Source organism: Pelodiscus sinensis, chromosome 12, assembly GCF_052426305.1.
Source record: "Pelodiscus sinensis isolate ZL-2025 chromosome 12, ASM5242630v1, whole genome shotgun sequence".
Taxonomy (NCBI): domain Eukaryota; kingdom Metazoa; phylum Chordata; order Testudines; family Trionychidae; genus Pelodiscus; species Pelodiscus sinensis.
In genome coordinates this window covers 22847385-23091177 of record NC_143063.1, presented here as the reverse complement: position 1 = coordinate 23091177, position 243793 = coordinate 22847385, and the positions used below count along the sequence as shown (strand labels likewise).

Sequence of the window (243793 nt, the reverse complement as noted above, 5' to 3'; positions counted from 1 at the left end):
CACTTCAAGAAGTGGTAGCAGAGCCAGGGGGATGCTGATGGTGGAGTGTCCCCCTGCTGCACCTGTATACATGGACTCCACTGAGCTGGGGTGGGTGTCAGGGGAGCATATCTGCCCTGGTGCCTGTGGGTGTACAGTGGGAATTGCCAGTGCTGCTGTTCAGGCTCCTGAAGGCTCTTCTTAAAGAAACTGCACTGACACACTCACCCTTCCTGTCTCTCACATACACATACATTCACCCAACACATACACTAAGCCTCTTTCTCTGCCTCATATACCCACATAATACTGCCCTCAGCGCACACACACACACCCTTCAAAACTCAGAGCTGGGTGCTTGGTCAGCTCTGCCCACCTATCTGGTGCTTAATTTGTGCCATAGCTCTCTTTCAATACAGATTATGCACTGGAGAAGGTGCTTGGGAAAGAGTTATGGAGGTCATTGTGGTGGGGGTGCCCATAGAGTTGGCAAAATACAAGTTAGTCATTGGTGCCATTTTATCTAAGGCTGGCCCTGCTCACAGTCCCAGCCTCATGATCTGTCCATTAAGCCATATTGTCTCTATTAGTCAACTGACAGCTTGTGTAACTGATTTCCTGGCTCAGGGTCTGTGACCATGGTGCCTGGATAGGCCAGGCTGAGACTGCAAACTCAGGAAAGACTCAAACAAATAGTGAAAACTAACAAATAGACTAGTAGCACCTTAAAGACTAACAAAACATATAGCTCAGGGGTGGCCAACCCGTTAGAGATGAAGAGCCAAAATAGCGGTGGATAGAATGTGAAGAGCCATGTACCTCGGGGAGGGGGGAGGAGGGTTGTTGAGCAAAAAAAAAAAAACTTCCTGGGGGAAAATAGGTCAGTACACGGTCCCGAGGCATACCATCATTAAAAAAGCACTGGGAAGGGGTGAGAGATGCAAGCTCTGGGAGGGAATTTGAGTGCAGGAGGAAGTAGAGAAGAAGATGATGGCTCAGGGAGGGGACTCCAGGCTGGAGTGTTGGGGTCAGGTGGAAGGTTGGGGTGCTGAGCAAGCAACAGGCTTGTGGCTGTGAGGGGGCAGGAGTTTGGGCTGAGGTGTATAAGGTGCTCAGGACAGATTTGCAGTGTGTGGATGGTGCAGGTGTATTGTGGCAGAAGACTGGGGATGTGGGGGTGCAGGAGTTTGGGGATGTGAGAGGCTCAGGACAGGGGGTTCCAGTGTATGATAGGCTCAGATTTGAGGGCGGGGGAGGGGGGGTGCAGGATGCTGCAGCCAGATGGGGGCTTGGCCCAATTGGGAGCTTGTTGGCCAGTCTTCATTTTTAAATGAAATATTATGTCAAACACAAAATGTTTCAGCATTGTCTTTATTTATGAGAGGGGCAGGGAACCTGTTTTGAGTCGGGGTCACTGACCCACAGAAAAGTCAATCGGGGCCATACAAAAAAACCAACCCCCCCCCCAAGCCTCACTAATGTGGCCCCAACTGTGCTGGTGGGAGCAGGGGACAGGATGCTGGGGCAGGATACTTGTGGGGGGGTCTGGCCAGGGGGAGGGGACAGAGTCAGCTAGGGCCATTACCTGGGGATCCTGGGTCTCAGGAAGCGTGATGGCTGCTCTTCCCCTCCCGTCCCCCAGGCATCCCCCCGCTCTAACTCAATCCCCCACCCCCTTCCCCAGAATCAGGCACGCCCCCTCTGCAACCCAATCTCCCTTCCCGTCCCCAGAGCCAGGCACCCACCTCCCTGAACCCAATCCCCCTCCTCCCCCTGCTCTAACCTAATTCTCGGGTCCCGGAGGCAAAGCCGCCACCACTACAGCCATGTGTGTCTCCCTCTAGGTGCTGGGGCGCATGCGCTGAGTGGCCGGCCTTCAGACGTGCTGGCTGGGACGCCATGCGCACTCCCTCTCCATCTCCTTCCCCTCCCCTCCCTCAGACTAGAGCCAGGTGCGCACACACACACATCCACTCTAATCTAATTCTCGGGTCCCGGAACCGCCGCCACCGCTACAGTTGCACGTCTCCCTCCAAGCACTGGAGTGTGGGAGCTGAGCGGCCGGCACACTATGTGCACCCCCCACACCTGATCCCCGTCCCCTCTCCCACTCTCCTTCTCCAGAGCCAGGCATCTCTCCCCACTCTAACCCAATTCCCCTCCCCCACAAAGGGTGTGTCTAGACTACATGCCTCCTTCGACGGAGGCATGTAGATTAGCCAGATCGGAAGAGGGAAATGAAGCCGCGATTAAAATAATCGCGGCTTCATTTAAATTTAAATGGCTGCCCCGATCTGCCGATCAGCTGTTTGTCGGCAGATCGGGGCAGTCTGGACGCGATGCCCCGACAAAGAAGCCTTTCTTCATCGACACAGGTAAGCCTCGTGAAACCAGGTTTACCTGTGTCGATGAAGAAAGGCTTCTTTGTCGGGGCATCGCGTCCAGACTGCCCCGATCTGCCGACAAACAGCTGATCGGCAGATCGGGGCAGCCATTTAAATTTAAATGAAGCCGCGATTATTTTAATCGCGGCTTCATTTCCCTCTTCCGATCTGGCTAATCTACATGCCTCCGTCGAAGGAGGCATGTAGTCTAGACACACCCAAATTGTGCTCAGCAATCAGCTGCTAGCACGTGCAGGCTGGGATGCTGCGTGCAACCTGGCTTGCACGTGCAGGGTATGATGCAATGTGCTGGGAGCCATGAGTGGAATGGTGTGGGCCATGAGCACGAATGTGGCTCACAGCAGCCCAGCCGTGAGAGTGGCTGACCTGTGCGGTTCCTGGTTCCGTCCCGGTTCTGTCAGGAGCTGCAATTTTTTTCTTCTAGCTTAGTGAAGAAACCAGGAGCTGTGGGTTGGCCATCACTGATCTAGATGGTATCATGAGCTTTCATGGGTGCAACCCACTTCTTCAGATGATACCTCCATCTTAATCATCCAGGAACCCACCCCTGCAATTGGTCCTGGGGCCAACTCTGCCCACACATCTAAACAAGCAATTTCATCACTGGACCCAACCACATCAGCCAGCAAATCAGAGGCTTATTGAACCGCACATCCACTAATGTGATCCATGTCATCAAATGCTAACAATGCCCCACTGACATGTATATTGGCCAAACTGGACAGTCTCTACGGGAGAGAATTAATGGACACAAATCAGATATCTGAAAAGGCAATACACGAAAACCTGTTGGAGAACACTTTAATCTATCTGGACACTCATTAATGGATCTCCAAGTCACCATTTTGTTTCAGGCCAATTCCACAAGCCAAATACACAGAAGAGGATTGGAACTTAACTTCATTCATAAGTTTAATTCTTATGCAAATGGTATGAACAAGGACATCTGCTGGCTCGCACACTACCTTCCACATCCTAATGACTTAACCAGCCAACCAAACAATGGAGGTGCCAATTGTTCTTATCAGCCTGTTGTAACTATTTGAACCATCTACTCACTGTCTCTCTCTCTTTTTATTTTTTTCTCCTTTCCTCCTCCTTTTTTTCTCTTATTTATTCTCCCTTTTCTTATTTATTCTTGGATCTGGACTTCTAACACTCCAGTCATCTGAAGAAGTAGGTTGCGCCCATGAAAGTTCATAATAATGTCTACATGTTTTGTTAGTCTTTAAGATTCTATTAGTCTATTTGTTGTTTTTTAAGTTTTTCCCATTACAGACTAACTCGGCTACCCTTCTGAAGCTTTTGTCAAAGAAATAGGGCAGAGATTCCCACAAATTCATAGTTTATTCTAGAATTAGATTTACTACACTAGAAGCAAAACAGCTTCTGTTATACCATGTAGGTCAACCAGAAGTCAAATACACTCCCCTTAGACAATCCAGCCTTTGGCTCCAATCCAGACAGACAAATCTAGTATAGTGAACAATTATTGAAAATTGTATTCACCCTACTTAGTGTTTTGCCAGACCTAAAGGAACTGACATATTGCCCATCTCAATGAATATTTCAGATCTCACCCAAATACATATTTACAGTCAATCCTTATTAACTAAATATAAGATTTATTAATAAAAAGAAAAAGAGTTATATATGTTTAAGAGAGCAATATACATACAAACATGTTTAATGTCCTTGGTCATTTTCGTAGTAGAGATGATGAGACTGCTGATTTGTAAAAGTCTTTATGAAATTAATTTAAAATTAATGGACTATTGTAGTCCAATAGTCACTCCAGGTTTAGAGTTTGTTCAAATTCTTCCATAGATTCCAGGAAAAATCCTGAGTAAACCTGGAGACCTCTGTCTTCTGGCTTAAACTTTCCCTGTCGAAGTCTAAATAGCTCTAAGATAAAAGGGGTCAGGCCTGTAGATTCCTTTATAGTTGAAGCAAACTTGGCATTCACAGATAACTCTACCACATGGGCTTTGATGAAAGTGAACCGACAGTTTGATCTTAGCAATAACTATTTTCCGACTGCAAAGCAGTTCACAGATAGTTCACTATGTGGAATTACAGGTTTCAAAGAGAAATAGGGACATAACATTATTACTACACAAAGTCTATCTAAATGTTAATAGACCTTTTTGATCTGTGAATCAAAAGAATTCAGTAATGAAGTATCATAAGTCAGGAATAGGATTTAGTGTTTGCATGCTAATTGGATCACAATATTAAACTTCTAACAAGATACAGGTAAAGAGACAAATATAGGCAGCAACTGTTCTTTTATTCTTATCAGTACAAAGGAATGGGTTGGAGATTGCTAGTATGACTAACATTTTTACTGATATACAATTGCAATGCCTCCTCTTAAATTGTTATGGGTCATACACAGGTTGGCTACGTCTACACTGGCATGATTTTCCGGAAATGCTTTTAATGGAAAAGGTTTTCCGTTAAAAGTATTTCCGGAAAAGCACTTTTTCCGGAAAAGCGTCTGTGGCCAATCTAGACGCGCTTTTCCGCAAAAAAGCCCCGATCGTCACTTTCGCAATCGGGGCTTTTTTGCGGAAAACACTACTGTGCTGTCTACACTGGCCCTTTTCCGGAACAGTTTTCCGGAAAAAGACTTTTGCCCGAACGGGAGCAGCATAGTTTTTCTAGAAACCACTGATGATTTTACATTAGATAGTCAGTGCTTTTCTGGAAATTCAAGGGCCAGTGTAGACAGCTGGCAAGTTTTTCCAGAAAAGCGGCTGATTTTCCGTAATAACTTGCCAGTGTAGACACAACCCTCGGCTGTTCTGTCAGTGTCAGAGTCTGTGACATTTTCAAAATTAGTACTTTCAGATATTTATTCAGATGAGGATTGTTTTTTATTTAATGAGTACATGCCAAATGAATTTTAAGATTTCTCTGGAAAACTAGCCATTTGAAGAAAATAAAAAAAGTCTTGACTGAGATTTTTGGTGGGGAGATGAAGGGACAGAGTCTTAAATTTTGGTTTAAAATTCCACGAACATTTGTTTTGAAGCACTTTTGCTCATTGGAATCTCCTATTGGAATCTCCCCAGGCTGTCCTCAGGACTTTGACATTCACGCTCTTACATACTACCTATTACAATCACTATTAATTCATAGAATCATAGGGCTGGAAGAGACCTGAGGAGGTCATCGAGTCCAACTGGCTGCCAAAAGCAGGACCAACCCTAACTAAATCACCCCAGCCAGGGCTTTGTGAAGACAAGACTTAAACCTCTAGGGATGGAGATTTTACCACCTCCCTAGGTAACCCATTCTAGCACTTCATCACCCTCCTAGTAAAATAGTTTTTCCTAATATCCAACCTAGACCTCCCCCACTGCAACTTGAGACCACTGCTCTTCATTCTGCCACCTGTCATTACTGAAAAAACTTTCTCTTTACCCTCTTTGGAACCTTCCTTCAGGCAGTTAAAGGCTGCTATCAAATTCCCCCTTGTTCTTCTCTTCTGAAGACTAAACAAGCCCAAATTCCTCAGACTCGCCTCGTAGGTCATGTGCTCCAGCCCCCTAATCATTTTTGTTGCTATCCGCTGGACCCTCTCCAATGCACCTACATTCTTTCTGTAATAGGGCCCCTAGAATTGAATGTGTAATACTTAAAGTGTGTCCTCACCAGTTCAGAATAAAGGGGAATAATCAACTCTCTAGGTCTGCGATGTTACCTACCAGCCCTGTACTCTTGGGGAGCCAGGTAGTGATACTCATGGAAACCACCCCCCTCTCTCAAGCCTCTCTCTCAAAGACAAAGCAATGAAAAGACCTGGGAAGACGCACCTAAACTAACTAAGGAAACACTCCAGCCTCATCTGCATTGAAGATAGAACAGAGGGACATCTCATTAGCATACAGAATGGAGACCGGCTCTTCCAAGGCAGGAATCGCACTGAACTATGGGATACCGAAAGCAGAGAAGCACTGCCTGATGGGAAATCTCTGCTCCAGATGCTAATGAACCCAGGCCTGCTCACACCTAAATTAGTCATTATCAGACCAATTCTAGTAGTGGATCCTACTGACATCCAAAATACTGAAACTACCTAGTTGCATTGTGAGCTTGTTCAAGGAACATCACCCATAACCATAGGCGTGCGCACGAGGTGTGCCCAGGCACACCCTAATGTCTCGGTCCGGCTAGTGGCTGCTGGAGGAGGAGAGGGATTTGTGACGGGGCACTGCAGACCCTCATTTTAAATTCCCTGCGGCCATCAACAGGGCACTGTGGGGAAGAGAGAGGGCATGTGTGGCATGCTCAAACGCCGCACAAGAGGTGAGAGGGGAGACACCTGGGCGTGGCATGATGTGACGTGGCAGAAGGAGCTGGGGCCTGACTACATATGCTGGCTGGCCTGAGGCATTTTTGCACCCCGGACCCGGCAGCACCGCCCTTTGTGCACCCAGGGGCACCCTCGCCCGGCTCAGCAGCACCGCATGGCCCCCCTGAGGTGCCCCCGGGATGCCCCTGCCCGGCCCACAGCATCGCGTGGCCCCCCTGAGGCGCCCCAGGGACGCCCCCGCCCGGCCCGGCAGCATCGCATGACCCCCCCCAGAGGCGCTCTGGGGATGCCCCCGCCCGGCCCGGCAGCACTGCGCGGCGCCCTGTGGTGCCCGGCTAGGGCCTGGCTGGCCTGTAGCTTGGGCCAGCTCTGACTCCAGCTCCAGGAATCGGAAGACAGAAGCCGAAGGTAAGGAAGGGGAGAGGAGAGGGGAGAGGGGGAAAAATAAGAGGAAGGGGTGGGAGAGGAAGGGGCTTGTGCTGAGGGGAGGGGTGCAGGTCAGGAGAAGGAAGGGGAAAGCACCAAGGGACAGGGTAGAGGAGAGGCAAATGCCAGGGAGCCAAGTGGAGACAATGAGGAAAAGGGCAGGAGGGGAGGTGTCAGTGGGAGGGGGGACAGAGTGATGCTGGGAGAGGAGAGAGTAAAGGCATTGGTGGTTAGAGTGGGGAGGGAGAGGTGCTGGGAGGCTTGAAAGGAGGGGTGGGCATGAGAAAGGTGGGGATGGAGCAAGGCATGTGTGAGGGCACAGGGGCATGAGGGGAACGGGGGCAGAGGGTGGTGAGGGGGTGGTCATCAGGGAAAAAGAGGGCAAAGGGGGCAAGAGCAGTGAGGGAAAGGGGAGGCACAAGGGGGGTGCAGGGGTAAAGGAAGGTGCAGGGGATTCTGGGGTGAAGCAGAAGGGCAGATACCTGCAGGGGAGGTACCAGCACCAGAGAAGAGAGGCAGGTGTGTAGGGGGAGGTGTTAGAAGAGGGGATGAGAAGGGGTAGCTCACATGATCAGAGTGGGGCTACTGGAGGAGTGGGTACAGGGGGAGTGAAGGGCTGGTGGAGGGGGGCAGGTTGCAGGAAGGCTGAGGGTAGTGAGAAGGGCAGGAGTCAGGACAGCAGAAGAGGGTGAGGAGTTGGGCGGCAGCGGCACCAGGGAAGCTGATGGAGCAAGAGGAGGAGACATGGCAGCAGAGGGAAAAGGTAGAGGTTTATGAGATATTTATTAATAACTTGGGTGCCACAGTGGCACATGCAAACAAGCCACATGAACTCAGTACTGGTGCACAACACAAAATTCATTCTGCTCATGGGAGGAAACTCTTAGAGGGAACACTTCCCCTAGCCTCTCTGCCCCCTCCGCAATGTCACACACATTGGGGTAATGCAACTGCAGGATAGTTGCATGCGGGGAGTTTTTTTGGGGGGGGGTCAAATGACACCTTTTACTTCTGGTCATGTGTCCATCTTGCCAGGAGAGGTGTGGCCAAAGGGAGTCAGGGGGCGTGGTTAACAGGGTCAGGGGTGTGGCTAATGGGGGTCAAAGTACATTTTAAAAAAATTCTTTGGGCGCACACCCTGATGAAATGTCCTGCGCATGCCTATGCCCATAACTAGGGGTGATCAGTCTCTATTGTTTACTCATAAACAAATCCAGTGTTCTCTTTGAACTATTGTCCTATCCCTATAAAAACTCCTACCCTTGCCCAAGAAAAACTGTTCTGATACCTGGATTTAAACTGCATCAGTTCTATTGAGACTTCTTCATCTCCTGTCTGATCATGCTGGGGGCTCGGCTCTGCTTGTCTCCTGCCCTCTGGACCCTCGGTTACCATCACCATCTGGGAACTCAGATCAGTGCAAGCTCCGTGGAGTGGTGAGTTCTCTCTCCCTCTCTCTCTCTCTTCCTCCCCTCCACCCAGCATAGCCTGGCTTCTTATCACTACCCAGAAATAAATAACTTTCATTGTTAAGATGGTTGCTTCTCTCTCTCTCTTTCTTTCACTCACTTTTCCTCAAGGGATGTTGTTTTGGCTTCCCCATTCACTCTGCAACAACGCTTCTTGTACCCAAGCTAAAGATCCCTGCAGTGCACAAAATCCTGTGGGGTTTGCTCATCGTGGGGTTTACCAGTGATTGTGGTGTGAAAGTGAGGATAGGGGGTGCTGAACCTGGGGGCTTATGATGATAGCAGCTTACAGTGCTGTTTAATCCAGCCCACTGAGTCCAAAGGCTCATGAGGGTGCAGTGTGGCATTGCTGTTGAACCCAGCCTGCTGAATCCAGAGACATGTGAGGGGTCAGCTTGTGAGTGTTGATTACCCAGTCCTTTCAGGTGTGCTCTGTTAGTGGGTGTGTCTGTGTGTGTTGCTAAGGTGGGAAAAACCCCGTCCTGAGGAACCTAGTTCCTGTGAGAGAGCTCCAGTGGGAGGGGGAATTGGCAGCAGGGAGAATTCAGCTCCATATGAAAGCACAAGTAAGCACAAGCAGCACACTGATAGAATTGTTAACCTCCCCCCCAGCCCCATAAGAGTAACCCTAATAAATGAGCATACCCCAGAGGATTGGGAAAATCTGGTAACAGCGGGCAATACTCTTCCTAATGCACTCTAATATGTCATTAGCTTTCTTGGCTACAACGGAACACTGTTGACTCATGTCCAGTTTCTCATCTACTGTAATCCCCAGGTCCTTTTCTGCTGATCTGCTGCTTAGCTAGTCGGTCCCCAGCCTGTAACAGTGCTTGGGATTCTTCTATCCCAAGTGCAGGGCTCTGTACTTCTTGTTGAACCTAATCAGATTTCTTTTGCCCCAATCCCTCAATTTATCTAGGTCACTTTGGACCCTATCCTTACCCTCCAGCATAGTGTCATCTGCAAACTTGCTGAGGGTGCAATCCATGCCCTAATCCAAGTCATTAATAAATATGTTGAACCAACCCTCGGGACACTCTGCTTGATATTGGCTGCCAAGCAGACATTGAGCCATTGATCACAACCCACTGAGCCTGGCAATCTAGTCAGCTTTTTATCCACCTTACAGTCCATTTATCAAATCCATACTTCCTTAACTTGCTAGCAAGAATACTATGGGAGGTGGTATCAAAAGTTTGCTAAAGTCAAGGTATATCACATTTACAGCCTTCCCCATGTCCACTGAGCCAAAAGTTCATCATAGAAGGCAATCAGGTTGAAGTGAATCCATGTTGATTATTCCTGCTCACTTTCTTCTCTTCCAAGTGCTTCAAAACAGATTCCTTGAGGATCCCCTTCATAATTTTTCCAGGGACTGAGGTGAGGCTGACCGGTCTGTAGTTCCCTGGATTGTCCTTCTTCCCTTTTTAAAAGATGGACACTACATTTGCCTTTTTCCAATTGTCCAGGACCTTCCCCGATCTCCACGAGTTTTCAAAGATGATGGCCAATGGCTCTTCAATGACATCTGCCAACTCCCTAGGCACCCTCAGATGCATTAAATCCAGCCCCGTGGATCTGTGTATGTTTAGCTTTTCTAAATAGTTCTTATCTTGTTCTTTCTCCACTGACAGCTGCCCACCTCCTTCCCATACTGTGCTGCCCAGTACAGTAGTCTGGGAGCTGACCCCATCTGTGAAGACAGGGGCAAAAAAGCATCGAATACTTCAGCTTTTCCCACATCATCTGTCAACAGGTAAATTCCCTCATCCAGTAAGGGTCCCACACCTTCCCTGACCACCCTCTTATTACTAACATGCCTGTAAAAACTTTTCTTGTTTCCCTTCACATCCCTTGCTAGCTGCAATTCCAATTGCACTTTGGCCTTCCTGATTACACTCCTGCATGCTTGAGCGATATATTTATACTCATCCCTAGTCATCTGTCCAAGTTCCACTTCTTGTAAGCATCCCTATTGTGTTTAAGCTCGCCAAAAATTTCACTGCTAAGCCAAGCTGGTTGCTTACCATATTTGCTTTTCTTATGGCACATCAGGATGGTTTGTTTCTGTGCTGTCAGTAAGACTTCTTTAAAATAACGCCATCTCTCCTGGATTCTTTTCCCTTTCATGTTAGCATCCCAGGGGATCCTGCCCATCAGTTCCCTGAGGGAATCAAAGTCTGCTTTTCTGAAGTCTAGAGTCTGTATTTTGCTGCTCTTCTTTCTTCCTTTTGTCAGGATCCTGAAATAGATCATTTCATAATCACTGTTTCCTAGGTTGTCACTCACATCTATTTCCCCTACTAATATCTCCCCGTTTGTGAGCCACAGGTCAAGCTGCACTTGGCCCCTGGTTGATTCCTATAGTACTTGTACCAGGAAGTTGTCACCAACATTCTCCAAAACCTTCTTGGGTTGTCTGTGTACTGATTTATTGGTCTCCTAACAGGTGTCAGGGTGATTAAAGTCCCCCATGAGAACCAAGGCCTATGATCTGGAATCTTCTGTTAATTGTCTGAAGAAAGTGTTGCCTACCTCATCCACTTGATCTGGTGGTCTATACCAGTGGTTCCCAAGCACCGGTCCATGGAGCGGTGCCAGTCCATGAACTACTGGCTGCCAGGCTACGGTAGCTCTGTGAACTACCCAGTGCCTCTCCTTTGGCAGCTGTTGGGAGAGGCGTGTCCTGCCCCACCTCTCAGCCAACCAGCGCCAGGCAGAGGTTTGAAGCATGGCACAGAAGCCTTAGAGTAGCCATGCCCAAGGCAGCAGTGCTGAGCTAGCAGCCGGGAGGCAGCACAGGGCTAGGTGAGGGGGGGCTGGGGCAGGCACTGGTGTCTCCAGAGGTGGGACTAGTGCTGGGGATCTCTGGGCATGGTGGACTCTAAGGCTACATCTATACTGCAAGCCTCTTTTGAAAGTGGCTTTTTGAAAAGATACTTTCGAAAAAGCCTCTTTCGAAAAAGAGCATCTAGATTACAACCAGTACTTTCGAAAAAGCAAGCCGCTTTTTTGAAAGAGAGCACCCAGGCAGTCTGGATGCTCTCTTTCGAAAAAGCACAGTTTACATTACATAGTGCCTTTTTTCAAAAGAGCACTTTCGAAAAAAGGCATTATTCCTCGTAAAACGATGTTTTTCACGGTTGAAAAAACTGATGCATTCTTTCGATTTACTTTCGAAAGAACGTGGCAGCAGTCTAGACACAGGGGAAGTTTTTTCGAAAAAAGGCCACTTTTTTTTTTAAAAGTCCTGTAGTCTAGACACACTCTAAGACCGTGGTCACCAACCGGTCGACCGTGATCGACTAGTCGATCTCGAGACCTCGACCAGTGGATCGCGAGGCGTTCAGGCAACCCCACCCCCTGTTTTTCCCCCACCCCCGGGAAACTCCACTACCTACCTCTAGTGTAGTGCTGGTTTCCTGCAGGGTGGACAGAAATCCTGTCTGAAGCCTGCGTCACTTCCTGGGGTTCCGGAAGTGCACGGGCTGCTCCCCTCCCACAGCTCTGTTGCGTGCTGGGGGAGGGGGCGTCGGCCCTGAAGGAGGAGTGCGGAGGCTTTCCTGTGCCGCTGGCGCCGGAGGGGTGAGTTGAGCGCAGGGGTTTCCCTGCGCCGCGGGAGCGGGGGTTGGCCCTGGGGTTTGGCCGCACTGTGGGAGGGGAGGGAGTTGGCTGGGCCACACCGTGCCGCGGAAGGGGGGTTTGGCCCCGGGGTAGGCGCACACGGGGGTTGGCCGCGCTGCGGGAGGGGTTGGACTTGCTGTGCCGTGCCGTGGGAGGCGGGTTTGACCCCGGGACAGGTGCCCGTGGGGGTTGGCCGCGCTACAGGAGGAGAGGGGGGGGGGGGGATGGGCTGCGCCGCGCCGTGGAAGGGGGGTTTGGCCCCGGGGCAGGCTCCCGCGGAGTTTGGCCCTGCTGCGGGGGGGAGGGGTTTGGCCCCGGGGCAGGCACGCGTGGGGTTTCCCTGCACCGCGGGGGGGGGGGGGGGGGAGGGAGAGGGCCTGGAGGAGGCATGTGCTGGCTTCACTCTTGGGGTGGGGGGGAAATCCTGGGAGGAGGCAGATGCAGGGGACTCTGCTGCCATTGGCACCCTGTCCCCTCTCCTCAGACCCCACTCCCCTGTCCCCAGCTACAGAATTCTGTCCCCACTCCCCTGTCTGCAGCTACAGAACTCTGTCCCCATTCCCGTCCCCACTCTCCAAATTCTGTCCCCACTCTTCTGTCCCCAGCTACAGAACTCTGTTCCCATTCCCGTCCCCATTCCCTGAACTCTGTCCCCACTCCCCTGTCTGCAGCTACAGAACTCTGTCCCCATTCCCTGAACTCTGTCCCCACTGGCACTCTGTCCCCTGCTGCAGAACCCTGTCCTCTGCCCTCCTGGCACCCTGTTCCCTCTCCCCTGCCCCCAGCCGTAGAACTGTCCCCACAAAATGTATAATTATAAATGCTTCATTTTAGATTTAAATAGCATGAATAAAAAACAGACCATTTATTTCATAACTATAAACAGGTGATTTTTAATTGTATATATATTGCATAATTTAAAAATAAACTGTTTATCAGAGTGTGTAAGTAAGGGCTGGGGATAGCAAGTGATGGACAGGAGGAGAATAGAGAGGGCGGGGCTTCAAGGAAGGGGCGGGGCGGTAGATCTTCGCCTGTTCTGAGATTTAAAAAGTGATCTTCAGTATAAAAAGGTTGGAGACCACTGCTCTAAGAGGTGGGGACTGTCCATGGGGCTCTCTGGGGACAAGGCTAGTAGTGAGGATACTATGGGGACAGGGAGCTGGCATTGGAGGAGTTTGGGGGGGTTGGGTGCAGTGGGGCTGTGGAAACCGGAGACTGGCACTGGGGGTTTGGTGGTGGAGGGTTTCAAGTGGTGGGGGGCTGGCACTGAGCTTGCCGTTAGGGGCTGGCACTGGGAGGATTCTAAGGGTGGGAGGCTGGCACTGCAGGGGTTGGGTGCAGGGGACTCTGGGGTTAGTGGCTGGCACTGAGGGATAGTGGAGGGGTGGGAGGGTATAGGGGTTAGTGTTGGCACTAGGGGAACTCCAAGGATTGGGGTGTGTCCCAGCCCCGACCCCCCAAGAGCTGCCATGAGCAGCTGGCTTCAGCTGAAGCTGGGGCTTTTGACCGACCAGCAACATTTTATTTGCATAGTTGCATATTCATTGTTACATAATGAATATGCAGCTATGCAAATAAAATGTTACTGGTCTGCCAAAAGTTTGTGAATGGGTTTTCTGGTCTGCAGTATAAAAAAGGTTGGGAACTACTAGTCTATAGCAGACACCAAACACAACATCACCTCTGCTGCTCCCTCCTCTAAACTTAACCCATAGACTCTCAACAGGCTTTTCTCCACCTCTATACAGGAGCTCTGAGCAATCATAGGCCACGTTTACACTGCAGCGCTATTTCAGGATACCGAAATAGCTAGTCCACATCTTTTAAGTGCACCCGTTACTTCGAAATATAACAGGCTCACTATTCTCACATCCCTGTAAACCTCATTCCACGAGGAGGAAGGGACGTTTCGGAATAGCGGGTTATTTTGAAATCAGTGCTGCTCTAAATTTCGAAAGAAGCAATTTTGAAATTGACTTGCAACAAGCTACACAATTTGTGTCGCTCAAACTGCCAACCTTATTTCGAGCTCGGGGTGCAGTGTAGACGCACCCTACCTATACAGCTCTCTTAGCTACAGGGCAACTCCTCCACCTGCCCTTCCCGAGCAGCTTATCCCCTTCCGTGCCAGGGTACAGGAGCGGTTCAGTGCAGCTCGTTGTATTCATTACGCAGCTGGTCTGGCGCGCACGGGAGCTGGCTCGCTGCTGAGCATTTCGTGTTTGCACAGACTCGCGTTTCTGCGGCGTTGGGAGGCGAATGACGGGCCCGCCCCGGGCGCGCGTGTCCGTGTCCCGCTGGGCGCGGCGCGGGGGCTTCGCCAGCAGGGGCGGCTCAGTCGGCCCGTGGGCTGCAGCCACCGCAGCGCCCAGTAGGGGGCGGCAGAGGGCAGCGCGCGGCCGCTTGTCCCCGCCGGCGGCCCGTAGCAGGGCGAACGGCGCAGGCCGGCGGACCGTGGTCCGCGCCCGGCCATGGCCTCCGGCAGCGCCATCCAGATCCCCAGCCGCCTGCCGCTGCTGCTCACCCACGAGGGCGTCCTGCTGCCCGGCTCCACCATGCGCAGCAGCGTGGACTCGCCGCGCAACATGCAGCTGGTGCGGAGCCGGCTGCTGAAGGGCACCTCGCTGAAGAGCACCATCATCGGCGTGATCCCCAACACCAGCGACCCGGCCTCCGACAGCGACGAGCTGCCCCCCCTGCACAGGTGCGCCCGCTCCCCCTCCCCCACGAGCTGCCCCGCGCGCCTCCCGCCCCCTCCCCTGCCCGCCAGGCACCCCCGTGTTGTGCACCGCCTGCCCCCTCCCAACTCCCTGCCCAGCCGGGCTCCTCCGTCCTCTGTCTCCCCCCCCCCCCCACACACACAGCCGCCACGCATCCCCTGCCTGGACTGATCTACCCCCCTCCATGTGCCCTCTGCCCCCGCCCGGCAGGGTTTTCCATCCCCTGTGACATCCCTTCCACCTTGCTTGGGACCCCTATTACCTGCCCCCTTGCCACCCACCCACTTCCTTGGCTTGGCTCCTCCATTCCCTGCTCTCCCCTCATACCAAGCTAGGCTCCCTCATGATATCTCCCTACCTGGCCAAGCTCCCCATTATCTGCCTCCCTGCCTCACACTTGGGCTCCTCCATTTCCTGCCATACAGGCTCCTGCCTGGTGGGACCTCCCTGTTCCCTGTCTTCTCCCCATCACTCATACTTCTACCTGGCCACCACCTAGTTCCCTGCCCTTCCTCTGCCACACACTCTGTGCTCAGCTGAGCCTCCTTGTCCCCTGCCCAACTCCCCCCTCTACCCCCACTAATATTGGTTGGAAAGCGGTTGGCAAAATGTTAGAGAGGGGCTAGAAAAGCATACAATGGTTATGTTTTTAAAATGAATACTGGGACATTTAAAGAATATGGTATTTATTCATGAGTTATGTTTTCTCTCATTTGTAATGTGATTGGGCTTGATCCTGCAAACATTTACACACCTCACTGCTTTCTTAGTTGTCTCATGAGCAAAATAGGTTGCATCCATTGGGACATTTCCTGTGTATAAATGTAAGATACAGAGGGCCTCCTTGAGTAAGCATTGACAGGAACCATCATTTTCCTTTAATAAGCACTGTACCTGATACTTCACAGACAGTGTTAAAGTTACTTAGATCAGTTATACCAATGCAATTCCATTGAAGTTAAATGGAGTAGCACCTGACTTAGAACAGTATGTGACTAGGGTTGCCAGGTGTCTGGTATTGACCCGAACAGTCCGGTATTTTCGCTTCCTGTCCAGTAAAAACAATTCAGAAAATACCGGACACCTGAAATGTCCTAAAATGTCCGGTATTTTCTTTTTTTTTTTTCTTGGCCAGGAGGCGAAAATATCAGACACCTGGCAACCCTACACATGCACAGCAACTGGGCCCTGCACTCCGAAACTCCCGCTCCTGACCCCCTGTTTACCTGGTTCTGTTCTGGCTCCATGAAGAAAACAAAATGGACACTGGCAAAAAGCCTAAAGAACTGAAGTCTTCCCTGGGTCTTAGCACTCAACTTCTCCCCTCTTGCTATCCCTATTCTGACTCTGCAGGCACTTGAAGCTGTTTTAATGCTGTTTTATTTTTTATTATTTTTTTGCTTAATAACTCCTTTTTTATTTTATGTTTGTCTTAACATCTTTGGTTCCCCCCCCTTTTTTCCCCTCCACAGAATTTTTTCCCCGGTGTTTTTTTTTGGGGGGGGGGGGTGTTTGGTATTTTTGGGTAAACCATCTGGCAACCCTGTATGTGGCTGAAAGAAGGCCCAGACTTTGTCAGAGATTTTAATCATTAAAAAGCAGCTCCTCAGGCGTGCATATTCTTTTGCACAAAAGTTAATTTAAAGCACATGAATAGTCTCAATGAACTGAGTTGGACTGTTTGTGTTCATCAAGTTTTGTGTCTGCACAGGTATGTAAGTATGGGCCCGAAGTTATGTTTATTTTTGTTAGCTTTGTTTCTTTTCTTAATGTTTTAGTTCGATTTCTTTTTAATGTAATATGAATTTTTGATTAAATATAAATGTTGAAAGTGAATTAGTTCAATTGTTGGGGTAAAATGCTCAGCTGAATGCTTGCAAATAACATGAATTTTTGGAATATTTTCATCAGGATTGGCACTGCTGCACTGGCCATTCAGGTGGTTGGGAGTAACTGGCCTAAACCACATTACACCTTGCTGATTACTGGCCTCTGCAGATTTCAAATCTTGCAACTGCTGAAAGAAAAACCATATCCCATTGCTGAGGTTGAACAGTTGGACCGACTTGAACAATTTACCAACCAGACTAAGTCCGAGGAGGAATTGGGAGAGCTATCAGAACAGTTCTACAAATATGCAGTACAGGTTAGTTGCTTTAATTCTCTAGCACTGTTTTTATTTATATAGTCAGAATTTGTACTTTATTTTTGAGTACTTCATAGTCCTTAAACTCTCTTGCTACAAAACAAGTGTTTAGAAAGGTTCTTTGACACAGTTCAAAGATCCTCTATGCTAAGATCCTGATCTTATATTGAACTTCATGTGGAAACATCCTATGCTATGCAGTTTGTTGCAGGATTTGGAATTAAATTATTTACCAGGAAGTAGCATTGCCTTTGTTATCTTATCAAAGACTGTCTTGAGCATTAAGTAGGCTTATCCCTAGATAGATAGGCTAGATAACATAAGTGTAGCCATACTTCATCATACCTGACTAAAAGGCACTTAGAAAATCACTGGCACTCATTTAGCTTGAGTTAAGTGCTCAGGCTTCCCATTAGAGATGTAAAGGGATAAGCAATTCATTGGTTATCCAGTAAGCATTGCCTTACTAGCATGCTTACTGGGCTTAACTGGGGCCTGGCTCTGTCAGAGCAGCTCTCCCCCCACCATGCTCAGACCAGTTAACTGGTTTCACATATAGTTGAACCAGTTAGGATTTTAAATGGGATTTTATATCCCTACTTCCTATACAGTTAATGGAGGGAGACAGATGCCTTAAAATAGGAGAACCAGTACAGCTACAAAAACACTGCATACCTACAATAAATAGGATTAACAGCATGATAGGTGTCTCCTTGGGCTGAGCTAGCTGATGGGAGAAGCCAAATAGAAGGGTATTTCCTAAACCCAGTCCCTATGAGAGGTCAGTGCCTAAATCCAAGCTGCAGGGAGGCACTTCCCTTTGTTTGAGATTCTTAGTTATAACCCCTCTCTTTATGTGAGAGAGCCCTATTCCAATCTCTGTCCAGCTGTGTGGGGAAAAGAGACATGAACAGGGGTCTGTCATCTAGGATTGCTCTAGCCCAGTGGTTCCCAACCACTGATCCATGGACCGGCAGTGGGCCATGGCACATTGCTGGGCCATGCCCCCAGCTTTTATTTAGCCCCGCCCACTGGGGTTCCCAGGCAATTTTCTTCTCACTCAGTTTCCCACGCAGCAGCAGGATGAGTGGGGGCGGCTGGCAGCCGGGTGTGCTGTGGCTGCAGCCAGGACCGCGGTGAGCCTTTCCTTATTGGGGCAGCCTCACCATGGCCCCAGTTCCAGCTCCGGCTGACTCAAGGTCCAATTTCCCTGTTCTAATGACTCTTAAAGTATTTATGTACAATGGAGTGGCTTCAATAGGAAAGACTAAAAGAGCCCTACATAACAATATCTATAGCTCAGTGAGAGAGTGCTTATCTGAGATTGGTAGATCCCTGATTCCCCTCAAGTGGAGATGGACTTGAACTAGGGATCTTCCATGACCCAGGTGAGTACCATAACCACTGGCCCAAAAGTTATGAAGGTGGCTTCCTCCTTCCCTCACAAGCTCTTTTGTGTTTCCTCCACTTTGTTATCCAATCCAGAAACAAGGTTATTAGAATGGGTCCCACAGGCAATTGAGGTAGAGGAATGCTATCTTCCCCAGATTCATGTATTGTTTTGGGGCTTAGATGTTTGGTTACCTGGAGAGAGCTGCAGAGCACATATACACAGGCAAAAACATAGACACAGAGAGAACATTTACTGCAAAAATGTAGGTGATTCTGGGAATGAAAATAAGTTATTTGGTGAATCTAGCCTTTGGATCAGCCATGGCTAGGGAGAACTTGGACACTGGGGAAAAAAAAAAGATGTTGGTAGATTAGTGTTGGGAGGCACTAGGTTGCTGGGGTGCCGTCTTTGAAATGGAATATGATACATGGGTGCTCATAGCTGGTGATAGTAAAGCATGGTTCTTTCCTGAAAAGCAACGAAAGATGGCATTGTGGGATTCCATAGACATTGTCTGTTTCCCAAGCCCCACTCCTTCCCACCCCGGCTCCACCCTCTCCCTCTACTATGGCACCCCATCCCCTGAGGACATGGAAAACAGAAATTATTGGAAAGTATTGTTTTTAAAAGAAGGATGTGGTTCTTGGATAAGTGACTAAAACAAGCATATTATCAGAAAGAAAAGAGCAGAATTAAACATGTAGTCCGTTTCATGCCAAAAATTATACAGTAGCACTATACATGGCACACTTCACTTGCTTCTTTGCTTATCCCTTTCCTCTATTTAATTTTTGACTGAATTGAGACTAAACTGAGGCAGAGACCATGTCGTTTTTGTGTTCTGTGTATCCTACTACACTTCCAAACACTGGATTAAATTATAAGTCTTTGATAGTAAAGCTGTAGAATCAACTTCTGTTTTCATGCAAACCTGTTGGCAGCATATGCATAATGTCTTTCAAAAGGTGTGGTGGTGGTGATGCTAGTCATCTTGATTTCAAGGACAACATTGACAATCCTATTTTGTACTAATGGGTCTCTGTAGATCAGTTTGAGAAGAATAGCATGGCCACAGACTCATTTGCCTAGTTGTGGTGATTTAGTTGCATACTGTTTTTGAGTCTGTCTTTTCAACAGTCCTCTGAGCAGCTGAAAATACAAAGTCATGGACTTGCATCCTTATTGCATGGTGGTATGGAATATGATCAATTGCTAGTTGCTCAAAGGTCGAGTCAGAATTTTTTTTTACTCAGATTTTATTTCAGGATGTTTTTGAAACATTTCATTTGCTCTTCATGCTTGTTATTCCCGCAGCTTAATTTGGTATTCAAGAATACATTGTGGCCAGTCTGTCTGTTGGGTACAGATAAAATGAGCCACGATGCTGACCAAACCAGATTTCTCTACAGATACTACGTTTTCTAGATATCAGGGAAGGAATTGTAAGTGTTCTCATCACATTTTATAAGATCAAAAGGATCTGGTACAATGTAAACAGGAGAGTTTTTATTCTTCCTTCCTAGTACTGGAAAAAGGAGGCTGTGCAAAGCACTAAGAACTATAATAATATTTAGGGCTGTCTCAAACAAGCAAAGAAACTGAAGTTTGGCAGTCCAAGTAGATGGGCTTACTGCCTTTTAGCTTGATGGTTTTGTTTTTTTTGCTGGTTGTAAAAAGTGCAAATAGAAATCTTTTCCTTTCAAATTATTCAATTATTTCTCAGTTGGTGGATATTCATCTTAATAAAATATGGACAATTCTTTTTTTCCCTATAAAAAATGAACACCAAGATTGTTCACTTTCTCGTTTCCTCCTTACAGCTGGTTGAAATGTTGGATATGTCTGTCCCTGCAGTTGCTAAGCTGAGACGTCTTTTAGACAATCTACCTAGAGAAGCTTTACCAGATGTTCTGACTTCGATCATCCGCACAACCAACCAAGAAAAGCTTCAGGTGCTTTAAACTTCTAGGGGAGCTAAGGGTTTAGTATTTACAGTTCAATCTGCTATTAAATCATTTCAGAATTAGTCATCTCAGGACATTATTAAGTATTAGTACTGTGACTGTACTTTAAACAATATTTCCACATTCAAAACTATTGAGCTGTCATTTTTGTATAACTGAAATTTGACTAATAGTTTACCTTAAGAGATCCACTGAATATTGGATTCTGAGTTTTTCTCTGTTCTAACTAAATAAACTAACTAAATTGCTTAAACTTATTGCTTATTTAGCTGTAGAGTTGGAACACTGAGTACAAAGGTTGCTGTTGTACCATTGTTTGTGTAATGGACCAAAATGCGTTAACCCCAGTTACTTTTGTAGATATTTGTTCAAGATTAGATTGCTTGAAGCATTGACTGTGGTCTCTTAAAAATGGGCATAAATCAAACTGCTGTAATTTCTTTGATGTACAATTACACTGTGAAAATGGCATAAAGATTTCATAATTAATAGTCTTAGTGATTTTTTTATCCAATTTGCTCTGTTCATAAGTAAAAAGTACTTGCTTTGTAACTGCCAATGAGGTAAACTAAATCTTGGATTTAAAATAACCCATCTGAACATTCTGCTTCATCCTTGCATGTAAATATTGTGCCATCAGAATTTAACTGAAAGTTCTCTTGATGCATTGGACCCCAGTTTGCTTGTCTGTAGCTGTTTTGACTTGCAAGTGCTAACAGTAATAATTTATTTCTATGGATACAGCAAGAGGTAGAAAGAGAGAGAACACAGTATATTCAGTATGTAAATGGCATATAAAAGAATTACCACAGTAAGCTGCAAAACACCAGTGAAAATGGATTTGCATGTGTTCTCTTTACTGAAGAGTTGAGTATCAAGGTTTTGCTTGGGCTGCCATAGGCAGGCAAGTGCATGTCTTGTGACAGTCATATGATGAAACAATACCATGTTGGCCAAAGCCCTAGAATTTTAGCTGGGTTACTGATTGAGCTGTTCCTCCTGTTGTGTGAGACAGGGCCAGACTTTCTCTGTTCTCATGGCAGGGCAAATAGGAGCCTTGTTACTGGTCTGAAGTGAAAATGCAGAGTGCAGCTGGTCCTTGTGTACAAGAGCATTTTTAACCCTTTTAATACCTGCAGGTCCCATCTTGGGGTATCAACAAGCCATATTTTTTCATTGCCTAGTAAGAGATGGGCTGCCTAAATATTCACATGATCAGTGGGAACAGATTTGGATTTCAAAATGAAAGTAAAGTAATAGATGCAATGGGAAAATAAACTAGAGAAGGTGAGATTTGTGAGATGGCTTACGGAAGAAGAGATCATTTCTCAGAGGGCTTGGTCCTGCCCGCAGGTTTAATAATTGAGAAATGACTTCTGATACAGGTTTGCTGCAGGGTCTCATTAAAAGAGAGGTGAAGGATAAGAGCGGCTTTATTTTTTCTTCCAGTTCCTTAATCATGCTGGAGTAATTAATAAGTCTTGAAGAATGATAGTGCCCTTTTAACCTTAAAGTGTTAAAAAACTCGGTAACGTAGAATTGTGCCCTAGAAATTTCTCCACTTTTACTCTTGGAATTTCCTCAAAGTAGGTACCAGCTAGCAAAAGAAAATAAGGCATTTAATACACAGCAATTTCAACCAGAAGTACTGCTGTTGTCCCTGTTTCTTTTGAAGATTTCTTCTACTCTCATTGTTTGTGTCTACATAGCGGCTGAGAGGATGATTCCTATCTTGGAAAAGACAGATGTGCATATCTCTACTCAAGTTAATGTGCTAAAAACAGTGAAGTAACCTCCGTAGCCTAGGGGTAGTTTATGCTAGTCACTCAAGTACATATCTGGTGGTTTGGGAATGATTGATTTTGAATGAGTGACTCAGGATGCCACCTGTGCTGCCCCTGCCACACTGCTATTTTTTGCATATTAGCTTGAGCAAAGCTGTGCATGTTTGTCTGTCAGTGCTGGGAAGCATTTTCCCAGGTGCTGTATAAACATACACATTAAGTTTTGTCTACTTTTTCTGTTGATATTGTGTGCTTCCAGCTGCCTTTGTACAAGCTTAGAACAAACAGAAAGCTCAGATTAAACTCTGGAGTCATTTCACACACCTGAGATAGGGGTCTTTTATTTTATTTTATTCTGCTGTTACAAATAACTCAGCGTTCATATTTGCAAACTGTCTACTATAGAACTCATAACAATGCATCACTAACCAAGAGAACATCTGTGTGCTCTTGTTACTTATAGACTAACCTCTTAGCAGCAGAGAAATACTACTGACTGTTTTCACTCTTATTTTCTGCTGTTAGATTTTAGATGCTGTTAGCCTGGAGGAGCGATTTAAGATGACTATACCACTGCTTGTTAGGCAGATTGAAGGCCTGAAGCTTCTTCAAAAAACCAGAAAACACAAACAGGATGATGATAAAAGGGTACTGACTTTTAAACATGTGATTCTCAAATTCACTTCATGGTTTGGTAGAGAGGAATGCTTTAATTAAATATGGGGTCAAAATGGCATGTAAAATTGAACCCACAATCATGAACATTTATTTCTGTTATCGTAATTTTTCATATCCAAACAGAAGCTGTGTAAAATATCTAGATCCTATATATTCTATGCAAGATGGCTATTTATTTTGAGTATTAGAAAACTATATAAAAGAATCTAGTCAAAGGCTTTAAGCACATATGATGTCCTTTAAAAAAATTGGTTTAAACAGAATCATTTCTTGACTGATTTGCATGTGCAAATTTTGTTTAGACTCTCTAAAACAGTTGATAGTTTTAAAGCTCATGTTGAAGTCTCTTTGCTCACAGTGAAGGTTAGTTTTATCCAGATATTATTTATCCAGGATTTTTTTTAAAGTAAAATTAATAATACCTTCACATTTCTTTCTTGTCGTCTTATATCCAGTAGACAGGGCTGGGTAATTAGTGTATTTTTGCAATCGAACACTCTTAAGAAAAATTGTTCCTTTACTTTAATAATCACAAGACTATATTTAGAACAGGTTAATAAGTCAAAGATTTTAAAACTAGGAGTGACCATTATGATTGTCTAGTCTGACCTTCTGCACAGCAAGAGCTAAGGAACCTCCCTTGATAAATTATGTATCTAGCTCTTAACTTCAGTTTAAACCGCAGCTTATCTTCTAAAAAACATTTGTCATTCCGTGCTTCTGTTTTCTGCTTCTTAGGTTGTAGCTATTCGTCCTACTCGGCGGATCAATCACATTCCAGGCACTGCAGAAGATGAAGAGGAGGATGAAGATCATGATGACATTGTCATGTTAGAAAAGAAAATTAAAACATCCAGTATGCCAGAGCAAGCTCTTAAAGTTTGCGTAAAAGAAATGAAAAGGTAGGTGATAAAATCTGACATAGTGATGTTTTCAAAAGTTCACTAATTTACTTTAACTTTCCAATTGACCAGTCTTGCCATAGTCTTTCTCTGATGTTATGTTTTTGTAGAAGTTTTATTGTGTTGGGAATGGGAAAAAACTACATTTCAAGCTGAACAGCGTTGTTTTTCCTAGCTTTCCAATCATTTTCATAGTTAACCCCCACCACAAGGCTTATAAATAAGAAGAAACTTGAAGAAACTTGAAGAAAGCTGGACTTTATTATTAAGTCTTGCTGCTGAAAATAATTTGAGATTCTCTTATATAAAGAGCCAAAACTTTAATTTTCTTTATTAAAAAAAAATCTAAAAGTTTAATCATGCATTCATGAGTTAATAGCAACAATAATTACAGAAAAATCTGTTAATAGAATATTCAGGTTGCAAGTCAAGCACTCAGAAGTTAGGAAATGCCAGAATAAAGATTGCGTGTACAATTAGTTTTTCACAAAATCCCTATGAAATGAGGGAGTGATATTATTTCATATTTGGGTAGCTGACACTCAGAAACATTAAGGTCAGAAGTAGCCACTAATTTTGGGACACTAGGACCTGACTTAGCATTGTTAGCATTATACAGCTTCAATTGCAGTTGTGAGTGCTCTTGAGACTCCAGGGTGTTAAGTTGGACACCCAGAAAATGATGAAAACATAATTTGGGACCACCTCTGAAGAGTTTGGTTGACATGAAACCAGAGTCTTATAATTATAAATATTTTGGCAGATTTCATAATAGTTGATGCCACAAGCCTGGTCTGTAATACTCATATATAATACTTTTCATCAGGAAATCTCACTATTTTACAATGGAGGCAAGTAGCATTATTCTCCTTTTTACGGTGGAGAAAGTGAGACATGAAGATGTGAAATGCATTTCTTGGGGGCATTCTATTTGCTAATTGAGGTGGAGTTTGTCAAATAGCTGAGACCACAGAGGGAGGGAAAGAGAAAGAAAGAAGGAAAGAGAAAGAAAGAACAAGTCAAAGTAATAAATTTTGATAGTTTTGAAACAATATTTTGTTTAGAAATTTAGCTTTATTTTTAAAACCAAAAAAGCATTTTAAAAAACAAAAGTAAACAATTCTTAAAATTTAGTTTCTGCAAGCATGTATAAAATATTTCAGTTTTCGTGTAAATTTAACTAAAACTTTGTTCAGGTTTTTCCCGTTCAGACCCAAATCAGGAAAAATAATAGCTTAGTTCTGCTCACAAACTTAAAATTCATTAATAGTACTCTGCTTCATTGTGAGTCTTAAGATTTTCAGTGTAGTAAATAGAATGCTGTAGACATTCATGTACCACATACAGGTTTTGTGGCAGGAGAAAGACACTCAGCTCAAACTTATAATCTCCTTGATACAAATATTCATTACATACATGTATTTTCAGATTAAAGAAAATGCCTCAATCAATGCCAGAATATGCCTTGACCAGAAATTATTTGGAATTAATGGTGGAACTTCCATGGAACAAAAGCACAAAAGGTAAATGCTTGTTAGACCTCTATGTCTGTCATAGAGAAAGTTCAGGAGAAGTATCTGATATTTAAATATTGTCAGACCTAATTTTGTCTTTTAAATTCTTGTTGCATGGTCTGATAGCAGAAATGCCCTTACTGTGCTAATTTGATTTTTAAAATAAATTATTCTAAACCCCATAAAACAAATTGAGTGGCCTTTGAAATATAAATATAACTCATTTTACATCAGAAAAATGGTGACTGGGGGAGGATCACTAGTGAAAGGATTTGATCTGATTGCTGCCTACATTTTCTTATTTTATTGATTTCATATATTTTTCCTTAGATTTTTCACATTGTAAAAAATTAAAGCAGATTTTTAAGTGATTATTGTTGATACTCTTAGAAATGTACAGCATATTTTGTTATGCCTGTTTAATGAGTTTACATTTGGCACTCATTCATTTCTCTTAAAAGCAACAACAACTTAATGAAGAATAAGTCACTGAAGCCAATAAGATTTTGTCTTTTGTGTCTTGTTTTTGCTTTAAGCACAGCCGAGTAAATAGGTCTATTATTTAAATCAGTGATTCTTAGTCAGGCATTGCATTCCCATAGGGCCATGAAGTGGTCTTGCAGAAAGTACCTCGACTTATCTAGACATTTGCTAAGATTTACAACAGGCTACCTAAAAAGCACTAGTGAAGTTGGTACAAACTAAAACGTCATACAATGACTTGTTTACACTGCTCTATCAGTATTTATATTCAGACTTATAATTACTATATATGGTAAAAATGAAAAAGTAAGTAATTTTTCAGTAATAGGGTGCTGTAACTCTTGTATTTTTATGTCTGATTTTGTAATGAAATCTCTTTCTATATATAAAAAAGTTTTTTCCTGCCGCACGACAGAATGACATCATCAGGCTCTCTGGCCGCAAAAGTGGCCAGAGAGATGGGTTGGCGAGTATGGTAAGCAGGAGGTTTTTGCGACCAGAGAGCAGGGGGTTGACGAGAGTAGCAGGTAGGGAGCAGCACACTAGTAGTTTTTAAATGAGGTGATATCTGGTGGTACAGAAAACAAATCAGGCTCCTGAAAATGATACAGTCGTCTCGAGTACAGGCAGTCCCTGGGTTACGTCAATCCGACTTACGTCGGATCCCTACTTACGAACGGGGTGAGACAACCCTGCACTATCTGCGCCCCCCCTCCCCCCAGCAGACTGCCGAGACACGTCGCGGTCCTGCCGTCCGTGTCCTTCGTGGTGAGAAAAGCCGCTCCGCGTCTCCCTGGTCTGCTGGGAGGGACGCTAGCTCCGCATCTCCCTGGTCTGCTGGGGGAAAGCGCCCCCCGCGCCGCCGGAGGCGGCGACAGTGGGAGAGGCACCCCGCTCTAGCTGCGCTTCCCCTCCCCTCCCCCAGCAGACCAGGGGGACGTGGAGCGACTTTTCTCGCCGTGGAGGATGCGGGTGGCGGGACCGCTGAGATGCGCCGTGGTCCCGCCGCCTGCGTCCTTAGCTCCCCGCCTGCAAATTTTTTTAAAGTTTCCCTACATGAAAGCACAGATTTTAATACTATTGCAGGCTCTAAGATCAAGAAAGGAATTTGTTCTGGTGAAGAGAGGTCCAGAATTCTTCAGCTAAGAACGTACAGATACTGGAAAAGTGACTCCCTTTATTTCCACTGTCTACAGTGTGGCACAAATGTCTGTATTGTTCTTTTCACTGTGGAATCTAAATGTCAGATCCAAGCATCTGCCATTAGTTACACCAACATACTGTTCAGGTGTCAGAAATGATATGTGAAAAGAGAATTTGGTGGAGTTAGTCATGATCAAAACATGCAAAAGTGGAAATGTATGAATGAATTCTCACAGAACACTGGGTAAAAAGCATCTGTGCATAGCAATACAATCAGAGGATCGCTTCGTCATTACACCACCTCAGAGTTAAGAACTTTCTGACCTCGTGAATATCACAGGCTATTATGTTTCAACCACATACCCCTATATGAAATTTTAATTCGACTAAAACATTTTTCCCCATGTGTCAAAGACTGAAAATTAGAGTGACCAAGGTGCTATCAATGCATCTGCAATACAGGCAGTCCCCGAGTTACGCGGATCCGACTAATGTCGGATCCGCAGTTACGAGCGGGGATTTTCTCGCCCCGGAGGACTGGAGCGGCGGGAGGCCTGGTCCCGCCGCCCGCCTCCTCCGGGGCGAGAAAAGCTGCTCCCCGTCTCCCTGGTCTGCTGGGGGAGCCAGCAGACCAGGGAGACAGGGAGCAAAGCAGTGGAGGACCCGGGGCCGGACCCGCGGCCGCTTCCAGATCAGCTGGAAGCGCCGTGGGTCCGGCCGGGTCCTCCGCGGCTTTGCTCAGCGTCTCCCTGGTCTGCAGACCAGGGAGACAGGGAGCAAAGCAGTGGAGGACCCGGGGCCGGACCCGCGGCCGCTTCCAGATCAGCTGGAAGCGCCGCGGGTCCGGCCCCGGGTCCTCCGCCGCTTGCTCCGCGTCTCCCTGGTCTGCTGGGGGGGGGGGGGGGGGAGAAACGCAGCTAGTGCCCCCCCCCCAGCAGACCAGGGAGACGTGGAGCAAAGCCCGGGGCCTGTGGTAGAGCAGGTAGGGCGCTGCCGGTTGGTCCCGCAGCACTGCTTCTTGGCGCTACTGGACCAACCCGGCAGCACCCCAGCTGCTCTGCCCCAGGAGTCCTGATTCAGCCGCTGCTACTGGACCAACCCGGCAGCACCTCAGCTGCTCTGCCCCAGGAGTCCTGATACAGCCGCAGCTGATCAGGCCTGTGGTAGAGCAGGTGGGGCGCTGCCGGTTGGTCCCGCAGCACCGCTCCTTGGCGCTACTGGACCAACCCGGCAGCACCCGAGCTGCTCTGCCCCAGGCGTCCCCAAGTTAGCCGCTGCTGAAACTGACCAGCGGCTGACTACAGGAAGCCCGAGGCAGAGTTGCTCTGCCCCAGGCTTCCTGGAATCAGCTGCTGATCAGTTTCAGCAGCAGCTGACTTGGGGACGCCTGGGGTTCTTAAGTTGAATCTGTATGTAAGTCAGAACTGGTGTCCAGATTCAGCTGCTGTTGAAACTGATCAGTTTCAGCAGCGGCTGAATCTGGATGCCAGTTCCGACTTACATACAGATTCAACTTAAGAACAAACCTACAGTCCCTATCTTGTACGTAACCCGGGGACTGCCTGTAGTAGGAAATCAGCAACATGCTCTCAAGCATGGGATTAAGCACAATGGCTACAGTGAATGTACATTTGTTGAAAATGCTTCAAATATAAATCAAAGAAGAGACTAGTATTTAAAATATGTTTCCTCATTTTTTATTACATCACCACCCTTTTGGCATCATCTGGTAGTTATTTATTTAGTTTTTAATTGTACATACCCAAATCTTTGGTATAAACAAACATTCAACAATACAATTTCTCAAAGCAGAACATGTCAAAATATTTTTTTAGACTTCTAACTATGCTTTACTTAAGCTCTTGGAATCACTGCGTGTATAGAATTCTATAGAGAAGGACTATTTTTAGGCTGTCTAGTTGTTCTAAGGATATAGCATACAGAGGTTCAGGAAAATAGAAAAGAGAGAAATGTGATACCATCAACTAACTATTGAAACAAAGTTAGCGACTATGACCTTGATGCTGTAATATGTCCTGATTTCAGTGGGACTCTGTACACCTACAGTGGTAGGTGTTAAGGTCTGTCCATGAAGGTCCCATTTCAGGAGATCCTAAAGAATTGTTAATGATCCCAATCTTGCTGTCATCATTCAAACACAATTCCTGTTGAGACTGTCCACAGGGTCTGCCTCTAAGTTTTTGTCATTCTTTTAACAACACACTTTTAAAAACTTGCAACAAAAATATAGCTCGGACTGATAAAATATGCTACAAGGCAGAGCAATTTAAAAGTACTGTAGTTTTCATATCCCAGAGTGACATAGTTATACTGACGTAGGTCTGTAGTGCAGACCCAGCCACAGGTGGGTCAGCGTGTGTGTTGCCTAGCTCTTTGAGCAGACTGAATAGGTCGCTAAAGAGGACTGGTCTAAGCTGATCCATCATAATGAAAAATCCAAAAAGATAATGGAAGCCAGATCACCAGGACATCAACTTAGGGAAGAAAGCATAGCAGACACCTCAGCTTGAGAATAAAGGACTGAGGGAAGTGAGGTGTGGGAGAATAAAACTGAGCTCTGGAGAAATGTTTGGCTAGAGTTTCCCCTACAATATGTACCAGTTCCGACTTACATACAAATTCAACTTAAGAACAAACCTATAGTCCCTATCTTGTACGTAACCCGGGGACTGCCTGTAGTTGAAAGGTGTGATGTAAATGAAGCCTTTTCCAGTCTTGCAAATTTTGTTACCACATTTTTATAGAAACCTCACAGAGGCTTGATAAAGAAATCTGTTTCCTTCCTGAATATTTAAATACTTTGTTACTTAGAGCTTCATTAAGTGGTTTTTATTAGGGTTCCAATAGGAGAACTATTTATGGTCTTAATCCAGACCACATTCTGTAAGTTACAAACAGCAAAACGTGGATCAATCATGACTTAGTTGAACCACGTTACAATACTACTTAATTTACATGAGGGACGTTAAAATGCATTTAAGTAAAAAATGTCAGCGGTTATATGTGGAAGGGGGGCAGTCGGCTCCCCACAATCTGATGTGTGCAGGGAGCTGTCTTTCAAGCTGGCTTTCCATGCATACTATGCATTTCCAATCCATGCCTGCTCCCCAGCCCCTGATAGCGTAGCAGCAGTGTGAATGGTGGGAGGGTGGACGGGCCACCGGGCTCCTTGCAATTCAAGTTTTTTAGTGTTGGCAGTATTAAGAGATCAAAAGTTTCTTAAACCTAGATATTGCTAACCCCTTTTCAAATGAAACAGTTTATTCTAATAGTTTAGGACTGCAACGCTGAGGCTGTTTGCGCACTGTGAGCTATGTTTACACTGAGCAAGCTGTGTACGTACGCAAGATTCCTCTTCTTGTGTACAAAGAGTTGCATTAACATAAGTGTAGTTTAGCTGCAGTACTACTGACTGCAGCAGTGGAAGTGTGTGCTGAGTATAGACCTGCCTTGAGACTGAAGGGTAGGTACTCTGTATGGGAAAGCCATGCCTTTGCTACCCATGCAATCATTGCCATACTGCTGTTTATAACTGCAGCAGTGCAGTCAGAGAGCATGAGACAATGGGACTCACATCCCTAGTTTGTAGCATAAACATAGTCTTAAAAGTCAGGCTCTCAGTCTATTTTGGGTCTGAATACTTAAATATTAATAGTTTGTGTTGTCAAATGTTATGTTTGCAGTCAGCTTTTGGGAAAAGGGGAGTGTACAATAAATATGTGTAAAGATGCCTAGAGGATAGATCATTCAATTAATTCTTCATTCCTCCTGAAACATCTGGCACCATTGTTGAAAGACAGGCTGCTGGGCTAGCTGGCCCATTGGTCTGATCCAGTATGGCCGTTCTTGTGTTCTGTTCTTTTGAAGTCCTGAAAATTTGCTTTGAATTGTTAAGCGGAATCTGAAGTGTTTCTACTGATAAATGTTTTAGTATGTTAGAGTCTTGTGCTCCAAAGCTGAAAGTTGCTGTAGAATCAACCAAATGCATTCACAAAATTGAGCTGATGAAACTAGTTCCCAAATTGGACATTTTCGTAGGACTGGGATGATTGTTACGTTCAAGTTCTTCTTTAATAACTAGATGAAATCACTACAAACAGAGGGAAGGTTGCCAAAAACTGGGAAAGGCCAGTTTCAGTGTAATACAAATAATTTTAGCATTCTAAATAAAAATAAGTGGTTCCAAAACTAAACTGAAAAAAAATACTTGAGGTTCTTTCAGCTACTATGATCAATTTGCATTTGCTTTGTCACAACACAAGGGAAGGAGAACCTATAGCTCATGAGCCAGATCTGGCCTCTGGCTTGCCTTGATCTGGCCTGCAGTAAGGTGCAGGCTGATGCTGGTGCTGCAGCCCTACAACAAGTCTCCGAGCCTCCGCACTCTTCTTCCCCCACCCCGCTTTCCACATGGCTGGAAACCGACTCTCTGCTATGGGCAAAGCAGTGGGGAGCCAGCGCTAAAGCCCCTGAGTGGCCAGCTCTGCCTGGTGTGGGGAAGGAAGTGGTGCAGCATGCTGCCATTTCCTTCTCCCCCTTTTCCCCCCTCTGGAGCAATAGCAACACAGGGAATCATGGCCAGTGGGAGCAGCAGGGAGCGTTGCCTGCAAGTACAGGGTGGTTTAGGAGCACCTGTGGTCCTCTGCCAAACAGAAGCTGTGCCAAGTAAATGCCCCAATTCCCTGGAGCAGGAGTTGTCTCCTCAGTGCAGGATTGGGGGAGACAGGAGGCAGAGACACAGTGGGGGTCCCAACTGCTGCACCTCTGCCTTATAAATGTAGTAAGAGCTACCCAGATTTTACTACATTTAGAAGGCAGAGGTGCAATGGGGAACCTGGCATGAGCAAGGACTGCATCTCCCCCCCCCCCCATTGACTAATTGGTTAGTCAGTGGAAATTCCATCGACCATTCGATTAGCTGATTAATTGAAATTTAACATCCCTAGTTGCAGGAGCTTTGAGGGGGTTTTAACCTGAGGCAGGAGTTCAGTAGGGGTACAGGGATTTGGGTTGTGAGCAGGGGTAGGAGTTGGGGTTGCAACATCTGGGAGGGGGTTGTGACTTGGAGGAGGAGTGCAAGAGAGAGTGGAGAGTCTGGGAAGGGGTATGAGTGCATGAGCAGCTGCAGGGGCCATGTGTGCTGCTCTGAAGGCTGCGAGCCAAGGAGAGGGATACTTCACATGCTGCTTGTCCTGTAAACAAGCATCTCCTATTGGCCAGAAACCAGCCAGTGGGAGCTGCAAGATTGTGCTAGGGGTGGGGGCAGTATGAGATGCTTGTCTCCTTCCCCCCCCCCCCCCCCCAAGGCTCCCCATGTTCACAGAAGCACATGGCCGCACAGCCAGCTTTTCTGAGCAACAAGCAGGGGCGGGGCAGGCAGGGAGCGTGGCTAAGACTACTGCTGGCCGGCTCCGGCCTGTGGTCCGTATTTTGCTGACCCTGGTTTATCTACATCTATTACTTCTCCACTTGCCAAATGATACCATGGTAGAGATGGCTTAAATCTTGTCACCTTGGACAAATGTGCTGGATTTGTAATCCAGCCTACTGTATTTATACCTACATGCCGTGTCTGTATGTACTGTAATACATTCACAGTAGTGTATTGGAAACCTTAGAAATACAATTATACTTGTATTTTGACCTCTGTGGCTCAGTACAGTGGTGGGTGTTTTTTCAAGGAAATGTCACGTAGTTCTTAATGAGAGTTCATGTGCATTTTAAATGTGAAGTATTTTTCATCATAAGATAATGTGTGACATGCTATCTCAGGACTGATATGTTATTTACCCAAGGCCAAAACATGTTGTAGGTCTGAGCTATGTCTACTGGAAAGCAAATGCTATAAAATCTCTGACATTTACTTGTCATTTCTGGAATGGTCCCTCCTGTTTTTCCTATCTCTGTCTCTGAGTGTCATAGTTTCAGGGTAACTGTACTTATGTCTTCTACTGCCTCTTGTTCTCCTCCTACATCTCCAAAATAATTATTGGTCTACTGCAGTAGTTCCCAGTCAGGTCTGAGGTGTCTCATCATCACCTAAGTCATTCTGTCTCCATGCTTTGCTTTCATTCTGGAAGCAATGAACGATATATTAGCAGCAGTTACTACACAGCTCTTTAAGTACATATATTCTTAAGGTTAAAAGCATGACAGAAAAAAAAATCCCACGGGTTTCCCTTCAGTCTTATAGGGCCAAAATCTTACGTAGACCAAATTCTTTCCACGTTTTCTGTAAAGGTTTGGCTCAAACAACTCCCAAACCACCCTTTTCTTCTGCCCATATGATGGGTACTAATTTAGCTACAACTACTCAAGAGCAAGATCTTGGAGTCATTGTGAATAGGTCTCTGAAAACATCCATTCAGTATGCAGCTTCAGTCAAAAAAGCAAATAGAATGTTAGGAATAATTTAAAAGGGGATAGAGAATGAGAGAGAATATCTTATTGCCTCTATATAAAACCATGGTACTCCCACATCTTGAATACTGTGTACAGATGTGGTCACGTCATCTCAAAATAGATATGTTGGCATTGGAAAAGGTTCAGAAAAGGGCAACAAAAATTATTAGAACAAAAATTATTACAGGTTTGGAACGGGTCCCATATGAAGAGAGATGAAAAAGACTGGGACTTTTCTGCTTAGAAAAGGGGAGACTAAGGGGAGATATAATAGAGGTCTATAAAATTGTGACTGGTGTGGAAAAAGTGAATAGGGAGAAGTTATTTACTTATTCCCACAATATAAGAACTAGAGGGTCACCAAATGAAATTAATAGGCAGCAGGTTTAAAACAAACAGAAGGAAGTTTTTCTTCACTCAGCGCACAGTCAACCTGTGGCACTACTTGCCAGAAGATGTTGTGAAGACTAGGACTTTAACAGGGTTCAACAACGAGCTAGATAGATTCATGGCTAGGTCCATCAATGGCTATTAGTAAGGATGGGTAGAAATGGTGTCCCTAGCCTTTGTCTGGAAATGGATGACGGGAGAGGGATCACGTGAGGGTTACCTGTTGTGTTCCCTCTCTCTGGGGCATCTAGTATTGGTCACTGTTGGCAGACAGGATACTGGACTAGAGGGACCTTTGGTCTGACCCAGTATGGCCGTTCTTGTGCCCACATACTTTGGGCAGAAAACCTGTCCATTTGCTAGACCAGAAAAAAGACTATTGAGTCACTTTCAACACATTGATGTTAAGGCAAAAGCCCTTTGTCTCCTTACTCTCTGAAAATCCAGTTTGAACCAGAATTTGCAAACCTTTCTGGAGGTGGTTTTTTTTGTGTGTGCCTGAGTCTTCCATCTTTGGTTTTACCCTGATATTATTCCACTGGCTGAATTGAAATTACTTTTGGTTTATATTGGGATAAGTAAAAGCACATTCAGGCCCTTAAATTCTTGTGGTCCTTTGTTCCTTTTAATGAAAGTTATTCCAGATGTAAAATTGCTTGATTCTCCTGTAACTGTATAACTGGCATGTAGATTATATTTAATTTAAAGATCAGTGATTGCCCTATTTGCCATGATTGCTTTTATATTGAGGGATTCTATCCTTGACTCCATTTAGAATAAGATCAGGATGTGCCTTTGTTCATTTTAGAATTTCGTTGTGTGTTCAAAGGTTGCTGGAATTGAGTAAACCGTGTAGTTGACTTCATTTGTGTATTCAGAGGTGTATAACAAACAGTGTATATGTGCGTAGTTTAGATTGAGGTATATAACAAACAGTGTATATGTGCGTAGTTTAGATTACTTGTCTGTCATACTTACAATTGAGGCTGATGTATTTGCCAATATACATGCTGTGCCCTGAATAACAATTTGACACTTCAGATAAAGTAAGTAAAGCTTCTATTGCAAACCTCAAACTCATGTCTAAGATTGTCAAATTTGACTGGAGGTATTGTCAAATGATATCTGCACTGATGTCTGAGTCTAGATTGTTTCTGTGCGTTAAAGGTATTCGCATATACTTTTCTTCATTTCCCCGGGTTGTGAACCTTATGAGACCATCCAGAGTAATCTATTTACAAGGCACTGCCTTTCACCTTTCTGCTGAGATTGCCAGCAAGGACCATAATATTGATTTTTTTTTTTTTTAATGTGGGATAACCAATTCACTGCAGTTGGACTGAGACCATCTCATTTTACAAAGGTCACTGAATTGCTATCATATAACTGTTGCTACTAAGATGGGTCAGATTTTGAATCCATAATCTAGAGGTGAAGGCTTCGTATTCCAGTACCAGGATCTATCTGATTTCCTTTTAACACATTTCTTTGCAAAGGGTAAGGGAGGTTGTATTGATTTTTAACATTGTGGCGGTGGTGTTTTAGGAGTCTTAATTCTTCAAGGAAGGAAAAACTGTAATTTTACTGTTCCTCAGAAAGCAATCTGAAATGTTACCATTTACAACAGTAACCAAATTCTATCAATTCCATTTCAGAAACAATGTTTTTTATTCTTTAAAGGAAGATAATGCTGATCTCCTTATTTTTGTGCTTGTCAGATCGTCTGGATATTCGTGCAGCCAGAATTCTTTTGGACAATGACCATTATGCCATGGAGAAGTTGAAGAAGAGAGTTTTGGAGTATTTAGCTGTCAGACAACTTAAAAACAACCTAAAGGGACCCATCCTTTGTTTTGTGGGTCCCCCTGGAGTTGGTAAAACTAGTGTGGGAAGATCTGTTGCAAAAACTCTGGGCCGAGAGTTCCATCGGATTGCCTTAGGAGGAGTATGTGATCAGTCTGACATTCGAGGTCACAGGTAAACTATCTTTGTTTTATATTGGTGGTTTTCCTTCTCCTTCCTCCCCCCACTCCATGCACTGTTACCTCCTAGTGGTGATTTCCCTTCATTTTCTCACTAGTGTTTCTTTTATTAAGAGAGGGTTGAATGTGGTTGTAGCATGGAAGTGCTTTAACTTGTAGACAAAGCCTAAATGAAATAATCTTGCAGAACCACAGTTATAAGAAGTAACTGTTTTTTACGCAAATATAGAAAGGCACACACATTGTCCAATAGGCATGTGAACGTTTAACCAGTTAATCGGGAAGCCTCACCTGCTATTTAGGTTGTCTAATGTGGGCTGGAACAGCTTTCTGCCTGCTCTAGGCAGGGACTGCTCCTGCCTCACAGAGGCCTACTGTGCACAGAGCAGCCCCTGTCTGTGGCAGGGAGGGGTCACTCTAGCCACACTTATTCACCTCTCCTCCCCTTAATTGATTAACTGATTAAACAATAGGTTTAATTAGTTAACCAATTAAATGGAAGTTTACATCCCTATTGTCCCATGAAGTTGATGCTGAAGATCTAATTGAAGGCCTTGTATTGGATCACCCCATATTGCAATGATGGCAGTGGCATTGAAAATATCTTGAGGGCAGTATCTTCATACTTATCTGTGTTCTAGTCCAGTGGTGCCAGGCCGTGAACCACTGGTTGCCGGGCTGTGGTATGTTGCCGGGCCGTGGCATGTTGCTAGGCCACACCCATGCCTTGACAGGCCTGTACGCAGAGGGCGTGCAAAAGGTGCAAACGCCCCCTCTTCCCCTTCCCCATGGTCCCTCTACTGGTCTCTTGCACAGCCTGATGGGAGTACCAGGCCCTTGGCCACCTTCCCCCCCCCTTTGCCCAGTTCAGCGGGGGCGTTGGCTGCTGGGGGGAGCAAGCAGGAGGCTGCTCACAACCCCTCACCTGCCCCATGGAGCACTAGCTGCTGTGGCTCTGCCACTGTGGCTGAGTGTTTTCTTTGGCTCCAGTACCCTGGTGCGGAGCAGCAGCGCGGCTAGGGCAGGACAGATCCAGCTATTGTTGGGGGAGCTGTGAAGGGCCCTGGCTGCTGACAGAGGCCCCCTGGAGAGATATGAGACCTTCCTGCTTGCCCCATGTGCGTCCCCTGGTCTTGGAGGTGGGTGTGAGCATCCTGGCGTCTCATGCTGTAGCTGCTCCTGCCGAGTCCCCAGATAGACAGGAGCCACTCTTCCTGGTTCACATATGGGACATGCGGGAGGGGAAAGGGGCAGAGAAGGTGGGCTAGATGTGCGTGTCTGTGAGGTAATGACATTGGGGTGAATTATCTAATGTCATTACCTCACAGACACTAACCTTCACCCTCACTCTCACTGTTCTAAAATTTGATATGTCAATTTTATATGTGTTCACTTTTTTTGATTGTATCACTTTGGTATATATGGTCATGCCAATTTTCTTCCACAAATTGATCTGAGGAAGTGGGTCTGGCCCATGAAAGCTCATCGCCTAATAAACCATCTTGTTAGTCTTTAAAGTGCTACATAGTCCTGTCTTTAGTGCAGTGAAAGTATCTAACTTTGTTTCCCTCTTAAAGGCCTGGCTCATGACATTTGCATGAATACATTTCAAACAAAGTTTACATAGGTGTTAATGGCTCAAGATAAGAAAGGAAAGGGTACTTTTAACAGAATTTTTTTTTTAGTGTTGTAGAGATCTGCAAACTCTGATCCCTTATAACAGGCATGTCAAACTCGAAGCCTACTGAGGGCCACACAAACGAAAACTGATAGCTTTCAGGGCCACGTAAGGTTCCCAAATGGTTTGTCAAGCAAAACAAAACATTTTAGGTGCCAGGCAGAATACTGGATACCTGGCTTTTAAGGTATATTTTATAATATTTTAATAATTTGATGTGTAAAATTATTTGCTCACATTAAAAAATTTTACATTAATTTTACATAATTTTTCATTTAAATATAAGTTTAAGGTACTTTTAAATTTTGTATATGATACATAACTTCTTTTGTTGAAATAAAAACAAGTATAGATCATGGTTAATCAAATAGAAGAGGTATCTGTGAAAATTTCAGATACTTTGTAAATTTGAGATTTTGCATAAAGATATTATTAATGCAATTGCAAAAAAAAAGACACATTTATTGATATAAAATTAATAGACATTTTATTATTTTATTTGGGAATAAATAAATAAAAAACAAAATATTAACAAAATAACTCCTTCCCCTCCCCCAGAGCCAGACACTCCCATTCTAACCCAGTCCCCCTCCACTACCTCAGAGTCAGGACTTTCCAGCTTAATGCCTCCCTCAGGGCCAAGCCCCCCCAACCTAATGCCTCCCCCTCTTCCTCAAAGCCAGGCATTCCCAGCCCTCCCCCCTCCCCAATACCTGGGTCCCGGAGTCGACGTTGCTGCCTGAGGCGCGGAGGCAGCATGAGCACAGTGGCCAGCTGTGAGCGCCCTCTGGAGAGCCAGTGCAGAGTGCCCAGCCGGCCATGAGTACGTGCACAGGGCGGTTCAACTGGCCATGAGCAGTTGCTGTGGGACAAAGTGGCCTGGCCAGCTCTGAGCAGTCAGCGGGCCACACTTCCTTTTTTTATAATGTTCTGGCAGGCTGCAAAAAAATTCTGTTGTGCCAGTTTGACATGCCTGAGTTACAATGACATGCATTGTGTACATACAGATGTGATGTAAATTAACATGTGACCTCTTAAAATTAATTGCCATAATTAATATGCAAATACAATGTTACCGGTCTGTCAAAAGTTTGTGAATGGGTTTACCAGTCTATAGTATAAAAATGTTTGGGAACCACTGTTTTAGTCTTCCTTTTCAGAAGACAAAATTTTATACAGTGATGAATTTGAGCTTGACATATCCAACAGAAGTTATTTTTCACACTTTCTGGGAGGAGCAAGAAACCTTTCTATCTCCTTAACAATACTTTTGATAATATTTAATTATTTCATTTGGTTGGAAGCTTTCATTGCTTGTTTTAATTATTTTAGTCTTTTCACTTGTTTCTGATGAAATGTGGAAAAAAACTTAGTGGAATCGTATTTTCTCATGAAACTGTATGTAGCTTCTGGAAATTCAGAAGAGACTATATTAAACGGCAGCGTTGTGTGTGTTTTAATTTGTGGGTAACTTTATGTTGGAGGTGACTAATACTGCACCTCCTTTCCCCAAGGCTGTTTTCTCCACTGTTTTGGCAGTAATTACTGTGAAGCAAGCTGAGTTCTCTCTCCTTTTAGAAAGCATGTCAGTAAAATAGTCTGACACATTTGTTTGCCAACATTTGCATGGTCTTCAAAGATGAACACATTCTTATACTATTAATTATATGCATTACAAGAGCAGAACATGAAATAGAAAATGTACACGTCTTTACAGGAGTTAATTGCTAAGTAACAGTTATTCATATGCTACCAAGAGTGCATATTTGATTGGGTTTGGGTTTTTGACTTTACAGGAATTCTTTTAAACCTGCTGTAGAAGAAAGCTCCTCTTGTGGATATATCAGTCAGTGAAAAGAGGGACCTGTGGCTGTTTTATACACACAGAAGCATTTTTTTTTTTTTTTTTAGGTTATAATGAACGAGTGTGTGTTCTATTTCCATTTTGGTAAAAACTGACCTTTTAGCATCTGTCCATATTGCAAAATCTCTCAGGCATTAATGGAAGATGGAGAAAACTTAGCCCCTCACTTCACTATAAAGCCCTGAATTATAAGTCATGGATCCTAACGTTAAATAATAGTTTTCATTTACAGTTCAGGTATTTCTAATTATGCGAATGTTAAAACTTTGAAGGTTACATATGTCATTTAAATCATTGTGCAACGTGCTGCTATTCAAACTGGAACCACAAGAGGGTGTCAGACATTTCTTAAAAGAAGCATGCATTGATACTAAAAGACATGTTTTTTCAGCAGACAATAGATAGGACTTCTGTCTGCCTATTAGGTTTTCAGGTGAGTGCTCTGCTTACATAGTTCTCTAAAGTCAAAACACAAGATTTTTTCCAGTTATAAATAGTTCTTTATAGTTCTACCCCGCTAGTTTTATTTTAGACTTGCCATCTCATCCATTTTAAAACACAGAATTAATCATAGAATACTAGGACTGGAAGGGACCTCCAGAGGTCATCGAGTCCAGTCCCCTGCGCTCATGGCAGGACCAAACATGAATACTAGCGCTGTACAAAATGATGGCAGGTAAACACAATGTTAAGCTAAAATGTTTAAGTCATTAGTATTTTATAAAGGCTTTATTAAAATATTATTCTCTAGAAATGGATGATTTAAAATAAAGCTTTCTGTATTGATATAAATGTCTGAGCCCTAACTATAAATCTTATTAAAAAAATAAATTGATTGAAAACTCTTTGGCTATTAGGGTACGTCTAGACTACATGCCTCTGTCGTTAGAGGCATGTAGATTAGGCTACCAGACATAGGAAAATGAAGCGGCGATTTAAATAATCGCCGCTTCATTTAAATTTACATCATCATCTTGGGATGAGGCATACCTGGGTGGTCGACAAATACCTTTGATGTCGACACCCGCGCGTACAGACTATCGCACTGAGCCGACAAACAGCTGATCAGCTGTTTGTCGGCTCAGCGCAGCAGCCATGTAAATTTAAATGAAGCGACGATTATTTAAATCGCCGCTTCATTTTTCTATGTCTGGTAGCCTAATCTACATGCCTCTGGCGACAGGCATGTAGTCTAGATGTACCCTTAGTGTATTGCATCAGGAAAGAACAAAGTATTGTTTGAGGGTTTAGCACGAAGTTGAGAATTCTTCAGTGAACAAAGAAGCACAGAATTTGAGAATCAAATATATCCTTTTATGCCAATTAAACTCAATAAAGGTTGCACTCACTCAGTTGCCAGATTTATCCCTTCCTTCTTAACTCTTGACTATTTTTGCAGGATTGTGTGTATAGTGTTAGGATCTAATGCTTGCACACAACAAAGACTCAAATGTTTTTATTTTTGTCTTAGAATTGTCTCTACTTTTAGTGAGTCTTACTATAGTTGTTTTGTGTAGGGTTTGCATCTTTTAACAGTGTAAGCTTTTCTGCAGGTTGGTCCTACAAAGTCCTTTATGTAAAAACCTTGATTCCATAGTTGAATCTTCACAAGTGATCCCCTGCACCTATGTGGAGCCTGTAGTGAACATGGGTGCCAGTGAAGGGGTGAGTCCATAAGGATCCAATTAAAGAATTGGGAATACAAAAATTGAAGTTGTATCATGTAATTTTTTCCTGCAAATTATCTCAGATATGCTTTAGTTAACATAAAAATACCATTTCAGACTGACATAATGAATATTACCAGACAGAAATGTGAAGATAGGGGTTGGGGGGAGGGGAGAAAAGAAATGAAGGGATGGTAGGAGAGAGAAAGACACTATCTGCTTCTCTGTGGAATATACAGTGCCTGGGATGATGCTTGTACAGAAAGACACAAGGTTCACTGAGAGTACATGAGTCATTTGGTATGAATCAGGCTTCAATGCCACCTAATGGCTCCTTTCTATACCATTAAAGAGGACTTTCCGTTATCATTGGAGTTAGTGCTTGTTACCTCTCCTACTCATAGTAAATAAAAGTTTTTACATAGATTTGATATCACACTGTTTGTGTTTTATTTTGATAACCCTTATTCGCAATATATATATTTTGGCACTGAATTTCTAGGTGGGAGGAAGGTATATACTGAATGATCAGTTCAGTAGGAGAGAAGTAAGTGCGTTAGACTTCAGCATTATGTCATGGGGTGGCATTTCAATGGGCGTGCAGTTCCATGTGATGTACAAATATGGAAATCTGAAAACGCCCAGCTTTTACCATTTAAGCACTGATCACATGCTTACAGCTGGAATGCATGTGAGTCCTTTTTTCATGAGAAGCCACTACTGTTCTGCATTCTCAAAATGAAGTCAACATTGCATTACAAAAACAAAACTGTTTTATCAGACATCCTCCAGCAGTCTTTAGCTTTTACCCCCATCTACTCCATATGTAAATGTTTGTCACTTACATTTGACAAAAACTTCCTTATTAAAAAGAGAACTGAAGACACAGAAGAAACATTTTTTTAAATTGCCAGTTTTTAAAAAAAGTTTAGTACCATATACTATAGTTGTCATCATAATTTCTATGCAAATTAATGAGGGAACTTGCTAATATCCCTCTACCAGTAGTTGTTTAAATGAGCTTCTTGCAAGTGAAATTCTGATATTAGTGTGGACAGGACCTAAACCAAATTGAAAGTGTGTGTTAAAAATGTATTAACCTAACCTAATACAGGCAGTCCCCGAGTTAGGCGGATCCGACTTATGTCGGATCCGCAGTTACGAACGGGGCCCTCTCCCTGGTCTCCAGCAGACCAGGGAGAGGAAGCAAAGCGGCGGAGCACGCGGGCAGTGGACAGCCCAGATGCGTCTGGGCTGTCCGCTGCCCGCGTGTTCCGCCGCTTTGCTCTGCTTTGCTCCCCATCCTTCTGGTCTGCAGACCAGGGGGACGGGGAGCAAAGCAGAGCAAAGCGGCTGAACACGCGGGCAGTGGACAGCCCAGACGCGCCTGGGCTGTCTGCTGCCCGCTGTTCCGCCGCTTTGCTCCCCGTCCCCCTGGTCTGCAGACCAGGGGGACGGGGAGCAAAGCAGAGCAAAGCCGCGGAGCCCGAGGGCAGCAGGACAGCCATGGCGCGTCTGGGCTGTCCCGCTGCCCCGGTGCTCCGTGGCTTTGCTCCAGACGCCTGTGTTACAGCAGTTGGGGCGCTGCCGGTTGGTCCTGTAGCGCCGCTCTGGGCGCTACTGGACCAACCCGGCAGCACCCCAGCTGCTCTGCCCCAGGAGTCCTGATTCAGCCACTGCTGGTCAGTTTCAGCAGCGGCTGAATCAGAACGCCTGGGGCAGAGCAGCTTGGGTGCTGCTGGGTTGGTCCAGTAGCGCCGAGGAGCGGCCGCGGTACTGGACCAACCCAGCAGCACCCCAGCTGCTCTGCCCCAGGCATCCCCAAGTCAGCCGCTGCTCAAACTGACCAGTGGCTGACTACAGGAAGCCCCTGCCCCGGGCTTCCTGGAATCAGCCGCTGATCAGTTTCAGCAGCAGCTGACTTGGGGATGCCTGGGGTTCTTAAGTTGAATCTGTATGTAAGTCAGAACTGGCATCCAGATTCAGCCGCTGTTGAAACTGATCAGTTTCAGCAGCGGCTGAATCTGGACGCCAGTTCCGACTTACATACAGATTCAACTTAAGAACAAACCTACAGTCCCGATCTTGTACGTAACCCGGGGACTGCCTGTAAGACCAATATGAGGGAGCATGTGTTTTTCTCCAGTAGAGGTCTTTAGAATGGGGAGCAGGTTTAAAACTAATAAGCGAAAGTTCTTCTTCACACAGCGTGTAGTCAACCTGTGGTACTCCTTGCCAGAGGAGGCTGTGAAGGCTAGGACTATAATAGAGTTTAAAGAGAAGCTAGATAGGTTCATGGAGGTTAGGTCCATAAAAGGCTATTAGCCAGGGGGATAAAATGGTGTCCTTGGCCTCTGTCTGTCAGAGGCTGGTGAGGGATGACAGGAGACAAATCGCTTGATCATTGTCTTCGGTCCACCCTCTTTGGGGCACCTGGTGCTGGCCACTGTCGGTAGACAGGATACTGGGCTAGATAGACCTTTGGTCTGACCCAGTATGGCCGTTCTTATGTTAAGAAGCTGCTGTCAGCTGATGTCTAGGCTTGTGGTGAGGACACAAATGTTTCTGGTCTTTTGAAGATTCCTGCTGCTGTTCTGTTTTCTGCGTGAGCCTCTAGAGTTTGTCTAGTGTTTATAAAGCTGCTGCTTTTCTTAAATTCTAATTAGGATAGACTGCTTTGTCACTGATGGGAAGAACACCCCCACAAAAAAAGAATCCTATTGTAGGTTCAGATATGTTTATATTGTATAGCAGAAATACATAGTTGAAAACCATCTTCAATGTTCAATAGTACCAGTCACTAATTTTTGAACATTGAAACATGGAAGCAATTTAGATTCTGCAACGAGCAAGAATTTCAGTGAAAGATACTCAGACACATGGTGGTTATCATATTATTAAACTGTTATTCCCCCGTCACATTGTATTTAGTCTCTCTAATGTCCTCATATAGATTTGCCTTTGCATGGTATTTATTAATCTCTTGCAAAATTAGCATGACTTGTCAGTATTGTGGATCTGAGTCTGTCAAATTAATGTAATAATAACATTGGGTACGGCCCACTTATAGCAATGACACTTTGTACCACAGGATTATAGACAGTCTAATTTTCTCCATCGAAAGCTGTTACAGATGTAAAGGGAAAATTGATATCCATGTACCTGTTAAATTCATGCAGTATATTTAAACTGTCTTTCCTGTTAGCAGATCAAATTATGTAAATAAATGCTTGCTCATTTTAAGTTAGAATTTAATCCACTGATTAAATAGCCGTGTTGAATTTAATTAACGTGATTTGCCATATTTAAAAATTAGTACAAGGGATGAGGGAAAGAAGAGAAAGGAAGGGTAATGGCAGTAAAAAAGTTATGATTATATTTCTAACAGTATATCTTCTTACTTACCACACTCTTGTCCAACTCTTTTTAGCAATTGAGGATTGATTTCATGGAACTTAAGCACAAATGCTTTGCTGAACAGAGACCTATGCCCAACAGCGCTGCTTCTACATTTGAACCTTGGAAATCTCATGAGCCCTACATTGTCCATTTCACCCTTCCTATATTACAAGAAACCCATTTTAGCAGGAATCCAATTAACTCCCCATCTCTGTGTAGTAATTTTATTTATTTCTAGACATTGATTACCTAATACTTTGTGAATGGTTACAGTTTAAAAATATTGTTGAGTTTTCAAGACAGAAACTGAGACTGTACCTTGCAAAATGTTGATGCTGCTGGACTTGCCATAACTTCTTTGCTATTTTTCCTTTAAGGTTAAGGAGCCTGAATGTATTCAGCAGTTGTTGAGCCCCTAGAGAATAGCATGCCATAGCCTTTTATAAAGTGAAATGTAAATATCTCTTTAATTATAAAATCATGCCCTCTCCTTCAATGGACAAATGTAATATAAAACCATATCATTATTACTAAGGGGCTGTGTCTAGCCTGGCCAGTTTTTCCGGAAAATCAGCCGCTTTTCCGAAAAAACTTGCCAGCTGTCTACACTGGCCGCTTGAATTTCCGCAAAAGCACTGACTTCCTACTGTAAGAAATCAGTGCTTTTTGTGGAAATACTATGCTGCTCCTGTTCGGGCAAAAGTCCTTTTGCGCAAAAGTTTTGCGCAAACAGGCCAGTGTAGACAGCTCAGCTTTGTTTTCCTCAAAAAAGCCCCGATCACGAAAATGGCGATCGGGGCTTTTTTTGCGGAAAAGCGCGTCTAGATTGGCACGGACGCTTTTCTGCAAAAAGTGCTTTTGCGGAAAAGTATCTGTGCCAATCTAGATGCTCTTTTCTGAAAATGCTTTTAACGGAAAACTTTTCCGTTAAAAGCATTTCCGGAAAATCATGCCAGTCTAGACGTAGCCGGGATGTAAAATCCAATTTAATTGGCTAACTGGCAGTATCTGCTGGGTAGGAACACTATCTTGTCCCCCTGCCTCTGTCAAGGGCTGCTCCAGTGTCCTGATCAGAGCAGCTCCTGCCTGTGGGGTGCCCAGGCCCACCGTGGACAGAAAGTGCCTGAAGCAGCCCCTACCTGCGAGGCATTCTGGCCCACAATAGGCAAGGGCTGCTGCTAGAGCAGCCTGTCCATGGCAGGACCTCCTTCCCTGTGGGGCTGCAGCAGTCTCCTGCCTGCAGCAGGTGGGGAGCTGCTCCAGCCGCACCTGTTAAACTTTCACATCCCTAATTATTACATAGTGTGGTGATATTTCCTGTGGGGCTCAATGATTTATCATTAACTTTAGTAGTTTTGAAACCATTCCCATGATTTTTAGGAGTCATCTTTCCAAAGGTCATCCTGTTTTTATTCTAAGCAGTTTAATACAGATTATATGGCAGATCATTTAGACCTGTTCTGCATATTTGCTTTGTGAAGTTCATGAGATATTCGATGTGCTATACTGTTGGAGTATCAGTATCTTCTGAGCCATCAGTGTTTTGTTTGGTTATGGAGCAAACAGACTGACAAACTTGGGAAATTTGTGTGTTTATGTATAAAAATGAATATAGTTCCCCATACACTGTGTAAAAAGGCTCTTTCCTAAACAAATTTGGATAGGTAGGCATTCATGCCATGCATGCTTTGCTAATTTATTTGTTCTGTTTTGTTTAAATATGACAAAATAAATTATAAAGTTTTTGAAAAGGTTATTCAATTAAAAATCTCTGTTAATAAGTTCCAGTTAGGACACATGACTACCTATCATAGGCTTCATAGAATCAGGCGTTGGTGGAATTGTGCCCTAATTTATTACTACTATATGTCGCAAGTTAGGATACCTATGTTTCTAGGTAGTCAAAGGGTTTTAAAAAACTGAAAATTTTGCTTATAGTCACATACAGGATCATACACTACATGGACTTTAGACATGCTTTACTCTGCCTGGAGCAAATATTTCAGTAAAGGATTAGGATTAGAATATTATCCTTTAATCAGTTACATTAATTTAGTTGTGTACTCTCCAATGGAAACACGAGATACTTGTCCAATGATTATAGAGGAAAAAAGTGTTTTTTACAGGAGTATTATTGTAAAGCTGCTTCTTTTCAGATTTGTTTCTTTGAGTTTGTTTTGTTGTTTTCATGCCTGATCTCTTCTGCTTTTTATTTTTCCCCACTTGTTTCACTTAGGCGCACTTATGTTGGCAGTATGCCTGGTCGAATAATCAATGGCTTGAAGACTGTTGGGGTTAACAATCCAGTGTTTCTGTTAGATGAGGTTGATAAACTGGGGAAGAGCCTTCAGGGAGATCCTGCAGCTGCTTTGCTTGAGGTAAGATATGGAATCATCATATTCATACTGCCACATCCTGTAAATTAAAAAGATTGTTTCATTGCAGACTAGCAGAGTTTTGAATATCGTTCTTGGGAAGAAAGTGTTAGTTTGGTGATGGCACAGTTGGACTTTTATTGAGTGAAAGACAGGCTGAAATGATTTTGCATACTGTTAGTTATCTCAGAGATTATTAGATCTTCTGCCTTTTCTCATACATAGTGCAAATTCTACAGGCTGGACATCTTCTAAAATACATATTAAGATAGAATTCTTTAACTTTTTCTGATTCAAAATGGCTTTTTTTACACATGCTCAACATAGTATTTTAAACTTCAAGTAAAAAGTGAGACATTTTAAATGTACCAAACTTGGTTCTGTTAAGAATACTCTTACACTAAATGACAGAAGTGTTTAATCACATAAATTGTTATAGATTTAACATTACTAGCAGATGTGAAGAGCCCCTATGGGCCAACCAGCATATGTGCTGATTAAAAAAATCCAACTATACCTAGATTTAACTAATGTTTTCCTTGGAATGTAATCCTTTTTATTTGATTTTTCAAGCTTTCAATGGTGCAAGCTAATACTACAGCCAAGTTAATGACTTAGTACAGGGAGGGTCACAAGTGCTTACACTATAGTTGTTTAATTTTAAATTAGTTTTTTTTGTAGTGAACATCTAATTAAATGCAAACAGTTTGCACTTACTTGTTAATCCAATGATCTGAGTGCTTAACTAACAGTAATGGATTAAGCCTCATCAATGGTGAGTAAACAGGAAGAAATGGTTAACTGGTGTGGGCTGGAGCAGCCCTTGTCTGCAAGTGTACCCAGGGCCTCTTCAGCCCAAGATTTAAGTGGTTTACTAATTGAATGGATTTTACATCCCTATTACATGTTGCACCTCCCTAACTCTCTGGTCTGGCAACATCTGTGACCAGGCGAGAGAGCCGTAATGGCCAGGAGTCAGGCAGCAGGAGGGCTGGCAGTTAGGAGCCCTGAGAGCCCAGCGGGCCTGGCAGCAGCTGTTGGGGAAATCTCGCTCCCCTGGGGTACAGAGTCCCTAGAAGGGTCTGAGGCTAGAGGTCAAAGCAGTGAGGCAGGAGAGAAATCTAGAAGGAAAACTTTATTATGCATGAATGCAGGCTGACAGCTACCAGAGTGAGAGCAGCAGCAGCCCTGAGAGACAGTTTCAGGGATCCTTTATACAGTATGTTCAGACAGTTTAGTTGTTGATCGTTTTCTTTAATATATCAAAGTCTCAGCAGAAGTACTCTGAGATGTTTCTGTTCACACCAGAAGTACTAGAAAGTAAGTTTTACAGTTCAAAGGCACATGATAACCTGAGTGAAAAGTCTACAAGGCAACTGTGACAAAGATAAGAGTTTACATGACAAATTGTGACAGATTAGGAGTCTCCATGAAGTTGAGATAGGAGGCATTGTAAGGGTCTTGATTAGAGTTAAGATGATTTCTCTGTTAGAGAGAGAGAGACCTGGAAAACTTTTAACCCTTACAGCAGCTTTCTTGTAGAGAGTTTTGATTTCCTCCACAGTCCCCCCCCTTTAACACAATTGGAGTTATTTGATTTTTCTCCCACACAGCCCAGCCAGAAAGCTGGGAATCCAGCAGCTCAGCTGGAGAACTGGGGCCACAGGAGCCTGGCAGCTTGGCTGGGGAGCCAGGGCTATGATTGCCAAGCAGGGGTTCTGGGGCTGCGGCAGCAGCATCCCAACCTGAGGACTAGGGCCTGGGAAGTGATATCCTAGCTGGGGCTATGGCCATGGTAGCTTGGCTGCCCGGAGGTGGAGCCGGGGCCTCGGCACCTGGCAGTGGGAAGCTGGGGCTGTGGCAGCCAGGCAAGACTGGGCCAGTGGCAGGCTGCCCAGCTGGGAATGGTAGCAGAGTAACTGGTGGGGAGCCACAAATGAATTCAGTAAATTCCCTCGTTCAGGAGTGGTCAGATCCTGAGGGTGCCGGACCAGGGAGGTCCAACCTGTGCAGATCATTAAATCGGGAAAGGGGGGAGGTAGATGACATTTCTAGAAAAATTAGCAGAAATTATCCAGAATACAAGATCTGGAAGTATTGAAGGACTTTAATTATTCAGAGATCTGTTTAAAAAAGTAATATAGAAAAATACAACATTTCTAGTAAGATCTCGGAATGTATTCGTAACGCCTTTTTCTTCCACAAGAGGAGGAAGTTACCGGGGGAACAGCCATTTTAGATTTGATTCTGACCAAAAGGGAGGAATTGGTAGCCAAGGTGATGGTGGAAGGCCATTTGGTGAAAGTGATCATGAAATGATATATTTCTAAGGAAAATGAGAGCAGCAGAATAAGAGCAGTGGACTTAAAAAACCCAGACAAACTCAGAGAACTGGAGGCAAGGTCCCATGGCAGGCCCACTGATGGGTAGAGGGGGAAAGGGCCCAGGGGCATTCAAAAGGGCCCAGGGGCATTCAGCTGCTCCTACTGCAGCCATGACCAGAGCCCCAGGCTCTTTAAATCACTATCAGAGTCCTGTGCAGGTGTTGAGGGCTGCCTGGGGGAGGCTAGCACCCAGCCCTGCCCCTCCCTGGGGGGCGTGGATGCAAACACCTGCCACTGCAAAGCAGATATCTGCAAATTTGTAGACTTCTAGATGCAAAATTTATATCTGCATCTTTGTCCGCAAAAATGAGCTATGGATATTTGCATCCACATCCACAGCCACCCATGATTATATGTGAATTTGCAGGGCTCTAGCTATAAAGTGTCCATTCCTGAAATGCATAGAAAACCTCCAAGTATGATGAAACTACAGGCCTTACATGGCAATGAGCTTTAAAAAGTAAGAGGACACATAATAATCAACTTGAGTGTCTGCCCTTTCCAAGACTTCAGACTAAGCTGGGCTGGGCCTCGTCAGTGCTAGGCTGAGAGACATCCCAGGAAAATCTGAGGACTGCAGTAAGGAGTGGAACTGGAAAATGTGTCATCTTGGCTCAACATCTGTAATCTTTTGGATTAAATATAGAAAGTATGACACCTTTCTCAAGAGTATGGGTCCTATCGCCAAAGCTGTATCCAGTTCTACTTTGGTTAGTTTTAGTCTACCCATATCCTCCCTTTGTGGTCTCAAAGTGTTCTTCATTTCCTATCTTAGATTACTGAGTAGTGCTCATATACACTATTAAGCATTTTGTACATTTTACCTCTGTAATGGTGGGCATTCCAGTGGAGCATGAAGGAATTTGTATTTTGAGCATACTGAGCCAGATGCATGGTATAAATTGCCTTAGTGCCATTGACTTGAATGACACTGTAATACTGTGCACCAACAGATGAGCCGTCTCATAGTTTGTAAAATTTTGGTTCTCCTATATTCAAAGATCTGACTATATCTCAAGTAAATTTGTTTTAGTTCAGTGTTTAATCAACCCTGTTGTTGATTAGTTTAACGAGTCTCTATTTCTTGATACAAGTCCAGTATGGAAATAAGGTTTTATGTATCTTTTCCTGAACTTATTTGCCAGCTGTCCTCCTTCTCATCACTTCTTTTGCTGCCTTTATAAGGTGAACTGATCCATAATAGCATCTTTCTTTAAATGACATCAGTATAGTTACTAAGGTTCCTGAAACCTACTTGGTGTCTGCTGCCTATGCATCTTGAATCTGGTCCTTCACTTCCTCCAAAGAAGAGCTTGGACCTCAACATACAATTTTTTTTTTTAAATCTGCTTTGGTGGTTGTATTTTTATTGGTATTTTTTATTTTGTAGGAAAATAATGATGGCAATTGATCAGCTGAATGGCCTATTAGTTCTAGCCAGCATAAAAGTGTGGCTTCTAACTTCTATTATTTATCTTAAATGGCATGAGGAAAAGGTCTTAATATGTTTAGGTGTGTTTTAATGGTGATAATCCTCAGTGGTACCAGTGCAGTGAGTAAGCTCAAGAATAAATGTGTCCTGCCTCACAAGCTTGGAGGCCAAGTTGGGTGTATTTTTATCGTTGTGCTTCTGTGGAGTTATTGCTTAAGCAAAACAGAATGTCTTCTTACTTCCAGTTACAGTTCGTCAACAAGGGAACATTTATTCTAAATTTAGATGACCTCTGTTGAAAGCTGGAGAAAATAGAAATGGATCCAAGTGCTTGTTAGTATGTATTTGAAGGGAAGTGAAATAAGACCAAGCATTATAGGAAGGCAATTAAAAATCCATTGGACTCACCTCTGAATTTTCTGGTAATAAAATATTTTGTACAGAGAAACCTTTGTATGCATGTGAGTACACTGTGGAAATTGCCAAGATATTTTTGCTCCTTAAGAATTATTTTTATATAAATGATATATTCAACGTAATTTTTGGAAAAAAATCTAACCTCGCTATATTAGATAAAGGCAGAGTATTGAAATGCACCTTTATTTATTTTTGGGAAAATGGTTAGAATAATGTCCAAAGACAAGTTTGGTACCCAGTGCTTGTTGTGATAATTGTATTCTACCTGTGTCCTCCCCTTGCAGTCTCAGAGTAATCTCTATTTCCTATTGTAGATTACTGGTTAGTGTCTGTTTTTTCTACCTTAAGAATACCTAGCTTGACAAAGTAAAGACAAGTCTAGGGAGAGATGTCTGCTGTTAAGAAAAACTAAAATTCCATCAGATAATTCAGAATTTTAAACTGGCTCTTTTTCTGTTACGATTTCAATTAAATATCCAATTCTATTGTCTGGACATATTTTAAAATACATTATGCCACTGCACATGTATCCTAGGAAATAATATATTAACCAACAACATAGCCCTAACAAATGGGTTCCATAAGGGATGTGTTTAGAGAACGGATGTGAAGAAAAAGGGCAGAAAGATTGATCTTTACATGTGATTGAATTTTAAAATCCAGTAAATAAAACTTATGGAACTTTCCCAGAGCTTTTAACTTGCTGCATATGGTTGTAAGGATATTGTGCTTTCAAAATCCAATGGGTTGATCCTTTTCAGAAATACATGATGCATGCCTCAAAGATGTGGCCAGTTTGTGTGCACAGTTCTAAATTGTATGCAGATACTGCTTGCACACACAAATGAGCATGTTGAAAGTTAGGAGATGGCCTTGAGGCCCCTTTGAAAAGTTCCTGGTTATATTTTATTAAAACTGCCAGAATAAATAAGCTCCATTTTATCTGTCAGTGAAGCAAAATTATTTTATCCATGTGTTGCAGAGATTTCAGTGGAAGCCTTGACAGAACAGTTTTATTAAAAAGGAACAAGGGTAGACTTGCAACAGAAGATTAAATCGAGTCGTGATATCTATTAATACTTGATTTCGTCTAAGAAAATTTGCCAAAGCTTTGTTCACATTTTGTATGTTTGTATATCCCTCTAAATTGTAGAGTACGAATGTGATAATAGGTATCCATATGTAACGAGGCTGGTTACAGTTGGCTGACTCTGACTCTTGAAGGTCCCTGTCTCAATCAGTAAAGGAGAAGATAAATGATGAGAACAGGTGCCTGCTAAGGAAAGCACTTTAGTAGGAAACCTCTGAATAATCTGATGATATAGTGGTGAACAATATTGAGAGGAAATGTTTGGTGAGTCACAGCCTTGCGCTTACACTTTTCAAGTATATTTTAATAGTCAGACATCTTAAAGGGAATATATGAATTTTTCAGATACTTATCCAGACACTGCAGGATTTTGAATTTTGAGTTCCTTACTAATCAAATGATATCAATTGAAATAGCTCCACTTTGCTTCTGCAGTGAGTTAAAAATTCACCCCAATTGATTCTTTCTAATTGAAAGCTTTTTGAACAAAAATGTTAATTTTTTTAAAAGTGCAAAAGATTTACAATAATCAAAGTTAATTCTGAGTGTTTGTTTTTATCCAGTCAGTTTCCTGACCAACACTGTTCATGGCCGTAATTCAAATGGCTAGGACAAGGGATGTATTCATGCCATAATGCAAAGGATAAATTATCTTGACAGCAATATGCAATTGCTCAGGAGTTGCATAGGTTCCATTATGTGTAACATGAGAACTTTTCATGTCAACATACCATTGAAAATTTATCATGTGGGAAGAAAAAGCACAGTAATTTGAAAGAAAGATGGAATGAAGGTGGTAGACAGGTGTGAGGTAGGAAGCAGATGTGGATTATTGCCATATGTATGGACTTTTAATTTCAGATAAAGTTTAAAACAGAAAACAGCATATTCATAGTGCTGTGATCCTTGTAAATACTGTAGTTGTTTAATTGTGGAAAAATGACTCAAATGAAATACTTGCAAGTACTTCAACTAACACCCTCAAGTAAAAATAATAGAAACAGGAAGTTAACACTTCATTATTTAAGCCTGCTGTTTTTCTTTCACAACAGCAGTAAATTATTGTGGTTTTCCTTCTTAGAGTTACACACTATATGGCAATGACTTTTCTATGCTGTATCTACTTTACATACAGTGAGACTCTTTTCTACAGGAATATGTGTGCTTGTTTTAAAGCATACAGGCGAGGTAGTTGACCATCTAGCTACCTGACTTGTATAAATGAGCACCAAACTACCTGAATTTGGTGTGCAAATGCCTACTTGTGCATATTAAATAGGAGGAGGGTCACATGCATTTTTGCGGTCATAAAATTCAAAAGAGGCCGATTTCAGATCATTTGAATCTGTGAGCTCCATATACATGATGTATTCAGCTCAATGAGCATACTGTCTTAATTTTTTCAGTCAAACCAAAATCATACATACGATAGTAAATGCACCTTTGATAAGACTAAACATGCACAACTTTAGTGGTACTAATCACCTATGTAACAGAGCCACGTACACTATGTAAACCTTTAGTACATGTGGTACTGGTTAAATGGCTACATTTTCCAGACTTTTCATGTTCATTTTGTAAACACTGGCCTTGCTCCTTCATTCTTTAGTTGGCAAAAATAACTCTGCAATTTAAAGGGCCACTGTTGACTAAAAAAATCAAACTTCTGTCTGGAAAACTATTTACCTGCTATTGTGACTAGTAACCTCTAAGGTAAGTGAAAGGATCAGAGAAAATTGTTGCAGTTTGTTTATTTGCAGTTTGTATATTTGAAACTGTTTCACATTTTTTTCCTGTAGGAGGGCTACCTGTTGTTTGTGTAGATCTTTCACATAGCAACAACGGAAAGAAAACACTTGGAATAATAGAAAATGTCATGATAGTAGAACAGTGCCCCCCCTCCAGTTTTTTGAATTATACCTCCACCCTACCTGATTGTGTGTCCCTCCTCTCCCCATCTGGCAGTTGGGTGGAAGCAAGTGAGGCAGAGGTGGGACTGTTTTGGGGGAGAGGCTATGAGTGTGTGGGCAAAACGGGGGAGGAAGAACCGTGCTCCAGGGCTGAGTGTATTTGACTGTGGCAGCATGGGCGAGGAGGAGCCATGTTTCGGCCAGGATGAGGGGAAAGGATCAGAGAAGGACAACAAAACTGATTAGGGGTTTGGAACAGGGCCCATATGAAGAGAGATTAAAAATACTGAGACTTTTCAGATTAGAAAAAGAGGAGACTACGGTGGGATATGATAGAGGTCTATAAAATCATGACTGGTAAGGAGAAAATGAACAAAGTTATTTCCTTGTTCCCATAACTTAAGAACTAAAGGGTCACCAATAAAATTAATAGGCAGCTGGTTTAAAACAAATAAAAGGAAGTTTTTCTTCACATAGAGCAGTCAACCCGTGGAACTCCTTGCTAGAGGATGTTGTGAAGATAAGGACTTTAACAGAATTAAAAAAAGAACTAGATAAATTCATGGAGGGTAAGGTTCATCAATTGCTATTAGCCAGGAATGGTGTTCATAGTCTCTTGTTTGTTCAGATTGGAAATTGATGACAGAAGGATCTCTTGATGATTTCCTGTTCTGTTCACTTCCTCTGGGGCATCTAACGTTGGCCACTGTTGGAAGAAAGTATACTGAACGAGGTGGACCTTTAGTCTGACCCAGTATGGCCGTTCTTGCGTTCATATAAAGCTTACAGAGAGCATTGAATTTGCAACCAAATATTTTCTGTAGATATTGGTGGTCTAGAATTTCTGGATGTGCCAATATTAGTATTTAGAAATGAGAGCCTTACACCAGCATTACATTAATTGTCTTTCACCCTCAAATAGTTCTTCAATTGCCCACTTGAACATGACATTCTGTTTGTGCTTACTGCCTTAATGTTAATTTTGATTAGCTGAGAATTGATGTGGAGCTTTCATTTTAATTTAGCACTGTTGTAGCAGTATTGATCCAAGGATATATGAGATACTGGGTGGGTGAAGTAAGATCTTCTATTGGATCAACTTTTGTTAACCTGGTCTGTGGCTGTTATTTGTAACCCCTCTGATGGAAGATCACAAAATGCAGAGAAGAAGTTGATGCTTTTTTGAGTAGAATTAATTAACGTCCATTTACCTTGGAATTTGGGCTACTCTGCAGTAGAAACATTGCTGGTACAGCTGCTTTTCCATGCTATTTCTGAACATTTTTTCGAAGTAACCCATGAACTACACAGAGTTTATGAAGAGTGTTTTGGTGACAGTGTGGGCAAGTATAGTAGAGTACTTGTTGTTTCCTCCTACCATTCATGTAGATCCCCTGCACTGCTTCTATAAGACTTAGGTAGTTTTGTAGGTATAGTAGAGTCTCGAATTTCCAACCTTTATTTATCCAACATTTTGTTTTATCCGATGGTGTCGCCCGTCACGTGATGGCAAGGGACTCCAGGGATGCTTCACACCACAATGGCCCTTCTTTCCCTTTTTCCAGGGCTGGGCAGGAGCTCTGGTTGGCAGGTCTTCAGGGGCTCCCCTCAGCCCGGCACACGCAGCGCGGGCTCAGCAACCTTACCCACTACCCCATGCCTGAGGCACCTCGTGCCTGCATTGTGGGCTCGCCCGGTGCTCAGGTGTGCTGGGCCTGTGCCCTGCTTGGGGCCCAATCCTCGCCATCCTGCCGCGTTAGTGGCCCCACCTTTTGGAGCTGGCCCGGACCCACTTCCCCTTCCCAAAACTTTGCGGGCTGGAGGGGGCGAAGGAGGGAGGGAGCTGCCCGCATACGGAGCAAGCCCGGCTCCTGGCCGGAGCAAGGGGGGAGTCCAGGGGCCCACCCCTCTGGGCTGAGGCAGGAAGGGAAGGGGCCGCCGCTGCCACCAGGCTGAAGAGAGGCAGGAGCGCTGGGGCCTTGGGCACGTCCGGGCAGCCCAGGGGAGGAGGGAGGAAGAGGAAGGGGGAGGACGCGGCCCTTCACAAGGACGCAGCATCCAGAATCTGCCAGGGAGGGGGCAACATGCGCGCCAACCACCACCGAGACAGAGTGGATCCTGCCTGGGAGGCCCTCCTGTCAGCTGCCGCCGCTGCTGCCATTGCTGCTCCATTCCCGCCCTTCAGCCAGAGCGCGCTGGGCCCCCACCCCACCACAAGCCAGCGCCATCCGTGTTATTTGACATTTCCGGTTATCCGACCATCCTCCGATCCTGTTTATGTCAGATAATCGAGACTTTACTGTATCAGAATTCAGGGCAACAGCACCTCTCCATGGTCCATCCATGGCACTCATGCTCAGATTTCTAGCTCTCCAGCCATGACCTCTCTGGTGAAGACACAAGGCTCTCTCCCTCCTCACTGAAGTGTTTCTAGGTTGCACAATTCACTGCCTTCATTGTCAATTCCCTGCACATCAGACTGCTTAAGCACGTTTACTCTGCTTTTTACCTCAGTCTATAAACAGTATAATTACCTACAGTTAGGTTACCACTGAACTCTTTCTAAGCAAGCATATTTATTCTTATGGTACAAGTGTTATAGGGAAAAGATAGTCAAAACAATAAAAACACATTTTAATAAGCCTGCCAGGGATCAGTCCCCTCCCACCTCTCCACAAGGGCTCTAGTTGGTGTCAGTCTTTCCAGTTCTTTGATAGAAGGGCCAATCTGTTTGCTACATCTGAGCAAAGGCTCGAAGCAATTTATGATTGGATTATTTATTCAAAAGGGCTTTTGTTATCTGCTGGCCGCTATAGAGTGTTCAGCTTGAACCACTGTATATGAGTCTCTCCAACTGGTGGTGCCCCTTCAGAGGTTTTTCAGCTTGTATGAATTCTCCTAATTATCCCTTTTTCCCTCCTCATCCTCCCCATGGAATTGCATGCAATCTCTAGTCCACAGTGATACATACACTTAATACAGTAAGATATAACTTAATTCAATAAAGTTTGTCCAGGATATTGCAAGAAATTGCCACATCTGTCATAGGAAATATTTATTAAACTGGCTACCACAGCTGTTTCAGCTATATTGGAAATTCTGGGAGGCAGCTGGGGATTGTTGCCTATCACCCTGGACCATTGCTGCTCTGAGCAGTCGGCTGGGGGTCACTGCCTATTGCCATGAACCATGGATGCTCTGGCTGGTTGGCCAGGGACTAGTTCCCAGGTATGTCAACTGCAGCTGCTGCGGCTGCTTTCAGCTGACTGGGACCACTGCAGAGGACCACCAGAGTAGTGGCTGGTGTGGTTGTTCTGGGGCCATCCCAGAGCCAACTGTTTCGGAGGCCTTGGGTCAGCCATAGTGGCCCCTGCAGAAGTAATGAAAAGTCACAGAATTCATGACTTCTGTGACCTCCATGACAGACATGGAGCCATAACCATTAAAGTTTAACTTTAGGTTAAGAGTTTTGTAATGGAAAGGATCTCACTTAAAATTAATTTAAAAGTAGTCATTCAGCTTATAGCATGAAAGTCAAATACTCATGGCATTACCTGATAAAGTGAACTTTAACCTTGTTGGTGAATTATTTTAGGGAGAAAAAGACTTAACGACTGGAGTGTTCCTCTGTATTTAGGCGTAGTGATAGTTATGGAGAACTCAAAACTGCCTCATTTCTTTTGGGAAAACATGGGAAACATCTATATTTGTTACACATCTTGAGAGAGGGCTTCTCTGCAAGCAAACATCTTTGAGAGAAATTTTTGTTCTACCTGTGTAAATACTTCAGATTCTATAAATACTCTGAATAATGTGAAAACGTGAAACCCTTCGCTTATGGAGAATATAAATTGAAAGATAATCCCTTGGCTGTGGTGTTAGGTAGATTACAGTTAGGTTACAGTGATTTAGGTCATATGTGCAGTCTCATGAGAGGAACAGTAGCCTGAAGACTCAAGGCAGTTCTTAATTTCTGGTATGAGTGGCCTCACCAAAGCTGTGCTCCTTGGAATGCTTGATGCTCTTGCTAGCATTGTGTAATATGAAGCCACCTGACAGAATCAACATGAACTTTAAGGAAATGGTTGAGGATTATATAATGGGTTTGAAAAGTTGATGAAATATGCTGAGTAATGCATAGCAAAGTGCTAATATAAGAGAGTTTAAGTAAGTTAATTTTGAAATGCTTCTAGCAACTCCAGTGGAACTGAGCAGAAGTAAAATGAATGAGTTTAGAAGGTTTTCACAATCATAATACACATTATACTGTACAGAATTCACTTTTCAATAGTGATATCCTATTATATTAAAATTAAAAATACTGATGGTGTTTTTCTACTGTATCTAATTTTATTAAGGGATTTCTATTTGCAATTTTTTCCATGCAGGATAGAATCTAGTAGTAAACAACTAAAACAGGTGAGCAGAATGTCAGAGATCAGGAATTCTATTTAGGGCCTGACAACCAAAAGGAAAGCATGCTTACAGTACCAATAGCACATAGGAGATAGCTAAATAAAAGTTTGTGTGTTTTGTTTTGCTTTGATGTGAAGCAACAGCACTGTTTTTGTATTCACATTTTTTAAGGTCTTGGATCCAGAACAAAATCATAGCTTCACCGATCACTACTTAAATGTAGCCTTCGACCTATCCCAAGTCCTTTTTATAGCCACAGCCAACACTACTGCTACTATCCCACCAGCTCTGTTGGACAGAATGGAGGTCATTCAGGTTCCAGGTAACAATTAAGTAATTTGACTAACATGATTTCTGCGTGTCCTAAATCAGTTGGACTTTTTCCTGTCAAAAAGTGTACTCTTTATAAGTCTCACTGTAGAAAACTAGAATCTGTTGCAAGACTTTCTACCACAACTAATTAAGTTGAATGCCTCCATTTTTGGGTGTCCATCTTGAGACACTGTCAGTGGTCCTGATTTTCACTGTGGGAATATTCACCTTTTCACTTTTGAAAATCTAGGCCTAATTATGTGACACAGTTGTTCAGTCTGTGAAGAACTTTAATGAATGGATTGATGTGTAACTGTCCTACCCTGCTGTCAGCTAATAGTTTCTTCACAGGATTTTTCAAGAAAGGGATTGTGTTTTGCAGCAGGAAGATTGGAGTTCTATCCCTGTTGAATGGCCACAGCGGGGACTATAGTGATATCCATTAAATTCCAACTGGCCACAGATTTGTATCTGTGTGCAGTTAGTTTAAAAAAATGTATTATATCTAATGCTAAAATACATCATATGCAGGTTAAGAAAATAGTGTCTGTAAATCTGGTCATAGTGCTTCGATTATCCACAAATATACAATACAGTATATATATTAGCATCCAAATATTTGGGTACATCATTCATAAGAAGTTATTCAAAGAGTTGATTGTGAAAAGCAAATATATCAATGAGTGAGGATTGTCCCTCAGTAATTGGGTATTTAGGGCAGGTTGTCCCTTAGAAAAGAGACCACCAGCAAAGTATTTGACTTATTTTCCTGACCATGCTCCAGCTCCTTCTCTCCTGGTATTGCTGATGTCCAGTGATGTGTTACAGGTAGATGTCTCTAGACCACTTGATGGCATCTGATCCCATGAGTTGCTGCATCAGCTGAGCGTAGCATTGACTGATTCCACTTTCTCTCAGTACTCACTTATTACTGGGATCCCATGTTCCCAGCACTCTGATGATAAGCTTATGACCATGACCCTCATAGCCCTTGGTTCTCAGGGTGTTGGACATAGGGACGTATTTCTCTAGCTTTCGAGATTGGGCATCATGGAAGACCAGGATCTTGTTTTCGAAGGGCACCGCCATGATGTGCACCATGATCTTTTTTCTGGTTGTTGGTGATGCAATATCTGGTCATAGTTGGTTGTCCATTCCAGGGATGGCAGAGTTCAGGGCATCATTCCCCATGGGTGACAGGATGGCTCTCACCAGACAATCGTGGATGGGGTGTCACAGTTGCTAGACCCTGGTGTGGGGCTTACAACTACAGAAGATGTGGGGTAACGTCTTGTTGGCATAGCTGCACTTCCTACATCACTTGTCCCGATTCCTGTGGTAGATGGCTTGGTTAAGAAGGATACAGTTGAGCTGGGCCTGGTGGATGAACCTCCAGTCGTCAAATCGGGTAAAGCTGCCCTTAGGGAGAAAGTGGTTGCTGGCATGCCATTTTCACTTTGCCTTAAATGACTTGTCCTGGTCAAGTGTCCACTTCTGATTTTCAAATACTGGCACGGGATGGTATCCTTCAAGGTCCTCTCCAGCTTGCCTCTCGCTCTTGGAGTCATGATAGTGCACTGCATGTTCTACGTTTGTGGCACTAGGACTCACAGCTTTTGGCATTCCTCGTACCACATCCAGCGGCACCTGATACACTTCTCTAGCCATTGTGTAGCATTCCAGGCACAAGTCCAGAGCAAAGCAAAATCTCTCTCTTCCAAATTCCCCTTCCAGGGAGCCACTTAGGTAGATGGTGACATCTTGGTTGGAGGAGGTCCCAGTGACAATGTTCTTCACTATGGATTCTAGGGACATCAGAAGCCAGAAAACATGAATGATGATGTCAACATCATACATATCATCCATTCAAGGAATGTTGGTGTCACCTTGTGACGTAGTGGGGGTACCTGTCTGGTTTCTATGCTGCTGGCTCTGGGGTAACCCCCACTGCTCCCGTGGGTACCACGACCCAGCAAAACAGGATGAGTCACTATGCAAACCAGTGGCCAGACACCCCCCATGGAGAGGAACAAAGGAAGGTGGAATGCTGCCCTGGCTGGGGGGCAGGGCTGGAAGAGGGTTAGTTAGTTCCTGGCTGGAAGGCAGGGAATAAGGAGCTGGGGAGGGGGCTGGGACTCCCCTATCTCAAGGGGGGCACTGAGGCCTCTTAGCCCAATTCCTGTAACCAGATTACATCTGTGCTGTGCTGTGCTGGAGGAGCAATAAACCACCCTCAATTCCACTGGCTGGTGCAGTCTGTTTGTGCCATTTTGGGGTGCAGGAGACGGGGAACCCCCAACGCGCCGTCACACACCTGATCTGTGTAAGATGCACACCAGTTCATTGCTGGCCCTCTAGGAAAGAAACATACATTCTTCTTCGAGGATGTCCCCGCGGGTACTCCACTGTTGGTGCTGGACTTGCTCCGGCACCGCAGACGGAGAATTTTCCAGAAGTAGTAGTCGACCGGATCGCACATGCGCCGGTAGTCACGGCATTCGCGCTCTTTTCTCTGTGTGCAGTCTGGCCCCTGCCAGTTCCTCTTGACCGCCTCAGGCTGCAGATGCGAGGAACCGCACTCTCCCTTCTTCGACTGCTCCGTGTTGAGATGTTCTTGATCGCTTTTATCTTGTTATCATTTATTCCCTGTTGATCTTTAACAACAAAAAAAGAGGTTTCTTTCCTTAGCAGCTTTTTTTCCCGGTCTAAGATTCCGTTTCTCCCCTTCTCTCCATTGATTTCTCTGTATATAGTTAATTACCCTCCTGTTCTCTCAGTTTAAAACAAACAAAAAAAAAGAAGAAGAAACAACAAGGAGGAAGAAAAATGTCCTCTTCACCGGGCTTCAAAAAATGCCAGGAGTGCCGTGATGCTATGCCGGCCTCCGACGGCCACGCCCTCTGTGTGAAATGTTATGGGGAGTCTCATGTGCCCCAAAAATGCGCTCACTGCGCTAAGTTGACTTCTCAGGCATGAAAGGACAGGGAACGGCAGCTAAAGATGCTTTTCAATCAGGTGCTCCAACCGCAAACTCTCTCTTCTGCCTCACAGTGCCAGTTGGTGAAACGTAGAGCCTCCTCCCCAACAACCTCTACAGCCAAAAAGACGAGGCCCTCCCCAACGCGGTCTCTACCAGCGGTCTCTCACGGCTGAGTGAGCCACGGGGATAAACCGGGCACGTCCGGCACTTCTATGCTGCGACCGAAGTCTAACGTGCCTCAGAAATTGAAAACCGGCCGTGAGCCAACCTCGGCACCGCGATATATACCAGTCCCACAGGTCTTGAAGCCTCCGGTGCCAAAACCATATACGGCATCGAGAGCGCCCTTGGCACTGCCTACTCTACAGGCCGAGAATGCAGCACCGACGACTACGGCACTGATGCCCGCGCTGTTGCGTCCAGCACCAACATCACTGACGGCGCCGACAAAGTTGGCCAAAGTACCGGCGCTCATTCCACCTTGTGCTCATTCTACTAGAGCCATTGCAGCGTCCACTGCATTTTTAAAAGGGGTTCCCTTGAGGGACATATGTAGGGCAGCCACCTGGGCTTCTCACCAGACCTTTGCTAAACACTGTTCTCTGTTTCGGGCTTCGCAGTCTGATGGGGCTCTGGCGACTGGGTTCTCTCCATAGCGGATAAATAGGGACTCCGGATCCCTCCTTCCGTTGTGGCGACCACTGCTACTCGGTGACCAACAGTGGAGCACCCGCGGGGACATCCTCGAAGAAGAAGGCGAAGTTACTCACCTTGGTGAGATAACTGTTGTTCTTCGAGATGGTGTCCCCATGGGTGCTCTACTACCTGCGCTCCTCCCTGCTTCGGAGTCCGTTTCTGCTTTCTTTTTCGGACTTAGAGGCGGCCTCAAGGAACTGCCGGGGGCCGGACCGTGCAATGAGAAAAGAGCGCGAATGCCGTGACTAGCGGCGCATGCGCGGTCCGGCCGACGACTACTACTGGAAAATTCTCTGTCTGTGATGCTGGGGCAAGACCAGCACCACCAGTGGAGCACCCCCGCAGACACCATCTTGAAGAACGACAGTTATCTCACCAAGGTGAGTAACTTCGCTTTTCTTCACCAGCTGCCTGATGATGTCCGCCTTTTTGAGAGATACTTTGCCATGACAGATCCCCTTCAGGATGAATGAAATACAAAGGATCGTGAAGGTATTCAAGTCATTGATCTTCTTCCATGGTTCAGTAGGGAGGTGTTGATCTTGGCCATATCTTATAGGAGTTCCATGATGGTATCTGCAGTTGTCTGCTGGGCGTGGAAATCATGGATTCACCCTAGATCTTAAATCAATTTTTCTGGATTGAGTCTCTTTTACTGCCATCGATATGCAGGGGTGCATGCTTTGTAGTGTTGAAGTGCAGTCCCATCAGTTTATCCACCTAGCTGGAGACAGAATGCATTTATTGGACGTTCTTAAGGTCATCTGTGATCAGGACCAGATCATCAATGTGGGCAGAATATTCACTGTTGCTGTACTGGTAAAAACCATCTAGACCACTGGAGATCACTCAAATGAGCAGCTCCATGGCTGGATTGAAAACAGTGCAGCTGAGGGGAGAGTCTTGCTTCACACCACTCTGAATTGGGATTTCAGGGTTCTCTCCTTTCATGGAGTGGATGGTGATGGTGAATCCTTTATAAAGTTCCCAGACCAGTTTAAAAGAGTTTTCAGGCATTTGAACTCTGTGTCAAAAATGTTTTGGTGAGGCATTAGTCTGAAAGCATTATCCAGATCAAGCCATGCTATGGACACTGCATCCATGCCCTCCTGGCTCCTTAGATGGTGGTCTGAAAGATGAAATTGTGTTCAGAGCAGCCTTTGCACAACATAAAGCCTTTCTGGATGGAGCTGATGGCTCCTCTATTCACTGACCTGTCTGTGATCCTAGTGGCGATAACAGTTTGTATGTGGTGGAACAGAGAGATGGTCTCCAGTTGCTGTGGTCGTCTCGCTCACCTTCTTTATAGATGAGCACTGTCGTGAACTTCTTTCAGGTGCTGGGAGTATGGTGGAACTGTTTGCATTTGATGAAAATGGCAGTTAATACAAGGCTGCCAGGGTCTCGTTTTTGGGGAAGGTTGTAGCAAATGCCATCTTCCTCTAGGGCAGTGTTTTTGGCCTTGGTAAGTCTAATTGCTACTTCTCATGATATATCTCTGAAGCAGCATGAAGATCTTCTTTTGAAGCAACAGCAGTAGAATGCGTCTTCAAACGTGCACTCTTCCTAGGACAGAAATTCCAGTTTTCTAGGTGTAGTTTTTGCTTCAATAATTAAACTGCTAAGAACATGTACAAAACTTGATCTTAGCCATATAGACCTAGCAACATTGAAAGGAGCACTGATCCATGCAAAAAAGGCCTCCTGAGTGCTCCCTCATTCTTGTGTGGAGAGAAATCTCTCAGTAGTTTGTTTTACACTGATATTTTTTACATGGCTTACAGGGCCAGTTTTCAAGACAGTCCCAGCTAATACTCAATCCAGCAAATTCATGTACACACAACTTAACTCATATAAATTCCACTAAAGTCAATGGAATTGTTTGGGTGAATACATTCTCACACATGCATGTTTGTAGGATTGGGATCTGATTTTTGCATCTGAAATTTTGAGAGTTTAAATGGAGAGAATGCTGGTATCTAGCTACCTCACTTGAATGTTTAAGAGCTACTTGTAATAAAAAATCAGATGGATGTCTGATGTAGTTGTTTGTTGTGTATAACACATCATTCCATAAACACACTACACAAACATAGTTACACCCATAGTTGACACTGCCTGTGAAATGTCTTTTTTTTCAAAATTATGCCTTTGATAAATCATAGTACATAAACTGCGATAAACAGAATAATGACAGAGTATATGGACAGATGTGAAGTTTCCCCACAATGTACTTCGAAAGCATTTTCTGCTTTCATTGTTCATGCCATCTGACATGGCAGAAATCAAACTTTTTTTGTAAATCGGCAATTTTTACAAGTTATGCTTAGAAAATTTAAAACAACTGCCTAGCTGGGCAAGTAATTCATATATTGACTTAATTGACTCCTGAGATTATTTGAGATTTAAAGAGATTTGCATATAATTCAGTAAACTAACTTCTTTCTTTAAATTTCCTCAGTTTTACATTTGAGTAAGTTTGAAATCCTGGTACAGTCTAGTTAAGAAGATGTGAATGAGATGCTTTCTTTTGAAGGATATACACAAGAAGAGAAGATAGAAATTGCACATAGACACCTGATCCCTAAACAGTTAGAACAACATGGATTGACTCCTCAGCAGATTCAGATTCCACAAGTGACTACTCTGGACATCATCACCAGGTAAATGTGCTGTGTGTTACTTTTAGGCTCTAGGTTACTTTTTAGTGGTACATTAATAGAAGCATTTTAATGTGACACCATTGGAGATTAATAGGGAATGGCTTCCTTTGTAAACTAGCTAGCTAACAGAATATTCCCGTGGTTCAGCTGTTGTCATAATATGCACAATTGTTTATAAACTTGCTTCTAGCAAGTCACCTTGTTTTAATGGAATGTTTCTTTATGCCTAGACTAGAAAATCCGTTAACTTAAATATTAGAAAGTCATATACATAATTTTCCACTGTTTTTAATACCGTTGATGCAAGATGTTCCAGATATATATTAAGGCAATAAATTAACAGTGGAAAATAATACAGACTAGAAAATACATTCACAAGAGGGCTAAGTCAGGGGGTTGCTATGGGCTATCTAACTTTGAATTCCTTGACTTGTTTTGGGTATTAAAATTGCACGTACACTAGGGCAAGTAATACAGATGGGATGGAGAGTACAAGGAATCTATCTCCCATCTCAACCTTGCACACGTCACTCGAGGATGCAGGATGATCACAGACACAATGATTAGACGTACACGAAAACGGAACACGTCTGGAGATGAAAATTTGGCACAAGGCTGGAGTGATGCAGATCACTCCACATTTGACTTGAACAAAAGGTAGAAAAGGCAGCAGGCTGCACTATCCATTTCCCACTGCAGAAAGCAGGAGAGAGGACACAAAGACTGAAGGGGATGATCCTGCCTGTGTAAGACCCTGTTCGCTTTCTCCTTCCTCTGAGTGGCAGACCAAAAGAATGCCCATTGGGAAGTGCTGAGGAAGCCTTGCAGAGGGCAGCAGCATGGAGGACAGTAGACAGATGTCAGCAACATACATAGTGAGCTCCCTTGCCCCCTGCCATCCCCATCATTTTCTTTGAAAGTAAAGGTAACTCTTCTACCCAGAGTTCCTGTTTCAGGGATGTCAGAAGTACTCTTCCCATTCCTTCCCCAGCTATGTATTCCTTACCTGGGAGAAAATGTTTTTCTGCCTGCCTTCTCTGAAACTGCTCCTTGTCTCTTGGATCAAGAGTCACTTACAGGTCTGCTCCCTTCCTCAGTACCAGTGTTTCCTATAATCTGTGTACTCGGTTTCGGTAACCGGGTTTGGTTCTTTAAAGGATTTGAAACCGCAGACAGAGGAATACTTCTTTTTAGGGTCAAACAAAGATTATTTATTTTTTTTATTTACTTTATAATTAATTTTCCATTTAAATCAATTCACTATTTTTGATTCTTTTAAGACAATATAATATACAAAGAAAAAGTAGAAAAACAGTACAGTAAAAAAAAAAAAACAAGAAATAATAACTTCTTCTACAGATATAGCCTCCTGATTTACCTTTAAACAATTTATGGAGTTAACAATTATATAATACTCACGTTAAGAAAGATAGAAGCATTGCTTAGATTCAGGAGATATTCTTTTCTTTGTTTTTTCTTTCTTTGGATTTTTCGTTACAACTTACGACCGGTATTCGTTCCCCTTTCGGAGCTTATTTGTTCCCCTTTTGGAACTTATGTGCAGCAGCGAGATTCAGCGCCGGGGAGGAAGCCCTGGTTGATCAGACCTGGCTTTTTGGATTCGCAACCCGTCCGCTCGTGGTCTGTTTCAGCCAATCTTATATAACCTTTTTCGGTATTTTGGTACTCCTCCACTCGCCTGACAATTGCTGACATTAGATTTTTGTTGTCTCATTCTGCCCTTACAAAAACTTTCGTCTGCTCCATTTGGGGTAATCAGCACTTTGTTGCATACTGCTGTCTGAGTTAGTTACTTCCCTAAAAGCAGGGTTATTGTTGGTCAACCAATCAAATTTTGTTTTTATTTGTTTCTCCTGTATCTGACAATGCTGCCTTTCCTTTCCACTTACAATTAAACTGGTGCTCATTTGACATATTCTGGGTAGGCCTCAACACATCCCTTTCACACTCAGGAGAGATTCACATGCCATCCAGCTGATTATATAACACTGTTCATATAAAAAATTATTCCACATATGGATGAGAAGAATCTGCACAAGGATGGAAAAGATTAGAGGGAACCTCGCCTAGTATTACTGCAAATTTTTCTGAGAAGGTGCCAGGACACAGGTGTTCCTTTATCTTTTTCCCTCTTCAGATTAGGGATGTTGAAGCCTCTTCAGAGAAATCTTTTAAACTGGAAACAAATGAAAAGGTACCATTGATAATGTATCTGTAGAGCAGTAGGAATTTGGGGGGAAGAGGGAAGCGTTGATGTGTTGGTAAGTGAAACAAGTGTTGATGGTACTCTGCTTATCGACTTAAATCCAGAGTGAAATATTGTCTCTCTGGCAGATACACTAGAGAGGCTGGAGTCCGCTCTTTGGATCGGAAATTTGGCGCCATTTGCAGAGCAGTGGCTGTGAAAGTGGCAGAAGGACAGCACAAGGAGACAAAGCCAGATCGCTCTGAAGTGACTGAAGAAGGTTTGTGTTTGTTTTCTGTACTTTAACATAAAATAGATTTGCACAGGTGTCTTCATTTGAGAAGTCTCTCCAGTTCTAGAGGCATGATTCACTACTCCAGAGGTAAATAACCATGAAAATTGTTAACTGGTTACATGATTATATTATTACTGTTTAATTGGTTAACAGTTGGCAGCCAGCAGCCAGGGCTGTGCTCCTGTCTGGCCACTCCAGGGCAGCTGAGGTGGGATCCTGCCGGCCCACCCAGGCCATTCAGAGCAGCCGAGGCTCCAGGCTGGAGTCCCATCCAGGCAGCTCCAATGCAGCTGGGGCTGGAGTTTACTGTTCCAGCCGGGGTTTGGACCAGGGTTCTGCTGGCCCACCCAGGCCACTCTGGTCACAGCCCAACCTGCCCACCCAGCCCAGCTACGGCCAGGGTCCACATATCTGGTGAACTTGCTATCCCTGCGCTGAGGCTGCTGCCTCTGACATAGAAGCAGCAGTGTGGGGAGGGGCAGCTGCTCCATGAAGCCCTCGCTCCTGCCTTCCCCCCTTCTTCTGTGGGAGGCAGTAAGGAGGATCAGGCGCTCATGGGAAGTTAAATTAAAAGCTGGCTCATGGGATCTGGTGCTCATGGGAAGTTAAATTAAACGCTGGCTCTCCACGGGCACCAGCTGAATGGATCTGCCTTAAGCCCCACACAGCTACCTCTGTCAGAGGCTGCAGCATGAGGGGGGAGGTGCAATGTCCCCACGGACACCAGCTCCTGCCTACCCCACCTTGCTGCCTCTGATACAGAGACAGCAAGATGGGGGGGAGTACATGTAGTCGTTACAATTAAACAAACTAAGGCTTCTTGGTTAATCATTTACATAACTATACACTAACATCTCTATTCCAGATGTGGTATAATAGGGGTTTTGCATCTTAAGAATAATGTGCATTTTATAAATAATGGAAAAATAACTTTCTTGTAAACTTCCTCATTATTCGTGCCTTGTAAAATCCCTTTTTTATTTAAAGAAATGTGTAAATTGGTCTGTCATGGAAAATGGGCATGAAGAATATGAGAATAAATCAGATTTGAGTTATTTAATTTGGCATTTGAAATTATCTATACCAGTGTTTCTTAAACTTTTTAATACCGAGGAATACCAAACAATAATTTTTTTTGATGGGGAACACCAAGGATTTGTTTGTTGAGGGGGAGGGAGGGGAAAGGAGGCTTGCCCCTTTAATGGCGGCTATTCCCAAGGGAAAAGTTGTTGACACCCCCCCCCCCCCCCAAAAAAAGCCCCCAGGGAAAGTTGTTGAGAAAAACAAACAAAAAAGGAGGCGGGGGGGGGAGAAGTTAAGCAAAAATATCCAAACCGTTTGCCTTTTTATCAGGAGAGCAGGCATTGCTCTTTTAAGGGCAGCTATTTTGACTTCTTTTCTCCGCGGCTCACCTCCAACTGCCTCATGGCACACAACACACTTTAAGAAATGCTGATCTATATAGTCATTGTTTCTGTGGTGAACCTGATAATTTTAGAGATGACTATACAAATACTCAATAGAAGAATTGTTGAGAGCTTGGAAACCACTTGTGCATAAATTAGCTCCCAGTACACTTTTATGCTAGCACTTTTCTCGGGCTTTGGAAATGAACATTAGCTTGCTGCCAGTCCTGTGCGCATCCACTACCTGACATCTTGCTGCACAGTCCGCTTTTCTCCAAACAACTTTCTTAGCCAATTTTTGTTTTGTCAATTATGATAGCAGACAGACTAATTAGGACCAAAAGCAATAACCACAGATGGAAGTTTGATACTAGATACAAGTTGTAGCTGTGGAATAGCTGGGAACCTAAAACAGTCTGTGATTATCATATCTTTTTCGAGAGAGAAAAACAAATCAGTTTTTATAGCATTTCAACATTCATATTAACAGTACTATCAATATTTTTTCATTATTTTAAAAAATCCTCAATGCCTGCCCATCTACTTTGACACTAAAAAGAGATTATATCTAGATAAATTGAGGCTGAGTAATGGAAAAGATATGTGAGGAATGTGGGAGTGAGAGTTGAGGGGTGAGGAATGGCTCAGGGCAGGAGGTGAGGGGGCAGGAATCAGGGAAGGACATTGGGAGGAGTGGGAGTTCAGGGGAGAGATTGAGGGGCTCAAGGCAAGAGTTGGAGGTATCTACTGACTTCTCCCTGGGAGTCAGGCTAAGGCGAGGAGACATGGGCTCAGGGGTGGGACAGACAACTAAACACCGACCTTGCTGTAAATTAAGTTAATTGGAAGCTGCAGACCAAATTTGATTACCCTAGCTCTTACCGTTTAGGAGGAGTTCTTGAACAAACAGACTTGCAGACAGACGGCTTGCAGACAGACATAGGCACATTACAAGCCTGTAGAGTATTATCTGCAGAGTATTGTGTGTTAATTTCGTTTGGTTCATAGAACTTCTTTGCTTCTTGGATTCCAGCCCTAAGCTTTTAGGCAAATCAACATGATGGAAATTGTCAGAGCAGATTGCACAGAAAAAAGCATTCTGTAAGTGAATGCAGGCTCTGGAGAGGCTGGGAGAGAATACTGCTCTTACAGTAGTTGAAACGTATGATTAACTCAAACTGCTTGAAACTTTTACCTCATTTTGAGGCTTATTTGCTATTTAGTTTTCCATTGACACTGGTGGTGTTGATGCAGCTATTTGCTAGCCATAGGCATTATGGCTATTTTTCCTCTCCAACTGGACTAGAGGGTGTAAAGACTTTAATATTTTGTTCTGACTGGATCCTCTCTTTATATTTAAAACTGTTTTCTATTTTTTACTTTGTGAGAGGAGGCATACATGCTGTTCGCTTGTGACTGTGCCGTAGGACAGGATGATAAAACTTTGAGAGCAGGTGTTTTGTCTCTGTGTTGAATGCCATCTTTCCAATTGGGATTTCGTAGAAAAACACACAAAAGTAGACCTTCAGTGGGTGCCTTGTGGCTTTCTCTCTTTGCCACTTTTCTTTTCTCTGAAGGAAGAATTTCTACTTTCTTCCTAGATTGCTAAGTAGCATCATAACTTATATCACACATAATAATACTGTGCTCTTGTATAACAAGTTTCATATGTCAACCTCAAAGTTATATACAATGGAGGTAAGTACAATTATCCTCATTTTACAAATGGAAAACTGAGGCATAGATAAGTGAAAGGACTTGTCCAAGGTGAGCTGGAAATAGAACTTGGTTATCTGGAATCCTAGCCAACTGCTTTATTCATGAAACCACAGGGCCTCTCTATTAAAAATGCATCTTTCTTAAAATATCTCTAATATTTACAGTAGTAAATATTAAAATCAGGTGCTTATTCATAGGCTTGTAAGAGTTTTCATGTCTTCTCACCATTTATTTTTGGTTCAGAATTACTATCCCGTGGGTAAGAAGTACCAATAATAACCACACAAATATTTTTTATTCGGTACTGAGGCAAAAGCATGTTATGTCCTCAGAATGTTTTAAATGTGAATTACAAAATGTATTCTGGCTTGTGCTGTCAAGATGTAGAATATAGTTGAGAGATTGTTTTTCTGTTTGACTGTGGGAGTATTGGTAACATATTGGTTATATATATAAATAAACACTAAAAGGACACTTAAAATAGACAAATAGTGGGGGAGGGGGGGAGGAGAGAGAGAGGGAGAAACGGTCTAGATAGTGCTGGGTAACTTTCAAAGTTCCTAGCAAGCCTGAACGTTTTTCCACAATACAGTAACCTTTATGCTAATCACCAAAAGCCATAGAGAATGTTGGACATTATGCATAACGGAGAACATAAGAGGGTAGGAGAAAATACATATAGATACTATATGCCAAGGGTTTTTTCATGCAATATAAATTTTCAGGTGGCCATTCCATATTGAAAGTGGAGACTTTTCTGAGACCAGGAAAAAATCAGGTTAGTAATATGCGGTTCAGTAAGCTCTTAAGACTTTTTCTTGTAGAAATATCCTACTAACTAGCATATAAAGACTAGTAAAGAAAGAAGCATATAAAGGGATTTGACTAATTGAAAAAGTCTGTTACATGCTATTTCTGTGTAAATCCATTTAAATCTGTTTTTCAGAATTTTCCTTGCTATTTTTTTCTTATCCAATACTTGTGCTTATCCAGTCTTCTCTTTTAACTTGCCATTTCCTGTGCTCCCATGAGATCATAAAAATTTCCACAGAAATAATATGTAATGTCAGAAAATTGATTATAAGCCAAATTCAGTGCTGGCTGACACTCAAGACTTTACCCCCATAACTACATAGTTTGCCATCTGCTTCATCCTACACTGAAAGAACACTTTTATGTACACTTCTATCTACACTAACAAAAAGAGAGCTACAGGTAATCAGAAGCAAAATATTTTGTGTCTCTTAACTTTGTTCCAGTTTGAAAACTTTTTTCAAATAGAATAGTTCTGTGTATATACATGGCATGTCTTTAAAATTTTTCATTAAATTGAAAGTTATCATACATTTTAGAAGGACTCACGTAAATGGTGGATAAATGAAAAAATGTTTCATTATTTTTCAAGGCTTCTCTGATGTTTTGGGCTTCACCCAGACCAATGACGAATTCTGTCAGTAGTTGCTCTGTAATGTTGGGGGCCTTTGTGGTTCAGTTCCCTGACACCAAAAGCCTTCTCATAGGCAAAAGGTTTAACCTTGGTTCTCACTAGCCTACTTATTCTTTGCAGGATGACACCGACATCTCTGTCAGTCCCACATCTCACCAAATATGTCCTCCCTGAGTTCTTAACTACCAGATACTCAGACCATTCCCCTCTGGTTCATCACTCTGGAGGGTATGGAGCCAGCCACCCAGTTATCAGCTCACTTTGGCATTGACACGCCACCTGCTTCAGATACAAATAAACAAAAAGTTTAATAGAAAAACCACAGATTCAACGATGAAATAGTAAGGGAACAGCAAAACTATGCAAGTTACATAGAAAATAAACGTAAGCTCAGGCTTTACAGGTTACAGCCATGTTAGTCTGTTTCAGCAAAACCAGCATGGAGTCCAGTGGCACCTTAAATACTAACAATTTTGTTATGGCATAAGCTTTGCTGAGTTGCAACTCACTTCATCAGATGCATGAAGTGGGGGAGGAAAAGTAACAGATAGTAAGGATACAGAGATCGAAGTGTTACATCAGAGTTGATTCAGTCAGGGTGGATGTGGATAAGAGCACAAAGTATGAAGAAACGGATTGACAAAGCCAGGAGGGTACCCAGAAGTCACCTACTATATGACATACCCAATACAGAAAGCAACAGAATGCCACTGGCCATTTTCTACAGCCCCCAGCTAAAACCTCTTGTACATATCATCAGAGATCTACAGCCTATCCAAGATGACGATTCCTTGATCTCACAGACCTTGAGAAGCAGGCTAGTTCTCACCTATAGACAGCCCCCCAACCTGAAACACATATTCACCCCCAACCATACACCTCACAACAGAAACACTAACCCAGGAACCAGTCTCTGCCACAAATCCTATTGCCAACTCTATCCATACATCTCCCCTAGTGACATCATGATAGGACCTAACCACATCAGCCATACTATCAAAGTCTGGTTCACCTGCACATCTTCTAATTTAATATAGGCCATCATGTGCCAGCAATGCCTCTCTACCATGTATGTTGGACAAACCAGACTGTCTCTATGCAACAGAATAAATGGACATGAATCAGACTTCAATAATGGTAGCATACAAAAACCAGTGGGATAACATCTTAACCTCCTTAGACATGCAGTTGCGGACTTGAAAGTTGCCATCCTCAAGCAAAAAAACTTCAGAACAGGCTACAGTCTGAAGCTTCTGAGCTGGAATTCATATGCAAATTTGACACCATCAGAATAGGTCTGAATAGAGACTATAATGAGCTAGACATTCCCAATAAGTCATTTTCCACTTTGGGTATGCTCTTCTTTTTATCAACATCCACCCTAAATTGATTTGACCCATAACCTTTTGAGAAATACCTACGGCCTGATCCTGCAAAAGTTGAACATGTGTTTGCAAGATGGAGTAGTAATTGTGTGAGTTTCAGGATTAGGCCCTTGAAAGAAAAAAACCCTTACATTTATGGAATGACAGCTGAATATGTAGTTAAGCTTTACAGTAAAATGCTGGAGAAAAGAAAATTATGCATTAGATAACTTAGGCTGACTGTTGGGTCCAGATTAGGGATGTTAAATATTGGTTAATTGAATAGTTGATTAACCTCATGAATTCTTATCAGTTAGTTGACTATTCTGTAGCCCCCAGGCAGCCTCTGTTTGAGGGGGAGGGGTCCATGCTCCTAGACCCAGCACAAGCTGGAACTGGGTCGGGCTGCCTGCCCTCCTGGCTCCGAATACTCTTTAAATGCAGTGCCACAGCAGGGGTAGGTTCTGAACCCAGTGCAAGCCGGGACTGAGCCAGGCTGCTGGCCAGCTTGCTAAAAATTTTACTGGCAAGGGATTGGGGGAGGGGGAAATGCATGTAGTCTATAGCAGCGTTTCCCAAAGTGTGGTCCATGGCCCGGTAGCATTCCCTATAAAATAAATAAATACCAGTCCTCAGAGAAATTCTTGGCAAAGAGCCCATGGCAGCAGCATCTCTGCCGAGCATGCACCTGGGCGGCAGGGCTAGATCTGGCAGGCACTAAGATCCAGGGAGAAGGCTGGGCGCTGTGCGCACCGATGCAGAATTCCCAGCCCTAGCCAATAAAGCAGCCGGGATTGGACCCAAGAGGAGGGGGCGGAACAACCTGCTGGACAGGGAGGGCCAGCGCGGGCTTCCTGTGGAGTCGGGGGCAGTTCTGCAGCTGTGCGCCAGGTCCCAGAGGTGTGCAGGCTGCTCTCCTCCCGCCCCAACGGCTGGCACGCTACCTAAAATGCGGGTCCATCGCGCGCTGGGGACTTTGTTCCCCTGCTGCTTTCCTGTACGTGGGGGAGGGGCTGGGAGTCTGGGACTGCACAGGCTCCGGCTGCTCGGTCGGCACACGCTGCTGTGGAGAGCGGAGGGGCAAAGCGCGTTCTGCCCAAGTATTTGTTGCTGTCGCGGTGCGTGTCAAAAGCTTTGCTAAAGTTGGCACTGGGGTCTTTGGGAGGACCAGAAACAACTTATTTGTGTATTCATCATTTGCTTAATGAACATGCAAATAAATGTTACCGGTCCTCCAAAAGCTCATGAATAGATTTACTGGTCCCCAGTATCAAAAAGATTGGGAACCGCTGGTCTATAACATTAACCTATAAGCTTTTGCTTATCGGTTAATCGACTATACTATTACATCCCTATTCCAGATGTCACTCACTGGATGAAGATTGCTTTAGAAGAAATAGATTATGATCCACATTCTGCTCTTACTCCAGAGGAAGTCTGAAGTTGTAACACCACTCATATCACAGGAATTGCTAGGTCTTTATTGTATTGGTGTAATAGAGAGAAAAATTTTAGCCCTTCGTCCTTGAAATAGGTACGCTTAAGAAAAGTTACTTCTCTGTAGTATTCCTTTCACTTAAACAGATCAGTGATGGGCAACCAATAGTAGTGAGTGGGCCGCATGAGTGGCCTTTCTGCATCTCAGTTGGCCACACAGCCCTAAGGGGTTCTACCTGCAGCCCAAGAACCCCCTGTCTGGTCTTCTGCCCCATGTACCCGTTGTGCACTGGGGCCTCACGCTTCCTCTTCCTTCCCCTCCCTCCCAGCACTTTGTAAGCACTACAAATTGCCTGATTCACACTCCGTCCCTTCCCTCCGAGCGCTTGAACAGCCGCGAATCAGCAGATTCATGCTCCCAAAGTGCTGGGAGGGGGAGAAATAGGAAGTGTGGGGCTCTTGTGCCCCAGTGCAAGAGGAGCATGTTTTGGGGATGGAGGAACAGGGACATACAGAGGTTCCATGGGTTGCAGGTGGAGCCCCAGTGGGCCACAGATTGCCTACCACTGGATTAGATTCTATCCCTCCATCTCCTTTTTTCCCTCCCATAATTCCACATGCACACTTTATTCTTTTGAAAATTGGAGTTAATATTTCTCATTGAATCTAATAATGTTAAATAGTTCCTAAATAATTGTTTCTATACAGTTTTGGTAGATCAGTGAGATAAGACTAACTACCCAGAAATGAAGAAGATCTCTGTGGAGCTTGAAAGCTCATTTTTTTTCCTAATAAAACATACTCCCTCCTGCACTTTCTCTCTTTCATATCCTAGGACCAACATGTCCACAAAACACAGCAAACAGTAGCGAGGTAGCGTGTCATGTAACCTGCATTATGATTTATGGTGGTAGCTTTGTTGTGCATGTGCATGTGCATGTGCATGTGCATATGCTTATAATTAATGCAAATTTGATTATTTGGTATTTTGTGGATTTCTCATGTTCAGTACACTTGTTTGTTTCGACATTGCAAGAGAAAGTATGATCTTTGGAGTAAAAAAAAATTAGAGTTGGTTATAATTAGGCTTTGGCACATTTAGCATACATTTAATATTACATAAGAAAGGGTCAAGGTTGAAGTTAATTGTGTAGAAGATGGGGAAATGTTGAGTGCCTTATGTTACAGAATATAGAACAGGGCTTACTCAATTAGGTTATTAAAGTACGAAGAAAACAGAAGCTTATTTTTTAATAAGGCAGATGGCCTCAGCAATTAACTACCAATTCGTTTACAAGAAGCTTCTGTGTATGCCTCAGCTGCATACAGAGAACTAGATACTGTAAAAAGCAGGCAGAAATACTCATATAGAAACCGTGTCTTTCCTTGAGGGTGGGGGGGGGAGAATCTAACTTAAAATATCTTGACTTATGACAAAACCAGGCTGTGCTTATGCTTCCTGAATATTTAGTCTCATTTAAAAAAGTCTAACATTATGCATCTGCTAAAAAAAATAATTAACAGCTTGTTCATGTCTTGAAGGCACAGAGTTAATTAAAGTTGATAGCACTAATCTTCCACTGTCATTTCCAGCCAAGTTGCTAGAGAAGCATACAGGAGCTGCTTCTTTGGGCATGTCTACACTATGAGCTATGACTATGACTCCTAGGTTGTGTACACAACCTCACAATCTGTGATTGAGCTAGCATAAGTATAAATAGTAGCATGGGTGTGATAGCAGTGAAGTACTTACCCACCCGTTGCAGGCAACTTTTAAACTCAGCATAGTTAAGATGTTCCCTTCCTACCTATGCTACCATAGTACACTACTGTTCATAGAAGATGAAAGCTAGTATGAGTTTGTGAATGTGAGCCAGGAATTCCACCCCTACCTCGTAGAGCAGATACAGCCTTAGTCCTCCCATGACCAAATTGATAGATGCAAACATATGTTGGTTGTTTAGAGGCTTTGGGTCAGAAAAAGTATCATTTGGGCCCTGCTTCTCCTGTTATCACTTCTATTCTTTTCATAGCTATTTTATCCCATTGTGCTTTCATTTGTATACTGCTTCAGCAGAAATCCCAGTCCAACATATGATATAAAGCATTGAAGGGTCCTCAGAGTGAGGAGGAGTTTCAAAGGAACTGATGGTTGTATGTTGAAAATGAAAAAGTTCATTGTGGAATTTAAGTTTCTTTAGTGTCAATAAGTGAAGTGAGGTTAATGAGGATGTTACTAGTGATTTAACAAGAGACTTCCTTGATTGTTAGTGTTTGCATTGTTTTTTGTAAGGGCATGCCTGAGAGTTAAAAAGGCAGTTTGTTATTAATCTGCCCTATGAAATGCAGACAGAGGCTAGATCTACATTAGATCTGCAGGGTCAGCTTAAGGTGCATAACTCCAGCTACATAGAATACATAGCTGGAATCACCTTACCTTAAGCCAAGCTTGGTGGCATCGCCACAGTGGGAGGCTGACTAGAGCAAAGGCTTCCGTTGGCTTCTCTTACTCTTCGCGTCTGAGAGGAGTAGAGGAACTGGCTAGACCGGCAATCAGCATTTGATTTATGGGTCTTATCTAGACCCACTAAATCGAATGCCAGAAGGTCAACCTCTGGCGCGGCGAGTGAAGACGTACCCTTAGTGTCTCATACTATTCCTCATGGATACCTTATGAAAGAGGACAGCTCTCAGTATTTAATTAAATGGATGAATTCATATATTTGAAAGTGTTGGTCTGGAAAGGACTATTCCTGTATATCTTTGATTAACATTCATAGAAATTATGTAGCTCCACTGGATTGGGAGAGAAGTAAATCTCTCTCTGAAATTAAGAACAGTCCACTTGAATTGGGGGGCGAAGCTTCAAAGAAAAGAAAGCTGTGTGACGTAGTGTTCTCTTAAAGCAGCAGAAGTTGATTCCCTAAAGTAGTATAGCGGGGAGAGGGAAGGCTTGGAATCAGTACATCATGCCATAATAAAGCATTCCTTCTGTAAGTAAATTTTTAGATTTTATTAGCTTGTTCCTAGATTATTTATTTTTAGTTCTTTGGGTAGCACCATCACCATTATGCATCTGTGTACAAACAGTGCCTACTACATTAGAGGGCGCAGGGCACCTAGGCGCTCCTCCAAAACCCAAATAATAATGTTCGACACGACTGCCATGGAAATATCTGTATATTTCCAGCATGTTGCATCATGCTCTAAAGGGAATGGTAATCACTCGTCTGCATCTGGATCAGATGCCGCAGGCAAGTGAGTCCTTATTTGCATTCTCTTCTTCAGTACCCTATCACTTGTATGCCAGCATACATGGAGGCTGAGTGCAAATAAAATACTTGCTCTGTTTACATTATTTGGCATATTCAGGCTGGCAGCAGCATGCAGAATGTTATATGTGCAGAACTAGTCTTAAGAGAGAGTTGGAGCTATCTGTCAAAGGTATTGGGTACCCAGACTGAGAGTCACTGTGTAACCCTCTTGCCTTCAGTAGAGGAAGACTTGTTTATGCCTCCTGTCTGTTAGCACTCTCCTCTGGGCAGTGCTAGCCCTGATGTTACCTGGCAAGTTGGGAATAAGTGTACCTGTCAGCCGACGGTCAGGGCGCTGTGTGTGTGTGTGTGTGTGTGTGTGTGTGTGTGTGTGTGTGTGTGTGTGTGTGTGCGCGCGCACGCTGAGAAGAGGTTTAACGTCCGTGACTTTACTGCTAGGACCGGGGTCCCGTCGCAGAAGGCAGCCAACAGGCTGACAGACGCCCTTGGCCTATAGGTAGAGCCTATTACATCTCAGATTTTAGCTGATAGAATACAGGATCCCTTCGCAGCGGGCAGTCTAGGAAAGACTGAGAGATGCCCCAACGGATCTGTCACCCGGGAGTGACACAATCCAAACGCCCAACTCTTCCTATACCTGTCCCTTATGACTGGCTGAAGTTCTTTTAAATTGTGCTTGGTTCTGTTACAACAACTGAAGGAGTCAGGTTACAGCTTAAACAGTTACAGGTTTATTAAGGAAGCTTATAAATCATATGGTTACAATGGCTATTGCTCTATTTCTTAACTGCTAGCAAATATAGATCTTAAAAATGGTTACAAAGAAGATAAAGATAGAAGAATAGAAATAATGGTACCAAGTGACAGCTTAATCTTTAAAGAGCTCTAAGTCTATGTGTACACTTAAGACACAGAACCACATCCAGGTACAATTTTTACCCCTTTCTGTGCCTCTCGACTCCAGCGTATCAGGCCAGGGCTGGTCCCTCAATTCCTAGGAAAGACGAAAATATGAGGTGGGCGTCCCCATGAAACCTCGGGAGGTCAAAACACCTAACCTGACCAGCAGGTAGAGGGGTAGATTGACACTCAAAGTGAGTGTGCTGCTGGACCCATCTTTATACCCATGGGGTAACGTATTTCTCTTTCTTATCTGTGATGCCAAATGGTGCTGGTCTGTCTTTTGTGAGACCAGTTCTTACAAGGGAGTTGTGAACTTAATTTACATTTGTAAGAGAGAACTAAATTGGAAGTACTGGAGATTCTTTTCTCAGTAGGAGATTCCTCTCCCAGGGGACTACGTGATCATATCAACATGGGTGCCAGCCGGGGCAGTTCTCGCAGCCTCGAGGTCAGCTTATTGCCTTAATTGCTCTCTCCTCATATTTATGTTTTCAGCTTCTCAGGATCAGATGAGCCAGCATAGACTATGCTGATTGTATTGCTCCTTCTCTGCCCTGTATGCTTCAGGAACCTCAGAGAGGCAAATAAGATGGATGAGATGGGGGGTGTCTGTCTGGCTACAGTACCTCAGTGACTGACCCTTTTGAAGCATTGCTTTGTGCCATCCAACTACTTAGTCACAGAATAACCAGGTCTGCTGTGTCACCATTGTACACACAAGCTTGTAAGATTCAGCTCAGGATCAGCAACTTGTTATCATGGCGCTGAGATGTGGTTACATTGAAAACAGCAATTCATTTATTCTCCAAGATTCTAGTGCTAATGAGTAAGGATAATGGAAACAAAAGGGCTACCTATGAACAAAATCATAACACCTTCTAGAGCCTAAACAAGCTAAACCTGTTCAAAGAAGCTTCTCTGACCCTAAATATCTTATGCAGTGCTTGTAGCCAAGGCTGATTGAGATCTTACTTTCATTAATGTCAACAGGCTGCCTGTTTGTTTCATAAATGCAGGATAAGGGTGTGTCTTCCTTGCCACCTTATACTTAGTAAAGATACAGGTGAATACATACCCCATTTGACAGGAAATCTGTTTTTCCATGCTGCTGTAATACAGGAACTAAGAACATATTTTCAGTATCCAGACATTACTTCTTACGTAGTATCCATCTGTACATTTCAGAACAATGACAATGGCCAATCACTCTGATTTTCATCACATTCTTCGGTGAAACAGAATGTGCATACTACAGCCAGGATATCCTAGTAGCACTCTTGCCAGTTGTCACTGATAGCTTTTTCAGGTCACAAGTGTGCGAATAATTATACATTCACAGATAGTCTGGGTTAAGAAAGCTTTGATGCTTATCTGTTAAAGGTATTTTATAAAGCCCCCATTACTGAGCAGTTCTTTGTCTTCACCCATGTCAGAAAGGGAAAAGTGCTCTTATCCCTGTTTTACGTATGTGGAACTAAGGCAGAGAGGGACAGAGTGACTTGCCTAAAATCACACAGGAAGCCTATGGATAGAGCAGGACATTGAAGCCAGGTTGCCTGAATCTCAAGCTAGTACCCAAACTATTGGATCATCTTCTTTTGTGGCCCTCAAGTATTTTGTTTAAAACGGAACCTCTACACAAGTGCAACAGTGATATTGTTGCAGCGTATAGTCACAGAAGGGACTTTTCTGTTGGTGTAATAGATCTGCCCCTTTGAGAAATGATATCTAGGGAAATAGAACAATTCTTTTGATCTAGCTGCATCTACAGTGAGGGTTAGCTCAGCCAAAATATGCTGCCCGAGTCTGGAAATCTTGCACAGCCTTGAGCAATGTAATGTGACTAGGTTGACCTAAGTTTTAGATGTAGAAAAGGCTTAAGGGTCAGGCTAGTTGGATTGCATACCCCTGTAAGATATATAAACAACACATAAATCACGGCCAGATAGGCTCTTTATAGAAATATTTATCTTTGCGTAGGAGTTTCCTTATGGTATTGGTAGTTTTGGGGACACCTTGGAGAGAGGCAACACATCCGACAAAGAGGTAGAGACACTCATTTTAGTAGTACAGTACTCCATTGCAAAGATAACGATGCAAGACAAAGCAGCTGCACTAAATCATGGTCTTATTGAAATCATTTGGAGTTTTTCCTATTGACTTTAGTTTTGCTCAGTGTGGGCCCAGCTAGCCACCATGTAAACTAGGGAAGTCAGTTGTGTGTGTAGAGTTCTAAGAAGCCAAAAGCAGCTATCTAAGATCATCTGAAGAAATGGGAGCACTGTTTGAGAGCTCATGCATTGCTGAACTGGGTTGGTATATTGCTCTGAGCGCCTATAATGTGAAATCCAGCATGTCAGGATCTGATGAGCCACCATGACACCCATCTGCATTTGGCACAGGCCTCTTTCTTCTTTATACATACTGAAAACAGCAGACTTCTCATTCTCTGCCACCTCAACTGGCAGCTATCAGTGATTGATGGGACACACGGCTTGAGGATAGGAATGAAATCTGTGGATTGAGGTGGATGGGAAGAGGGAAGTGGAGCTAGCAAACTTCAGTCCTTGTTTGACGGTAAGGATATCAATAACTTTCTTTGGGCAGAGGATGTGCTAGGGTTTAAACAAAGTGTTTGAATATCATTTTAATGAGTTGTTTTGTACCATAACTATGGAAGTGGTTACATTTAAAATGAGATGAGTTTCTGTTCTATGCTTAGTGTTTGTGTATTGTTAATGGAATCCCCAAGTCGTCTACACCCATGTATTACTGTATTGCTTAAACCAGATTGAACACCAAAGGAAGGTAATAGTAGCTAATTGCAGGCATATAGCAAAACAATATCTGGTTCAGGCCTAGTCCAGGTGTACTGTTGCTTCATTTTATGTAGAACTTGTTGTGAGTGTTGCCAATTAAATATTCAGTTCATTTGCCGCATTTAAAAAAAAAGAGCAGGACTATGCTATGTTGATAATATTTACAAAATACTAGCAAAAACCAGAACAATACATATGTTGTTTCCACATGCAGCACAACTGTTTCTGTATAATGGTACATTAACTGTGCTCATACCGTACAAATACTGTGCATAGAGCTGAGGGAAAATATAAACCCCAAAGCAAACTTTGTGCATTTTGTTCTGTGGATGCATTACTTGAATGTCTTACTATTTTAAACAACCTAGTCTTAAGAAATCATTTGTAGATCAACACTCCTTTTCTCCCATCATCATCTCTGAGTTAACTGTTATCCCTTCTGAGCCACTAAAATAACTCCGATGTTTAAGTCTGATAGTAAAATTGGAGAACACATAATCTTGTCTTGGATATTTTCTTATCTGATAAGTGGATATTTTTGAAAGACTTAAATGTTTTAGGCTTGTTTATAAGCTACTTTAAATTATCTTGATCTGCTGAGTGTTTGTTTTCCTCTGTGGTAATACAGAATGTTATCAGCTAAGAAATACTATTGAAAACCCTAAGTGAGATTTTCTTTCCTTAGACTGTAGAGAGCATGTTGCAGAAGATGCAAAAACGGAATCCATCAGTGACACACCTGACCTGGCTCTGCCACCTGAAATGCCTATATTAATTGATTTTCATGCCTTAAAAGATATCCTCGGGCCACCTATGTATGAAATGGAGGTAACCATTTTTCATTTTACTTTCGTTGACTCTCACTTTTCACTTAAAGTATTTTTGTCCATTGTGATTAATTCCATGGCTGGTGACTGATCTTGTGTAGGATATGGTGGTTTTTTAAATGTATTTTTGATAGAATGTGTTTGTTCCTTATGCCTAAGAACTTTTTCGGTTGGACTGCAAGCAACAAGATTTAATTTATTTAGGTGAAAAAATAAACACCTGTTTGGTATAGTCCTGTGATGTAACTACATGTTAGCTAAGATCCCTGCAGTTAATAATGTATTGTCTTTTTGAGAGCTTATAAATTTATTTATATTGGGTAAAAAGCAGCAGCCTGTCTCCTCAACAGAGGCTCGGCAGCTAAATCCAAATCCTAATTAAAATCAAAGAGAATTTTTAGGTATAAAACCAGACACTTTACATTATACCACTTGCTACCAAAATTTTGTTTGTGACTGTATGGTCCCATCCCAATCTTAGTCACCCCTGCCCTGTCACTCTAAGGGCATGCCTCCAGTGTTCCTCATACTTACTTCCCACATATGGTACTTTGCTCTGTTATACTATCCAAATATCATCCCTGAATGTAAGCTTCCTATCTTGAGTTTCTCCTTTGGTTACTTGCACTTCAGTTATTCTCTGCATCATCATGGATCCAGGTGAACTTACTGAACAGCAAATGGTGGCTGTTGTACTGCGTAAGTCAGCATGTAGTACCAGAAGAGAGAAAAACAATTGATGCAGAGAGCCATGTTTGTTTCCTTAATTCTGGAGAAGGACACAATGAACCAGTAAGGAATAAAAGTGAACAGGATATTAATGGGATACAAAATGCTTGCTTCTAGTAGCTTGTCCCTCAAGTTCCCTCTCACTGGAAAGGGAGAGACAGTGTGTGAAGGGATTTGGAGGAGGTGGCGGCAGCTGGGAATGCATGGACTGAGAAGGAAAATCAGTTAATTGTTTGGGATCCAGCTGAGGGGGTGCAGAGCATAAACCTGTCAGGGATGAAGAGATTGGTGGTAATGCAGAGAAAGGGAAATGAGGAGATTGGTAAAGAGGAGGGAACAATGGAATTGATGTGTCAAAAGATTATGAAAAAGTGATTGATTGGTAGCAGCAGATGCTGTGGGAATTTGGGCTGGGGGAGAAGAAAGCAAAGTGAAGCGCTGAGTAATAATGTAAATTTATATCTGTCTTTGGTAGGATAAGCTCACTTAAGCAATTTTGGCCTCTGCACTTGCACATTGGGAGGTAGGAGAAGGGGAACTTGCTTTTTAGTCAAGTGATTTTCATTTTCCAGAAGTCTCCATAGTCTCATTTCAGTCCCACAGAAATCTCCATGCCACCTCCCAAAACAGAATTTGGGCAGATTACAGTATATGAGAGTTTGATTTTAGATGATGCCTTTTAAATCTCTCATCTAGTGTTGATATGACTGTGTTTAGTTGCAAGTGGCCAACAAATTATTTGTAATGCTGTCTATACTTTTACAGAAATTACTTATGCTGCCTTTCCTTGGAGCTTGTTGCTGAAGTTAGTAAAATACAGGAAGGGCCTTTTAAATAAAGAAGTATATCATCTTCTCAATTATACAAATTTACTTTGACCACTAAAAATGTGGTGTTAAGGGTAAACTTTGAAGGGATCATCTGAGTATTATTTGAATTTTTCATGTTTTAAGTGAAGATTTTTTGAAAGCTTTTACAGAAATCCATGGATTTAAATATTCAAGGGATTCACAGCCAAGGCAATGCACTGATCTTTACAGATGCTGATCACTGATTGGATAAGATTACTCTATTGCTAGGGGAGATTTCATAGCCAGAAAATTGTGGGATAAAATGAAATGGTGGCTTTATATACTGCAGTGTCAACAAGAACTTTGTTTCTCTCAACAAAAGTTCATTTGCTTTCACAGCAGTTTCCCATCAAGAAGAGGAGTGGTTCTTGAATCCTTTCCAAACTGCCTCATTTCTTTGTATTGTTTTATCAGGTTACAGAAAAAAGAAAAAAAATCTCAGCATTTTGACTTGTGACTTTCATCAGTTATCTCAGTTATCTCAATTTGGAAATAATTCTAGAAGAGATAGTTCACCTGAGAACAGGAGTTCACCTGTTTGTGTACAGTTGCTAATTTGTCAAATTTTCCCAAATATTTTAATTGTTCTGATGTTCTTCAGGGATAAACATTGTGTCATATTTTTAAACCTCATTCCTACACTTCTGAATGTACTAATGCAAGTGGCACTATTTGCATGTAAACATTTCTGACATACTTGGAAGTCAGGAATCCAGTCCAAATGGCAGATGTAAGAATACAGATGAAATCAGGCAAACCCTTACACCTTTAAGCTCCTAGACATTTTTCATATCTATTACTTGAACTGTGTATTAGTAGTGAATTTATCCCAGATCAGTATGTCTATTACTGTTCCCATAACTAGCTGTTGGCAGGCATAACCTAAGGGCGATCAGTTTCCAGGATAACAAATTGTATTGGCTGGTAATTGTGTAACTATACTGTGGTACATAAATATTACATGGGTTCCAGAATATTTCAAAGCACTCGTGAATTTTTTGTGTGTTTAAGTCCTAAAATGATCCTGTGACTGTCTTCTAATGAATCTCCTCAATTCAGTTCTTTCTAGTGAACTTTGTCGAATGGCCATTTGATTCTTTTTCTAATGGAAAGCATAGCCCTCATCCAAAATAAGGCTTAAGTTCCATGTGTGTGGGGTTTTTTGTTTGTTTGTTTGTTTTTGGGTGTGTGTGTATGTGGCTTTTTTTGTTTGTTTGTTTGTTTGTTTTGCAGCCTTCAAAGTCTCATTTTTCTGTGTATCAAGCTTTTGTGAGCTTTACCTTCGACCTACATTCTGTCATGTATAATTAGCCGAAATCAAGACACAGTGAAGGTGATTGTCATGTACTTAGTTACAGTGGATCAAGCAAGGAGGAATTGAACACTTAAAGTGATTGGACTTATCTGCTCTCCCTAAGGAGCAATACCTTGAAATGAGAGCTTTTTAATAAATTAACCCTATAATTTTGTGCTGAGCTTTCTCAATAGAAAGCGACTGAAGGCTAAATCCTCAAAAAGACTTAGTGTTGGACATAGTGTCCAAGGTCCCACTGAGATCCTCAAAACCCTTGCTCAGTTTCTGCTTACCTCTATAGGCACGCAAAGTTCTTAGGCACCTGATTTCTGTCAGTAAGTCCTTTAGGTTATGCTGCTTCTGTCTAGGCACCCAAGCACTTATATCACTTCTAAGCCCTGGTAGGATACTTCGACAGCATTGCCCCATATTCTCACCTCTGGGACTTATTTTGGTAGGCATGTTCAGAGGCTGCCTACATTCCCACAGAACACTTTAGGGCATGGTTGGGGTTGAGTGGAAAGTAGGAAGGAAGTCTCCCTTATAATCTTGAGATATGTGAAATCTGGGTTCAGTTCCCTCTGTTATAGAGAAGGCATTTGAACTTGGGTTTCCCACCTCTCAGATGATTGCTCTGCCCACTGAACTATTTGTTCTGTCTATCACTCTATGGCTATTTAATTAATTCTACACAATGGAACAGCTTCAACAGACTGAGGCTGTTTACACACTTGGTTGACACAACCTCTGTCATTCATGGGTGCTTAACCCAGCCCCCCGTAATTGACAAATTTTGCCACGGCAAGTGCACATCTGAACACTGCTTTGTTGGCAGGAGTAACAACATAGCCTACTTGCTAAAAGTTGTCGTGTAAACATACCCTGAGAGAAACCCACACCAGAATATCCCTTATCCCAGTGGGTAGGTCACTCACCTAACTGGTCTCCCATATCACTGATGAATTCTTTAAGGATTGGGCTGAAAATTATAATGGAGCTGCTGCCATTTCTCCCTACCCATTTGTGTTTCTTGGAGAGAGGGGCAGTGGGAGACGGACTGGATGCACATCTGATAATCCCATGGAGCAATAGGCCTGTATATTGGAGGAGAGCTTTCTCAGAGGTCAGGGTGTAGGGTTCAATATTGGCTAGTGTAGCCAGCTGTCTGCTCAGCTGGCTGACTTTTGAGGAGCTCATTCTTGGGCATCGGATTCCCCTGCACCCCAGATGTGTTGCATGGGAGTCAAGGTGCCATAACTTTGAATTGTGGATTCCACTGGGTGGTTAGGCAAGTAAGAGTTAGATCTGCAGTGTCTAAGGCTTGGTCTACACTACAGGGCTAAGTTGACCAAAGTTATGCAACTCTAGCTACGTTAGTCACATAGCTAGAGTCAATGTAGCTTAGATTAATTTACTGTCACGTCTTCGTTGTGCTGGGTGTCTACACCTTACACTTCTTGTTCTGGTGGAGTATCAGAGTAAACAGAAGAGTGATCTGTGATTGATTTAATGTTTCTTCACTAGTAGAATTTATATAATATTTACAAACCACAAGATATTTACCCAATTACCCGCTAAATCGACACCTGATGGGTCGATTGCTGCAGCACTGAACCCCAGTATGTGTAAATATACCCAAGTTCTTTGGGAATCTAGCTATCTCTTAATTATCATAACATTAATTAACAACACACAATAATCTTTGCTGGTTATCTTACTGAACAAAACTTACATTTCCTAGGGTGTCAATAAAGACTAATTACAGATTTGAAATAAATGGTATAATGAATGTTTGGGAGAATTTAAATTGTGGCAGATGCTTCCTAGTACATCATAATCCCATCTCTTTGTTTTAATCTGACATAAAAATTTCTAGTATCATCTGGATTTTAGACCCAAGCTCAGATGGATTCATTTCCTTTGCTAGCTCTTGATTCCAGATAGCAAGTGAAACATTCTCAATACCTAAAAACCACCAGATTCTTTTCTGTGAACATAACATGAATGAGGAGAGAGTGGTAGGTTGGTCTTGAGCCCTAAAGCAAGTAGATCCATTGTGCTTAGAAGTGGAAAGTGTTGGTGGTATCAAAGTATAGATTGCCACCTCATTAGTGATGCATAAATCTCAATATTAATAAATGTTAGGTAGATAAAAATAAATGATGCTCTTTGCCCATATCTGGGCACTTTTAAAGGAGATATTATGTAACAAATATATCATGTAACAAATGCATCATAGACTCATAGGGTGTGTCTAGACTACAGGGTTTTGTCGACAAAACTATACCAGCGTCTACACTACCACTGAGTTCTGTCGACATAACGTCGACAGAGCTCAGCAGTTTTGTCGACGCTGGTAAACCTCATTTTACGAGGCATAACGTCTTTGTCGACAGAGTTCTGTCGACAAAAAGGGCAGTCTGGACGCGGGGGTTTCTTTTGTCGACAGAAAAAGTCCTCCAAGCAAGCCCCCTGCTGGACAGTCCTTCAGGAAAAACCTCTTCTTGGTCCTGTCTGTAGCCATGTTTTAAAGGCACAGACATCCCTGGCAGGCATTGTGACAGGAAGCTGGCCACTGTGAGAGCCTGTCAGCCCAGAGCTCTCCCAGCGTCACCTGCATGTGGCCATGTGTGCAGCTCCAGTGCCACGAGGCCCCCAAGAACCTTTGAGGGCGCCAGCCCTGGTGCCCACAGGCGACAAAAAGGGACAGAGGTCCTGACCCTGCTTGAACTGTGGGGGGAGGAGGAAGCAGTCCAGGCCCTGCACACTCGGCGCAGGAATGCCAGCATCTATGGCCGCATGGCCCAGGGGCTGGCCGATAAAGGGCACCACCCAAGGACACTCCAACAGGTCCGGGCCAAAGTGAAGGAACTTCGCCAGGGATACATGAAGGCCCGAGAGCAGAGCTCGGCTTCAGATACAGCCCCAGTGCACTGCACCTACTATCAAGAACTGGACCGCATCCTGGGAGGCCAGGAACCTATGTCTGCACCAGTGCTCGTGCAGACAGGGTTGCACACACCAGTGCAGCAGAGCAGGCAGGAGGTCCCCAGGGAAGATGTGGAGGAGGAGGAGCAGATGGAGGACACCCTGACCCTGACTCTGCAGCCTGTCCCAGAGACGCAGGCACCCTCCGACGCTGGAGAAGGAACTTCAGGTGAGTGCAGGCAGGGCCACAGACACAGCACAGGGGAGGTGGGAGCAGAGAGAATGCAGAGCAGTGTTCACATTTTGGTCCTCCCTCCTGGACAGCTTGCATCTTTCTGTGTATGTACAAGCAGGCGGGCAGATGGTGGGTATGTGGGTGGGGGGCATGAGAGACCCAAGGTGCAGCAGGCCCCTGTCCTACTGTGGCTGCACACTGATCTGGCCTGGATGGCCACAGTGGAGGGCAGGAGGATCTAGGGGGTGGAGGTGGATATTGGCCTAGCCACAACGGGTCCCCTGTGCAGCCGAGGCGGCTGGCAAGGCCAGACGTGGCCTACCAGTAACAACATTCCCATCCCTTGTTGTATGGACTTGTGTGTGAATTGCTAACACTGATCAGTTCTCCCTCTTCTTCTCCACAGCTGGACCTGCTGCTGCTATCCGCCGAGCAACTCCTGTGCCACCACCCACCCGGTCCCACAGCACCCGCAGGCATTGGAGGACCTACAATGACCTCCTGAGGAGGCATGTGGAGGCCATGGAGAAAATTGAAGGGACCATGGCCAAAATGCAAGAGACCATGGCTGAAAGAGCGAGGGAGGAGGTTCGGTGGCATACTCGCCTGCTGCAGGACTTTCTCCCAGAGTGGAGCACAATGTGTGCCACTGTCCAGGAGTCCCTGGCTGTGCCAGGTCCTCTCCCCCTGGGGACTCCTCCTGCCCATCCATCTCCAGCCCCCTCTGACCACCCGTCTTCCCCCTCAGCCCTCTCTGACCCCCCTTCTTCTCCCTCAGCCCCTGCCACCCCTTCCTCTCCCTCAGCCCCTGTCACCCCTCCAGCCCTGCCCCTTCCCCCCCTGCTAGAGCAGAGTCATTGTCAGCCCCAATTCGAGCCCGAGGACGGCAGGGTCCACGGACAAGGGGTGGCAAAGCCTTGCGGCCCAGGCGAGGCCACCATTACCCTTAAGTTGTCTGCCCTCCCTCCCTCCGTCCCTCCCTCCATGTTGGAAATCCCCCCTCCCTCACTCCATGTTGGAAATCCCCCCTCCCTCCCTCCAGGTTGAAATCCCCCCTCCTACCACAGTTATAAACACAAGTTAATAGTTAAAAAAAAGTTTATTTTTCACAGAATCTGTCGACAAAACTCTGTAGTCTAGACATACCCATAGACTTTAATAAGGTCAGAAGGGACCTAGTCCGACCTCCTCACATTCATTGCTGTGCAGGAGAAGAGAGTCTCATCCAGTTAGAGGAAAACGCCTTCTGTGACTGTCCAGTGGTAAATGAGGGAATAAATCACAGAAATGCCCACCAGGAAGGAATAGGAAGGGGTGTAGAGGAAGGACCTGCAGAGACACAATGTAGTGACAAAATGTTAATAACTAATTTTGGCATAATTGATCAGTGACTTGGCATTTGTCAGCTATGCTGAATTACTCAATTTCCAAATTAGACACACTAGAGATTAGAAGTCTGTGGTCTTAAATATACTGCCATTGGCTATTTAATATGTCTTGTATAATGAATGTTCAGTGAGAGAGAAGAGAATTACTTTTGATTAACTCAAAGTGACATGCCGCTTTTTGAAGGGGGGCAAAGAAGGGACCATGTCAAGTGCAACCTTTTGACTGGTCTCATTCAGTAATACACAATTCCTAGAGATAGGATGACCTGTAAACGGTTTTGTCTACTTTTATTCCCTCTGCCAATTTTTTCATGTGAAATTATTTAAAGTATGGTGTGCATTTAAATGTGGTCCAGTGTCTTGGCTGAAATTGAGTTTTTATTCTAAAGGGGAAATACTTTGGGAAAAGAAAGGATGGGTTTTGAAAGCTTTTCTATGGCATGTGAAAAAGAAACCCAATTTCTTTTGATCCACGTTTATAGACATACTCTGAACAGACACAAGTTAAAAACAAAAAGGAATGAAAGTAATTTTATGGCCAAGAATTGTTTTAGAAAATTGAGACTTCTGAGTGTGAAAGAGACATCAGATGTATAATATAAAAGAACACATAAAACACTTTAGTTTGAATAGGGTCAATTTCTTTGAATACCAGATTAATTCCACATCTAAAAATGACTGGCTGCAGTGCATCAATGATATTTGTATAACTGAGGAAAAACATTTAATTTCAGTAATCAAAAATTCAGAGATTGTTAAATGCATGACCTTCATGTATACTTCATATATACACACACACATGGCGTGACACACACACACACACGGAGCTTCACACACACACAGGGCTTGACAAACACACAGACTGGCACTGTGCATGTGCGAAGTGCTGATGAATGGGGTGCATGGAGTGACCAGCTGAAATCTACTCGCCACGGGTGAGTAGATTCAGCAGTTTGTTGAGCCGTGTGTGTGTGTGTGTGTGTGTGTGTGTGTGTGTGTGTGTGTGTGTGTGTGTGTGTGTATATAATCTGTGTGTGTGTATAAAAAACGCACACATCTTTCTTAATGTGTCTAACAAATGAAGAGAAATTCATTATCTAGTTTGCAAACATATTTTTAATGCTTGCAGTACAGAAAAGACCCTGAATTTGGTGAGATTTAAACCTATTCTTATATTACTACAGTGTTTTGTGGTTTATCAAACACATGATGACACTGGTAGTATATGAATACCTTAAAATGAATACATTTCAGTTGACTAGATTTGTTCCTGAGAGGGAGGTGGCTGTAGAGTGAGTATGTTTGTGTCAATAATAGTACTGGTAGAAATACTTTGTACTCAGTGACTAGCTCAGGGGTCAGCAACCTGTGGCATACTTAGGAGCCAAATATGGCTCTCACCATGAGCTTAGTCCCCCCCTTGCTCTCTCTGCTACCGCGATCCAGCCTCTCACCCCCTGCAAGATTGGAGCCAGTGCTGGATTCCAGCGGCAGGGGGTGAAGAAAGCCCTGAGCCTCGCTGCACGATTGGCAAAGGAGCCAGAGGCACAAATGGCTCTGTGCACATGCGCACACTCCCCCTCCCAGCTGGAGGAAGAGGCGTGCTGCCTGGAGGCTTTTCTTGCTGTTCCATTGATCAGAATCCAGCCAATGGAGCAGCGGGAAGCCATGCCTGGGACAGGGAGCCTTAGAGCAGCACAGGGCGTAAAAAGTAGATCCGAATGCCATCTTGCCCGCAAAGGGACCCACTGCTATCATAGCCATGTTACACTGCTCCATGCACTGCTTTGTTCCCGCCTCGCACCACCCGCATGGGCCATGCACTTGCACCCACCAGAGAGCCCCATGGAGGTGTAGGAGTCTGTCCTCAGCCTGAACACCTTCTTCCTAGTGCCAGCGGACTGGATCCTGGGCAGCCTGGAGAGGTACAAGAAGCACAACTGAGCGGGCTGGTTCCCATCCGTGCCTTGACCCACTGGCCGGACTTCTTGCACTTCTGGCAAGGCAAGGCATCCATTGCACCCTCTGCCCTTGGGCTGCTAACTTATTCTGTGATCCATGTGGAGCAATGGCTGGCTGCCACATGGGAGTGACTTGCATCTGTTACAATGACTAAACCCTGTTACAGACACTGGGGTGGGGAAGGGGGAGTAAGTGCCGCTCAGACCCTGCACCTCTTCCCCCTCCCCCTCTGGTGCCAAGACCCTGCACCCCCAAAATCCACTAACCCTGGAACCCCAGAAGCGTTAATCTGTCTTGAACCTCAGTCCTCGCCTGCCATGGGTCTGGAGCACCAGGGGAGTGAGGTGTTTCAGTTGGGGGTTTTTGGAAAGGGGTGGGTGTTTTTTGCTTCTCACCTGTGTGGTCCCGAACTGATTTTTCTGTGGGTTGGGGCCCCCGACCAAAAAAGGGTTCCCCACCCTGCCATAAAGACAATGTTTTGTGTTGGATACAGTATTTTACTTTGTTTAAAAATGAAGCCTGGCCAACAAGCCCCCATTTGAGGCCCATCCCTCATCTGGCTGCAGCATCCTAACACTCCTGCATACCCCTGCCCTGAGCCCCTCATACACCCCAACCCAGACCCCTGCATCCCCACATCCCCAGCCCCCTGCCATAAGACTGGCAGAAGACAGCCTGAATGTGTTCATGAAGCTGGATTTGAGCCTTTATGATGTAAACTTCAAAGAAATGTATGAAAAGATGCAGAAGTCCCATTATATAAAGTCTGTGAGTCCAGGTTTTCATTTGTGCTATCATCAATCATTATGTCAATTATCAATAATACTACGTGATATATTTTGTTATTCAAATAAGCATTCTTACACAGCTCTTTGTTGACAACTTGTTCTGAATATTGAAATAGTTTGATTCTTTGATCTGAAAAAGTTGCCGATTCCTGGACTAGCTCAGTGCATCTTTAGCTCACTTAAATTTCTGCTAAGGAGGTGATGTATCTTTCAGTGTGCACTAAAACATATGTCCCTTTTCACAGACTCGTGGGCAAAACCCAGATGAAACTGAAAATGTCTGAGTGGCTATAGAATACTAGAACTGGAAAGGACCTTGAAAGGTCATCGAATCCAGTCCCCTGCCCTCATGGCAGGACCCAGTACTGTCTAGACTATCTAACCTACTCTTAAATATTTCCAGAGATGGCGATTCCACAACGTCCCTAAGCAATTTATTCCAGTGTTTAACCACCCTGACAGTTACAAGCTTTTTCCTCATGTCCAACCTAAACCTCCCTTGTTGCAGTTTAAGCCCATTGCTTCTTGTTCTATCCTCAGAGATCAGGAAGAACAATTTTTCTCCTTCCTCCTTGTAACACCATTTTAGATACTTGAAAACCACTATCATGTCCCCTCTCAATCTTCTTTTTTCCAAACTAAACAAGCCCATTTCTTTCAGTCTTCCTTCATAGATCATGTTCTCTAGACCGTTAATCATTCTTGTTGCTTTTCTCTGGGTCTTTTCCAGTTTCTCCAAATCTTTCTTGAAATGTGGTGCCCAGAACTAGACACAATACTCTAATTGAGGCCTAAATGGCGCAGAGTAGAGCAGAAGAATGATGTCTTATGTCTTGCTCACAACACACCTGTTAATGCATCCTAGAATCATGTCCCTATAATTACAGCAAAGTGCACTTGGAAAATTACTGGCCCAAGGAAGGCCTGGTGCTTAGTTGTCATTTAAATCTTTGAAACCTGACTCAAAATAGAGTGAAAACTCAGAGGTCACGTGTCTTGAGCTTCATATTGGGCTGATAGAGCTACAACAATATTACAGCTTTGCTATGCTAAAGATGTTTTTAATATATATTTGCTCTCCCATTTTTTTTAACTTTTCAACCTATGCTTCTTACAGCAATCTTAAGAGAAAAGATGTTTACAAGCTAGAGTCCTCCCCATCTAAATACCTCCAGTACTTCTTATCCATATAGTTACAAAAATGTAATGTTTTCTGATTTTCAAGCTTTGCACTTTGGCACTATAGTCAAGTAGGAGCTTCATCATGTAAGTGCAAGATGAAAAGTGATGTGCAGATCAGGATACTTGGAGGAATCTGATCTTGTACCAAAGCCATCACTACTTTGCCACAGCCAGTTTGAACTTAGCAACAGGAAGAAGTCCTAAGAGAGGAGGCTGAGCACCTTGCCAGTTATGATAATGCTTAGATCTATATCTCCCCATCACATTCTCCTATTTGTTATTGCTGTGTGTTTGAGCAAGGTGCACTGAGATGGAGTAAGACTGACCAGGCCAGATGCTTAATTTTACTTTTACCCACACCTAGCATCTAGTCATGTTTGTGCTGCAATGCTACAGTCTTGGCCATTGCATGTAGATTTATAGGATCAAAGGCATTACATCGTGACCAAAAAGGTCGTCCTCTTATAAACGGATACAGCAAAGAAATATACATCTAGAAAGCAAAGTGCTGTTTTTGCCATCTAGCATCATTTTTTATCTTCCTTTATTACATCTGAAACTTCACATTCTGATAATTTCTTCCTCTTATGTCTGCTGATCTGTAAAACATGATTTAGTGAGTTCAGCTTCTCTTTAGATATTTGTGTCATTTATTTTTAGCCCTCTCCATGCAACCAAAACAGATTTAATAGTGGTGATTTACAATTAGTTTGTAATGAGGATTGGTCTCATGGCCACTTGGGATAAACTACTTGAAACAGGACAAAAGAAGGCCCAATCACTTCTAACCTGATTAAACTCCTTTGGGGCTCAGGGATTATTGTAAATAACCATTGTTAATGTCAGTTATTTTGCAAATGCAGTGAAGCTTTGTTCTTACTTGAATTCCTCTGAACCACTTCCTCTCTCACAATGGCATAAGTGGCCAATGTCTTTATTTACATTGGGAAAGCTTTCACTCTAAGGATAGTTAAGTACTGGAATGTGTTAGCAAGGGAGGGCATGGGATCCCAGTCTTGGGAAGTTTTTAAGAACAGGTTGGATAGGCTCCTGCCATGGATGATCTAAATATACTTGGTGCTGCTTCAGTGTGGGAGGGGATGGATCAGATGACCTGTGAACGTCCATTCCAGTCCTTCATGTCTGTGATTGTATACAAGCTACCAAGTTTTGTGCAGTTGTGTGGTATCGTATGCAAAACATTTCAGCTATTTTGCATATAAACATGGACTTCAGTTTTAAAAATTGTGCAGATTTAGTGTTGATGAGAGACGTTTTGCTTGAAGACATTCCCCAGGTTGCCAGGACAAGCTTTCCTCCCAATCAGCATGTCTCAACCAAAATCTGGGTGACAAGATTTTCCAGGGGATAGGCTGTAGTTCAGTTTTTAAGGCCTGCGCACTTCATTATCTCTGCTGAGTCTGCCACTTAAAGGGAAGGATAGTGGGGGGAAAAAATGTATGACACTTGGAGTCTGACCTATTAGAGACTTTGGTTCTGTTCCTGGCACATTTAACCTGTGAATAAATGCAAACAGCTTAATGTCTTGTCTATGTCCAAAGTAAGGATGATAAGGGGTGGGTAATGGCTTATCGTGTAGTCGATAAGGGAAGGTGCTCAGTCCTGGCTTGCACCAGGTCCGGTAGCTACTCCTGCTGTAGCTCTGCAGTTTAAATGCTACCTGTGTGCTCGGCTCCTACTACATTTAAACTGCAGAGCTGCAGCGGGTGTAGCTCCTGGATGTGGTGCGAGGTGGGACTTATCAAGCCTGTCTCAGTCAGATCTGGGACCTACCCCTGCTGCAGCTCTGCATTTTAATGTAGTAAGAACTGGTCTAGCTCTTAATACATTTAAAATTCAGAGCCACAAAGGTCCTGGACCCAGCACAAGCTGGGACTAAGCCCGGCTTGCTCAGCCCCTGTCTGTGGGATGCAGAGTAGCCTGTGCTTGCAGTGGGCCTCTCTTGCCCCTCCACTGCTGCTTTTAAGCCAGCTCCCCAACACCAGCTCCTGCTTCCCCCCTACCTCCTTGGTGCCTCACAAGGTGTGTGTGTGTTTGGGGGGGGGATTCAAGTAGTCTAGTAATTTACTCGAGTATTCACTTACATCCCTAGTCCAAAGGCACTGTGTCATCTGCCATCCTGCCTGCTCTTCTCCAACTCAGGAGCCCATAGCAATGAGGGTGTAATGCAGGAGCCAGTCACAAATGGCACAGTGACAGCTTTTCATCAAACTGAAAAATAAACATTAAGAAAAATCACACTTGGTAATGGGTCAAGTCTATTAGGTACTAAGCACCTTGCAGCTCAGACGAAGCATAAAGCACAAAATCAGAAATGTCGAAACATTGAAAAGGAGCCTGTGGAGTTTGTTCTCTTTTGTGAAGGGATAATAGCTTCAGATGCAGTTTGTTGCCTTCCACCATCTTTAATTCTTACACATGTGAGAAGTGTTTGCCTGCACTTGACTGAGCTGGCTGGGCCTGCAAATGGAACAGTCCCTCTGAGAGACAGGGTGAGAATCAGTTACCTTTCTTTCATCCACATTAGACCAGTCATCACTGGCACTAGCTGGAGAAGGAACATTTGTTAATTGCAGAAAGAAAGTTGTTTTATATTTGTTAAACAGGAAAGGGAACTTGTAAAAGCCGGATCCTAAGAAATCTTTGCATTCTCAGTGTTAATTATACAGTGTGATGGGACAGATTATTGGCATTAATGCCTGAATATTGTATTGGTAATTGTTTGCATGTCCATTTGAAAGGAGGAGCCTTCATCCATTATGGCTGCATCTAAATCACAGACTTCTGCCAGCAGAGCTGTTGGTCATGGATAACACGTCTGCTTAATCATGACCAGCAGAAGTTTGTAAACATAGCGTTACTGTCACAACCTGGCCCTGCTCACCACCAAAAGGACCCAACTGTTGAATCCCACATGCTTCCTGTTTCTAGCTCCACGTATTTAAGGCACACTGTCCAGGCCATCTTCTGGCACGTGGCATGGGCAGTGTTGCCTGTAAGCTGTGTGCTTGTACAGCCACTCAGGAAAGATTCAGAGGCTGCCTAGCTAATTAACAGAGCGCACACAGCTAGGTTTTTGTTTCAACAGGTGGTGCACACTTGCACATGCCCCATTGTGTACACAAAAAATTCCACACAAATATGGAAAATATCTGCACGTGGATGGAAAAGATTAGAGGAAACATTCGTGATACCCCCTTTTACAGGTGCCAGGACTTCTTTGTAGACAACTCATTGGTGTGATGGATAGATCAGTTGTTGACACAAAGTTGGTTGGCCTTCATGGGTGTCTCACTGAAAGTCATGTTCACAGTGTATTTCACCCTTTTGGGCAGGACCAAGGCCACGCTGCTTTTGCAACACAGAATACAAACTGGCAGTTAGCACTCCCAGTGGAAAACACAAAATAAAATGGAGTTGACAATTTGGTACAGACATTGTTGCTCACACTTACCAGATACAATGCTTTACATTTTCAGTGTTGTACAATGTAGTTTCTTTGTTAGTGGTAACACTTGGAGGAAAACAGACCTAAGAAAACTATTAGGGTAATAATAATCTGTGCTATATAGAGAGTAGACATTCCAAAGAATCTCATTACACCACTCTGCATCCGAGAAGATGTTTTTGCCCTCAAGTATTTGATGACGTAATACGGGTATTTTGCAGTGGAAGGCAGGAGGAAGAGGATAGCTAGTGTGCAAACATTTACACAAACGGGCTTGTGTTAAAAACCTTGATTCTTAGAGTAGCACAGTTGCATTACAGTGGATGCTCTTCCTCACATTGCATCTTACGTTTGTAAAGGAGGATGTAACTGAAGTGTGCTGTGAAATCAGGTCAGGTAGAAATATTGCATCCGTGCTATCACTGTGGATGTTTTCACTCATTTGCCTAGAGGTTGCAAAATCGCTTCTCTGCTCCCTGCTACCAAAAACCCCCCAACAGTTGAGGCACTTTTTTTCCACTCCCGTAAATTGAAACTGTTCTCTCAAAGCAGGAGCTCCAAACGTATTGCACTGCTACCTCCATTTGACAACAAAAATTACTGCACAACCCCAGGAAGGGGGGGCCAAAGCTTGAGTGTGCTGGAGCCCTTCTACCCTGGGCAGGGGACCAAAGTCTAATGGCATCAGCCCCAGGTTGGGGGTCTAGAACATGAGCCTCTGCTTTGGCCCCGAAAAGTGAGGTTCAGGTTTCAGCCTTGGGCTCCAGCAAGTCTATGTCAGTCCTTGTGACCCCATTAAAATTAAATTAAAATGGCATCACAACCCACTTTGGGATCCTGACCCACAGCTTAAGAACTGATGCTCTTAAAGTATTTAGTTAATAACCCACCTTTACAGAGTCCTGACTCAAATGAATTTTAATCTCTGCAATTCTGGGAAGGGGAGGGGAAAGGAAGGACAAAATATTAAAATGGAAAGGACTTGCATATGCTACCTTTATTTGTGGTTCTTTAGACTGTCAACCTACAGCCTATGTTGCAAACGTATGTCTGTCAGCATAGAGCATCTTCACCAGCAGTGCAGATGTGTCGACATGGCCTTAGATGTATACACTTACTCCATACATACTCCATTATGAAGGAACACTTTTCCTTTGTTCTAGACACTGCTCAGGAAAATGAGTAATCCTTGCTGGATGGCAGAACAAGGAGCAATGGTCTCAAGATCCAGTGGGAGAGGTCAAGGTTGGATATTAGGAAAAGCTAATTCATTAGGAGGGTGGTGAAGCACTGGAATGAGTTACCTAGGGAGGTGGTGGAATCTCCATCCCTAGAGGTTTTTAAGTCTCGGCTTGACAAAGCCCTGGCTGGGCTGATGTAGATGGAATTGGCCCTGCCTTTGGCAAGGGTCTGGACTTGATGACCTCCCGAGATCTCTTCCAGCTCTATGATTCGGAGTCCCCCACTGACCACAGGCTCTATGAGGGCACTTCCGCTTTGAAATGCACAAGAGCCCCTGCTGGGAACTCTTGTTCATTTCAAAACTGGTGCACCCGTGTGCAGCCTGGAGGCAGCAGGTCTTCCCACTGGCCCCGGACTGCACATGGAGTTCCACATTCCTCCTTTGAAATGTACAAGAGCCCCAGCAGGCTCTCCCAGTGGCGCAGTGGATAAGGTACCTGCCTCCGGAGCCAGAGGCTCTTATACATTTCAAAGGAGGACTATGGAAGTGCCTATCGACTAGTCAAGTAGTTGATGGAAATCCCATCGACTACTCGACTAGTAAATTTAACCGATATTTAACACCCTTATTCCAAACCAAAGGAGCCCTTCCTGAGAACATCGTGCCATCTGCCCTTTCTCTCTTTCACATGGCACCAGCTCACGCTCCTTCACTTGTTTCAACAGTGGCTATATAGCCCAGGGAAGTGTATGCATTCTTTCAGCTAAGTAGGTCCTAGCTACATCAAGACAGGCACATGGTACTTCCTATGGGGCAAGGCCTTGTTCATTAGTAGAACTGGGCAATTTTGATTAATTTTGCATATTCTCTTCTCACACATTGTCCTCTAGCAGATTGCCATTTTCTCCAGTGCGTTCTTTGTTGGGAATGCTTTACAAAGGTTTGCAGTTACTGTTGTTGTTTGGCATCTCATAGTTCCTGTTCCGTATATCCTTTGAAAACATTGTTTGAAATAAGACATTGGGGCAGTATTAAAGGTTAACATTTGGTTTTCGTAACTTTTCATGTAAACTTGCTTGGTAGAAGAGTCCTAAAGAGAGTATCCTAAAGGGGTGAACACAGTCAAAGTGAACTTGTTTAAAAAATGAATGACTATTTGCAGAATAGGCTTGATCAAAGTCCATTGAAAAATGGAAAAAAGTCCCATTGACTTAAGTGGACTCTGGATCAGCACCAGTTTGCCCAACTGCTTGCTGTAGGAGAAGTGTTTCTCAACCTCTTTTTTTTTTTTTTTTTTAATATATAAAATACCCTTTAAAAAAAATACCCTCAGTACCTACAGTTTTCAGACACACACTCAATTTTTGCTACCATTGCAACACATTTGTTTAAGCAACTTAATCGTAGCCTGGCGGGTGATGAAATTTTTGGGTGTAAAAAGTATAAAAACAATAAAGCACTGTAAAACTTAAAACAAAAATTCAGTTTTTTGCAAATTTCAGTTGGGTTCACGTACACCTCAGACTTCTCTCAAATACCCCTAAGGGGACTCTTGCCACTGGTTGAGAAACACTGCTGGGCAAATTATTGAAGGATAGCATATAAGTATGCAGTTGGAGACTTGCCTTTAGCCTTTTGGTGTAAAATATAGTAGTTGCTTTGAAGACATCAATAAAATCCCTACCCAAGCAAATTAGGTTATTCTAAAAGTTTTCATTTTAAATGTTGAATGTTAAATAAGACCTTTTCAGAAATATTTTCAAAGCTTTTCTGAGATGTTCTCTTTAAAATTGTGTTCTACTCTGAATTGTTTGCTTTCAGGTATCTGAACGTTTGAATCAGGCAGGAGTAGCCATAGGCTTGGCTTGGACTCCTTTAGGAGGTGAGATCATGTTTGTAGAAGCCAGCCAAATGGACGGAGAAGGTCAGCTTACTCTAACTGGACAGCTGGGGGATGTCATGAAAGAGTCAGCACATCTTGCAATTAGCTGGCTGCGTAGTAATGCAAAGAAATACCAGCTAACTAATGGTATGTGAAAAATCTCAAAACAAGAATGTTGGTATGAGCCTAATGAAGCATACAGATAAATACCTGTTGTAACTTCTCACGGAAGAGATGCATATCAGCAATAGTTTTAATTCCTTTACAAGGCTTATGCTATTTTTGTAATGACCCAAAATGCACCATTATATTTTTCAGTAATGGATTATAACAACAAATAGGTTGCTGATATACATGAAGTTAAGTCTTATTTAATTGATTATTATTTAAGAGACAGAATAATTTTATTTAAAGGAGAAATAGGCTGCTCCTTTGTTTCTTTCTCCTCTGCCCACTACTGATAGTTAGCCAGTTCTGATTCAGCCCAGTGTTCATTTGTTAAGTGAGGCCTCACTTATTTAACACAGTGATAGAAATGTAGCCGTGTTAGTCTGGTGTAGCTGAAACAAAATGCAGGACAATGTAGCACTTTAAAGACTAACAAGATGGTTTATTAGGTGATGAGCTTTCATGGACCAGACCCACTTCCTCAGATCAAATAGTGGAAGAAAATTGTATCCTTTGGTATATATGGTTGTGACTATTTTCTTCCACTATTTGATCTGAGGAAGTGGGTCTGGCCCACGAAAGCTCATCATCTAATAGACCATCTTGTTTGTTAGTCTTTAAAGTGCTACATTGTCCTGCATTTTATTTAAGACAATTTTAGATATTGAAAATTCTATCTTTTATCTATCTGTATGAAAATGAGTTGAAGTTCTAGAAGACTGCAGCATGATTTGGTGAGCTGTTGGTCAGAGGAGCCAAGTAGCCAAACAGTAAAAACCAACACAATAAACAGGGCTAACTGACCACCTGTTGGTAGTTTTAGCAGAGAGTCCAAAGATGGAATGAACTATTCTGACTTGGCTACAACAAATAATCTTTAGAGGGTACATCAAGTAGAGCAGTGGTCCCCAACCTTTAGAGGCTGCCAGGCGCCAGGGGGCGTGGCCATTCGCCTGCCGGGCGCCAGACGCCGGGAACACATGCACGCCTAGGGGCGGCGCCCCCCCCCCCATAGCCGTGTGCTTGGGGGCGACCCCCCCCCGCAAGCGCCACGTTCCCGGGGCCGGGCCCCCCCCCCCCATGCAAGCGCCGGGGGCCGGCGCCCCCTCCTCCCCCAAGCACTGTGCACCCGGGGCTGGCTCCCCCCTCCCCCCAAGCGCCGCGCGCCTGGGGCCGGCGCCCCCCTCCCCCCAAGCGCCGCGCGCCCAGGGCCGGCGCCCTCCCCCACCCCCCCCAAGCGCCGCGCGCCCAGGGCACGAGTGGCCAATTTGCAGCGCTCCTGGGGCTGGAGCTTACCATGTGCCCAGGCTGGCTCCGGCACACAAATGGCCGGGCGGGCGCACACAAATGGCACGCGGGCACCGTGTTGGGGACCACTGAAGTAGAGTAATAAATGGAAGCAAAGTACTATGTGATTATCAGAGAGATGTTCTGTGTCTCATGCCACAAGGCCGGGGGGAAGATAGAGACTTCATTTGTTAAGGGTGAGATTAGTTTATAGGCAGACAAGCTATTTTCTCTGGAGTTGCAAGGTCCATAGGCGAACGATCGTTATTAGACAGATTACAGTTAAGGTTTATTTTGAACCTATAAATATTTCCAGAAATAGTCCTTTACTGATTCTGTGTTCTAGTTTCTTGACTTTTAAATATTTTGCGCTTTAACCAATATTCCTGAATTTCCTGACTTCTAAATGTTTTAAAATTTTGGTAAGTAGAACTGTTTGCAATCTCAATTCCTTCTTGATCATATTTTTTGTATAGGAATTTAACATAGGGGTGGATTAATTTATATGAAGGCAATTTAAATTACTAAATGAAACACCTAGATTTAAATAATTGATAAATTTTTCTTTGGTTATTTTCTAGGTGATTTTTCTCATTGGTTAATATAATAATTAAAACCTGTTGATTTACTGCTAAGTAGAGGTTTTATACTCGCTATGGTACTTTTTGCTAGCTAAGAGGATATGCTATAACTGTACACATTTATTTATGTAAGCACTTTGTGCAATTAATCTGAAAATATGCTGGAAATTTTAGTATATTAGAAATTGGTGAATGATACATTGTTTATGTACTAGATAATTAGCTTTTTGCTTATGGGGCACTGAATTAGAATGGTAACTAGAACTTAAACACAGAATAGCATGATTAGAACTCAGTTAGGGAGAAACTGTACAGTAGGAGGTGGAGACCAGTGTTCCCTCTAAGCTGTGCGGGTGATTAATCAACCCTGCACTGTCAGAGGCTCAGGGCTCTGTGCACAGAGCTGACTGACTGGGTGGGGCTGATTAATCACCTGTGAAGCTGTGCTGCCACACAGTTATGGGGGGGAGCATTGGTGGAGACCACTCCCACAGGCTTAGTGGATAATCATGATGATGAGATACTTAACAATATCACCCAAAGGCCAGGTCCCAAGTCTCTTGAACCCAGCAGCACAGCTCCTGGGTCCCCCACAGGATCAGACCTTTAACATGGTGTATGGCCTTTTATGCCATTTATAATGCTTGACCTCATAAGTTAGATATTTTATCCTAACTCATTATATAGAAAAGCAGCCTTTAACTTAACATTTTAATGATCTCATGGATTCAGCATATTTATTTATAGTGAAATGTTTTAAGAGGTTGCAATTAGTGTAGGCCTTAACATTTTATATTAAATTCTGCTTTCATTTAAAATTGATTTATTATAAAATAAAAGAAAATTCTCCAATTTTCCCCTGAAAAAGCATCCCTCTTTAATCCTGTTTAATATTGATAGCAAGCCATCTTTGGCCTAGGAAAGTTTAGATTTTTGTGGGCTCTATCTGCTGTGTTCATTGGATTTAATTTTTAATTTCATTTTTAAGTGTACTGTTTTCAAAAAATGCATTATTTGTTAAAGAATTCTAGTTCTCCAGTGGCCTTTTTAGAACAAAGGCCAGGAACAACACAGGTTTGAATTTTCCACATTAAAACCATTCTCTTTTCTTTAAGCTTCTGGAAGTTTTGATCTCCTTGACAACACTGACATCCATCTGCACTTCCCAGCTGGAGCCGTCACAAAAGATGGACCATCTGCTGGAGTTACCATAGTAACTTGTCTTGCCTCACTTTTCAGTGGGCGGCTAGTGCGTTCAGATGTAGCAATGACTGGAGAAATTACACTAAGAGGTCTTGTTCTTCCAGTAAGTCTCTTTTAGAAAAGTTAACCTATATTAAAGACTGTGGGGTTCTCCCTCCCCCCTTTATGCCCTCTGTAAAATGAATTAGTAATTTGAGTCATAGTTTCTTACCCATCTGTAAACCTTGTAATCTTCTTGTAGTTCATTCCTGGGTAGCCCTGGATTGTCTTTCAGTATAATTAGCACAGATGCATATACAACTCCTAGTTAACAGCCAGATGAACACTATGAAAGTTACCTGATTTTTATGTAATCTGCATGAAAAAGTTGTTAATATATAATTAATATGTTCAGTGGAACAGAATAGCAGATAACTTAGTTTTATTATTTTTATAAGTATAGATTTCCTTTTCTAAAATTCATAATGCCCTTTTACATATCCTACATGTGTTGCAAACTGAAAAAAAATCATTCTTGGGACTTATAGGGAATTTTTATTATTGTAGTCTATGGAGGGAGGCTTAGACTAAGGTGATAATAGCTTGCAGTTTTATTTGCACAATTAGCAAACACAGGCATCACAGATGTATTATGGGGATGGGCAGAAGCTCAACCTAAATCCCAAATGTTTTGCTCCTCCCATAATAAAATCTGGCATTAGTCATACTCTAAGCTCACAGTTGCTATAATTATGTTTACAATGTGTAAGAGTGGAGGCAAGTTGACTAATTAGGTTATAGAACCTATTGCCCTCAACATGAGAACAATATTTTTTATAATTTCAAAGCTACCTTAAACCATGCAATTTGGATGGCAGTGCAAAAACATCCATTGTGTATTATTATTTTGTATTATCACTGCTCCAAAGATCTTTTAATCTAAACATATGACAAAAAACAGGTGAATATAGACAGATAGGAATTCAAGGAAATAATGAGGCAATATTGATTAGCATGATATAAGCTCACAAGCAGCCTAATCATGGTTGTTTTGTAGATATCAAAGAGCTGGAGGAATTTGAATGAGGATGAGTGGAATATATTTGTGGTTATTTACTGAGTGAACCTCCAAGTAGGAGGGGCACCATGGGGGAAAAAAAAAGGCAAACTGCTTCTTTGAAAATGTAACAAGTTGGCAATGGAGGCTGGCATCATGAACTGATCAGAGCTTGGAGTTCAGGGGCAACTGCTGAGGGTGGAATGAGGTGGGGCCACATGACACTCCCCACCTAAGCCTGGGAGGAGCAGGGACAAAGCCCTTCTGCCTCAGGCCCTGCCTCTCCCAGTCCCTCACTCCAAGCAGTGAGGACCTGGAAGACTAGCAGGCTGGGGGTCTTCTGACCCTGGCCTCCACTCACTGGTTGGTTTGGGGGAGGGGAGCGGGAAGCAAGCAATGCAGCTCAAGATGACTCTGCTCTTCCAGCATGTTGCTCAGGAAAGGAGGGAGCCAGGGGAGCAGAGTAAGCTGGGGTTGCATTGCCTCACTTTTTCCACTGCTACCGGTGAGTGCAGGGGGGGCCCAGATGGTACTACCCCTGGGTTTTGTGGGGGGAGGATAGATGTGGTTCCATATCCCCTGATACTCCTAGGCACCGCTGCTTGCTGTTCCTATTGGCTGAGGTAATGGCCCATCGGAGTGGCAGGCAAAAGCCTCCAGGCAGTGCTTTGCTCTTCTGCTGTTTCCCCAGCTAGAGGGAGAGGGAATGAGAGTGCAGAGATTACATGCACCTGAACTTATTTGACATCAGATCTATGACTTGAAAGTGAGACGAGGTGGGTGAAGTAATATCTTTTATTGGACCAACTTCTGCTAGAGAGATGAGCTTACATGGAGCCATTCTTCATATTCCAGACCTGAAGAAGAGCTCTGTGTAAGCTCAAAAAACTTGTTTTAAATATGAACCTAGTTGTCATAAATTGGAGGTGTCAGAGAAAAGTATGAAATACTTGTGAATTATTAATGCAGTTTTATTTTGATTACATCTTTCACATTTCATTACAAATTCAAAAATGAGTCTGGTTCTTTGGTGGGGTTTGCACGCACCTAGGCCTATTTTCCTATGGAAATGTGCATTTCTGAGGAAAGCTAGCTTTTGCAATAATCTTAAAACTTGCTTATTTTGGTTGCTAGTGTCCATTTCTGTAAATTTTTCAGGTGGGAATGCAATAACCAATTGTGGTTTATACAGCTCCAGACAAGAGACCCTTCCCCAAAAAAGGGAGTGCTACTCTTAAACAGTCATATAAAAAAAGATTTTCAAAACCATGTGCTAAAGTGACATGGCACCACAACAGTCTTGTGGTGTGTGCTCCTCAGGCTAAGGTGCTTTTGAAAATCTTATCAAATCTGCTGGGCTAATTAGTTTGCTTCTGTTAACGAAGAAAGCACACGGTCTCACCTCTAAGTATTAATTGATCCTGTTTTCAATCAGTGGTAATTCCTGTCCTGCTTACCTGGATGTTATTTCATGGCTCTAAATTTTAATCTAGCAACTTGTTAGTGAATCACAATGTTCCCTCTTCGTTCACAAAATCCAAACTGAATTATACAAAGAGGTTATAAATTTTGTTCCTAAGATTCACTACTGTAGTTAGTGAATACTTAGTTGTATTTTGGATATGCTACAGTATGTATTTTCAGCTGCCTGAAAAACCACAGCTGTCTGCATAAGCAGTTTTTGTAGTTGTTTTTCATTTATACAGAGATTACTTTACAGCAGCCTCTTTCACTTGTTAAGGTCACCAAGATACACAGTGCTTTCCCAGAACAAAATAGTCAGAGAACGGAGGGTCCAGCAGGGCAGAGCCGAGCCTTGTATTACCTTAAAATGGGAACCATGCGGGTAGAGGGGGTGATGTATTTTTCCTATGCTGATGAATGCAAAAATAAAAGTGAGGGTAAGAGATTGAGATATTCTTGCATCTGCAACAGCTGGAATCTTTGTGGGCCCAATGAGTTTTCTTCCTCTGACAACAGTATTTCCCATTCTAGCAGTTGAAGACTAATAAGTGCCTGTTTTCCTTACCCATGTGAGGTAAAAGGGATTGTCTAATGAATTTCTTCTAAAAAGTGATTTAGGAGAAAAACAGTTTAAACTGCACTGGTGTACTTTTAACAATCAATATGATGAATTATGGATGTACAGCTGGAATCCTGCCTTGTTCACTTAAGCTTTAATTCAAAGTACAGCACCAAAATGCCTTTGACTGCCTTGCTGAAAGCAACCTATGTAAATTTCTTTTAAATTGTGTTTTAAATAGGTTGGGGGAATTAAGGACAAAGTCCTAGCAGCCCATAGAGCCGGATTGAAGAGAATTATCATTCCTCAAAGAAATGAGAAAGACCTTGAAGAGATTGCAATGAATGTGCGGCAGAATTTGAGTTTTGTTATGGCAAGCTGCCTGGATGAAGTTCTGAATGCAGCTTTCGATGGGGGATTTTCAATCAAGACTGGACTTGAGCGGTTGAATAGTAAACTTTAAGCAGCTGAACATGTGTTAAAGGTTGATGTACAGGATCTCATACAACTGTCAGATGGTAAAAATGTGATCTATACAAAACAAAGAGGGCAAGTAATTGTGCTATGCCACCCATTAGAAGTTAAGGCCTGAACCTCAGTGCATTTTGGTGTATTTAAAGTTGCAGGTGCACTTTATTACAAATAGTTTACCAAAACAAGTTATACATGTGCTAGTTTTCAGCAGCATGTGCAGGCAGTAGTGGAGGAGAGCACACAAGTGCTTGCACTTTTGAAACTCAAGTTTTCTGTTTAATGAGCATTCCAGTGTTTAGGTAAGAGATGTGTTTAAGTTAACCATATTAAACTTCATGTAATAAAAGTAACTGCATTTCATGTTTCAGATGAGCTACCAGTGAACACTGCTAAAAACTAAAACAAAGTGCATTAACATGTCAAAACCTTGCAAAATGCATTTGTTTTAAATGTAGCAACTCAAATCCTTGTTTTGTAAGAATTAGGCATGACTCACTACAGGCAGTCCCTGAGTTACGCGGATCCGACTTATGTCGGATCCGTAGTTACGAACGGGGATTTCTCGCCCTGGAGAACTAGAGCAGCGGGACGCCTGGTCCTGCCGCCCGCCTTCTCCGGGGCGAGAAAAGCTGCTCCCCGTCTCCTGGCGGAGCCAGCAGACCAGGGAGACGGGAGCAAAGCGGCGGAGCACCGGGGGCCAGACCCGCGGCCGCTTCCAGATCAGCTGGAAGCGGCGCGGGTCCGGCCCCAGGTGCTCCGCCGCTTTGTTCAGCGTCTCCCTGGTCTGTAGACCAGGGAGACACTGAGCAGAGCAGCAGAGGACCTGGGCCGGACCGCAGCGCTTTCAGCTGATCTGGAAGTCGCGGGTCCGCCCTTTGTTCAGTGTCTCCCTGGTCTGCAGACCAGGGAGACGCTGAGCAAAGCCGCGGAGGACCCGGGCCAGACCGCGGCACTGGTCTGCTGGGGGGGGGGGGGACACGCAGCTAGTGCCCCCCCCCCCCCAGCAGACCAGGGAGACGTGGAGCAAAGCCGGGGGCCGGTGGTAGAGCTGGTGGGTCACTGCTAGTTGGTCCAGCAGCACTGCTCCTTGGCGCTACTGGACCAACCTGGCAGCACCCCAGCTGCTCTGCCCCAGGCGTCCTGATTCAGCTGCTGATCAGTTTCAGCAGTGGCTGAATCAGGATGCCTGGGGCAGAGCAGCTGGGGTGCTGCTGGCTTGGTCCAGTACCTCCGAGGAGCGGCCGCGCTACTGGACCAAGCCAGCAGCACCCCAGCTGCTCTGCCCCAGGCGTCCCAAAGTCAGCTGCTGCTGAAACTGACCAGCGGCTGACTACAGGAAGCCCGAGGCAGAGTTGCTCTGCCCTGGGCTTCCTGGAATCAGCTGCTGATCAGTTTCAGCAGCAGCTGACTTGGGGACGCCTGGTGTTCTTACCTTGAATCTGTATGTAAGTGGAACTGGTGTCCAGATTCAGCCGCTGTTGAAACTGATCAGTTTCAGCAGCGGCTGATGCCAGTTCCGACTTACATGCAGATTCAATTTAAGAACAAACCTACAGTCCCTCTCTTGTACGTAACCCGGGGACTGCCTGTATAACCTTCAACTGTGCTCAAATAGCCCTGCCAAAGTCCCTATTTTGTTCAGTTATGTATTTTTTAAACACAGCCAGCCACTTTCTAGCAAAACTTAACATACAAAAAGCTAGGAAATTTGTGGCCAGGGCTCAACCTTTTCAATAGGTAAAATTTCAGGTTAAAATTTGACTTGTGACCCATCTCTAAGTAGGAGAAAAGTGAGTTTCTCACACTAGCACAATATTAAACACACATGTGATAAATGAAATGGACTTTGGGGGGAGGGGAGAAGCCTGTAGTTGTGTAATAAAATGTAAGATTTTATTAATTGGGAGTTGCACAGCTAGACACAAATATTCACTTAGTGATGCCACCAAAATTATTCCTTCACAATAAGGGAGGTAGGACTCCAAATCCAAAAGCAAAGCAGGTAAGGAGAATATAGTATTTTTGGGGGGGGGGGAAGACTACAAATACTGTTTAATAACTTCTGTGAAGCATGTCTTAGTTAGCCCCATTTTAATAATAGCCATGAGAGAAGTATTGTCTAGCACAGTGGCTCCCAACCTATTTTATGCTGTGGATTGGCAAGTTTGCGTATTCATCATGCAACTGATGAATATGCAGACTGTTGCCAGCCCACCTACCATCCTTTGACAACCCCCCCCCCCCCAGTGAAGCTGTCCCCACCTGAGGGAGCGTGGCTGTGGTGTGCTTCCTCCCACCCCAAGTGCATCTTGCACCCCCATGGCTAGAAGGGGGGGAGAGCCCTGGCCAGCCATCATTACCATGGGGGGGGAGCTACCCTTGCCAAAAGCAGCCATGCAGACAGGGAGCAGCTGTTAGTAGTGTATGCTCTCCTCCTTTGCACCCCCTACCTCCTGCTCTGGGAACTGCTGGTCTAGCACATTGTACAGAAGGTTCTACGCCTGACTGCCTAACAGTTCAGGTCGGTTATGCAGTAGCAAAGATTAAAATATGAGCCCATATTGTCATCTGAAAAAGGCATGATGTACTTTTAAAAATAAGGATCAAGTTACCTCAATGCAGCAGAGCCAGGAATGGAATTTGAATTCCTGGTTGGCATCACTGATTTTTCCATTAGACTGGTCTCTTCACTGTCTTATTCTGATAAAAACATAGCTCAGGTTTATGCAGATCAATTTAGTTTCAAGGTTTCATGTCTAAACTTTAGTGCTTTTTACTAATGTTAAAGTCACTGAGGCCAATAATCAGGCTGTTTTACTAGATACCATAATAATGAAGACTGTCACACTAATACCTATTCAAAATTGTGTACATGCTGATGGAGCACAATGAATCTTCACTGAAAATTATGGACTTAATTAACTATTGTGGAGTTTTGGAAAAGGATGTTAGGAGGACTCAATCTTATCTTGTTTTTCCCCCTTCCCAAAATTTGGTATTTTACTTTATTTGCTCTTAGAATTTCTAAATCCCTCCTCAGAGATCAGATGAGTTTTTTTTAAAGGTAGGATTTTTTGGATAGGGGAAAAGAGAGGAAGGAGAGGTAGAACTCACTTGTGGAGAAGCTGGATGTTCAAATGAAAAAAAGAACATTTTGATTTTAAAGCTCAAAAATTCAATTGATAAAACTTTTCAGAACCAGAGTATAGAAAGCATACCCTCAAATTCTAGTTTCTTTTCCCCACTATATCCTTTATAAAGAATCTATTAGACTCTTGTCCTCCTGGAAATTGTAGTTTTTCATTACAGCCATCTATGCATCTTTTTCAAATAATGGGAAAGTTTATTATATTCTGTGAATAGGCGTTTCAATGTTACTTTCCTTTTGCGAGGTCAGGAAGAGATTTAAATATTGTACCAATACTGGTTCTTATAACTTAAAATTTTGTTTGGTATTAGATGAATAAAGCTTTGACCACTTCTTGCAAACTAATTGTAATAATAAATGGATAGTATTGAAATGCTCATAAAACTATAATAAGGTGTAGGCTTCAAGGCAAACATGTGTCTCCTATAAAGGGATAACTATCACAATGGGAAATTACAATGAAGCACACACTACAAAATATCTTGCTTCACCTGCCTTCTGTATATGCAGCATGTAAGGTCTAAAACTTTCTGTTGATTATAGGAGGACTATCCTGCATTGTTCAGTGGCATTCTTACAACTGATCTATTAATTATATTAAAAGGTATAAATTCCCTTTCATCAGAAGGCCTCATCTTACCTTGTTATGCTAAGGGTTTCTCATAAGAACTTTGGAATACAGCCATAAAAACCACAGCTAAAGATTGAATTAAGACAAATACAACAGTTTCTTCTTACCTGTAAACTTCTAGAACAGGAAGGTCTATCATTCTAGTTATTTCCTGGGTGTGAATGAGCCCTCAAACGTGCACTGGAATGGTCTGCAAAGCAGGAAAGTGCCAAAAATTGCTACAAGATGCTTCCAGCGTATGATCTATGAAAACACGTAGTAACTAACATCACATCAATAACGGACACCACCTGCAACTTTTACCATTTTTTGTGCTGATTAAAGAAAGTTGTCCTGCAGCTTGTAACATTCTACTCCTACCACCAGACAGGCAGGAAACTCTGAAAGCTTCCTACTTCAGCTGCCCCTTTTTTCATAGAATCATAGGGCTGGAAGAGGCCTCAGGAGGTCAAGTCCAACCCCCTGCTCAAAGCAGGACCATGATGGGACAAGGCAGTAGCCCTTACAATAATACATGGTAACAAGTGGAACAACAAGTAGTCTGAAGGCACTGTAGGAGCTTTTTATTTGAACAAGCATTTTTTACACCCATGAGTAGGTGCGTTCATAAATTCTGCATGGGATGGATATATTTTTTGTAAGTGGTTGATTTATCTAGAAAGTATTGCTTTAAAAGGGCTATAGTATTCCATCAGCTTTCATAGCAACTATAGATGCTATTGAGGACTCAGTTTTCCTAGGAATCCAACCTGCTGCATAATGTACCTCTTGCATAGATACAAATGTAGTTTTACCAATTGAGTGCAAGAGCCCAGCAGAAATCCTGCATTTTATGCTGAACTGCAAGCAAGTGCATTCATTTTCATTGAACTTGGGAGAAGTACATACTGTAATGTGCTTTGTTTTCCAATGAGAAAAAATCCTTTAACAGTTTAAAATCTAAATAGTATAATATCTAAATAGCTGAATTAATTTTGTTTGCATGCCAACATCTCAACCTGTACACTTTTTTGCATTAAGGACACTTGTATTTTATTTATTGCACTCAGCTGTTCATGCTTTCCTACTACCACATGCCTCCTATTCTTGATAGAAAAGGCCTTCCATACAAACAGAAAAGGCCTTCCAAAGTCACAACTTACATTCATCAAATAACACCTTAGTGCAATGACGTTGTAATTGATACTCAATACTGGCATTAGTAGTATGGTGTGTCAGCTGTCTAGTGCCATTTCAAGAAGCCTTCTACTTTGACTACACACTTGCACTACGAGAACCAGGCTTGCAAAGCTGTAATAATGCAGTTGCTGTTTCTCCCCTCTGCCCAGAAACTAATTTTTACCCTAAGTAGGTAACATCACAACAGGAAACAATTTTATTAGCATAGCTTTGAAAACTTCATTTATCTGAACACATTATGATGATCCGAATAACACTTTGAATGATAATACTAATGACCTATGCTAAATGTTATATACTAGATACCACCGGATCTAAAAATAGCATTACTTAAAGTGCTTAGAAATGTCATATTAGCAACTGCTATTTACATTAGAAAAGTGTACTTTATTCTATTGGACAAAGTATACTCCATTTAAAATAATAGAATGAAGATTCTTCTGTATATTTTTTTCAATACAAAGAAAAAAACTGTTGCACAATTCTAATCTTAATCCAAATATCTGTTTTAATGTGTTCTACTGTGATTAATAAAAACAAGCAGCTGGTGCATAGGCTCTGGGAAGTCAAATGTGAGCATTAACATTTAAGCTGTGTCTAGACTGGCCAGTTTTTCCGGAAGATCAGCTGCTTTTCCGGAAAAACTTGCCAGCTGTCTACACTGGCCGCTTGAATTTCCGCAAAAAGCACTGACGATCTCATGTAAGAAATCAGTGCTTTTTGCGGAAATACTATGCTGCTCCCGTTCGGGCAAAAGTCCCTTTTGTGCAAAACTTTTGCGCAAAAGGACCAGTGTAGACAGCCCACATTTGTTTTCCGCAAAAAATGGCCATCGGGGCTTTTTTGCGGAAAAGCGCGTCTAGATTGGCACAGACGCTTTTCCACAAAAGCGCATCGTTTAACGCGAACTCTGTGCCAATCTAGACGCTCTTTTCCCAAAATGCTTTTAACGGAAAACTTTTCTGTTAAAAGCATTTCCGGAAAATCATGCCAGTCTAGATGTAGCCTTAATGTTTCCTTGTTCAGACATTCCTTGCATTGGTTAAGATGTTAGAAGCTGTTGTTTGCACTATGCACGCTGATATCTGTATAGAGTTGCCCATCACATTCCAATAAATTGTATTTTACTATATTTTTGTAAGTTCAATATATATGTAAGGTCTTTCATGAGAGCAAGTATTAACTACTCTCATTCTGGTGAATGACATTAAATGTTTGGGAGCAGAAGGGAGAACCATAACTTTGGAAGCAATATTATCTAAATTATAACATACATTTAAAAAAAACCCCAAAAACTTAAAATTGGCCACTGATGAGAGCAACTGTTTGTGGGGATCACTACACGCTCACCTTTCAGGTTTATCTCAAACTTATACTAAAATTCTTTACTGTCCCAAACAAATCATTGTAGATTCGGAGCTTTAAGGTTGTAAAAACCTATATCCTGTTTACCTATTAAAAATACAAGCAGCAGCAGTATGCTGACATATTCCTCTAAAGCAAACCCTTCTCAAGAAAGTTAATTTATTGTACCAGATAAATGCAGATGTACATAATCTCTTTAGTCTCTCTCATCCGGTTGCATTTTTGGTAGATAGTTGTGTGTCCTGTTATATGCATCATTTTTTTCTTGTATCTTCTTGGAAGCTTGGCACTAGCTTCCAACTTTTTAGTTAGCATTTCTAATGTTCTGTTATTTAAAACCAAAACCATTTGTATGCATGACATTTAAATATATACTAGCAAACTTTCAATGCAAGTCCCAGATCACCTCCCAGAGAAAAGTTACACCCTTAACTAAATTCAGAGGTGAATTGAAGACACCAGATTAACCTGTAGTGCTACCTCATGCATTAGTGACTCCTTCAAAGATGCCAACTCTTTTTTTTGTAATCTTCCTCCTCCCCACCTTCCCTTTTAGCATGCAATTAAGAAATTAGGCTTCAATATATGAATTTTACAAGCTCAAGTATATGCATGTCTTATAAGAACAGCCATACTGGGTCAGACCAAAGGTCCATCTAGCCCAGTATCCTGTCTGCCAATACCAGATGCCTCAGAGAGAGGGATCACAACAGGTAATCCTCACATGATCCAGCCCGTCACCCACTTCCAAGGAAACAGAGGCTAGGGATACCATTTCAACCCATCCTGGTTAATAGCCATTGATGGACCTAACCTCCATGAACCTATCTAGCTCAATTTTGAACCCTGTTCAAGTTCTAGCCTTCACCACATCCTCTGGCAAGGAGTTCCACAGGTTGATTGTGCACTGAGTGAAGAAAAACTTTTTTTTTTAAACCTGCTGCCTACTATTTTCATTCGGTGACCCCTAGTTCTTATGTTGTGGGAATAAGTAAATAACTTTTCCTTATTCACTTTTTCCATACCAGTCATGTCACTCACCATTACACAGTATAAATATCTTGAATGAGGGAAAGGCTGTTCCTTTCCACCACCTATGTCGGTGCACCTGCTGCAGTGAGCTCTGATATGAGGCAAGCTGGATCAATTATGAAGGGCTGGAGGCTTGGGACACTGTGGAATTCACCATCCAAGCCACAGACTCGGTTTTGCACACTCAGTGCTCCAAGTAGACACTGCTGAACTATATTAACATACTGCAGGTACCTGGAGTATGCAAGAAAGATCCACATGGAGAAAGTGGAGTGCAACATGCTATCTGTGGCTTGAACAGTGAATTCAGCTTCCCACCATAACTTGCCTCTCCCTAGTGCACAGCCTGCAGGGGCGAGGGGGAACAGGATTGGGGGGGGGGGGGGGGGAGAAAGAGGACAAGGATTGCCCCTGGCCAACTTAATTAAGAACTGTAAGCAGCATAGAAGGGCAGATTTCCTGTTGTTTCTCCAGGCTTATGTGCAGAGGTCAGGGTGTGATGGAGAACAGAGAACAGAGGGGGGCCAGCTACTGTAGCGTGCACCACAAGCACTCTCAAAGCAAGGTTGACATTTCTGTAACTAAAGTACAGCCGGTCCCCCAGTTGCGAACGGTCGACTTACGACCATTCGCAGTTACGACCAAAACTGTCGTAAATGGTGGATCCCGAGTTGCGAACGTGATCCGCGCTTACGAACAGCATGGTCGCGTGTAACTCAATGGGGTCCAACTTATGAACAAACCGAGTTACGACCAATTGCTTGGTCCGTAACCGGTTTATAAGTTGGAGAGAGGCTGTATACCCCACGAGTATGTCCAAAGCAGTCTGGATAAAATTTGTAGCAAATGACTAAGCAGTAGTGTAAAATGTAGTTGCCACCCTTTCATTTCTAGGACCTGGCAGTTTACAGATTGGTAGAGGGTTACTGACTGTTGTGTTTGGTTAAAATACAAACAATAAACCAGGAATTGTAATGCTTATTTCCTTAATAGCAAAGTAATTGCAAATAAAGTATCAAGCACATAAAATAACCTACTTTAAAAATAAATGACATTTTATTACATAGATCAGGAATATTTAAATCATATTTCTGATTCCTCAATTCATTAGACTTCCACTAACTTTACATACCAAACACTTCTATGAATTCCAACTACAACATTGGAGACTGTATTAACACAGTGGTGGGCAGCCCGCGGTCTGCGTGCAATCCAACAGGGTTTCAGTTGAGAAATTCCACTGGTTTACGTAAGTGTAGTTATTTTCCTACTAGTATTACTACAGTGACACACATGTAAAGCAAGGGCACATGGAGAGGTGCGTCCTGATTGCACAAAGCATTGACTGAGATCAGTGCACTCTCTCTGCATCCAAAGTGGGAGTGCTGATCCACAACACTCCACAAATTCTAGGTGGGAGTTAGCAAAACTATCCTGTCCCAGAAGACCATCTTGACTGCTAAAATCTTGCAGCCCACTGAAATGAAGGAGGGCCATTCATGTGGCCCACTATCGAGCCTAGATTGCCCATCGCTGTATTAGTATCAGCCAAACATAGAGTGATCTCCTCCTTCCCTGCCATATCACCATGTAGAACTTGTAATATCTAAGGAAGTTTATTAAAACACAAAGTAAACATCCTGCCAACACATTTTGGACAAGTCCCAAACCTACGTATTTTAATAGGAGTTAATCCACTACTCAAACCAAAATACGGATATGAAATTAGTCCACGCTATCAACAGCCTCTAAAAGAATTAAAACTGAATAATTTTCAATAATGAGAAACATTTAAATAGTGAATTTAAAATCTACTACCCAGCACATTGCAATTACAGTACACTAACATCTTATGGTACAGCAAGAGCAAAATTGGGATAAATGTAGGTAAAATTAAATAGTCTGCATTTAGATAATTGACACAGCAAATATTCATCTCAAGATCAAAGTGTAACAGAAGATTATATAAACTTCAGAAATATACTGGCATCTTATTTTTTAATCTTGAAAAGTGTAACATCACAATTTTCTTTTAAGTTTCTGAAAGCTTACTACTTTATCTATATAAAATAACTATTCCTGTATTGGCTGGTCTAGTAAATCTATCCTGGTTCATTCCTTGCTTGTATGACTACTTACCTAGTCAACCTAAAATAACTTAATGAGTTGTCTTAACATGGATCAATCTCCAACAAGAATGTTAAGACAAGCTTATATATAGTAAATAAACTGTACTTTACTGTTATAAAAAAGTAGTTAATATCCATCCTATTTCTCCCAATAGCATATGTACACAGCTACCAAATTCAGCAAAGAGACATCTTTAAAGTAGTTTGAGATTTAATAGTTCTTTTACATTGTTTCCTGTTTACATTAACTAGCTCAGTGCTGTATACAGACATACATTCAAGGTGAATTTCTCACATTTGCAGGCAACCTGCAAAAGGCCCAATATACCACCTTTGCATTTAAAGGCATGAGAATTGTGTGGGCCTTTGGGTGTACACAGTTCATGTCAATAACACAATGCGATGATATACAAGACTTATATGATTAAGGAAAATTAACTAGGTTCTCTCTAGTAACAATCAGATGAAGGATACCAAACCAGTAAAGTTGAGTTATAGTATTAGTCAAACTTGGTGCTAAAGCAAAAACCAAGAGTTCTTTGTTTGCCAGGTATTCTTTTAATGACAAAATTATAAAAAGACCAAAACATCTTATTCTGAGACTGCCTTTTTTTTTTTTAAATGGCCTGTTTTTATAATTACAAATACTGCATAATATAATGCCTTCTTGTACTGCAAAACCAAAACACAACTGTGAGTTTGTGTCTAAATTTGAAAAGTATGCCTGAATTTTCAGCTTATTTAATTATGATGTTACTTAGTAACTCATCAGTTTTGTTAGAAGGTATAACAAAGCACATCATCATCTAGGAGCTGTTTTTCTGATAATTCTTCCAATGTAATTGCTCCTTTAGAGTTGAATACATTCACAAAATAGCTGAATTAAGGACAGTATCACCAATGAATTGACTACTGGGGAGAGACAAACTTACCAAATTTACAGAAGTATAAGTTTTACCATAAGCAATTATGCATACCAAAAGATGACACCTGCAATTAATTTTTTAAAAGGTACAAAAAGGAGGAAAACCTGAATTACAGAAAAGAAAGTCATATTTATTTAATGAAAAACTAGAAGTTAATAAAAATTAGCAAATACACAAAAAATATACACAAACAGCAGCAATACTATGTAGTGACTTAAGGGGAAAAAGCAGCGGCAAGAGACCAGACTGCTCAACATGGCTTGTCAGTCAAAGGAAAAAACAAAACAAAAAAAACACAACAGTATCCTTTTCAACAGTACAATCAATCTACAAACAAGTTTTTAGAACTATTTTACAACATTTCCTGTAGAATCAATTCTTAATACAAAAGATGCCCATTTTGGGTGTATATATATTTTCAGTGGTTTACTGTTGACTTATTTTAAATATATTAGTGTTACTACATGCAACTGCTTCCGTAATTTAACAGCCTTTCCTTTTATTTACCTTCATATATGTCTAGCCTCCCTCTATCAAATAGTTTATGTCTGGCAGTCAAAGATAGTTACCCTAGTTTCTGCAAAATTAAATGCAATGGTTTTAAACACTGGCCTGAAAATGTTTGCTTGCAATTTCAACACATTGAAATAGTTACATTGATGCCTAAATTGCCATTTTCTGCAAAGAGCTGTGCAATGCTGGTGTCAAAGACTAGACAGTCACTATTCATAATGGCTGTTGCAATTCCCTCATGAATAGATCGAGGAGTTGCTTCCCAAGTCAATCGCCGCCTATGACCATTAAGCTCAAGTCGATAAGCAAAATTTTCTGCTTGCTTGCGTGTTCCTATCAGCTGTACAATAGCAAAGAACTGCTGGTGACCATCATATTTTTCCTGTTTCTCCAAGACTAACATGAAATGAAAGCCAAAACAAGACTGCATCATAACCCAGTCAACAGCACCAGGAAGATTAATGTCTGTAGCAAGGAAAACTATATCTTCTCCCTGTAGCGTTGTTATGGACTTATGCTGATGCATCAAATGTGGCATTACAGCATCCAGCGAACCTTGCCATTTACATGAAGCACCAGGACATGGACATGAATAAGGCCTAAACTCACACAGCTCTTCATGGTCTGCTTTTTCCGTGTGTGGCAAAGTTATCTCACATCCAGAAGAGGCGTATTTACATGGGAACAGTACAGAATTGGCAACTTTTTCCATAGCCAAGTTACGAATGGAACCCAGTGGACCTCGGCAAGTTGGACAGCATGTAAGCTTGGGACGACAGTTGCTACAAACAAGATGGCCACTCTGACACTGAAGAATAGGTGGTAGCACATAGTCAAAACACACAGGACACTCAAAAAGACTTGCCAAGTCATTGTTGGAAGCTGTTGTGCCAGTCAGAGCAGGCACCCTCTGCGATGGCGTACACTTTGAAGTACCTGTAGGTAGTGCTGTAGCAGTCTGACGGCTCATTTCTGTAATGAAGGAGAAACAGAGTTAGTATAGAAGAGAGCGTCATTACATTTGTATCTTTATAACAATGTGTCTTTCCCCTGAAACTGCTGATTTGACAAATTTTCTAATTAAACATTGAGAATAAATGTCTAGCTGCTTGGAGAGAAAAAAAAGTAAAGGCACATCTGAACAATAGAACAAATGACTATCACACTTTAGATGACAAGAAAATAAAAGGTTATAATCATAAGCATTTTTCCATAATGACTATAAAGCTGTATTTTCAAAGTCCTCAGATTTAGCAAATGTTAAACTACCCATTTGCTGTGAAACGCAAAGTCTCAAATTAAAACTTGCTCTTCATTCTGCTGTTTACTCCACTTACTGGACATATGTAGAGAGATGTTGAGATGTGAGTATGCAGGCGGGAGTTGGACATGAGCTGGAAGATAAGCCAAAGGCCCAATGATTTAGCTTTTTTTTTAAGATTCACTTCCCCTTGCTGCTAAGGTGAAAGAAGAACACCCTTTCTCAAGAGGCCCTTTATCTTTTTCTTCTCCCTTTGCCTGTTTAGAATTTTCTGGTCTTTAAGGCAAGTTGTTTCAGCACACAGAGGTAGAAAATAGGAATAAGAAAGTGTAACTGTGTACACGGTTAACCAATGAGCCTGGGCTCAGGGGTTAATGTTCACTGTTACGCACATGCAGGAGCCCGTATACACAGAGAGCTGGCTTAAAAGCTCCTCCCACCTCCCTCCCCCATGTAACTGCTGACATTTTCAGGAGTTACATGGTTACTTAATTAAAAGTATTTTACCACCCCTAGTAAAAAGTCATCCAGAAGAGGAAGAGGGTTTTTTGCTGTATTTGCCAAGCTTAATATTAGAAGAAAAAATCTAAACCTAAAATCTGAGTGGAAGTTTTTGTTTCTTTCTTGAAGTATATATACACTGAAACTTCCAGCAACTTAAAAGAACTGTTTATTAATGTTCAGTGAAAGTTGCCTTTCTGCTACATGTTTTCAGTTCAGAAAATACAGCTTTAGTGGATAGGCAACTGGAAACTATAGTTTTTCCCCAAAAAACTAAAAAATGAAGCAGATGTGTCAACAGCAGATATGCTTCCCTACATATACTGAAGAACGTATTTAGCAAGGAAAGCTAGAACTCCTATAATCTGAGACACAAAGGATTTCAGTATTTCATGTTTACCACAACAGAAAAAAAAATGTTTTAATCCATTTGACTCTGACAAATTCTTCTCTTCAGGATTATCAAGATGTTTTTTGTTAAAAGTTTCTTTTAAAAAATGTAGCTATTTGGTTATGTTTCTAGTAGCTATCATCAGAGACCTCAATACCTCTGAGGACAAAATAAAACATTTGGAAGAGCTAACAGACTGCAACTCTAAATTATAAAATACATGCATATATTTGGAAGTAGCCAATACTGTAGTGTTTGGGGGGTGGGGGGGAAGCTAGCCTTACCTAGTCTCCTATGCCTCTGGAAGGCTAGGGAAAGAGAATATGAGAACTGCTTTCTCACTCCCATCTCACTTCTGGACCTCTCTCCACAGTAAAATCTTTCAACTACTAAGTGCCTCCCGGCAAGGATCACTTCTTCCTGCCTTCTAATCCTTCTTAGGAGCCCTTTTCCACTTATTTTTAGCCAGGGACAACTACAATAAAAAGCAGTGAGCATCTCATTTAATCACCACACCAACCCACAGCTGTGGAATTGCTAGCATCAGAAGTCCAGGCTGATCATATATGGGTCTATTTTTCCTAGATGCACACCAGGACAAAACAACGTAAGAGATTTCAGCGCATGTGAATCTGAGGGGACTAGTTCATTTTTTATGGGTCATTTCTACTGTGACAGGGCATTCCAATTCCCTCCTAAAGAGCATCTATGCCTAAATCAAGGCTTGTGACATTTTTGCATCTGGGATAAATCCTTCATCGTCCTGCTCCCCCATCTCGTTTACTAGGTTCACATACAAAACATCACTTCCAGTTTCATCAGCCTAGAACAGAGCATCCAAACCCCTTGTGCAATCTGAGTCCCATAGGCACAGACATGACGATTTATCTATTTAGAGCCCAAAGACTTCACTTTGCCAGATTGTGCTGCTAGTGTGTTGAGGTATAGGGCTGTCTGTAATCCATGATTGGTTCCCTACTGACAAAAATTGATCCAAACAAGATTTTACCATTATAATCTTCCAGGTTTTTAATGGAGCCACCTGACTGCAATTCTTGCAGGTCTGGGCTGCTGCTTTCCTATTAAAAAGCACTCCTATTTGAAGCTGGAGCGAGGGGAAGGGGGCTGTATGCAGCAGAGAGAAGACTGTCCCAATCTGGTCTAACCCTGCAAGATCTCTCTCTAAACAAACACAAGCTTGTTGTAAGGAATCCAACTGCCCACTCCTATGTGCTGCTAAGCTTCAAGCGTTTGCCTAGTGACTAATCACTATTTCTAGCTCTGGGACACCCAACAGCACTCCTCAGGTGCAGAGCCCATGTCTGATACCTTTCTTGGCTGTGGAGATCCCAGAATCCAGAGCCCAGAACTAGTGGCACCCTTTAGAGATAAACACAGTGTTTTAAAAATAACTTCTGTTTTTAAAAAGTGAAGGTATGCGTGTATAAGAAAAGTTGTAGATTTATAAAAACAAAAACCAAACATCTGCTCTCCCTCAGTTTCCTCAGCAGTCCTAAGAATCTTTTGGGTCACAGTCTGTCCAAGTTTGGGCTAGGTGAAAATTTCCTTATCTCCCTACAGCAAGAGCTTGCTTACTGGTGCTGCTTGTCCCAGTGTATATACAATCCTTTGACCCAGTCTTGGTGCTGAGATCAAGTACAGAACACCATTGTTTCTTGGGAGTGAGCAGTAGATAAAAATCATTAGTAAATCCACAAATCCTTAAAGAGAAGTTTAGATTATGCTTCCTTTCTTATATTTGCAAAAGGTGTGAACACACCTCCAAACAGGCGAGTTATACATCAGCTCAAACTGTTTCTCAGCACAGGACAAAGTTCTGATACATAATGGGGATTCTCTTCAGGTTACAATTAGAGTTTATCAAATCAAATGGAATTCATAAGTTTTCGCAGGCATATTTCCCATTTCACACACTTTGCCCATGTTTTTAAAGCACCATCTCAGAATGGAAAGAGCTTACTGCAGTTCATGCAGTGAGCTAATGTGACAGGCTCATTAGGCCATGAACACAGGTCCCATATCGCAGCAGGTGAAGCCAAAGCCCATTCTCTTCTCCACCCTCATCACCATGTAAAAAGCAGGAAAAAAAGCAGCAACACGAAATAACAGAAAAATGACGTTCAATTTTATTTGCATAAGCTCTCTCTTTAAAGCCTCCATTTTTGGTCATATATACATTTTATGCTAACCTGCCACATTTTTTCCATTAAAAGGATGGAAGCAAGCAAGCCAGATAAATGGAAAATGGTCAAAAGTTATGCAGAGAAAGCTTTAAATGCTTTTTTGAAATTACAGAAACCTTAATACAACTGTCAGATGAAAATACATGCAACAATTGCTATTTTGAGTGCTATCCCATACATGAGATCCCACACCAGTCCTCTCACTATGGGGGTGGGGACCTGGTCTCTAAGCAACACTGAGAAACTAAGGTACTCAATGAGTCACCACCAAAAATATTTCTGTATGTTTTAACATTCAAATGTATCTTAAAACATTTTACAAGGTTTAAATAGCAGAAAAAGAAGTTACAGAAAAGGAGGAAATATACTTCTAAAACTTTAAAATTCTATATCAAGAAAAAAAAGTTTCTACTGTTGAACCAAAGTATCAATCTCTTGGAAAAACAAATCTAAAGTTATTTCCACAAAACTGCATATCAGGAAAACTGATGTTTTCTAATGTCTGAATCTATTGGAGACACTCAAATCCCAGATGGGAGCTTTAACAAGGTGCACCTAGTAAGTTATAACACAGAAGATTATAAACAAAAAATACCTTTTCTCTTGCTGGTTTTACTTCCTGGAAAACATGATGTAAACAGGATTCCCCCCTTCCACGAATACAGAAAGCTCAAGGCAGATTTTCCCGTCATGAGTGAAAGAGCTCATTGCGTTTCCCCATAGAAACAAACACTCTAACAAAGGCCCCTCCTGGTAACATGATGCTTGAGGACAGACAGACCTGGAACGATACTACAGGGAGGCTATTTTCATGCGAAGGAATCACGCGAACAAGGCACTAAACCCTCCAACGCTGTAGGCAGAACCTAGGCAACTCCTCCAAGTGAAGTTTCTTCAGTAATCCACACTGGGAACCTAGCACTATAGATATGAGAGAGAAGGAAACAGATTTTGTCCGATCTGTTCCAGTTTACGGCCTGTCGCACTCGCAAGAATCTTTAGAAAGTCTCCCTAAAATGGTTTCCCAAACTCTTCCGGCTTCTGCCTAGCAAACGAAGCGCTGCTGCTGCAGACGCCTTCCCTTCCCTCGGCTGTTGAGCTAAGGAGCACCCATGAGAAGGATCTGGCTACGGACGCGCTGCCACCAGCTCTGCGCAGCTTCAGCCAAACCAGGGAGAGGAGGCTGCAAAGCCCGAGTAACAGGCAGAAAGGAGAACTTCTGAGCACCGTACGCTGTCTCCTGTTGAAAAGCCATTTGCTGCCAAAAGATTGGCTGTCTCACTGTTCTGTTTGAGCTTCTCTTACCACCAGCCTGGGCGCACGGAAAAAGGAGGAGGCGGAGAAAGCAGACGGCAGCTCCTGCGTGCTGCCTTTCCTTCCCTCCCCCAGGCCCAGGGAGCCACCCTGGCATATCGACCTCATGTGATCAGCCGAGATGGCTGTGCCGTCAGCAAAACACATTCCGAAACGCCGGGAAAGAATGGGTGGTGCCCCACCTACCTACAACGCGCTAGAAACTCGCCCGCTGCTACTTTTAGAAGCTACTTCAACTGCCCCGTATAAAATACGCTGCGGAATTTTAACTGATTAAAGCTGTTTCCAACAGCTGATAACTGAATTTCTTGCTTTTCCTGTACATGAGTATTCTGAGTAGCAGCCAACAGGCTTACACAACACCACAACCACAATTTTGTATACCTATTTGTAACAGTATTATTCTAACCTATAAATCCACTTTGAAAATGTGACGTTAAAGCATGTAAGAGACAAAAGCTATGAACTATTGTCCCCCACAAGCCCGTAAGAGAGTTGCCAACTTTCTACTTCCACAATAAAAGCACCCTGCCTCTGCCCCTTCTCCAAGGCTCCACTCCCACTTGCTCCCCCTCCCCCATCTCTCATTTTATGGAGGCTGGGCTGCCCTGGGGATAAGGATTCCAGCTGGAGGTTCGGACTTTTGGGATAGGGGTAGGGATTTGAGGGTTAGAGGGATACTCTGGGCTGGGACTGAGGCATGGGGGAAGACAGAGGGTTGTAGCTCCAGGAGGAGGTACAGGCTCTGGGATGAGACTGAAGATGAGACGCTTAGGGTGCAGGAGGAGGCTTTAGCCTAGTATCAAAGGGTTCAGTGAGTGGGAGGGAGGTTGGGGTAGGCTGAGCTCAGGGATGCAACCTCCTTACTGCTTAACTCAAGCAGCTCCTGGAAGCAACAGCATAACTGCATCAGCCCTACTATCCAGTTGGTGGCACTTTTAATAGGGAGGGTTGCCAGATGGTTTCAACAAAAAAACGGGACGCACTTGACATTACATCACAAACTACATTACATCTTATTTAGACACTGGACATTTATATTTTCTCTGTTTCCCGAACAGAAAGCTCAAATACTGGACTGTCCGGTTCAAACCCGGACACCTGGCAATCCTAATAATAGACTAGTCATTGGTACTGACCAGAGCCACTAGGGTCCCTTTTTGACTGGGCAGTCCAGTTGAAAATTGGATAGCTGGCAGCCAGTAATCAGATTAGTTTTACTGATTTGCTTCTGACACTTGGGTGGTAATGAATTGTAAATGTGTTAAACTTCCTACATAAAGACTATTCCAGAAGGCAGAGGAACCCAGGCAAGAGTGCAGAAAACAGGTGTGTGGGAAGATTCCATGGAGCTGTTAAGAAATGGCACAGTTTTTAAACTTAAGAACGGCCATCTAGTCCAGTACCCTGTCTGCGGACACTGGCCAATACCAGATACCCGAGAGGGAGGGAACGCAACAGGTAATCATCATGTGATCCCTCTCCTGTCAACCATTTCCAGACAAACAGCGGCTAGGGACACCGCTAATAGCCGTTGATGGACTTAACTTCCATGAATTCATCTAGCTCTTTTTGCAACCCTGTTAAAAGTCCTTGTCTTCACAACATACTCTGGCGAGAAGTTCCACAGGCTGATTGTGCTCTGTTTGAAGAAAATTTCCTTTTGTTTTAAACCTGCTACCTATTTATTTCATTTGGTGACCTAGTTGTTCTATTGTGGGAACAAGTAAATAACTTTTCCTTATTTACTTTTTCCACACCATTCATGATTTTATAGATCTCTATAATATCCCCGCACGCTCCCCTTTTCTAAGCTGCAACGTCCAAGTCTTTTTAATCTCTCTTCAAATAGGACCCATTCCAAGCCCCTAATCATTTTTGTTGCCCTTTTCTAAACCTTTTCCTAATGCCCAGGGCTCGACAAACCACTGTTTCTACTCGCCCATGGTGAGTAGATTTCAGCTGGTCGCTCTGTGCACCCCATTCACCGGCGCTACACACATGCGCAGTGCCGGTCTGGAACATGCGCGGTGTGGGGCTGGCGAGTAGCTCTCACCGCAGTTTGTCAAGCCTTGCTAATGCCAATATAACTTTTTCGAGATGAGCTGACCATTTCTGTACCCAGTATTCTTGATCCTCACACAAGTGGAAAAAATCAAGTTGATGCAGCTGAACTTATCCAGTACTGAACATACTGGATTCTGGAAAACTGGCACCTGGGATTACTGTAAAAGTACGTGAAACAGTAATAGTGAAGACATAAAGGCACATTTTAAACACAAACATAGTAAATCTGTAAACCCAAGATTTCCAAGAGCAAACAGAGGTTGCCTGCAAAAGGGCAAAACATTGTGTATGAGTTCTATAATGTATAAAACGTCCAAGTTTTTTTTTTTTTTTAAAGGAAAAAAGTGTTTCCCACTACATTAGAAATTCAGAGTTTGACCACCCTTGTTTTTTCCCTGGAAGACTACAGAAAACTATTAGAACTGTATATCAGTTCAAGACAACTGCTCCTCTCAGTGGTCCAAAATGGGCACTCAATCACAGGCTTCCAGCTCTCCCAGTTGTAGCCTCTTTTAGCTGGAGACCCATGTCTCACTCCCTTCTGATCAAGGTATGTCCTAGCAAAACATTTTCCTTCCTTCACAATGCACTTCCCATCAAAGACCCTCTGCCTAAACAGATATGTTTGCTTTCCCTTAATATACTGATAATAGTGATGATCAGTTATAAAAGGTAAAAACATTCTAGAAAATATTCTTTCAAAATGAAAAAGCCTACATGCATGCTAATAAAACTTAACCCTAACATGAATTCTGGCAGGCTTAGTCCTTAACCCTACCCCAATGAGTGCTGGCATAATCATAGGTCGATATTCGCAAAAGCTTCTATTTAAACATAAATTGAAGTGTGATACACGTAACTGTTAAAGTGACCATGTCTCTAACTGGTTACAAAAATCATGATTTAATCTGGTGCTGACAGGACTGTAGGATATTAGGAATTGTGCTGATATTTTTAGTCGTAATAGCTATATTTCACCCACATTTCCAGAGGTTTCAGAAGTCCAACGGCTCCTCCTAGCTGACAAAATCTCTAGCTTCTTCATCAACTTTTATTTTTATGGAAAAAAAAAGGGAGAGAAAAACAAAAAGTACAGCTGAGTGGGCTGGAAGTATCCCATACTTAGTTTTTTTTATGTAAATGAGGTGTTAAATGCATGGAAAGCTGATTTTATACAGCAGCACAACAATTGGCAGGTACTCCTTCCCCATCACCCCCCTCCCCGCCTTCTTTTTCCGTTATAAATTCTGGATTCCAATTTCAGCGCATCTGAAAGAGTGGGTTTTGCCCAAGAAGGCTCAGGGCTCTCTCGATAAAGATATAGATATAGATATAGATTCTCTAAGGTGCCACAGGACTACTCATTGTTTTTAAAGTTACAGATTAACATGGCTAACTTTCTGAGACTTTCATTTTGAAGAATTAAGTTCTGGTTTGCAATGGAATCTTAAATAGTTGAGATAAAGAGTTAAACAGCAGTCCAGTCTCATACAGAAAGGTAAGCTTAGCAACAGTTCAGATAGAAAGCTAGTCACGCTTACTACTTATTAGAGTCAAATTTCACTCAATTGACCTTCAATAACAGTTGTGGTGTCTCTAGACTGCACATGACAGTTACACAAACTTCTGAAAGTCAGATCAATTATAAATTTTAATAATTCCCATTCACTTTCAATAGTCATGGAATTATCCTGATGTACATTTGTGTCTGATATGTTTCCCTCTTATTTATTACAGAGTTATACAAAAGTCAACAACTGTTGTCATTTCCAGAACTTGTGTCAGGGAGCTATAGTCTCTTTACACAAACCCCTCTTGCATACAAAAGTTGGTTTAATATAATAAAAAAAAGTGTTACCTAATGCAGTATGAACCAACCACTGACAGTTGCAAAATAAGGACTATTCTAATAAAAAAAGATCATTTACACAAGACATGTACCAGTTCGGAAAGTCAGTGATTTAAAGATTATGGATTTAGAGAATTTTTCTGTGTTCTTCCTACACCATGTTTTCACACTTGAAGAGCTCAAAAATGCAAACTGTTGATTCTGCAGTATTCAGAGCTATGGACTGCATTATCAATTCTGAAATACTGTCTAGTGAAAATCCAGTGTCAACTATTTTATATACAGGCAGTCCCCAGGTTACGTACAAGATAGGGACTGTGGGTTTGTTCTTAAGTTGAATTTGTATGTAAGTCGGAACTGGCGTCCAGATTCAGCCACTGCACCCAGCTGCTCTACTCCAGGTATCCACATGTCAGCCGCTGCTGAAACTGATCAGCGGCTGATTACAGGAAGCCCGAGGCAGAGCAACTCTGCCCCAGGCTTCCTGTAGTCAGCCGCTGGTCAGTTTCAGCAGCGGCTGAATCTGGACGCCAGTTCCGACTTACATACAAATTCAACTTAAGAACAAACCTACAGCGGCTGACTTGGGGACGCCTGGGGCAGAGCAGCTGGGGTGCTGCCGGGTTGGTCCAGTAGCGCCGAGGAGCGGCGCTGCGGGACCAACCCGGCAGCACCCCAGCTGCTCTGCCCCAGGCATTGTCGGCGAGAAAAGCCTGGTCTGCTGGGGGGAAGCGGGGGGGGCGCACACTAGCTGCGCCTCTCCTCCCCAACAGACCAGGAAGACGCGGGTGGCGGTCCCGCCGAGACGCACCGTGGTCCCGCCCGCATCCTCCGCGGCTTTGCTCCACGTCTCCCTGGTCTGTTGTGGGGAGCAGACCAGGGAGACGGGGAGCAAAGCCTCGGAGGACGCCTGCAGCGGGATAGCCACGGTGCGTCTGGGCTGTCCTGCTGCCCACCTGCTCCGCGGCTTTGTTCCGCGTCTCCCTGGTCTGCCGGGGGGGGGGGCTCCCCCCAGCAGACCAGGGAGACGGGGAGCAAAGCCTCGGAGGATGGTGGCAGCAGAACAGCCGCTGCGCATCTGGGCGTCCTGCCGCTCGCGTCCTCCGGGGCGAGAAAAGCCCCGTTCGTAACTGCGGATCCGACATAAGTCGGATCCACGTAACTTGGGGACTGCCTGTAATCGGGTTAGACTCACTTATTACACTATAATTGATAATGTAAAGGTGTATTAAACTAAACAAAAACAAGGTACTCTTATTCAAGAACAGGAGTAACTCTAGAGATGCAAGAGTTTAACCAATAAGCATTATCTTATCAGTTAACCTTACTAATTAAACTCCCAGCAGTCTGTGGAGCATTTAACAGACTGAAATTCAATCCACTAATAGTTTTGTTTGTTTTTAAACATCTGCAGCATTTACACATATTATTCTGGGATAGTAGTTTCTGAATAACTCCCACTGCAGACAAGCTCTAAACTTGCACTCTAAAGAACAGATTCTACAAAAATAAAGCTATAAACATAAGACTTGCTAATAAATAGTCATCTTTTTAATTCCACATGATGCTTGATATTGTTCTAACTTTTAAAGAAACATCCATTATAAAGTAATCAGCAGTTGGCTTTGTGTGATGATCTCAAGATTATGGGCTACTAACACTTTTTTCTTTTTAACAGAATATCATAACCAATGATTTAATCTCTGTGTTATTGGTGTTGGAGTGTGCCTAACCAGCCAATCCAAGTTTCACAACACACAAGATTACAGGGAACTGATTAAATTAAATATACGCAGTTAAACTTGGAAAGCATCCTATTACCCATGATGCACAGGAAGTTGAAAGTCCTCCAAAATCACTAAGGGAAAATTACCATCTAACCCCAGATACTGCAAGTAGTTGGACCCTGAACAGGAGGAATAACCAGCAAATTAAGTACCTGAGACAGAGAATGCTTGGGGCCCTCTCAGTGCTCCATTTCAGCCTTTTCAGTGTCCTATCTGCAAAAACGGCCTTCTCTGATGCTTCAAAGAAAGGAAACAAAAAACCTCTGCAATACATCACAGAGGAAAAATCCCTTCCTGATCTCTTCAGGTAGCTGTCTGAAGCCTTGAAACATAAGTTTTAAGAACGTAATACATAAACCGAAATAAACCCTCTCAGAACTGCTACCCCCTACTCCCCACCATCACAAAAATACTCTATCGACACTTATATTTGGGCCTGCCCTCTCGCAAAAGTTTGTTTGTTTGGTCTCATCTCCCAGTAGGGCTGAAGGCTATTCCAAAACCTTACTGCTTGGAAGGTTAGAATCCTTCTACTTTCTATCCTGAATTTGTTCATGACCAATTTATACCCATTTATTCTTCTGCCAACACTGTCCCTTAGCTTAAATAGCTCTTCACCATCACTGGTACATACATACGTGTATACACACACACAAAGTGTATTTAGAGAGACTAATCATATCCACCCTCTTTTTGCTGTTGCTAGACTAAACAAAACAAGCTCTTCCAAGCTCCTCAGATAGGTTGTCTACTCTCCTATTCATCACAGTAGCACTTCTCTGCATCTGTTCCAGTTTCAACACATTTTTTAATACAGGCGATCAGATGTATACAGTATTCCAGATTCCCTCCAGCAGAAATACCTCACCTGATACATCCTCAAATCACATTTGCCTTTTTCTGCAGCCACATATTGGTTTCTTATTGTCATTCAGTGATTGACCAGAACACACCCAGATCTTTCCCTAAATCTGTGGCTTCCAACTGGTAATCCTCCAGCTTGTAGCAGAAATTAGTAGACCCTAAATGCATGACTTTCTACCTGTGTTCAATTGAATTTACTCTGGTCTTCAAGGTCATCCAGACCTACTTCATTCAAAGTTGAAAAAACAATTAGGAGATGGAAGAGGAGTGGATCAGATCTAACTGAAAAACAAGACCAGTTTTTTAAAAGCTATCTTATGAGCTGGATGAAACCTAATTTTTGGTTAAGTTAAAACCTCATTTGACTGAGGGGGTGTTAATGCACCCTTCAATTAACGTAACTGGAAGGATAAGCCACCACCTAGGACCAAAAAAACAAAAAACAAACAAAAAAACAACCAATAAAAACCCAACAACCCAGCATTTCTTTAAGGAAAGTTGAGGAGCAGAACGCAGAGGGAGAAATAGTAACTAAGGGTATGTCTCCACAGTCAAGAAAAAACATGCATATGGCTCGTGCCACCCGAGTCAGGCTTGTGGGGCTCGTGTGCTGTTTTATTGCTGTGATAAGTTTTGTGTGCATGCTAACAAGTGTTTTCTTGGTGCTGAGAACAAGAAAAGATGTTCTCTCCTATTCGATTCCTCCTTTGTTCGGTGAGATCTACATACATTCCTTGTAAATGAACAAAATTGGATCAAAGAAATACCTAGCTATCACCAATTTCTCATCTTAACTGAAATATCCTAGGGCCTCAAACTCTGACTAGCCATTCAGGTCAAAAGAAGGCAGTGCTAGTGTCAGGTGTGAGCGTTAGCTTCTAAGACAGACTTGCTGAAAAGGTACACTTGTTGAAAAGGGGAAAAATGATAGCAGTGCTCACAGAAATGTAAAAATGGTCTAAACCAGTGGTGTACAACCTTTTTCGGTTGGGAAACCCAGCTGTAACACATGCCCCCAGAAATGGTAAAATGGATTATCAAAGTGACCAGTAATCTGACTATCACAGACCATAATTTTTTTCATGAAATAGTGGAGACAAAAGAAGCTTTGGCTAACCTGGAACTAGCTAACAAAGATGAACTACAGCAAAGACTTCAGATTCTGAATATTTCACTCCAGGAGGAAACAAAATGTTCATGAATCACAGCAAAAACAGCTGGCCGGGTGTGAAATTGAGCAAGTCAGAGGACTTAAGTCCAGACATTTTACAATTTTCCACTCACTTTAACCCACAGTATCCCAACACAAATAATGCAAAAGCCATCTATCTTTGAAGGAAAAACTCCCTTAGAGGCTTAATGGTTCAATTCAACGTTAAAGTACAAACAAATATTTGGGAAAAGTGAAAGAAAGGGAGTTTCTAACAGCCAACTTCGGCTGTTAGCTCTGACAGTACTGCAGAACTTACCTGCAGAAGAGTGACTGAGGTCATGTGAGGCATTACCTCATAGTGTTCATATAATCATATAGTGTTGATACAATCTACTACAATAGAGGGATCTTTTCTGTCGTCATCTGCCTGAATGACAGTAGCTAGGTCCACTGAAGCGTATGTCCATTAACTGCATCTACATAGGTTGACATAGATATGGCATTCAGAGATGTGGATTTTTCACACTGCTGACCAGAATTGTTGTGGTTTTAAATTTTAAGGGTCTGACTTATCCAGACCTGATACAAGCCCTTTTGGAGCTAGCCATCTATCTGAGCTGGCAACAGCACGCATAAGAGCTCGAAAAAAAAATAAAACTATTTAAAAAAGCCACCACTGCCTGAAGTGGCACAGGACCTGCAGAACCTTATGTTACTAGCATACTCCAATACCAATAAGACTTTACAGGATAAACTGGTGATGGTTTATAGACATTCAGCTTCACTCGTGGACTAAAATCAGAGAAAGAAAGCCAATGACACTCCAAAGAGACTTTGGAAATTGCCATAAAACTTAATTCTTGCAGCAATGTACCAGAAGAGGAAGCAAGCACTAGTGAGGAAAATATAAGCTGATCACCATGAGCTCTTTGCCTTATATATGATAAATGAGGATTCAATTTGGTTCATGACTTCACTGAACAATTTGGGGGGGGGGGAACGATAAATTGGCAATAATGCAAAGATTTAAAAGAAACAACTCTGTTAAATTATAATACTGAGACAGAACTGTCCACAAAAAACTAATGTTATAAATTTTAGGCAGGCCAAGAAAGATTGTCACAAATATTTAGTGGAAGACACTCTCCTAGTTCAGGAAACTGGGGAAACACCAAACTCAAGGGTTAAATCTTGGAAGTACAACAATCAGATACACAGTTTTACTTTAAATCTGGGCAGCTGAACAATAACTGAAATTTAGCGACTGACTGTGTAATAGCATCTGTAAAATTTATTGTGATGATTTACACTGTCTTAAATATTAGTTATGAAACCAGACATGCAAAAAAGAGGTAGGGAATCAGGGATCTTTAACTAAACCACCTTAGTCAGTCTCCAGTGGAATCAGTAATGATGGCAAGGGTTCCAAAAGCTAGGAAGGTTGCGTTTGAAAATGCAAAATCCTCTGGAATTCATGCAAGTCTGGATGCCTGAAACAGCACATAAGCTAACAATTGACTTGAATTTAATTATGGCTAACAACTATAATCAATGCCAGGAAAGGCGATTCTCAAATTCAGTCAGTGGGAATTCCCTTTAAAGATATGGCTTGTGTGACACAAATGATTTGTAGGCAACTGGTATGAATTTTCCTTCCCCTAGGACCAAAACCATTTTAACAGCTACATGCTATGGTAGCTTTCCAATGAGGGAAAAGCGAGGTGTAGCTGAATGTGTTTTGAAATCCAGGGTCTTGGGGGAACCTTACTTTTAAAGCTGTGAATCTGAAAGAACTGCTGCTTCCTAATCATTTGTTGAATGTTTCTGACAAGCAGCAAACAATTAAAAGGGAAATAATTTTCAGTAATCAGCAGAGCATGATTTAGTATATTCAAGAGTTGAAAATGGCTCTTTAGATTGCTCCTGTCCTATCCATGTTTCAAAACTCTCTTCATATTGGATTGAGATGTTAGTATTTACTGCTTAGGAGACAGAATTTCAGTTTGGGTGTCCAATACCAAAATCTGAGAATGTGGCTATGAAAACTGAGACTAGAAAAGTTATTAGAAAAGAGGCTCCCCTATGCAAAACAAAATGGGCAGGGTATGCCTTACCCAACAAACTCCACAGAAACAATAGGCATTTTTCAAAGGCTGATTGCAAGGAGGTCCCTCTCTGGCAGCTGAAATAAAGTCCATCAGGGAGCAGAAATTTCCACAGGAGTCTGGTTGTGAATAAAAATAAATTTGGATTAGTGATGTGAAATCATCTTTAAAAAAGATACTGTCCATATGTACACAGAATCTGAATCACTGTATCTGTTAAATTACTACTTTTCTTTTGGTTTGAGATGCACTATTGGGCATCATTTTAGATTTCATCAGGACGGTGAGACAAATCAGAGGCGGGAGTGTTATAAAGGATGTAAAACCTTGTTACAAGCTGAGTTTAAATCTCACTGATTGATAGATTAACATATCTATAAGAATAAGCCCCCCCACCTAAGACAAAAGGAGTACCTGAACCTATCCAGGCGTTTTTACTGAGCGGTTTAGCCTGCACATATCTGCTCAAATCTACAAAGAAAAAGAAACAACTTGAAAGAAAGCTGAAAGCACAGGTCTGACTCTGGGACAGGTTTTTTGGTTGAAGGTGCAGGTCAAAATGTGTTCTTGGTGCGGAGAAGAGAAAAAAAAAAAGCTTTTTTCTGTTATTTGTTCAGAGGGACAGGATTACGAGCATTCTATGTAAATAAAACAAGACTGTAAAGAAATACCTATCACCAATTTCTCTGACATCACCCTGGGTCCCAAACGTTGACTAACCAATCAGGTCAAAAAACGAAACAGTATGTAGGCACCTAGAGGCTGATATGTGCTTCTGAAAGTGCCATAAGTACATAAGCAGGTTAAGTGCCTAAACTCCCATTGATTTTAATGGAAGGTAGGTGCCTAGTGGATTAGTGATATAAAACCGTACTGAAGACAGATACCATACATATGTACCCAGTCAAGCTGTATCATTGTATTTGTTAAATACCTACTGAGTTTTTCAAAAAGGATGTGTCTTCAGAAGTCTGGAACAATCAGATTATCCATAAGATAATCAGCTTACTAACTACCATTAATACTTTATTTAATAAATCGATTTTAAAGGCAAAACATCTTTTGTGATGTTCCAGCACATTTAAGGGAGCTTTATTTAACAAATTACAATTTAATTTGTAATTGAATTAAAATTTCCATCCAATCCAGGAGGACAAAATCCCAAATAAAAAAGTTATCTAGTATACTAGAAAATGGCAAATTACATGCTTATATAATAAAAGTGTAAAAAACCTAAGAATCTGAATAAGTGCATGCTAAGCTATATAAACATATATAGACCCTAGCTATGAAAAGTAGTAACAAATTTTGGGTAAAGCCTAAATTTGTTTTTTAATGAGTATTCCAACCAAAACCAATGAAAATGAAACTTTAGGAAAATAACTTAAAAACGTACAAATGCAAAACAAGATTAAAATTATTTAAATCTAACCATCTTGCCTGAACTTAAGTCAGAAAGAGTAATATCTTATTGAAAAAAACATTACAAAGGATAAAAAAGAAGGGCTCCAGGCCCAATATACCTGGTGCCTCTTTAAAGGTCATATTTAAATCTTCAAAACTCTAAGGCTATGTCTAGACTGCAAGCGGAACTTTCGAAAAAGCAAGCCGCTTTTTCGAAAGAGAGCACCCAGGCAGTCTGGATGCTCTCTTTTGAAAAACCCGTTTGCATTCAAGAACGCCTTTTTTCGAAAGAGCACTTCCGAAAAAAGGCGTTCTTCCTCGTGAAATTAGGTTTACCGCCGTCGAAAGAAAAGCCGCGTTCTTTCGATTTAATTTCGAAAGAACACGGCTGCAGTCTAGACGCAGGTGACGTTTTTTCAAAAAAAGGATACTTTTTTCGAAAAAAACCCTGAGTCTGGACACAGCCTAAGAGTGACCATACATAGAAAGGCTTCCCAAAAGTGTCAGCATGGAAACTGAAGGTTTCCTTAAAAATAACATTGCCATGTATCAATATCTCTAAAGTTGTTCTTATCCAGCTTATTCCCCTCAATCCAAAAAATGGGAACGGTTGAGAATAAGAGGGAAACACGTGGTTTTCAGTTTTTGTTCTTATAATCTACCATGCCTGAAAAGCATAGTTATATTCTTTACAGAAACTGAAACCCAATGAAATAAAGAGACATTATTTGAAACACTTTACTTAAAATCATGTTTAAAAAATTGATCCATATTCACCTTTTATTTCTCCCACTACCTCAGCCAGGACTTTGTCATTATTTGACATCTCCATTGTGTCCCAGTGCACACTCTCCTTAAAACTCTGTTCATCCCACCCTATGGTTATGGAATATTTTAAGAAAATCTCAACCAAGTAGTTTGGTAACTAATACATCAATATCTAGTTATTGCCCTATTATTCAGTATCTCCTGGAAAAATTCTGAATATGTTCCCATGCCTAAGGCATAGCAGCAATCTTTCTATACGAGAGCAGTTACGTGTAGGTTATCTGTTCTATTCTTGGAAGAATTATAATGATTGTTTCATTTGAGAAATTTCTGAATAAAGACATTACCAAGACATTCAGTACAAAGTTGAAACTCTGTTGTTCGGCACCTTCAGGACCTGACTGGTGCCAAATCATACAATTTGCCAAACCACAGGTGGTCAACATGGTCTAGCAGCATTACCACCACTTTCACTACTTACTGGGCTTAACAGTACAGAACTAAGAGTGGTGGCTGTAAAACTTTAGGGAACCATGGGAAACTAGGTCACACCCATAAGTGGATATCTGGCCAACTAAAATTATGCTGGACCATAGATGTTGCCAGAATAGAGAGATTTAGCCTGTGTTCAGAACCTCAGAGCTATGAACACCTTAGGAACTGAACTTGTTCATAACTGAAATTTTCATAACTGAACAAAATTTTATGGTTATTCTTTCAAAAATTTCCAATTAAACACTGACTTCATACAGCTTTGAAACTTTACTATGCAGAAGAAAAATGCTTATAACCATCTTAATTTACATGAAACAAGCATAAGAATCAATTGCCTTATTTTGTCAAATCTTTTTTAAACTATCCCTTTTTAAGTGGTTTATGTTTTAGCATAGTACTGTGTTTGCCTTTTTGATATCTAATGCTGCCTGACTGTGTACTTCCAGTTCCGAGTGAGGTGTAGGGCTGACTTGTCAGTTTGTAATTTTGGTGTCTGTAAATCTAAGATTCTATTGCAGGGGTGGGGAACCTTAGGGGCAAAGTGCAGCCCCCTTGGGCTCCTCCACAGTGTTAGGGAGCCCACCCTGGCACTCTGGCCCCCCTGCTGCCCAACTGCAGGGCTAGAAGCTCACAAACTATTAGGCTGGCCCCCAACCAGCTCTGGTGCGAAAGTGGAATGTGAAGAGTGTCTTTCTCCTCAGTTGGGGGCTACATCAGAGAGAGTTTTGGGGGTTTTTTTTGTGCTTCTCACTTATGTGAGGGCCCCTGACTGATTTCTGTGTGGGTCAGCAGCCCCCGACCCAAAAAAGTTCCCCACTCCATGACTTGGCTTCCGAATTCTAACATCTTTTTAAGACAAAAGACAACTCATGCTGAGATTTACTTATAACTAAATTAGTCTGTAATACTACATATCACATCCATTTGGTTTTAATTACATATCTGTGTAAGCATCTGCTTTACTAAAAAGCATATTATCTGGGACTTAGAAACTAATACCAGTAACAAAGGGTAACCAAGTGAGGTCAAAAGTTAAAAGCTTTGATTTATTCAATTTATTCAGTCCCAAAATGTTTAACACGTATCTTTCAGTGTAAATGCTGGGCAACCATTATACCATACGAACGTGCATCTCCTTATTAAAGCACTAGATACCACTATGTTAAGGGGCACATTAGAAAAAAAAAATTACTAAACTGACACAATTTTCCCCCACCAAACTCATAGAAGTCTGGGTTGGTTTAAAACAAAAAACAGACAGTTCATTTCTTCCCATCACAGTTCATTTACTTTTCCTATGCACTAAACATACAGCGCAGACCTATACATAAACAAAAGCAAACAGTTACCATGCACAAAGTCAGGCATAACACCGGTTGCAATGTAAAATATCACTACGCAATGATGACATATGGAAGCAACAACTGCAAAAATGTAAGGATTCTCAAGAAAAAACTTAATGTATCAATCTATGAGCTGTAATTCCATCCAAACCTCAAACTAAATATCTTTTTAAATAGTATGTGTAGTTTGTATAAAGAAAAGTTCTGCAATACTATTAAAATAGGACAAACTACCAGTACAAACAGAACTATGAACCCTATCTTTCATGCTTTAATGTGTTCATATTCAGAATAAGATGCAGAATACAATATTTAACTTTGGCTCTCTGGAATGTCAATTATAAACCATATACCACTGATAAAAGTCATAGCATATGTTGTTAGCAGTGCTGTTGTAGCTGGGATGGTCACAGGATATGAGAAAAGCAAGGTGTATGTGAAAATACCTTTTATTGAACCAACTTCTGTTGGGGGAAAACAAACTTTTGAGTTCAGAGCTCTTCTTCAGGCCTAGGAAAGAAAACCTGAGGTTTGTCTCCAATATTGGGTAGCTCAGTGTGGATGTGATCAATCCACTGAGAGTCAATTTAGTGGGTCTAGTGAAGACCTGTTAAATCAACCACCATTCGCCAGAACAAGATGAGTAAAGGGAGATCAGAGAGTATCTTCTATTGACCCACCACAGTGTGAACCCTGCAGTAAATTACACTGATCGATCTAGCCTACATTGATTTGAGTCACACTACTAACTTAAGTCAAATTGTGTAGCTTAGATCAACTTTTCCCCTTAGTATAGACCTGTTAAAAGTGCCACAGCTAAATACAAGATGAAGCAAATTATTAAGCAAAAACAGTAAACATATTGCAAGAAATCATTCAAAATGAAGTATGCAATTAACACTTCTTCAGTCATAGAACAAAGGAGAGTTGTTGGTTACAGACTGTTCTAAAGAGACATAAAACCAGCCTCTCTATTGAATCTATGATTTTTGGCATCTATCAGAGTTATACATTTAAGCTCCCCAGCACATCTGTGGCTGCAGGTTTTGCATCTACTGTTGAGACAGCCCTGCAGTCTGTAACGTTATACCATGTAGACAAGCCTTAAGATAAATCAGAAAAAAAATCACTCTTAGGTATAAATCAGAAGACTGCATCCTTAGTTCAGAACAAGGGCATCCAAACACTACTGTATTCTGGAATAACTTTAATACGTGACCAAGCCCAAGTGGAGATAGAAAGGAAGGAGAGGCTCTCTGCCAGAAACAGAAGACTGGGAAGGAGTGAAACGACCAAAGGAACTTGGACTAACCAAATCTCCAAAGGCTCTCACAAATAAGGACTTCGCTGAAGGAAGGAACAGCATACAGAAATTTGTATAGTCTAAGGCCAGAAGAGACCAACGTGTTAATCTCGTCTTGTCTTCTATAGAATACAGAACATAGGGTTTAATTCCAAAAACTCCAATTTGAACTAGTGCATATTTTTTAGAAAAACATTCAATCTTGATTTAAACATTGCCAGTATGGAGAACTTAGTACAACACTTGATAAATTGTTCCAAAGATTAATTGACCTCACTATTGAAAACGTACACCATTTTCAGTCTGAATTTGTTTAGCTTCAACATCCAGCCACTGGATCATTTTAGATGTTTATCTTTTAGAGTGAAAAGCCCATTATCAAATATTTGCTCCTCATATAGGTATTTAGAGACTGTAATCAGGGTCATCCCTTAACCTTCTCTTTGTTAAGCAAAACAGAATAAGTCTTTCACTGTAAGGCATCTTTTCCAATTCGTCAATCATTTTTATGACTTCTCTGAACCTTTTTTCTACTATATACACACATGAGAGAGTTTGCGAGTCTTTTGTGTATGAGTCTATCTGCAAGTCTGTCTGTTCAAGAACTCCTCCTAAACAGTAAGAGCTAGGACTAAAATTTGGCAGACAGCTTTCTTATCATAACTTAAAAACAAGGTAAGAGTTTCTTTCTGCCAGGACAATGGGATGTGCCTGGAATACGATTGTTTCTCATTAAATGGAAATGGAGGAGTCTGCTAGGAAGCACAGTTATAATGTATAATGACTACAGGATGGCAGACACATTGGTAAGAGAATGGCCAGCTGGACGCAGGGGTCTGGATATTGCCAGTCACTGTACACAGATAAGGATCCCCTGATGGTGCAGGCCATGGTTGGCCCATCCCTTCCATTCTGGCCCACATGTCCCACAAACACAGTCCTTAACCCCAGGGATGGATAGCAGGGGATGTAGAGGGGAGACCCCAGCCCTGGTGAGCCTGAGCCAGCACCCACAGCACAATGCACCCAGATAACCATTCTCAACTGACTAGGTAGAGAAGTCACTACCCCAACAAGCTACTAGTTGGGAAGTGCAGTCCCTAATACCCCAGCCATCCCTGGGGATCAGCCAGTCCTGGAAATCTATTGGCCAGGCACTGCACCCCCGCTGCCCTGGCCAACCGCCACCCAGCCCCACCACCCCAAGGGATCTGACAGCAGGGCTTCACAGTTTCCCCAGTGCTAGGGATCTGCTGCCTGAGCAGCGTGGTGACCACACTCCCAACCCCCCACATCCTAATCTCCTGCCCTAATCCCCCTCAAACACCTCACTCCCTGTCCTGACTCTTGCACCACAACCCCTCCAGCCCCTTACACCAAGTCCCTCCTCATCCCCCACCCCTGATTCCTGCACCCCCTGCCCTGAGCCACTCACAACCCGAAGCCCCTGCCCTGATTTCTGCGCGCGCACACGCACACCTCCTGTGCACACATGCGCACACACGTACGCACACACTTAAGCTCCAGCCCTGAGCCCCTCCTTAAGAAACCTGAGCAATGCCTGGTAAATGTGTTAGTTTGTCTATGTTCTTCTTGTATATAGCAAAATTGGACAACTTTCCAGCAGCAGTCAAATGAGTGCCAAATACAGAGGCAATACTCACCCAGCTCCTTGAGAGCCCCCCTTTTTTGCACTGGTCTACATATCTTATATTCTATCAAAGGATGCATCGACACTGAACACTTCTTTCAGGGGCATGTAGTGTATATCCATGTAGTCCTAGCCAGGTTATAAAGAGCAGTTCAAAAGGTGAGGCAAGGCTTAGGGTATGTCTACCCTGCAAGGCTTTTTCAGGATACCAGAGGTCTTTCAAACATGCCCGCTTACTACGAAATATAGCAGACCCACTATTTCAGCAACACTTCAAACCTCATTCTACGAGGGGCAAGGGATATCTCCAAATAGTGTGTTATTTTGAAATTTGGCGCTGTGTAGACGCGCCAAATTTCAAAATAGCCATTTCAAAACTGAATCAAAATAATACACACAATTTGCGCTATACAAATTGCATATCTTATTTCGAACTAAGGGTGCAGTAAGCAAAGACCCATCTGAAGAGTGACATGATTTTTGACTCACCTAAGCTGTGTTTCCCCAGCTACAATGCCTCCTCACTACTGGAGCTTTTCCACACCACAGAGAAAGACAGATAGCAGGAAAAAAGGCTTTAGGAATGGGAAGGCAGTAGAAAAAGGATTCCCCCTGGCAGAGCCTCTGCTTGTTACAATGATACGTTCCAGCAGTTAGAAGGTGCTGAAGCCTTTCCTCACTAACTCATTTCTCCTAAAGCCTTTCACTGATAAGTGGAACTACGTGGAGCAATGCGGACACAATATTCTTTTTGCAGTGATATGTACCTACAGGTATACTACATGCCGCTGCCACAGATGTGTAGTACAGACATAGTGAAAGAGTGAAAAGTGTATATTTAGTTCCAGTACAAAGCATATGTTTCCTATTTTATCTATCAGTAGTCTACAAAAGGATTAAACCACAAAAGTGGCACTCTGGTGAGAGTATACATAAACAAAATGAGGGCTGAAGCACTAATTCCAGGATCTAGGCAGATAGACTGCAAAGTCTCTACTGCCAAGACAGTATATCAGGCCTGCAACATGTACCTGAGTAGATCAGAGCTAAGAATAGTGATCAGTCACTGTCCAGACCCAGAAAGCTTAGAAGCACATGAGTCTTAGCAGTTGGATCCCTCATAAACTGATATTGGTTTAGAAAGAATGCAACTAGGCCAGGTTGTCACCGAAGTCTTACTTTTGTATTCCCCCTTTATATAGGAGTACATCATATTAGAAAAGTAGCAGTTCAAACACATACGTATTGGTGCCAGGTAACAACAGTTACTAATTTAGACTATAGCAGCCCACTCTTAAAAACCTGTGAGGACCATAATGACAAAGGCCAGCATTACTTAAGGAACTCTTAAGAGCCTGAATTAAAGACAGACCTCTAACGAAAAGACTCCCATGACTGGTGAGGAAATTGAGAAAGCCAAGTGTTTGTTATTTTTTCTATAGAAGCGTAACTTCTGCTTTCAAAAAGATGTACGTATAAGTAGCTCCTTTCCAAAACCTGTGTGTTCCTTATTTTAAATTGTAACATATCCCTGAAGGATAAATCACAGAGTAACATAAGAACAAGATGCAAGCCTACATTAAAAATAGCCATTCTGAAGTTACTGGCACATTTTAAAATTTGTATTTTAAATAGATGAGAAGCTAAGCTCTCATCTATGTTGGTTCTACAATGCTATAAGGAATAAAAAGCTTTAAATCATATTTTAGTAATTAAAAATAAGTAGATATGCCTCTGAACATATACGAAGAGCGAAACTGTTAGCTGTAAAATGGCATTTTACAGCTATTTAGTGGAACAGAGCCATACTTTAAGGAGGGGAGAAAAAAGATTGTTTACACGCAAAAGTTGAACATTCTTAATTAAAATTGGCTTTAAAATTGATTTGAACTGGTATAACTTGTGTTTAAGAGAAGGAATCTGCCACTGGTCCTAAATTGAATTTGTATAGATGTACCCGAAAACTCCTGTGCAGAGCTCCACTAAATTAATAGCGCTTCATTCACATAGAATTCATGATAAGACCAAGCCCTCAGTAGTAGAATGTTAAAATGTTTATTTGTGTAAATGTGTAACCACTGAATGTTTCAGCTGTTACCTATTTACATGCTGGGCGGAGGGGAAGAGGCAGGAGCTGATGCTCATAGAGAGCCACCTAAAAAGCCAGCTCCCTCACAATCACCAGCTTCCACTTACTTTCCCCATCCCCCCACTGCTGCCTCTGATATGGAGGCAGCAACGTGAGGGGAAGTGTTTCCGCGGGAGCTGGTAAACATGGGGAACCAGCTTGAAACATGTATCGGTTCCCACCTGCCGCCCTCCCTCCCCTGCCTCTTTATCAGAGGCATCAATGCAGGGGGGCAGGCAGCCCTGTGGGAGTGAGTACTTGTGGGAAGCTGGCCACAAGCACTGGCTCCCATCAGCTCTCTTTCCCTCTTCCCCACTCTTCAGCCTTTGTGAGAGGTGGAGAGAGGGGACAGGTGGCTCTACAGGAGCTGATGCAGCAGCATAGGGAGGCAAGGTGGTGCACGTGTGGAGTGGGCTAAAAAGCCAGTTCCCACCTCCCACTGCCCCGCTACCTCTGATACAGAGGCAGTGGAAGCAGAAGGGATGTAACCACCACGGTTAACTGATAAGCCCAGGCTTATAGGTTAACCGTGTTCACTGATACACGTTAACATTCCTACTTAGTAGCAAGCTGTACATCAAATTTGAAGTGTATCTATGAAAAAACATCACCACAACACATTTAAAGATATTAGTTTACTCTTGTTTATTCTTATTAGCACTTTTTAAAACTTCACTTCTGAACTCTCATTATGTCATGTTTCTTAAAGGCTTTCAGAACTGCAAACACTTGGGAAAATATTAATCAGAACGTATTGCAAAATAGAATAATCACAATGAAGCCATAACAATCTACCATATCATGGCCCACGCAGACATTTAATTTGAGGATCACCCCACTGATTGATAGATCATAGCCTCCAGGATGTTGTGCACACTGTCTCAGTGGGCAATAACTTTTAAAAGGATTACAAAAGTTACTATTTTACTTTTCAAAATATTAAGGATAATCATTAATCTTTGCACTTTAGAAGTTAAGCTATTTTAAAGCTATAAAAACAGACAAAGCATATAAATGCTGATAAGTTTATCAGCATTCTCCTTTCAAACCAAGACCTTATATCAAGTTTCACCGTACAGCAAATTTTAATGAGATTTATTAAAGAAACAGCTTACCACAGTGAAGCTTAGAGGAAGTTCTCTATTAATACAGAAGCAAAGACTGTGATTTATAGCAAATAGGAACAATAAAGATAAGCAATTCAACATACTTATATTATTAAGCTAGGCACCACCCACAGAAAACTCTGTTAAGCTAATTTACTTCGATGCTTTGTTCCCCTTACAATCAATAGCAAGTTTTAAAAATTGTCCTTGTAAATCAAAATCATTTAACTCTCTAGACAGTCTGTACATTAATCACACTTAACATGGACATTTCCTTCATATATCTGAAGCCCTTCTTCTGAGTGCAGCTGTCTAAAAATACATCATAAACAGTATGTAAATGCCACTCAAACATTCTTTCCTTTCAGAATATCCACAATTTAGAGTACACTGTGTTCAAAACCCAACACTAACTGACTAATCTGAAAATTTGTTGCAGTTACATACTGCAGTATTAGGGCCTGATTTAGGATCCCTGTATAATCATTAAAAAAATTAGTATAATGCACAATAAATGCAAGAGCAAACCTATAAAGGTGAACTGAAAGGATTTATACTTGCCAACACCAAAGACCGAAGATCAAAGTTCTGTTGTCTTTCAAGAGCAGATGACATCACCAATAGCTTAATGAAAGTAAGGCAAGGTTCTACCCTCTGCTTGCTTTGCTGTGTGTTCACATGGTCATCAACTAATATAGGAAAATATTGAGAACTCTGACCTCAGGTCAGACTGACAAAAGGAAGAAATGGTCAGCTATTGTTTTAAGTTGTACATGCCTATATATATATTTTGCATCAGTTTTACTATATGGAAATACATAGTATTATAAAGTGTTTGATACATCTCCAAATATGGAAAACCAAAGTGAGCTAAATTCTGCAGTTTTGACACTATTTACATGCTGGGCGGAGGGGAATTTTTCACTGGGGAAATAAAGTAATTTGAAATTCAATATTCAATTGAAAATTCAACCCTGTGACAAATGTTGACACCACCACCACCAGACATATACCCCTTCCCCTCTCTCCATTCACAAGACACAAAGAACATGCATTTAGGGTTAATTGTATTTATCTGCTCTTTATATGACTTCAGTAATATTAACCAGTCCTCACATCATAGTCAGATGGTTAAGAATCTCCATTTTATAGATAATGGTAACGAGACACATAGTTGAAATGACTTGCCCAAAGCCTTACAGAAAAATCAGTGCACAGTCTGAATTAGAATTCAGGAGCTACTACAGATAAGGCACTATAAAAGAGCAAATTTAGTACAGCCGCTCTCTGAGTTACAGACCAACACTTGGTCTGTAACTCGAACTGTTCGTAACCCGGATCCCATAGAGTTACATGGCGACCGCGCTATTTGTAAGCGCAGATCGCTGTTCGTAACTTGGATCTGTATATACGACCGTTTTGGTCATAAGTGTGGATGGTTGTAAGTGGAGGTGGCCGTAAGTCGGGGAGTGGCTGTATGTGTGCTACTTTGGCAAAATTGTTAGTGTAAAAATGTTGACAATATATTCCTAGGTAAATTTCAATATGTATGAAATGTTCAAAATCAAAAAGCTCTTTGCCACCTACAAGTGTGTGTTAACTGAATGACAGATAAGATAAACGTGTCCTATTACATGTCACACAGACAGCACTGGGTAGTCATATTTTCATGTATCTACTGATTATGTTGTAACATAGCATATGCTGGGGCATTTATTTGTCTGTGCCCTGTTAAGAAATGAACAACATTTCTTTAAAGATAACAGTTGCATGTATACCTCAGAAGTTTACAACCTGGCCATCACAGAAAACTAGTTGAAAGGGTCATTATACAAAACATTAATTTTACCTGTTACTAAGAAACTTCTTAGAACTAAAGGACACAGAAGTTTAACTTACATCAGGTTATATTTTCATTTAAATTAAACAATCAGACTGGAGTAATTTTAATTTTTGTAGGAAGCCAATCAGAAGACCTCTTCCTAGCTCATCAGTGGAGATAATGGATGGCTGGGACATTATCAACCTAACATTCAGTGAAGGTGCCACCAGCTCTTTGTCTGTGTAGATTCTTGAGTTAGTACCCTTCCTATCTAATTGCTATCCTATCCTTATCTGCCTCTTTAACAATCCAATCTTTAGATGCTTCTAGGCTACCAGCTCTGCCTACTTGTTTTTCCCTGATATTTTTGTACCCTCTGCTCCTTGGTTCCTGCCCCTTTTTTCCCTTCCTCTCCTTTCCCTTCTCCCCTATTCATTTTGGGTCTGTACATCCTAAACTCAAAACTCTGATCATCTGAAGAAGTGGGCTGATCCCAGGAAAGCTCATGGTACCATCTACATGTTTTGTTATTCTATAAAATGCTACCAGACCATTTGTTGTTTTTAAGTGTATCCTGTACAGATTCACTCGGCTACCCCTGAAGTGTCAAGTTAAAGAGAACTTCTACAGTCACCTTTTAGTGATGGATAAGAGCATTAGTTTATATCCGGATTAATTCAATTACCTTATTTATACCATTATTTCAATTTCTACATAAACAGATAAGCATAAAAATAGGTTGCAAATCTGAATTACTTGACTTTACATGTGTTCTCTAAGTTTTTACAATTAAATAAACCACTTCCTCCTAAAGATTCATATTATCCCAAATGACTACATAATAATTTATAGACCTTAGAAGATACTCTACCACTATTTCCTGCACGTGCTTCATTAAAAGGGTTGTAAGTCAAATTCCTCAAACCTTCAGGCTCATTAGACACACTTTACAAGATTTAGAGGTGAGAAGAGGCTCCACCAAGCCTTTGATCATCAAGAGAGCTAGCTAGCCTCATTGCTCTATTTATCTGCTTATCCCATGATCCTTCCCATACTTTCTTTCATATTGAAACCAATGTGCAGAATGTCCTTCATGAGCTGCTAATTCACAAGCCACAACCTTAATTTAAATTCTCTCCTCCTCCCCCTCCCCACACACACTTTTGGGATGCAGCAAAGAAACAGTCTATTTCACACTGTTTAGCTTATGAGTGAATTGCTCATGGGAGAAAAGCGGTACCTACACTCAAATGGGGAATACAGTAGAAAGGACTGTATTGTGGACGGAGGGCATAGAAAGTGGAATTTATCATTTTTATCTTTAAATAAGCCACAAAGTAATTCATAAAATGTTTGCCTATTGTACAAATAGGAGCTATTTATCCCGCTTGTGTTTCTGTACTTTTGATCTGTCTGATGAGTGGTTATTGTATTTTGTCCATTACTACAGACTGTAATAATATATCACTACCAACTAGACAATGCTAATTTAAACTTTAAAGGAGAGGAAAGAAATGGAAGTGCAAACCGGAAGCGCTCATCTAGGACCATAGGGAAGAAGGGCGGAATAATAGACTCCCAGTCCAACCGTCCCCTGCCCCGGGAAGACGGGGTACGAGGATGTCCTCACCGGAACTGCCATACGGGATCCGATCACTGGCCCAGTTAGTCCAGCATCCCGTCTTTCACTGAAGCCCATAGAATAAGGATTCATGGAGGACGGGTGCTGGGAGGTGGCCGACGCTCCCCAGCCTTTGGTTCCACTGACACAGGGTTTAGCAGCTCTCCCCCACCCCCAAACCCGCTCGCTCCCAGACACGCTGCGTGCCCGGCCCTGCTGACCTTCGCCAGGCCGGCTGCGGGCTCCGAACTCGGCTCCACTCCCGCACCACAGACACAAAGCGCACGAGCCAACGAGGCCGGCCGCCGGGCTCACAAAGGGGCAGCCCGGGAGGCGGAGCGGCGCCTCCACCCTGCCCCCCGGGTCCCACGCATGGCCTCAAAACAAAACCCTTCGCCCGCAGGCGAGCTCCAGCCTGCCTCGGACCGGCCGCAGGGCTGAGCTCGCCTCCGCCAGGCGCGCAGGCGGGCGCCCGGACCCGAGCTCGCCTGAGGCTCACTTTCCCCAGCCACCGGGCCGGGGGCCTGGCGCTGGCCGGGGCTTCTTCCGCGCGCGCCCTCGCCCCTCGCGGCCTGGGGCCGGCTGCTCCCGGGAAGAGGAAGCCGGGCGCCGAGGCAGCGCTTAGGCCGCGGCGGGGCCTTGCCCCGAGTCTCCTCCGCAGCCGCAGCGCCTCTCCCGCTCCCCAGGCTCGGCCGGGGCCTCTCCCGGGCGCGGCGCCCGCCAGCCTCCCGCGGGGCCGCCCGGGCGGGGAAGGCCGCCGCGCGAGATCCCTGCCCCTCAGCGAGCGCCCGGCCGCTCTCCCGCCCCGCTCACCTGTGGGCGCTGGGCGGGACCACGCTGCAGGCGGCCTGGCTCCCCCTCTACCGTCCCGGCTGCGGGGCGACTCGCTGCGAGGCTCTCGCCGACACGGCTGGGGCCCGGCCCGACCGACGAACCAACCGCTCGCTCCTTCCCTCCCGCCCGCCGCCGGCCGAGAAGACACCGCCACGCACGGGAGCGCGCCGGCCGCGATGCACAGTCCGCCAGCAAGGCGCGCTCCCGCTCCAGACGCGGGCGGCGGGGGCGCGCACCCGGGAGCGGCCCTGCGCGCACGCGCGCCGGGCTTGCTGCTTTCTCATAGGTCCCTACGACAGCCGCCGCCAGGCTCCGGGAAGCCGCTGGTGACCTCATCGCGGGCCCGATCCCAGCGGCACCTGAACGCTCCGGCCCGCCGGACCCCAAAACAGCTGACAGGGCTCCCAGCAGCCACTCCCAAGGGAGCATTAACCATGTGATCCCAGCAGTTCCCGTCCCCCAAAACAGGGGTGACGGGGCTCTGCAGACCACATACTTAGGACCCCGGCATCCCCCGCCCCCCAATTCCCTGAGGGTCCCTCCAGCCCCACCACTGTTTTATTCTTATCACTTATTAGGGCAGAGGAGCCCATGAAGGGCAGCCTTGTCACCTTTTCTGCCACGTGGGGCTGTAAAGTTGTTTCTGCCCTACAGTGTCTTGACACGATGACTGCTGTGTCTCTCTCCACCCCCAAGTCATGCAGTATTCTTGGGGTCTCAACAGACGGATAGAGCTCTCTGAAGATATAAAATTGATACTTGCATCTTCATCTGCAAGAATGAGCCACGGATACCCACATTTCCGGATACCTACATTGGTGGATGCTTATGACGCACCTGAGCCGCTGTAGACAGGAGGGCTACGTCTAGACTGCCATGATTTTCCGCAAATGCTTTTAACGGAAAAGTTTTCCGTTAAAAGCATTTTTCGAAAAGAGCGTCTAGATTGGCACGGACGCTTTTCCACAAAAGCACTTTTTGCGTAAAAGCATCCATGCCAATCTAGACGCGGTTTTGCGCAAAAAAGCCCTGATCGCCATTTTCGCAATCGGGGCTTTTTTGCACAAAACAAATCACAACTGTCTACACTGACCCTTTTGCACAAAAGGGACTTTTGCCCGAATGGGAGCAGCATAGTATTTCCGCAAAAAGCACTGATTTCTTACAGTAGGAAGTTAGTGCTTTTGCGGAAATTCAAGCGGCCAGTGTAGACAGCTGGCAAGTTTTTCCGGAAACGTAGCTGATTTTCCGGAAAAACTGGTCAGTCTAGACACAGCTGAGCTGCTCCAGACACCGGGAGCAACTCATGCCTATAGCTGCCCAGGCCTGCCATGGGCAGGGGCATCTGAATTACCTAGGCTGCTGCAGATGGGTTGTTATGGATGCATGGATCAGCCCCTGCCTGTGATGTGCAAGGCCTTCTGGCAGGCAGAGAACTGCTCCAGTCCCCACCAGTTAACCAGGACCTGTAAGCATCTCCTGTTAAGAGTGATGCTTACTGGTTAATCTTTCACATCCCTAATTCCCAGATAACCCCATATGTCCTCAGGTCACTACCCATGTCCCTCTTCTGTATTTGGCTTTGCATTTGTTCTGCTACTCTTATTGTCTCATTTTAATTACTGTATTTACTTGTTTTCTGTGATCAGGTATGTCTACATAGCAAATGAAGCTATGATTATCATGCAGTCTACACATGTACCCAGAATACATACATGGCAGCTTTGTGTTAAGACAGCTAGCCAGAGCTGAACCTGTGCCATCACATCTTCACTGCTATTATTTCCTGTCCTAACTAGATCAAAGCTTGCACAGGTGTGCCTACCTGCATTATTATTATACCTTTATTCACTGTATGTGCTTACCCTCTTCAGTTCTGCTAAGACAAAAATATATAATATTCCTGAGTTGTAAGCATATTAGTTGCTTCAACTTGCTAATTACATAATAGCACTCAAGTGTGATGTAAAAAATTCATTAAAAGAGCCTTGTGTCAAGGATCTTCATCCTGCAACAGACCTGTACAGGCAAATCTTTATATGGGTGTCTGCATGAATCTAGGGCCTTAGCTCAGGGTCCAGATTAAGGAATTTATAGGCAATGGACATAGGCCCTACATTAATCCCTTATTATAAGCACAAAAAAGGTTGTGCTGATTTATTTCAATCAATTCTGAAACCAATGTAGTTAAATTCGTAGAATTATGGGGTTGGAAGAAACCACAGGAGGTCATTGAGTCCAACCCCCTGCTAAAAGCAGAACTAATTCCAACTAAATCATCCCAGCCAGGATGATTTGTCAAGCGTGGAATTTAAAAACCTCTAGGGATGGAGATTCCATCACCTCTGTAGATAACCCTCCTTACTGAAATAGTGTTTCCTAATATGATATCCAACCTAAACTTTCCTTACTGCAACTTAAGACCATTGAGAACAGCCTCTCTCCATCTTCTTTGGAACCCCCCTTCAGGTCGTTGAAGGCTGCTATCAAATCCCCCCTCACTTTTCTGCAGACTAAACCCAGTTCCCATCCTCCTCTCCTCCACATCCACTTGTTTATTTTAAAAGAAATTATTTTGGTATAAAGTCAAACACTTGAAAGTTAAGAAATGCAAGAATTAAAATTGCCATGCAATCTTAATGCAGGCTCCTCTGTGCATATCCAAAATGATAGTCTGTAATTACATGATTACATACTGTTTTTTCCATAGGACCCTTATCTCATTCACTGGAACTGTGAAACTGTCCTTAAACAGGGGGCTAATGCATGAATTATTTTTTCTCATGCTTTTTCATTTATAGTAATCTTTGGCTTTACTTGTAACAATAGAAGATACATTTTCAGACAAATGTGATTTTTTGTGATGTCAAAATAGGAAAAAAGAGAAAAAGTAGTTCACACTAATTTACAATGCATTCATCACCTCCACCCTGCATCTAACTATAGTCGCACCCTTCATTTCATCTCCATTTGCTGCCTTATTCTCCAATCCTGCAAATAAGCATATGAGTAATTTTACACAGATTAGTCGTCCCTTTTGGCTCGAAGGAACTACTGATACATTTCAAGTTATGGCTGTATGGTTATGGTTGCAGGACAGGGACCTTAGTATCAAGTCTTTCTTTAATGAAGACAATGGCAAAATTCCTACTGATACTATTTGGAGCAGTCCCTTCCACAGTCACTTTGCATGGGCCTAATTTTGCAAATATACACACACATGCTTAGCTTAATTCACATGAGAATTCTCTTGACTTGAAAGGACTATTGACATGAACAAAGTAAAAAATGAACATGAGCACAGGCAGAATCAGGGACTATGGTTGGCTTAAGGGGCACCATCCAGCTATGCAAAATGCGTAGCTGGATTCAGCTTACCTTAAGCCAACCCACCACAGTGTTTATACTGCCGGAAGCCGACAGGAGCACATGTTTCCTTATGCCTCACAGAGGGTATGTCTACACTACCCCGCTAGTTCGAACTAGGGTGGTAATGTAGGCATACCGCACTTGCAAATGAAGCCCGGGATTTGAATTTCCCGGGCTTCATTTGCACAAGCGGGGAGCCGCCATTTTTAAAACCCCGCTGGTTCGAACCCCGTGCAGCGCGGCTACATGGGGCTCGAACTAGGTAGTTCGGACTAGGATTCCTATTCCGAACTACCGGTACACCTCGTGGAAGGAGGTTGCTAAGAAGGCCAGAGAGTCTGTTTCTTGGTGGGAGAACATATTTGGCTGGGTCCCTTCCATATTTGGCCTTGGGGGATTAAGACAGTTTTTCTGGTCCCTTTGTGTCATATTGCTGGCTGTTAGCTTTGTGCTGTGCCTTGTCTGCGGCATTGTAAAAAACCTCACGAACCGCATCTCCGCTCTACCCATCTCCACGCCTGAAAAAGAGGGGCTGCTTGCCTTTAAGGAAGCGGAGACGGATGAGGAGGTGGAGGTCGAGGTCTTCCCAGACGTGGCTATGGCCACGGGGGCATGTTAGAGAAAAAAAACTGCTCCTCCCCAGTAAAAAAGTTTGTCCAGGCCGCTCTTGCTATAGTGGGCTGCAGTACTCCTTGGGAGAATCCGGCCACACTCTTCCTGCATACCATTGCCTTTAGAAAAAGGGAAGGTGTGAAAAGGGGAAAATAGCTTTAGACTCTCTGACTTGTCACCTTGGCGTGAGAACTGCGGGGCTTACCTGGTTGCATAAAACCTGCACAGTTTTGGCCCAACCCCTGGGACACAGACCCCCCACTTGGTGACTGTTGGACCATATATGATAATATACAAGCACGGGAAAGTTATGTGCAGACTTGGGGATAAATACCCATCACACAGTTCGCTCGAGGAGGTCTTTGCAACACATATACCACCGTGCGTGTGCCTTCCCGTATACTCCAAAGCGCTGCTGGCCTGATCAACCGACTAGCCAAGGCCTTCACAACCAAACCAATATCTTTGAAATGTTCCATGTGCTGTGTAAGTTGGTATGTATGATTTGATTTTTTTTGTTGTATAAGCTTAGTGTTGTAGTTGTTTTTGGTAGTACATAGATTTTGTAGTTATCACTGTTATTTAATTAGTGTAGCTGGATATCTTTAGAATACAGACTATTCCCCTTGCCATTCCCATCCTTATATTTCTGACACGTTTGACTAGAAATCGTAGAATAAATATAATAAATACTGTAAATTCATTATTAACACGGTATATTAAAAATCTTACAATAAATACTATAAATTCATCACTGTCATAAATAAATATCTTTTATTTGTTAAAACGGTCCACCTGGTTCTGTCCTTCCCCCCCTTGGGTATGCATCATCGGACCTGTGATTCTTGCGACATGCAGAACTTACACACTAGGGGTTGCCAGAGGTAACAATAAATCTGCAAATGAAGCACGGGCAATGGGACATCAGAAAATTTGAGTAAAGCCATACACCAATGCCCACAACAATGGGGAAACTAATAACCTCACCATTGTAATAACAGCCGACTGCCCAGTCATCCGCTGGTGCCAGGTGCCCAAAGCCTAGAAGGCCTTGAGAATACCTGGAAAGAATTATGTAGTTGCATGGGATTCCCCATCCTTAATGGAAGACATTTTTAAGCCATGCTGCCGGTCCTCATCTCGGAAATGTTTTACAGCTACTGGGTTGAGGTGCACACCCCATCTGAAGGGGGTAAATAAGCAATGTGAATGGGTGTGGTCCTATATGGGAAAGAATATTACCAGCCTAACAAACCAAATTAGAGACTGCCTCACTCATCAGTGGCAGGAATTAGTTGATAACATTACAGGGTGGTTTGGTGCTGGTAACTCAGTCAGCCACACCTATGCCCTAGCACATCAGGCAGAGAAACACAACCGTATTGAATCAAGAATAGCAAATGTAGTAATATCAAATGCCCGTGGAGAACTGGATACTAGCAAGGCTGATTGGTTAATCTTAAACAGCCTAAAGGATTTATCAAGCTCTGTGTCCACCTTGCTAGACATAACCAAGTACTTGGACCAGAAATTAATCAGGTTATTGATAAATAGTACCAAATAAAGGAGCTGAAAGATAAATGTTAAAGGATGGGGTAAGCTCCAGCTATCACCGCACAAGTAATTGTAACAGACTTCTTGGATGGCCAAGTCCACCCAGCCCTTACCATGTGCATAATGGTCCCTCAATGACCGTTGATGGAATGCGGCTCTACCGTATTCCACCAATGACAGGTAACCTAGCATGGGATCTGGAGTGGCACTACGGCAGTAAGTAGCGAGAGGAGGGTCTATTGACCTTGCAGACAGAAATCAAGGAGTTGGTGGCCGAAGCCCAGAGATGCATTCAGAAAGGCCAACAGAGGTATACTCAGATAGGGGAAACTGTGATACATGCTAATGCCAAGTACCCAAAGGCCCTGAACCAGGCAGTGGAGGTTAAAGCTGTGATCATGGGAAGCACCATCTCGGGGAATGAGATACCCTGGGAATGGATTTGGGTGTTGTTTTGCCAAATTATGTGGGTGTATTGATTATAACATTCCTACTGGTACCGGTGCTCTACTGACAGTTCCAGAGTAAGCTAAAACATTAAATTATTGTATTTAACCTGGCAGGTTTATGAACCCTGAGGTTAAGAGGAGGGACTGTAGGATGAAAATTTCTGAGGCAGGCTATGATATTTTGTTAAGAAAATCTGTTCTGAATTGGAGTCTGGGACTAGTACACACACACAGTACTTAATGGATTCCCCCCCCACACACACACACATCTAGCCCAAGGTGGAAGACAGGACATGACACATTCAGTGATGCTAGGCACAACTGTGCCATTGTTAAGTATTCCTAATGTCTCTGTTTTAATCCCCAGATGGAACACATCCTGCAGAGATACCTTCTTGAAGCTGAAACAAAAAACAGGACTATGTAGCACTTTAAAGACTAACAAGATGGTTTATTAGGTTAGCAACCTCCTTGATATCATCAATAATCTGTGTTACATTTTGCTCAATAGACTTAATTTCCATACAACATTTACCTGCAAACTGAGGGTAGCTGTTGCCTAACTAGCAACAAAACCCAGATTCCTTTAACAACAAATAATCTAAAGCTAAACGGTTTTGCATTACATACACGTGCATTTCTTCTACCTTTTGATTAGTAAGAAGCAAGGCATTAGCAGTCTTATTGCCAAGTCTTTCAATGCTAATGCCAAGGGCTCGAACTTCCTCTTGCAAAATCAAATTGCCTACGGGTATGTCTACACTACCCCCCTAGTTCAAACTGGGGGGGGGGTAATGTAGTCATACGGAGTTGCAAATGAAGCCCGGGATTTGAATTTCCTGGGCTTCATTTGCATAAAGCCGGCTGGCGCCATTTTTAAATGCCGGTTAGTTCGGACCCCGTGCCGCGCGGCTACACGCGGCACGGACTAGCTAGTTCAGATTAGGCTTCCTAATCCGAACTAGCTGTACGCCTCATGGAATTCAAATCCCGGGCTTCATTTGCAACTCCGTATGACTACATTACCCCCCCTAGTTCGAACTTGGGAGGTAGTGTAGACATACCCTACGGGGTTAAATGTGACCACAGCCTGTGCGGTTTTACTAAACCAGCCCTCAATTGACTTCCAAATGTCCCAAGATCCACGTTTTTGTCGATGGGTGAAGCGGGGATGTTCATCTCTCGCGTAGGAGTAGATGTCTCCTCCCTCAATTTGGACGTAGCCAAGGGTGCAGCGTCCTATGGCGCATGCAGGAAGGGTGGCGTGGGCTTGGTTGTTGCAAATCCAGAAGTGTCCAGGGCGGAGTGCATTGAGCTTCGAAAAAGCCGGTGTGTTTGGCTTTTGGTGGTCCATTAGAAAGGTAGTGAGGTCGTACTCATTGTCCTCATTGCCCTAATACCAGGGAATGGGAACCGGGTCGCCGTATTCGTGGCCGTTCGTTTCCGTATGAATGCAAGAAATAGACAGGTTAACAAGTTCCCTAAATATGGCATTAGCGGAGATAAAGGGATATGTCCATGAGGTGTTCTCCTCAGGGGAAATAAAGGCAATGGAGGTAAGGTTGGGTGGGAAACTGTGGTCCGGGACATTAACAAACTGAGAGGTGACGTTACTGCTGGAACTGTTAAATAGTCCATATGGACTAAGGAACCAGGTGCAGCCTGACTGATTACCAACAAAAACAGGCTGGTGCTTAGGATCTTCGGGGCAACGAAATGAAGCTACCACTGGGGGAGGGAACTCCCAACAGAACGTGCCTGGTGGGGCTAAGGTGGGGTGACTCGAGAGGGTGGTAAGAGTGGGAGCCCGGGAATTAGGGCACAGCTGTCGGCGCACGTCCAGGCCCCAGTCGGTCCCCTTAAGTGGGTCCGACATATTTAGAAAAATGGGCCGAACTAAAAACGGCGTGTCAGACGATGCAATCGGTGTGGTTGCTGGTTACCGCATATGCAGTGGCCCAAAGCTCCACAGTGTTGGTGACACTTTTCTGGCCCTCTCCAGATGGTAGAGTCGCAAACAGCATCTATGATAAAACACATGGTGGCTCAGTTACCACGGAACTGGCCCAAGTCAGTTAGTTACATCTGCTTAACCAGTTATGGTGGGCCAGCAGATGGCACCCAGAGTTGCTAACCAGCACCCAATACGTGTTGGGGTACTTGGCAGGACCCTGGATGACGGCCTGCTGTGGATGCCGTTTCCCATCGTGGGCGGGGATGCAGACCCATACTAGGTCATCTGCTTTAAATCGGGGTGTCCATGGCCCTTGAGGCTGGGGCTTAAGGTCTGGCCACCAGCTGCACTGCTCATTAAGATTGATTAGCGTAGGCTATAGGTGGAGATGCCAGCTTTTAAAGTCGCTTCCTTTCAAGGAAGTGCGGAGGGTAGTCTTTAGGATCCCGATTTTACGCTCCACCATGCCATTACTTTGGGGATGATACTGCAAGTGGACGTGGTGAGCAATGTTAAACTGTAGGAAAAACTGCTGTAAAGCATTTGACTGGAACGGGGGGCCCCCATCTGTTTGAACTTGTCTGGGCACTCCCCAAGCGGCCAAGAGGTCCAGCAAGGCATTAGTAAGCGTGCTGGCCGGGGCGCAGCATAAAGGCTTGCACCATGTTTGGCGGGACCCAAGATCTACAACCACATCGCCCTTTGGGTACTGTTTGGTGCCGGGAAGAGGTCCAATGAAATTAACTTGCCACACCTGACCTGGTACAAACTTTTTGGAGGAAAAGGCCCCTGCACAATGGGATACTGTACCCAGGTGTTTATGCTCCTGGCATTTTGGACACTGGCATGCTGCCTGCCTCCAGCTAGCAACCATAAGATCGGGAGGACCTACGCAAGCTCGATTATAACGGCGGTAGTTTTTGTCCATGCTAAAGTGTTCCCACTCTTTGTGGAGCCAGATGGCCAGGGGTTCAGTGCTCGCCTTTGTCATAATTGGGAATCGTAGCACTGACAGTGCTTACGCTAGCCTCCTGCAACGTGGAATCTAAAAAAGCATGGGCCCAATGTGTATCTGGTTTGTGTGAGGGGCAGTGGACTATAAAGCAGCACTGATAACGCTGACGGGCCATGGTAAGTAAGGGTTCCCAAAATTCTGAGTCTTTCTGGGGGGTCCCAGCCCCAGTGGCTAGCATGTAAACGTACTTGGAATCAACGCCCATAATGAGGGGCTCGGTAGGGGTGTGGGTCTTAATGGCATGGTTGATTCCGATCGCAAACGCCTCGGCTTCTGCCTTTTGTGCCCCCGTGCCAGGGGTTAAGGCCCTTACTTCCAGGTGTTCGCATTTGGTGCAATACATGCCAGCCTTGTCTGAGCCTTTGGTACTGCCATCGGTTACAAGCCAGGGGTCACCCAAGATGCCGATAAAGATGGGTCTGTTTTGATCATCATCGGCTTGACACAGGTCATCGTGATGATTCCAGTGGCTCCTGCAGTACCTGGCTCGGCGCCAAAGGTCAGACCACATTTTGTCCGTGCCCCCGAAACCATAAGGGGTTACATCATCTTACCATTGGAGGGCTAACAGCCCAGGGGCCCACAGGATTCCCCAACAACTTCTCACCCAGGGTTCTGCATACTTGAGGGCAAGCAGCAGTTTCCCATGGGGACCATATCGGTGTTCTGGCCCTTGGATATGGTGCATTTCCTGATAAACTACCGCATCCTCCTGGCATACCTCTAGAATGAAGTGACTATTTGTCCAATTGACCGCTACTGACAATTGCACCTCCGGGTCATAACGACTTAGAGGAGGAGGGGTTTCTGTGGTCTGTGCTAACACCTGCAGAGCCTGACGGTGCTCCTCGCCCCAGGAGAAGGGAGCACGTTTTCGGACTAGCAGCTGTAGGGTGTTTAGGGCTGAAGTGCATTTTGGACTCAGAAAGTGGCGGTAGTAATTAAGCACCCCCAACAGTGCTTGTAACTCATGCTTATTTTGAGGGTGGGTTAAGGGTCCACTTCCCGAGGGGTGACTCGTTATCCAATTTGGGGGAAATTGTCTGAGGGGAGATCGTGATGCCTAGGAAGGTAAATGAGGTCGCTACATCCCTTTGGCTTTTCCCCTCATTCACAACCCACCCATCATGCTGTAGGGCATCCCATACAGCGTTAAGGGTGACCAGTGTGGTGTCTTTTGCACTGCCGATAACCAAAATGTCATCGACATAGCTGAGGATGTGTGAGCCCTTGTGGGAGGTGATCTTGTCGAGAGTGTGCTGTAGGTGCGCACTACAGACAGCGGGTGAGTTTCTGTACCTTTAGGGGCAAACTAGCCAATTAAACATGCGGCCCCGAAAGAAAAATTAAGCACCCCCTTTTCATCTACCATAGGGACCTGGTAGAATATGTATTTTAGGTCCAGAGTAGCCCCCCATGTGAATGTCCTGTTGCGAACAACAGCCAGGAGTTCCGGCAATGAGTGAGGGGATGTAAACGGTACAGATTCTACATGGTCATTTGCTCAGCAGTAATTGATGATCAGGCGATATATGGGGTTGTCTCTAGGACGATTCGGTTTAGGTATACCCCAGCCTGCTGAAAGATATTTGCTACCGCTAACTTCTTGTAGCTTTCCCTCGACCATGAGGTTGTTTATTAGCATTCGGATTTGGCCGACGCCATCGGAGGGGTGGGAATGTGCTGTTGTTTCCATTGTGCGGGACTGACTAGTGTAGGGGAATGTGCTAAAGGCTGGGCGGTCAGGCAGTTAGGTAGCGCTGACAATACTTGGTCTTTTAAGTCAAGTCTTTTTAGCTCCCCCACGCCAAGCAAGTTCTGGCCTCCTACCAGGGCTTTGACTTGGTGTACCCTCCCATTGTGAGTGATTTTAATTTCTACAAGCTCTGCTTGGGCAGCTTGGTTTAGGCCTTGAATCCACAGCTTCCTCCCTAGTTTTTTATGCTGTGTTGAGGGGGTGACTATGGATACTTGTGTGCCGGTGTCTAGTAAGAACTTTACCGGATTCCGCTCAACTATAAGGGTGGTGAATGGCTTTAGATCATCATCCGGGGTGGCCGCCTGATGGTATGCGGCCGCTACTCATTTTTTGGCTGGGTGTTCAGGAGTTCGCTTTCGTTGCCCCATGGCTTGAAGCCCTTTGCTTTTGCTACGAGGAGTTGTTTGGGGGTCGAGAGTCTCCTAGCCTCCTCTTTGTTAAGCCCACTGTTAATCAGGAAACCAAACACGGCCCTCTCTTGTGGGGTGCGTTCGGGGTACATTTTTCTCCCTTGGGGCTGGGTGTGGGGTCCTGAAGTTACGGCGGCTACTGCTCCTACCTATGGTTCGGGTTTGCGGGTTGGAATGTGGATCTTATCTATTATGATGTACAAGCTAGTTAATGGTTGGTCAACAACAGTGCGTAACCATATTATTTGGCCAGCATCTGGATGCCCTGTGGCCTCACAAACCGCGTCTATTGATGTTCCAGCAACCAGGATTTGTGAGATGTCATTGACAAATCTATGTGGCTGCCCCCCCGGTCTGTTGGGCCGGTGTCAGGTTGAGGGGGTACCTTGCAGGACTCCAAACAACTATAGAGAGTCCATCTACGCCATACATTAGATCTTGCGGAGCCTTTACAGCTCCACGAGGGATGTTAAATGAGGCTAGCGTGGTGCCCATGAGCTGGGTGATCACAGAGGGGAGAGGGATTGGCCAAACATTATTGCATCGGACGATGATGAGGTTTCCTGCCCCGCCATGCCAACTGGCGTTGCGCACCAAATAGGTGCACTCCAAACTATTATCTTTTTACTAAACACCTAGAGTTGCTGTTTGATTGGGCCCAATCCTTTTTTCTTTCTCTTTCTCTTGCTGAACGGTTCCCTTTTTCTAACTCTTGCTACTGCTTTACTAAGAATGTTCTTTCATTTAAAAGACAATACACAACAACGATGTTTGCAATACAGATAAAACAAACTTAGAACACAAAACACACTTATGTCATGACAGTGGAACCAGGGTTTTTTCTTTAGCTGCTCTTCAGCTGGCACCAGCACTTTCTGAGGTTCGGAAAGATAAAAGAACATTTTCCTACCCCCACGAGGGCAGCACATTATATCTCTTGTAGTCCTTTTTACTTTTACAAGTATTTTGCGGACTTCTTTATTAGCCTGCTGTTACTCAAAAATTACTTGTGCTTTTATTTTGGAAACCAGCTTCTGAGGTATTGGGTATATTACTTCCCTGCTCAATGATTAAGTTAAAGGTGGTATGCCTTAATTTTCCTCTTATACCACAGAGAAGGATTTTAGTCTGTCTGTTGTGAAGCTTCAAATTTATTTACAGGTAGTAACTGTATATACTGCTATAGTGATTTTCCTTAGCACAAGGTGTTTACCAGTTACCATTCCAGCAAGCCTAAAAGGCTTTCTCTTTCAGGCTGTGTCTAGACTACATGCCTCTGTCGGCAGAGGCATGTAGATTAGACAGATCAGCAAAGGCAAATGAAGCCGCGATTTAAATGATCGCGGCTTCATTTACATTTACATGGCTGCCGCGCTGAGCCGACAAACAGCTGATCAGCTGTTTGTCAGCTCGCGCGCTAGTCTGGACGTTCCCCCTGTCGACATCAAAGCCCTTTGTCGGCAGCCCCGTTATTCCTTGTGGAATGAGGTTTACCGGGGCTGCCGACAAAGGGCTTTGATGTCAACAGGGGGAACGTCCAGACTAGCGCGCGAGCCGACAAACAGCTGATCAGCTGTTTGTCGGCTCAGCGCGGCAGCCATGTAAATTTAAATGAAGCCGCGATCATTTAAATCGCGGCTTCATTTGCCTTTGCTGAACAAACAAATCTACATGCCTCTGCCGACAGAGGCATGTAGTTTAGACATACCCTCAGAGAGAGTATCTTGTGCAGCATTAGTATTACATTTATTTCCATGTTAGCAGTAACATTAGTCTTAGATTTCTTTCATGTAGGAGCTTATGAATATTTTACTATATATTCCATATCTTTTATTTGGACAATTTACTATAGAACAGCGTGTGTTATATTCTCTTGAAAATTTTGAATAACAGGCCCTTTGTATCATTTTAGTATTATTTATAGAAGATTCAAACTGTTCATTAGCAGCCAGGCATTCACACACACTTGCCTTCAGATTCAAAGTTAGGAGCAGCTCAAACACTTAGCCTTGGAAGAGAGACAGTGAAATTTCAGAGTTCTGTTTTTAAAGCACACAGCAAGAACACACACCTATTGTGGCTTCTCTTTGAAGTATATGAGGTGTTTTATGTAAAATAATTTTTCTTAGAACCACCTCAAGGGTTAAATGCCCCAAGACAAGCATTTGTGTCTGGCACAACGTGTCTTTATCAATTTGCAATTTTAGGTGAGCGGGCATTATCCAAGACAAAATCAAACCAATTCATTTCAAACGTACCAAACAGATTTAGAAATTTGCAATGCATTCTCTGTCATACATTTGACTAATTAAGTTTAATAGAATCCCTTAATTTTCATTTAGCAAATTTTCCCAAAGAAACAAGGAGGCTGTGTCTAGACTGGCATGATTTTCCGCAAATACTTTTAATGGAAAAGTTTTTCCGTTAAAAGTATTTGTGCAAGAGAGCGTTTATACTGGCATGTGCCTTTGCGCAAAAGATTTGCTTTTGCACAAAAGCATCCGTGCCAGGGTAGACGTTCTCTTGTGCAAGAAAGCTCCGATGGCCATTTTAGCCATCGGGCTTTCTTGCGCAAGAAATTAACATGGCTGTCTACACTAGCCCTCTTGCACAAGAGGGCTTATCCCTGAGAGGGAGCGTCACAGTATTTGTGCAAGAACCACTGATTTTGTACAGTACAAAGTCAGTGTTCTTGCGCAAATACTCGCGGCCAGTGTAGACAGATGGCAAGATTTTGCGCAAAAGCGAATGCTTTTGCACAAAATCATGCCAGTCTAGACACACCCAGAGGTTTTTTTTTTTAGCAGGTTTTCTTTAACACTTTAGGACAATTGCTTAATTCCTCCCACACTCCAAAGAATCAATTTACCTCCCCCCCTTCTCTTTCACATGCTTATTTCCTTTCTATTGTTTATATACCTGAGCCTATTTTTCTGCTGAATGGTTTCTTTTCAGGGACACAGATTTTGTCCATTAGTTTAATAAGAAGGGTGGATTTTTTAACTAGCCCCCACACCTTCTCGTTCCTTTCACTGGGTACATCCAAATGTTTATTTCTACAGTCAGCTAATAATTATTAAACTTCTTAGTACAGGTTTTTCATAACAGTCAGACAACAGTAGTATTTATTTTGATTGAAAGTAAGGTTTTGTAAACCAATAAATATTTTTCATCAATTTGCTTAAAAGGTCTGCATGGTATTGTCAGACCATGGGCTGTGTTTAAACCAGGGGTGTCCAAACTTTTTTCAAAGAGGGCCAGATTTGATGAAGTGAACATGCGTGAGGGCCGACCATTTTGCCTGACATTCTTTGAACCATTATAATTAAATGCAAATTAACTATTTTATGCAAAGTTTATTGCAAACAGAATACTTTTCATTTCGTCACATGGATGACAAATCTAAACAGGTGTTAAATCACTCTGCCTTTCATATCTGAAGGCCAGATGAAAAAAAAATTCAGGAAGCTGAAATATATGTCAGGAACATTGTAAAGTACATTACATATTATTGGTAATAAAGGTTGTCTGTCAACTTTTAAGTTAAAAAAATATGAACAGGAACATAACACCAAGTATACATGTTGTGTCCAAATATATTTATAACTGATTTAGACCAACTGACATTAACTGAGATTTTACAATGTATTCATCTCAATACATATGGATTCGTTGGGGGCCATAAAAGATAGATATTGCCAAATTACCTGTGGGGCCGTATTAAACCGGAACACGGGCCGCAATTGGCCCGCGGGCCGGACTTTGGACATGCCTGGTTTAAACTCTTGCAATACTTGTTTTAAAGATATAGTATACCTTTTCTTTTTCTTTTCTTTTCATGAGGGGTTTTTCCTGAATCTTTGCACCAATGTGCCCAATTTGTTTTTACTAGCAATTGTTAGTATTATATGTTATATGCTTTTAAGACCCTTAAAGGATCTTGAAGGAAAAGAAGAATGGGGCACTAATTTTAGTTCCCTTTTGGCTTGCCCCTTATATGATTGTGGTTGCAATGCAGTGAACCCTATTTTATCTTTAAACTTGCCAGGGCCACCTGTGTCTATTTCTGCCCCCACTCTTTAGGCATTGTAAAAGTGCTTGCAGTTTGTTGTTTAACAACAGGAGACATTGCTTTATTTTTTCCAGGTTTTTAACAACCTTTCCAATTTCTCATTTTCCTGATTTTACTTGTATGAGCAAACCATATATCTGGACAGCCTTGCTTTTTCTGTTGTTCTAATTTTTATTATTATTATTACCTCATTTTTCAGCTTTAAGGAGGTATTTTTCTGCTCCTTTAATTTGAGGATCTCCAGCATCATTATTACTGCTTTGTCTATTTTATTGCCTTCCTGATTATTTTACCATTTGACCACCTCTTCCTTTGCTCCAGCTATGGCATACTGTGTTTTTAAAATTGCTGCCTGCTGGGGTTTGTGAACTTGTACTCAAAATATTCCTGTGGGTTGGCTTTCACCTTCCCCTTAGGCATCAGGGTTCAATCACCCTGACTGCTGACCCCATGGTCTCAATCTTCACTTAGGAGATGTGCACCTTAGGGGGATGTGCGTCTCCCCCTTCTGTATACAGCTTGCTGACTGAGGATGTGCATCTCCCCCTTGGATCTCGTGTTCTCAAGTCCCATGGATCAGTTGTCAGCCCTTTTGGGGAATGTGCGTCTTTCCCTTCTGTGTACAGCTTGTACCACGGTCTTAATTCACACACGCACACACACACACACATACACACACACACACACACACACACACACTTGCCAGCCTTATTGGGAATGTATGTCTCCCCCTTTACCAATGTGATTTTACGCACTTGCTGGCCTTATTTGGGACTTGTATTATTCAAGGTTATATACGTCATGTGCCTGATGGGGGGCTTCCATCAGGACTTGCAATGTCACGTACAATGAGGAATTGGGACCACCAGTTTGCACTGCCTGCCGCCTTGCGTACCCAGACAACACTGGGCTTAACGTACGGCTTAATTGCTCCCTGGTGATTTGTCCAGTGCCTCCATAACACACCCTTTAGCTTAAACAGTACAGTCCTCTTGTACTGGTCCCCCCTTTCCTATGGGTACCCTTTAGGCCTGACCCTTATGCTTGATAAACACACATCCAGGTTTCTCTCTGTCTTAAATTTGGAACAGAACCAGGATGTGTCTGAGGGAAAGAGAGACTTCCATCCCTAGTTAATGAGGTGGTAAAGTAAACATACTCACCCCTCTTGGATGTCAGTCTCTGGCCCCGTTCAGCTCACAAGCCTGCATCCCGGACGAGCCCCCAACTGAAGGAATAGAATCTGGACATCGTATGTGAAGCAAGCAGAAGTTTATTACGCACAGCACTGGGTGGAGTGTCACGTTACTTGCTTGAGCTCAGTGAACACTGCCAAACAATAGGTTACAACTAATTATCAGGGCCGGCTCTAGGCACCAGCAAAGCAAGCGCGTGCTTGGGATGGCAAATTTCCAGGGGCGGCATTCCTGGTTGGGGGGCCCCTGCCGAGGTGGCGGTGGGTCCGCTCCTGGCGATGCACCTGGTAGGAGCTGCCTGGCCTCCTCTCTGCTTCACCAGGAACCTGCAGGGCATCTTGCTGCATGTGGGACGGCAATGGAGGGCAGGCACTGGGCGGCAGCCCCCCAGCAGCGCTGAGTGTCGCGGCGCTGCCTGCTCGAGGTGCCTTTATACCTAAAGTGCCCGTTGTTTGCCCTGGTGTCATTCTGCCTGCAGCTGGGGAGGCCAATGAGGAATTGGAGCCGCCGCTGGCTCGAAGGGGTCGGGGTAGGGGGAGGATGGGTTGGGAAGAGAAGGAGCCTCAATGTGTTGGTGGGGGTGGGGGCCACAAAGCCCTGTCTGGAGCCCCCACAGGCTGCTCCGAACCTCCGCCCACTAGGGACAGAGGCTCTGAGCTGGTACCAGGTGCCCAACTCAGGCCGTGCCCATGCTGCCTCTGCCCCTAACTGAGGCTCTTGGCGCTCCCTGCTAGGGAATGACACCAGCCAATGCACCGGCCAATGCCATGGAAGCCCCTTCTCTGTGGCTAAACAAGCTTAGCTCCCCGCCCAGCCCTGCTGTGGGCTGCCCAGGTCTCTGCTCTGATGGCTTCCAAACATTACCTTGACCAGAGACCCTGGGAAATCCAGTCAGGCTCTCAGTGATGCTTAGGCTACTGTGTCCAAGACCCCCTTAGCAGTTACCTCAGAGATGCTTCTCGAGGGGTGACCGTTCCTTAGAGCAAGGTAGGTCAGTTAAGAGGGGGAAGCAATATCTCTTCCCTCTACAAGCTCTGTAGATTGATCTGAAATGAATGAATCGCACGTGCTCATGTACTGACTGTAGCTGGTTCTTCAGTGTATCTATCTCGCTATTTCCTCCCGGTCCAGAATCCCACCATCACTTACTACCTCTTCTTCAAGAAGTTTTCCTCATGGACTAAGACAAATTAGATCTTCTCATAGCAGTGGGTCAAATTCATATCCCCCATGTAAAGTCATCAAGTGAGGTGAATTTATTCCAACCCAATACATCAGGAAAAGGGGTGCACTCAATAGGAAATCCTCTGCTCCCAGCCTTGCAAAGTATCCTCTTCCTGAGAAGGTAGGTGAAATATATCGGTGTGGGGGACTGGGGTCGTTGTCTCTTTAATTACCAGGTTACCCCATCGCATTGTCATGTCTCTACCCTAGATATAGTTTGCTAAGATTCAGAGGTAACTATGTCAGAGTGGATGTGGATAAGAAAGTGAGAAAGTATTCTTTGTATCCACCTCCACCCTGGTTGAACTAGCTCTTATATAACACTCCCATCTCTGTATTCCTACTATCTGTTTCCTTTTCTTTTACTTCCTGCATCTGATACGTGAGTTGCAACTCAGGAGAGCTTATGCCACAATAAAATTGTTAATCTTTAACTTAAAGACCAAATATTTCTCAATTATAGTTGATTGTACTCAAGATCTGAGCAAAACCAAGCAAATGTCAATAGTTTTACGATATGTGAAAATTGATGAAAATTCAGAAGTGAAAATTTGTGAACACTTTATAGAATTTATACCAGTGAATCAAACTACTGGGAAAGCCCTCACAGATGTAATTCTACAGAGATTGGAACACTATGGAATACCGTTAGAAAATATGCGTGGCCAAGGGTATGATTACAGCCAACAAAAAAAGGGGGGGAGGGGCAAACATTTTTTTGCTAGGGGCAGCAAAAACCCTTGAGCCGGCCCTGCTAATTATATAGGATGCTCAATGGGTAGATCAAAGTGGTGGTGGAGGGGAGTAAGATCCTGAACCCCTGGATAGGTGCTAATAAGAATAATATAAAGTTACATAGTGTTTCCATTTAAACAAAGCAAACATCAGTGTTTCCATTGTCTGTCTGCTATGTACATTGGACAAACATCTCAGACGCTTCACCAAATAATCAATGCATGCAAAACGGATATCAGACAGTATCACAAAGAAAAAACAGTTTCTTGCCATTTCAACCAGAAAGGGCATTGTCTCAACGACTTGATTACCTGCACACTGCTTCAAAGACTTTTTAACACCAGACCTGAAAGAGAAACAACTGAACTGTCATTCATGCTTACATTTGTCACTTTACGCCAGGATCTTAACAAAGACACTAATTATCTTACCCATTACAAAGATAGCTTCCCCAATTATCACCTCTAATATCATTAGCTGACAGACATTTACCTTCCCCTCACCCCGCCCCGTCATCCCCCCTCTGTTCTGAAATTTGATTTGTCCTTTTTATATGTGTTCACTTTTTTTGATTGTATCCCTTTGGTATATATGGTCATGCCTATTTTCTTCCACAATTTGATCTGAGGAAGTGGGTCTGGCCCACGAAAGCTCATCACCTAATAAACCATCTATTAAAGTGCTACATAGTTCTGTTTTTTGTTTCAGCTTCAAGAAGGTATCTCTGCAGGATGTGGTCCATCTGGGGATTAAAGCAGAGACATTAGGAATACTTAACAATGGCACAGTTGTGTCTAGCAGCATTGAATGTCCTGTCTTCCACCCTGGGCTAGGTGTGTGCATGTGTGTGTGGGGGGGGGGGAGGGGAAGGGGGTGGCCATTAAGTACTGTGTGTGTGTTCTGGTCCCAGACTCCAATTTAGAATAGATATTCTTAACAAAATATTATAGCCTGCCTCAAAAATTTTCATCCTAGAAGTGAATACCACAAGTTTGCATAGTCCACTTTAGGCCCCGCTCCACCAAAACATTTAAGCACATGCGAACAATTTTCACCAGAAACAATGAATAATCCTGTGGCACCTTAGAAGCTAACAAAAATATCTAAAATCATGAGCTTTTGTTGATAAAATCCACTGCATCAGATGACATGGAGCGGAAATAACAGAATCAAAGATTTACGTAACAGCAAAAGCAATTATCCATCAATTGTTGGATTTGTGTTAATGACACTAATTAAGTAGTCTGGATCATAGCTTTTGATGTGAAAATATGAATGTCAAAGACAGGGGAAATTAGCTACCCCTCTGAGAATTTTCACCAGGTGAGTAAACCTAATGAACTCAATGTAACTTTTCACATGCTTAAAATCACAAGTGTCTAAGTCCTTTGGTGGATTGACTGGGACCTCATTCTTCATGCTGGCTGAGGTGAACCATATGTATTTTTTATTTTCAATAAATAAAAATAAAAAATATGTATCTTTGTAATTATGTTTCTTGATTTACCAGTTAGTGACTGGACAGTTTTCTGTTGTTTATTTTAATTTTGTTATCCAAATGGTTTTCAGTTGACTATTGTTCCTTTCGGTGGCCAGCAAGCACTTCTTTTTATATGCTGCTATTATGTCAGATCTGCTAAACCTCACCATTACATTTTCACATTTGGGATTAATCACTCTGATGATGCAAGATTTTGCAATCAGTTTCAATATCACAATTTTTGACTCTTGCCTTTGTAAACAAAGCTATTTAAACATGCATAATAGAAAAATAATCTTCTCTGAAGTATGAATGCTTTGCACACAACACTAACCCTCCATGTCTTGTATTTATATGGTGTCCATGAAATCTTTCTATGTAAGCTATCTGATGCATTGGATATCCATCCACAGTTAAGGTTGCAACCAGCTTCCATTACTAAGACCTATTTTAGTACCCTTATAAGATTGGCATGGAAAATTTTGCTGACCTAAAAATTACCATATTTAATGTAAAGACTAAAGGAGAGTATTTCTGCAATGTTTGAAGGAAGTTCATGAGACTTTGGGTTAGTCTGATTGAAAATATGACTTTTATCTGAATCATATTTCGTCTCTAGCTCACAGATGACTTGTTATTGTCCAAACAAGTTTTCCATATAGTTAAATCTTCTTGAAGATATACATCCACTATACTTGAAGAAAATAGGTTGAAATTAAGAAAATTATTATTTTGATGTAAATAGTTATTGGAAAAATTGTGCATCAAAATGATAGTAGATTTTGGGGATTTTTTTCATTGATTTCAGCATGGAGTAGAGTCAATCACTATGGCTACGTCTAGACTGGCATGATTTTCCGCAAATGCTTTTAACGGAAAAGTTTTCCTTTAAAAGCATTTGCGGAAAAGAGCATCTAGATTGGCACGGACGTTTTTCCGCAAAAGCACTTTTTGTGGAAAAGTGTCCGTGACAATCTGGACGCGGTTTTGGGCAAGAAAGCCCCGATTGCCATTTTCGCCATCGGGACTTTTTTGCGCAAAACAAATCTGAACTGTCTACACTGGCCCTGTTGCACAAAAGTTTTTGCGCAAAAGGACTTTTGCCCGAATGGGAGCAGCATAGTATTTCCTCAAGAAGCACTGATTTCTTACATGAGATTGTCAGTGTTCTTGCGGAATTTCAAGCGGCCAGTGTAGACAGCTGGTAAGTTTAAAAACTTGCCAGTCTAGACACAGCCTATATGTTTAAACACACTGTGTTCAATTGGCTTACTCAAGTTTAGAAAGATTGTAAGGACCTGTCTGTAGTTGATAACTGAAAGTTAGTTCAATGTTAGAAGTTGGTGTTTCTGGAGATCAAGGACCAGAATTCTAGTCTCAGCTCCAGCGAGCTATACGGCTTATTATTGAGAGGTGGTAGCATTTCCATAGTAAAGTTCCCTGATCCTGCAAACACTTAGGGTATGTCTACACTAGCCCCCTATTTGAACTAGGGAGGCTAATGTAGGCATTTGAAGTTGCAATCAAGCCCAGGATTTAAATATCCCACGCTTGATTTGTATCTTCCCGTCTGGTCGCCATTTTTTGAAATGTACAAGTCCAGACTAACTGCCCGCATCTACACACAGCAGGGACCTGGTAGTTCGAAATAAAGCCCTAAATCAAACTACCAGTTAAACCTCATTCCAGGAGGAATAACAGGTAGTTCGAACGAGGGCTTTATTTCAAAGTACCGTGTCCCTGCCACATGTAGACGCAGGCAGTTAGTCCGGATTTGTAAATTTCAAAAAATGGCGACCGGCTGGGAAGATGCAAATCAAGCACGGGATATTTAAGTCCCGGGCTTGATTTGCAACTTCAAATGCCTACATTAGCCTCCCTAATTCGAACTAGGGGGCTAGTGTAGACATACCCTCATTGCTTAAGCATATGCATAATGTTTGCAAGATCAGAGCTCAGATTTGAGACCACACACTTTGAGACCTAATCTCAAGTTATTAGGATCCTCTTTTAACTATTAAAAAAATAAAAGATACATCATCATATGCTTCACAGCAACCTTACCCCTGATCTATGGATTGTTGATTTTTATATCTTTTTTATTTTCTGTCTTATGTTATCTAAATATTTGCTTTTAAAAGATAATATTAAATGGGAAAACAATGAGGAGTCCCGTGGCACCTTAAAAAACTAACAAATTTGGGCATACTTTTTTTGGACTGGAACTCACTGGCTGCGTCTAGACTGGCAAGTTTTTCCGCAAAAGCAGCCACTTTTGTGGAAAAACTTGCCAGCTGTCTATACTGGCTGCTTGAATTTGCGCAAGAACACTGACGATCTAATGTAAGATTGTCAGTGTTCTTGCGCAAATACTCTGATGCTCCCACTCAGGGATAAGCCCTCTTGCGCAAATGTATTTGCGCAAGAGGGACAGTGTAGACAGGGGATGACTGTTTTGCACAAAAAAGCCCCGATGGCGAAAATGGCGATCGGGGCTTTCTTGCGCAAAACCGCGTCTAGATTGGCATGGATGCTTTTACGCAAAAAGTGCTTTTGAGCAAAAGCATCCATGCCAATCTAAACTCTCTTTTCCACAAATGCTTTTAACGGAAAAGCATTTGTGGAAAATCATGCCAGTCTAAATGCAGCCACTTTGTCAAATGCATGAAACAGAAACTTCAGTTTGGCAGATATATATACACATGCAAAAATGGATGTGTTACATTACTATGTGGAAGACCAGTACTAATGAGGACATTTCAGTCAAGGTGGATCTGGCCCATTCCCAGGCCCATTCCGAACAGTTGATGAGAAGGTGTGAATACTGAAAGAGGGGAAATAACTTTTTATAGTGAGCTAGCCACTCCAAGATTCCATTCAGACCCAGTCTGACACGGTCAGGTTTGCATATGAATTCCAGCTCTGCAGTTACACACTGAAGTCTGTTTTGAAGGGTTTTTTTTCCCCCAAATTATAGCAACTTTCAAGTGTGAGTGTCTATGGAGACTGAACTGCTCTCCGAATGGTTTTTGACAATTACCATTCTTGATGTCTAATTTGCATCCATTTATTCTTTTGCATAGAGACAGTCTGGTTTGTCCAATATACATGGCAGAATGGACACAGGAGGGCATAGATCACATTAGTAGATGTGCAGGTGAACGAGCCCCTGTTGGTGTGGGAATATCAGTTATGATATGGGAAATATCAGTTAATATGTTTTGTGACTGAGAATGAGGATGTTTCAGTAATTCATTTTAGTAATTGCTGTTTCTTGAGAATAATTTTGTATATATTGCTTAGTAGGAAAAGTATATACAGAACTACCCATTTTTGTGAATTTTATATATGTATGTGGACTTGCAGTTTAGTGTATATACATACACACACACACAAGTGACAATCATGCTGAGAAGAGACTCTCATTTTTTCTCTAATCTTAGGACAATATTGCCATTTTTACAGATATTATTATTTTGTGTATAATTCATTAAAAAGCACAAAAATGATCACATTAATTTTTATTTAGTTATTGCTAAAACACTTCACAGAGCTCATTCACACACTTACCACGCATGTATGTGTAGGTAAATATACTTTTTATAAAGGTTTCTGTTTTTATATTTAGAGATTAAGTTTACTGTTAAAAATAATATTTATTTGGGTAAAGTTATTGTTAGGAAGATAAATATACACTTTATACCTAGTTTTGCATATTATAGTTTTTAATAGCCTTGTCCAAAAGTATTATGTTTTGTTTTTATAAACAGGGCTTGACAAATGGTGGCAAAAGCCACTCACCAGCCCCACACTGCGCATGCACAAGAGCTGCATTGTGCATGCATGTGCCGCCAATAAACGGGGCGCGCGGCTGAAACCTACTCGCTGCAGGTGATTAGATTCTATAGTTTGTCGAGCCCTGTTTATAAAAATCTTTCAATTCAAGTATCTCCAAACACTTTGAAAATCCTTAGGATAATTAATCAATTCAGTAAACCTAACGTTAGATACAATTCAGTAAACCTAATGCTAGATTATTTCCACTTTACAAAGGAGCAAACTAAGGCACAGAGAAACAAATAAATTGATCTAAGGTCATGCTGAGAAGAGACTCTAATTTTTTCTCTAATCTTAGGAGAATATTGCCATTTTTACAGATATTATTATTTTGTGTATAATTAATTAAAAAGCACAAAAATGTTCACGTTCATTTTTATTTAGTTATTGCTAAAACACTTCACAGAGCTCATTCACACAGTTACCATTTTAATTAGTGTGATTTTCAATAATGATGAGTGATATTTTAAAAGTCTCATTGAAACATTATAAGACCATAATTACAAGAATGAAATACTTTCAAAAGTGGCATAAAATTGAGCACAAATGAATTATTTTTTTCTCAACAGTAAGTAAAAGGCCTGCCTTGAGATTGCTCACTGTTTGAGGCTGAGAATATGGCAGCCAGTGGTTGGAAATCTCAATGCTCAGCATTTGTAGCTGGATCCAACTGCTAGGTAAGAGTCTAGCATCCTTTCTCAACATTCATATAATACTTGATACTGCCAGATTCTGAGCACTCTATTCCCTATCAAGCAAAGCACTTGGGCACATGCTCAGTTTTAATTTTGTGAGCTGCGCCATTTAAGCTAATGGGTCTGCTCACATGTTTACAATTAATTACTTGCTTAAGAGTAAAAACAGTGAGCAGTCATGTATAAGGATGTTAAATTGTAGTTATCTGGCTAATCATGTGGTCAATACAATTTGTATTGACTACACGCGTAGTCAATAAAGGGCTGCTCTGCAGGGGTAGCTCCCGGAGCTGGCTGGAGCCGGGACTGAGCAGTCCCAGGTAGCGCCGGCTCCAAGAGTCACCCATGCTGCAGCTCTGCATTTTAAATGTAGTAAGAAAGCTCTTACTACATTAAAAATGCAGAGGTGAAGCACCCTGGACCAGCGCAAGCTGGGACTTATGCTTATCAGGTAGTCGAGTACTCCACTGCTTGCTAACATCCCTAGTCCTGTAACTCCTTAGAGACACACATATATTAGGTCATGAGCTTTTGTGCATAAAACGCACTTCATCAAATGAATTGGAGTGGAAATAACAGAATCTGGGTTGTATATAACAGCAAAAGAAGTTACCAATTGTAAGACCAGTGTTAATTATGCTAATTGAGTGGATGTGTCTCATTTATAGAATTTGATGTGGAGATGTGAATATCAAAGGCAAGGAAATTGCCTTTGTAGAGCATTAACCCATTAAGATGTTTCTTCAAGCGTAAATTGATAGCATTGAACTTGTAAATAAACTCCAGTTTAGCTGTCTGCCTCGGTAATCGAGTGATAACATTCTTCTGTAGTAGGATGGCTACTTTTAAATCCATAATTGAATGTCCAGGGAGGTTAAATGTGTCCTCCCCCACAGATTTATGTGTGTTACCATTCCAAATGTCTGATTTATGACCATTTATCCTTTGTGGTAGAGACTGTCCAGTCTGGCCAATATGCATGGCAGAGGGGCATTGCTGGCACTTGATGTCATATACAGTAATTACTCATTTAACACGTGCCCGCTTAACATGTTTTTACAATAGCACGATTTTTTTTAGGTAACATTTTTCGAATAACATGATCATCCCCGAAATAACACGAAAATAATCAAGTGGCGGACTACTTTGCATGGCGGTATAAGTTGGTGAAAACAGTGGTAATATGCATGAGCAAATGAATACACATGGTCACAGTGCTTCTCCGCTCACTCACATGTTTATCTTTGTGTTTTAACAAACTGCGGCGACTTGTGTTACTAGATATCGAATGTTGACACTGATGATCCATCACCAACAAAAAATTGACTTTGACACCATCACCTGAAATGCAACCCCACCTTTTCCATTATTTTTAATGGGAAAATTGACCCCACATAGCACGTTTTCGCTTAGGACGAATATTTTCAGAAACACATCTATAGTGTTAAATGAGGAATTACTGTATCACGGTAGTAGTGGATTTCCAAGTGGATGAGCCCCTGATGTTGTGGCTTATGTGGTTAGGTCCTGTGATGGTGTCGCTTGTATAGATATTTGGACAGAGTTGGCAACAGGGTTTGTTGCAGGGGTAGGTTCCTGGGTGAGTGTATCTGTCAAGTGTTGTGTGACTGCTGGTAAGTATTTGCTTCAGGTTAGGGAGCTGTCTGTAGGTGAAAACTGGTCTGTCTCCCAAGGTCTATTAGTGAGGGATTGTTTTCCAGGATACGTTGTGAATTGTCAATGATGCCCTGGAGGGGTTTAAGCTGGTGACAGGGCTGGATTAAGGGGTGGGAGCGCCAGGCAGCTGCCTGGGGTGCCAACCAATGGGGGGTGCCTGATGGCCGCTGTAAGGGGTGCGCGGTGTCCCTTATGGCTGCCATCAGGTGCCGCACGCCCAGCTCCCGCAGCACTGGCCCACCCCCATCCCCGCGGCACCAGCCAGCAGCACCCTTCCCCCCACAGCCGCCGGGCCCTGCATGGCCCGGCATGCGTGCCAGCAGCAATAGCCAGGCCGGACTGAGCCGCGTATGCACCGTGTGCTCTGGGGGCGGGCCCGCGAACCCTAAGGGGGGTGGGCCCGCGCCCCACAGGCACCTGGGGGCGGCGCCACACACCCGTGCCCAGGATGCCAGAATGGCTCGGGCCGGCCCTGGCTGGGGGCTGTAGATAATAAGCAGTGGTGTTCTATTATTTTCCTTGTTGGGTTTGTCTTTAAGAAAGTGATTTCTGGTACTAATCTGGCTCAGTCAATATGTTTCCCAGGTAGGTATTTAAGTTTTAAGAATGCTTAACTGGTTAATGAACTATAAAGGCAATTTCCCCACCTTTGATATTCACATCTCCACATCAAATGCTGTGAATGAGACACATCCACCCTGACTTAGTTAGCATTATTAACACTGGTTCTACAATTGATAGATATTGATATATCTCAAAATCTGTTATTTCCACTCCAACTCATGTGACGAAGTGGGTTTTACTCACAAAAGCTCATGATCTAATAAAATGTGTTAACCTCTAAGGTGCTACAGGATTGCTTGTTGTTTTTACAGTTACAGACTAACACAGCTACCCCTCTTATGTTACATTTACACTGCAAGGTTTTTGCGCAAAAACAGTTGTTTTTGTGCAAAAACCTGTGAAGCATCCGTACCTCAAATGAGCATTTGCGCAAGTAAATCAGCAATTAAATGGCAGAGTAGAGGGCTTTTGCCGTGTAGGTAAACCTCCTTTTATGAGGCATAACTTCCTTTTGCGCTACAGCTATTGTACAAAAAGGCAAGTGTGGACGTTCCAGAGGGGTCCACAGGTGCTCTGATGGCCATTCTGTGAATGGCCATCAGAGCTTTCCTGTGCAAGAGCATCCATGCAGTGTGGACGCTCTCTTGCGCAAAAGCACATCGTCTTTGCGATGTGCTTTGAGGTGTGGATGTGCTCTTGCGCAAGTTTTTGCGCAGAAACTCTTGCGCAAAAGGCTTCTTGTGCAAGAGGCATGTAGTGTAGACATAGCCTGAGACTTTTTACTTAAAAGTGTGATTTTCAAAAGTCCCTAAAGGAATTGGGTGCCTAATTCTCATAGGCACTTCTGAAAATCCTGAGTGCTTTACTAGAATGGGATCAGAATGCTCAGAAAGATCAAGTTCAGAATGACTCATAATTTATGTATAGTTTCTTTGAGAAGGATATGAGTAAATGGAATTGTTGAAGGTAATACAATACACCAATTGTAGAAAGTCCCATTCTGTTAGCAGCATGATGGATACAATGGAGGTTCAGGAACTCTTGATCAATCACCAGTGTCAAGATTTCTTATAGTATCTTTTCATTGTTTCTTTTAAAACAATTTAAATATTGAATTTTGGAAGGATATTTTACAGAGTTTTACAAAGTATCAGGAATGCAATGCAAAACACAATAAGAGTATGATAGCACTAAATTACTGGGCCTTAATTATATCTACTCTAATTCTGAATGTGTGAGTGTTAAACATTTTGCAAGGAAAAATACTAGATTCAGTCTATAGGATATTTCAGATATTTCTGCAAAATGATACATTATTTACAGGGCTGGCCCACAACATTTTGGCACTTGAGGCAAGGAGCTCAAATGACGCCCCCACACCCCGTCGCTTGGGCCAAAACTTTGAAAGGTCTCAGTTCTGCCTTCTTCCTTTTCTACTCCTCTCATGGCACACCACCATCTCTGTGCATCTAGAGCAGAGAGAATACATATGCCCCCAGCAGCAGACACAATTTTCTACCCGCTGGGTCCTAGTGGTGCCCCCCCCCCACAGTCTGGCACCTGAGGCGGCGAGTCCTGATTATTTACCATAAATACAAGCCCCAAACTTTTTCATTTTATTTTTGTTTTGATTTGATTTAACCAATGATCCTCCTCCTCATAAATAGTAAATGTTGTTAGAAAAATGACCATTGGATAAATCACATATGGTTTTTGCAATTCACACCTCCCAGAATCATGGAAAAGGAGACAATAGCAACTGTGAGTGCAAACATCCAAGAATATTCTTAGGGCTCTGGGCTACAGTAATATAAATTTTGTTACTCATCTCTTATTCCTAGTAAGACTACTTTGTTTCATTCACCCTCTTCAGTGCATTTTCTGTCTGTGTTATTTAGGCACTTGGGTGTTTTGAAAAAAGTAGCCTTTTTTTGAAAAAACTGCACCTGTGTCTAGACTGCAGCCGTGTTCTTTTGAAAGTAAATCGAAAGAACACAGCAGGTTTTTTGATCGCGGTAAACCTCATTCTATGAGGAATAATGCCCTTTTTCAAAACTACTCTTTTGAAAAAAGGCGCTATTGAATGCAAACTGTGCTTTTTCAAGAGAGCATCTAGAATCTCTTTCGAAAAAGTGGCTTTCTTTTTCAAAAAATCTGCTTGTAGTCTAGACGCTCTCTTTTGAAAGAGGCTTATAGTTTAGACCTAGCCTCCGAGGGCAAAGAAGCTGATAGTATCATATTATGTTTAAATGTGCAAAATGTATTCATAAAAAGATATCTGATTTTTTCACATAAACATTGATCATTACTTAGATGTAGTAGTTTAATTTACATAGTAGCACAATATTCTGAGCAAACAATGTAAAATACCATAGGAAAGGAATTTAAGGATAAGCTAAAGATCTTCATATAAGGGCTGTTGGACTAAACATACTTTCTACACATTTTTCCAGATTCTCTGAAAAAGTAAGCATTTAAAAACCCAAATCCGCAAAGACTTAGACATGTGCAGTGCTGCCAGTTTACGATTTTCTCATCAGTCTTGCATATTTGATGCTTTTCTAAGATGCTTTTCTGACACTCAGATGATTACTTGAGAATCTCAGTTTTCGTTTTAAAAAAGGGGTTACAGAGGAAAGCTTGAAAATATGAATTGTAATGTTCCAAAAGCAAGAAGACAAAACAAAATAATAAACATTTATTATTTTTAAATGTCTTATGATTTTTAAGCCAATCTTGTGATTTTTAGAATTTGAATTACCATTATTTCAGATTGAGAATCCTGATGTGTCAATTGACTTCAGTAGGATTACTCACAGTAAATGAAGTTAAGTAAGTGTGTAAATGTTTGCAGCTCAGAGCCTAAGTAGCAACCAGCTACACAGGAAGCATTTGCTTTCTAGTTATAATGTAGCTGGATGAACAAATCTGCAGTGGCAAGTCTTTGGTCATCATTTAAAAGAACACAACTTGAAAAATCACATTTTCATTGCTTTTAATTATCATAAGAAATCCCTAAAATTACTATAAATAAAAGAGATTAGTGATTATTTTAAAATTCTCTTTTCTATTTTATTTTTAACTTTGTTCACTTGACTGTACTTTGTGTATAGTTATTTAAATTACTTGGTTTATGTTTTGTGCCTGCAAGAGAATGTTTACCAGTAACAGTAGCAAAAGAGCTGAAACAGAGAGAGAATAGGCTGAAACAGGCATCACATAGAAGACAAAAGGGACATGCAAAAACGTTTAGTGTTGCTATTAGTCTGTCCAATGCACCATTCAAAACAACAAAGAAGGAGGCACCCAAAACATTTTATACCAATTAGAAAAGATCAGACATTATTTAAAAAGTGTTCTGTCATAAAATTTGTTTGTTTGGTTTTCCCTAATTCATCATTTTAAAAGAATTCAATTCAAACTGATCTTTTAATAACTACTGATTACTTTGGCAATAATACTTTTTTATTAGAAACATACAGGTATATTTTGTTTGTAATATGGGTTTTAGTACCTCATAAGAACCACTCTTCAGGGTTTCGTAAGGGCTTGCCTACACTGGCACGTTTTGTCACCAAAAACTGCCTCTTGGCAACAAAGCAGTGAGAGCGACAAAACAGTGAGAGCATTTACACTGAAATGATACTTTTGTTGGGAAAAACACCCAGTTTTGGTGCCAAAAAACTTCCAGCCCTGTGAGAGACTTTTGTCTTTCCTCTTTCCTTTATTGTCAACAAAGAGCCAGTGTGGACTCAGCTATTTGTTTTGTCAAGAGAACTGGCTTCTGCTTTCACTTTTGGCGACCTTTGCATGTTGATAGCAATTTTGTTGCCAAACCTTCCCAGTGTAGACATCGCCTAAGAAATTACTTCTAATACCTTGATCCTGCACATACATATGCATATGCATAAATGTTATGCATGTACACTGGCCATTAGAAATCAATGGAACTGCTCATGTTTGTGAAATTATGTACGTACATAAATATTTGCAGGATCGGGGCCCAAGATGCAATATTGGATTAGCTCTTTGGGAGTGTTGTATAATCAGCATATGTCTCACTTTCTCTCAGCCATCACACAGTCCCTAGTATTATCATAAGGTTTCGTAAATGCCAAAAGATTCACATTGCACTTATAAAATGGTAATACAGGCAGTCCCCGACTTACGCGGATCCGACTTATGTCGGATCCGCACTTACGAACGGGGCTTTCTCGCCCTGGAGGTCGAGGTAGCGGATTGCTACCTGCGAGCTGCGGGGCGAGAAAGCCCCGTTCTTAAGCTGCTCTGGTGCCCCTGGTCTGCTGGAGACTGTCTCCAGCAGACCAGGGGCACCGGGCGGGTTCCCGCGCTTCTGAGGCTTTGCCAGAGCAAAGCCTCAGAAGCGCGGGAACCCGCCGCTGCTGCCGCTTCAGTCCGGATGCCTGTGGTCTGCTGGGGACTCAGAGGCACGGCACCCCGCTGCCGCTGCGGCTCTGCTCCCCGTGTCCCTGGTCTGCTGGGGGGGGGGGGGGGCGCGGCTAGTGTGCCCCCCCCCCCAGCAGACCAGGCTTTTGTTTTGGACCCTGGAGCAGAGCAGCTGGGGCGCTGTCGATTGGTCCTGCACCGCCCGCTCTGGGCACTACTGGACCAACCCGGCAGCACCCCAGCTGCTCTGCCCCAGGTCCTGATTCAGCCGCTGCTGGTCAGTTTCAGCAGTGGCTGAATCAGGACGCCTGGGGCAGAGCAGCTGGGGTGCTGCTGGGTTGGTCCAGTAGCGCCGAGGAGCGGTGCTACTGGAGCAACCCAGCAGCACCCCAGCTGCTCTGCCCCAGGCGTCCCCAAGTCAGCCGCTGCTGAAACTGACCAGCGCTGACTACAGGAAGCCCGAGGCAGAGTTGCTCTGCCTCAGGCTTCCTGGAATCAGCACTGATCAGTTTCAGCAGCAGCTGACTTGGGGAAGCTTGGGGTTCTTAAGTTGAATCTGTATGTAAGTCAGAACTGGCAGTCAGTTTCAGCAGCGGCTGAATCTGGACGCCAGTTCCGACTTACATACAGATTCAACTTAAGAACAAACCTACAGTCCCTATCTTGTACGTAACCCGGGGACTGCCTGTATGCCGCAACTTTGCAAGAAGAGGACAAATTTGAGGCAACATATAATGGCTGTTGATAAAGTAATTGCAAAGGAAATAATTACTACAGAAGAAGCCTCACTGTCATTTCACCAGCTTTCAGTTCACCCAACATTTTTAATATTTGTATGTAATTTCAAAAGATCATAATAAAACCCCAGAACATCTAAACTAAAAGAACTTTTGAGTTGTTAAATTGTACAGTGCTAAATTCCTCTTCCTAATATTTTAAATTTATTATTGTACAGAATGTTGAACAAAAATCTATTAAAAATAGAAGTAGGTAACTAAGGCCCCAATGCATAAGTGTTTGCAGTGAGTACCAGGTCCCCCAGCTAGTTACAGGATTCAGTTTAAGAACCAAATGAATTTCAGTTTCTTATGTAAACTAGTTTCACAGCATATACAATAAAATTTAACCTCTCGAAATATGGATTTAATATTTACCCCCAAAAACATAAATGGCCACACATTATACCTGGATGTTGAAATATGTACAACCAAAATCTGGCATAATTACCCTATGAAACAATTTTTTAAAATTCCTATGAAAAAATGGCTACATACTTGTATGGTGAAACCTAATGTTAATTTGTATTAAATGTTATTTTCTAATACAATGTTATGAGCACATCTTTAAATAATCCTCTAAAATATTTCCTTGGATTTCATTTCAAAATTAGTCTGACATTCATTTTGGGTTCTGAGATAGCATGGTGGAAGGAGTCTTTGTTATGCTCACAGTAGAATACATATACAGTCAATCATCTGAAGATTTCTTCTTCCAACTATGTCTTTTTATATAATCTCAGAAGCGTATTTTTCTCTTTAAAGCCTTGTCACGAGTGTTAGTAAATCCTGTTAATATCAGTGGAGCTAAAAAGAAGGGGCCAGATCCTCAGCAGTGTAAACTGAATTAACTCCAGTTTTCCTGATTTACACCAACTGAGGATCTGACTAAAGAAATCTTGGGACAAATTCTGACCTCCATTACACTGGTGGAATAAGAATAACTCTACTGGAGTTAACCTAGATTTACATGAGTGTAAATCACATAAGAATTTGGCCTGATGTCTCCTAAATAACAAAATTAATTTGTTCTCTGGCAATAGATAAAAAAGCCCCTCCTGACGCGTGCAGTGAGTGTGATTGCCTGACAAGGTGGATAGTGGGGAAGGGGGAAGGAGTGGCCTGCCAACTGTATTTCTCTGCATAACTTTTGCTGCCAAAAGATATAGCCCAATCCATCAGCTGCCCCGCCAAAGGCAACTGCTGTTGCTGGAGACGGATGCAGGCTGCTAGAGGCCATTCCTGGTATTCCACTGTCGCCAGAGACAAACATAGTACAGTAAAACTCCAATTGTCCGGCATCCAGTGGTCCAGCACTCCTGATAGTCCAGCACCAACTGGAACTCGGAAGTGCTCCGGCCAGACGGATAATTGGAGCTGCTCCACGCCGCTTCCCCAAGTCCACTGTTGCTGCTGCTGAAACTGATGAGCGGCAGACTTGGGGAAGCGGCGGAGCAGAACAGCTGGAGTGCTGCCGGGCACTGAGCAGGGAGGTGAGGGGTGGTGCTTCGGGACCAACCGGGCAGCATCCCAGCTGCTCTGCTTCGCTTCCCCAAGTCTGTCGCTGCCGCTGCTGAAACTGATGAGCGGCGGACTTGGGGAAGCTGCAGAGGAGAGCAAATGGGGTGTTGCCGAGTTGGTCTCACAGCGCCGCCCCTCACCCCCCTGCTCGGGGATAACTACTGCCGTCTGGGGGGTGGGGAGCCCGCTCCCCTCCTCTCCCAGAAACTCTCGGCAGCTGCACGGGGCTTCCCTCGCCTTCCTGAAAAACAGCAGAGAGTTCACCCCTCGCTGTGCCATTCCCCGCCAGCTCTCTGGATGCAGTGCAGGTCCCGACAGACCCGTCACAGCCCCCCCCCACCAGAGTACCTCCCAATACTCTGGCATATCTGATAATCCGGCACCCCCTAGGTCCCAAAGGTGCCAGATTATCGGAAGTCTACTGTACCTGCTAGGATCTCAAGTTATGTGTTACCAGTAGACTGTGCTACCTATAGCACCTCCTTTGCTTCAGTGTAAAAGGAAATCTCCCTCATTTGATCCTGCTAAATTAGGATTTTGTGGCATGAGTAATTTCATTCATCGCTAGTGCATTGTCCTAAATTTTTCAACTGATTGACTACTTTGTTATTCTGTTTATTAGCAATGTCTAATATATTTGCCTAAAAGTCCCAGTTGGGATGTCAATGGCATTGTGGTGGGCATTGTACAAATATAGACGATGAAATCCTTACCCTGGAAAGGTTCACAATAGGGGCGGGGAAACTTTTTACGGTTGAGGGCCACAGACCCACAGAAAAATCAGTCAGGGGCCACACACACTCGCATGGCCCTTGACTGAGAAGAAGAAAGACACACCCTACATTTTCCTTACACAGCAGAGATGGGGTGGGGGGGGGCAGACTACTAGATTTTGTGTGCTCCAGCCCTGATTTGGGGTGACAGGGGAGCTGAAGTACCAGTGTAGACTCCCCAGTGCTGGGGCAGAGGGAGCCCTGAGCCCCGGGGGCTGGATCCAGGCAAGCCAGATCCATCCCCACCCCAATCTAAAAGATGAATTTCCCTTCTTAATATGACAAATTGAACTTCAGTAAACCAGGATTCTCTTGTCAAGCAACATCCAGGAACACGGATGTTCTAGGACCAGAGAGTCACGGTGGAGGGCTGGCAGCTGGGAGCCCGGCGTGTGTCAACTTTGCTGCCCGATGGGGTCGTAGCTGGCACACATCTGTTGGGCTGGCCAGTGCAAGTAGGAGCCCAGTGTGCCCCAGTGAGGTTGCCTGGGTGAGAATGACAGTACTACAGAGGGAAAGTTTTTGGGTGAAGGAGAGGGATTTGCATTTAGCTGTGAATGCAGCAAAGCTTAGTGGCCTTTCTTATTTCTGCAGGAAGTGAATTATGTATTTTCTGAACCCTCTATTCTGATGGCAAAGTCCACCCTGAAGAAAAGGAGTAGATTTATTTTCTGACGTTCTTGCCCTTTGAAATGCATTTATAGACATTATAGTTCTCTCCTCTATCTCAAAGATACGTTGTCACCAATAATTACACCTTTCATCAGGTGACCCTAAAGTACTTTGAAACTGAGAGCTTGATCATGCAAACTTTATTCACAAGATGCCCAAAGCTGATATTAATGGGAACTTTGCATGAGTAAAGACTGCAGGATTGAACTTTAACAGATAGTAACTTGAGCTCTCAAATTAGAAAATGTATCTCCTTGAAGAATCTGTCTGGTACAAATAAGTCTGATCGTGTATTCTCCCTGAGACTGCTGATTTACCAGAGCAGTGGGAAAATTATAAAAGACAACATTCTGTGTTCCATGTGAGGACTAAGGGAGCCAGAGGCATTTTAAAGTTCTTTGATATGAACGCCTATTTTATATTGCTAGTCTTTTTCATGCAACAGTAACATCGCTTACAGCTGTACTAGTGTTTTCTTCCAACCTTCCCTGCCTAGAATGACTGTGTTTGTACAGGAAACCTTTGAATCATAAGCTTCTTTTATTCAGTGAGGTCACTGTAATAATGTTATCCTAGGTCTCATGAGATGCCTTTTGAAACATGTTCTGGTTTGCAGCAGAATAATTCCAAGAAGGTAATGTGATGAAATTGTTAGCCATCCCATTTGGTATGGTAATATTGAGCTTTGCCAATGGTGTCTCTTCAATTTTTTATATTAAAACTGCTTCTTTAGATTCCTGTAATGCTTTATTATCTTGTCTTAGGTGTGTGAATAGAACGTTTCTCTGTTCAATGTTCCCCTTGGAAGGTGTAGGATTTTATATCTTTTAACTGAACCATTAGCCTTCATTCAGAATAGGTTAAATATATATACAAAGTCAACACACAATTAAATACAAAAATCTCTTACGCTCTTATTTGTGAAATAAATCTGTGAGGGCTTTATGATTAACCTGTAGGAAGATGATACAGTGATAGGGCTCCATGAGAGAATTTATAGCTTGTCAGCTGCCTAAAGAGATCATCTTGCAAAGTATTTCCTGGGTGACATGGCAACAAAAATCACCCAGACATTAAACAGAAATCCTTTGTAAGCTCTGTCTGAGTTAGGTGTGATACTGATTAAAAGTGAATTTCTCTCTAAATCAGCTAAAGCAGGCACATCATTTGAACATCTGCACAGTAAAATAAACATTCATTTTAATAATGTATGGACTAAATCCTGCCCTGGCTGACCAAGCAGGAATAAGCAGATTGGATTCCAACAGGAATATCCCAGGGAGGTGCTTCAAGCCACACCATACAGTATCCATTGCTGCCCATCTTACACAAGGTCTTCCAGAGGAAAAAAAATATACCATACTGCATTATTTGTGAAATCTTATGCAGTTATGTAACTGAAGACTGTACAATGTTTACAAACATGGGGCAGAGTTAAGGTTGCACGCACAGCCCTAACCTTGCTATTTCTTTACTTTTTCATGTTTAAACAAGCAAGGTTGATATACTTTTCAGGAAGCTTTTTAAATGGAATTTCCTAGTTTTTCTTTCTTTTCTAAAGAAGAAACAAACTCTAAGATCCAAATATTTCTTCTAGTCTTGTGTTTAGCCTCTCCACAAGCTCTAGGCTAGCCGTAGAGGAAGCTGCTGCCAAGTGGCACCCTGTTTATATGTACAGACTAGGTTAACTTTTTAGAAATAATTAGTTTAAGGCCAAATTCATCCATTCACAGATGATGCTGGTTCTTTATCTTTTAGAATATACAATAAGTTTAATTTGTTTAAACAGTGGTCACCAGTATATTTTCACATTGATTCTTCTGTAAGTGCTGTTGGTCTTCTGGGCTGTCCTAGCTCTGGAAACCCTTGGTTAATGACTCCATGGCAAGTTGACCAAGTTATGGCTGGCTAGCTGCAGAAGACCAAAGGTTAAAATCCCACCAAATGCTCCCAGCTGCATGACACGAACCTGCTTTGGACATGGGAAGAGAGCTCATAAGAATAGTCCCAAATAATTATTCATATTGGAGCCAGGACTCATTCTTCTGGGACCATGTAGCTCCTGGAATTCCTACCTCCCTGGGGCTGGAGTAACTTGTTGGTAGAGAGAAAACCAACTTACCCCATATTCCTGAAGGCGGGTTGGGAAGGAACCTTCTGACTATGTTTCATATCTGCTTAAGCTGGCTCTTGGAGGGTCCTTTTCTCATAGGATCTGAAGCCTTTGCCTCCTCTTGCAGTGACTGCCATCTGAAAAGCTTTCTTCTGAAAGGCACTCATACAACTGCAGATGTTAGACTAATTCATATTTCAGGGTTGCAAACTTTCCTTCATTTCACTGGTTGGCAGATCCATTGGGGAACCTACTTGGAGTTGTGGCCCCTTCACATTTTTCCCGTGGCTTAACTGATATTCAATCAATTCATGGCAAACCCTGCAATATCATCAAGACTGCTGCATGACAGTTAAGCACAGCCAAGCAAGAGAGTAGTTGATACCAACTGGGAACATGAGAATTTGCAGGACTAGAACCTACAACCAGAGGGGGTTCACCTAGACTCCTGAAATCAGTGTTAGATACTTAGGCAAGGCAGTCTTAGGAGGACCTTGTAAAGCTAGGCTTGGCAGGAAGTACCACCCCACAGGGCCTGAGTGACAACCCCTCACAGTCCAATGATTAGCTGATACTGGTATACAAATCAAGAAGCCATGATGAGCTGTCTGAACAACAACTTAGTTGGCTTGACAGCTTCTGCTCCATTTCCTGAAACCTTAAAGGGAACCAGTCACTCACAACTTTTAAAAATGACAGATGGTGTTTCCTACATACTGACCATGATATTTTGTGTGGCACAAAATAAGTAGAAAGCCTGTTACATTGTGCTAGTATCCAAGCAAAGTTCATTGAGGTAGGCACCATTTTAAGCTTATAGTTTGCTCCTTATTGTGGTATGGGAATACTGCTTCACTACTTGGGGAGAGTTGTGGCATTTAGTCACAGTCCTGGCTAATAGGTGATACAGAACTTTACAGTTCCAGAGGTAGCATGGAGAAGATTAGTCTTGGAGGCAAAATCCTTCTGTGGAAGTGAGTAGAACCCCCCAAAGAACAAAACTTGATTGGCTAATGAGGGGACGGCCACTGCAGAACAAGGACACAGAACTGGCCCTCCTCCCACTCCATCTGCTCATTGTCTCCCTTCTGGAGGCTGAATCCCCCACCTGATGCCATCTCAGGGGGTGAGCTCATGCTGCTTCCTCTCCAGATGGTACAGCATGCTCTGCGGCCTTGGGCTGCTGTGGGAGAAGGGTGCCTTCCTGCCTGTCTCCTACAGGGCAATTTGTGTCCCCTGGGAGTGCATGGATGGAGTAGTTCCTGTGTTCCCAAATGCAGGCACAGCGATTTTTCCCTTGTCTTCGTGTCGGGTACAAAGAAGAATGTGATCACTTTGTGCCCTCTTCCGCCTGTGCACTAACAGAAGGACTTGGCAAAATATGACTCATCCCTACTGTAATCCATGGGGCTGTCCTACTGAACAGCCTTGTACTCCTGTATAAGCCCCCCAAAACTCTATTGCTAATAGGCTTCTTCTCTCCTTTCCTGTCACATCTGGGGAAAATCTTTGCAAGGGCTTGTAGAGAGGGGAATGTGGTGAAATTGTAGCAAAAATGTATATTTTAGTATTGGTTATAAGCAGGGCTCACCGAACCGTGGTGAGCCCTGCTCTCCAGCTGCGCTGTCCAGCGATCTGCGCAAGTGCAGATTGTTCTGCGCCTGCACAAATCACCCGAACCCAGCTCTTCCGGGTTGCAATCAACTCACCATGGGCGAGTAGATTGCATTATTTGTCGAGCCCTGGTTATAAGATTAGGTATGATAAATAATGATTTGATGTGTAATTACTTGCTTATAAGTTCTGTAGCTTCTATTTTTCTCTTTGTGTCTCTCATGATTAGATAATGTTACTATAAGGCCTTGCTCCCTGTTAGCATTACAAATTAAGTTGCTCCTCATGTCTGCATCACAAACTAAATTGTGTCTTTTAGTAATTATTGATCTTGTCTGAAACTGCACCATTGTGTGGTGTGAGTGGAGGTTGTGTGTGAGTGTGAAAGCCATCACAGACCCCCAGGTGATCAAGAAGAAGTGGAAACTTGGAAGATAACAAGGAAATATGAAACAAAAAACAGGACTGTGTAGCACTTTAAAGACTAACAAGATGGTTTAATAGGTGATGAGCTTTCGTGGGCCAGACCCACTTCCTCAGATCAAATAGTGGAAGAATATATGCATTGTGTCTTGAGGCTGAATTGAATTAGCAGCATTGATGAACCCTGGAGGCAGGCAGAGACCCTACCAACAGAGAGACATAATGATGGAAATCCTGACAATCACCATCAAAGAATAACTCTTGGAGAAGACAGATTAACACCTCCTAAGGGTGGATGATGGCAGCATGACACTGCAAAACCCATAGACCCCAATGAGAACTTACATTATAAGAAGAGAAGCTCTTGCCATGGGACTCTGGGTTTGATTCTGCAAGCCAAGTCTCAGAGGAACCCAGACTCTACACTGAGTCAGCCTTGCCTGGTCAGTAAGACTGACTTGAGCCACCATGGACTGGTAACTCATCTGCAGTACCTGTGTGTATGTGGGTTTGTCTTTATAAAACATATGCTAACTGCTTCTCTACTGTATTCTCAGTAAACACAGTGTATTGCCTTTTCCCCTGAAAAAGATTCCGTTTGCTTCTTATAAGTATAACAAAATCGCAAACCAGAGCAGTACTGGACAGAGGGTCCATGTAGTCTAAATGCAGATGGCTCAAATATGTGATGGAGGAGAAACAGCAGACTGTGCCTGCTCATCTCCCCCAGGTAACTTACAGCAGCTAGCAGCTGGCTAGCTCTGTGGGTTACAAGACACTGAAGTATACCTTGAGGCTGAGACTCCTTTTGTCAGCCAGACTGTTCAAGGGAACTTGTTCATATTTGCACACTTTTTTGATCATTGGCTTACTTTATAGGCTTTACATTAGGCTTCGTCCTAACATGTGTGACCCAGTCTTACAGCCAAATGCATGACTTGGCAACATAGTCATTATGCCTACATGCCACAAATCTGACACTTACCCTGGCTCATATGGCTGTACTCATTGAGAAGGCAGTGATTTACTGTCCTGAGGGCATCACATTGACCCTTGTGTGGTTTTAGAAAGCATTTCACATCCACAGGGTTTGTGCTTTTTAATTGGGAGAATCCTCAGGTATCACCCCAAGCTTAAACACATGTGTACACTCCATTTTTCATGCAATGATTGAAGTCCCATATCAGGCATATCACATTACTTACCATAGATGACTTGATGTTTACACCCCCCACCACCTCCATTTTTCAGAGAAATGAGGTTTCTGTCTCCTCAGAGCTCTACAATTTCCTTTTACTTTCTCCATGCCCCTAGGCATGGAGAAGTGGATGTTGAAGCCAGGGCTGGCCTTACCATGAGGTGAACTGAGGCGGCCACCTCAGGTGCCAGACTGTGTGTGTGGGGGGAGGGGGCGCCACTGGGACCCAGAGTGTAGAAAATTGTATCTGCTGCTGGTGCATATGTATTCTCTCTGCTCTAGATGCACAGAGATGGTGGAGTGCTGTGCTGGAGGAAGGAGGGCACAAAAGACATAACAGGCAGGCAGGAGAAAAGGTGGCATGGTGGTGTCATTTGAGCTCCCTGCTTCCGGTGCCAAAATATTGTGGGCCGACCCCGGTTGAAGCCCTTTCTTGTAACTTCTGTTGGCTGTAGTACATGTTGTATGTACATGCTTCGTATACATAGGACTTCCATTAGGAGAGATTAACTTTAGCCAAGAGAGGTCTCTCTGGTTTGGAGAAACTGAGCTGTCTCCTGTTGTTATGTGTGGCAGTAACTTCACCTTGCTTGACTAGTGAAAGTGTAGGTTGGTGCCTAGCTACTGAAGAAGCAGTTGTCATATGCATTGTTGTGTAGGTGTTACAATCTTCCTGAACATATGTATACATGGGGCTTTGGGAGTGCTAATGCCTCCATCTCATAGGATTCTATTGATATGGTGGCATTCTGGCTGTAGCAGGGAATGGAGAGGTAAAGTAGGCATCTACATCTAATCTGTGGGGTGGAACACAACTCTGTGCCCCCTATAATGCAGATCCCTTGCCAAGTAGATGCAAGGGTCTGATTCACAAGGAGCACGGAGAGGCTTTGGATGCTACTGAATCTCTGATGCTGCACTTGCTGCTGTGTGAGCACTTTCCAGATTGTTCTCAGTAGGGCTATGTCTAGACTGCAAGCCTCTTTCGAAAGAGGCTCTTTCGAAAGATACTTTCGAAAGAGCCTCTTTCGAAAGAGAGCATCTAGACTGCACGTTGAACTTTCGAAAAAGCGGCTTGCTTTTTCGAAAGAAAGCATCCAGTGAGTCTGGATGCTCTCTTTCGAAGAAGCCCTATTTACATTGAAGAACGCCTTCTTTCGAAAGAGGAACTTTCGAAAGAAGGCGTTCTTCCTCGTGAAATGAGGTTTACCGCCATCGAAAGAAAATCCGCGTTCTTTCGATTTAATTTCGAAAGAACGCAGCTTGAGTCTGGACGCAGGTGAGGTTTTTTCGAAAAAAGGCTACTTTTTTCGAAAAAACCCCTGAGTCTGGACACAGCCTTGGTGGGAAGGATTCTGATTCCTGGCATGCTTTGTTCGTTCATTGAAAACATACATTTGAATGATGTGATACAAAGCCCAACTGTAGGTCTATGGAAAAAGCTTCCATTGGTTTTAATGGGTTTGGAATCATGGTCTAGATTACATTTGGTATTTTTGCCTGCAGTTGTTGTGTGGGGCTTCTGTTGTTGTTTTGTGTTTGTGTGTGTCTGTTCATATCCCTGTTTGAATTGGAAGTTAACTCTTTTTATGCCCATCAGTACAAATGCAATTTTTCAGGCATCTCTCAAATCCCAGTGTAAGGTGCTGTTTATTATATTGTCACCAAAGCTCAAATTAGAAACTGTTTAAATTATTTTGCATTTTCAGGAGAGAGCTATAACAAAGTCTAGGTTATAGATGCTGGAAGCTCTGCTGCCTTAAGTTATTTGAGCTTATAGGACAGACTAATTGCTCAAGTCTCTGAATCTCCCAATTGTAAAGAGATTCATACCTGTAATTGAATTTATTGGCTCTGTGCATACTTTACTTCTCTAGGGTACAACTCAGGGGTAACTAAGGGAATAATATCTTAAAGCCATAAGTGGCTCTAAATTAAGTCCCAATGTTATTGTCTGTCTCTTTTGCTTCTCCTGTCCTAGTCATTATTGAGAGGCCCCACTGCATGAAAGAGAAGCAGAGAGAATTTTTGATGAAATAGCTAAGACCACTTACAGGCATATGTGTTGGAGTACAGCAGCAATTAAGACGTTATTGGTACCCAGGCTATGATGCTGTTCTAGCTTTAATAAAAGGATTTTGCAGGTGAGGACAGACAGAATATAATAGCATGTATTTCATGAGAAAGTCTCATGATGGGTGAACTCTCCCCATCCCCAAGAGACTAATTCCGTGTGATGATCCTGATCTGAAATTAGAGTTAAAATGCTAGAGGCTGCATGTCTTGCTTTTGCTTCACTGAGAAAACATAAATATGAAGAATATTTTTAATTTTAAAAATAATTGAAGAGCTGGCACAGGGATCTAGCAATGGTGCTTTGCATTGCCAAGCAAACCTAGGATTGATGCAAGATGCCTGCATCCTTCCTTGCACGCTGATTAAAGGCAGCAACAATAGAAACCCTTGTGCTCTCTCCTGTTGCCTTCAGGAAGCAAGGTGGCTGCGAGCAGGTGGGGCTCACAGCTACATTCTTCCCAGCCACTCTAGGGAGCTGCACTGACATTAATGAGTAGCACAGGGAGTGACTGAACTGACGCCGCTTCCTTCCTAGGCACTGTGGCTCCACATTGCACCTGGGTTGGTACGTGGGGCTAAATTCTAGTCCAGAATAGGCAATTCACAGGCAACAGCAATGAAAGTTATTCCAATCCTAACTCAGCATTTTGTTGCCATTCAGATTGATAAACACATTGATTTTATTTTGATGCTCTTATAACTTACCTTTCAAGCCCTTATTTTGATAAATGTCAGTCTCTGTGTGACTTCCTGCCAGGTCATTTATACGCTTCCCAACAAATGCTTTGTAATCTTGCATCAGTATCTTAATCATTTTATGTGACTTCGTGTGTGTGTGTGTGTGTGTGTGTGTGTGTAAGAGCCCCTGTGTTTTTAAGGTATATGCATGCACTTTGGACATAGTATCAAAAGAAATTACTGTATCCCGTAGGTCCATTAGCACACCATGTGGGTGTCCGTCTACTGAAAACTGGAATTCTAGTCCCTGTATTTTCACTACTAATACAACAGCCACATTTATTTACAGGCCTCCCAAAGAATGGGTGCTTTTTCTTCCTGCTTCTGCTTTCATCTGCCCATGAAAAAAAACAAACCTGAAACTAACTGGGAAAGGACTTCAGGATTTGGCTTTTCACTTATAAAGCAATTTACAAAATCATTATATAAATGCCAAAGGTCAGCTTTCTCTCTGCCATACTTGTGCCCCAATTGAAGTTAGTGGAATTGCATGGGTGTGTATGAAGGCAGGGTTTGGCCTATCAAAAACAATCTCCCTACCTAATCTGTGAATATGTCCTCAAAGTCTCATAGTCCCAGTTCCAGGAATTCTATTTTTACCTGACAAGACTCAACACACTCCCAGTGGTGACTTCATCTTGTTCCCCACTATGGGCCAAAACAAAAAACAAAAAGCCAGACACTCAGATGGTCTGAAAACTTTGTTGGTATATATTCAGTCTGACCTGCATGTGCTGTGTATGTACATTTATGTGTGTGTTCATGTTTATATACTCTCTCTCTCTCTCTCTCTCTCTCTCTCTCTCTCTCTCTCTCACACACACACACACACACTTAGAATCAATCTTGGGTTGCTCGAGTGAAAAAAATACCTAAAAGTTTTTAGTACAGTAGGGTAACATTTTTAATGCCTCAGTGACTTAGAATCCTAAAGTCTCATTTTAAAAAGTGTTTTAGACACTTGGAATCCGATGTTCATTGAAAGTTGATGGACTATAAGATCCTATCTTGGATGCTTTTGAAAACCTTACTCTTGAAGCAAAGGTAATCTAATTTGGTTATTTTCTTGGCTTTGAATGCAATTAAATGGATTTCATATTTACAAGTTTGTGGATAGTTGCTGTATGATCACAAATTTGTTTTTGTTTTTTCAGTTAAAAAAATAATCTTGCTGTAGACACTTATTCTCCAGAAAGCCTGCATTAGCAGTGAGAGTGCTAGACACAGTGAAACAGGGGCTTAAAATAGAGGAAAATTTAAAGGGAAGAAACTAGGAATCATCAATCCTTCACGTGGAAAATATCAGCTACAGCAGACTGGACTTCTGCAAAACTTCTTACCTGGGGCCTCAGTCACTGTGGACATATTAAGAGGTCCAGTCAGCTAGGAAGGCTATAACTATCCCATACTTGGTCCTGACATCAGTAATGGTGGAGTTGGTGACTGGTTTTAGCAACTCATTACAAACCAGGAGCTTGAGAACAAGAAGTCATGAAGGTTTATTTCCTCTCTGTGCATTTTTAACTTTTGAAGGGGGTCTCTCCTGCTGCAAAGAAATTTCCTGCAAATAACACAATATTACTCCACTCTAAATATCTATAGTGTTTGTGGCTGAGATTTTTTTGTTAATGTGAAGCAGCTGGTACCGAGACTTAAGAAAAGATTCAAATCCCCAAAGGCTCAAAATCCCAGTCCCAGGGATTCTATTTTCATGTGACAAGATTCAAAACACTCCCAGTGGTGACTTGAGCTTGTTCCCCACCATGGACAAAAAAAAAAAAAGCCAGACACTCAGATGGCTTGAGAACTTTGTTGGCAGATATTCAGTCCAACCTGCAAGTGGTGTGTTCTGCACCTGTCTCTAGTCCCAAACCGAGTCTCTTCCCATGCAGTTTGTTAACATTACCAAATTCACAGGGCAGTCCAAGGAATCTTGCCAGTACTGTTCCTCTGGAACCCCACATTTCTGCATTATCTATAGAAACTTGTGGGCCTAGGAGACAGATGGAACACCCACTTTTCTTGTGGCAACAGCAGACTTAGTTCACCCAGTTCTAGGGGTCCCCAGATCTGTGAGAGAATGACCACTAAGGTATCCCGTCACAAACGTTCAATCCTTAAAAAGGGACAAAGCACAAATAAATCTAATCATTACTTTCTCTTTTGAGTGTGACAGAAGCACATTTATTTTGGGTATGTCTAGACTAGGAATGTTTGGTGACAAAAGTGATGTCAACAGGCAAAAGTTACTAAAAGTAAAAACAGGTCAAACCAGTTTTCTGTCTCCTATTGTTGACATTTCATGGCCACTGTGCTAGCACCCTGTCAATAGAGAGAGAAAAGAAATGTGACAAGCACCCCACAATGCAGTGTTGTGGAAAGGCAGAACTGATTCCTGCACTTCTTGGAATTCCATTATAGGTCTGTGAGCTTTCTGTGCTGAGGAATGTCAAAGCAACACAGCAGTTTCTCCAGCTCTCCTCCTGCAGCAAATTCTGTCAACTTCTGTGTTCCTAGCAGTACAGAACAGGAGCATTTGCTCTTTCTTTGTTCCCCAAACAGAACAGCTCACTCAGCTGTCAGATACTTCCTGGAACTTTGAAATGGGAGAGGTGCATGCCTTCAGGGCAGCAAAGATCACAAAACACTAAGCACAGCCATCAAGACAGGCTTGTGGGATATTAGTGGAAGCCAGTTCTCTCCACAAAACAAACAGCAAAGTCCACACTGGTTTTTTGTTGACAATAAATGGAGGGGAAAAGACAAAAGTTTCTAGCAGAGGAGTTTTTCTCAACAAAAGTTGCATTGCAGTGTAAATGCTCTCACTGTTTTGTCACCAAAAGGCAGTTTTTGGTGACAAAACATGCCAATGTAGACAAGCCCTTTAACATCACCCTGACATACTGTTTATACATATTGTCACTATAGGAATTCCAGGAAACTGATTTTAGCACCCTTGAATCTACCAGCACTTGATACGAGTGATTAGGGAGCAGTTAGCTAGAAAACAGGGCTGTAGGTGGTTCCACACAGCTTGGAGAGGTCATTTGGGGACTGGACCAGCAAGCATGATCTCTTGAGGAGACTGGAAAAACCTGTGTCAGGGCAGGATGAAGAAGACTTTTTTAACTTTCCTGAGCCTCCCATTAACTCTCATCAGCATGAGCCAAATACAAATACAGGCAGTCCCCGGGTTACATGGATCCGACTAAGATCAGATCCCTACTTACAAACGGGGTGAGGCAACCCCGCACTAGCTGCTTCCCCCCGGCAGACCAGGGAGACGCGAAGCTAGCGCCCCCCCACAGCAGACCAGGGAGGCTTTTCTCAGCAGACACCTCAGCTTGAGAATAAAGGACTGAGGGTATGTCTACACTACCCCGCTAGTTTGAACTAGCGGGGTAATGTATGCATACCGAACTTGCTAATGAAGCCCGGGATTTGAATTTCCTGGGCTTCATTAGCATAAAGCCGGCTAGTGCGAACCCCGTGCCGCGCGGCTACACGCGGCATGGGCTAGATAGTTTGAACTACGTAGCCATTCCGAACTATCTGTACTCCTCGTTCGCACTAGCCGGCTTTTAAAAATGGCGGCGCCGGCTTTATGCTAATGAAGCCCGGGAAATTCAAATCCCGGGCTTCATTAGCAAGTTCGGTATGCATACATTACCCCGCTAGTTCGAACTAGGGGGGTAGTGTAGACATACCCTGAGGGAAGTGAGGTGTGGGAGAATAAAACTGAGCTCTGGAGAAATGTTTGGCTAGAGTTTCCCCTACAAAATGCACCAGTTCCGACTTACATACAAATTCAACTTAAGAACAAACCTACAGTCCCTAACTTGTACGTAACCCGGGGACTGCCTGTATGTATATTTTCTTAATAAATCTACAACTGGATAGTGGGCTTATTAATACAAAAGATTAATCACACCTTTCTGTCTTACAACATGTCACATGTAGGGTTGCCAGGTGTCCGGTATTGATCCAGACAGTCTGGTATTTTTGCCTCCTGTCCGGTAAGAAAATTCAGAAAATACCGGGCACCTAAAATATCTGGTATTTTCTGATTTTTTCTTCCTGGCCAAGAGGTGAAAATACTGGGTCCTTACCTGGTTCCACAGGGGAACTGTCTGGCCTGGAGCAGGAAGACAAGATGGCGGACAGCCGCTGGCAGCCTAGTAGGGCCAAAAAGCCTCAAAAGCATTTCTTAAAGGGGCCATGCTGGTTTTTTTTTTTATATTTAAAAAAATTTTTTTTGCTTAACTCTCAGGGTCTTTTTTTCCTCAACAACTTTGGTCTCCCTCCCTTTTTTTTTCCTCAACATAAATTTTTCCTCTGTGTGTGTTTTTTTTTGGGGGGGGGGGAGAGTGGGGGGTGTTTGGTATTTTTGGTTAAACCATTTGGCAACCCTAGTCACATGCATTCACTTGCTATATGATAACCCCCTAAATGGCTGCACCATACCTAGTTTAGAGTCCACCATGAGCATTTCTGCTTAAGCATGGTCACTACCAATATGCCCCTTTTTCCTGCCCTGCAGGGTGGAGTAGATAGGGTTGCAAGGTGTCCCGTATTCACCCAGACAGTCCAGTATTTTCACCTCCTGTCCGGTAAAAAAAATCAGAATACCAGACACCTATGCTCTGGAGATCATAAATGATCTGGAGAAAGGGGTAATCAGTGAGGTAGTAAAGTTTGCAGATGATACAAAACTGTTTAGGATAGTCAAGACAGAAGCAGACTGTGAGGGAGTCCAAGATGATCTCACCAAACTCAGTGATTGGGCAGCAAAATGGCAAATGAAATTTAATGTGGATAAGTGTAAAGTAATGCACATTGGGAAAAATAACCCCAACTATACGTACAGTATGATGGGGGCTAATTTGGCTACGACAAATCAGGAAAGGGATCTTGGAGTTATCGTGGACAGTTCTCTGAAAACTTCCACGCAGTGTGCAGCGGCGGTCAAAAAGGCAAATAGGATGCTAGGAATTATTAGGAAAGGGATAGAAAATAAGACACAGAATATTTTACTGCCCCTGTATAAAACTATGGTACGCCCACATCTGGAATACTGTGTACAGATGTGGTCTACTCACCTCAAAAAAGATATTTTGGCCTTGGAAAGGGTTCAGAAAAGGGCAACTAAAATGATTAGGGGTTTGGAACGGGTCCCATATGAGGAGAGGTTAATGCGACTGGGACTTTTCAGTTTAGAAAGAGGAGACGGAGGGGGGATATGATAGAGGTCTATAAAATCATGAGTGGTGTGGAGAGGGCTGATAAAGAAAAGTTATTTATTAGTTCCCTAAATAGAAGAACTAGAGGTCACCAAATGAAATTAAAGGGTAGCAGGTTTAAAACGAATAAAAGAAAGCTCTTCTTCACACAGCGTGTAGTCAACCTGTGGAACTCCTTGCCAGAGGAGGCTGTGAAGGCTAGGAGTATAATAGAGTTTAAAGAGAAGCTAGATAATTTCATGGAGGTTAGGTCCATAAAAGGCTATTAGCCAGGGGATAAAATGGTGTCCTTGGCCTCTGTTTGTCAGAGGCTGGAGAGAGATGGCAGGAGACAAATCGCTTGATCATTGTCTTCGGTCCACCCTCTCTGCGGCACCTGGTGCTGGCCACTGTCGGTAGACAGGATATTGGGCTAGATGGACCTTTGGTCTGACCCAGTACGGCCGTTCTTATGTTCTTATGTTCTTATGTTCTAAAATGTCCAGTATTTTCTGATTTTTTCCCCAGCCAGGAGGCGAAAATGCTGGGCACCTGGCAACCCTACAAACACTCAGCACCCGGCCTTCCTCTCCCACCGCCCTGGCTCCCAAAACCCCCAGCTCCCCAACCCCAGCCCCCATGCTTACCCGGTTCTGCAAGGCTGCTGGCACAAAATGGCTGCTTCCCCTGGGTCTTAGTGCTCAACTGCTCCCCAGTTCCTATCCCTGCACTCACTCTTAAAGGGGACATGCTGTTTTAATGCTGTTTTATTTTAATTATTTTTCTTTGCTTAACAACTTTGGTCTCCCCCTCCCCCTTTTTTCCCCTTCAACAGAATTTGTTCCCGTTTTTTGGGGGGAGGGGTGTTCGGTATTTTGGTTCAACCATCTGGCAACCCTAGGAGTAGATCTGTAGAGAAGTGACTGTGGGCCTGCAGCATGTGGAATAGCCTCTGATGCAACCGATTCCCATGAAAATTTACAGAAGCAGTCAGCTTCAGAGGATGCACCCAGTGTACTGAATGTCCCCAGGCAGGATCAGGTCCCTACATAAGCACATCATTAAAGGGGTGGGGAGGGAGAGGATTCAACTGAAAAAAGTAACACATATTGCTTTCTAGAACCATCTCCACAGAAAGGTAGACAAGCAAGACATAAGCCTCCAACTTTGCTGCATTTCTAAGAACAAATAATACACACAAACAAAAGAATTGATGTATTTTTAACACCAGCTAAAAAGAATTAGAGAGTGAGTGACTGTCTCCAGATGTTGAGCTTACAATTAAGCTCACAGTGACCCTGCTACTCCCCAGGTTTTCCTAAAAAATGGAAAACGGTATTTTAAAATATATCTATAAAATACCAGCATTTCAAAAATTTTTATTTAAAGTAAATCTTCACTTCACTGCCACAACTCATGTTCTTTTACACAGCATCAAAATGAGACTGTCTGAACATGTAGTTGTTGACACAAAGAGAGCACTGTAGTTACCCTAGCAACAGAATCCATATGAAATCACTTCTCCTCTCTCTCCTCTCATTGCTTAGATTTCCTTTTGCTTTAGTAGCTCATGAGCTTACCTAAATTAAAAGGGACGTTACGTAGACTAAGGATTTAATTAATCTTTTGAAGTGTGCTGTGTGAGAGAGCAGACACTCCCTGTTAAACCGTTTTGAAAGTACTTCAGCTTTTTGGCATATCTCAATAGCATCTCTTAAAACTTTCCTTCTAGCTATTTTCTGGAGAAGTGCAGTACCAATAAGCCACCTGAGCCAAATTCTGGACCGTGTTTGAGCCTGCATATAGGTCACAAAAACACAGGAGTTCAGTGGTCCAACAAGAGTCTTTCTCTGAACACCCTGCACTGGTGCTCCATAAATTATAACTAGAGAAGGGAGACTTGTTCCCTGAATAGAGGTTTATAGTACATTATTAACTGCAAAAAAAATTCTTACACTACGTTTAAAATATTGTGCCAAAAAAGATCTTGCAATGCAAGTTTAGATTAAATAAGAATGATACATAGTGCCAAAAAGTGGAATTTTTAAGCGCTTATGCACAGAAGTGCTTATGCAATCTCAAATAACAACACTGTCCAAATATAATATATATTCTGCAATTCTTGGCCACCTCTTCAGTAGATAGATGGGCATTCATTTGTGAATATAAGTGCACACTTATTTAGTGCCTGCCCTAATGGATGTGAACATGTAAATCTCCAACATAAATGACTGGCTAAGTACTTACTAAATCCAATATGCATGTGCAAAGTAGGCATGTATTTTTATGTGCACCTTTTTAGTTGCTGAAAATCAGGCTCATAACTTAAGCAGATATGGCAACAATTATTACAAATTCTGTGAAATCTGTAAAAATCTGAAATCTGCAGTCTGAAATTACATCTGATTAAATGAAAGCTTATGCCCAAATGAATCTGTTAGTCATTAAGGAGCCACAGGACTCCTTGCTGGTTTTGCACATACAGGCTAACACGGTTAAACCTTTGAAACTTGTGAAATCTTTCTTAATCAACCAAACAACTGACCTTCACAAATGGTTTGCCAGGTACAAAAAACAAACACATTTGTTATTGCTTGGTCAGTAAAAACTGGGGGGAGGGGTGCCCATTGGAGGGCAGAATTTTTGATATATGACATCCAGAAAACGCAACATTGTAATTCTTTCTGTTCTTTAGTTCCACTCTAGGTTTGACTATGCTGGATTATATATTAAAAATTGCCTTGCGTGCATACTGAGATCAGTTCCAACAAAGCTGCTGTTCAGATGTAACATTGTCCTATGGACAGACAGCATGTTAGCACAATATGAGAGAGACACCTACTTTAAAAAAGTTATTCACAAATATATAACTTTGTCGCATTAATTTCAAAACAGCTGTTACTGAATCATTTGCTGATAAAGGCAAAATCAACACAATTCAACAACAACTACAAAATAAACAGACCAACAGTCACCCCACAACATGCTTCAGCTTCCTGGTTGTATACCAGCATAATTCAGTATCACTCCCAAGCTTGTAGAGTGTAGCTGATGAAAAGAATATTTCATAAAGTAAGTGACTGTACTCCCCAACTACTGAAGATGCGGCTTAATTCTTCTTCAGAAACCAGAGTTTTCTGAAGTCCTAGGTGCTAATTAATGTACCTTAGTAATTGCAAGAATTTCAAAAGAGATCAGCATATTGGGTGCATATTATTTGCTGAGCGCTTTTGCAAATCTGACTACAACTATGGGTGCTGAGCATTTGACAGTGTGGTCCTAAATGCTTTAATACGGGGGTGAGGGGTGGGGAGGGAAATGTTGAAAATACATTCCCAGTTTCTATTCCATTTTAGTTCTTTAAACAACCCTGAAAAGGTTTCCACTGTTCCTAGACATACCTGTCTGGCATACGATCCATTAGCTCTGGAAGTTTGAGGGGAGAAGGAGGCATGCTCCACTGAAATTTTATAAATGATACTATGTGGTGAATTTTAGGACTATTTACATTTTATCTCCTCAGTCTTGCACAAGTGTCTTACAAATACACAGTGTATGATTTAATATAAATGTATACAAGAAGCTGCCAACACCTTTAAAATCTTTTCTAGTAAAATTAGAAGCTAAAAACTAGGATGCTTGCTGTGCAAATCTTACTTTTATTTGCTGTGGGAAGAAATATGATCAAGGACATCAGGACTCTGAAAAAGTGCTAGAGCTTTGCTGTCCCAGATTTAAAAGGGAAATAGCATCTGCTACACTAAGACTGACTCCTATGAGCCCGAGGGAAGACAGATAAAAAGCAATCGTATTTTTTGTGTGTGTATGTGACAACGAAAGGTTCAAAATTTAAACTGCCAGGTAGAAGAACCTTGTAAGGATTTTAAATTATACTGTATCTGATCTGATGTTTATGAGCAAGATTTTATTTTTAATCGTATTCACATTTATATGGGCAACAGTATTAGGATTATAGTAACAATGAAAATAAAGAGCAACATTTTGCAGTTCTGGTGCATCAAAGGAGGCAGATGGTGCAAGGTATTTCTTTCCCCATTCAGTGTGTGTACATAGCAGATAAGTAAAAGAAAGACCTGACTCTGCCAGGAATACTAGTCTGAGGGGCTACATCTAGACTGCATTGCTTTTCTGGGACACCTGAGGTATCCCGGAAAAGCAACGCCGTGTCCAAAGAACACGTCTGCTTTTTTGAAAATGTTTTTGAAAATGCAGACATGCTCTTTTGCCATCTCTGTAAACCTCATTCTACAAGACAAGGGATGTGTTGAAAGAGAACTTTTTCCCAAAATTTGGCGCCATGTAAATGTGCCAAATTTCGGAAAAGCCTCTTTCGAAAGTAAATGGGAAAAAGGTACACAATTTGCATCCCACAAATTGCATATCTTTTTCCGATTTAACACTGCAGTCTAGATATAGCCTGGAGGGGATAGCATGCCTGGCAGTGCATGGTCCCTGAGAGGCATGGCCTGCTGGGTTGGAGGGAAGGCCAATGCCTCATGCCTCCTAGAATCTTAGGGTATGTCTACACTGCCACCCTAGTTCGAACTAGGATGGCTAATGTAGGCATTCGAAGTTGCAAATGAAGCCCGGGATTTAAATATCCCGGGCTTCATTTGCATCTTGCCAGGCGCTGCCATTTTTAAATCCCCCTTAGTGCGGACTCCGTGCCCGCGGAATGAGGTGTACCGGTGGTTCGAATTAGACAGCCTAATTCGAACTACCTACTCCATGCCGCATGTAGCCGCGGGCACGGAGTCCGCACTAAGGGGGATTTAAAAATGGCGGCATCCGGCAAGATGCAAATGAAGACAATAACCTGATCACGCCTGACTAAACATTCTCAGTTCTGCTTACATATCTGTTATTCCAAGTTTTAGTCCTTCCCTAGGCATGGACATCATTGGAAATTCCATGCCTTGCTCCTGACTTAACTCCTATCTCCCATCTCGGCTATGATCACACAAAGACTGCAGCAGAAAGGTTTTGCTTTTTAATTAAAAAACTCACACTCTGTTTTCATTGGCTGTCTTGGCTGTCTGTCAACACTTGCTGGAGACTCTCAAGTATCCACCATCTCTGGATTTAATCCTTACAGGCAATTTAGTTAACTGAATAAATGGGATGTCCAGTAATCCATTCATTGTAGGAACACGATCAATGCTCTCTGTAGCATTCTACCTGCATCTGTCCTACACAAGTAGAATGCCTCAAAGCACCGTGACTAGATAGCCATAGCACCCACGAGTACCCTACGTGTCCCAGGAGGAGGCAAATCATGGGTGAGCCAAGGAATCCTTTGGTCCTTTGATACTAAAAATGTGAATTCAGCTCTATGCTGTGTTTTCACACTCTGGTCCCTAATATGGATGCTTACATGTAAAATGTGGATCTAAGATCCCAAACATCCTAAAGTAGAATTTGATATCCTGTTAAAAGAGTGTATGGATGAATACTGGGCTTCCTACACTTCACATTTCAAATATCTTTATAATATCAGTAATGTCCTCAGCAGCAAACCTCTGATCCCACTTAATCCATTGCCAAAACAGACATGGGGAAGGTAAAGGGCAAATTATGCACACTGGGAAACTGCAAGGTGTTCAGGGATCTCCTGGTGGGGGCTGTTTGGCTCTTTTACTCATGGAGAGATGGATGGCTCCTTGTCTCATAAAGGCTGGGAATGACAGTGGTGCAAGAAGCTAGCAGGAATGAAAGTAAGTCCAACTAGTTCCCAAATCCACCTAAAAGCAGCAAAGTTCCTTTTTTTCAACTGCATATTCCTGATTATTCTAAGCAGGTTTTCCACCATCAGTGGTCAGCAACAGGTGTAGCAGCACTTGTGCAAACTTCTGGTGTGTACAGACAGCACCATGATTTGCACAAATGTTGCAGACCTCTGCCTTAAATCAGGGCAAGCTATACTAGTGCATATTGCTGTTGAAATCAGTTTACCTTGTCCATACTTGCACTAGTGTAGTCACTCCAGTGGCCTGAATCAGGGTGAATCCCCAGAATATATGAACCTTGAGCCTCTCGAGGCCAACTGGAAAGTGATACATCAGCCTGAACTCTCCCAGTTCACTCACAGAGGGGATTCCACATACATCAGTGGATTATATTCTGTTTTCATTCATACTAGTAAATCTTGAAATCTCAGAGAGGTAACTATGCTAGTCTGGAAATTTAAAACAACTTTTAAAAACGAGTAGTCCTGTGGCACCTTAGAGACTAACAAATATATATATATATATAGAGAGAGAGAGAGTATCATGAGCTATACTATATGCTATCATATATATTTGTTAGTCTCTACGGTGCCACAGGACTACTCGTTGTTTTTAATAGTAAATCTTGAGTAATTCCATCACTTTCAGTAGTGTTGACTGCACACACAGGTGAAAGTTAACAGCAGAATGTGGTCCAACAGCTTTAAGATAGGCCTGCCAGTTTCAGTTCAGAAATAATTCCACCCTCAAGTTCTTCAGAACAATTTTCAGCATCCCTGGAGGCAGTCTCTATTAGTCACTTAGCTTATTCCATGTACCAGTGGTAACCCATCCAGTCCACCAGTTGCTAATTTGCTGTCAGTCCCCTGTGTTTTTGCAAGCAAGGTTCCCTGGACCATCGTGTCCCTGTATTTCAGACTTCACCCACCCAACAACCAAGCCTCCACGAGAGAGGTTTCACCTTACATTATTACAGTGCAAAAGGAGTTCTTAAAACATAAGGGCTACGTCTAGACTAGCATGATTTTCTGCAAATGCTTTTAATGGAAAAGTTTTTCCGTTAAAAGCATTTGCGGAAAAGAGCATCTAGATTGGCATGGACGCTTTTGCGCAAAAGCACTTTTTGCAGAAAAGCGTCCGTGCCAATCTAGACGCAGTTTTGCACAAGAAAGACCCGATCGCCATTTTCGCCATTGGGACTTTTTTGCGCAAAACAGTTTTTAGCTGTCTACACTGGCCCTTTTGCACAAAAACATTTCAGCAAAAGGGCTTTTGCCCGAATGGGAACATCAAAGCATTTGCGCAAGAAGCACTGATTTTGGACAGTAGAACGTTAGTGCTTTTGTGCAAAATCAAGTGGCCAACGTAGACAACTGGCAAGTGTTTGCACAAAAGCAGCCGCTTTTGCGGAAAAACTTGCCAGTCTAGACGCAGCCAAGTTGTTTAATGTAAAATACTTTAGAATGCCTTGGAAAGAATGCCTGGAATTCAGTGACATTTCAGAAAGAATTTAGACTCTGAATACAAAACTTATTTTCACTTTACAATAGGAAATGTTTCCTCTAGAATAATGACAGTAGAGTCACAATATTATTAATATCTCTCTGAAGTGAGCATAGTAATTACAAAGTGACCCAATTAATTAAAACAACTAAAATGGAAACATGGCCCAAAACCAATACTACAGAAACAATGTATAGTTTTGATATGAAAGTATGGATCAGTTCTTTTACAAGTAACTGAAGAAGTGAGAATTGATGCAAAAGTACATTTTCCAGGCAGTATACAGGAATTTGACTGTAAGAATCCTCTTAATGTCAGCTAAAAGCTCATGTTTTAACACTTCTCTTCCCATTTTAAAACTTGCACCCAGGGCCATCCTTACCCATATGCAGAATATGCAGTGGCATAGTACACCAGAAAATGTGAGGCATTACTGGGTCTTCATGTCCACTCATCTGCTCTTCTTGTTCCTGATCTGTGACTCTGCTTCCTCAGGAGAGGATCTAGTGAACTTAAGTGAAAAAAACCTGCCAGACTTATTAATAGAGCACTAAACCTTTGAAAAAAGACATTCAAGTGGCAATGAAGCCATTCAACAGACATTTGCCAACCCCAGATATATACTATTAGTTTCTTACCTTCATACCTCTAGCTTCCATCCCTGACACATTTCTCACTCTATTGTATACAGCCAAGCCCTAAGATACAATTCCACAGACAGAGACAAACACCTACAGGATCTATATAGAGCATTCTTAAAACTGAAATACCCACCCGGAGAAGCGAAAAAACAGATTGACAGAGCCAAAAGAGTACCCAGACATGAACTTCTTCAAGACAGGCCAAAAAGATGAAATAACAGAATTCCTCTTGTCATTACCTACAGCCCACAACTTAAACCCCTCCAACACATTATCAACAATCTACAACCTATCCTAGAAAATGACCCCTCACTATCACAGGCCTTGGGGAAAAGCCCAATCCTCGCCTACAGACAACCCCCCAACCTCAAACAAATTCTTTCCAGTAACCATGTAACTCACGTCCATCAGAATAAACCAGGAACCCACCCTTGCAGTCAGCCCTGGTGCCAACTCTGCTCACACATTTACACAAGTGATTTCATCACTGGACCCAACAACATCAGCCACTACATCAGGGGCTCATTTAACATCCACTAATGTGATCTAGGCCATCAAATGCCAGCAACGCCCCCCTGCCATGTACATTAGCCAAACTGGACAATCTCTACAGGAAAGAATTAATGGACACAAATCAGATATCCGAAAAGGTAACACACAGAAACCTGTTGGAAAACCCTTTAACATGCCCGGGCACTTATTAATGGATCTCCAAGTCACAGTGTTGTTTCAAGCCAATTCCACAATCCAAATACACAGGGAAGGGTTGGAACTTAACTTCATTTACAAATTTAATTCTTATCAGAATGGAATGAACAAAGGTATCGGCTGGTTGGCACACTACCTTCCACATCCTAATGACTTAACCAACAATCCAAACAATGGAGGTGCTAATTGTTCTTATCAGCATCTTGTAATTACTTGAACAAGCTATTCAACTGTCTTTTTTCTCCTTTTTTCCCCCTCCCCGCCCTTATTTATTCTTGGATCTGGACTTTTAATACTCCAGTCATCGGAAGAAGTGGGTTGTGCCCACGAAAGCTCATGATACCATCTACATCAGTGGTCACCAGCCAGTAGATCAGGCTCTACCAGTAGATCTTGGAGCCTCTGACAGGTGATCCTGACTGGTTTGGCCAGGAAGCTATCAAGAGCTGGCACTTCAGTTGCCCCTCCTCCTATTGTCATGCTGCTCCTGCCCTCTGCCTTGGAGCTGCCTCTTGGGAGCCTCCTGCTTGCTGTGCAGGATGTGGGAGGGAGAAGAAGGGGGTGCTGATGTCAGGACGTCCCTCCTCCCCCCCACTCCTGTATCCTATCTCCACACAGAGAGAGAAAGGGATGGAGGGAGTGTGGCAATGCAAACCTATGTCACTCTCACACAGTGTGTGTATCTCTGTCATTTTCACAAACACACACTGTCTTTCACTTTCATCTCCTAACCCAAAACATACATCCTCAAGTTCTGCTTGCAAAGTGTGTAATTTTTGGTTTTTGATTGTCCCCATGTGAGTCCCCCTGCACCCAAACTCCTTCCTAGAGCTTGTACCCTGAAACCCATCCTGGACCCCAATCCCCCACCCTGGGCTAAGCCCCTCCCTCACTCCAAATTGCTTGGCTCAAGATGAGAGCCTGCACCCCAAACCCTACCCCAGCCTGGTGCACGTGAGTGAGGATGGAGCAGAGGCTGGGCCTCAAAGAAAGGGTGGGAAGGAAGTGGGACAAGGGTATTTGGGTTTGAGGTAGCTCTTACATTGCACTTAAATTGAAAAAGTGATCTTGTGTTTAAAATGTTTGGAGACCGCTGATTTACATGTTTTGTTAGTCTTTAAGATGTTACTAGACTATTCGTTCTAGTTCCACATTAACTCAGATACCCCTCTGAAGCTTTTGAATTTACTGTGTTAGTCAACAGGACCAATTTGCTTTAAAACCTTTCATTTGTGTGTTGCTGAATACTGTAAAATCACATCTCTAAAAAATCATTATCCCCGCACCTGCGGGCTGTCATCATGGGTAGGGACACCAGTTTAATAGTACTGCATAGAGCCCCATAAATAGAGCCCCCGAATTTGTATCTGCATCCATATCTGCATCTACAAAAATGAGCTGCAGATATCCGCATCTATATCTATGGATGCAGATACCCATGGATATAAAGCAGATATCTGAAGATTTGCAGGGCTCTACCCAAAAATCCTAAAGATGTTCCTGCTTGCCCCTCTATATCTTGGGATAATTTAAAAAATAAGGGGTAATACTTACAATATCTGATAACTTAAATTTAATGGGGTTACACAATGTATAGGGCAAAGCAGAATATGTTTCTTTTTTCTTTATTGTGTTAACTTCAGAGGTGTGAGAACACTATTAACTTTTAAGTGCTGCATCTAGGCATAATCTCTGTGACTTAGACACCAAAAAAGCATAGGTATGTTTCAAACAAGCAATTTATTTTGGTTTAAAGTCAGTTCATGCACATACCCCCAGCCCCCTATTGGGGCTTGGTTACAGGGCCACATGGATTTTTGCCTACTAGAAACTGGGCAGTGGGCCAAAACAACCTTTCCATCAGCCTTTCATGGATTTATTTTCTAACAACTCAACAAAAATTGCACAGGGACATTCAACAAGTGGTTATTTTTATGTTAAAAAAATCTAGCTTGCTTATTTGTGTAAATAAAACTCTAAAGAGTAGCTGTCACAAGGCCAATTGGTGACTGATACTCACCTAGTTGGTGCTGCGTGTTCATTCTGTATTCTTGCTCTTATCCAAATTGTTTGAAATTTTCTAAAACATTTTAAAAAGGTTAATGCAGAGCCCTTGAAACTGCTATTTATTCTGGGTTTTATGGATGCTGTTTTCATAATCGTGCCTGCTACCAGTTATTAAGTATTTATTCTGTTTCTCCTTATGTGCTAAGCATTTTTAATGTACAAGCAAAATGGTGTGTCTGAACAACCATTTTCATTAAAAAAAATTCAAAACACTCAGACTTATCTGTTCAGAAATGAAAGCAGTTTTTACACTAACACATACTTGGGGTTCAAATAAAAAAGATAGAAAATATGTCCTGAGAAAGGAAAAGATGTACAGAGAAAAAGCCACTGGTGCACCCAGCCTTTTCTACTGCAGAATGCCTTTCAGCTGTTGGCTCACTCTGCCACTGGTCCAGCAGGACATGATAATCTTTAATCCTCTTCCAAGGTCCTGAGGGCACCACTGTTTGACTTCTCACTATGGATTCTAAGCTCCTCCCAATAGAATGTCACTGTGCTATGTATTCACAACACGCCCACTTTCTCACTGGATGTCTCTTATAAAAGCTCAAGTAAATGTGGAGACTCAGCAGGATAGAATCTTCCTACAATCTAATATCCAATCTATTGGAGCAGTTGGGAGATTTTTATTCACTTATTAACTGCTATTGTAGCAGGTGCAGTTCTTTATATGCCCCTTACATGTGGTGTTGCTACTCTCTGAACGCTTCTTCATATTGTCCTAGAGCAATGGACTCCAACCTTTTAAAGCACAAGATTACTTTTTGAATTTAAATGCAATCCGGGATCTACTGCAAGCCCATATACACTTGCCGCACCTCCTTCCCCACCCTTTCTCCAAGGCCCCACCCTGCTCACTCCATGTCTCCTCCCTCTCCCATCCTCACTCACTTTCTCTAGGCTGGGGCAGGAGTTAGGGGCTCAGGAAGAGGTGCGAGCTCTAGCCTTGGGTTGAGGGGTTCAGAGTGAGGGAGGGGCTCTGGGCTGAGCCTGGGGCAGGAGTTGGAGTGCAGAGGGGGTTTAGGGTGCAGGCTCTGAGAGGTAGTTTGGGTGCAGGGAGTTCAGGGTGTGGGCTCCTGCTGGGCACTTCTTACTTCAAGCGGCTCCTGGATGGTGGCACAGTGGGCCTCAGGCCTAATCTGCCCATCACCACTCCTGAAAGTGGCTGGCCTATCCAGCAGCAGCTCTTAGGGGAGGCAGGTGGCTCTGTGCACTGACCCCCATCTGCAGGCACCTCCCCCCCATGCCTTCCATTGGCCATGATTCCCTGTTCTTAGGGACTGCAAGTACATGCCAGATGCTTCCATGAATGGTACAGGGCCAGGAGGAGTCTGCCCTAGCCTCACTGCACTGCTGGACTGTTAGTGGCTGATCTCCCGATTTGGTTGCAGGAGCCCAATTCCAGAAGACTCCTGGCCAGCGGATGAGCTTGTAAAAAAATTAAAGAGAATGAATTTTGTTATGTGCACCAATATCAAGGTAATAGGCAGATGTGCACCACCAGTTGAAACCAAAACCCTAGATATACAGGCAGTCCCCGGGTTACGTACAAGATAGGGACTGTAGGTTTGTTCTTAAGTTGAATCTGTATGTAAGTCGGAACTGGCGTCCAGATTCAGACGCTGCTGAAACTGACCGCCAGTTCTGACTTACATACAGAATCAACTTAAGAACCCCAGGCGTCCCCAAGTCAGCTGCTGCTGAAACTGATCAGCAGCTGATTCCAGGAAGCCCGGGGCAGAGCAACTCTGCCTGGGGCTTCCTGTAGTCAGCGCTGGTCAGTTTCAGCAGAAGCTGACTTGGGGACGCCTGGGGCAGAGCAGCTGGGGTGCTACTGGACCAACCCAGCAGCACCCCATCTGCTCTGCCCCAGACGTCCTGATTCAGCCGCTGCTGAAACTGACCAGCAGCGGCTGAATCAGGACCTGGGGCAGAGCAGCTGGGGTGCTGCCGGATTGGTCCAGTAGTGCCCACGGGCGCTGCAGGACCAATCGGCAGCGCCCCAGCTGCTCTGCCCCAGAGTCCAAAACAAAAGCCTGGTCTGCTGGGGGGGGGGAGCACACTAGCTGCGCCCCCCCCCCCCAGCAGACCAGGGACACGGGGAGCAGAGCCGCAGCGGCAGCGGGGTGCCGCGCCTCTGAGGCTTTGCTCTGGCAAAGCCTCTGAGGCGCGGGACCCCCCGCGGCTGCGGCTTCAGTCAGGGTGCCTGTGGTCTGCTGGGGACGGTCCCCAGCAGACCACAGGCACCCGGACTGAAGCCGCAGCCGCGGGGGGGTCCCGCGCCTCTGAGGCTTTGCCAGAGCAAAGCCTCAGAGGCGCGGGGAACCGCCGCTGCTGCCGCTTTGACTGAAGCGGCAGCAGCGGCGGTTCCCCGCGCCTCTGAGGCTTTGCTCTGGCAAAGCCTCAGAGGCGCGGGACCCCCCGCGGCTGCGGCTTCAGTCCGGGTGCCTGTGGTCTGCTGGGGACCGTCCCCAGCAGACCACAGGCACCGGGTCTCATGCGGCAGCAGCGGGGGTTCCCGCGCTTCTGAGGCTTTGCTCTGGCAAAGCCTCAGAAGCGCAGGAACCCGCCCGCTGCTGCCGCTTGGGTCCCGGTGCCTGTGGTCTGCTGGGGACGGTCCCCAGCAGACCACAGGCACCGGCACCCAAGTGGCAGCAGCAGCGGTTCCCGCGCTTTTGAGGCTTTGCTCTGGCAAAGCCTCAGAAGCGCGGGAACCCGCCCGGTGCCCCTGGTCTGCTGGAGATGATCTCCAGCAGACCAGGGGCACCGGAGCAGCTTACGAACGGGGCTTTCTCGCCCCGACTTCCGGGGCGAGAAAGCTCCCTTCGTAAGTGCGGATCCGACATAAGTCGGATCCGCGTAAGTCGGGGACTGCCTGTAATATAATATAATATAATATAATATAATATAATATAAAATATAATATAATATAATATAAGGATAACTACTCTAGCCACAACACGTTAGGCATTTTAGAGCTCACCACTCAAATAATTAAATTTAAGCATAAGAGAGAAATAAAGATTATGAAATGCAAAGACTAGTAAAAAATCTAAAATAACAAACCTTGAAAGTACAAGAAGTAACAGCAAGTATGTAAGTAGGTGCTGGGTCAGGAGGTGAGTATGAAAGACAGAGTGTGCTTCTGAGTGACAAAACCACAACAGAGATTCACATTGCCCCTTTAAAATATGCTGAGCACATTGAGCCATTGGAGCAGCTAGCAAGCTCCCTCTATTCTGAGCCCTGACATGTCCCCCCTCTCTGTGGAAATGGGGTACAGAGGTGGGGAGAGGAGGACACCCTGATATAAGTGCTCCCTATTAAGACTGTTCCCCCTCTGGCACTCTGAGTGTAGAAGGTGGGGGTCTGCAAGAGATCTTAAATACCTTGCCTCTATAGGGGTTCTGCTTAAAAAAAGTCCCCAAGGTTACAGATTCCCTGGCCTAGGGAGATAGGCTGCCACCATCAAGTGTAAAAAGCCCCTTCTTCTGAGACCCAGGAAGAAGCATTTGAACTTCTTCCAAAGGGGTACCCACAAGTCAGCTTGAAGAAAAAAAAGAGAGAACAAACTGCAGTCTCTGATAGCTGATCTCTCAGTCTTAGGCATGCAAACACAGACCTCCTGTTACTTTCCAGGACACAAGAGTCAAATTGTTGCCTTAAAAAAGGTGTTTTTATTAACTAAACAAAAAGATATACTTTATAAAGCATACTTGGTTGCTAGGTGCTACAGAGCAACTGAGAAAAGAACAAATTAAAATACAGAGAAAAATGGCACCTCTGGGTGCAGCTTAGCTACGGTGAATGTGGGGGGACACATGGACTTAGCACAGAGAAGTTTAACCAAATAGCAAAATGATCCGTGCTTCAAGATCCGGTCCAGTCCATTTCCATGCCTACTATTCCTTGTAGGCATGGTAGTTCTGCCTGGTTCAATTCATCTTGTTTCCCCAGCTCCTAGCTTAAAACTCAGAGAAAACAGCAGGCTGGTATATCTTCCAATTTAATTTTCAACACTTTTTTCCATTGGCTCTTTGCCAACACCCCCTAGCTACCTGAGATTAACCCTTTAGTCACCGAATGCTAGCCAGCACTCCTCCTATCCATCACACCCCCTCTTCTGACTCCCTCACACTGCACAGCAAGCAAGAGGTTCGTGGAAAGCAGATCCAAGGCAAAGGGCAGGAGAAAGACGGCTGTGGGGGGAAGGGCAAGTGCCAGCACTTGCTAGCCTCCTGGCCAAACCAATCAGGATCACCTGGAAGAGGCTCCAGGATCTACCAGTAAATCTTGATCTACTGGTTGATGACCACTGTCCTAGAGAGACCTGCAGAGGAGCAGTACTTTAAGGAGCACAAAGAGAGCAGAGCTCAGACATTGATCTTTTTTTTCCAGAAGTTGCACACTCACATGGGGGAACAGGAGAAAGGGGCCAGGTTTTGTCCCAAATCTGTCCTACATCTGAATCTAACCATTTGTAAAATATCTACCTACCTCACAAGAGAGCCACGGGGACTTAATGTAACAATATTTAATCATTACATAACTCTTCACATAGCCTCATTACACCTCTGAGACGATAATACTTACCACTCTCAGTTTTACAGATGGAAAAAGTATGATATTTTGAGTTTCTGGCATATAAAGAGCTATGCAATTGCAAGGTGTTAGCATACACATTCAATGGCAGCATATCGCCCACACTCACAGCCAGAGAAGGTTAATATACACTGGTGTGCACATGTTGTGTTACACCTGCACCCATGCACAAGAAATCATTTATTAACTGCACCTGGATTCAGCTTCCCAAGTTGTCCATAAATCACAGAAGGAACATGAACTGGCCATGTTATTTTCTTTCCATGAACCAGACATATTGTTTTGAAATTATAACTACCTTATTATAATAGCCAAAAGTTTGAATTTATCCACTAACTAACCAGTGCCCATCAGGGTTATTAACATTTGCAGCAGATGTGTGTAAATGTTATGAAAGTTCACTCCAAAGTACTTTATATATAAAAGAATATTTTCTGTTAAGTCTAATCCTGAGAGATGCAGGGAGTTCTCATATTCCATTGTTTTCAGTACTTTGCAGGATTAGAGTCTACAGGACTAAAATATTGACACAAATCTAGGAAGTCAACTGGAGGTTTAAGAAATGATCAGCAAAACAACTTATTACAGTAAACTCTCGCCCAGTTCCCAAACGCACCGCGACTGCTGGGAGCCACGGGGAACTCATCGTGGGGGCTGGGAGCTGTGGGGAGCTCATTGCAGGGAGCTGGAAACTGCAGGGCTGGGAGCCAAGGGGAGCTCCTCACAGCTCCCTGCCACCCCGTGAGTTCTCCTTGGCTCTCGGCAGCTGCTGTGAGTTTCCCGTGACTCATGGCCTTAGCAGTGAGGTCCCTGTGGCTCCCAGCTGCCACAGTGAGTATGGGGGTGAGGGGCTATAATTGTTGCTGCCTTCCAGCAACAGGCTTCCCCAGGGCCATGCCCCCCCTGCCCGAAGCCAGGGGATAGGGTCCAATGCGAGGACTGGAGAGACCTGCAAATACAATATATCACGAATAGCAATTCTGCAAATTACAGTATGTCACAAAATAGCAAATAGTGAGTGAAAACTCTTATTGATTGGAATTACAGCAGGATCCAGTCCTCTACCTGGGTAATGTTTTTTCAGAAACCTTCCTATACACATCCACCATAAATCCCTTAACTCCATGTAGTAGCATTAGGGTAGGGGCGGGGTATTTATTGAAACTCAGTTAGCTGAAGTGACAGTACATTTATCTCAAAAAATAAATGCAAACAGAGCAATCAAAGCACCAGACAACTATTGCTCTGGACTGGAGAGATGCCAATTTACTCTCACAATGTTCCTTGACTAAATAGAATCCAGATGTTTACATGGAATAAAATATTAACAAATCTCTCCCGGGGCAGCCAATGGTTAGTGAAGGAGTGCATTAATAACCTAGATCAAAATTGCTTTAAGGTGACAATGAGGACGTTAGCCAGAAAGATACTCTGGATTGTTTTAATTCATATTTTCCAATAATGTAGAGTGCTTTATTCTAATTTAATTCCTGATTAATCTTAATGAGATGTGGGGCTAAAAAGGACTTTGAGAGACCATTAAGTCTAGTCCCCCATTGAGGCAGAACGAAGTAAACTAGGTCATCCCCGACACACACTTGTTCAACCTGTTTTTAAAGACCTCCTATGATGGGGATTTCATAATCACCTTTGGAAGCTTATTCCAAAACTGAACTTATAGTTAGAAAGTTTTTTCTAATGTCTAACTTCAAGTTCCCTTGCTCCACATTGATCACAATACTTCTTGTTCTACCTTATGGACATGGAAAACAATTAATCACGATTTTATAATAGCCTGCCTGCAACATATATGAAGACTCCTGTTAATGCATCCCAGAATGTTATTAATCTTTTCTGCAACTGTATCCCATTGCTGACATATTTTCCATTTGGGTACATCTACACTACAGGATAAGGTCGAATTAAGATATGCAGCTTCAGCTATGTTAATTGCGTAGCTGAAGTCAATGTAGCTTAACTCGACTTTTAGTGCTGTCCACACTGCAGGAAGTCGAAGGGAGAACACTTTCTCTTCAACCTCCTTTACTCCTCATGGAAGCAGGACTACCAGCATCGACAAGAGTGCTCCTTTCCATTCAAATTAGCGTGTCTTCACTAGACCCACTAATTCAACCCTGGAAGATTGACAGCGGCAGCTTCAATTGTCTCTGTAGCGTAGACATACGCTTTGTGATCCACTAGAACCCTGACATCCCTTTCAGCAATACTACTGCTTAGTTCATTATTCCCTATTTTGTGGTTATGAATTTGATTTTTTCTGGTGTGGCACTCTGCACTGGTCTTTACTGAATATCATCTTGTTGATTTCAGACCAATTCTCCATTTTGTCAACATTGTTTTGAATTCTACTCCTGTCCTCCAAAGTGCTTACAACTCCAACCAGCTTGGATTGAATTGAATGTACATTGCAAAATGTGGTTTTTCAAAGGCCACCATTTTCCCCTGAATTAGAGTAAGTTAGCTGCTATTTTGCTATAATATAATTAAATGAAAATCGTGTTGTCCTTCTGTAGGTAAAACTTGCACAGCTGCTATTTTTAATAGGAATTTTCTGCCGCTATGCAAAGAGAAATGGCTCAGTTTAAAAATCCACCATCGAAATCACAGGATGGCAGAAGTCATCTTCAGTCTGTGTCTGCTGGCAAATTATTTAACAGTTTGGTGAGCTGCAGTTAATGTCATCTTTCACGCGAGAGTCTATTTAGGACCCAGACTTTAATTGAAATTAGTGGAAGTTTGTGTGTGAAGACTTGTGGGTAGGCCTCAGAACTGACATGTACCTCCATTAAGCCCATTCACTTCTGCTAGGTTCATAGAATAACAGGATTCTAGCTTCTGCTTCCTAAGGTTGTGCCTCACCCAGTGTTCTTTATGTTCTTAAACTTCCAGTTTGGTTTAATTGGAGTTTTCTGGGTCCAAGAATGCAAGATATGACCTAACAGATTATAAAATATAACTATTTTGAGACTTCAAATAACATATTCGGCATCTTTATATTTAAACTTTGCATTTCACTTCTTTAAAGACACTCCTTCCTCCCCCCGCACACCAGCCCTAACCACCAATCTACATAGCTGTCTATCAGAGATAGAGCTTCAAGGATGAGTCATAGTATTTGCCTCCTAGATGAATCATCCCTAAAAATAGTTTGTGGGTCTACTTCATTTTAAGCCAAATCCAGAAGTGCTACTCAGTCCTTATTCAAGCAAACATCCAGTTCTCAGCCTCTTGCGACACACGTCCTCTTTCATTGGCCACAGCCTTGGCATTCCCCCTTCTGCTGCACTAGTTCTGTATCACAAGACTCTTTAGTTGCCTGGTTAGAGCTGATCTGTGACACCTTTGCATTCCCAGAGCAGAGAAATGTGCAGAGGTAGCATGAGTCAGGATCTGGCCTAGGATCTCTAACAGAAAATATTTTTGTAATGAGGGAAGCTGTCTTTATTTTACATACCAATTCTATTAAAGTTTATCAGAATTAAACCATACTTGTTAGCTGAAAATATGCAGGCAGTCTGGGCTGCCTCTTACGTCCTGCAGCAAACTTGGTACAAAGCAGAGATTCTGAAACAATGGAAAAGATGCAATGAGGATATCTGGTTTTCTTTAGTTTGCTGCTGGAGATTTCTTTTGCCATTCTAACAGAGTTAGCCTCTGCCAATAATGGGACTTGCTTGGTCCTGAGTACATGCATATAAATCACCCATCTCACTACTCACCTTGCTTGAATCTTAGGTATTTGAAACTAGTAAACAAGAGCAGATACTGAATGTGTAACTGGCATATGGCTGAGTTATCACTGACCAGATTCTGCTCTCCGTGGAGTTACAAGCTACAGTCGATACAATTATTCCAGATTTACATGGCTCTTTGATACTTGTTGATGCTCGCTAGCTGAGAGAGGGGCATTACGCTCCCAGGAAAGCATTCAGATATCATGAAGATGATTGCTGTATAAAATCTGTATAGATTAAATTAAAGTGTCACCTTTGAAAACCCTAACCTATTATCTTGAAGGGGTTAGGCACTCAGTCCTCATTGAACTTCCATGGCAGCTGGCTGCCAACTCCCTTAGGCCCTTGTGAAAATCCCTGTTGTAGGGAGTAACATGACACACTTCTCATTTCAAATTGCAGCTCTTTTGCTGATTATCTGACTCTGTTCCAAATGCTTTAATGCAAGTGATAGAACCTGCCCAGGTAGGTAGTGCTGGTAGTTTGTATCACAATTTGAAGTGATTCTCATCATTCTCCAAACTCCGAGCACCCACATCAGGCCTTAGTGCTTAATTCATCTCATTTGTGTTTTGTTCCAGAAAACTGATTGATATGTTGCACTTGTTAACTGAGATAATGGGCTGGGATTTTACATCAAAGCAGAAAGATACTGACTATATTTTAGGGCTGCATATGCAACAGAACTAAAGCTTCAGTGTAATCATTTTGATGGGAATTACCATCCACTGCCTAAAAATACCTGCACTTTCACATATGGAAATGTATTGCACTGCTCTCACACTGAACTGAAAATATACAGTAAACAAGGGGGAAGGGAAGGTATGAGACCTTTTCTGATTTTCTTGGTAATGGAGCTCAAAACTATGGAAAGCCAAGAGCTAGTTAAAAGAAAATTGTCACTAACAAGCTGACATCTGTGCTATGTTTTTGTAAATCATATCTCATGATATTTGTGGATTTGGGTTGGGTTTGGATTTGTCTACATTGATGTAGGTGGCTTTCTGGGAAAGAGCTATGTTATAAAGCTAACATATCTGAGTGGACATCACTATGGAGTGTCTCCGAGTTTGTTATGTTCACTTCAGGGCACACGGGATCCTGCTTTTCACTGGTGCCGGGCATTCACAGCTATTCAAAAACCATCTCTAGAAACAGCAAGCCTAGGGGGGCCATTATGACTGGGCTGTTTTTTAGCAGAAAGAATAAGAAACTGAATTTCACTGGGTCAGCCTGAGGAATATGGAAAGTTTTGGGTCCATCTCAGCCAAGAGAAAAAATCTCCTAGCTCTTTGCCCTTTCCAGGCTTCTCCCAGCCTCTCTTGTTCTTCCAGCTGCTATCTTCTCTGTTCCACTCTGCTGCCTTTTCCTCTATTCCAAGGGTTCTCAAGCTTCATTACATCATGATGCTGACAACCAAAATGATTATATAACCCGGGGGGAGAGGTGTCAAAATGAAAGTCTGCCTGAACCCTGCTGTCCCTCCTCTCCCTAGGGAGTACGGGCAGAGAAGCCAAAGCCCAAGTTCTAACCCACTATTTGAGAACTGTTGCTCTATTCTTCCTTTCCTGGGGTAGCCCAAGGTCCAGTGTCCTTCAGCAGCAGTCCTAGGAACCACAAGTTGTGGGCTACCAACAGTAGCAGGCTGGGAGAGCTTCCTGGGTCCTGCCAGGATGTAACCTTTGTCCTCCAGCAGGGTCTCAGCAGAGACTGAGCTGAGAGCACATAGGCTGCAAGCAGAGAGGAGGGGATGCTGAACTGTAATCCTGTTCCTGGTGGTTTGTCTGAGTGGGTTTGGTGTGAGGTGCGCACACACACACACACAGTGCAGACCACACAAAGGAGCCTCAGGCCTACTCTCCCAGAGTTGTGTAAAATAATCATAAGGCTTCCCCTATGTTGAATAACCTCTTACTGCGTTAGTGAACAGGAGGGGCTACACTTCCTTACTGTCTACCTCCCCTCCCCTCCCCAGAATTTCCTCATTATTCTTTCTTCCTGTTTTGGTTTCTTAATCTTTCTTCCTTTTCAAGATTCATCTCCCTTTCTTTCCTTTCCACTTTACTGGGGTAAAGAACTTTCTTGTGCACAATCATCCTCTACCTCTGGCAGGATAGTCCTGTGGAACAGCTGGATAACCCTTCTGTGGAGTAATTTATAAAGTGATAACATGGTACACTGCTCAGAACAGAAGACTACGTTCCCATCTAGTGAATCAATGCCTGAAGTCACTCCTGCAGTTGTAGTCTTCTGCATTCCTTTTGTCTGATGCTCTGTTGGGGTCATAGACGTACTTGCACGTGGCTAGTTCTTGAAGAGCACATTTTCCAGCTGTCATTGCGGAAAAATATCTAGAAATGTTTTTATTACTAGATGGGAAACTGGAAAGGGAAGTGAAGAACTGTCAGAAATGAAAGGGCAGATCTGTGCATATAACCTTACACTCCAACATAAATTCAATACAAAAGGCACATACCATTAGAAATAAATGAAAACAAGGACTGAAGATCAAATGGAATGTAATCATAATGGTAAACAAAAGATGCTAGATTCATCCTGGTGAAACTGTAAGGGCATCAGATATCTACATAGTTTGTGCTGTAATTTTCAGTGATCAGATCCTGGGATCCTTCCAATTTTGCCTGAAAAAAGACTAAATAGGAACTGAGCTAGGACTTCAGGACATGACTTGTCTATCATAGGGTGTGTCTACATAGCACCCTAAACTCAAAATAAGATACGCAATTTGTGCTACGCAAATTGCATATCTTATTTCAAAACTATTTCTAAATAGCTTATTTTGAAATTTGGCACATCTATACAGCACTAAATTTCAAAATAATGTGCTATTTCAAGCCATCCCTTATCCCTCATGCAACAAGGTTTACTGGGATGGCAAAATAGCATGTCTGTTATTTCGAAAAATATTTCAGAATAACGGGGGACTTATGTAGATGTGGGGTAGCTATTTCAGAATACCTCCAGTATCCCAAAATAGCCGTACAATGTAGACATGCCCATAGTGTTCCCTATCTGGCACTTCTCCTTTTTAAGGATTACAACTTTGCTTGGGGTAGGATTTTTATTAATTAATTTTTCTAGGTAGATTCCTTCCTTCCTTCTTTCTTCCCTCCCTCCCTCCCTCTCTCTCTCTCTCTCTCTCTCTCTCTCTCTCTAATGGTGGAAAGGACTTTCCAAAGAAGATTTTGCACTACTTCCTGCATTCAGATCTCTCTGACTGAAAATCCCAGCCCTTATAGAGTTTGACCAGGGCTTGGTGATCTGCATCATTGCAGAGCACTGCTGCTACCTCAGTGGCTTATAGATTGAAATTCAGTATCTAACATAGTGGGGATATGCACTATTAATTGACTAATATGTCTTGTTGTTTGTTTAATACATAAACTGAGATCGAAATATTTTCTTTACATGTGGTGTATGGAACAAAAGATGCTAAATTCATCCTGGTGAAACTGTAAGGGCGTCAGATTTCTATGTAGTTTGTGCTGTAAATTTCAGTGGTCAGATCCTGAGATCCTTCAAATTTTGCCTGAAAAAAGACTAAATAGGAACTGACTTAGAACCTCAGGATGTGACTTGTATATCATAGGGTGTGTCTACACAGCACCCTAAACTCACAATAAACAGTATTGTTGATTAGTCAAAGCAATTAGCATGTGAGAGATTAAGCATGTGACAATGTCTTTGCTTTACATAGAAACAATGTGAGCACCCACACCCACCTGTATGGGAATGAAGGCTGGGAAGAGAAAGATGCTGAAAAATGCAAGTATCAGACAATGACAGGTGACACATCTATGGGTATGTCTACACTACCCCGCTAGTTCGAACTAGCGGGGTAATGTATGCATACCGCACTTGCTAATGAAGCCCGGGATTTGAATTTCCCGGGCTTCATTAGCATAAGCGGGGAGCCGCCATTTTTAAATCCCCGCTGCTTCGAACCCCGTGTGGCGCGGCTACACGGGGCTCGAACTAGGTAGTTCGGACTAGGGTCCTATTCCGAACTACCGGTACTCCTCGTGAAACGAGGTGTACCGGTAGTTCGGAATAGGCACCCTAGTCCGAACTACCTAGTTCGAGCCCCGTGTAGCCGCGCTACACGGGGTTCGAAGCAGCGGGGATTTAAAAATGGCGGCTCCCCGCTTATGCTAATGAAGCCCGGGAAATTCAAATCCCGGGCTTCATTAGCAAGTGCGGTATGCATACATTACCCCGCTAGTTCGAACTAGCGGGGTAGTGTAGACATACCCTATGGGAATGTGTTTATGATGGACAATCATCTAGACAGAAATTATAGCTTCCTATAGAGCAGAATAATTTCAGTATACAGGGGATGAATGCCCTATTCTTAATAACGCAACTAGTATATGGGAGGCATCAATGTTATAAACAGTTTGAACACGTAACAACAAAGTGCATTTAGCAGAAAGGAAATTGCAGGTTCAGACATAAATTTTGCTCCAGCTACACTGGCTCACACCACGTACAAAGCATGTTACCTTAAAGCAGATTAAATCTCTAGCAAGTCCCTGGAATTTATCTATAAAGCTATTCCAGATGGTCCATTTTGGCTTGACACCTACAGTAGCTGTCTCAATGACGGGAGTAATTAAACTAAGGTTATGTTTACACTTGATCGACAAAGCTTTTGTTGTTCATGGGTGCCTACACCACCCATGAATGACACAGTTTTGCTGCGGCAAGTGAAAGTGTGAATGCTGCTTTGTCAGCAGGAGTGCTCTGCTGTTGTCAAAGCAAAATCCCCTAGTTGGGGGTGGAAGTATTTTGTTGATAAAAGTGCTGACAAACAGTGTTCACACACACTGACTACCAGGGCTCGACAATCTATGTAATCTACTCGCCCGTGGATGGATTGTACCCTCAGCAAGTTTGCAGATGACACTAACATAGGGGGAGAGATAGATATGCTGAGGGGCAGCGATAGGGTCCAGAGTGACCTAGACAGATTAGAGGATTGGGCCAAAAGAAATCTGATGAGGTTCAACAAGGACAAGTGTAGAGTCCTGCACTTGGGAAAGAAGAATCCCAATCATTGTTACAGTCTGGGGACAAACTGGCTAAGTAGCAGTTCTGCAGAAAAGGACCTGGGGGTTACAGTGGATGAGAAGCTGGATATGAGTTAACAGTATGCTCTTATAGCCAAGAAGGCTAATGGCATATTAGGTTGCAATAGGAGGAGCATTGCCAGCAGATTTAAAGAAGTGATTATTCCCCTTTATTCGTCTCTGGTGAGGCCACATCTGGAGTATTGTGTCCAGTTCTGAGCCCCTCACTATAGGAAGGTTGTGGACGCATTGGAGAGGGTCCAGCGGAGGGCGACCAAAATGATTAGGGGGCTGGAGTGCATAATCTATGAGGAAAGACTGAGCGATTTGGGTTTGTTTAGTCTGCAGAAGAGAAGAGTGGGGGAGGGGGGGGATTTGATAGCACCCTTCAACTTTCTGCAGGGAGGTTCCAAAGAGGATGGAGAGAGGCTGTTCTCAGTAGTGACAGATGGCAGAACAAGGAGCAACGGTCTCAAGTTACAGTGGGAGAGGGTTAGGTTGGATATTAAGAAAAACTATTTCACTAGGAGGGTGGTGAAGCACTGGAATGAGTTACCTAGGGAGGTGGTGGAATCTCCATCCCTAGAGGTTTTTAAGTCTCGGCTTGACAAAGCCCTGGCTGGGTTGATTTAGATGAGATTGGTCCTGCCTTGGGCAGGGGGCTAGATTTGATGACCTTCTGAGGTCTCTTCCAGCTTTATGATGCTATGATTCTATGTTTGGGGTCTAGAGTTAGAAATTATACTGGATACAAAATATCTTGCAACTGTATGCTTCAAAGAATAGCTGTGTAAGGGGGAAGGTCCAAAGCAAGAGGTCCATGCTAAGGTAGCATGGCCTACCCATAGAAAACCAAATTTATAACTCTTACTTATTCAGGCATTGGTTTCAAAGCTGATTATTGGTCACAGAAGCCTGGAGAATGACTTACCCATTCCAGACATCCTGGGGACACATTGCTATTAAAATGCCAGGACCTGCTATGGAAATCAGATATCTTGTGCCCTGCCACTCCCTTAGCACATGATCACAACAGAGATTTTTCGAGATTTATTTTCAGATAGGATTAACAAATGGCCAATCCAGAGTGGGAGATTTATAAATCCATTAAAAGAGAGATATATTAATATTCCTTTCCTTATAGCAGCTCAAATGGAATCCAAAATATTGTACTTATTTTAATTGATGCTGACACCTTTAAATAGGAAAAGCAAGTGTAAAGACCCTTTGGGGAAATCAGTCTGAGAAGCCTATTTGGAAAACAAAGAAATTATGACTTCATGTCACTGTGGAATTCAGTTGAAGTCGCTGTTACATCGTAATAAATATTCACGTTATTCAAACATAGAATTTTGGAGCTAAATTCTGATCCTCTCATGCAAAATCTCTGATAATTATATTCAGAATGTCTAACATTTGGCCTCTGCAGAAATTCACAGGCAAGTCATTATAGACTCAAACCATAGAAACAACTGTATGCATGTAATTGTATGGAACTCCAATTACCTTCCATTCTGGGCCTGATATAATGTAATTTTTATGCAGTGTACTACATGTGGAATCCACAGCTTGACTCATGTTTGCAAAACTGGGGAAGGAACTCAAAGTTATCATTTAAGTTATCATTGTTTTTCTAATATGATAGGGAAGGCAGAGTGTAATTCCTCCCCGCTCCTCAAGAGAATTTCCAATTCAAACAGGAATTAAGTCAGGGAAATCCTATAGCCTGTGTTAGATAGAACATCAAGCTTAATTATCACAATGATCCCTTCTGGTGTCAATCTAGGAAAATCCCAATAAACATAAGGTGGGGAACAAAGGGAAAACGAGAGGGGTGTTGACCAAATTCTGCTCTTAACTATATTGTGTCTGTTGAATTTTGTGCTTTGCAAATGCCCAAAGCTCATGAAGTTGCCTCTCAGATACAATCAGAATACTTCCTGTTTCTATGCTATTATTTTTGGCCACTGTCCTTCAGATTGACATGTTTGTACTGTTCACAGCCAGAATCTGGGCCATATAACATTCAACATCATGCCAGGTAGTACACAGTTATGCAGTCCTTACTTATTATGAATAACTCTCACTCACATAAGCTGGTTCCATTGACATCCAAAACAGTTGCTGAATTGGATGCATAATTAATGAAAACATGTGAAAGACATCAGCAAAATAAATGTGGGCTTTTTGAATGTAGGATTAGGAAAAAGTTTCATGAGAACTTTCATTCTTTAAAAGCAAAGAATTTTTAAAACTATGGAATTATCCTCTTGTATTTGCCATTACATCATACTGCACTAACATTCATTATGTAATATTTTCAATTATATACTCAGAGGCAAAACCAGAGGTGAAAGTAAGCGGGTGAGCCTTGGTAGCAAGAGCTGGATGAGCTGTGACAAAAGCTAGCAGGGAGCTATTTAAAGAGCTGGCAGGGACCCAGGTTGCAATAGAACAGTACAGGTTGGACCTCTCTGGTCCGGCACCCTTGGGACTTGAGTGGTCCCAAATGAGGGAATTTGTTGGACCGGGGAAGTCCCCTGCTACCTGCCCCCCCAGTCTGCCTCCCATCCCTACTGCTGGCCCTAAACGCCCCCCCATGCCTGGCTGCTGTGCTGCTGCAGCCCCGGCAGCCTGGACAGTTGCATCCACTACTGGGGCTGCCGTAGCTGCTGCAGCTCCGCCCTGCCTCAGCTACCAAGGCTGCTGCGACTGCCGCATTACCGGCTCTGGCCCCGCTACCAGGGCTGCCACGGCTGAAGCATCCCTGGCCCCGGCCCTGTACTGGAGCTACCGAGGCCACCATGGCTGCTGCGTGTCCAGCTCTGCTACTGGGGCTGCCGCAGCCCCGGCTGTGCTACCCATGGTCCAGTGGCCCCAAGCCACCGGCCCTCTTGCCACTGGGGCTCCCAGCCAAGACTCCCTGGTCCAGGAACATCTGTGGTCCTGCTGGACCATGGATGTTGCTGGATGAGGGAGTCCCAGTTTTTGGAGGTCCAACCTGTATCTGTAAGAAATGTTACCCTCACCGCTGGACAAAACTCATCAAAACCAAACTGAATTGTGTCTACGTAAAGCTTAGGGACTTCGTTCATTAAGACTTGTACTTGTGAAGTGGAAAACTTTTTGTTGTTGTTGCTGTAAGCGACTTGTGGAAACACCAGGAAATAAACATCACTGTGATACCTTTTTTATGGTGGGATAGTACTGTATGTCACATTTGACTGAGTTTCCATCTTGGCACACCCTTGTGGTCTAGCTAACTCAGACAGTGACTCCCTTTATCTCGTTAGCAATGGAGTTTAATGGCATGTGGCTGGAAAATGTGGTTGGAATGGGGGAGAGCAATAATTATTTTAAAAAAATCTATTCTTTCTGCAAGTTCCTATTCAAAGTGCATCTTACTTTCTGTTGATTTTTATGTACTTTTCATCCTGCAGATAAGCACAATGCTCTGATTATAACCATTTACGTAATTATTCATAATTAGCAGGGCTATCTATGCACTCCTTGTTATCTAGGCATTTGTTTATTACATGTATACTACAAAGCAGATGCCCAAAATAGAAATTTCCATTTAATCTCTTCTGTGTTACACAGAAATATCTTGGCATTTGTTCATAATACATTAGCTTCTCAGTAACATAATAGAGCTAACTGTGATAGTCAGGGCTATTTCTGAAGCTGCTACTTTTTTTTTTTCAAACAAACAGAAAACCTTTCTGTATTAATATACAATCATATAGCTCTTCTGCGCACACAGACTTATCCCTGATTGTGGTGTAATCTAATAATGCAATCAGACAAGATGTTTTTGTCTTGTTTTTTTTTTTGTAATTTTGTTTGTGTACAATATCTTTCGGTCAAAGGGTCCCATCCACATTGTGATAGAAGTGACTGTGTAATAATTAATTACTATTAAACATTCTTGTCTGGGGTAAAGAAGTCTGCTCTTTAAGCACAAAGAATTAAATATTGGTATGTTTACTGTATGTTCTATATGAGAGGGAAAATGATTTTTTTTAATTTTTTTTTTTACATGCAGGCAGGGAAAATAGTGGTATCAAATAGCTACTTGTCTACCAGTACTTAAGGGTCAATTAGTTTTGATAAAAGTGATCTTCTTAGGGATGGTTGCACTCGCCCATTCTGAGCATATTCAGAGCCCAACACATTCAGTTTTAGATTTCATTATTTATTATCGCAGAGCCAATGGAAAGAGAAAAGACACTTTACCTTGCATTTACATAGTCTTGCTTTCACTCTATAATTGCTGAACTGGTAGGTGCCTGGAGGATCTCCTGGAATTATTTCTGTATTTATTTTTTTTGTCATAAAACATAGATGTTAATGGACATGTTGCCTGGGCCTTATGTGCAGAATCTGGTTATTGTAGGACGGTGCAGTTTGACCTACCAAAAATATGAAACTATTCTAGGATGAAACTAGGTTGTTTGGTGACTTGAAGACAACAGAGCAAACTAGATTGCCCACAGGTAAGTGAAAAACATGGATACCTGGGAGATGGATCAGAAATGGGAGGGAGCATGGGTACACAAATGCAAGAAATATGAGGAATGAGCAGGAAGAACTTGAAGTGCTAGTAAATAAACAGAACTATTACATAATTGATATTACAGAGACTTTGGTGGGATAATACACAGAATTGGAATGTTGATATAGAAGGGTACAGATTGCTCAGGAAAGATAGGCAGGAGAAAAAGGGTGTTGCCTTATATATTAAAAATGAACTTGGACTGAGGCTGAGATGGACATAAGAGACAGATTTGTTGAGAGTTTTTGGGTTAGGTTAAAAGAGGTAAAAAACAAGGGTGATGTCATGCTAGATGTCCACTACAGATAAGCCAGAAGAGGTGGATGAGGCTTTTTTTAAACAACAACAAAATCATCCAAAGTGCAGGATTTGGTGGTGATGGAGGACTTCAACTATCCAGACATATCTTGGGAAAGTAACTCAGCAGGGCACAGATTAGCCAATAAGTTCTTGGATTGCATTGGAGACATTTTTTTATTTCAAAAGGTTGAGAAAACTACTGGGGGGAAGCTGTTCTAGATTTGATTTTAACAAATAGGGAAGAACTGGTTGAAAATTTGAAAGTGGAAGACAGCTTGGGTGAAAGTGATCATGAAATCATAGAGGAGTCTAAGGATGGTAGAAGGGAAAACAGCAAAATAAAGACAATGGATTTCAGGAAGGCAGATTTTAGTAAACTCAGAGAACTGGTACGTAATGTCCCATGGGAAACAAGACTATGAGGAAAAACAACTGAAGACAGTTGGCCGTTTTTCAAAGGGATATTATTAAGGGACCAAAAGCAAAGTATTCCCCTGAATAGGAAAGATAGAAAGTATGGCAAGAGACCACCTTGGCTTAAGCAGGAGATCTTACATGATCTAAAAATTGAAAAGGAGTCATATAAAAAGTGGAAACTAGGTCAAATTACAAAGGATGAATATAAGCAAACCATGCAAGTATGCAGGGGCAAGATTAAAAAGGCAAAGGCCCAAAATGAGCTCAATCTAGCTAGAGACATAAAGGTAACAAGAAAACATTCTACAAATATATTAGAAGCAAGAGGAAGACCAAGGACAGGGTAGGCCCATTCCTCAGTGAAGAAACAGTAACAGGAAACTTGGAAATGGCAGGGGTGTTTAATGACTTATTTGTTTTGGTTTTCTCCATGAAGATTGATGGTGAATGGATGCCTAACATAGTGAATGCTAGTGGAAAGGGGGTAGGTTTAGAAGTTAAAATTAAAAAAAGGACAAGTTAAAAATTACTTAGAAAAGTTAGATGTCTTCAAGTCACCAGGGCCTGATGAAATGCATCCTAGAATACTCAAGGAGCTGATAGAGGAGATATCTAAGCCTTTAGCTATTATCTTTGAAAAGTCATGGAAGTCGAGAGTAATTCCAGAAGATAGGAAAAGGGCAAATATAGTGCCCATCTATAAAAAAGGGAAATAAGAACAATCAAGGAAACTACAGACCAGTCAATTTAACTTCTGTGACAGGGAAGAAAATTGAGCAAATAATTAAGGAACTCATTTGCAAACATCTGGAAGATAATAAGGTGATAGGTAACAGTCATCATGGATTTGTAAAGAACAAATCACATCAAACCAATTTGATAGCTCTCTTAGGGTACGTCTAAACTACATGGCTCCATCGATGGAGCCATGTAGATTTGTTTATTTGGCAAAGGGAAATGAAGCCGCGATTTAAATAATCGCAGTTTCATTTAAATTTACATGGCTGCCGCGCTGAGCCGACAAACAGCTGATCAGCTGTTTGTCAGCTCAGCGCGCTAGTCTGGACACTCCCCTGTCGAAATGAAAGCCTTTTATCGACATCCCCGGTAAACCTCATCCTACGAGGCATAAGGGGGATGTCGATAAAAGGCTTTCAGGTTGGCGCGGAGTGTCCAGACTAGCGCTCTGAGCCGACAAACAGATCATCAGCTGTTTGTCGGCTCAGCGCGGCAGCCATGTAAATTTAAATGAAGCCATGATTATTTAAATCGTGGCTTTATTTCCCTTTGCCTATCTGTCTAATCTACATGCCTCCATCGACGGAGGCATGTAGTCTAGACACACCCTTATATAGGATAACAAGTCTTGTGGATAAGGGAGAAGCAGTGGAGGTGGTGTACCCAGACTTTAGTAAAGCATTTGATATAGTCTCACATGACCTTATCAATAAACTAGGGAAATATAATCTAGATGGGGCTACTAAAAGGTGAGTGGATAACTAGCTGAATAACCATTCTGAGAGAGTAGTTATTAATGGTTTACAGTCATGCTGGAAAGGTATAACATGTAGGGTTCCGCCGGGGTCTATTTTGGGACTGGTTCTTTTCAATATCTTCATCAACGATTTAGATGATGACATAGAGAGTACCCCTATTAAGTTTGCAAATGACAAGTTTGCAGCTGGGAGGGGTTTCAAGTGCTTTGGAGGATAGGGTCAAAATTCAAAATGATGAAATTTAATAAGGGGTAAATAGGATGAAATTTAATAAGGACAAATGCAAAGTACTCCACTTAGGGTACGTCTAGACTACAGGCTTTTGTTGACAGAAGTTTTGTCGACAGATACTGTCAACAAAGCTTCTGTCGACAAAAAGCTTCTAGACTACATCCAGTTCTGTAGACAAAGCAGCTTGCTTTGTCGACATGACAGTGTAGATGCAAAGGACAGTGTAGATGCAATAACGCCTTCTGTCGACAGAACTCTGTTGACAAAAAGCATTATTCCTCATAGAATGAGGTTTACAGCGGTCAACAAAACTGCTGAGTTCTGTCGATGTTATGTCGACAGAACTCAGCAGCAATATAGATGCAGGTATAGTTTTGTCGACAAAAGTCCACTTTTGTCGACAAAACCTTGTAGTGTAGACACACCCTTAGAAAGGAATAATCAGTTTCACACTTACAGAATGGGAAGTGACTGTCTAGGAAGGAGTACTGCAAAAAGGCACCGAGGGGTCATATTGGACTACAAACCAAATATGAGTCCGCAATGTGATACTGTTGCAAAAAAAGCAAACATGATTCTGGGATGTATTAACAGCAGTGTTGTGAGCAAGACACGAGAAGTAATTGTTACACTCTGCTGGCTTATTGTGTCTAGTTCTGGGCACCATATTTCAAGAAAGATGTGGAGAAATTAGAGAAGGTCCAGAGAAGAACAACAAAAATGATTAAAGCTCTGGAAAATGTGACCTATGAGGGAATACTGAAATAATTGGGCTTATTTGGTTTAGAAAAGAGAAGACTGAGAGGGGACATGATAGCAGTTTTCAAGTATCTAAAAGGGCATTACAAGGAGGAGGGAGAAAAACTTCTCCTTGGCCTCTGATGACAAGACAAGAAGCAATGGGTTTAAATTGCAGCAAGGGAGGTTTAGGTTGGACATTAGGAAAAACTTCCTAACTGTCAGGATGGTTAAACACTGGAATAAATTGCCTAAGAAGGTTGTAGAATCTCCATCACAGGAGATATTTAAGAGCAGTTTGGATAGACATCTATCAGGGATGATCAGATGATGCTTGGACCTGCTATGAGGGCAGGGGACTGGACTAGATGAACGCTCAAGGTCCCTTCCAGTTCTAGTGTTCTGTGATTCTAGATTTGCACATTGCCACATAAGTGACATATTGAGATGCCTTTTATTCAATCCTGTTATCCATGTCTCTCTTATTAAGTTGTTGTCCAACTTCCATCCACTTGCTTATACATAGAAATGTGGGCTGCCCAAGGGAGATTAGCTAAATAAAATGTAATGGTATAAATTCTGCCTCTGAAATATTATAAGGCCTTGATTTGTGGATTTTTCAAAGCATATTTAAGCAACACTGCCAATAACCGCTAGCTATATTGCATAACTAATATTCAGCTGATGTTTTCAAATCTGTTTCCAATTAAACTATTGGACACTTTGTAGGGGAGTAGATAGATTTAGCTTGATCAAATCCAGAGTGCTGTGAGTATTATCTTGAATTTATGATCCTATTTCTTAATGTTTACATACAATACATTCATGAATTTTTAGGAAGCTTAAATTGCAGACATTCCAAGACATTGATCTGTAGAATTCCCAGCAGCAGTGGCCTCCAGTTGTACACTAGTTCTGTTGAACCAAAAGGAGATTGAAAGAATTTGATTCAGAAAACTTTCCTCAATTCATATTAAAACACTACTTTCTGGTCATTTAAATTGAAATCAAATGTGAGTTATTCCAGGCTATAGTAAACAGAATAAATCAGGTAAATAGCTTCATCCCTGTAAATCCAAGAAACATGTCAAATTAAATATATAAAGCTATGGAATTTAAGAAAATCACTCAGGTTTTAGAAAGCGGGAAACTGCTTTAATCTAGTGGACTAGCCACCATCACAAAGGTGGTCACTAAGGAATGCCCAAGGACATATCTGCTTGTCACACTTAAAACTTTGATTTCTAATCTTGGGGAGTCCATGAGCTTTCCTGTTTGTGTCATCATAATTTGTTGTTTTTAGTTTTTGCTATTGCCTGCAAAGTGCAAGGTGCTGTAGACACACAAGGAGTCAATATCTCTGTCCTGGAGAACTTGTAGTCCAGAGGTTCTCAAACTTCATTGCACTGCAACCCGCCTTCTGACAACAAAAACTTCTACATGAACTGAGGAGGGGCCACTTGCCTGAGCCGGCCTGAGTCTCACTGCCCCAGGGAGTGGGGGAAAGTCAAAGTTCAAGGGTTTCAGCCCCAGTCAATGGGGCAGTAATATGAGCCTCCCTGGGCTGAATCCAGTGGGATTTGTCTTCAACCACTGATGGTGCCTTAGCAAATTAAGCCAGGTCTGGGAACCTCATTAAAATGGGGTTGTGACCCACTTTGGAGTTCCGAGTTGCAGTTTGAGAATCACTGTTGTAGTCTAAAAAAGACAAAACAGGGAAGAGTAAAGAAAAAGGTGAATTATATGCAAGTAGTCAAGGTATTGCTTGGCCACATTTTGATAATACACTGATGTTGAGAGAGTATATAAATCTTTTTAAACATGTCTCTTGTAGTCAATCATCATTATCAGGTCTACATTAGGAAACAATTTCGAAGATACTCAAATCTACTTAATAACTCCCGATTTAACAAAATCAAAATAGCATGTTCCCACTATGAGGAAGCATCAAAATGAGTTAGAATTAGTTCAAAATAGCATTGAATGGAGTCTGCCTTGGATGTAGAGCCCCCAGAAGCACTCTGGGGAAGGCACCAGGATGGTGGATATTTCCTGTGGCTGCTTGATCAGGCAAGCTGCAACATGTGCTTTCAGGGGTGCCTCTCTACAGCCACATCTCAAAAGCCACTCCTCCACCGTCTCCCCCCTCACGAGACACAAAAGGGGTGCAGTGGGAACATACCTTCTTGTGCTCTGGTTGCCCTTATGGACGCCATGGCTCTCACAGCCTGGAGCCAGAGCTGCTGCAAAGCAGTGTCAGGATCATGGGCCTTGTGCTGCACCTCATGGCACAGTACTTCCAGACTGCCCGTATGTTGCTTCAGGAGGATGAGGACTAAGACCTGCAGGACAAATCCCAGCATGGACCACAGGCCCTGCACACCCAGGTCCTGGTGCTCCTGCTGCTGCACGTGCCCCTCAATCCCCTGGACACTGTGGAATGCTGCTTCTGGAAGTGGGAGACAAGCTTGGACTGGTGGGATCACATTGTCCTGCAGGGAAGGGACGACCAGCAATGGCTGCAGAACTTCCGCATGCGGAAGGCCATCTTCCTGGAGCTCTGCAAGTGGCTCGCCCCTGCCCTCAGCTGACAGGACACCTGCACGCGACCTGCCATTCCTATGCAGAAGCACCTGGCCATCACCCTCTGGAAGCTCACTATGCCAGACAGCTACTGCTCAGTCGGGAACCAGTTCGGCGTGGGGAAATCCACATCTGGGCCCATGCTCCTGCAGGTATAGAAGGTCATCAACCATGTGTTGTGATGGGGGGGGGTCATCACTCCGAGGAATATGGATAGCATCATGGGCGGCTTTGCCACCATGGGCTTCCCAACTGTGTGTGGGGGCATAGATGCCACTCACAGCCCCATCCTGGCCCCCAACTACCATGCCTTGGATTTTATCAACAGGAAGGGGCACTTCACCAGGTGGTGTGGGCCCTCGTCAATCACAAGGGACATTTCACCAACCTCAACATGGGATAGTTGGGAAAGATGCATGATACGCACATGTTTTGGAACACCTGCCTGTTCCAAAAGATGCACGCCAGAACTTTTCCCTTAGACCGCACCATCAGAGTCAGGGAGGTGAAGATGCTCATCATCATCTGCACCTGGTGATGCAGCCTGCCCCTTACTCCCCTGGCTCACAAAGCTCTACAAGGGCAGCCTGGACCCCAGCAAGGTGCCAGTCTGAGCAGGTGCTCCATGGTCATTGAATATGTGTTCAGTTGTTTAAAGGAGAGGTGCAGGAGTCTCCTTGCCTACCTGGACCTTAGCGAGCAACACATCCCTTTCATGGTGGTGGCCTGCTGTGCGCTCCACAATCTTTGTGACAGCAAGGGGGAGACTTTTCTGCCAGGGTGAGGGGCTGAGGCTGAACGTCTGGCAAGGGAATTTGAGCAGCTGAACACGAGTGCCACACAAAGAGCACAGTAAGGGGCTGTGTTCATCAAAGAGGTCTTGAGGGAGAGTTTCGTGCAAGGGCAGTTCTGAGACTCTCCTCCATGCCTCTCCTCAAGGTGCCCCTGAATTCCCTCTGTGTGCCTTTCATCCCCTATCCTCCTTTCCCCTGCCCTCCCTTCCCAGATTCCCCCCTCTTGCTGAGCAAACAATAAAGTCATTTTTGTTGAAAAAATAGAACTCTTTATTGTGAGAAGGACTGAGGGGCTCCTGTGTGAGAGAGTCATGGAGCTGAGTGCTCTGGACTGGCGCTGCATGTGCACCTATGTGAACATGCTGTTGAGTGACTCCCAGGCCGAGCAAGCCAAGAGAGGAGCATGTAGCCCCTTGCAGCCTGACTCTTTATGTAGATAGAGAATGTTATAGAACTCACCTGAAGTGCCCTCCCCATATTCCTCTGAAGCCATGCACACCAGAGTGAGGAGCAGCTCCTGGCTGGTGTGCATGGTTGCCTGGCTGCCCTCCTTCTCCTGGCTGTCGTCGTCCTCTGCTACCCTGCCTTCCTGCAGACTGATGCTGGGAGTGTCCTGGCTAGACTTAGTGATGAGGGTGGGGGAGGTGAGTCTCCATGCACTTGCAGTGAAAGCCAAAAAAGTTTTTCTAGATTTGAGTCACAATATTTGTGTGTTATTGAGGCCCTCTTGTATTGGAAGATCCTTATTTTCTCAAATATGATAAACTCCAGGATAATTCCCTTGTGGTAGGTAGATGTGCCATGGTGTAGTGTTGGTTTTACTGTGCCCATTATAATCCATATGGCAGTGCTGAGAATTGATGAGTGATGTGTGGGAGCTCTGTGGTAGAATAAATGAAGGTCAATGAAGAGGTCCTAAGTACTTGCCTCCTTAGGTTGTTTCTGGCAGTTTCTGGGTGAGGCTTACATGCATCTTTATTTTTGTCAAGGATATTTTCAGGTGCTGAGGGTATGTCAAACTTCAGTCTAATATCACACCCAGATGTTTTCTGGGGTGGGCAGGGTTTTATCTGTTGGCCACAGAAGTCCAGGTGCAATTCTACTGTAGTCCTTTTGATTGTTTAAATGAAATGCTGGCAACAGACTTGGGGGAAGGTTTTAGCCACAGATTTTGGAAATGGGATTTGTTCTCTGTGTGCATAGAATTCTGCAAAACCCTGAAAGTGAGGACAGGGAGTGTGGTGGAAAATAGGAAAAAAGAAGAGGGATCCAAAGAAGAGGGATGCTCCGTGGCCCATGTGAAGGGCGAGGAAAATGGCTTTTTCGGCAATATTCTTGAAGGGCTGGAAGGGAAAAATGGGGATGTCAGGGAGGCTATAGAAAAGACAGTTACAATATTCAAGGTGTGAGTTGATGAGAGTGAATGAGTTTCTAGGGACAGAAAGAAGAGGCCAGACCTTTTAAATGCTGTGGAGGAAGAAATGGTAAGACTTGAATACAGTCCAGATGTCTGGGGGAAGGGAGAAAAAGGGGTTGAAGATTACCTCTGGTTTGTGCTTTGAACTGACAGGAAGGGGGAGGGAATGTCAACAGTAACACAGGTGGGATGTGGGGAGAGGAGAGGGCTTGGGAAGGAAGATCTCATACATAGAGGGATGTTTCATGTATAGCACCTGTTTTTGTTGGCATTGCTGGAATGCACTCAGATTGTGGAAAGCAAAGCACATACCAGCATGCTGACACACATTGGCAAGGGAGTGCAGGAAGCCTGCAGTGCTACTGCCCATACTGTCTCCATTCTGTAGATAAATAGAGGGCATCAGACCATGACTTGCCTTCTGGCATCGCTCACTATTCATTAAAAGGATTTTTCCCTCAAGCAACGTTTTTCATGCTTTAAAATCACTGAAGCTCTTTGAATTTGAGCACGTAGAACTTTCAAAAGCCAGGAACTCCGAGAAAGGAAATCAGCATGATTGCTTATTGCTGCAGACATCACTTATGGCAGCAGATTTCTTGTAGCTTCATGCAAGTCATGCTGAACAGCTGTTTTCTGAAGCGATGGCACGTATTCAATCCCCGAAATATCACACAGACTTCTGTCAATGTTAACTCATCAGTGTCAAAATGATTCGCGGAGGCACTGATCCCCAACAACACAGTGACAACAGCGTGGGGGGAATGTATGGCACGTTGCATTTTCTGCACGTCAAGCCCCAGCTGCCTGAAAGCTGGTCACCTAGCAATTGTGGCCCTGCAAACCAGGGACTAGTTGTGAGAATTTTTTTCCTAGTGCAGAGGAGATGGAGTGGCTAATTTAGGTATGGCAAAGGTACTCTAATATGTCTTTCCCATTTCTAGCTTCCCAGGAGGCTTCAGCCATGCACCCTTTTCCTAAAGCTATTCCCCATAACTCAGCAACTAAGGGAAAAGGCAGCATAAAAGTAATTGCACTAAGGCCAGGTCTACACTAGACCTGGAAGGACAGGTTAAGGTAGACAACTCCAGCTCTGTAAAATATGTACCTGGAGTCAGCTTACCTTAAGCCGAGCTTGGCGCCATCCTCACAGAGGGAGGCCAACAGGAACTAATGCTCCAATCAGCTTCCCTTACTCCTCACGACTGCAAGGAGTACCAGCACCAACCAGAGCCACCCTCAGCATTCAATTTAGCAGGCCTTAAATCAAAGACAAGATCAGTCTCTGGCCTGGCAAGTGAAGACGTGGCTTAACTCTGTGGCGGCAGAAACTTATCTGACACTTGGGGAAACCTCTTGTGACTGCATAAAGCATCCCAACAACTGTCTGTAGCTAACTGGACACATGACAGAACAGGAGCTGGGCTTAAGTGTGGGACCATTGCCATTTGCCTGCTCAAATTTTTATAGCATGCTGCTGGGGCAAAGGTGGAAAGGAGTAAGGTGTATTCACTCCTGTAAAAGTCAGTCAGGAGCTGGCGGTGTGAGCTGTGAAGGAGTTAGAGAAGCGTGGATGAAGGTTTCTTGTAAAACCAGGAAGAATGCATACCCCAAAGTGGCAATACATCTCAGTTCCCCAGAGCCCTGAAGGTGTTACCACAGAGCTCTCTTGGCACACAGCAGCACTGTGGCAGAACATACCATCAATGGCCTCCCTTACTGAAATGGGAGTCCCCAGTGGCAGCCAGTTTGGGACCTGTATTATCATAAGTGTAAGCAGGGGCTGAATTGCTGTTTGATGTCATCCAACTAGAAGGAGAGAGCTGCCCTGGGGGTGGGTGTGCTCACTCCAATCGTTTAGCTCTGCAAGATAATTAACTGTTAACTGTTGATATGTAAATACAGCTCATGTCAGGAGGGGGAAGGAATCCGAGGTGTGGTTATGTAAATCCAATTCAGCGAGGGCTGATGGAGGATCAGTGTTGGAATGGAATGTGGTGTATTGTAACTAATTTGGGGCTGTTGTGGGGGTCACAAATCATGCAACCCCTAAATGTGGGAACCGTAAAATATGACACCAGTGCTTGCTGGAGAGACACCATCATTACAAGAGGTCTCAGAGGAACAAGCCTCCCCGCTGCCAGAGTTGAGTAAACTGAGTTGGGAGGGAAAGGGCTTGAGGGCTGAGTCAGCCTGCTTCATGCCTGCCAGGTGTGAGCTGTAAAACTGGCTCAACCCACCCCTTTTTCCCTGGTTTTAAGGACAGACCTAAAGCAGACTTCATGAGAAGTCTTTTTGCTAGTCCAGTGGAAGCTGGAATCTTTTGCCAGACTAGGTGGTGGCTAAAGAGTTGATTTGGCCGGGAGCCAGATCCATTGCAGCCCGTGGAGTGGCTGGTGGGAATGATCGGCAGGCAGCCAATAGGAGTGGCGGCAGGCGGCCAGCGGAGTGGCTGGCAGGAATAAAAAGTGGCTGGTAGGAGCGGCGGCAGAAGCGGCGGCAGGCGGCCAGCGGAGTGGCTGGCTAGAACGACTGGCGGGCGGCCAGTAGGAGTGGCGGCAGGTGGCCAGCAAAGCGGCTGGTGGGAACGGCCAGTGGACTACAGGGGCAGCACAAAGATGGCTTAGCCTCAGGCTCAAGGAGGGGAATTATCTGGATGATGTGTCAGGGTCTGCACTGACTGGACAGAGCTGCAAGTGGGGCGTCTGAAGTGGGGTACGGAGAAAGTTTGGGTAAGCAAATGGAACTAATCCACCTTACCTTGGTGGACTAGTGAGCCAGATAGGCAAAAGACATTGCTCAATCCTTTTTGAGCTGGGACAGTTACTCGTGGGGGAGGGGAGCTATGAACTCTTTTGTGGTATTTTCCCAAGATAATGCCATGTGACCTCTCTCTCTTTCATTAAAAGTTTTTCTTCTACACTCAGACTTTGCTTGTGAGTGGGGAAGCTTTGCCTCTGAGAGGCGTCCAGGACTGTGTGAATTTCCCAGGCTACTGGGTGGGGGCTTGAGCCAGTTCTGAGTAAAATGGACCCCTAGATATTGAACCTGGCCGTGGTTGCTGCTGGGCCTACCCAACGGAAGGGTTACATTAGCATAGCTTGAAAGAAAAGTGAATCTCTCACACTCTACAGTATTTGTGCAAGGCCTCTGAGGACTCTATGATCACCAGTCTTTGTTAGCAGGAACCATTTTCCTCCCAGCAGTACCAGTTAAGACGATTCTGCTTGTAAAAGGCCCCAGTGGTCAGTGTGGCATGAAAAGATTTATTTCATCCCACACATGGGATATGAAAACAACAAAATGGTGTGTCATTTAAAAGATCAATAGCAGCCTCATATACAAACAAAACCAGCCATGCACTTGTTCTCTTTAAGAATTAGGATTCTGTTATCTTGGTAAACAATTGCACAGGAATCTGGAAGCTTTATTACGGAAAATTCCTCATGAAGATATTCTTTCAAGCCAGGGAGGAGAGGTTGGATTAGAAACTGTTATGTGAATTTATTGTTCCAAAAGCCAAACCCCAGCCCCACAGATTGCACAACACACTATGAGAGAGCCAAAAATCGCTGTTACATAAATATGGAATGCTGATGACAATTCAGCAACAGCTACTGACATTCTCATCTGATCCTGTTGGAATAAACAAGGCCTTTATTGTCACTTGTTATTTACTAGAGCACATTCTGTGCAACTTGACTTTTTTCTTCCACTTCTACAGCATAAGCAAAGAAACCAGTGATGATTCTTCTTAAAACAAAAACAAAAACAAAAAACAAAAAATTCCTGGGCAGCAGGGATCATGTTGACTTCACTCTGCTGTTCTTTTAAACACTGAAGGAGCTGTAACCAAATAGCATAATCTCCACTGCTAAAGGAAGTGAGAGAGGCAGAGGCCAGCAGGATGCTCCACAGTCACAGAACAATGGGGGGAAAAAGGGGCATCCAAACAAAATGGGCTCTTCTGAGTATGGAGAACAACTTGCTAATCAATCCCACTAATTTAAACCAATATGAAAGACCAAGGTCGTGTGTGTTTTTAAAGGACCAGATATTATGTGTGTCCACTGAAGTGGATAGGTGCAGGTAAGCACTGAAATACTCCCTAGCTCAGCTGGACAGAACTGCTAGTAAACTTAAAAAATAATACAGGCAGTCCCCGACTTATGCGGATCTGACTTATGTCGGATCCGCACTTACGAATGGGGCTTTCTCGCCCCGGAGCTCGTAGGCAGCGGGACCGACCAGAGGGCAGCGGTCCCGCCACCTCGACCTCCGGGGCGAGAAAAGCTGCTCCGAGTGCCCCTGGTCTGCTGGGGACCCAGAGCAAAGCCTCAGAGGCGTGGCACCCCGCCGCCGCTGCCGCTTTGCTCCCGGTGCCTCTGGTCTGCTGGGGACCGTCTGCAGCAGACCAGGGACACCTGGAGCAAAGCCGGGGAGGCGGAGGGGTCCTGCGCCTCTGAGGCTTTGCTCTAGCAAAGCCTCAGAGGCGCGACCCCCGCCGCCGCTGCGGCTTTGCTCCCCGTGTCCCTGCTCTGCTGGGGGGGGGGGGGCGCAGCTAGTGCGCCCCCCCCCAGCAGACCAGGCTTTTGTTGTGGACCCTGGGGTAGAGCAGTTGGGGTGCTGCCGGGTTGGTCCTGCAGGGACCTACCTGGCAGCCCAGCTGTTCTGTCCCAGGCTCGAGATTCAGCCACTGTTGAAACTGATCAGTGGCTGATTCCAGGAAGCTGGGGGCAGAGCAATTCTGCCTCCAGCTTCCTGTAGTCAGCCCCTGGTCAGTTTCAGCAGCAGCGGCTGAATCTGGAGCCAGTTCCGACTTACATACAAATTCAACTTAAGAACAAACCTATAGTCCCTATCTTGTACATAACCCGGGGACTGCCTGTAATAGACTAGTAGCAACTTAAAGACTAACAAAACATGTAGATGGTATCATTCTTTAAGGTGCTACTAGTCTATTGTTGTTTTAAAGTTTTTCCTGTTACAGACTAACTCGGCTACCCCTCTGAAGCTGTTAGTAAACTGATAGTGAACTTGATTGTTTACAGTGCTTCACAGTGCTGTATCCTCAGTGGCTGGTAGGAGGCTATACCTGCTTGTCACAGGAAGCAGAGAAAGAGAATGTGTCCCCCATCTATCCCACCAGGTACATAGTGCAGTCTGACTTTCTACTGCATGTACTAGATGACTTGCTTATAAATTAAGAAGCAAGTGTCCCTTGTCAGAGTCCTGACCTATGCTCTACCTTTCTGCCTTCTCAAGCTCTATCACATTGTAAATATGACAAAAAGGAAAATGGACCAAACTTTGGACCAGTTAAGGTTCCCCATTCCACAGTTTCCAGCCAGTTATTTATAACAAATGTATTTTCAAATGTCTTGAGTCTGTGGGTCTAACTGACTGTCTCAATAGCTAATTTAAACCATTTAAAAATGTTTGCCAGCTGAGTGTACCTAAAATTTCCAGTTTTGTTAAAACTTATCATTTCTCTGCTGGGCTTACAAAACTTTCCTTGTATGTCTGTACCTATCACAAGTTACAGATACAGAGAGCTATTTACCTATAATCCTTATAAGAGAAGTTTAACTAAACATTTCCACGATCTTATATGGTCCATTTAAATATTTATTCCTGTAGCTATAATTATATTCCAGACATGTTACCTGAGTGCAAAGGTAATTAACAATGATCAGTGCAAACAGCACACACATGCAATTTCTTTGTTCTTCCATTACAGTGAATTTACAAAAGAATTATGAAATCATAGAATACTAGAACTGGAATGGGCCTCAAGAAGTCATCAAGTCCAGTGCCCTGCCCTCATGGTATGACCAAGCATAATTTAGATAATCCCTGATAGATGTCTGTCCAACCTGCTCTTAAATATCTTAAATATCTCCAGACACGGAGTTTCCACAACATCCCTAGGCCATTTATCCAGTGTTTAACCACTCTGACAGTTCAATTTAAGCCCACTTAAGTCTAACATACTATACTGTTACCTTTCCTTGCAGGAGGAATAACAGGTAGTTCGAATTAGGGCTTTAATTCAAACTACCGGCTCCCTGCTGCGTGAAGCCACGGGCAGCTAGTCCAAACTAGTGAAATATCAAAATGGCAACCGGATGGGAAGATGCAAATAAAGCCCGGGATATTTAAATCCCAGGCTTCATTTGCAACTTCGAATGCCTACATTAGTCTCCTTAGTTCGAACTAGGGGGCAAGTGTAGACATACCCTTAGCTAGCAAAAAAACAAAAAAGAAACTGTATTTCCCTCCTTCCTCCCTCAATTCTCACATAGTGAGGATGAATAAACTTCAGTCAGCCTTTGGACCTCAGCATGAGAAATTTAGGCTTACAAAAGTGAAACATGTTCAGAATTTTACAAACTTTTGTTAAGGTGTTTGCAAGGTTCTCTCTCTATAACATTAATTACACCCAATTTAAAAAGAGAATACTTGCTGCTAGTGTTGCATCTGTTTAAATATGACATATTTTGATTTATTAATGAGGGAATTCTTTGATATAACTGAAAGCAAATTTAGTTAGATTTCTCCTCCTTTGCAACAACAGTTCTCAAAGGGTATATCTACACAGCAGGGCTAAGGTTGAATTAAGCTACATAACTTCAGCTGTGTAAATTGCGTAGCTTAAATTGAAATAGCTTAACTCGGCTTTTGGTGCTGTCTACACAGCAGGAAGTTGAAGGAAGAGCACTCTTCCTTAAACTTCTTTTACTCCTTGTGAAATAAGGACTACAGGAGTCAGAGTTAGAAGTCTTCCAGCTTGACATTATTTAGAAATAAAGGCTTGTAGTGTAGACGCGCACTATGTTACTTGGAAAAAATGTCAGTTACTCCAAAATAACGCTGCTGTGTATACGTACCCAAACTGTGGCCCATAGAGTCTTTTCTGGTGAGCCACAGAATACAATATTTTGGGAGCCACAAAGTGTGGGATTGGGAGAGAAAGTGGGTCAATATTTCTCTTGCAAAGTTGTCAGCAGAATAAAAGCTGCTGAATTAGGTTCTTTCAGAAGCTCTGAAATGAATGAACTAGTTTCTTTCAGAAGCACTGATATCTAATAGTTCTAATCACTCTGATTTCTTTTTAGTTCTCTGAGGAAACAGACACGTATACAGTCATGTAAGATAAATGTCTTCACCACTTCCACACCAATATATATCACAATTAGCTTTAAAAGGCTTGCTAGTATTGTGCAATATAACAAGACATACCAAAATACCCATGAAACAACCTAACCCAACATTTGTCTTGCTGATTGCCCTGCAAGGCAGGGTGGTTGAAATGAGTCTAGAATTCAATTAGAAGTTGTACTGAATCCAGAGCTCAGTAATTAAAAATGTATGCACTGGGAGGGGGTGTACTAGAAGGCTTTTTGCATCTCTAATTTTTAAGAGTGTATGATTATAACATTAAAATCAAGAAAGTTTTCTGCGCCCTCATAAACATCCGTTCTTCCTACACGCAGCCAAATGACGAGTGACTAGTCTATGTATCCTAACTAGCTTTAAGATGTGTGCAATTATTCTGGTCATGCCTTAACAGATCCTACATTTTATTAACACGGAGATAAAAAAAGAACAAAGATAAAGACAACAAGAGACATATTCAATCTCAACATTATTTCACACCGTATCCACACAATGGGTTAGACACAATTATCTAGTTCCACATTATAAGTGATCATCTCCTTGATAGGCTCCTACACCAACCTTGTTGCTTTATTCAAGTTTGGAAACTGTTTATGATGGATAGCCCAGGTCTGCTGATGGGGGAGTGAGGGAGAGGGGAACAGGACAAAGGGGCAATTTCCCCAGGGGCCCTGAGCTCTAAGCCACTGCTGCTACTGCAGCAGAGGTGGCAGTCTGAGTCCTGGCTCCTTTGAATTATCACCAGAGCACCACTCCACATGGCTCTGAGGGCTGGCGGGTGCAAGGGAAGGAAGGAGTGACTGCCCTCGGCCCCGCCCCTTCTACCCTAGGCCCCACCCTTTCTGGGGGACAGAGCCTGCCCCCCCCTTCCACCTTAGCCCAGGGCCAGTGTTCTCTCTAAGCTGCAGCATAGCTTCACAGGTGATTAATCCACCCTGCCTAGTCAGAGGCTCAGGGCTCCTGCATAGACCTGACTGACTGGGTGGGGCTGATCAATCACCTGGGAAGCTGTGCTGCCACACAGCTTAGAAGGAACACTGCCAAGGAACCCCAGTGGCTGTTGGCCCCACTGGGATAGACATCTGTCTTGGTTGGTTATACATAACAAATCATACATCTTGGCAGGGGGTTAGACTAGCTGACCCTTGTGGTTCCTTCTAACCGTATGATTCTATGGGTACGTCTAGACTACATGCCTCTGTCGCCAGAGGCATGTAGATTAGGCTACCAGGCATAGGAGAATGAAGCGGCGATTTAAATAATCGCCGCTTCATTTAAATTTACATGGCTGCCGCGCTGAGCCGACAAACAGCTGATCAGCTGTTTGTCGGCTCAGCACTGTAGTCTGGATGCGCGGGTGTCGATATCAAAGGCATTTGTCGACCACCCAGGTATACCTCATCCCAGGATCAGCTGTTTGTCGGCTCAGCAGCCATGTAAATTTAAATGAAGCGGCGATTATTTAAATCGCCGCTTCATTTTCCTATGCCTGGTAGCCTAATCTACATGCCTCTGGCGACAGAGGCATGTAGTCTAGATGTACCCTAAATTACACCAGCTAAAGAGGCCCCTGAGTGTGTCTGGCCAGCAAACATGGAGTCAAATCAGCAGAGATTGTATAGTTCTTTACAGCATCGCTACCTAGTCTATAGTGGAATTCGTAAATATAATTCTGCCATAGTTTGGCCTTGTTGTAGAAACTGGTTAATCTGGAATTATGTTTTGGACTAACTTTGCAATCATGGTCACTTAGGGTGTGTCTAGACTACACCTCTCTGTCAACAGAAAGATGTAGATTAGGCACATCGAAATTGCTAATGAAGCAGGGATTTAAATATCCCACACTTCATTAGTACAAACATGGCTGCTGCTTTTTTTTGAAACGGAGTTTTTTCCAAAAAAAAAAAAGGCAGTCTAGACGCAGATCTGTTGAACAGAAACCCTTTTTCGACAGAGCCTGTAAACCTCGTTTTTTGAGGAATACAGGATCTGTCGAAAAAGGGTTTATTTTCGACAGATCTGCATCTAGACTGCAATTTTTTTTAGAAAAAAACCCGTATTTAAACCCCTGCTTCATTAGCAATTTCGATGTGCTTGATTTGCATCCCTCTGTTGACAGAGGAATGCAGTCTAGACGTAGCCTTAGGGTTGCCAGGTGTCTAGTATTGGCCCAGACAGTCTGGTATTTTCACCTCCTGTCTGATTAAAAAAAAAATACCTAAAATGTCTGGTATTTTCTGATTTTTTTTCTCTGCCAAGAGGCAAAAATACCAGACACCTGGCAACCCTATGACACACTCAGCAACTGGGCCCATGCCCCAGCCCTCCTGCCACCATTACCTGGTTCTGCAGGGCTTGTCTTGTGGCTGAAACAGAAAAACAAAATGGCTACCAGCAAAAAAGCCTTTTATGCTTAATAACTGAGGTCGGGGTCCCTTTCTTTTCTTTTTTTTTTAACAACAACTTTGGTCTCCCCCCTTTTTTTCCTCATCAGAATATTTTTCCCAGTGTTTTTTTTTTGGGGGGGGGAGGGTGTTCGATATTTTTAGTTAAATCATCTGGCAACCCTATGGTCACTGGTCTAGTCTAGGTACTCTTGAATTCTTTCCAGCTTCCCCTTCACAAAATCTATGCTAGAGATGAAGTTTTGCAACTGAAGATACAGCATCTCTATGAACCTGACTTAGGACAAGTCTACACTGGCAATGTTGACCTAAGGTACTCAACTCCAGCTACGTGAATAGAGTAGCTAGAGTCGACGTACCTTAGATTGAGTTGTTGTGACAGTGGTCGAAGGGAGAAATTCTCCTGTTGACTCCCCTGATGCTTCTGGTTCTGGTGGAGCACTGGAGTCAAGGAGAGAGTGATCAGTGGATGATTTAGTGGGTCTTTACTAGACCCGCTAAATCTGTGGTTCTCAACTGGTAGTCCATGGGTCACTGGTGGTCCACCATGACTTTTTCGGTGGTCCACAGGAACATTGTCCAAAGTCACATGGTGTGAGCAGGCACCGCCACCAGGCTGTTTTACGCCGTGTTCACAAGCACGCAGCGTGTCATCCTAGGCGTGTCACCTAGGATGCAACCGTGTTGTGTTGCCAGTAACTTCCATTTGAGGCTCTTAGCATCAGTGTAGCTGCCGCGGTTGTGCTGAGCGGTTGCTGTGTCGTTCATCCTGTGCTACATGTGCTGTTTTACAGGTGTGGTGTAGTTTGTTTATAATGGCAAGGACAGGAAGAAATGTCAAGTGCAAGTATTCGGAGGACTACATCAAATTCGGCTTCACTTGTCAAGAAAAAGAAGGCATGGATTTGCCACAATGTGTTATTTGTTTCAAAGTCTTGGGGAATGACTCAATGAAGCCGGCTAAGCTGAAACTCCATCTCGAAAAGTGTCATCCCAACTTGTTGCAAAAGGATGAAGATTATTTTGAGCGGCGGTTATCAAGTCTGAAACGGCAGTGCCTCGACTCAAGAAGTGCATTCTACAATAAGACAAGGAATGCAGTGCGCACTTCCTACATTCTTGCATACAAAGTTGCACAGG

The 243793-nt window shown here is 43.1% G+C and overlaps 2 protein-coding genes, 1 long non-coding RNA gene and 1 pseudogene across 10 annotated transcripts; 1 reads left to right on the top strand and 3 right to left on the bottom strand.

Moving 5' to 3' along the window:
* Positions 1–14592: 14592 nt before the first annotated feature.
* LONP2 (lon peptidase 2, peroxisomal) lies at positions 14593–109427 on the top strand. Of its 2 annotated transcripts, none has more exons than XM_075940219.2 (15): positions 14593–14934; positions 16862–17096; positions 20310–20441; positions 22763–22885; positions 23654–23817; positions 25246–25340; positions 35489–35747; positions 46597–46738; positions 58556–58706; positions 64909–65035; positions 67391–67521; positions 82592–82734; positions 100564–100771; positions 103776–103966; positions 107164–109427. In XM_075940219.2, exons 1-15 carry the CDS (start codon positions 14702–14704, stop codon positions 107383–107385), a joined length of 2556 nt encoding a protein of 851 aa, XP_075796334.1. In that variant the 5' UTR covers positions 14593–14701; the 3' UTR covers positions 107386–109427. The 2 variants fall into 2 exon arrangements, with proteins under 2 accessions (XP_075796334.1, XP_006121239.1); XM_006121177.5 differs by lacking the exon at positions 14593–14934 and adding an exon at positions 16468–16661.
* LOC149523725 (uncharacterized) lies at positions 58706–64912 on the bottom strand (annotated as a pseudogene).
* On the bottom strand, positions 89883–100568 carry LOC112545483 (uncharacterized). The gene is made up of 3 exons (XR_003088955.3): positions 96196–100568; positions 91993–92075; positions 89883–90099 (listed from the first exon to the last, which is right to left on the bottom strand). It is a non-coding gene; the product is annotated as an uncharacterized LOC112545483 (long non-coding RNA).
* Positions 109428–117915: 8488 nt separating the features above from the next.
* SIAH1 (siah E3 ubiquitin protein ligase 1) lies at positions 117916–148520 on the bottom strand. Of its 7 annotated transcripts, XM_075940224.2 has the most exons (5): positions 148270–148520; positions 134230–134286; positions 133825–133934; positions 132027–132186; positions 117916–119291 (listed from the first exon to the last, which is right to left on the bottom strand). In XM_075940224.2, exon 5 carries the CDS (start codon positions 119287–119289, stop codon positions 118441–118443), a length of 849 nt encoding a protein of 282 aa, XP_075796339.1. In that variant the 5' UTR covers positions 119290–119291; positions 132027–132186; positions 133825–133934; positions 134230–134286; positions 148270–148520; the 3' UTR covers positions 117916–118440. The 7 variants fall into 7 exon arrangements, with proteins under 7 accessions (XP_075796339.1, XP_075796337.1, XP_075796338.1 ...); XM_075940222.2 differs by lacking the exon at positions 134230–134286; XM_075940223.2 differs by lacking the exon at positions 132027–132186 and having other exon boundaries at positions 148270–148519.
* Between the last annotated feature and the right edge of the window lie 95273 nt (positions 148521–243793).

Excerpts from the sequence above, each read along its gene's own strand:
- LONP2 (XM_075940219.2), top strand. The coding sequence starts at position 14,702 with ATGGCCTCCGGCAGCGCCATCCAGATCCCCAGCCGCCTGCCGCTGCTG. Across the intron at positions 17,097-20,309 it reads TCTACAAATATGCAGTACAG|CTGGTTGAAATGTTGGATAT; the intron begins GTTAGTTGCTTT and ends TCCTCCTTACAG. Across the intron at positions 25,341-35,488 it reads ATGGAACAAAAGCACAAAAG|ATCGTCTGGATATTCGTGCA; the intron begins GTAAATGCTTGT and ends TGTGCTTGTCAG.
- SIAH1 (XM_006121167.5), bottom strand. The coding sequence starts at position 123,368 with ATGACGGGAAAATCTGCCTTGAGCTTTCTGTATTCGTGGAAGGGGGGA. Across the intron at positions 119,292-123,271 it reads TAAAACCAGCAAGAGAAAAG|AAATGAGCCGTCAGACTGCT; the intron begins GTATTTTTTGTT and ends CCTTCATTACAG.